General features: G+C 40.1%; 2 protein-coding genes across 6 annotated transcripts; both read right to left on the bottom strand.

Annotated features, from left to right (window-relative positions):
- Positions 1-5,736: 5,736 nt before the first annotated feature.
- CBLN2 (cerebellin 2 precursor) lies at positions 5,737-12,124 on the bottom strand. The gene is made up of 3 exons (XM_045790262.2): positions 11,630-12,124; positions 8,681-8,800; positions 5,737-8,430 (listed from the first exon to the last, which is right to left on the bottom strand). The coding sequence occupies exons 1-3, from the start codon at positions 11,984-11,986 to the stop codon at positions 8,233-8,235; spliced, it is 675 nt and encodes a 224-aa protein (XP_045646218.1). The 5' UTR covers positions 11,987-12,124; the 3' UTR covers positions 5,737-8,232.
- A 135,686-nt stretch (positions 12,125-147,810) lies between these two features.
- Positions 147,811-269,426, bottom strand: NETO1 (neuropilin and tolloid like 1). 5 transcript variants are annotated; one of them, XM_087869727.1, is made up of 11 exons: positions 269,076-269,426; positions 266,991-267,044; positions 266,619-266,756; positions 260,606-260,854; positions 202,053-202,094; positions 201,807-201,934; positions 192,233-192,461; positions 170,910-171,023; positions 164,554-165,112; positions 163,483-163,557; positions 147,811-149,716 (listed from the first exon to the last, which is right to left on the bottom strand). In XM_087869727.1, exons 1-10 carry the CDS (start codon positions 269,101-269,103, stop codon positions 163,497-163,499), a joined length of 1,602 nt encoding a protein of 533 aa, XP_087725853.1. In that variant the 5' UTR covers positions 269,104-269,426; the 3' UTR covers positions 147,811-149,716; positions 163,483-163,496. The 5 variants fall into 5 exon arrangements, with proteins under 5 accessions (XP_087725853.1, XP_087725856.1, XP_087725854.1 ...); XM_087869728.1 differs by lacking the exon at positions 147,811-149,716 and adding an exon at positions 149,729-150,614; XM_045790263.2 differs by lacking the exon at positions 147,811-149,716 and adding an exon at positions 158,555-162,607.
- Between the last annotated feature and the right edge of the window lie 18,932 nt (positions 269,427-288,358).

Below are 288,358 nucleotides of genomic sequence, written 5' to 3'. Positions count from 1 at the left end.
CTTTAAACCGTATTCTCACATCACCTGTAAACTGGTGGTAATGATCGTGCCTACTTTGCATGCTATCATAATGATTAAATGGAAAGATAACTGTAGAGCACTCAACGCAGTGGATGGCATGTGTAAACGGTTGAGTATTAAGGTTTATCATTAACAGCAGTGATGGCATCATTCCACCGGTATGATTCCTGCGCCTGCAATTCTCCCCCATAAATATGAAAAGACTCCATTTTTCATTTGTACTATATTCTTCATATTTGTACTTTAACTAATAGATCCTTGAAGTATTATGGGGGGGCATAGAAACTTGGAAGGCCATTCAGTTCACTTTTTTGACACACTCGGTTTGTTTGTGGTTATGTTTCCAAGATATTTGCCATATGAACAATGGAGGTAAAAAGTAAGTTCTTGACCTCAAAACATCAAAAAATCTTTCTAGTTTTCAAATTATACAATGATGACAATTTGCATTTAGCAAAACGAAAGCCACATTTCTGTCTTTCTATAACTTGACGTGAGGGAATTCCCAGAGGCCTCGCTCCGGAGCTTTTTTGCATACTAATTATTCAGTGGTTTAAATCACAGCAGCAGCACCATCTATTGGGGACTTTTTCCTGAAACAAATGTTTCAGCAATTCTGGAAAAAAAAAAATAACAAAATAAATTTATGTTCATTTCAAGTCTTCACTGAGATAAAAAGGAAAGATGGTTTTAGTAACGAATTTCTTCCAGTGAACATACTCAGAGATTGGTAAGAACTGTGAAGTCGGTATTGCATGGCATCCACTGGCGTGGTACAGTTCTAGGCATTAAAAAAAAAAAAAAAGGAAAAATTAAGTATCAAAAGTAATAGGCCTTAGGGGAAAATAAGTCTTCCCTAATTACCACAGTCTGATGCATGCATGCCTTTTGCCTGCTAAATGATTGGGGAGATGTGACAATCTTGTTGAAAATCCAGCCCCTTGTCACTCTTTGTGCCAAGGTAATTCAGATGCCGTGGATGAAGAGTAGATTAGGCCATGATCCACTGATCATAGCTTTCTGTTGGGTTTATAGCACCAGATGGCTTCATTATTCTCAGCAGTTCTCAATCTCTGCCTGTCAGGGAGACCAGATGTAATATCTACCTTCTGGAGAAATACATTCCTGAGATTGAATATAAGAAATAAAATACGAAACAGACCAAAGAACTGAGATACGTTGGTAGAAGTGAGTCCATGTTCCCAAGCAAATGTACGTGGCTCGGCCAGCTCCCCCTTCTAGAAAAGCAAGGTTTCAGTGCTGGTGCAGCTAGAGGCACAGGGAGGGCATTTTGACAGGGCTAAGTTTTGACTATAAATAATAGTTTATATTCAACTTTTGCACACCCCCAAACACACATATGTTTGTGATTATATAATAAAACACAGAATTCATGTTTTCAACCAGTGCAATTTGATCTCGCATTTATTTTTTCCATGTCTTAGGTTAGATCTGCATTCGTTAAGTTAATATCTTGTAAAATATGCCAAGATGCTGGGTATGGTCCTCCATCCAGCTCTGTTCAGAATGGACATCACATCATGCCTTATTTTTATCTTGCTTTAGATCTGTCTTCTAAGGATTCAACTAATTCTAGCATGCCTTCTGTCTTCTCCAGCAATTCACCACACAAGGCAAACAGAAATAAAACTGTAAAAAAGGGCTATTGTATCTTAACCTTCATGTGTTAAAACAATGGAAATTCCCCATATCTGTCCCATCCCACTTAATATTTTCGAGGTTAGTGCATGAGCTCTAGTCTGTCATCTGTCTGCCAAGTACCCAACCATATCCAGCGTGGGAGGAGAGGTCACCGGGAACCTTTTAGCGGGAAGATTAATGGGTGTTCAGCATTCAGTGTCAATGCCCAAGTAACATTCTCCTTTTTGGGTGTGAAAAATCACATTATTCACTTTTTTAAGGTTCCTCCTACACACACCCAGTCCACCCATGAGTTTACCATGAGTTTACCTGGATACCCTCCAGCCTATATTTTTAACAAGAAGGGGTTAATCTCTTGGCACAATAATAAGTGTGTCTTTATTTTTCTATCATCATCCATGAGCACACTATCTGGCCCCTAAGCAGCAATATGTAAATGTTATGGAATGAAAAGGCAATATTTACACCCTGATCTCTAATGAATGAATTTCTTTTTATAAGTGATATAATTGCTTTCTCCATTGACAATGTACAGTTCCAGAACAAAACTACGTGTAACATCCCAACAGGGTGCTTGGGAATATAAAAAAAAAAAAAGATAGGTATCACATTTTCATGTACTATATTCAGTGATAGACTTCTCTCTAAAAGTATATCATTTATGACCTAATTGTTACATGATTGTAAAAAAACATGTATCTTAGAAATTCTAAGATAAATATTGATTTTAATGTTATTTTAAAGCTGATAGGAATCTTTAAGATCCGTGGTAAAAAAAAAAAAAAATCCATGTAAAAAAACATTGGAAATGAGGGATTTAGAGTATTTGCCAATATTTCCAGTTAATTTGGTTAGATTTTAAATATTATTCTTAAGTCAGTGCCATAACAAAGCACCCAGACTCACAATAAATGCTCATTTGTAGTATGTAGTCAAGGAAATGTTAGGATCCTCTTTATCCAACAGGACTTTGAGAGCGTAAGAGATTTATGGAAGCATTTTAAGATGAATAAAGTAAGAGCAAACGAATATAAGCAAAATACTCAGGAACTCCACATCCCAATATATTGCCAACATTCTCCAACTCAAGCAGGGTTTTTGTTTTGTGTTATTTTGTTTGGCCACCCGAAACAAATTCAAAAGGAGAAATCAGCATGCCTGAAAAATATGAGAGCCCCATAATGAAAAGTAAGGCACAGCTAGTCAGGGTGCAAGCAATGGGAGTGGCTCATTAATAAAAAGCTTCCATTCTGTTCCGATAGCTCCAGCGCAAAGCAGCGCTCTAACCCCGGGGAGTCCTGCCCTGGGCATTAAGAAGAGGGAATGAAGATATCTTTTCCAAATTAAGTTGTCAGGGAGCTCATTTCCACTACACAGTGAGTGTATGTGGGCGAGCTGATGCCGATGATGATTTATGATGCTGTAGACACTTAGGTGATTCTGGTGATGGAAATCCACAGCAAAATCCACTTAGGAAGATAAACCAGAGCCCCTATTATCTGTGGGAGGTAAAACCACATGGCTTTTGCCCTTACAAATTTCAAGTTACCCTACTGGGTTTGGGAATGGAAAGAAAGCTCATTTACTTAGAATTCAGATTTCTGTGTAATATTATTATACAAACTTGCACACAGAACATTTTTTTTTTAAGTTTATATTTGTTGGATCTACTTTAAAGGAATTTTGAAAAGACTTTTCTTCTTTTTTTTTTTTTGAAGGGATGGGTCTGACCAATGCCATCATCAATAGCTATGTAACATACAGACATTTAAAATATCTAAATGTGAATGAACTGTAGCTCTCCAGCTGCAAAGGCAGTAAATAATACACCTTTTGGTGAAATCTATCTGGAAAAATTATGTTTTAAAAGGCAAGGCAAGTACATAAGCATACTTGATTAATGTACTTGGCCATCATCAGCTAATGTCTTCATGGTATTTTAATTAAAAAAAAGATTCTGAGCACAAAAATCATAAAATGATAAAAAACCAAAATAGAAATTGTATTTTAACTTATTTCAGTATATTTGGTGTGCTTGCTCCTTAAATGCCACGATAATTAACTTTAAGAGTATTATGAGAATGTATAGGCTTTGATCTTACATGGTGATTATGTTTATAATCTCCCATATTAGTAGCAAAGTGTCTGCTTTAGAAACAGAGTCCCATCGACAAGTAAATTCCTACAGAAGCAAAGGTAAAAGGACAAAACCTCATTGTAGTTCCAAGGTTAATCTAGTTTTATATTTTTTACAAGTGTTTCTACAGAGTGCACAGAAAAACCTTTAGAATGAGTCAATGGAACCGGCTTCTATGAGTTCCATGATTTATTTACACCACCTTAAATACAGTGTCATAGCCTTTCATTCATGTGCGTTAGATTATATACTTCCTATGCTGTAGAAATATAAACATTAACTATTGACTCACAGCAACATTATCTTATTGCAATATGTATTTCCTTATAAAAGATTGCAAAATCATGGGGATGTAAATTGACAGAACATTCTTTGCTCCTTTTGCTCTATATGAGGCATGCTGGAGAAGCCCATGCTTTTTGTTTTGCTTGTATAAAGTGATTCAACGAATCCTCCTCTCACCTATTTCCAGATTCCAGGAGAATGTGGTCAATCTATGTATTTTATTTTATTCACTGATAAAAATCAGGTGTATATGTTCATGTATTTACAAGGCAAATGATACATATGCAAGAGTTACTGTGTGTGCGACTTGTATCAATGTCCTTGATAAGATATCAAGGAAATATTACAAATAAATTTAAGGATTCAGCAAAGATTTTGGTTTGCTTTTATGTATCTTTTCTAACTCTTCTGATGCTTGATATCACTAGATGTTGCTAAAAAAAAAAAAAACATTTGTTTTCTAAACAAGTAAATATGTAATCTCTACAGAATTCCATGAGTGTTCATGCCAATATCCGATAGACTTTTCTCGCCTTTGCTCTAAGCAGTCATAGGAATCACAAACCTTAAAAATGTAAATACTTTCATTATACATGAGCACACAGGTCAAAAATATTAGGATGCACAAAGGGCTCAGAAATTACAGATAGGAAACAGTTTCTCAGGACCTAGAGTTGAAGCAGGGCCGTGTTTCAAATAAGAATATAGTTTAAGTTGAAAAATAGTGTTTTAAAAGCATTTACAATTTAGTAGGATTACCATTTATCGGTTAGACCAACTCACTATTATAATGCCAAAATATTGATAACTCAGTTTTCCTTGTGTTAAAAATACTATAGTTGCATATTTTTATAAAATGTTGGTATCACATCCTGGAACGGAAAGGTAGGCTTGACCCACACAGGACAGTCAAAGAACATAATTAAGAATTGAGTTACTATGAAAATGCATAGATTTTGACACGTTCATATTACCATCACTCTTAAAAATCAAATTAAACTTCCAAAGTGCTACGGTTTTAATAAGCTAGTGGGGAATATGGAAATTTAATGTCACATAAAAGTGTCCTCTTGTCAGATATTCTTTTTAAATACTTTCAATGAATTGCATGTGGAAAGAACCAACTTTCCAGAAACGCCCTTCCTGCTACATAATGCCTTCTGTAATCAACGGTGCCTTGCACGTCCGTGTGCTCTCATGGTAGCCTTATGAGTGGGGCAGGACGTGCGGGGGCTGCTGCCCTCGCTCCACAGATGGGAAAACTGAAGCTCACAGGGAGGGATGCTCGAATCACACGGCGCAGATTCCAGATGTCACTTTCCTTCCCAATTAAAGGAAACTATAGTTCAAATGTTGATCTGACCTACATAATTTTGTAGACCACACACAGGAGCTTCACCTCCCTCAAAGATCCTTAGCCAGACGGAACTCGGGCAGCTGCAGCCGTGGGCGGCGAAACGACGTCAGAAAAACGACCGTCGTGGCTTCTCCCTAATGTAGTTTTTGGCATTCAGCTCAAGGTATAGATAGATAAATAAATAAATAAACAAACAAATAAATAACAGGATAAGAGGAGCGGAATAAACAGGATGAAGCTTTTTTCCTCATATAAAATAAACTCCTGAAATATGCTTATTTTTAGATCGATCAATTTAATAACTTATTTATTAGACGGCATAACCAAATAACAACCTGTAGGTAGTAAAGCTGTAAGTACAAACAAATCTGGGCATTACATATTAGTAAGCAATAGAAATTACACGTACACATATATTTTTCAATCTCTGAAGGGCGATATTGTCCCCTCATGAAGTCTGCTGCTTGTCTGAAATTGAATGGAAGGTTTAAAAAATGAGGGACAAAGGACTAATTCACTCAGGGCAGTAAAACACAGAAGAAAAACATTTGCTAGCATCCAACTGTTTGCATTATCAGCATTAATAAACAATGCTCCTACTTAGAAGGGTGTCTCTGAATCACAGAGGCAAAATACCCAAATGCTTTTTGGTTGGTGTTTCTTGATTTTTCTTTTCCTAACAAAATCTGATAGCCTTTTAATTCAAACTAAATTCTGTATCTTATTATGCTGTCCACCTAAGGCCAGTGAAACTTAGACTCTTCATCGAACTATTATTTTTTTCACTTCTATCATCCTCACTGAGCTTCTTATTTGAAAATGGAACCCAATGCTTCCCCATGCTCACGTGTATCTTAGAAACAACGGATGCTATATTGAGATGTCAGTTTCTTTGATACCCATGTTCTCTGATCAAAATACTGGATGGGAACTTGTACCGCATCAATGATTGTATGTGATGAAAACAGATTGCCTATCCATAAAGCCTTTTTAATGCTGTCTTTTTCACATAATTATCTCCCCCCCAAATCTTTTTATATGAAAAATACACATATATAAGTTGAAACGTATTGAAGTGTGCCATTTCCATCTAGACCCATAGCTAGATCTGCAAACGGGAGTGTGCATTTGAGTGTGTGTTTTCAAGAGGCCCAGTGTGGAGCTCCTTTCCCCGAGTCCTTGACCCTTGGCCTTTACTTCCACACCTCGTAGGAGTTGGGAGACGATGTGAAGGGAGAAGAAGAAGGCAGACATCAAACCCATTTATTCTGAATCTTAAATTATGACTTTTTATCATCAATATTTTGGTTACATTGTGACACAAAGGACAAATTAACATCCACTGTGAGGTCTCTTCTTCAATTGCTTTGGGATTTAGTAACATTTCCTTGGCACGTGAATCCTGCACCCATCGACTCCCAGCTGTATTGTAATACGACTGTTGTACAAGGGGCCAAAACAAGAAGGATTTGCAAAACTGCTCCCAGGGTGCCTCTGCCAATACCTGTAAAGGTTGGGACTTGCAGGTGGCTTCTTGCCAGGTGTTCGCAGGGAGTGTCAACACGCTTCTCTCCTTAGCAGATCAGAGGATCCCAAGGGAGGCTGGCCAGTCCTGTTGGCTTTGAAGCACCTGATCCTGGTGTGCTGGCGCAGAGGTGGACGCAAATAGGTGGAAACAGGCTGCTGGGAAGACCCAGGTACACGGGACCAAGAAAGCGTGTGTTTAAGAGATGGGTCATTACAGCTTCCGTCCTCATCTGACGTGATTCAGGCCCCCCAGGAACATCAAGTTCTTAAAGTATTCCAGAGCGTTAAAAAAAAGAAAGAAAGAAAAATCCAGCTTGTTAGTTCTAAAGGTGCGTCTGAGAGAATCTCTTGGAAAGAAGCAGCAGAATTGTCCATCTGTTATTTGTACTTCGATATACAGGTACCTTCTGTTTGGTTTGGTCTCAACCAAAACAAAATACATAGGTATTTCTTGTGTTGTTTGTTTGGTCTCATTCAAGAATTCAACATACATTTCTCTCCCCCATCCCAGCACAAAAAAATAGAAGTAGGGGCAAGGAGGGAGAGCTGAATGTGGAAAGAAAAGTAAAGCTTCTCTAGGAAAAAACAAAACAAAACAAAAACCACACACACACACACACACACACTACAAAGCAAAAGTCGCAGTCCAATCGTGCAAAATCTGCTTCTCCGGATAAAGCACTTCTTGACAGTTTCACAATGTCCCCTTTCCCCTCCCGAGGCCTCCCGTCCACCCGGGGGAAATACAGAATGAAAGTGAAGCCATTCTTTTTCTTAAGGCTGAACAGACACACAAAGAACACGTTTCAAGGGCTCTCCGGCGGGTGGTGATTTGCTGGGCTCCCGCTCTGAGCCGTGCCTGCGACCTGCCATCCATCCTGGGGTCAGCGGCACTCCTCGTGTGGGGGCAACAACACAACGGACAAACAAAAGAAGAAAAGTCAATGGTCCCAACAATGAGATCCAATATTGACTTTACAATCACAGGTACAAATTGCTCAAATCGATAATTTCATTTCTCCTTCAGACCTTGTCGTCTAAAACTAATTAGAAGCCAGGTTCCCGAGGAATGGTCAATATTCAAAGAAAATACTGGAGATTTAGAAGGAAATCATTCTTCTACCTCAACCATCTGACGGAGGTGGGAAATAAGTGGTCCTATTCTGGCAAGTTCAGGGTGTGCAGGAAGGGCAGATTCCTGGGTCCAGATTGCAACTTCCCCACCGTCTGGGGGGCTCTGTGTTTATAGAGGAAAAACCAAGAAGCCCGAGAACGTGGAGTACTTCCAGCCTCCCATGAGGTTCCCCCTCTCCAGTTTGAGATGCACTTTGTCCTCCCTTTCCATCAGCAGCAGGACGCCATTGCTGGCAGCTTCTCTGGTAACGTCCTGGTCTCCTGCAAAGGCTGAGATGACCGGATAGCCGTTCTGCATTAGACTGACCTGCGGCGCAGAGGGTAAAGCTCAGCAGACCGGACAGGACCCCACTGGCACACACCTGTTCTCTCCGCCCCCCTCCATGGAGCCACCCCAAGGGCCTGGCCCAGAAGACGCGGGGGCTTCCGTGCTGGCGGCCCCTGGTCAGCCCGCTCCCTGGCCGGCCCAGAGGCACAGAAGCTATGACAGGACCTGCAGCCGTGGGGCAGTGGTAGTCCGAAGCCGAAAGGGTCCCCTCGGCTTCACAGCTACCCACCTGGATGGTTTGTCTGTTGTACACTTTGACCACGTGGAAGCTGAAGCTATAAATCCCTTTTCTCGGTGCTACAAATATACTGGAGGCAAGATCGAAATGGTTGCCAATATTTACTAATACCTGGAAAAGAAAAGGGAAGACAGCACAAGCATAGCAAGCCCGTCCTCAGCGTCTGTTTCACACAGGCTGGCAGGACCACCAACACCAGGGGCTGCAGAGCTGCACGGGGCAGCCCAGGCAGTGCGCCAAACCGCCCCTCCGGGGGTGCTGGTGGTAAATACCCTACACCAGGAAGAGATCTGAGAAGAATCCTAATGGGCTGTAATTAATAAAGATGTTGCAAAGTGTATTTTATGTATGCATTGAAAAAGTGGATGCGAATTTTGCATGTTTGAGGCAAGGCAGAGGGAAAGGATTAGAAGACAAGAAGGTTGTCGGTAAACAAACGGAACTGAGTCTGTTCAGAGACTTGTGGGATTCCGGGGGGTTTCCACGTGAAGTTTACTTACACCAATAGAGTGCCACGCCAGGCAGAATGGAGAGAAAGAGACCATGGCTAAGAGGCCAATTCAGATAAATAACTTACATCAGCTCAAGCTTGGCACTTGACTTCATGTGCTCCAGGAGAGAATGGACTGCGAGAGGTTCTTGTCGCCCTGTGTCCCCTGGCACCCTCCCTGGACGCACACAGTAGGTGCTCAATTGCAGGTGCTGAGTGGAAGACTGCGGTGGATAAACACTGGCTGCACCTGTTTCCTTCACTTTCCTCTGAGTAATGTGTCTGCTCCCTTGGCTGAGCTCTGATGTCATGCAAATAAGCTTGAATAAATGAAGGGACTGGAGACAGCAGTTGGATACCCTGAGCTCAAACTACAGAAGCGTGCAAGACTAATGACAAAATTAGCCGGAGGATGTGAGGTCACATGACCCTGCAGATGATTTTTCTCAAATGAAAGGGGGATGAGAGTGTACAAAGTCATAAGCAGAATTTGCAAAGTGGAGGATCCCTCATGATGACCCAATTCCCTGTCAGGTGTTTAAGGCAGAATTTGGTCACCCTGTCTGGATCCCATCCCCACTTCTACTTACACACAAATGCACAACTAAATTAAAATAATAAAATGGCCCGCTTGGTGTCCTGGGCTTTTAAAGCAAACAGCCAGCAACAACAGAACCCTAGGTTAGGAATCCTGTCGTCTGCTCAGAAAATAAATTTCAACCAAATACTTCTCGCTGTTCCTCCTTACACACTCATCTTAGACGAATGACATACAGTCCACAAAACAATGTGCGATCTGCCCATGACAACCGCTGTCACCACTCGGGAAATAAGCCCGTACTAGCTTCTTCAAGGAGCTCAGGTCACCCCTTCAGTCCCCCTCGCCTGCAGGGCTCACACAGACACTCGGGGCTCCTTTGTTCAAGGCCGTGCCTGCACAATGCCTGCTCTCCGTCTCTTGCAGCCTAGGCTCTCAGTCTGCCTTACAATGCTTTCAAAAAGAATAAAGCATTCTCCATCCAAGCCCTCGGAGCTGTTTCTTCCAACTCGACATCACCTCTTTCCCATCAGTTTTAAATTCAGGAAACTGGTAGATTTAGGGCTCTGCTGTTGATGAAAGAACACCCAAGGAGCCCAGAAAAGCAGGTTTCACTTACTCCCTACCTGGGGAACCAGGGAAACAGGATTTTATCCTCCCTGCCATAGTTAGCTCATCTATAAAATTAGACTCTTACTACAACTTATCTTGCCCTACGTCACACAGTTCTCTTGACACCCGCAGAGTAAATAGGTAGCAAATACCCATTTTATTGTTGTCTGCTTCACCTGGCCATAATTAAAATCAATAGTCTTATTGTTTTAAAAAAATGTTTAAAAACAGATGAAAGAGAGATCCCCAAAACCTCAAAACTTCAAATACATAATCCTCAGCAAGGATTAAAATACATCAACCCTCTGGCCTGCAGAGTGGCAACAGTGTGGATAGGTTTACTGTTCCTGAGCTGTGAGGATTGGTGAAGAGAAGGGAAGTCAATTAAGTGTGGCCAGAGAGTCCAGTACCCTGTTTTAGTGGGAAGCATGTTGGCAAAAGGAAGGGACTGAGCAGGTAAAGTTTGGGAACCACTATAATGTTTTCAACCTGTGTCTGAAAAACAACAGAAGCCAAGACCGGAGGGCACAAGAGGAAGGTCACAACCTCCGATCCCGAGCCCAGTAACCCAGAGAAGGGATTGCCAAGGTCTGATCATTTACTGACCCTTCTGCTTTGAACCAAGTGAGAGAAGTTAAATGTCCTAGGATAACTTAATTCATCGATCCTTTTTTTAAAATCTATATAACCACTATATGTGTGTGTGTGTGTGTGTTGTATAGATCTGTACGTTATGTATATGTTGTATGTACTATCTATTGCGTTTATACAACGCACTGTGTTCTGTTTTGAATTTATATAACCATCCCTGCTATTGCCCCCACACTCTTCCCGACCTATTTTTCTTGAAGATAAGCATCCTCTCCCCAGTCCATTTCAAAATAAGCAGTAGGCACATATTTTCTGATGGTTGGCTGAGACCTTTGGAGAGCCCCCTTTTGGGGTGTGTTCTCAATGTACTCAGTCCCCAACTTGGCCACCTGGGTGACTGAAGTCCATCTGTCACAAATGACAGCCCCCATCCCAGCGAAAAGTAAAATGTGCAGGTTCCTTTTGGGGAATGCACTTCAGATCCCTTAGTTTTAAAGGACAGTCATCCAAGAGCCAACCGAGGAGCTCCTAGTGATAAAAAAGCTACAATGTGAAAAAGGGAAATGGTAAGGAGAGCTTACTCGGAAAGGGAGAAAAGAGAAGGGCAGAGCAGAGAGGCGGGGAGAGGCTGGAAGTCCCCAGGCCACGCGCCCAGGCCCCCGCCCTCTCCACCCGGGCGGGAGGCGAGGTGGCAGGCCGGCTGGCTGACCTGGTCGAAGTAGATGGTCATGGTGCGGTTGCTCATCTCGGACGGCTCGTGGTTGGTGCTCCGCGTGGCGGAGAAGGCCACCTTGGCGCTGCCGGAGCGCACGGAGATGCCCAGGGAGGAGGTGACCGCCCCGTCCGCCGACGGACTCGAGTCGCACACCACCAGGCACTTGCCCTCTAGCACAATGGGCTCCGTGTCGTTCTGCGCCCGCACCGGGCAGCCAGCAGGCAGCAGCAGCAGCAGCAGGGCCAGCGCCGCCCCCAGGCAGGAGCCGCAGCCAGCCGGCTCGCGCAGCGCCCCCCGGCGCCCGGGCATGGTCAGCGGCGGCCCGCGGGGGCCCCGGCCGGGCGCCGGCATCCGGGTTGGAGGGGCGACGCGCGGGGGCAACGGCAGGCCGGGGCCGGAGGAGAGCCGAAGGGCGCGCAGGGCTGCGCGGGGCCTGGGGAAGCCTCCTTTGGCCTCGGTGCCCTGCTCTGATGGTCAAGGCCAGGGTCGTCCTCAGAAGAAAGGCGCCAGCGGACCTGTCAGGGCAAAGAACCCGAACCCTTAGACTGGGAGGTGAAGCTGTGGGGGGAGGGGGACGGGGAGCAGGTGCCTGCACCGCAAGGGACCCCCTCCCTGGAGGCCACCCGCTTAGCCCCGCACACAGCCACCCTTCCCGGACTGGCACAACAGGTCCGAGGAACGCCCCGGCGCACTGGGCAGGGCATCCCTGTGGGCTACTGGGCGGTGCGCGCCGGGGGTGCGATCAGGTAAGGGGCCCGAGGTTCTGCAGGGCCTCAGCCCTAAGACACGGTCGGTGACCTCAGAGACGCCGTCAACGCCACCCCCCGGCCCATTCTGCAAAGGCAGAGAGGGCCTAAGATGCAGGCAAAGATAGAAACTACTAAAGGTTTATCTCCTTCATTTTAGCGGCATTTTCTTGAAAGGCACACCAGGAAACCTTTTTCCTTTCTCTGCTTTCCCTTTCATCCTCTATATCTCCATCCTGGATATTTTTTTAAATTATTTTTTGAGCAGTCCACTTAGTTAAGATCATATCCATTTTCCGCCCAAAAACAAATCCTAAGAAAGCTCCTTAGGGTGAGTAAGATTAAGAGGAAAAATAGAAAAGAAGAGAGACTCTACACCGAACACCCACATCCAACGTCCCCGCAGCCCGCAGCAAGCTCCTTTGGAGAAGCCCCTCCGATCGCTCTCTCTGGCGCAGGACCAGAGGATCGCACTGATGAGCGTCCCAAGCTTGGCTTATTGTGCAGCTTTTGTTCCTAGACTCCGAGCCCTTTCTCTCCGGCCAGGGAGGCAGCCCTGTAGCTTTCTGCTAACTTGAGCGCGCGTTCGCACTTTTCCCTGGCCCGCTCTTCTCCCACCAAACTAGACAGGTCATTTCAATACCCGGTCTAGAAAGGAAAAGCAAAGAAGCCGCTCCCCTCACCGCCCACAGCCTCCGTACAACTCCTTCAACAGTCTATCCAACAAGAGAGAAGTTATTTCTCCAAGAGTAGCCTCTCCCCAGCCCCAGTACAAAATGATTTCGATATTCTATCTCTTTCGCCCTCTCCAGAACGCAGACTCTCGAAGGTCCTCATTAAAATATATGCATGAATGCAATTAACGTGCGGATCGTGGAGGGCAGGCTTGGGTTTTGGTTACCTGGAACATCCATGATGAGCAAGCAGCGCTGTCCGCGAAGTTGTTCTGCTTAAAGAAGATGAGCGGGAGCTGGCGGGAGGAGACTCGGAGCGCAGCCCTTCTCCCCGCGCCTGGCCAATAACCGCGCCGCCCCGCCCTGCCCCTTTCCCGCGACGGCCGGCGCCCGCTTCGGGTACGCCCCGCGCCGCGCACCCTGGTGCCTCGCGCCGCGCCCAGAACCCGCACGCCCGGCGCCCCTCACAGCGCCGCGCCTCGGAACCGCACGCCTAGCGCCCAGCATCGCAGCGCGTGTCGCCTGGCACCCACACACCCAGCGTCCCACACCGCGCAGCTCCTCGGACCCTCGCGCCCTGCGCCGCGCAGCGCCCGGAACCCGCACACCCGGCGCCCTGCACCGCGCAGCGCCTGGCGCTTCGCACCGGTTATATTCCAGGCACCGCACCGGTTCTGCACCGCACCCCGGCCCACAGTCTAGGAGGGCCACTCGCGCACAGCGCGCCCGCAGAGCGCCCTCAGCGTGGCTCTCTCTGCGGGGCCCCTCAATCCCGGCCTCTCCTCTAGTCTCCAGACGGCACAGCCACCGCGATCGCCCTGAGGACTCCGCGCACTGCCCCCTCCCGGGCTCGGCACCCGCTCTCCTCAACCCCGCCGCACCCTGCACCGCCCAGGTCCGGTTCTCACCCAAACACCCAGAGCGAATTCCTCCCAGACGCCTTGCTTTTAATAATTAGGCACCCTCAAAGCACCGGTCGCGCCTCTTCTTCTCGATTCTTTCTTTTCTTTTCCAAATTCCCTCCAAGTCTTAATCCTTAATAGCGTGACTGCTTTCATAATTAAGGGGTAAAGCAGTTTTCTTTAAAAATATAAAATAAAATAAAATAAAATAAAATAAAATAAAATAAAATAAAATAAAATAAAATAAAAAATAAAAGGACTAGAATGGAGAGAAAAAGCTTGGGATTTTAATGGCTTAAAGGCTGTGGTTTCGGAATCTCCAGTTTGGGAAATGTCAAATTTTGGCAGGGATTAAAGAGGCGCCTCCGCCTGGGTTTATGTTTCTGCTCCTCTGCACCTCGGGGCTCCTGGCTCGCATTGGCACACGCGCTTATTTATTAAAATGCCTACTCTGAGCTCTAACGACCTGGGGAGACGCGCCGGTTTCCCAGCTGCGCCCAGAGCGCGGGCGAGAAGCGCAAGCACGGACGTGGGGCGCCACCTACGGGCGCTGGGGCCTCCCTGCCGCAGGCTGCGGGCGAGCAAGTTCCGCCAGAGTGGCCGAGTCCAAGGGACAAGGATGAGGTTGGCTGATGGTCTTCTCTGACCCAGAAGATTAGTCCTGTCTTCTGCGAAAATATAACAACAATCGACGATCTTTCCGGTATCCTTCAACACCCTCGCTCTGACCAAACGGAGCGGCACTCTTGATTTCGCAGATCTGCGCTGCTCTAACAAGCGGCTCTGCCAGGATGATGTATGCTGCAGTCAGTGCATCATTGGTTATCACTGTCCGCAACACCTTTGCACAGACCACTGAGCTGTATAGTGTGTGCCCCCCTTAAACAATATTTAAATGTACAGTCTCTTACGACCTGACTTTAAAAAACATTGTTAAAAAAATACGTAGCTTTTTTGACTTGGATAGGGTGCCTTTGCCGACAGGCTGATCAAAAATAAACTGTAAGTTGGCCAATGCTGTTCCTAAGAACGGAGCAAAAGTATTTCTTATTCCTCCAGACTTCACACCTGACCCTCTTTCGTTTGAAGGTTTCAGCCCGTGTTCTGGTTCCACTCTATAAGCTGGGTCTTTTCAGGCAGGGGGTTTTCAAAGCTTTATTTCCCAGAGGCTCTCATGTGGCTTTTCTCCCTATTTAGAATTGACAAGGCCTCCTATCTGAGCAATGAGATTAAATTCATTTCCAATCAGTTTAACCGAAATGGATGTGTGGAAAGGCAGGGGCAAAGTAAAACAGAATTGCATATGATTACATGAGACAAAATATTTAGTATGGTTGTAAAAATGTGATGAAAAGAACTTCTGAGCCAAATGTTTTCTAACTTAACATGCAAAATAGTAAAAATATAAAACATCCCCCAAGCCTATTATCCTCCTAAAGATATTAGCTGAAAATTAAGTACTTAATTTCAACATTTTTATAACATGCGAGTCAGCTGTACTGGACTTTGCTAGGAAACTTTTTCAATGTTATCATATTTTGCTGCCATTTTTTTTTTTAGTTTAACTGTGGAAATTGTTAGTTCTTACTTTCAGATATTACTTCATTTCAGTATTGCATCGATTTGACAATTCCTTATTGTCAAAATAGGCACAACTCTGTCATCCCATCATAGAGGAACGGATTTGTGCACAAGAATAAATAGCAAAGGACAATAGATAAATGAAGAAATGTGAGACACAGACTGACAATTAGACCAATTTGGGGATCCTAAGGAAGTAGTAATACCTCTCACACGTCTATAAATCTTTAAACAACAGCTCTATTAAGCAACTATCTTAAATGTTGTGCCGTAAGAATTTCTTTTGATTAATGCAAGTGCAAACACGCATGAACCAAATTATTATCATCACCTTTGGGGGGAATAAAGCCAAAGGTCTTTTCCATGTGGCAACAAAACTATTTAAATTCTATAAATCAAGAAACCTTTAATCTATGTAGTGAGCTAAATCATGGACTTAGAGCAGGAAGTGTTCTTATATAATGGGGGAAAAAGCAGGTTAGGTTTAAATTTAGACTTGAGGCTTTTTTTTTTTTTTGGTAAGAGAAAGTCATTGTGAAAAACAGCAGATTGATCAGGAAATGGAACATTATTTATTCACTGATCGATTATTCTACCTATAAGGAGACATTTAGGTTGTCTCTTCATAGGTCGTGATGGAATTGTAGCCCATAAACATGCATAGAAAGATTTTCAGAATATAACCTAGATGTAAAGCGAAAATGTCTTCTGGTTACTAGAACTTGCTGCCATTACAACTAGAACAGTGGTAGAGTCTTTTCTCTTTGGGCGTAGGGACATCTCCATCCACAATGACAATGCCAACAGTGTCATTTGCTGAGCATCTGTTATGTCTCAGAAATTGCGCCATGTCCTTTATGATCTAGACTACGGTTTAACACCCGGATCACCCTGTGGTAGACAGATGGCCACAGAGAGCTTAAGAGAAAAGTACTCTGCTGAAAGAAAGCAAGAAAGCAAGAAAGAAAGAGGAAGGGGAGGGCTAGGACAATTCAACCTCCCTTCCTTTCATTTGTGCTAAATATCTATCTCTAATAGAGCTTAAAATTGATTTCTTTGGCTAGAACCCATCACTGAAATACATCGTAAGCATGCATTATGGTCTTTTCTTGCTTCTTTAAACTAATACATAATATTTATGATTGTATTCTAGGCATGTGGAGAATATGACCTGCTATGTATTTCATGAATGTGAATACCACGTATATACTTTTAAAAAATAAACTTGTAAGCATGAATAAGCAAAAGTTAATTTTCTTTTTATTTTAACTTTAAGAATAATTGGCAATATAGTTGTATATATTTAAAGTGTACATTGTGATGGTTGAATATACATATACATGGTAGAGTGATTACCAAGATCAGATAATTAACACATTCATCACCTCACAGAGTTAAGAGAGTTCATGCTTTATTTCTGGGGTGACAATGCTTAGGATCTACTTGCAGCAAATTTCAAGGATACGAACTGTATCATTAACTATAGTCACCATGCTGTCCATTAGGTCCTTGGAACTTATGCTGCTCACAACTGGAATTGGGTACCCTTTGACCTATGTCACCCCTCTTCTTCCTCCCCTCATTCCCTGCCAACAACCATCCTATTTTCTATTTCTAGATTCCATATAGAAGTGAAATCATGTGCTGTTGTCTTTTTCTGTCATGACTGGTTTTTACCTAGCCTAGTGCCCTCTAGATTCATCCTTATTATTTTTTTTTTGTCACAAATGGCAGGATTTCCTCCTTTTTTGGCTGGGTACTATTCCATTATGTGTATATACACCACACTTCATCTATTTATCCATTGACAGACACCTCGGCTGTTTCCATACATTGGCTACAGTGAAGAGCACTGCACTGAACAGGAGAATGTGAGTATCTCTTGGCGACACTGATTTCATTCCCTTTAGTTATATCTACACCCGGGAGTGGCTCTGCTGCATCATAGATCATTCTATGCTTACTTTAGTGAAAATACAAATTTCTAGAAATTTTCATGAATATAATTCCTGTGTGGTATAATGTTATTCTAGCCAGTTATTAAGATGTGGAAAGTAATTAATAATTCTAAATATTGTATCCCTTTAGGTTATACATGCTGAATTGTTTAAATATCCAAGTTTGTATTTATCAGTGTAATTATAAACAGTATTGAAATATATATTAACTCTAACATGTATAACAGCAATGAAAAAGTATAAATACTCTATGTCCTGTGGGCACTTTGATGAATTAGCGATGTAAAAACAAAATCTTTAAAAATTGAAACCAGTTCTCATTCAGTTCAACAGAGAGACCAAGAATCGTCAAAGAAGCAACTGGTTTGTAACTCTTGACTGAAATTGCTAAATAATCATAATGATCCAGTCAAATTAGCTAAGAATTTGTTGACAGTTAAAAATTCCAGATTAGCTGAATTCAAGTCAATTAAGACAGTGCATTATGCATTCATAGCAAATTAAACCAATTACCTCTACCATTCAAAGAGCACGATTAACTGTTTTCAAAAACCATACAGAAACTATTTTTTTGCATATACATTTCAGCATTCAATAAATATTCTTTAAAATATGATTTTTAATTTTGTGTTTCTTAACAGACTGACAAAATATAGAGCAACCTCTGGCCCCACATACTATTTCTACAACATTGCAAAATGAACATACTACGTTATAAAGTAATCCTTTTTTCACCTTCCAGTGACTTTTAAACTTCAAAAAATAAGTCTAGACATCTATTTGGGGTTAAATATTAGAGTGTATGAGACTTTATGAGGCAAGAGTATTGAAAACATACAAAGTGATCTAGTCTCTTGTCACCCCAATGTCACATGCTACTTGATTCTTAATAAGGTTACAGCTTAAAAGCGGTATAAAGGCAAATCAGCAACTTGAGGGACTTCTAATATTTGAAATAAGCTATATCAGCAGACATAGAAACTATTGGTTAGAAATCAGTCTTCTTTCAGCTATGTCTCATTGTCTTACACAATCCTAAGATTTAATTTTTTTCTATTTTACGATAGGAAATGTCTCCATTGCTTTATCAAATTGGGTCAAGTGCCTCACGTTAGTCATTTCAATCCTATCAAAACAAAATTCTTTATAAACAAGAATGCCATTTGTCAACTCTTATTTCTTAATACAAGAAAGTACTATTAGAGGAAACATCCTTTGGCAAACTCTTTTCTAAAACAAACAAAAAAATATCTAGTGGCCCAGAAGGTACACAGAATCCTTCATAACACCTACAGCACTTCCTAAAGTTTAATGTGAGCGCTCTGTCTTGTAGGATAATTATATAACTTTCTTCTTTGGAATGAGTTACATGTGTGTTTTCAAGGCACTTTATATTCAGAATATGTTGAGCACATGTAATAAGCATGGATCATATATTTTACTAGAAACTAGTTTCAAAATGAGAACATGCATGATTTAAGAAAAATAGAAACTTTGCTCTTGTACTTTCAGAAATAGTCTATATGAGGTTATGGGTCAATGGGTCACATGTTGCCCCATAAGAATAAATTATAAAAGCGTGTTGTATTTGTAGGTGTTCAAAAATACTGTAAGCACTGGAGAATATGAGGCATGTAACCATTTTAGATTTCTGAAATAGATTTTATTTTCAAATTTTCATTTAACGCAGAGCCTTTGTTCTTCTCAGAAGACATGCCTACATCCTCAAAAAAGCAACAAGGCAGAGAATAAGACAGAATTAAAGGAGTGAAGAGTTGGTAGTTTAGGGAAGAACTGTCTGGTAGGTTCTGTGTTTGAAGGTGTGAGACCTGAATATGAGACCAGTCTTTGCAGCTGGTGGTCCGGAGTCAGTAGATTTTTTTTTTTCTTTTCTTTTCTTTTCTTTTCTTTTCTTTTCTTTTCTTTTCTTTTCTTTTCTTTTCTTCTTTCTTTCTTTCTTTCTTTCTTTCTTTCTTTCTTTCTTTTTTGTGCAAAAAAGTGGTTTTATTAAAGCAGGGGGACAGGACCCATGGTCAGAAAGAGCTGATGCCCTGGGTTTTTGAGGGGTGGCTGATTATGTACTTTGGGGTGGGGGAGGTAAGGAAAAGGGAGGTTTTCAAAAGGATTTTCATATGTTAAAGAGGACCTACAAGATACCAGAGGCCTTGCCTTGTTGTCAAGTTAAGGTTGTTTTCCCCCCTAGCAAGGCATTAACATTAAGATAGTTGGGAGCTTCCTGGAAGAATGTCACACATATCCCGCCCAGGAGTGGGGGTGGCAGGGAGAGGGACATTGCAGGGTGTCATCTTGTGCTTTGTTCTCAGATAGCCTTCTGCTCCCTCATCAATTCCCCCCTGAGCAATTCCGACCCTTAAATCTTTAAGGTTGTTGAGGGTGGAAGATCTCATCTTCTGTAATGTTTTCCTGCTGAATAGGGGCATAGAAATGTCCCTACCTATGGGTCAATATTGGTCAGTTGGGGAACATATAGGGGCGTTATGAAAGGGGAGGCAGCCGAATCCAGCGTGGTCAACATACACGAACCTCCTTGAGTAAAAAGGATCATCTGCCAGCTGGAAGTTACTGCAGTGAAGGAGGCTTGGCACTAGGCAGGGAGGCATGGGAAATGATAACAAATGAAGATTAATATTGTAATGAGAAAGAGAAATCTGAATAAAAAACCTACGATAGTTGACCTTTGATCTCCAGTCCAGGAGTTTAAAGCAGTCACTGAACGAAAGAAATCATTTAAAGCTCCTGTTTCTGTATTCATGACAGTGAGAAACCCAGAAACATTTTCGTGGTGATCTGGAATGTATACACGGCATTCTGTTTTTAGGAGAGTGCAAGTTCTGCCTTGTGCAACAGTTCAAACACCTAATGCCATTCTATTTTGTAAAGCTGCTTCGCGCATTTGCATTACTTTAGCATTTAATGGAGAAATGCTACTTTGTCATTTAGGACTTTGACCATGTACTTATTAAGAGCTTCCATGTGCCAAACAACATCCTCCAGTCTCAAAGAGGAAACAAAGATGGATGCTAGGTGGTCATACCAATGAGACATAGAACATGTCCACCGTTGTTTTAAATTTGGAACGTTGGCTGGGTTGGTAACGGTTTTAATAATGCGTCCGTGCAACCCAGAGTACAGCGGCCTATCCAGCCCGAGGAAGTCAGCAGGTATCTTAATGAACTCCTTGTCCACCTCTCCTAGCCCTGTCCAGCTAGGCTACCTGCCATCACCCTAGGGACCTGGGATCAGAAGATATCCCTATCATGTCACTGCAACACACTGGACTATGGATGGGAATATTTCAGTCCGACATAAAATAAATGTAACTCAGGGTCGCCTGGGTGGTGCAGTCATTAAGCATCTGCCTTTGGCTCAGGGCGTGATCCCGGCGTTCTGGGATCGAGCCCCACATCAGGCTCCTCCACTAAGAGCCTGTTTCTTCCTCTCCCACTCCCCCTGCTTGTGTTCCCTCTCTTGCTGGCCGTCTCTCTCTCTGTCAAATAAATAAATAAAATCTTTAAAAAATAAATAAATAAATAAATAAATAAATAAATAAATAAATAAATAAATAAATGTAACTCAAACATTGCCTGGATCTGAATATGGCCTCTTTTGTTGTGGCTTCAAAAGTTATTGGATAGGAGTAACTAATTATTTCATGCTTGATATTAACTGTTGATCTGAGACTACTTTTCGGAAATAGACCATCCTAACAGAATATTAAGAAGACATTCATGGGATTCTTCTGTTTTAATACTGAGCAACTTGAACGCTCATGTTTCATAGAATCATGCCTTGCCCAAGCTAAGAGCAGCTGGTTATCTCATAGGGGCCATTCTTCCAGTGTCACCCACTACAAAAACTATTTTACGCCGATCAGAAGTTTTTAAGAGAATTATGGTTATCCTCTGCACAGTGACCAGAGTGCAGGAGCTCACATATTTAAGAAGTGTTTCTGCACCTGAAAGTGAATGATGTGCTACCTGGTTGTTTGAGCAAGCACTGAGGCTCCACCTGCTGGATTCCATTTCTGATCATGTACACACACCATCTGTGTCCCACGACTGCCCCCTGCTCACCTCCTTCATTTGCTTTCTTCACTGTAACTCACCCAGACTATGGAGATGTATATTAATACCAGATTCATATAGGAAAGGAGGGCAGGAACATTGAGGCAGGAGATCATACATGCCCAAGATTCTCAAATTGTAATGAGCAAAGGAAGCACCTGGAAATCTTGTTAAAAATGTAGGTTCTGAATCAGTAAGGCAGAGGGGAGCCGAAATTCTGTGTCTCTAACAAGTCTCCAGCAAGGACAATGCTGAAGGGCTGCAGGCCCCACTTTGGAGAGCAAAGATCTACACTTCTGTTCTTACGGGGAATTAACCAACACCTGAAAAACATTCTGAAGTTCTACCATTAGGACACAGATGAGAAGACTCAGCTTAAATAAAAGAAATTAAAGTTGATGAGGTACAGGTGAGGTTCAGTGGAGTGAAGTCCGGAGCTGACGACCGAGAAAGAATTCTTGAGACGTCTTTGGTGCAAAATGGTGGTTTATTAAAGCACGGGGACAGGACCTGTGGGCAGAAAGAGATACTGCCCCGGGGTTGTGAGGAATGGCCTATTTTATACCCTCAAGTGGGGAGGGGGCTAGGGATAGCGTAAGTCTCTAAGGAATTTTGGAAGCAAGGTCTCCAGGACCTTGAGGGGGCTAGCTACTGTTGGGAAAGGGTCATTTATTACCGTCTAACAAAACCTTAGTCATGAGACCCTTCAGATGTATATCAGTGGGCCATATGCTTGGGGAATGATTGCCAATACGTATCTTGGGGGGTTAGAGATAAAGGAAGTTTCCAAAGGAATTTTTATACGTTAAAGTAGACTTACAGGATCTTGGTGGAGGGGAGGGGGTCAGGCTAGGACTGCCTTTTGCCCTTAGCAAAGTATTAACATGAGGCAGCTGAATTCCTAGAGGAATGTCACTGTGCCTGTTTCAAGGACTTGTCAATGGGCTGTAGGTAGTAAGGGCTTTCTTTGTCCTCTAGGGCAGCCAGGAGTGCCTGAGGAATGTTGCATATATCCAGGGGTGGGGGGGGATTACAGGGTGTCAGCTTCTGCTTTGTCCTCAGTTTACCTTCCGTTCCCTCTAAAAGTCACATCAGAAAATGGGCTGGTAGCCATACAATACACGTGGCAGCCAATACCTGGTCTGGTGGCATGAGTACACCACGGTTCCGTTTCCTTATCGCCAGAGGAAGCCATTTTCTCAAGTTTGTCCCGCTATACTCTATGCACATTATTTCAGAAAGAAATCGCCGTGTGTTAAAATCTTACACAAAACTCTATTTTCTACTTTTCTGAAAGCTCAATTTTGACAAGACAAATTAAGGACAATTGAGGAAACAGGAGAAAGAGCTCTCTAAATGCATTTTTAATTGACACCAAGGCACAGTTTATCATCCAGTGTAAGATTGTTCTATCAGGAGTTATCACTCCGTAAATGTCATGATGGGTTGCAGTTTGTGTGCATATCACCAGGTAAATTCTTACCAGGATTGAAAATTTTAGTGTATTTTTGGGAAATGCATAGTAGCGCTTTGTCTCCTGAGTCAAAAGGTGTTTTGGTTCCCAGCAGCAAAGGCAGGGGGGCAGTGAGAGCAGTATGTGGCTCCACTAAGAACTAGTAGACATCGAAACCCTATGGACATAAACAGAAGCAAGCATTTTCCTGGCTGTGACATCAAAATATTCTTCTTTGTATGAAGCTTGGACTTTATTTACTCACTGAGTACTTGCAAGTTAAAAATTAACTTTAAAATAAGCAAAATGTAAAACAAAATTTATCCCTTGCCAGATCGACTAGATTTATGTTTGATAAATCATCGTTCTGATTTCTCATGATCATCTATAAGGAAGTATATGGATTTCCCTTCAGGAGCCTCATCATTTCCAATAAGCATAAGCATTTGTTAAATTTCTAATATAGCTGAGGCGCAGACTAGATTGTATTATCATTTCTCCAGAGGAAACTCTAACCACGTAGGGAGGTAAGGAAGACACATTAATGAGTCCAAATGCAAAAATTCAGGAAAGTGCTAACTTCCTGTCAGTGCTGAAAAGTCAGAGGATGGAGAAAGGCTTGAGAGTTGACACTGTTGTCAGGGGTCCTGGGGAAGGGGGGCTTTGAAAAAAGAGACAGGTACTTTCATTCATAAAGGGATACTTATGGTAAATGACTTAGACTCTGAGCCTTCAACAAGTATACATGTTTTTACCTAGCTTTCAAAAACACTGAAACAAAAAGTTTGTATCATGAAAAATAGTAGAACATGAATTGCCTCCCCTGACAGAGAAGATATTGGGTTTTGTTTTGTTTTTTAATTTTTTCAAATCCTCTATATGCCTTTAGGAAGCTTTCAGTGAATATTAGGAATTAGATTAAGTTTGGGTTTAATTCATAATATTATTTAAGACGTTCTACACAGAATGGCTTTGAAATGTTGGACTGATATAATGTATTCCCTGATTTCTTTCTTTCTTTTTTTTTTTTTTAAGATTTTATTTATTTATTCGACAGAGATAGAGACAGCCAGCGAGAGAGGGAACATAGCAGGGGGAGTGGGAGAGGAAGAAGCAGGCTCCCAACGGAGGAGCCCGATGTGGGGCTCGATCCCAGATCGCCGGGATCACGCCCTGAGCCGAAGGCAGACGCTTAACTGCTGTGCCACCCAGGCACCCCTCCCTGATTTATTTCTATGTATTAAATAACTCCTTAAAATGATATATGGTTCTAGTCATATCATCTTATCCTCATTTCTCCTACGGTGCTTATGGTGAGTCCTGCATTAGGATTACTTGTATTAAATATCTTGCCCACCCACAGATTGTTAATTCTTAGCAAACAGGTACCATGACTCTTTTGGTCTTGCTATCAACATATTGAACACTCACCTTTACCTGTTGAGAGTTCTACTTATATTTGTCTGCTGATAAATGGATTCAGCTGCTCATTAAATAGCAATTTTAGGTAATTTTATCATATGTCTTCATGTGTAGTTTTAGAAATTCCTGATGGGCAAAATGACTTAAGTAAGTTTAAAAAAATCAAAATTCTGACTATTTATGAACTCATGCAGGAAAATTAGATTGAAGAGATAATGATTTTGTTAGTGGTGGTGTAGATTTTTTTGTTTGGTTTGGTTTTGGTTTAAAGAGGCTTCAAATTTGTGTAGCCTGGTCCAGGAGACATTCCTGTGCAACCGGAAGATGGGAGCGCATTTTGCTACCGTGCACGTGTTTGTTAGCATTTGTATTTCTGAGAGGTCTGAAATAGCAGTGAGTATAGGACAGCAGAATGGGCAGACCGAAAACTGCACAGAGCCTTCAGAACTGGAGGATCCGTCCTTCATGTGCCCTTCAAGTGCCCATCATCACTAACGTCTGTCCGTCTTCACAGAGCAGGACTGATGTTTGGCTCTCTATCCCCCTATATCCGTGTGGTATGGCTTTCACAGAAATGGGAAAAAAGTATTGATCAGCCAAGAGTGCAACAATACTGAGGTTGTTCAGATACACACATGACAAGGCATGATGGAGGAACGCTGAGTATATAAAGCACACGTTAGTCCTAGAGGCTGATATTAATTAGTACAGCTTTCCTTCGTTTTTTACTTCATTGAATAAACCGTCCTAAACATGACTCACCTTCGACAACATGAAAGTTCAACTGAAACTTTAAACTTAGAAGTGCAACAACTTTCTCTTTTATGATGTTGTGATCGTGCAATTGTGCCGACCTTTCATGTAAAAGTCAACTATTGGTTTTGAGTTCTTTTTTTCTTTGAGCTTGTTATCCAGTCCCTCTGTTCTTATAACCTTTGAATTCCCTTTGTCTCTCATGTTCTTTCAGTGTTTTCTGAATTTCACTGCTTCTTAACATGTCTGTCAGAGAGAGGGAAATTTTTTTAATAGAAGAAAAAGATTTACATTAGATCATCATATAACAACCTAAAATTTTATATTTCTTTTAAAAAATGTATAAAAAATTCAGCACACTCCTTGCTTAAAAGCGTGGTTTGAAACAACTTTTTCTATGCTCTGATGATAACCATTTGGCAAAGGAAGAACGAGAAGGATGATGGAGGGGAGGGTGAGTGAGGCTTACATTCTCAGTTTTCACGAAAGACGCCGTGATGCTCACTGAAACTATGGGAAAAGAGTAATGATATGCAAGTAGAAAGACAATTAATAATATGATTAAAAATAATATCTTTCGGGGCCCTTGAGTGGCTCCATTGGGTAAAGGCCTGCCTTCGGCTCAGGTCATGATCCCAGGGTCCTGGGATGGAGCCCCTTGTCATGTTCCCTGCTCAGCTGGGAGCCTGCTTCTCCCTCTCCCTCTGCCCCTCCCCCACCTGCTCATGCTCACTTACGCTCTCTCTCTAATGAATAGATTTTTAAAAATCTGTAAAAAATAAATAAAAATAATATCTTTCCTAAATAGAAGAGGCTAGTGTCCTTGAGCTAAATCCCCATCTTTTAGCCTGGAAATGAATAGACATTGAGTAAAGCTGATAAATTTATGACTAGACATAAAATCATATTATCTAGACTTTAGGAAATAGTACGGGAAAGGGGGAAAAAAAAGTTGTTTTAAGAAAGTACTACGGGCATTAGGATGACATAAACAAGAAGGTGGCTTTCATTTTACGTAATCCTGTGTGCTTCTGTATGTTGCAATTGACAGCCATGTGACTGCATTACTTTGGACTCCATCTTTATTAAAAAACATGAAATACATTTTCTTCATGTATTATTGTCTGACATAAGGGCACAGGGATGGTGGGGAGAATAGATTGGATTCTAGAGCTCTCTCTACAGGAGCGGAAAGGGGGGACTCACTCAGGGGCCAGAAAGGGGAAACTGCGTCCTGGTGCTCATTCTCTCTAATTACATTTTCTCTTAGAAAAAAACAGCATGGCTGTCAGGGCCAGCTTAGGGGTCCCCCACATCCCTCAAGGGGTTCAAAACTGAAACAAGCGAATAACAGAAGAAGCTACCAACTTCTTTTTATTGGCATAAAAGGCAAATAAGAAAGCCAGCCCAGGAAAAGTCAAAAGGGGTCGGAAGAGATAAGACATTGTAAATAGACTACCAACTTCCAATACTGTGTGTGTGTTTTAGCGAAGGTTCAAGCAATAAAAAATGTAATTTTAATAGACAAAGAATAGAAAATATATTTTAGCAGTGTAAAGCTCAGATAAATCTTTATGTTTGGATAATTTCAGTAACAACGGCTAATTTACCACCTGGTGGATATGATCCAACTGTGTGAAAACTACCTAATCTAGGCCATGGGATTTGAGTTACAGTGGAAACATGCAGACGGAATAGGGTTGAAGCCCATAATTCAACCTAGAAAGCCAAGCAAAAATATGTAAATTGACCCCCCCAAAAATCACACTATTAATTCTGATTGATGTTATAAACTCTAGTACAAGGTCTGGACTGGGGGGAAATTTGAAACATTTGGCTAAAACGAGATTTGAAGACAACTGTCAGATCCACTTTTCAGCTTTCTGCCTATCCCTCATTACCATGCCTCAGTGCCAACTGATTATGTCACTGGGGACACGCCTATCTCTGTAATGAAGAAATATTATAGCATCCTTTGGTTCTCAATCCTGCAGGGAAAGAATTAATAACTAATCATATAATCTCTTCTATAATTTATTCTTCATAATCCTTGGAGTATAACAGGACTAATAATGTAAAGGAAGTGAAAATCATGAGACTATTAATATTTGTTGTTTTCATTACACTCTTCTTATTTTGGTTTGACAGTGATGAAAGCCGTCAATTTGAAATGTATTATAAAATTTGAAATCTATTATGCCTGATTTACCTAGCGGATGTTCAAAAGAAAGTGACAAGAATAATTTTGAAGAGCAAAATAAACTCTTTTGTGAACCTTTTGGACTTCTGCCAAAACCAAAGCAATAAAGAATATGAAAAAAAAAAAAGAGTTTGAGGATAATGATTTCTAAAGTTCCTTTAACTGGGGACATTTTTCCCTTTCCTTCCAAGTTTCAAGTAATGGAATTGAGTGACGGAGTTTAGAATTACTTCTTAGAAGTCATTCATATTAAAAAGTTATTCCCATTAACTAAATGTGTTAAAAGAAAAGATTGCCATTAAGGGCTTTTGAGCTTAGATAACTCACCAACTAAGCAAAATTAAATGCCTTCAAAGAAAAAATAATAGGGAATTCAGTGACAAAATGTGAAATATGATCTCTGAATTTTCCTAAGCTGAAATATCAGGCAAAGCACCCAATAAAAGTTTAATTATAAAAGGGAAAAAGTGTGAGGACTCATCTCTCACTTATGCAACCCCTATTCCTCCTCAATTTTGATTCAAACAAGAAAAAATAAAGGGTAAAAAAGGGCATTTACATCCCTTAACCCTCCATTAGGAAGTAGGAAAATGCTGTGTTAAAAATGGGGAGATACTTTGTTCTGAAGATACCCCATTAGAGGTATCCACGGATGCCCCACAACCACTTTCTGTGTGTCCCAAACTTTTTATTGTATTGTCGGTTCATATGTGCAGTTGAAGGAAACTAGCTATTTCTGGAGAAAAAAAAATAAACGCTATTATTACAGAACGTCAGGCACAAACATTGTGAACGTTTGTGTGTGTGTGCACGGATATGGGTCATAATGGAGGAGGTATAAATATATTGTGTGCATATATAAATATCATAATATATAAATAGAATATTCTACAAAATCTGGAACCACATTTTACATTTCTATTTAATTTATCATGGGCACTTTTAATAAGTCATTTAAGGAAATAAGCCTGCATGTTGTAAGTTACTGTGGTTTGGGGGTTGTGGCTTATTGCAGTGTAGCCTAGGGCCCACTGGCTGGGATGCATGGGCTGCCCAATTCGCTCTTTTCAATAAGCTAATAAATGTGGAATTAAAAAAAAAGATTTATTTATTCATTTGAGAGACAGAGCACGAGCAGGGGGAGGGGCAGAGGGAGAGAGAATCTCAAGCAGACTCCCCACTGAGCATGCAGCCTGATGTGGGGCTTGATCTCACGACCCTGAGACCATGACCTGAGCTGAAGTCAAGAGTTGGACAGGTAACCCACTGAGTCACCCAGGCGCCACTACATATGGAAGTTTTATGCCAGTTTTAATGAGGCAGACAAAAAGGGAAAAGAAAACATTTAGGGAGACTAACCTGTCTAACTAGCAAATGCCAGATCTGTAATTCCAAATCTGGCCTTCCTACGATCAATTTTCCAGCTGTACATCAGTGAATGTTCTACCACGTGCATGTGAGATTCAATTCGTAATCATTACTATTCATTATTATCTTTAAAAAAAAAAAAGGAAAGAAAATGCCACATGCCTGATCCAAGGGCCCATTCACTGTGGGTTGGGTGTGGTGTGAGGAAGAGGTAGTCAGTCCTCAGCACTAAAAACAGCCCTGCTCAGCCTCTGTTTCTGCTGGGACAGCTGTGGAGTGGCGGAAAGACGTTACCTTTGAGAATATTTGCTTTAAGACTGAAGGGATTAGGCTTTCTTTAGACTACCTTGAAAAAAATTAAGAAAAGTGAAAAACCAACTGAAAGCAAATGGCAGACAAGATTCTGAGTGTCTGTGGTACCCACGAGCTAAAGAACCAGAGTGAAGGATGCGGGACGAAAGCAGGGTCAGAAAGGCATCTTTCCAGCAAAGCAATAGTTAAGGATACAAGAGAAAAGAGCCAAATTATACACAGATGCATGTTTTCAAACTGCACTCATAGAAACTGAAAATGTTTCTGTCCTTCTTAGATTGACTTCTAAAGAGTTATTGAGGAAGGAAGATACGCTATTTTCTATGCCCCCACGTATCAGTGCTTTGAAATCTACTACAGGGTTTTTCTCCTGCAGCATTTCTAAGGCAGCACTTGTCCTTGTTTAAAGTATAAACACATAAAAATATGATAAACACATAAAAATATGATAAACACAGTGCATGCCAATTTATTTTGCCCTAATTTTAATTTGATCTTTAAATGGAATACCTTTGATTTTTCTCATAAAATAAATTCAACTTGAATGAAAATGATAGAACAAATGAGAACAAGAGTCAGAATGTAAGGAGAATAGTCAGGCTGATTGGCTATTCAAGAGCGAAGAGATGACAAAAAGGAATAGGTTGCATGAAATATATCAGTGAAAAGTACCTTGATGAGCAGAGTGACAAGGAAGTTATCATCTGGGACTTCCCTAAGGAATGTCGGAAGCTGACAGCTTGCAGAACCCACGTGGAGAAGATCTATGTTAACGGTGTGATTTATGGTAGGAGCCTTGGGCCCTGTGGTATCAGCTTGACCTCCGGAGGGACAGGTGGCTAAGGTTAGTCACATGAGTGGTCAGGCCTGTCCATGGGACCAACCCCCAATAAAATCTCTGGACACCACGGGGTGGAGGAATGTTCTGGGTTGGCAATACTCCATGAGTGCTGTCACACATCCTTGCTAGGGCACATAAACACTGTTCTGCTCCACTGAGGGAGGACAGCTGGAATCTTCACAGCTGGTCTCTCCTGACCACCCCCCCCCATGCACTTTTTCCATCTGCTGATTGTAATCAGTATCCCTGAACTCTAACTATGAATACAACAGCTTTACCAAGTTCTGTGAGTCCTTCTAATGAGTCATTGAACCTGCAGGTGACCTTGAGCCCTTTCCAAATTCCCAAATGTCTTTAAGGGAGATTGTGGGAAGATTCTGCCTCTGTTACTCCAGCAACCCATCATATCACTTCCCTACCCCTACATTGCGACCGGAGCTGTCTGAACGAGCACGAGGAGGCATGCATTGGTGCAAAGAACAGATGTGAAAACCATGGGTACTCTGGGATGGGAAGTCAGCTGATAGGTAACCTTATAAATATTTTCTCATGTTTTTGTATATACATATGAAGTTTGAAAACATCGTCAGAAATTTAAAAAATATATAAAGTACAATCTGAAGCCATGTGTCACGGTACAGCCCACCCGTACTCCCTGAGCGAGCAAAGGTAAGCGTCTTTGACGTGATTGCACTGGGTGCCCACACAGCTATGCAGTAGACATTTTGTCTAATCTGCAACACAGTCTGCCACGGGACAATAACCAATGTTCTTGGCAGTATGCAAGTCCACTTTTCAGAGAAAAAGGGTGATTTCCCTGCAGCCTGATGGCCCCGGGTGAAACGAGCATTCAACAAGTTTGAGAAGCAGAGAGGGGCCTGCTCAGACCATAGGCGTAGGGGGTGCCATTTTGGATTTGATAGAGTTCATGTGTTTACGGTTTTCTTTCATTTTAATATAAAACATAATTCCATTGAATATTCAAATAAGTAAATTCTTCACTAATAATCACAGCAGAGGAAAACATGAAAGACAAGTAGATGAAATGTGTTGGTCGATGTGGGGTTGGGTGTGGAAAAGTGATTTGGAGAAAGCATCTTTTATTACTGGCCACCAGCCTGGATTCAAAATGGCATCCAATGGGAAAAGATCCATTTGACCTTTCTGAGGATAATGCAAAGCTAGGTGACACAGACACAGGTGACATTATTTTGTTTAGACTTTCAAAGGGCACTTCGTATGGTATAGGAGATAAAAAGCCATTTTGAAATGCAGTCTCTTGGGGCTGCTGCAATCAAACAAAGTGCGTTGAAAAGTGGTTAAAAGACAGATACAAAGCACTCGATTTTGTGGCCAAAGGCATGTTCCTCACTGACATTTGTTAATTTTTTATATACTCATTGATCAAATATCTATCATTTTGATCCTTTTCTCCATGGAGATAATAGTGTCAACTCTTCACTCTGAACCCAGGAAGGTGCTCATTGAACAGGAAATGGGCAGAGAAGGTTGCTTATTCTACCCAGCTCCCATTGTTCGCAATTCTATATGCTGCTCGCTGGCAAGACCTAACAAAACTGCTGGTCTCCAGAAGCAGAAGGGCTTCAGGCACACACATCCAGCCGCCCTTCTGCCTGCCCTTCCTGCTTTAAAGAGGACAGGTCCTGGGTGGCTGGGGCCCTCCTGCACTCAAATACAAACCTGCCGTGGAGGTCGACCACCCGTGCAGATGGATCAGGGACTCCATCCAGTCTACTGGTACGTGAGCAATCCACCTGAATCCATGAAGAAAACGGGGCTGTCTTCATACCTCTAAGTATAACATGTTACATACTTTTTCAGCCAAAGGAGAATTCCCAAAGTCTTAAAAAAAAAAAAAAGTTATAATGATCTGGGGGATTAGAGGGAGAATTTGGAATACACTTTGCTTCGGATTAAGTTTTCCTTAGGCTAGGGGATGGCAGACTATGACCCAGGGACCAAAACACAGTCACCCTGATCCATTTATGAATTGCCCTCTGATTTCATCACAGCAGTGGAGTTGAACGTTGTCACAGAGGCAGTATGGCTGCAAAGCCTCAAATATTTACTCTCTAGTCCTTTGTAGGAGAATTTGCTGATCCCTGGATGTAGAAATGTATGCATACATGAAGGTCGATATTGTGAGAGTTTAAAAAATAAAACACAAACAGTTACTGCATATAACATTGTGAGACGTGTAAGTGGTATTGAGATGAAGGACACATAAAGATATATGCATATATATATGATATAAATTAATTGTAATATATGTAACAGTGGTTAAAAATACAGTCAACTAGAAGTCACTCCCAGGACACAAACAAACAGAGCCAAACCCCAGGTCTTTTAAATTAACTTTCACAAAGTTACAGAGAATAGGAGAAGTTAATTTTCAAACCAGAAGGGAAATAAAAGACAATGTTATATAAAAATATTCAAGGCTTGAAACAAAATTTTCTGATAACTTAAAATTTATTACTTTTAATTCTTAAAGTGAAAGTAGCATCCATGATGTAAACACATCTTTGGTTTTCTTCCTCTCTCTTTCTCTCTCTGCCTCCTACCCGCTCCAATTTAATATAGCACTTCTCTGATGATCTGGCACAATTTCTTTCTCTAACAGGAACTTAAGATTTTGGATCTATTAACAGTGCATACATTATTTATTAACTTGCATCAGGAGTAATTTTGCAATTGGCAAGCCTCAGAAAGCTGCAGAAAATGATCAGACCACCACCGTCGTGTGTATTACCTCTCAGCAGTCTATGACAGATAAAAACATTTCAAAGGAACCTTCTTTTCTGTCAGTTGGAGATGGAAAGTATAACAAATCGCCTGTTTCATTCATAATCTCCCCTCTGTCCGTGCAGCAGTTAACTCGTGCATGAGCACAAAGGCTTAAAAAGTACACAGACATTAATCTTAAAATGCTCTGGAGGCCCATATGAACTATTATTATACCTCAGTTTGGGGGAAATAAAAGGTGTCTTAGCTGTATTTTTGCAAACTTTGGCAGGCGGTCTGCAGTGCTGAGACACAGAACCATTGTCAGGTTACACAATCGCCTGGGATATGGCCTGTGATAACTGATTACAAGCAGAGGTAACTCACAGCACTGTACCTACAAGTGCATTACTTGTTTTATGTGCCTGCTACTACCCTTTAGGGAGTAGTCAGCAATGCACACGTCTGGGACTTCATTTACAACAGACGACAGCTATCTGAAGCCAGCTATGTATCAGAGAAATTGAGTGTATGGGTCTGATAGGTGAGGATTGATATCGTGTGGGAGTAGCCTGGCTGGGAGAGAGGCTGGCAGTGTAGGGGATGCAGGGGCAAAATATAATTGAGAAACGGTTGCAAAGGGGATGGAGTACATCTCAGGCTTAGGAATGCAATGCTGTAGTCAGAAAAAGAAAACATTTGAGATTGGATACAATGTTTGCTCTGCCTGGGTCCAAATTTCCCCTTTCATCACAATTTCTCAATATATCACTTATTTTATTAACGTGGCAGGAACTCATGTGACCTAATTTGACTGACATGTTAAGGCACCTCTCTTTGACTAGGTTTGATACAAAAATAAAGAGTAAAGAAAAATTTATCTGTTTTATTTTGAGTTTTAAAAGAAACCAATATAGCACAAATGCTGAATGCATATTTAGAGCCTTTGGAAACAGACAATAGTGGAAAATGAATCCTACTTTTAAGGAGGCAGTTTAAAATTTCAGTCTTCCAAGCATAATTTAGGTTTGACATTATGAGAAAATGCCTTCATGAGTCACAGGGTTTTTAGAAGCTGGTTACCTTAGTGATTTTATTTATCTCTCTGATACTGTCTGACAGTTGAAATGTGCTTGGTGATACCTGCTGGCAGTTGTTAGTTTTAAACTACAGGAAATTGAAAGCAAGTTGCTTCTAGGACCTTGAACTTAGAATTCCTTTTCTATTTTGCCAAATGGCACACAAATAGTGTAAGTCATACCATTGTAAGGCTCTTGTCTTAATATTTGGAGAAACTTCACATTAAAATCAGCAATCTTACAACAGGTGCATAGATTTCGATACAGACATACATAGACCTATAGCTATGCAAACACACACATCCCTACATGTTGCTTTAGAAAGTAATAAACAGGTACCGTGAATCCAGAAATTAAATTACAGTTGAGTAAATTCAGATTTACATTATAAAAAGACAGACCTAAAAGGTACAATAAGCACAGATTAAAGTTTCACAATTAAATTAAAAGGAATCTATTGAATGGTTAGTTTCATCAAACCAGACCAATTTAATGAGGCACTAATATTTGCATCATTTTTATAAGCCCTGATAAATGAATAGGAAATGCCCCTAAATGGAGGTACTATGGCCTGAATATTTGTGTCCCCAATCAGTTCATATGTTGAAATGCTAATGCCCAACATATGACATTCAGAGGTGGGGCCTTTGGGAGGTGATTAGTTGTATAGACAGGGCCTCGCAAGGGGGATTAGTGCCTTATAGAGGAGACCCCACAGAGCTCTCTAGCCCCTTGCACCCTGTGAAGACACAGTGAAGGCACCACAGATAAACCCCGAAGACCTCACTGAACATAGAATTTTCCAGAACCCTGATCCTGGACTTCCAGGTACCAGAACTGTGAGAAATAAATGTGTATTGTATATAAGCCAGTCTATGGTATTGTAGCAGCCTCAACAGACTAAGACATAAGAGATATCAAAAGTGTGGTTTGATTTAAACGAGGGTATCTCTGCTTCTGGAAATAAAAAAATGAACTCCCTCCAAAAATCCATTCCATATTCAATGCAAGTTCGAAGCTCTTCCTAAAATTTCTGTGAGTTCTTTAGAAGCTTATATTCTAGCAGTCACCTCTTATTCCAAATTCTTTCTTTTTTTTTCTTATTCCGAATTCTTGCCTCTGTGGACTTGTTATTTCAATTATGAGTCATCTCACTGCTGTTATCTGAGTTACCAGCCTCAGGCAATCCAGCTTCCTGCAGAATCTCTACACCTGCTGAAGCACGTGAGAGGACACGCGCATGCGCACACACGCCCGCCCGCATACAAGGGCTGTGAAGTGGGCTATGGAGGAGCGGGAGGGCGCATGAGCAAGGCAACTTCGTATTGAGTCTCTCCTAAACTTATGCTTCATTTCACGCAGACCCAAGTCTTTTGGACCACTTCTCCTCCTCCCTCCTGCCTTTCGTCTTTGAGGCTCTTCCTTCTGGATTACCTTCAGAACGGCGTCTATTATGCAGTGGAGCTTGGCTCCCTCTAGTCTTGGGGCTTAGTTTAGACCCGTTTTGCCTTTCAACCCTCTCAAAATGTTTAGCAGATCCAAACGCCTCTCTTGTAACAAAATGTTAGAACGCAGTTGTAATTACACATTGCAATTATAGTCTGCATTCGTGTTTATCTTCCGCACAAGTTAAAATCAACCTAAGAAGCAAACATTTTCATATAGAAATGAAGGACTATAGTAACATTACTGAGATTAATAGGACTCGTCTCACTCTTTTTTTTTTCCCCCAACAAACTTCGTTCTACTCCTGTTCTCACTCAGAACCTTTTATTTCACTTCTCATCACTTTTCTTTTTTTTTTAAGTTCTCACCTCCTCTGTCAAATACTGCTGTGCCTGTTATCCTAGAAGTATGATATCTGCGTTTAATGAAATCACGTGTTGAACCACTGGGACTCTCTCCAGGATCATTATCAATCCACGCACAGGCTCCAGGCTTCAAAACCAATTAACTCACTAAGCACTAACTCAGCAGTTCTCAAAGTTTGGTCTTGGAACCTCTAACCGTCTTAAAGATATGGGAGACCCTCAAAGAGTTGCTGTTTATGAGGGTCATGTCGGGCGATGTGCTGGAACTGGCCAGCGCACTCTCCAGAACTGATTTCGAGTATTTACTCCCAACTTTGCTCTGGGTAAGCCTCCTTTGTAGACCGAAAATGCCCCATAGAGGGAGTCTTTCAGTAATGCGGTGGAACCAGCTGGTGAGAGTGCTTGGTAAATTTTCAAAAAAAATTGCAAGCCAGTCTTCAAAAAGACTCATGATTAAAAATTAAAATCCATAAACTTACAAATAATTTATATTACAAACAAAATTAATAAATCTTATGACATGTTTCTATATCTATTCTTTTGAGGTTATGTCTGGTCTCTCTGTAAAGTAGAAATATTATGCCCTGTTGTGCTATGTTCTGTACCTCTTCACAACTCCTTATTAGGTGATGCTAGGTCACTTGAAATTGGCTGAGGTAGGACTATTTACACCACAGCAATTGGCGAAGGCAACAAAGCAAGGCTTGATTTGTTGCTTTGCTGATTTAAGAACGTATTAATACCAAGGATTAAGTTTATTGTGTGTCGAGTCTGTGTAAAAAAATTGAGGAAATAATCTTCTAGTATGAAAAAGACACTATTCAGCCTAAAAGCCATTCTTATGAAGGACCGAAGTTCCAATTCAGGGATTTGTTGTTTCACGGTTGTTTCACTTGTAAATGTAGACATTTCTGTTGGAACTTCTCACAGAAAACTAGTGGTTAGATGTTTGCCATCATAACACTGGAATATTTACCACAAGGAAATTGGCAAACCTCAAGCAGCATCTCCACATTTTTTCTTTTCTGGGTTCTTTTTCCCCCAGCGAGCCAGATTGCCAGCATACCACTGGTTGTATTTATCAGTGTTCACTGTATTAGAACAATGCTTATTACATCTAAAAATAACAACCCAGTAAATGTTAACATGAATGATATAACAAATACGCTGGTGACATACACATAATTTTAACAAAATATTTGCCCAAACAAAAAAAAATACTTTAGTGAGAATGGAATTGGTTTACATTTTTACAAATCTTTTTAATGCCTTTTTAATGGTTTAATAAAAGACACATTCTTATACTTACTTCTGGAATCAATCTGTTCAATAAATTGTTTTGCTTTAAATACATGAAGAAAAGTGAGTGTTACTCAGATATGTAATTTAAAAAGGGAGAAACTCAGAGGTCTGCTGACAGGTTCTCCAGGATTCTGCTATCCAGCAGGTACTGTCAGTTCATCAGCATTGAACTCGAGGCCAACAGCACCGTAACTTACGCCTGAAGGAAGCGTACCGAACGCGCATGTTTTCTCCATAAGGCACGTCACAGTCTTCTTGTGCCAGGAACTGTTAAATTAATTAATCAAGGAGGTCATTAGAGGGATGTGGCTCTCATACCAAGTGGTCCACCTGAACAAGCCAAAATCTAAGCCTATAAATGCCTCAAGGTGACAAAATTGAAAGACTAAGGATAACCGATCACACACAGCCAGCAAGGCTTTAAGCTATAGCCAATCAATTTCCTGACTGCTTCTGCCGTCTCTCTTTGTCTGCCTGGACCCCTGGCGGTGGGGAGCCCCGAACACTTCCACATCGGTGCTCCCTGATTGGAAGCCGTTTTGCTCAGATAAATCCTTAACATTTTTAATATGCCTCAGTTCACCTTTTAACAGAACAGCACTACTGGTGGGGGCCATTTTAAAATAGTGAAATCACAAAACAAAACAAAACACCCCACAACACCATAGAAGAACATGGCAGAAAATAAGCTGCAAAAGGGAGACTCGATGAGAGCATGATTGCTGAGACAGGCAGGAGAGCACGCCTTAGGCAGCCCCAGCTGGGAGTGGTCACTGCAAGTGTCTGCTCTCCGCACGACCCAATGCCCGAGCCCGAGTATCGATTTGGGGTTACAAATAAATTATGGCAAATGGGTGAATTCACAGGTACAGAATCCGTGAGTACTGAGGCTTGACTGTATATGTGTGTTTATATATCATATATTTTTTAAGAAATCGGAAAATACATATCTACCATACATATAATACCGGCTGTTTCTCTAATTTCTTAAAATACACAAAAAGTAGAGCTTCTTTCCAGGGACCTTGTTTATCTATGCTTCAGAGCCAGTTATTCAGCATAGTTTTTAACAAGGAAGCCTTAGCACATGAATGGGACAACACGGTGAACCCAGGACCACAGAGTTGTACTAAGCTTCAAGAAAGCGCGATGTAACAGGTCAGTTCTTCCATCAAAATTAAGGCAAGCGTTCATTGCCAGAAAACGAGGACATAGGAAAACTGGTAACAAACCCTAGAAATGTGGAAGAAATCAGAACGTGAGGCGGGTGCGGGAGAAAGTTGCTTAGAAGGTGGTAGCCATGGAAGAGACAAAAGGGGTGGGAAAAATGGAGACATTGATGAAGCGAGTAAATTGAAAACACCCCCTTAAATGCAGTGGAAGAAGCTACAAGTTCAGAAAAGGAGCGGAGAAATTGGCACATTGGCAATGAGGTGTGTGTATTCTCACCCGTGAGGTTTTGTTCTCACAAGAGAGGGCACATCAACAACTTGATTCCACCCCTTTCTGTGAAGATGCCACAGAGGACAACAGCAAATTAAACCATACATTCTAACAGCGTGTTCAGTTATACACAAAGAAATATCAGGGCAGATCTGAGGGTGTTAGAGCAGAATGTCAAGCGTATGGTTTCTTCCTGTAAAATGCAAAGAGGAAAAAACACAGGAAAACTGACAAATACAAAAGACAACTTTGGCCTCTTAATTGCATTAATTAAATCCCTTATTAATTTAATATAAGAGTAACAGGACCACAAAACATCAAAGCTAGGAACTACCTTACAAATCGTTGAAAAGAAATTCCTCATTTTATTTGATCACACAAAGAGGTGACAGACTTGCTTGAATATACATCGCTAATGTTACCACTAAAGGTAGTTCCCTAAATTGTATCCTGGAGGCTTTTGTGCTAATATTGCTGAATCGACCATCCATGGGCTGCCGTCTCAAGGCAGAAACTTCAGCAGGCCCCCCACCCATATTCTGCACTAGCTGAAAACTTTAGTCATTGCTCAACTGAGATGCGCTCATATGTAAGAACTGAGGGTATAGTATCTCACAGGATCATTGAAAAAAAATTAGAGTTTTATGCACAAATATGAATATATTTTTAGGACAGTGGCTTTGGCATTTCAAAATCATGATGCAGCAAGAGATGACTAGTGGAATATTTTGAAGTATAACTAGAAAAATCACAAAGTTGAAAAATCATTTAGTACTGTGTTGGGAAAAGTATTTCTGACCATTGTGTGAATCTGGTGGAGTTTTTAAATTAATCTCTCCTGCTTCCTGAATGATTGTCCATGAAGTAATCAATGAACTGATGATAACTTGAATTGAAAGAGCTTTACTGTTTGTAATGAGATAAACCTAATAAATCCCATTTGAAAAAGCACTTGGTTATTAGAATATTATTATCTGAGGTTTTCGAATTTAGCAAAATTTATACAATTGTTATAAAACACAAACATACAATACTTTTTTCATTATATATGAAAATCAAGTTTTCTGAATGTAGGCATGTGGAGGAATAGGGAAGACTGATCTGACATTTATACAGTTTATTTCATAAAACAATATGTGTGTATATATATATATTTTAAGATTTTATTTATTTATTTATTTGACAGAGAGAGACAGCGAGAGAAGGAACACAAGCAAGGGGAGTATGAGAGGGAGAAGCAGGCTTTCTGCTGAGCAGGGAGCCCAATTCGGGGCTCGATCCCAGAACTCTGGGATCATGACCTGAGCCGAAGGCAGACGCATAACGGCTGAGCCACCCAGGTGCCCCACAATATGTACATTTTTTAACTTATTCCAGCTTTTTTTTAACTTACAATATTATATGAAAATTTTAAAGTTTTAATGTAAAAATTTCCACAGAAAGCTAGATTTATCATTCAGAGTCTACCAAAGACATTTGATTTTATTAAAGAATGACATACTTAGGGCAATACTAGCTGCTCCAAGAAAGAAACCCTCAAATCCCTAATTCAGAATGAAAAAAGCTTATTTTTCTCTCACATGAAGTCCAAAACATATGTTCTTGGGTCAACAAGGAAGCTTTCCCGGCAAGATGTAATTCAAAGACTCAGACTTTCTATTTTGTGGCTTTGTGATCTCCAACAAAGTTGCCACACTTGTCTTCAATAAATCACTGGAAGATGAAAGCAAAGAGGCATGCACATCACTGCTGCTCAGATTCGGTTGTTAAAAGCCGCTCAGATGTCCCTGCATAGTTGCAAGAGCAGTGGGGATCTGTAATCAAAGTTTGGTTGCTGGTATCTAGCAAGAAACCTGTATTATTTGCAAGAACACTTTCAGGGGGAGGGGAGGATGGATGTATTTGTCACAAATGCAATATGAACTTTTAAAACTTAAACCTGATTTCTTATTAAACAGGAAATATTAAGCAAAAGAGTATAAGTATCATACAGAACAGTTACGCTGCCCTAAAAATTCTCTGTGCTCTGTCTGTTCAGCCCTCCCTCTCCTCAAGCCAGGGCAACCACTGATCCTTTACTGCCTCCATAGTTTTGCCTTTTCCAAAATGTCATATAATTCAAATCATACCATGTACAGTCTTTCCATGCTGACTTCTGTCACTTAGGAAGATGCGTTTAAGGTTCTGCCACGTTTTTCCATGGCTTCATAGCTCATTTCTTTTTAGCACTGAATAACATTCCATTTTCTGAGTACACCATGATTATTTATTTGTTCACCTACTGGAGGACATCTTGGTTACTTCCAAATTTTGGCAAGTATGAATAAAGCCGCTATAAGCATCTATGTGCAGGTTTTTGTGAGGACATATGTTTTCAATTCCCTGAAGAAATAGCAAGACGCTTGACTGCTGGGTCATATGGTAACGGCATATTTAGTATTGTGAGCAGCAACCAAACTGCCTTCCCAACTGGCTGTCCCATTTCCCTTTCCCACCAGCAATGAATGAGAGTTCCTGTTGCTCGTCATCCTTCTCAGCATTTGGTGCTGTCAGTGCTGTGGCTTTTCACCATCCTAACCGGCGTGTGGTGGTAGCTCGTTGTTTTCATTGGTGTTTCCTATTGACATCTGATGTAGAGCGTCTCTTCATATTGTATTCGCCATCTATGTATCTTTATCAGTGAGGTATCTGCCCAGGTCTTTTGCCTGTTTTTAAATCAGTTTGTTTGTTTTCTTACTGTTGCGTTTTTAGAGTTCTTTGTATGTTTTGGATAATGGTCCTTAATCACCAGTGTCTTTTGCAAATATTTTCTCCCAGTCTGTGGCTTCTCCTCTCATTCTCTTGACAGTCTTTCCCAGCAGAAGTTTTTAATTTTAATAACGTTTCATTGATTATGCTTTTGGTGTGCTATTGAGAAAATCACCACCCAACCAAAGTCATCTGGACTTTCTCCTATGTTCTCTCCCGGGAGTTTTATAGTTTAGATACTTCTTCTGAGGAGTTGTGCTACCAAGGGAGCAAAGAAATGTGGTGGTAGCGGGGGCGGGGGGGTCGGGGGTGAGTCCAATAACAACATTAATTAAGTGATTATGTCAAACGCAGGGGATTACTGCAGTATACCCCTCTGCGCGTGGGAGGTGTGGAACCTAGTGCACAGATGGAGGGGGCAGCCTTGAGATGGGATCATGGTTTGTTCATCTGTGTGAACAGCAGGAACGCAGAGTATGTGGGTGCAGATGCCGGAAAGTGAATAGATGTGGTAGTGGGAGTTTGCAAGATTCTATTCTGAAGCTTGATTTCCTCAGTGAATAGAAAGCCAAGAATAAAAATGAGAAAGCAGTGCTTGGGGTTTGGAGAGAGAGAAGAAGAGAACGGTGAGGTACATGAAATAGAAAAGTAGACACGGTTGCCAGAAATCATTAAAGGCCAGTTGGAGTTCCTAGTGATGAATTTAGAGGGCAAGTTCAGTCCTCGTGGTTGTGTACATTTCTTTAGCCATGTTCACTAAAGAAATGCAAGCGGGAGATGATGGATTGATTTAGACCGCGGTGTTCTCAAGTGAACAATAAAATGAGGAAGAGTGAGAGCGGAAAAAGTTAGGAGTGTGGCATGGAAGGGATTATATTGAGTAATCGTAAGACTCAAGCTAGGAAGGTCAGAAAAGTGGGGGTCATTGAGGACATATGACCAAGAGATTTAGGACCTGGTGAGGTTGAAAGAGGCTTGGAGCCAGCTGCCAAAGGGACCGGGAAGTTGTGGTTGGGGATGTGCTGTGTGATGCTGACATAACAGGGGGTCCCCACTTGTGGGGGGGGGCGCTGGGATAGGCAAGCCAGGGAGTGATTGTGGGGTGACCAATCTAAGCGTGGTGCATGGCAAGCTCGTTGGAGAAGATAACGTAAACAGTTGATTAAAATATTTTGAATGTCATGTGTATTACATAGTGTAGTCCTATAATAAAGTAAGCTAGAGGAAAAACTGTTAAGAAAATCATAACGAAAACAAAATATATTTATAGAACTGTACTCTAAAAAATCCACATATAAATTGACCCACACAGTTTGAACCTGTGCTATTCAAGGTTCAACTCTCTAAACCTGGAGCTGTATGGATGCTAGAAAGCAACGCACATAAAATATTGTTAACTTAAAACTAGAACTTAAACTGAAGCTAAAATGAACTAAGGAGTTGACTCAATCCTTATTTGATACACAACTTCTGGAGGCTGTATTCCCCTCCAAGCCCTTAAAATGCATGGCTTATTCATGAGAACTTTGCAACCCATTTTCTTCCAGAATGTGAGCCTCAAGTTGTGCATCAGACTAGGCGAGAGGAGCATGGCTGAGGATGCATGGGAGCTTTGCTCAGAACGTGCAAGGCAGCTTCGTTTCGTCGTATGGGGCCAAAAGGCTACGCCGAATGGAGGTCACAGATTGTCCCCTCAAACTTTCACCAATATTTTTCAAATGTACAGTGGCTTATGTCACAACAAAAACATAAGTACGTAACAAACACATAAAAATGTTGACTCTCACTGTTAAGCAAATGTTACACAAAACGAAATGACAAAATACTAATTTTAAAATTTAGAAATATTTTGGGGTGCCTGGGTTGCTCATTTGGTTAATCATCTGACTCTTGACCTCAGCTCAGGTCTTGATCTTGGGGTTGTGAGTTCAAGCCCCTCATTGGTCGCCACGTTGGGCATGGACCCCACTTAAACAAAATTTAGAAATGTTTGACAATGATTATCCTATGCCAATAGCATTTACAGCATTTCTAGCAGGACTACAAAATGGCTCCATTTCTCAAACAATATCAGTAAGTTCAGCTCTAAAATTATCTTTATTAAGCACCAATTCTACGCCAGATCCTATACTGGGATCTGAGGAAAGAAAGAGAAACACTGCATTTTTTTTTCCCCCTAAAGATACTTTCAAGATTTTGGAAAATTACTCAAAAAAATATTTCAAGAATTTTAAAGATACCTATTTTTGTTATCTCAATAACTCTGTATCTAGAAAATTATCAGAGTATTACTTTTAAAAAATGAGTATAACGTGTGTCGAATTATTTTCATCCTAGAATTCTGTATAAAAATTTAAAAATGGAAATAATAGAAGTTGCTTTAGCATGTTTTGCTAAATCCATAAAAAATACAGTCATTAAAAATTACATTAACAATGTTAATGGCAATGCAAATGTTTATAATAAAATATTGGCTGAAAAACATGCAGTTTCAATATTACATAAACTTATTTAAATATATATGAAAGAATAGAAAGAAATGCGTTAATATATTAACAGTTATAATCTCTAGAACATTTTGTTTTCCTGTATATATACTTTATCTTTTAAAAAAGATACAATTGCCACAAATTAATTTTATAATCATAAAAACCATGCATTTTAAAAGTGCAAAGTTAAGGAGAGAAACTTTCTTATCAGTGTATCATTGTACTTTACTGTCTACATTTTTATTGTATGGGTATCAACATGAATTAACCTAAACAAACAGTGATACCTGAGGAAAAGTAAAGTCTAAATCATTAATAATTTTATGGTGACTTCTCTTACCTACAATAAAAACTCCCATTTAAGTACGAGCCTCAAAAATAAAGAAAAACAACTACATTCATATCCAATATCTAAAGGATTCCACCATACATTATAAAATTAGCGCTTTGGTATTTCTCAAATACGTTAACCTATGCATGGTTTCAGCCCAGTGTGAAACGCCTGTAGCCTTTGGCACAGCACTTACTGGGTTCATTCCATTTCTGATGGACCTCACTGTAATGACACAGATAGAGTCACCATAACTCATTTCATTTCCATCTCCAAAGTGCATATTTAAGGAATGTTGAGACACATGTGTCCTCTGAATATTATGAATACTTACAATAGTTTGCACTAAGAGTAACTGCTACCATCAATATTATAGCAGTATAAAGTGAACAAAGCAAATGAAGACCATCTCGAATCCAGTTCTGATCATTGATTAACAGCGATGTGTTAGGCTTCAAAAACTATGGTATGCATTTTTTGTAGTCAGCATTCAGGCTTTGCTCTCAGACAGGTCTGGGTTGCTACGTCAGCTCTGGGTAATTTAGCAACTTGGTTAACCTGGAGCTTCAATTCACTCATTTGTAACATGGGGGTTTTAATACCCACAGTTTCGTTATAGGGACAATTATCTGGTATACTTTAATGTTCAAGTGTTTAAAATTTCAGTATCAAAGTTATCGTATGTGTTATCAAGTTAAAAATTCATATAGCCTCACTGAACCAGGGATTCACTTACTCTTTACACGTATTTGCAAAGGATTTACCACCAGGTTTTTAAAGACACTTAGATTTTATTCAAGGATGACATGATGCGTATTCACAAAATATTCTCCCCTTACATTGCGATAATAGATACACAGAACAACTAAAAAGAGCATGGCTTGAAGTCATCCCATGAGGCATGAAAGAAGCATGAGAACATTCTGCACTGTTGAAGACGATCCTTCTTATTTGATACTTCTGTCCCCTCCTTCTTCTATTAAACATGCTTACAAAGTTTGTTTTTGAGAAACCTTCCATTTTAGTTTCCTTTTGTAATGTTTTCCATTTAAACCATATTGGTTTTTAATTTTCAGAAGCCTTATTATCAAGCTATTAGAGTTCGTGATATTTACTATACTGTAGAGCAGAAAAAAAATACATTTTTCATGCCTCAGTCCTATAAAAATTATTTAATGTGCTGTCTGCCTGGAAAATGCAATAGTGGTGGAGGTTTAAGGAAAATGTGCTTCTCCTAAACTGCATTTCATTGCAATACATAAAAGTACAAATAAAAATCATGATGGGGCTCAACTTTTTTTTTTTCTTCTTCTTCCTAAATGCACCTTCACCTCTCATCTTCTCAAAGTGGTTGAAAGGTCAAACCTAACTATTATTAATTGTGACACTATCTCTCCTGAATTGAGGCCTCTTGGTCACCATGCTCCCATTTCAAACAGATCCTTACGAATTTATATCTTCTTCATCTTTATGCCCCAAATCTACTGTAATGCTTGCCCTTGGTAGATATCCGTGTACTGTGTCTGAGTGAGAGAATTAGGACAATGGATCAGACCACTAATTGGACTTCTTGGGTCACAGAAATAACATGTCTGCCTTTAACTCTTAGGAACTATTCCTAAAGAAGATGGTAAAGTCTTCTCTGGAATTTGAAGGATAAGCCATTCTGACCTGGATAAGAATCCCCAGTGTTTGCATGTTCCCAAAAGCATAATAAAGGCATCCATTAGAGGAAAATACACATACAACCCCCTTTAACTAAATGGATCTATTGGGGCGCCTGGGTGGCTCAGTCCTTAAGCGTCTGCCTTCGGCTCAGGGCGTGATCCTGGTGTTATGGGATCGAGCCCCACATCAGGCTCCTCCGCTGGGAGCCTGCTTCTTCCTCTCCCGCTCCCCCTGCTTGTGTTCCCTCTCTCGCTGGCTGTCTCTGTCTCTGTCAAATAAATAAATAAATAATCTAAAAAAATAATAATAAAATAAAAAAAATAAAATGGATCTATTTATTTGAGGTAATGCTTTCAGGTGAGCTTTTGGTATCAGTAGGTCAATGAATATGGCTAGCAATTTCCAGTTTCAGAAGTACAAGGTATCATTGATCTTGAGAATTTAGGCACATTCTAGAAACCAGCGATCAGAAAAAAGGCCACCCATTTATTTTCAAGGCCCTTCCAGAGCCACTGAATTGATCGACATGAAGATTTCTCGTCATACTATGTTTGTCTCACAAGATTTAACAAAGTCAGTATTCAATTTGGGGCATGTATAACATAGGTGAGAATGAAAATATTCTGGAATTGCTATAAGTCAATGATTAATACTCCTGGCTAGAAATATGAAACCTGGAGTTTTAGTCCCCTCTTCAAAAGGTAGTACAATTGTAAGAGCGCAACCCACCCATTTAAGAAGTGTAGCGTAAGGGGGATACCTGGCTGGCTCGGTCGGTAGAGCATGTGACTCAGTGTCCGAAATTCAAGCCCCATGTTGGAAGTAAAGCTTACTTAACAAAACAAAACAAAATCAAAGCAAAACGTCCCCAAAACTAAAAATTGCAGTGTGATATATACATAGGGAAAAGTAGGACAAAATAGATACGGGTGACACTATAATTAAGAATATCTCTAATTTTGGGCACCTAGGTGGCTTGGTCGGTTAGGTGACCAACTCTTAGTTTCCGCTGAGGTCATGATCAAGCCCAGCATCTGGGCTCTGCACTCAACAGGGCGTCTGCTTCCCCTCTCTCTCTCTCTCCCTCTGCCCTCCCCCCACTTGTTCAAGCTCACACTCTTTCTCTTTCTCTCAAATAAATAAATAAATATTAAAAAAAAGAGAGAGAAAGAGAATATATCTCTAATTTTTATGTGGCAAGTGACGACCAAAGTTTCTTTTAAAAGCTATTAGAAAACTTGATTATAAATATCATACTTTTTTAAATGCCTACAAATACATTTGGATAGGTTTTAAACCGTTTTAACGTGAAACATAAACTCCTTCAGGGAAGTGCCTTAGAGAAGACGATTCGGCATATGAAACTACTGCAGAGTGACACGCACGTAACCACCACGGAGAGCAAAGACTGTAACATCACGAGGAAACCGGCCACGGGCTTGTTTCTATTATAACCTCCTTCCCAGTTCCGAAAAGTAACCACTTACCTGAGTATTATGTCAGTTCATTGCGCTTCTTTTTATTACCTAGTATACATCTTTAAACACAACAGTATAGCTTTCCCTGCTTTTACATTTTATATAAATGGAATCATACATATGGATTTTTTAACCCGCCCTTATTTGCTCACATTACACATGCTTTTGAGATTCATTTAGGTGTTTTGTCTAACTATAGGTCATTCATTTCTGCACTGTAAAGTACCACAACCTATGTCCTACCCTCACTTATTTATTCTGCTACTGTTAATTGACATTTAGATTGTTTTGCCATTTGGGAAATGATGAATAATAATGCTATAAACATTCACGCGCATGCCTCTCCTAACACACGTATGCATCAGTCTGGGTTGGATATTAACAAAGACTCTCTTCTTTTTTTTTTTTTTTAAGTTTTTTTTTTTTTAAGATTATATTTATTTGTCAGAGAGAGAGAGAGCACACATTGGGAGAATGGGAGGCAGAGGGAGAAGCAGGTTTCCTGCTGAACAAGGAGCTGGATGCGGGACTTGATCCCAGGACCCTGGGATTACAACCTGAGCCGAGGGCAGCCGCTTAATCAACTGAGCCACCCAGGTGTCCCAAGACTCTCTTCTTGACCAGACTTTCAACAGGCTCCTCTGCTGTCTTCTGGACTGGACTTCAACCTTGACCCCCAGCCCCCATCTTCGGTCTGTCTAGCTGAGTCTTAGCAAGAATCCTGCTAATCAGTTTAGTTAGAATTCCCCAGCAGATCACGCTTGATATCTAGTGAACTTCCTCATCCCCCACATTTGATGTCTGAGTTCTTGGTCTGCCTTTAGCAAGAATCCCCAACCCTTGATGTCCCCTCTTAGTCATTTTCCGTCACTGACCCCCACTCTGCTAGTTGGCTCTCAATCCCCAGCTGTCTTTCCTGTAACTGGGAGTTGAGTCTGATCTTCCATACTGCAATAACCTTATTGCAGTAGTCCTGAGGAGAGTTCCTAACTGTTTTAACATGCATTAGAATAACTTTAAAAAAAAAAAAAAGCAGTATATGCTGAGGAATGAATTGCTTAGTCATAGGGCACCAGTGTCTTCAACTTACCAATATTTTCTATTTTCAATATAACAATTTCTACTTCCGCCATCAATATATGAACATTTCTCTGGTCCCCCATTTCTGCCATTTCCTGGTGGTCAGAATTTTAGCCATTCTTGTGGATGGACAGTGAATTTTGTTGTTTAATTGATATTTCGCTGATCACTAATGAGGTTAAGTATCTTTCCACATGTATACCTGCCATTGAATCATTTGAATAGCCCTCTTTACATCTTGCTATACTTGCTCATGCTTGCTTGGATTTTTAGCTCATTTTCTCATGGGTTTTCTGTCCTTCCTAGTGAAATGAAGAATTTTCCCATATATTCTGGAAATAGCACTTTGTGATTATATGTGTTGCAAATAATAGCTTTTTCACTCTTTTAATGCTAAAATTTGGTGAACAAGAAATCTTACATTTAATGCCATTCAGTTTATAATATTTTTTTCTATGGTGAATATTTTTTGTATTCTGTTTAATACTCTTCTGTTCTGATACTTCGGATATATTCTATTAATCTAATTAATAGTTTAGTTAGTTCATGTTTGAACTAACTAAACTATTAATTAGATTAATTGTATTGTGTTTATATTCATAATCACTGTGGAATTATTTCTTCATGAATGAAATGCAACAGGGTTTGAGTTTTTTATTTTTTGTCTTCGAGGACGTTCTTTTGTCCCCACACCATGTATGGAAGGACCATGTGTCCTCCACTGCTCTGGTGCGCCATTTATGCCATAAATCCGGACTCCATATATGCCCGCTCCACTTCAGAGGCAAATTCCCCTGCTCTCTTTGTCTACCCTTGTACCAGAACATATGCTTTAGAATTTGCTTTTTTTTTTTTTTTATGGCAGTTAAGTCCTCCCACAGTCTTGTCCTTCAAGAGTGCTTTGTCTATTTTTGGATCTTTGCATTTCCATGTAAATTTTGGAAACATCTTGTCAAGCTCCATCTAAAATGTTATTTTTCTGGAGATTTTATTACCTATATAGATAATTTGTGATGATCTGACGTTTTTGTTGTGGTGAGTCTTATCATACATGAGCATGCTATATAGCTCAAATTATTAAACCGACTTTAAATTCCCTAACGTTGTTTTAAAATTTTCTGACATTCTGTGCATTTTTGTTGGACATATTTGGAGGGACACTTGATTCTCATTACTCTTGGTACTTATGTTCTATAAAGTCACCACAGAGACTGAATTTGCAAATACAGAACCATTGGTCCTGGGTTCATGTGAGCCTCTGGCTATCATTTTTGTCAACTGATCAAAACACAGCCTTGTTTTACATGTGATTCTGGTTAAGAACATCTTTAAAAAAAATAAGCATTTTTACATTTAAATTCAGTTAATTAACATATAATGTATTATTGGTTTCAGAGGTACAGGTCTATGATTCAACAATCTTATACAACACCCGGTGGTCTTTCCATCATGAGCCCTCCTTAATGCCCATCACCCAGTTACCCCATCCCTCCACTCCTCTCGTCTCCAGCAACCCTCAGTTTGTTTCCCATGATTAAGAGTCTCTTATGTTTTGTCTCCCTATCTGACTTCATCTTATTTTATTTTTTCCTCTCTTCCACTCTGATCCTCTGTTTTGTTTCTTAAATTCCACATTATCAGTGACATTATATGATAATTGTCTTTCTCTGATTTATTTCGCTTGGTATAATACCCTCTAGTTCCATCCGTGTTGTTGCAAATGGCAAGATTTCATTTTTTTGATCGGTACATAATGTTCTATTGTATACATATACCACATCTTCTTTATCCATTCATCTGTTGATGGGCATCTGGGCTCTTTACATAGTTTGGCTACTGTGGACATTGCAAGAACATCTTATTTAATAAAGAGTGGCTAACCCTTACATTAGGTTGACTATTACTAAAGAATTATAAATATATTTGATTTTCTATTTTGGAAAGAATAGGGATAATGGATATTAGTTCAACATCAAAAAGATTTGCTTTAAAACTATCTTGTTTTTCAGTATTAGAATATATTTCTCTCAAGGGCACTTGCTGGGATGAGCACTGAGTGTATATATGTAAGTGATGAATCACTAAATTCTACTCCTGGAACCAATATTAAATGATATGTTAACTAGAATTTAAATAAAAATTCTTTTGGGGGGGATATATTTCTCTCCTACTTCCAAAAAACTTAAAGCAGTTTAGATATTTAAAAAAAATGGCAAGATACAAACTTACACATTAAGCAAAAACAGGAATCATTTAGAAGATTAAGAAAAGACCTGTTTAACAGAGTTGACCAACTTAATAAAACTAGGCAAGTACAGTGACATAAAATTTTCCTAAAGACACAGGATAATCTAAAATATTTGCATATGTGATTTAAGAGAAAGCATAAAGATGCATCATAGAGAAGATTTAAGAGATTAGTAGGGGTGAATGAATGATTTGATTTGCAGACAAAAGCCATGGTCACCATTGCCTTGTGGGGGGTGTGACGCAAGGAGGGGCAGCGTGGAGTTTGAGAGGAAGATATCACTCACTGTGATGTGCTCCTCCCACTAAAGCTTCCCCACTCTGAGACTTGGCTTCAGGTGTCAGAAAAGCACTAGCTAGTTCACGGTGTTTGGAAGCAAGAGATGCGGAGCAGCTTTTCCCAGGACCTGGGCACAAAGTCCAGGAGAGAAGCTGCCTGTGTCTTGAGTTTGGCCAACACTGAGCATCGAGTTAAAGAGTTGGCCGGTGTCCATCAGCAAACGCTTGTGATGTGTGTGTCATATGCAGGACCAGCTAAAGAGCAGAGCCCCGAGTCCAGTGGAAAGCCCATTGGAAAATCAAAACACTGGAGAAGATTTCTGTAATGCATTCTCAGTGTAAACATTAAAAATGACGTCTAGGGCTAGATGATAATTAGTTGTTAAAGGAAAGACCACAATCTAACTTGGAGTTGGAAAGCCTAATTTAGACCTACAACTACATTTGTATTCTGTGTGTTAACACATGAAAGTTTCGGTTGAGCTACAGTCAGTGAGCGGGGCCTGCGTTCCCATGCAGGTCCTATACTGCTGAGGTTCACTCTGTGACACGGCCCAGCCTTCCCCATGCTGGGAGCAGAGCAGGGATCTGCAGGGATCCGGGACCAGGCACGGTGGAAGTCTCCTGGGCAGAGACTGAACCTGGAGCATAGGGTGGATTTTGACCTGATGAAGGCCCTCCAAAGCACTGGGGAGCAGGCTTCCCCTCATACCCTATGTCTTCAGTTCAGGCTGCTGTAACAGACATACCGTAAATTGGGTAGCTTAAACAACAAATGTCTATTGCTCACAGTTTTGGAGGCTGGATGTCCACGATCAAGACACCCCCAGATTTGGTGCCTGGCAAGGAACTACTTCCTAGTTCACAGACAGCTGAGCTGTGGATTCAGTTGGTAGAGAGAAAGAAAGCCCTAGGCTGTTTCTTCAGATAAGGGCACCAATCCTATCATGGAAGCTCTATCCCCTTGACCTCCCCCAAACCTAATGACTTTCCAAAAGTCCCACCTCCAAATGCCATCACATTGGAGTCTAGGCTTCAACATATGAACAGGGTGTGTGTTGGGGGGGGGCACAAGCATGCATTTGACAGCACCACACATGACCAACTCAGAATTTCCAGGCTTTTTCCCCTAAGCATCCCACAAGCTAAACCCTGGGAAAGAGGGGAGGGAGGGCGAACAGTCATCTGGGCTACCTGCTCTGCCGGGACTCCCACCCACAGCTTTGGGGCATCTCTTCTTAAACAAAAGTGGCTGCTCATTGGTTTGCCCAGGGCTGAGGCCCTGATTCCCTCTCACCCAGCCCCACCCTCCTTGCAAACACAACTCCCAGCCTCTCTGGCTCTGCCTTGAGGGGGCTGCGAGCAGGTCTCTTTACTAAGGGGGACACCAACATATTTCATTTTTCTTAAGCATCATGGAGACCATGAAAGTTTAGTTGTTTTGTTTGTTTGTTTTTAGCTTACGAACGTTAATTTTGTAGATTAGGTATCACAAAATTTATACGCCTATTTTGATATTTGTTCTTTTTTTGGATATTTCAGGAGTCTCAGATGATAGAAGCGGCCAGAATTCTGAGAAGCCCCGGCTATGAAATAACCAAGTCAATTTTCTTATCATTGACGGTCATGACAAAATCTAACAAGTACTTCTCAGCCTTGGCTGCATGTCAGAATCCTGTCCCAGCCATTCCACCCTTGTCAGTTTTCATCTCTAGGGGAGGGACTGAGACCCTTTTAAAAGTTCCCCGAGTCAGGGCTGTAGAGTCCTGGGCTGTACGTTGTACAGTCAGGGCTGAAGCCATTCGTTTTCACATTTATTAAGCTCTGTTCTGTGCAGGATACTCTGCGAGGCACTTGGGACATATTTTCTTGTTTGTTTAATGAAACGTCCTCATAGGCTTGTTACCATGCCCCGCAGGGCCCCATGTTTGCGGCTCCCACCTCCCAAGCTCGCTGATCTGATGTCTTCCCACTCACTATTCTCCAGGCACTCGGGGCCTCTGACTGTTCACCCAAAATGCCAGTTCCTGATTTAAAGCCTTGGATCACACGTTCCTTGTTCCTAGAAACCTTTCCCTATAAATCCACGGTTACTGCTCTGTCCGCATTCAGGCCTCAGTTCAAATAGCCCCTCCTCAGATAGGCCTCCCTGAACCCCCGTCCTTGTTCCTCTGCTTCGTCTTCTTCTCCTTGTTCTTCTTCAACTTAATATGTTATGCAGGTGTGTCATTTGAGTTCAATATACTAAAGGTGGGCGAAATTGCTGTGAATTTCTTTATCACTATTTCCGGAAGTTCCCCAGATGGCTCCAGGAGACCAGCTGGAGCTGGCAGAGGGCAGAACAGAGGAAATATTACCACCAAATGAGAGGCCAGTCTTCCCAAAGAATCAGTGAAAGAAAACTAATGACCTACTACTCACAAGTATTCTCTCATCTCATTTTAATTCATGAACTGTTAAGCATTCAGCTTAAGCCAAACTTGAACATTTTATTGATCTGTTCAACACTATTCGTGAAGATCATTTGTACTCACACAGTACGTTAGTGACTGATGTTATTAGGTGAAAATGGAATCTAGCTGAAAGGAGAAGAAGTAGACATATATTGGGGAGCAATTACCATATAAATAGACATTAACTATCTAAGAGAGTTCTCCAACATAGAATAAGTGAAGCAGGTCTTTGGGGGTGTTATTTCTGAGATTTCAAATTGGAATGGTATTTCAACGGTAGTTTTTTTTTTTTTCTTTTTTCTTTTCCCCTGCACTGACAGAGGTATAAAACTCTTAAGTGAGAGGTCGAAATTTTCAAATGTTCAAACTGTCGCTGTAAAGTATCTGTGTGAACATACTATCCAGCTACAATGTGTGAAAAGGCACAAAAATAGATACAAAGCTCAGCATTTTTTAACAAGGAAATTAAGGGAAAATAGCATCAACATTCAAATAACATGTAACACACGTGTTATGGAGGTTTAACAAAGTTGCCTGGATTCAAAACTCCACCTTTAGGGGCGCCTGGGTGGCACAGAGGTTAAGCGTCTGCCTTCTGCTCAGGGCGTGATCCCGGCGTTATGGGATCGAGCCCCACATCAGGCTCCTCTGTTATGAGCCTGCTTCTTCCTCTCCCACTCCCCCTGCTTGTGTTCCCTCTCTCGCTGGCTGTCTCTATCTCTGTCAAATAAATAAATAAAATCTTTAAAAAAAAAAAAACAAAACTCCAACTTTATTTGTTTATTTTTAAAATTTGTAGAAGCATTCCCTAAAATCAATCTGGCATGAAGTGACACCCTTGTCCACATAAATAGAAAATATGAGAGAAAAATAAAATCTTTTAAATGTAGTTTCTTATGGAAACTAAAGTACATTGATTTGCTTCACTGGTCACTTAATGTGTAACTCGAGATATAAATCGCCCCTTCACTTTGTTCGTCTAAAAAGTGAATTAAGGTTCTTACCACAATAAAACAGAATTTAAAAGAAAAGAAAGACAAGGATAATTATTAGTTACATTTTATTCTCTTTATGTGGGTGCTCCAATTTTTTTTTAAAGATTTTATTTATTTATTCGACAGAGATAGAGACAGCCAGCAAGAGAGGGAACACAAGCAGGGGGAGTGGGAGAGGAAGAAGCAGGCTCCCAGCAAAGGAGCCTGAAATGAGGCTCGATCCCAGAACGCCGGGATCACGCCCTGAGCCGAAGGCAGACGCTTAACCGCTGTGCCACCCAGGCGCCCCTCCAATTTTTCTGTAACCAAAAAAACGTGAATTTAAAATATTTAACTGTGAACACAGCTGATAAAAAAGATGATAAAGTGAGTTAGGAAAGCTTTTTCTCTCTCCTGTTTCTAGTTTCTGATGTTCATATTTTTAACATCTCATAATTTTTGTGTATTTGTTGATGATAACGGGCCACTCTTTCTGTTTGACCTCAGTGACGATGATTATTTGCATTGGAATAATGCTTCACATTTTACAAAACAGTTGAACATAATAGGAAACACGTAAGTCTATGAAGAAGCTAAGGCTCAATGGAGCATGTGGAATATAGTTACAGTCTAGGGTCGAAAAGAAAGTATCTCTGAGACTCAAAGCTCTGTCTTCTGGTTTCAACTCTTGTGTTCTCACCACTATACTGAGCTGCTTCTGAAATAACAATGCATCTGACAACTGTAATGGATTGTGTCTTTCCTGCAAGTGTGTATGTCAGCTAATGCGATGTACAGAATCCCTGAGTATTAGCTAGGACGGTGGTGTTTGGCCTTCCCTAATATTCTTACGATAATCATGATAAAGATCGCTTCGGATTCCAATAGGACTTTAGAGTTTATATATTGCTGTTATGTAAGTGGGCTCATTTAGCTGTAAAGCAATTATGTGGCTTAGTAATTTGCTACATTACCTCACCCTAATAAACAAATTCACATAGGAAATTTCCCATCTTATCACTTATTCAGAGCTGAGATTTGCAAGGGAGTCTGTTATCACGGTCTTTGGAAATTCGACCAAGTGTGAGGAGGTTATGTGTATTCTGCAACGGTCCCCACACCATCGGTCGATTCTGACCTCAAAAATGCTTCAGTGTCCTTCTGAACTTGTTTTACTCATCCATGGAATCTAAATGTTTTCAATGCACAGTTAGACAAATGCAGGTTTTAGTTTTTTCTTTTTTAGGAAGGTGAAATTCACACGCCATAAAATGAACCGTTTTCAAGTGAATACTCCAGTGGCATTCATTTTGGACTTTCGCAAAATTGTGCAAACACCACCTCCATCTCGTGCCAAAACATTTTCTGCTTTGAGTTTCTACTATGTTTTGTGCTAAGCTCTGGCAAAAGGCTGAAGGGACACCATTTCTGAGGTCAAGAACCTCGCATAGGAGTGGGGACGGCAGTTCGCAGTGCTCTGTAGCGATGCCCGCAGGGGTGAGCACAGAGTCCTGTGGGGTTGGGATGGGGCGGCAGCGGGGGTGGGGGTGAGTCGGACCCCGTCAATCCTGGGAGGCAGGTATGAGTGTGGGCAAAGTGCAGCTGGTCGTTTCTGATTGGATCTTTGAAGACTAACGGAGGACTTAGTCGCGCCAAGGGAGGGGAAGGGAAGCAGCTCCCCGGCAGACAGAAAGCAGACAGGAAGCTACGAAAGCCTGGAATCGCCTGTGAGGGAGTCTCGAGCACGTCGCTAAAGCCAGAGCGTGATCTGTAAATGACACACACTAAGAAACGGTGGGAGGAGATGGGCCTGAAACAGGGGCAGAAGCAGATCACAGTGGCCTGGCCAGTGGACACGCGCTCGTTAGGAGCCAGCCAGCTTCACCGGGCCGGTCCGCGGTGGGCAGCCATGGGGCCAGCAGAGCTGCTCCGGCCGGGTTTTCAGTTTCCACACACCATCCACCTGCGGTGCGGCCGGGGGAGGGCAAGAGTGAGGCCGAGCTACGGAGTTAGCAGGGGCAGTAGTGGCGAAACCATCACAGACCAGGGCGCCACAGCTTCAGGAGTTAATGTAGAGTAAGCACTTGGGTAAAAAGCAAAAACAAGGCACACAGTTATCATAAAATAAGGGCTGAAAGTGAACATAGCAATTAGCATGCTCTTGGTGAGTCCACTAGAATAGTTTTGCATTTAAGACACAAGGGCTTGAGACACGAATTTCAGGTCAAGAGGGAGAGACAAGATATGATTCAATGATCTGGGAAGCCGTGGAGGAGACAGGAAGGAGCAGTGGAAGTAAGAAGCCGTGCTGAGATCTCCGAAGCTGAGGGCCGTGGGCCATCTGGGGACCCTGTCCCTTCAACGTTGCACTAGTGCTGATCATGGCAAATGATAGGAAAATGCATCCAAAATTAATATCATTAACAAATAAATGAAATTGGGTTTGGGTAGAACTGACTGTACCATTAACTGAATTTTCTTTTTAAGAAATCATATGACACTAAAGCAAACAATAGTAACAACGACAAAACTCCTTGGCTCTGGAAATATGGTATTGGTAGATTTTGATTTAGGACTGGATGTTCATTTTAACGGAGTAACTGAAATTCTGTAAATATTCTTGCAAACTTATTATCCAGTCAGGTAGCCTACCGTAGAGTAATAAATCACTGATTCCTTCAGGTGAATAATGATACTTACATACCAGCCTTCTCATTTTTAATTGGCTAAGCAACTGCAAAATCAAGTCAGGAAGATAAAATAAAATAAAATAAAATAAAATAAAATAAAATAAAATAAAATAAAATAGCAGGCAAGTAAATAATATTCCAATAAATCACTGTGTTTGTCATATTTATCCTGTTTAATTCATATTATTTCTCTAGAGAATCCTGCATGAACATTTATTACTCTTTGTGGCATTGCCAAAGACGAAGAGCTCCTGCTGTGTTTGATAGCTCCTTGATAGATTTGGCCAATTTTTAGCTGAAAGGATGTGTTTTCTGAATCCAACCATCAATATGACAGAAGCCAGTAAGATAGGTGTTTTATCTTCAGCAAAGTTTTTAGGAAAGGGGGATTAAGATCAATTTTTGTCATATAATTGATATACTGATTATCCTGCTAGATATAAATTTTAAAACACTAAGTACAGTTACTGTCTTGTTTACAAATCTTACTCTAACCTGATTGGTTTGAAATCATACACAGTGAATGCTACAATGTGAAGAGGACAAAGGATGAGAAAAAAAGTCCAACACACCGATGAGAATCACCATCAATGCAATGACTGCTTTGCATAACTTCTGTTTAAACCTGGAGGCTATCAGGGAGGTTACTGTGGTGGTACTGACGACTTCTCTGTCACTGTCAATTTTTAATTTTTTTTTAATGAAGTGTAGTTTTTTAAAATTTACTCATTGAAATGTCATTCTCTAAATGAAAGCAAGACAGTCTTTCTCTAAATTTGTTTTTTTAAAACATTTAAAAGTATGATTGGACCAGAATGGCGATAGGACTTCCCGGCAGAAAAGTCCATGGAGCTGAACAGAAGGATGTCATAATATTGATCCGTGATTTTACTAATGCAAATCTGGACAAGAATGCTAACTTAAAAAATTTAAACATATGTGTATACAAAGAATATGATCTTTTTTCATATATCTAGTTTTAATTTAGATTTAACATTTCAATTCTGTGGACATAGTTTTCTGTGTTTCCCAGAAGCGTATTATTTGCTCATTAATCAAATTAATAATCATATATGGCAAAATAAACTTCATGAGATTCACATGGGACGTCCACACCAGGGCCCATTTTTAGAAGGCTGTAACAAAGAGCCGGTAGGAAAAGAAAGAAACAAACAAAAAACAGCCAACAAACCTGGAGAAAGAAAGACGGACTGATAAATCAAGTTCCCCGAAGCAATCTGAGGGAAGAGGGTCAAGGGCACGAATGAGGGTTTGCGCTCAATCCTGGTGAGGGTCCGTCAGAGAGAGACGTCAGGAAAGGCATTGAGGGACTGGGGTTTCAGAGCTCAGGGCTCAGTTTCTCCTGGAGGAGATGGGGCGTGGTCTGCAGGTTGGACGCTGGAGGAGTGGCCCAGAGGGGGCGTGGCCCTGGCTGCTCCTGGGAGGGACCTGAGCTGCTCCGCCCGCCTGAGGCTACCCCCCCCAACCCCCCCTTGCCCCCCCCCCCCACCTCTTGCTGCCTGAACACTCCTGGCCCGGCATTTTTCTTCAGCTTTGCGCGGGAACCCAGACTTCCCACTGGACTAAACTAGGTAAACTTAATTAAATGTGGGTGATATGAGTTTATTTTCTTTAATGCTACAATACGTTGATTATTTAATATGATAAATTTAGCCACTAAAATGATTTAAAGAGAAGGGAGAAAGATGATAGATTCATTGTGAGGCAGTTGTCTGTGAAAGTCGAGAGGAAAAGGGAGTTAGGACTTAGGCTGATATGGGATGCAAATGGGGGGTGAAGGAGGAGGGGGAAGATACAAGGAACTCCATTAGGCATGAAAGTAAATACCAAGGGCGTCAGTAAGTCCAGGTGACGAGACTAAGTGTAGGCTATTAGAGTTCAAGTTTTCAAAAATGAAAGGTTTCCGCATGCACACAGAGTCCCGCACACCGTTTGAGAGGTAGTAGAGATAAGGGCCATCAGTTAAGCAGGGCAAGAGTCCAGGAAGTGATTTTTTGAGTAGGAGACCTCCTGAGGGGTCGGGGGTTCCCTAGTGTGATGGTTATCCCTGGGGACCCTGCCAGAAAGTAGGATTCTCCCAGGTGGATGGGAAGGTTGAGCCAAGAGGAAAATGTAAGAAAGTCAGTGCTCCAGAAGACTACAGATTACCCCTTAAATGGTAAGCATGGGCCTCCAAGCAGAGGGAGAGTCTCCTGGTAGAGCCAAGGAATTAAGACCAGGAAGCACCATGCTCAGCCAGCCCCACTGATCCCTCCTCCCGGTTCACTCTCTGCTGGAAGCAATCAGCCTAAAGTGTTCCCCAAGTGTCACACCTGAAGATGCCCTCACTGTATGTGCGGGGGAGCAAGATAGTCCTGGGTCGCACACATGCTAACCCTACCACTTTGTGTTCTAGTTACTCTTCGCAAGGCAGGCTGCTTGCTGGCTGCAGCTGATTTCTTTGTTTCCATTGTAGAGACCCAACAATTAATTAACAATTAATAATTAAAAATTTGCCCCTCTCTGACCCATTCCCCTCACTACAGGGGAGAAACAGAGAAACAGTACCAACGGGATATATAAAGATATATGTAAGATGAGATTGACCCACATGGGAAGCTGAGACATGATCTGTCCTATGAAAGCTGGAGAATCAGAAAAGTTGGTGGTATAATTTAGTCTGTGCCCAAGAGTCAGAGAACCAGAGGGCCTCTGGTATAAGTTACGGAGTCTGAAGGAGTTTCAACATCCAAGGCAGGTAAAGATGGATGACCCAGCTCAAGAAGAGAGAGGCAGTTTGCTCTTCCATGGCCTTTTTCTTCCATTCTGGCCCCTGGCAAATTGGATGGTGCCCACTCACATTGGTGAAGGAGATCTTCTTTCCTCGGTATAAAGAATTACATGCTAATCTCTTCCAGAAACACCCTCAAAGACACAGGTAGAAATAATGTCTTACCAGTTATCTGAGCACCCCTTAGCCCATTAAGTGGACATAAAACTAGCCATCACATACCCTCTTCCCAAAATGAAGGTAGTTGGACTTTTAGGTTTGAGTTCAAATTCCATGCATTACATTCACTTCAATGTATACAGGACTTCTACCTTCAAATGCTTCTGGAATCATACAGGTTCCTGACAAGAAAAGGGAGTGTAAGGCACATTATAAAGCTCATCGCCTGTGGCCTCTCTGGTCTGGAGAGAAAGAGGAGTCTCTTCTCAGTGTGCCCCATACTTAAACTCTACATTTGTTTATCCCATTCCAATAATATTTTCACTTTTTTCCAACTGTTTCTAATTTTTAAAGTATCCTTTTCCCTTTTGCCTACCTCTTTCCATTTCTAGTTTTTATTGAAGCTCCTTTTTTACCCCTGTCAGCCCCTCTCCTTACCCCCGTACCCCCATCCCCCCATCTAAAGACACCCTGGTGGTCAGTTTCTGTGTCAGTTTATCCGGCTCCAGGCTCCAGTCAATCCAACAGTAATCTAGGTGTTGCTGTGGAGGCATTTTATAAATCTAAGGAAAGCCCACAGCCACTTGACTTTATGTAAAGGAGATTATTCTAAATAATCTGGGTGGGCCTCATCTGATCAGTTGAGGGATCTTAAGGGGCGAGCTGAGGTTTCCCAGTGAAGAATTTCTGCCTGTGGGCTGCAGGTTTAGCACCTGTTAGAGTTTCCAGCCTGTAACTTCCCAACAGCTGGCCCTGAGGATTTTGAACCCGCCAACCCAGCCTCCTAATTACATAAACGGATTCCTTGCAGTGATCTCTTAATACACATATTCTGCTGGTTCTCTTGCTCTGGTTGGACACTGACTAGCACACACACCTTTATATTTTGCCCCTTCGCAGTGTGGTGGGGCCAAGGAGAACTGCCACAAGCAAGGTCACCTGTGTGGTCTTACCACCTATAAAACCAGCATAATAAAGCCCACCGTCCAGGCTTACCAAGAGCATTAGATGGGAGTACGTATACATATTTCATGCCACAAGGAGAATCTCAATAAATTAGTTTCATTTCTTTCCCCTGCCCTGTTTTTCCTTTAATTATTTACATTTTCCCTCTCCTTGTGACATACTTTACAATTTGTATTTAGATTATGTAAAAACCTTTCTCATTTAAATCTCCAATACCTATAAATAATAAAATATCTCTTCAATGGCAGGGAGCCATTAGTCCTGGAAAAAAACTAAGGTCATAGGAATTTTTACTCAGACCTCTGCCTTTTTCAAGTTTTAATTCAATAAGTGATTTTTTTTCTAACAAGGATTCACAATCTAAATCACTAAATAGCCAGCCTACTGCAGATCAATATGTGAAAAGTAGCCACTGTACATTCTTGAATCATTCAAAGCTTTCAAAGATTCCCTTAAAATGCTAATTCACCCATTCATATTTTATTATTTTTCTGTTCTTGCCTGGTTCAGAATAATGGACTTTTGGTAATGAAAATTATACCATTTCTTTTCTTTTCCTTGAGGCTGCCATTCCCCCCCTTAAATCCTTGCACCAGTCACCTGTGTGAGTGCTTGACTTCTGGACATTCTCTTTGAAATATTTCACCAGCTAAGACTTCTAATCCCAAGCCATCTACCCCCTGCATCATTGAAGGAAATAAACTGATAAACCAAAATTCCATTATAGCTTCCTTAATATATTTCAATGAAAAACCCAAAACAGAGAAACACATGAAAAAATTATTTGAAAGTATCGTAATGACTCAGCTGTCAATTGGAAAAATATAGCCTCTGGAACTCACTTTCCCTGAGAAATAATCCTCATTATTTTCTAAAAACTAGAATGTTATTCACACCAATAGTTTTCCAACTTCTCTGCATGTGGAATCACAGAGTGACCTTTCAATACCCTGATTCCCAGGATTGCATCCTATACCAAGTACAATATCTTGAAGATGGGGACTGGGACACAAGACTTCTCAAAGGGTACAACCAAATTTGAGAATCAGTGATGCACACGGATCTACTCTTCCTCAAAGTGTGGTTCAAGGCCCACTGGAGTGGTGTCACCTCCTGGGGACCTTATAACACTTACAGATACTGAATCCGTCCCAGACCTGTTGAATCAGTCTGTGTTTTAGAGACATTCACAGATGATTCTCCTGCTCTCATTAAACCACAGCTTTATTCCCCTGCATGTTTTGGTCAAATGTCTTCCATAGTTTCTTCATTATTTCCAATAGAATTAGGACCGATGAGGTTACATCCTAGGGTAATGTAAGCAGTACCCTCATAGATCACTTTTTAAATTCTATTTATCTTGCATAATGCAAACTCTTTATCGACCTGCCTATCTACCTGAACTGCTAGCTTTTTAAAGTGGAATACATGTGTTTTAAGGGACACACAGTTTATCAGTCATATGCTATTCTTAGAGATCTTTACTGGGCTAGCCACACCAGGATGAATGGCATGCACTTCATTATAATAGAAGGCTAAAATGCTATTCCTTTAGACCATAGCCCGGCATGAAAGAATGGCCATATTAGAGCAAATTTCTAGAAGAATATGTCACCCCGTTTTGTATGTAATTAGGTCCTTGTCATATCTAAACACTTGACCCTACCTTTCATGACAAATTAACAACATTTCCTTCTTCCTCTCTCAAAATAAGTTTCTAATTGAAATTAATTCGTAGTCAAGCAAAATATGATTACTTTACCCACTTCCCCAGAGGCACATCTTTTCTTGGGCTGTGAAGTGACATTTAAAAATGGTGCAGAAATGCCGGCATCCTCCTGTTTAATGGATCTGCACACTCTTCACTCTTCACCTTCCCCTCTTAGTAGACACCTCATGATTTGTTTTTAACGCAATGCAGAAGTTAATTACTGACCTTCTGTTAACAATGCCAAGCAAGTCTGGAAATTGAACCCAACTGGCTTCTACTAATTTCTTTCCACTTCTCATAACAAATGCATAGAGATAATATAATAAATAGTTTGAAACATGAAATGCTTTTATTAATAGATTCTTCTAACTTCTGTAATTTTTTTTTACTCTGTGCAAATGATGCCGTTGCATACTGACAATAAAGAAGAGTCAGATATAACAGGAATTTAAGGAATGTTTTCCAAGGGTCCCTTGAAGACATTGATTAGACATATGTCTGGGGCTATGTCAAATCCCTATTAGGTGTGGGTGGGGCAAGGGACAAGAACTCTTGGCACTAGGTAAGAGTTTCCTAACTTAAGTGTTTCCCTTTTATTTAAGTCACTACCAGGAAAACTGAAAGGCAAAGTCTCCTCATAGAGACACCTCACAGCCTCACCTTCCTCCTCTGCATTTCAGAATCACTTCTATCTCCACCTCGTCTACATATCCGGGCACACGGACTAGTTTGTTGCTTGCCTAAGTGCTGCAACGGCACAGAAAAAGTGGGCTATGGGCTAACTACATTTGAAGAAGATCACAGTCCCAGTCTCTTTGGACTAAGTTTTAAAGCACTCGGCTACCCCCGGCGCCCATGCGGTCGGTTGTGAGGCTCCAGTCTGTTCTCGAACGATGCCCGCTGTCACTTTTCCCACTAGGTCCTTCAGATTCTTCCCTGATGTGAAAGCTCTGAACATCCCTCAGGCATCCTTAAACAGTTTCTCTTGCATTCTTTTCAATCCAATCTTTATACTTTCATTGGTCACTATTTTCATCATCATTGCACCATTTCAACATCAAAAGCCACTGTTACCAATTCTATGTATTTTCTTGTCCATGAATGAAAAACAGGTTAATTACCCATTTATAGAAGATATAATTACATTTATATCCATTTATAGAAGATATAATTTCTTGTATATTGTATATGTATTATACATACGTTAATGTATTATATATTAATATATAATTTCTTCCCTTTTTCTTTGGGGGGTGTAGTAGTCACCTGGAAACACACCCCTGTGAGCCCTAAGATACAGACAGACATATTTGAGCATGGTCGAGGCACCTGTGGAATATGCCGGAAGTGATGATTCTGAACACACTGGCACCTTCCCTTAGCTTGGGTCCTTTGAACTCCTATGTGAGTCTAACATCTAAAATCTCTCAGAAATATTGAAATCATGGGGCAGTGCTGCTCTTAGTCTATTTTGTGGTGAGTACAAGTGACTTACTATGTAAGCACAGGAGAAACTCAACGGCTTGAGGCTGCAGCCAACCACTCTGGCCTGAAGAAGACATCAGCTTGAGCAGGCAGGCGGGGAGAGCTGCCCAGGGACTGGGTGAGGATGGGGCAGGGCTCTGTGGTGTCAACGGGGCCTGGCTTGTAGGGTGTTTTGTAACAACCATTACACGGGAAGGCAAAAGCGGTGAGGCAGAAATTGGTAGGCTCCAAGACAAGGAAATGGACTTTGTTCTTTGAAGTACATATTATGTCTTCCTGATACGGGTTGAATGGTTTCCCCCACCCCAAATTCACAGATTGAAGTCCTCACCCCTAGAAAGTGATCTTATTTGGAAATAGAGTCTTACAGAGGTGACCATGTTAAAATGAGGTCATTAATCCAACATGATTGGTGTCTTTATAAAGATGGGAAATATGAACCCAGGCACTTATACAGGGAGAACGCCACGTGAACATGAAGAGAAGCCAAGGAGTGGGGCCCGGAGCAGATTTCTCCTTCACAGCTCTCAGAAAGAACCAACTCTGATTACCCTTTGATTCCAGACTCCCAGCCTCCAGACTGAGAGGCAGATTTCTGCTGTTTGGGCCCCCAGTCTGTGGTCGTTTGTGATGGCGGCCCCGGCAAGCTGACACTAGCCCCACGGGGTTTCCCGGGTTGGAAGCCACGGAGACATAGCTCCCTCACTTGGGAGTGCGCACGTGTGCATTTCTCATTCAGCAGATAATGAGCATCTTTTCTAAGGAGAGGGAGTAGCAAGGGTTTCCTTTCTCCTGTAGGATCAGCTGTGGCTACTTCCTGGTTCTTTCAGCCGGAACCAGACGAGAAGAGTCTAGGGGCTGTCTTTCTCCTCCTTTCTAGACCACCCCACCATACACACGGTCCCAGCTTCCTTTCTGACATCTGTGCAAATCCCTCTGTGACATTCCACCTAAGTGTGTCACCAAAACGAGATGTTGGCCACACCAGTGCCCACAGTCGCCGGGTGGCTGTGTAAATGTCACAGTGTGAGCTGGTGACTGAGTCCCTTCTCTCCCTCTGGGCTGAGTTTTAGAATTCCCTTGTCACTAATCAGGCTGCCACTTTTATTGGAAGCGTTCAAACGTACTGCAAGCCTTTTCTCTCGCCACGGCTGCTGTAGTCTAATCAATACCTTCTTGGCAGCTGCTTTATTTCCGAGGAGAATAGCATTTAGTACAGGCATATTTGAAGGCATATTCCCTGAACTCTTTCAACAGGCTTGCAACCTCTTATCTGACTATTTTTGCCAAAATGAGCCATCTATATATCTGTAATTTTTTCCTCTCTCTCTGAGGCTTATATGACTGTAAAAATATCTTAGAATTATTCTTCATGAATTTATAATAACAGTTCCCACAATACTTTTCATCAGGCAACTGCTTTGTTCCTTGTAAGCAAATCTTGGAAAGAGAAATCCTTCCTAAGAATCCTTTCTTTTCCTTCATAGCTTTTGAAACACGGTATAAATCTCCATATTAACCTCAGATTTCTATTCTCTTGGGGAGTTGAATGCAGGCAGACTAAAAGAACCGGTAGTTCCTGTCCTCCTTTTATAGTTTTTCTTCTCTCTGACCCCACTTTGGAGACCCCATGCGCCCCTGTTCCCTTCGGAGCCCTCACCAATCAGCCCCCTTCTTCTCTAGGAAGCAAGATACCAGGAGCCAGGCTGCACATGGACTCTCTTATGGGTCCCCATCTTGTGGGCTTCACATTTCTCTAGATTCCTGATTAACGCGCTGTCAGCGAGCAGAAAGTGAGTCAGACGAACCTGAGAACCTGAAGAAAGGACATGACCCTCACCCCCACACCTGCGTAAGGGGCTTCATACATCACAGCAAGCACTGTGAGGAGGCTTTGCTCATGTGGGCTTGGAGCAGAGGTGGGGGGCTGACTGGAAGCAACAGGAAGGAGGGCGGGAAGGTTCTATGCCGAAGCATAGGCCTAAAAGGGAAGATGGCTGACCTTTTTTAACTGTTAGAACATTGATGCATTTTCATCAGTAGAAAATGTTGCAGGCTGAATCGTGTTCCCCGCAAATTCATGTGTTGATGTTTCAACTCCCAGGCCCCTAGAACACAATTGCACATAGATTCAGAGAGACAATCTTTAAGGAGGTGATTAAGGAAAACTGAGGCCACATGGGTGGGCTCTACTCCAATGTGACTGGTGTCCTCGTAAGAATTGTCAATTGGGTCACAGGTGCAGAGGGAAGACTATGTGAGGACATGGGAGAAGACAGCCATCTATGAGCCAAGGAGTGAGGCCTCAGAAGGAGCCAGTCTCAGACATCCAGCCTCCAGAACCGTGTGACAGTACGCTTCTGTGCTTTAGGACACGGGGGCTGGTGCTTTGCCAGAGCAAGTGGTTCCAGAAAACCGTCTTCCTTAGTCTCAACTTCACACTAAGAGAAGCTGTAAAGTAGCACCGTTTCTTTACATTTCACGGACCGACTTGACAGGAGAGGCTCCAGTATGCCATTCCGGGGGGCGCGGCCTGTCACTCCAGAGCATTCCCTGTCAGCCGCATGTGGACTTCATCCTTTTCCTGAGCAAATGTGGGGTATGTGGACTTATTTTGTTTTATTTTATTTATTGTTAGGGAAGGAGAGAGAGAGAGAGGCGGAGGGAGAGGGAGAGAAACATGAGGAGCTTAATCTCACAATCCTGAGATCATGACCTGAGCTGAAATCATGAGTTGGTCGCTTAATTGACTGAGCCCCCCAGGAACCCCAGCATGGGGACTTCTTGAATGTCTTCCCAATACCTGGCAATCCTCGTCACTAGCTGCTGTTCAAAGCTGCTATGCCCTTTCTCTATGCCATTCAGCCACTCAGGAATGGTTTTATCTTCTTCTCTCCAGTGACTGACACTCTTACCGCCCTTCCTTGGGGACGTGTGAGCTCACTAGGAGTCTCTGCTGTGGGATGACCCCCTCAGCTGAGTTTCATCCAAGGCCCACTGGACGCTTCAGCAGGCTGAAGTAGGAGCCACTTGTCTCTCCCCACGGTGACCAGCCTTCCCCAGTGTCAGCCTGAAATCATACCAAGTATCCATAATCTATTTTTGTGTATTTCTCTCCATTGGGATGTAAAGTCTTGCCGACTGGAACATATCCATTGGTAGTTAAGTCTGATTTAAGGAATCAGCTTGTTTATACATGCGTGTGTCTCTGCACGTGAACACGTACTTGCCTACATCTGATTATGTGTTTGTGCTTGCGCCTGTATTCTTAGCACATCAAAGGTCCGCGGTCGCCAAATTAAAGGTGAACTCCTCAGCCTGACATTCAAAGACCTTTGCAGATGGCCCCGTTTTCCTTTGGGGCCTTGCCTCCCTCATCGGAGATGTACATTTTTTATGTTTTCCTCTGCCTGATGTCTTCCCGTAGTCAGAACCCCCCCTCCACACCACACACACTCCTGCCTCACCTGCCCCAATTCTGTCAATGCCTTCAGGCTTAGTTTAAATGTTACCCTTTCCTGTGGAGATTTTTCTGGTCTGCAACACCCACCTACCCCACCCGGAACTTTAAAGCCTTATTTGACTCTGCTTATTCTTCTCTCTTGATTTCTGTTCTTGCTTTGTGTTCACGTATGGGTGTTTGTATCTTGTTCCTCCCAGAATAAACTCTGTATGAGTTTGCTAGGGCTGCCTCAACAAAGGGTCCCCAACTGGGTGCTGAAGTAACAGAAATAGATTTTCCTGCAGTTCTGGAGGCTACAAGTGGACAATCGAGGTGTCAGCTGGATTGGTTCCTTTAGAGGGAGAGTCTGCAATCCTCTGTTCCAACTTCTGTTGGTTTGCTGGCGATCATTACCATCCCTTAGCTTCTGCTACTTAACCCCAATCTCTGCTTCATGTTCCTATGGTGTGTCTCTGTGTTCACATTTCTCCTTTTCATGAAGACAGCCATATTGGATTAGGACTATTCCAGCATGACCTTATTCTAACTATCGACCAAGACGCTATTTCCAAATATGATCACCTTCTGAGGTTCTGCAGATGAGGACTGCCTCATATGAGTCTGGGTGGGGGACACAATTCCACCTGTAATTCAACAAGCTCCTTTACAAAGGCTCTTCATCTTCTCTCTTTGTAGGGTCATAGCACCCCACCCAGTGTTTCTGTCATTACAGCGACTCCATAATGATGTTGTTGAGTTGAAAGATGCCATTTACGCTGTGGGCACCACAAGTGCCTTTCCCAACAGTTGGCACATAGTTACTACTCAGCAACATATTTTAAGTTTTTATTGGCCACAGTGACTTTGTTCTTATATATTCTAGTTGAAAGTTTATCCTGCTATCTTATTGTTTTTAAAAAAAGTTCTATTTACACTTTTAAGTGGCATGCCCTAGTAATGCAAACTTTTGTAGAAGCTTCGAGTATTCACACTACCCTAACACAGAATAACGGTGGGGTCAGAAGGAGGGTTGTAAGCGCATGAGCACGACAGAAGATGAAGTGGCGGAGGGGAGGAAATGCTCAGCTTGTTCAGAGTGTAGAAAATCACGTACTTGAACGGCATCATGGCCGTGGGCCCGAGGGACACAGTTAGTTACATGTTTTCTTCAAGCCACTGCCCGTTGCCTTGTCTGAAAGCCTTGTACATCCCAAGCTTCTTGACTGCAGAGGTGAAGTGTCCGACTTTTTATACAAGGTTGCCCTTCAAATTTATATTGTTGTCTTTCTTTTTAGTGTCTTGTGGTAAATGCAATTTATATTCAAAATGTCTTCTAAGACAATACATCCCTGTAGCCCAGGGAAGTACTTTGAAATCTCTTTGTGAGATACGATTTCTTGTTATTTTCTGTCAAAGAGATTTCCAAATGGCCTCCAGGATCCCGTTTCTCCTGTTACATAATTTTTTACAGTTGGCCTCACAACGGGCTGCCCCTCAGGAATGTTCACCGAAGCCGGCTGGAATGAAGGATGCCCGTTACCTTCAGACATGAGTGGCAACTTTATAAACAGACGACAAGATGCATTTAGCTTCAAAGTTATTTATGAACTTTAGCACAAATAATGAGTCAATTAAAATAAAATAAATCTTAATGTGAAAACAACACATTTGAATAATTTCTGTGGTCTCTATTCATGTATCTCCCCTAAATATCATCTAAGAATTAAGGTACACAGATTCTAAACCTGCGGGTGAGTGTTAGAATTTACCAGGTAATGCTATTCATTCTGAGGTTTGAGGTTTTATTCCTTCTTTCTCTGAATGCATTAGAATGGCCAAATAAACCTTTTTTTTGTTTGTTTTGATTTTTGTTTTTTGGTCTTTCTGTGTGTGCATTAAGACTTCATTAGAGAACAAATTATGTGGAAAGTGGAAAGACTTAGTCCACTGGGTTTGGTGGTTTGAGAATTGCACGTCCGATCTGAAAGAGTCAAAGATTTATTTTAAAAGGTACACTATTTATATACCATATCCACAGTAATCGAACTATTGGCATTAAAATGTAGTCTTTGTAAAACTCTAGATTGCCCGATTTGTAAAAGTAGTTCTAAGAAAGAAGGTCATAGTGTTAAATGCCCGCCTCAAACATAATGAAAGAATCAAATAAACCACCTAAGTTGATAGCTCAAGGAACTAGGAAAACAAACAAACAAACAAACAGACAAACAAACAAACAAACAAACAAAGCAAATGAAGCCCCAGGTTAGCAGAAGGAAGGAAATAAACATTAACACTGAAATAAATGAAATGGAGACTAAAAAGACATTAGAGAAGTTCATTTAAACTAAAGTATGGTTCTCTGAAAAGATAAACAAGGTTGACAAGGCTGTAGTTAGGCTTGCCAAGAAAAAAAGGCAGAGGACACAAATAAATAGAATCACAAATGAAAGAGATGTGACAACTGACAGTGCAGGAATAAAAGGGCCATGAGGCCACTATTAACAATCATACACCAACAAACTGGACAGCCTAGTAGAGATAGACAAATTCCTATAAGCACACCCCCACCAAGACTGACTCATGAAAAAATAGAAAATCTGGATAGACAACTAATAGGGATATTGAATCAGTAATCAAAACCCCCCAACAAACAAAAGTCCAGGATCAGACAGCTTCATGGGTGAATTCCACCAAATATTCAAAGAACAATTAATATTAATCTTTCTCACACTCCTCCAAAAAATACATAAGAAAGGAACTCTCCCAAACTTACGTGCTTTATAAGGCCAGCATCCGCCTGATACTGAAACCAGACAGGGATGCCACAAGAAAAAGAAACTTTCGGGCCAATATTCCAGATTAACATAGATGTAAAATTCCTCAACAAAATATTAGCCAACTGAATTCAACAGTACATTACAAGGAACATACACCAGGATCCAGTGGGATATATTCTGGAGATGAGAGGATGGTTCCACATCCTCAGATCGGTCCGTGTGATACGCCACATTAACAAAATGAAAAATAAAAATCACGTGATCATCTCAATAGATGCAGAAAAAGCGTTTGACAAAATTCAACATCCATTTATTCTCAACAAACTGGGTATTCAGAAACCATACATCAACATTATGCAGTCTATCCATGACGAGCTAACAGCTAACATGGTACCGAATAATGGAAGGCTGAAGACCTTTCCTCTAGGATCAGAAACAAGATAAAGATGCCTTTTCTCACCACTTTTATTCAGCCTATTTATTGGAATTCTGAGCCACACCTATTAAGTGTATTAGAAATATAAGTCCAGTGAAAAGAAAGAGGTCACTATTTTCAGATGATGTGATTTTATGTATAAAAAATCACGAAGACTCCATTAAAAAAAAAAAACTGTGAGAACTAATACATAAATTCAGTGAAGTTGTAGGACGAAATCAATACACAAAAGTCTGTTGTGTTTCTCTGCACTAATATTAAGCAATCAGGAAAAGAAATTTTAAAAAAATCAGTTCTATTTACAATTGCATCCAATGGATACATTTCCTAGGAATAAACTTAAATGAGGAGAAAGACCTGTACTCTGAGAACTGTTAAGACACTGACGAAAGAAACTGAAGCAGATACAAATAAATGGAAAGACTAACTAGAAAACGTACCTGCATCCCCATAGTCAGTGCAGCACTGTTCACAATAGCCAGGATATGCGAACAACCTAAGTGTCCCCTGATGAGTAAATGGATAAAGAAGATGTGGTATATATATATCCAATGGAATGTTACCCAGTCATAAAAAGGAATGAAATCTTGCCATTTGTGACAACACGGATAGACCTCCAGGGCATTATGTTAAGTGAAATAAGTCAGACAGAGAAAGACAAATAACATACAATCTCACAATCTCTCTTATATGTGGAATCTAAAAAAAAAAAAAAAAAAAAAAAAAAAGAAGAGGCTCATAGATACAGAGAACAGATTGCTGGTGGTTGCCAGAGGGGATAGGATAAGTAAACTGTGTTGTTGTGTTTTTATTAGTATTATAAAAGTAAGCTTTACTATTAGAAATTTTTTTAAATGTAACCTAAGTAAAATTCCAGGTTGTCAACTGAAAAAAACAAATCACTGATTAAATATGAAATTAAATACAAAGTACTTTTATGACTTTGACAAATTGCTACATGGTTAAATATATGTTATTAAATTCATTCCTTCGGTAGAGTTGGCTAATTTTTCTTGATAGCTAAAATACGCATTTATCAAGCTAATGTAATTTGTTTCAGAAAAATATATCTACTCTGGATTTGAAATAAGTTTATGTTAATAGTGACTCCAGAGGCGCCTGGGTGGCACAGCGGTTGGGCGTCTGCCTTCGGCTCAGGGCGTGGTCCCGGCGATCTGGATCGAGCCCCACATCAGGCTCTTCTGCTGTGAGCCTGCTTCTTCCTCTCCCACTCCCCCTGCTTGTGTTCCCTCTCTAGCTGGCTGTCTCTGTCTCTGTCGAATAAATAAATAAACTCTTTAAAAAAAAAATAGTGACTCCAAATTACCATAGCTATGTATTATAAGGATATCTCTTGCTGTAAGCATAATACATGTATATTGGCTTGAGTCTGACTATTTTGACAGATAGTCTTTCAGTTTGTCAGTTAACAACTCAAGGAGATGAAGAAAAATCTTTTAAAATGCAGATTAGAAGATATAGAATGAATTTTCATTTTTGTATTAGCTAAATCGAAATACACGTTTGTATTGCACAATTCATATGTTAAGAGCTTTTTGTTTTGTCTTATTTGGTTTTCAATGATTATCTAAAAAAAGTGACCCAGTAAAGCAAATTTACTTATTTCATGACATCTAGTGAATTTTTACAACGTAACAAGTGATACAATCTGATTAATACTTCCAGAAAGAAATGAGATTTAGGCCCCCTCTCAAAGGCAGAGTAGTCTGTCGAGTTGTCTTCTGAAATGCAAGATCCAGTTCTGTTTGTTTTCAAATGTTCTAAGAGAATAAATCTTTCATGTTTTGGACTCTCTCTCCTTCCCATGATTTATTTTTCAATCTGAAAATTCCTGGTCGACCCTCAGCAGTGAAAAACCTTCCAAAATTTTTCTAGAATAAATTTTTAAAGATTTATTTATTTATTTGAGAGAGAGTGTGTGAGAGAGAGAGAGTGGGGGGAGGGGAAGAGGGAGAGCATCTCAGGCAGACTCCCTGCTGAGCATGGAGCCGGAAGCAAAGGTGCTCTCCTGAGTCTGTCTCTGTGAAATCTTACTGATTATCAGAGGGATTTTTAGTACCCTTCCTGAAGGATATGGTGATGGTTTGGGAAGCGTATTTTTAAACTCATCTAAAGAAATTATCTCCACATTTGCTGGAAAATAACTGACAGGAGTCTGAATGTTAGGGGGCTGACAGGCTGATGAAGAACCTGAGAAAGAACACCCCACTGCATTACATCTCTGTCATGTATTTAACACTTTGTCACCAGCCTCTGTCCGATTCATTCTAGGAGTAATTCAGGTTGGGAGAGACGCTCTGGAGGGTTCAACGGTCACATTTCTTTCTTCCTTTCTCTTTTGAGACCTTCCTTGTTCCCGAAGCAAATGTTTCTTTGCAGCTATCCCAGACATGCACCTGTGTCTCCATCAGCTGATACGTGGATTATGATTAAAATATACTGATCTACCTCTTCATACCCATACTAAGTAGAACCACTGGATTATTGGTCCTAAAATACATCTTCGTTTATGCTGTTTTCCAACTGTTGATGGGGAACTGCGAAAAATTTTTAAATTAGTGGGTCATCCTAGTTATTGTATGGGATATATAAGTAAATTTAAAATATTGCTCTGGCTAGCTTTATATATACATGCATAAATATACACACACATCTGTATCTATATATTTAATCCCACAACCCTCCCATAGCCTCTTTTCCAAATACAGTGGTCTATTCATGGAACTAGCTCAAGCGAGCCCTACCCACACTTCAAAGGCAAACCCAGGTTGTTTTTAAAGGTGACGATCTTTGTTTTCATTCCAGACAAATAGAAATACACATGAATTGGTCTGTCCTGAGAAAAGTGCCATGTTTGGTCCTCTACTTAGTGTTACCGTATTATACAGCAGCACCAAACATGTAATCCTATAGCTGGTATTTTTATTCCATCAATAACTTTAAGGGTAATCTCTACGAATCTTTTCCCAGTATGATGTAACATGTCTCGTATCTGTCTTTCAATGATTCTATTTCTCTTCATCTTCTTAGAAAACAGTTTTTTAGTTACATTATGCTTGTCGTACTCCTTTCAACACTTAGGTTTGCAAAACTAAGCATATTTATATATATATGCTTAATATATATATATATATATATAATGTATACATACATATAATATGTTATATTTTGTATAATAAAGAGGATGGGGAAATCGATATCTGCATTTGCTTATATTTACAAAAAAAAACGCTGTAGGAATAAATCAAAAACTAATAAAAACTATTACCTACGAGTCATAGTAGGAAAGAAAGTGGAGAGGAGAGAGAAGAAAATAATATTCCTGAGTAGATCTTATTACACTGTAACTTTGAAATTTTAAATGGTTCACATATTTAGAAATGAAATTAAAGAAAAGCAGTATCTCAGAATAAAAAGTAAACCTACAAATGAATGTTGAATCTTGTGAAATAAACATAGTTAGAAAAGAATCACTTTATATAATGTGGAAACACCAAGGTTCTGAATCCACAATGGTATGAATGCAAAGATGAATAGAACTAAAAAACAAACAAAAAACAAACCAACAAAAACAATAACAAAAAAACCCACTTAAACCTAATTTTAAATTTAGACTTCATTTTTTAATATAAATAGTGATAGTTTGAGATTATTTTGAAACTATTTTGTAGGTCTCACTGAGGATAAGTCAATTCAATAATGATGTTAAGATCATTAAAAGTCTATCTTTTGTGTGTGTAGGGAAACGTCCACTGATATAAACATCAGAGATGTTACTTAAAAATCTGATAGTGCTTACCCTGAATTGGAAATAGATTAATGAAATCCCCCGATTTCTTTTAATTTCTAAAAATATGCATATCTGTTCTCAGAAAAGCCTAGAAACAATGCCAGTGAAAGAGTAATATTAGAGCACCTTTCACACCCAGAAAATGGTTTCTAAATGCCATTCCCCACTGTAAAGAACTAGGGATCCTCAGAGAAGGGGCCAATCCTAGGTGTGGTGTAGGAAACATACAAGTGGTAGTCCCAAAGGACAAGGAAGCCAACATGATGATGCACTTTTTGATTGTGAGAATTATATATCGAAAGAGACCATACAAGTTGTTGAAATATATTACATAATACAAACCCATAATGCATCTAGATGAGACAGACATGGAGAGAAATCCACCAAGACACCGGAAATAATTTTGGGCACCATTGGAAATGAGCATATTGCATCTCCCTCTAAAAATTAGATTGATGAAAGAAATAATTAAGCCTTTTCTGTATAAACTATATTTTATGATATCCAAATAGATACAGTTTATTTGAGAAAGTGTTTTCTAGAAGAATTCTGCCTATTACATGTGACAGGAATGATAAAATTAGGAAATGGTCATTTTTCAACACATAATAAAAATTCAGTCATGTAAAACCCATCCCAAAAATTAAATGAAAAGTTGATACTGGGCTTTACAGGGAAGGAATCAACCTGTCACCACCTGAACTCACAAAATACAACCCAAGCACCACTAAACACGGACACTAATATTGCATTCTGATATGATTTAAAGTGAAGCCCATCACACCATCTATAAAATATTCTTGCCAAAATGTTGAACCTTATCAATCCTTGAAAGATAACTTGAACTTATAAGCAAAATGCAGGCAAGAGGACAAGTTAAATGTTCCCAAGAAACCAAGCTGGTAAGTCTAGAATATGAGATATTTTATTGGACAATTCAGTTTATGCAGCATATCAATGGCATGACTGAAAAATGAATAGAAAAGTCATGGGTGGAGAGAAGGAACTGCTATCAAATAAATGAGATTAAAGAACGTAATAATAATAATACTTTTTAAAAAGGAAGGTGTGGCCTTTGAATCCTCATTCAAATAAAGCCTTCTAAAAACAGATTTTTTTAAACAGTGAAAATGTATTGTTAATTTGGTAATAGATGTGCATAAAAATTATCATTGTATTAAGAATGATACTTCTATTCTGCCTTATTGCATTAGGTGTGTTATTTGCAGTAGACATGATAGTGGCATATTTTTAAAAGACGTGTAATAAATGATGTGAATGACACTGAAAATGTTTCAGATAGGAAAATTTTAAAAATAAAGAGATGAGGCAAATTTGGCAAAGTCTTGAAAATTTTTGTATCTGGGTAATGAGTGTTTATGCTGCTCTCTCTATTTTTGTGTTCTCGAATATTTCATAATATTTTTCAGTCAATAACCCCTGGTCAGCTGAGCTATTCCACGAATGTCCATCATATGTTGTAGGATCTAACATTCAGTGTAATGAACCAAGTGTATTAATCCATTGTAATAGCCTAAGTGGCTAGTGATTTTATAATGACTGTGAACACATTGACACCTTCCCTTGGAAGCTTCCAAAGCATTTCACAATCAATATGATACAAACCGAACCAAGAGTCTCTTATTAACCTCAAATACTGCCATTTTCTTTATTTCTGTATATTATGAATATATAATTATATTTTACATAATTATAATTATGTCTATATAATTTTATCTATAAAATAATTATAATTATAGATAAAATTATCTATGATTAGATAAAATATAATTAAATTATATATAATATAACATTTTATATTATTATAGAGTTATTATATCTTTTATTATAATTGTATATTTTATAAAACCTAAAAGATGTCATTATCAGCACTCTTTTATTTCCTTTATCCAACCAAATTCTGCTTACATTGCCTATAAATATATTAAGAATCCACATGCTTCTTAGACGTTTTTCTCATTTTCTTGCATCCATTCTTGATGAACTATAATCTGTACTCTTTAAAGAACATGAATCTAAAATAAATCTAAAAATTTTCCCATTTGTCTTAGAACAAAAGTCCCTCATGTATCCCGCAGGGGGCGTCAGACACAGCCCTCTGTCTTCTGTGCATTCTGTTTTGAGCTGCACGGTGGACCTTTTAAGCTCCTTTGATGTGCCATGGTTCTTCCTGCCTCAGGGCTTTTGCACATCCGTTGGTCCTGTCTTAAAATGTCTCACGATCTTCCTACTGTTAAGTCCAACCAATAGGTCAGATCTCAGATCTTTTTATTTTCTGCTTTTGTTTTAGATTGGATCACATGTTCCTTTATACATTCTCATAAACTCAGATTCCTCTCCTTCCATTTACCACTGCTGAAGTTGTACTGTTACTTGTGTATTTCCTTAAACCCTCTTTACTTGGATATTGACTCTCTGGGAGGATGTGACCATAACCGTTTTCTGTTCATTCTTGTATCAGTTATTGCCAACACAGTGCCAACTGACCAGTTTTCTTGAATGAATGGATTCATAAATAAGTGAGTCTGAAAGTGGTACAATAATTATAGATTTCTTTGTCTCCCGGACTTAGAGCTAAATATTTTGTTTTACTGTGATTTTGGATGCATCAAGATCCAGGCTATTCCTCGGCAAAGTTGCGTAGAAAGCACAAATTATTTTCTCACTATGCCCTTCATTGTCGTTTATCTCAGCTCCCCAGCCTACCGTGACTTCCCATCTTCATGGTCCAGTGACCACAAAGACCTCCCTCTGGTGTGTTTCCGATAGAAAGACCTCTGAGGAAAGAATCTTGAAGACTTCATTCAGCATGTAATGACTGAGGATTTCTCTCACATTCACCAAATATTTATTTTTTACTCTTTCTTTTTTTTGTCAAGACTGACATAAGGCACGCAAAGCATTGTGCTCAAAAAGAAGGAAAAGAACTGTCTGTGTCCTAGTGAGGTTGTAATTTGTTCCTACTCCTTGAGGGCTTTTCATTAGTAGGGCACAATGTCATGAACCAAAGAAAAGATCCTCTGCACGACTTTGCTTTCCTTTCCCTGCCTCAGTAGTCTCCTCCGTAAAACCGGAATGACAATGCTCGATTTGGGGCTGGGTGGGGGCTGGGGTAACAGCTAATGTATGAGTGAGGACAAAGCACGTGGGACAATCCCTTGCATGTATCGGCGATTGTTGGCATGTTGGCATGCATATAAGATCAGAGCCTTTCTAGAAATGTAAGTGACTTCACTCTTCCGTGCTATCAGTTTTCAAAGGTCAAAATTTTAAAATGAAAGTCGTTCTGGTCCACATATATTTATAGCTTCAGCTATTGCTGGTCTAGTTTTCCAGGAAACTAATGACATTGTGTATCTTGTCAAATTATTTTGTAAAATGCCTACTGTCTCTTATTTATTACCAGGAATCTATTTGCATGGTTCTAAAACTATGATCTTGTTATCTTTGTATCATCCGTCCCAGTAAATCCTCTGAAGTGTGGTTTTATATTCTCTGCATTCTTGATGAAAACAGTCATTTCTACTTACACAGGGCTGGTTGCATGGCGTGGGCAGGGCTGTGTCATCACCCAGGCCCTGCATTTAGACAACCCCACACTTGGTTTAATGCCCTGTCTTGCCATCTTGAAATTAATACTTTTTAAAGAAAGTGTCCTGCATTTTCATTTTATGCCAGGACCTGAAAATTTTGAAACTCATCCTGATGTTAGATGGCAAATAAAAGTGTCTTTGCCACAGTCAGGCTTCCCAGGAGGTCATCGCTGCATGGGAGTGTAAGACATAGGTTGGGTATTAAAGGGTACCCTCAGGATCTCTATCTGTGGGAAGGATGGGAAGAAAGCATAATTGGACAGAGGGAAAAATTGAGCTGTCATCCAGGACCACCCACAGCCGGGTGCTCAGGAGTTAGACTGCCCCCTCAGAAATGTCCAGATTTGACCTGAGATGGCCATGCCTTTATCTCTCTCTCCCTCCCAATAATCAGTTATTGAATCCAGGCTGCCCCACACAAGGGTAAGATCTCTTGGGTTGGGTGGAGGGGTGCTCTCTGCAGTCAAGGCAATTGTTGAAAGGCCTGAGAGCCAAAGATCCATGTCAACAGCATCTAGAACAGAGTCCTTCCTTGACAGGGGCCTGCACAGCACGTGACCCTGTCCCCTGTGATCTTCTGCGTTTGCGAACAAGCCCTTGCTCTCCTGAGACACCTGTGTAGCACCCTCAAATATCCTCTTGGTGCAAGCAATCAGCCAATGTGTTCATTGTTCAATTATTTTCTAGCCACTGTTTCATAAAATGATTTTTTTCCCTTAACTTGTGATGAATTTTTAAGGACCTATCTAGACATTCTCATTATTTTCCCTTTGGCCTATGCAGGGATTTATTTGTTGGATGGGTATCTATGCTTAAGAATTCAGCCCATGGCGATGGAATGGGGCAAGGCTAATTGAAGTGGAATTGAATCCAGGACCCTGACCTCATTAATGTGCCTCTTAGACCAAGAAAATGACCGCATTTGCCTCACGAAACTAGGCTGCTCCAGTTGCCAGCAGAGTGAGGACCATTCAACCATCTACTATATTTATACGCAGAGCTTATGAAGTCCAGCAAATTTAGGCAGCAATCCATTGGCTGGCCACTTTAGTATAACGAAATCAATTCCTCATTATCAATTAATAACAAAACAAATCAGTAAGTGCTGAAGTGTGTTAACTACGCCAACAAATTAGCAGAATATGAAGTGCCAGCTCTTCCTTCCACTCTGGTTTGCTTTATGAAATCAGAGGCAGCGTTAAACACACACACACACACACACACACACATGTGCATGCATGACCAAAAACTTACAAGCACGTACCAGAAACTAAAATATCCACAATTAGACACAATATTAGGATCTTGCTGATGTCCTCTATTAGAGTAAAGAAAGCAAAAAAGATGTGAAAAAGGAAGTTCGTTAATTTAAAAAAATAATAAAAATAAATAAAGGATGGTCTGGTGATTGCAGGGAGGCGAAAGAAAGAGGACAGATCACATCATTTTCTAGAAACATTCCGGAGATCTTAAGTGAGGCAGGAAGAATACATTTAACTTTAATTGTGTGCCTAATTATTACTATTGATTTGGATCAATTTCAAAGAAATTGAAAAGCAAGAAAAATTATTGTTTGCAGATTCTGTGTTGAGACTCTGAAAGCCTAGAAGGTATCAATATTTCTCCAGTAACTTGACTCCGTTTTCTCTAGGATCATATAAAATGCCAGCTGGGTCACAGCTGAACGGAAGCTGTGAAAAAAATATTGTCGCCTAGGTGCTTTCCTCCTTAGCATTTAGAATAAATAACTCCAAATGTCTCCAAATATTTCTGATCCCACACTTTTTAATATTGGATTCCAGAGATACTGGAAATCCATTTGAACCCAACCACGTGTCTCTTAACCAAAAGGTATCAACCCAGAAGTTATAAAATTAGCATCCAAATAGCTATTGCTTGAAAAGGGAGATAAAATCTTACATGATATAATTTCAGATATACTGGAAGGGTCTAATCCCACAAACTGGAAATGTATGAATTCTATTACCATAGGTTCGTGCACTACGATTTTATACCTGATAAAACTGTTAATCCCCTGGAGGACCACATCCCATCGTGGTCCTCACTTTTTTTTACCACTGGATGAATTATTGCGTGGTGTCTGATAGAGGCACGAGGGGCTTAAAGGAAGAGAGGGAGCTTAAGTGGGTTAGAGGACAACTTCGCGCACAATAAACTGAGTGAAACATTGCGCATAGTCTCGTTCTTACTCCAAGCTTTCCAGTTGCATCCCAATATTTTAATTGCTCACTTCTGGTTTATCTCCTCCATTACACTGTGAACTTTCTGAAGTCAAGGATATTTTTTAAAAAATGAATTTTCCTAGTAGACCTTGGTTATAGTAAATTCTCAGTGAATGATTGCAGAAGGCAGAGATTATAGAATTGATGAACACCTGCTGCTTCAGCCCACAAACACACACATATACACACACACATGCACACACATACACGTAGACTTTTACCATTTAGATATAAAAATTGAGATTCAACATTTAACTGAGGGATGCAAGGACACTCGGCACGTTGACAGGTCTGATTATAATGCAAAGTCTTTTCATTTGGAATCCAGCGTTCTTTCAGAGGCATGAACTCTTCTTTCCTCTGCAATCATTTTAATATCTGTTGAATTCCTTGCGTCTTCTTTCACATGGACCTGAAGAACACAAACAGCCTTACACTAAAATTATTCTACTCGACTCAAACACATAATAACAGATCCACTCTTATTCTGAAATTAATACGAGCCATTACTGTGTGAAAATAGTTCTCATTGACTTCTCAAGCACAGAAGAGTAAGAGTAGTTATAAAACTGTTTCTGCTTTAAGACTAAAATCTTTGTAGTAACTCCAAAAAATTGTTACCTATCTCATAATAGGATACTTGTTCCTCTCTACAAGGAAATCGGTAAAATGTGCTTTCCTGTGGAGGACCTCTGTGACACAAGCCTACTAACAAGGAGATTAGATGCTTTGCAAACTTCTTTAGTGAAGAAACGCTCTCTCTCTCTCTCTTTTTTTAATGGGCATTTCTGTTTCCTAGCAACTGGAAAGTTCTACACTAATCTATATCCACCTTCTTATGGGAATAGATCAACTCACGTGCTATTTATGGCACCCGAGCTTTCGAAAGAAAAAGGAGAAAGGCGACCTGAGAAGAGTTTATCATGTTGTTTTGATCCCGCATCTTGGTTTAAATTATATGGTCCTGATTCAACTTTCTTAGGTTTGTAATTACAACATTGAAACCAGAGTAGGGGAAGAAAACTTTACTTCTTCCCATTTAGGTCCTTTGGCTCATCTAATAATTAAATTGGCATAAAGCAGATTAACGGGAGAAATAGAAATTTAGTTTTGCACATAGGAGAGCTCATAAAAATATGAGGCTCAAAGAAATGACCAGAACAAACAGTTTTTATGTCTTTTAGACAAACAATACGTTTGTGAAGAATTGGTAAGACAAAGGAGTTTGCACTTGGCCAGCAGATGAGTGCAGAGGTAACAAGGTTTGTTTTCTCAGCCTGCTCAGCCCTGAGTCCTTGTGTCTGGTGATCACGATCTCTCTTTACCTCCTGGTACAAGAGGGTCACTTTCACACAGGACATTTATTTCCTACTGCCATGGGGACAAAGGCGGGTCAGAGTGTTCTTTTTGCCCTGGCTGTTCTTTAAGTAATTTTAATTTAAAATAATCAGTGTGGCAAATTGGCACATTTCGGGGCCACCAACCCCTGCACCTGGACAGATTACTGAAGTATTCTATAGGAAAGACTAGTGTATATTTGAAAAAATATTTTCCTTTTTTTTTAACCTGAGCTTGTGTAGTGACTCGTTTCAAAACCCACTCCAAATCTGGAAAGAGCTTTCTGAATTGTGTCCGTGGAAAACATGTGTGAGGCCATGGGATGTACGACTCTCCCTTGCTCTCCATCACCATTGCTAAAGAAATTCGGGGATGGAAAATCACAGCGATATGTCCCCAGTTGCTTATTTATGCGAATCTGGAGGTAGAAGTCATGGAACTAGAATCCCAGGACCATCGTCTTGTCGAAATTCATCTCTCGTCAAGCCTGGCACTCTTGCCGTATCCTAAATCTTCTCAAAATATCTCACCAACAATAGAGCTACAAATTTCCATCTGAAATTCATTCAGGATATGCAGTTCAAATTTGCCCAAATTCAGGCATTACACAGTGTGCTAGGGATGCAGTTGACTCAGCAGCCTACAAATATTACGTATGTATTTTAAAGGAAAAATAGCATCCTCTGATTGATGATTTTGATAGTATGAAAATCCTTCTTTCTGAATTAAAGTTGAGACTTACAGCTAGTATTGTTTCTCTGCTATCATCCTGTTGCTGGGGAGGACAACTTTGGGCTTCTCCCTTCTAGGTTCTTTGGCGGGCCCAATAATCAAACTAATGTAAGACAGATTAACAAAAGGAAAAAAATACAAATTTATTTTTGTACATAGAACAACCGCAGAGATATGAGGCTCCTGGACAGTCAGGCAGTTGGGCTCACGTGTCATCCTGAGCTACTAAGTAGAAGGGGGAAGGGGTCTGGGTCTTCAAAGAAGAGGAAGACAATTCACAGGAAGAAGGAAGGAGGAAATGTGCGGTAAATGTTTGCCACATCATGCAGTTAAGCCTTTCTGATGTAAAAGTTATCCCTGGCATTAGCTCTCTTCCTGGGACAGGTTCCGTATGCAAATTCTTTGAGGCAACTAGGGAGAGGAAAAAAACCCTAACAACCTTTTCTGGGGTATGTTAGGCCTTGAGTGCCTTCAGCTCAAAATAAGCCACTTGCCAAAGTGGCACATGGGTCGTGTGTTCTGCTCTCCCTCACGATCAGCTTGGTCTATTTCTAACTTAGAAACTATTTTTAATTAATAGATTAAAAGCTCAAGGAGCCCTAGGAGGCAGATGTGTCTAAACAGGGGTGTACAGGAAGAGTGTTAGAGGACAATACCTCAGCACACATCCGAGCAGTTTGTTTGGGAACACTTTCCTTTATTGTGGCATCGTACGCATTCTTCTTTAAAGTACTATGAGTTTAAAATTTAAATTAATTTAAAAAACGAACACTAAGTAATTTAATAATTTGAAATACACTGAAAGAGGAAACTGTGTATTGTTTGCATTTAGATGTACACAGAACATGTATTTTTATGATTTTATTTTAGTTTTTAAAGATTTATTTATTTATTTGTGTGTGTGAGAGAGAGAGAGATCATGGGTGAGGTGGAGTAGAGGGAGAGAGAAACTTAAGTAGATTTTGCCGTGAGCACAGAGCCTGATGTAGGCTCGATCTCACAACCCTGAGATCACAACCTGAGCTAAAACCAAGAGTCAGATGTTTAACCAACTGTGCCACCCAGGTGCCCCTATTTTTATGATTTTAAAAGTAGCAATAGGGGCACCTGGGTTTCTCAGTCAGTTGAGTGTCTGACTGTCGGTTTTGGCTCAGGTCGTGATCTCATAGGTCATGGGATCAAGCCCCAAGTTGGGCTTGGCGTTCAGCAGGGCATCTGCTTGAAGATTCTCTCCCTCTGCCCCTCTTCTCTCTCTCTCTCTTTCTCTCTCAAATAAATAAAAAATCTTTAAAAGAAACTAACGAAAATATGGATTAGATGTACACCAAATGTATATTTTTATTATTTTAAATCTAACGATCTAATACCTCAGTCCATCACTACAGAATGTAAGGGTTTTAAGGATGCTTTATATGCAATAATTTTGTGAGAAAAATTTTGATGGGATCCCACTAACATATGCAAATATGTCAGAGAGGATTTAATAGCACTCACTGTCTTTTTAATCTATTTTACTAACCTGCTGTTATGGTCAATGACAGAATTTAATTGAATTAAATGCCATTTAATCTTTACCTACTATGTGAAGGAATCTGTGATATGTGTGATCGAGAGTGTACTCGGTTATATTAGATAAGATCTCTCTAATTATTAAATCAGAATCTAATTGAAGCTAATTTTTAAAACGTACCATCTGCCACTCATAAGTCAATATGCATTCCTTCATTCATTCCCTTTAATGTAGACCGAGGACAATATAAAGTACATCCTTACCAGGAAAGCGGAAATAAACAAGACATGAGGGCTTACAATCTAAGGGATGTGATGTCTATGAAGGTAGGTGTTTGATACCATATGTGAGAAACATTGTACAAGAGACGAAAGCAAATGCTTTAGGAGCTCCAGGGAAGAGCGGTCTAGCTGTAGTTGAACAAGCAAGTTACATTATGTTGCAAGGCAGGCTGTTAACAGGGATTCATAATTGTAGTCACAGTGGCCTCCTGTGGTCATAAGGTATTTTTACAAAGTGATAGCCTTTAGTTACTTTCAAAAAAATCTTATAGCTTATACCTATACATTTCTATACTTACTCTGGGACATGAGGAATGGCTGAGGATGTAGTCCAGAACGGCCCTCTTCCTTATCACTTTTTTAAACCTAGAGTGTTTGATTTCAAAGATTTAGGAAATGGAACTGAGGAGAGTAGGAAAAAACTGACCACTGGTGGTTCTTTTCAAGACAAGCCAATTCTTTCTTGGTGTACGTCCTTATTTCAGCACATTACGATTTTTCTTTCCATTGTGGTTTTTCATTTTATTTCCTTAAGTCAATTGATTTTATACTAATATTTTATAAAAGAATATATGATATGGCAGACATTTTCAGGAAAATTATCAGCCCTAATTATTTTAAAACCAGCCGATGAGTAAGAAGTTTGGAGAGGACAAGGAAACAGAATTATTCAAAACTCAAGAGACTCACATATTTAACTTTCAAAAGTCCAACTAGGTTTGATGGAAAGCCCTATTCAAAATGAATCTACAAGGGTATCATTTAAAAGAAACATCTCAAATCATAGTCAATCCTGTCATGTCAGAAAATAAAGTCAGTAATCATTGGCATTTATCTTGGTGTATTTCCATGGGAAAGGAAAGAAAGTGGATGAAAAAAATAAATGTCTCTGTAAATGATGACAATATCCTTATCCTGGCAAATTATTTCCAAGTACAAATAAAGAGAAAGATATATAGTTTTATTTCAAGTCAAAAAGGTATATTTTTTAAAGTTTGATGTTCACTATTTAAAAAGAAAAATCACATTTTTCTCCACGGTAGAAGTTTTTAAATAAACGGCTCATATCAGAAATATCCAGGCATATTTACTCTATTACTATGTATAACTTATATTTTCCAAACTCAAATTTATTTCTTTTTTCTGTTGCAAGATAGAATATTATCTAAAGGACATACTACTCAAAAGTATTCAAATGCCATGTATGTAGTCTTGAAAAGAAGATCTCATATTCTGCTATTTTTATATAAGCAGGCATTTTTTTTCCCCTGACTCCATACAGATTATACAACATAGCAGAAATGATTATTTAACAAGTCATCACACAGTAAGGTAATGTAATGTGGCCAATAAAATGACAAACAAAATTAATTATTAGGTGTCCGATAGGTGCTTCTTCTCCATAGGGTGAAGCAGTCTGTATGGACGCCTTTCCACACATTGAACAAGGGGAATGAATATTCTGTAAGCTTTCACTATATATAGACATTCACACGACAGCTTCCCCCACCAGGACCCTCCTTTCCTGCAGGTAAACACATATCCTTTGGGTAGATTATCTTCTCATTCCGTTCTGAAGCAATAGAAAACCACAACCCAGGTTTCATATTTAGTTTGAGGAACTGTCTCATGATAAAAGTTTAGAAGAAATCCCATTGCAAATGGGACCACACACCTTGATTTTTCCTACCGAAAATGGAAATTATTTCGACTTACAGTTGTGATAGGGAGCAAAGTTATATCTGTAAACTCCTGGCATCAAGATGCACCTGAAAATTTGTTAACTCTTACCATTCTCACTAGGACGGCAAAATTGGCCTTGAAATTTCACATTTACAATTTCAGGTTCAGTCACGCAGCCTTCTATTATTCATATGAAAAAGTATCTGAAATGTTTACCCCGTTTAGGTGAAGAAATCATGATCAGGTTCCATGTTTAATGAAACCCAGTTGCAAGAAGAAAACAACGCAGGGGCCACGAGCTAGGAGTGGGGGCAGGGCATCTTCTTTCCTTTCCCATGAACTGTGAACTTCAGCAACTCTGACCAGCCATGGGGACGTGTTCCTTAAATGTTTATAATTTTTTTAAGACAAAAATCGTTTTGGGACACATGTAAACACTTGTGCACATCTCAAAGTCCGGTGACTGCACCATAAAGGAAATAAAAATAGTCCTCCTGCATTATAGTGTATGACCTGGTCACCAGCGATTCACTCTTCTCCACAGAATAAGTTTGCGAAGAATCAGATTATTAAGCAGTCCAATTGATGACAGCAAATGAAAAACTCTTGAGACTCCGATTACATTTTCTGAGCCGAGCCACAGCCCTGACACGCCAGCAGCTGGTGACTCTTCTGGGCGCCCAGGATGGTGTGAATAGAAAGTGACAGGAGTGTGCCACATGTCACATTTGAATGAACAGCTACAGTGACAGGAAGACTTTTCTTGTCAACACGATAACTGTGGCTCTGTGAGAGCCCACGTTACGTGTTATTTTTCCCTGGAGGGAAGTTGGTTCCTGATAAATGGACTTCATTCAAGGAGGTCACACTTACATTCATTTATTTATTAAGCGTCTGCCGGTGCTGCTCTCAGGGAGCTTTCATTCCCTGGGAGAAATGGGGGACAAGGGCATCAAACAGGATTCAAGTCCATAGGTAAGACCGTCTGGAATCACCGTCTGAGCTGTGAATGAAGCAGACGTAGCCGGAGTCTGGAAAGCCTTGAACACCCTGAGATGAGGTAAGGTAGAGCTGCTGTGTGTGAAGCTCAAAGAAAGGAACATCCTAGCCAGGAAGACAGCAGGACAAGGTCACTGTGACAGCAAGTCTTGGAGAGTTTGTGAGACGAGACCGGCTTTGAGAGTTCTACCTGTGCAATATATATGACACACTCTGTAACTGCATAGACCCCACACATGCTGTAATAGGCAACGATGCATACACATGACGTATGAGATGAGACACATAATATATATAAGCAAAAGGAATGCCCCCCAAATACACTGATCTGCAAAACAGTCTGCAGCTTCCGGTAGGTTCTACAGGAATGTCTAGTATTAAGAAGACATGTGTAAGTATTTGGATTACATTTAGTTCTTAATTATTTATTACACCTTCTTTTTGTTCACCCCATGCTCTTCAGGAGCTGACTTTTTTAGAAAAAAATGCTAGAATTCCCCCTCCATTCCATTCCAATACTCGCAGAAAATGAAAATAGACCCCAGCAGATCTGGAGAGGAGTTGCCAAGTGAACTCAATTTATTCCATTTTTATATCTAATTTCACCTACGAGTAGCCTCGTTACGGCCGCCATCCTTGCTGGCGGATGCAATGACCTGTTGTACGCTCTTACTCCATTTATGCTTATGACGAAATTCCAAGTAGTCCGTGAATCATCTGCTATTTCCTCCACATCTATTTTAGACTTGCCAAGGGAGAAGCAGTTCTGAAATATGTTGTTCTAGCACTGCTTTTTCCAAATGACATATGCCACATAATCTCCCATGCCACAACAGGAAATCCTGGACACTTTTTTAAATCACAGCAGCAGCCACTGGCGGACAGTGTCGCCGGAGCATTACTGGGCAAGAGGGTATCACGCTAGCCAGACGCAGTACTGTGGGCCAGCAACCAAAACTCAGTGGTGGTTTGAGAATTTTGACAGAGAGAGAGAGGAGCACTTTGTCCAGCATGCGACGTCTGATTGATGCTTCGTGGCAAGATCAGGACCTCTCTGTGTCCTCTGCTTGACCAGCACGTGGTTAGACCACTTGAAACAGACTGCACTTTCAGACCAGGAGGCTAGAATTTCAAGAGACCATGTTTCATTTTGAAGGCAGAGTTTCGAGTTCAGCTCATTACTTGTAGACATTTGTTTTGTTCACGGCAAATTATGCTCACAGACAGAGATTATTTTTGCCACTAATTTAACACAGGTTCGCTGTGGGCACTATAATTTGTAATAATATTTCACAAGTCAATAGCATACAGAATAACATCTCTTAATAAGCCAATAAAGAAAGAGCATACTCCAAACTGATGATAGGTTAATCACGCTGCTGTTCCAGGCAAAGGCGAGCCGAAAGAGATAAAAATCCAAATTTAGTTGAGGGGTCTCTTTCTGGGAGTCGGTTCTCTGAAGAGTCAGCTTTGCCAACCAAGAGCAGTCGACCAGCTGCCATCGCAAAGCAAAGGCCCACGTTGCTAGTAGGGGATCCGCGGTGCTGGTGTTGGCGGGCAAGATGGCCTCCTTCAGGGGACCTCTGCATGGTTTTCACTGCCGCCAACAAGGAGTAGCCTTGCCAAGGCAGGGGCTGATGTCCCAAGGTCTTCGAAGTGCTTTTTATATCAGCAAAGAGTAGCCTTGCCCAGACTGAACACTCTCCATAAATCCTCACAAATTCTTGGCATTTGAGGTTTACATGTCCATTACCTCATTGTCGCTCCTTGACAGGTGCCTACGGATAAGCACTCAGCAGCACAACAATTTAGCCCACGTCATCCTGACACAAACTTCTCCGTGTACATGAGCTCACCCCCAGATCCAAACAACTTCACTTCAGCTAGAAAACAAATGAATTTGAAATCATAACAAAGGAACATGCAAGATTGCTATTCAACAAGTGATTCAAAACAAAAAGTTTTTTAAAAAGTGAGTTTAAAAAAAAAGAAGTGTTAAGGAAGGTACCATGTCATTACCTTGTCATGTAGTAAAGTCAGTTTGCCATTTTTTTCCTAAGGTGAAGGGATTTTAATTCGAAAAATGTTGCTTTGAGCCCAACCAGTACTTTTCTAATCATTAGCTTATACGGCTTGTGTGTGTGTGTGTGTGTGTGTGTGTGTGTGTGTGTGTGTGTGTGTGTATGTGTGACAAAGGATGGCTTCGAGGGAACAGGAGAGGGTGGAGCCTAGTACGCCCTGGACGACTTATGCTACAGACCATAAACTCGTGACAGGTCCTACCGAGACTTCCTGCTGATCACGTAAAGGAACCCCGTGGACTAAAATGATTGCATGGACTCCTACTGACTCTGTGTGAGACCTGGTATTTCAAAACTATGGCACCAAAACAGAATAAGCTGGGATAATTGGACTTTTGCATGTACTTTTATTGTCATTCCCTTTGTTTCTAAAGAGTCTAGACACTTTTACTTCTGTCTGTTAAGCTCCTGTGGCATTTTTGTCCCAGGCCAGCTTCTTTAGGGGCTGGGAGAGAGAGGAGGGCCTGCCCGTGTTACCACATACATGTGCGTGATTTGGGATCGTTGATAGAGTTACCCTGCGTTTGCCCAGACAGTGCAGGTCTATGTCTCTTGTGTAATTAAAGGTAGACAAAGTTATTGTATTTTTGGGGTATATGGGCATGAGATGGGCAATGAGGTAGCCCACATCAGTGCTGGCACACAAGTCTTGGCCACTGAGGGTTTGTAGTGGGATCACAGCGAATGTTGCTTTTGGGAGTGGCGTAATGATAGCAGTATTAGTGAATTAAAAATCACTATAGCTCAGTCTTGGGGTGAATATATGACTTGATTCTTAGGGCAGAAATCTAGAAATAGAAAATACTAAGTAAATGATTAGAAATATTTTTAAGTCTCTTCATACGTATTTTTTCTTTAGAAAACATTCCACTAATTTTGCATTTTATATTAAAGAACAGTGTTCCTTTGTAATTTTGATTACACTGAATATTAATCTTAATTCATCTTGGCTTATTTGATGGAAGTAAATATTTTTCATTCAGTTTGCATGGTGCAGTTTTATTACCAATGGATATGTATATTTATCATTTTTGTTTAAGATCATTTATATTTTTCTTTCATAAATTGTAAGTTCGTATCCATTCTTTTTTACTGGGGTGCTGGTAAAAATATGTTTATAAGAGACTTATGAATAAATCCTTTTCAGATTATTTTTAATAAAAAGTATTTTCCTAATTTGTTATTTGTTTGTGATATTATTGAACCATGGTTGTTTTAACATTTTTATATGGTCAAACATCTTATGCTTTTTCCTTATGTTTTTGGTAATATATTTGAGTTTTATACATGTACACGTTGAAGTGATGATGAACTTTACAATAAAATTTGGAAAGCTCCACAAAAAAGAAAAGAATGTGCTTATAAAACATAAGAACCAGTCATATAAATGTGATAGATATCAGATTAGATGAGATATTGATGGAAAATATCTTGAGAGAAAAGAGAAAATAGGGTGAAATAAATCATCCCCCAGGGATAAGCAAGGGGGAGGAACCATTTTAGAAGAACAAAAAAGAGCATTCAGATTCAGGGGAAGAGATAAAGGCAGCAAGTGAGAAAGCGAAATTCTTGGGAAGAGAGTATTCAAGAAGGAGAGAGTCATTAAGAGTGTCATGTAATGCAGAGCTGCCAAGAAAAACAAAAATTGAGGAAAAGGCACTTGAATTGATCTGCTATTTGTAAAACCCTCAGCTGCCACTCCAACGATCCAGGACTTTCATGATAAGCCCTAGCTAATGACTCAAAGTATCATCTGCAAAGCAACAGGGGTACGTGGGGAATCCCATTTAATACAGTTAAAAAACTGACATTTATCACTCCATTCCCTGCAATGCAGCATTTGCTAAAATAAAATATCCTGACATGGGGAAGATTGTGGAAATATGAACACTGGCTATGAACGTTCAAAATGTGACATTTGTTCAAGAAGTTGTCATAACATTTTATAGATCTCTACTTTTAAAAATGCAATCTCAAGAAGCATTCTCCCAGAATAAGGACATCTCCTACAATTGCATCAGTTGTAAAGTACAATTTCTATTTGGGGAAACAATGTGGATAGCCACCGTAGGGAAAAGAATCAACCCGAGCTTTCCTTGCTGAGCTGTGGGTGTACTTACGCCTCCCCCACCGCACCACCCTGTCCTGCGAGACCCTCCCCGATGGTCACAAGGCACTGTCTAGGATTTTACCTAATTCTACACATCCAATTTCTGCAAAACAATCGACCACCATCACCTTTCTTTACGTCCTCAATGCCTTATAAGCCTTTAAAATCCAGCTTATGTTTCTGACCCTCTACCCAATTGTTCTTTATGGTTTTCTTAACTGTTTTATTTTTTTTTTTTTACCAAACTCAATGAATTTTATTTTTCCTTATGTAACATTATCCTCTGTAGCCACTTAACCTACAAACGAGTTCTTGCCTTGGTTGCTAGGATGTGAGAGTTTTCTTGCCCTCCTCTCTAACTATTCTTTCTTTCTATCTTTTAATGGATCCAAACCCATTTCCATCTCCTTACGGTGCCAGTCTTTCCCAAGGTTATGAATTTTACGTCCTTTCTCTCTCCCTCCATGCATTCCAGCCTCACCCAACTGGCAATCTTATGTACTACAAAGATTTAACTCATAGTTGTGTTATCATGTATACGTTACATTTCAGGAAAAAGCTACAAGAAAAGATGGCCAAATATGTTTTAACGATTTGCCTCAAGCGGCATTTGCTTCTCCATGTAATCATTCTAAGTTTAGCAACTGGCCTGGTTGTGTTGTACATTTCTTGTCCTCATTTTTACCCATTTCCTAGAGACAAGCACAACCCAAGGAAGAAACCTTCCTTGTGGATTCATGATATTTTTTATTGCTGAGTGACGAGCAACACGCGCACGTCCCCAGCAAGAACAAAACAATGACCAGGAAGTTGCTATTAGAACCAAGGGGAAGGACATTAAGTGATTTCTAAGAGAAACATCAAGCTCTCATAGTAGATGAATCACGTTTCTCTGTTTGACAGTATTTTTCTCTAGATATCAGGGCTGGTCATTAGCCATCAGAAAATTTTCTTCCTGCCAGACGGTACTGGCGTGATCCTGACAAATCCTCAGGATCCGTCTCCTAACTCAGGGTTTCCGACCAGTCACCCGGTGTGTGTTCATCCTTATAATACTTGCTCGGGCTAGATCGCTTCCCATTGCCAAAAGCACAGCTTTATGTTAATTAAGTCACATTTGGAGTTGAGATGCTCTTATAAGAAAAGACATCTGACCTCTTATTGACATCTAGAAAACTACGTGTTTCTGTTATCAGCACACTGAATGATTGCTTCTAAGATGGGTTACTCGGAGAAATAGTTATGAAAATTGCTCACATCACCCATTTTGTGTTGATTTTATTAGTCAGACATTACATATTTTCACTTTGCCCTGAATGCTGCAAGCCATTTTCAAAGGCTCTGGTTCCCACCTATCTTTTGAGCTTCAGACTATCTGTTTAAATGACTTTTAACACATTTCCACCATGTGGCCAAAAGTAACCATGTAAACTAAGGCACATTCAAAATCAAGGTCACTGCCGTCCCTGTGCCTTCCATCCCTTCCTCCCAGAAACTAATAATCCATATTTGCTTTTTGTATTTCCTTTATTGAATATTGTTATCAACATCTTACCATGCTTTGGAACATCACCATTGCCTATAACTTGTTTGTATCTCCCCTGGACATATTCCTAAGCCCATGATATCTATCTTGGTCCAAGTCCTCAATACTTGCATGGAATAGTGCAGTCACCCTCCTTGCTGGGCTCCAGCTTCTAATTTCCATCGAATCAATCTGTCTAATGCACTAGAGCCAGCAGAATCTTCCTTACTCAGTGTTCTATTTGCATTGCATTCCTGCTCTAAAGGCTTTATTGGCTTCCTTTGGACTTACTAAAACCTGAGGTAACATGAAGAGAATAATTAAAACACAGACGCAATCAGACAGGGCCCAGTTTGAATGCTAAATATACCACCTTTCAGATTTGTGACTGGCCTGAATTCCTTCATTTGTAATATGGGTGTAGCAATATTCCCTACTCAGTGTTTAGTACAGTATATGGCATATATTAAATTATTATTATTATTATTATACAATCTATTTCTCCGAATATTGAAGACACCTGGTGATTTGACTCCTGACAAAGTTTTTAATTTGAGCATCCACAATCTATATTTTAACCAAACTGATTCCCAAATAGATTCTCAACAGACATTCCACTTTCTCATGTCCATTTTTTTCTTGCCACTCTATTTTCCTAATGCAGACTCTGGGTGTCTACTTATTAAATTCTACACATTCTTTCAAATCCAGACTCATTGTCATTATCTTTAAGAATTGACTTCCCTCTTCATCTTGGTAAGAATAAAATTGATAATATTGATACTATTACTAATATGAATTGAACAATTACAACCTCCCATACCTTGCTGTAAGAGCTTTACATATATTGCAATGTAGTCTCCTTCTCTTGGATTCTCACAGCATTTTGACCACTCTAATTCATCTTATGTACTGTGGGCAGAATCATATTTCTAAATTACTGTTCAGATCGTGTCATCTTCCTGCTCAAAATCTTTTCCTGGATCCCAATTATAGCCCCCAAAAATAACACTCGAATTCCTCGGTTGCTGATTCAATCCACTACTACTCACTGCTCCAATTATCCTGTGGTCCCCTGGACATACACACGGACACTTCTCTCAAATTCAGCCACGTGCTACCCTGCATACACTTCTTGCCTTCCCGACGCTGCGTCCCTGCCATGCTGCCTCCCCTACCCAGACACCCTTCCCACTCCGCCACCCTGTATTCCTGTCTGTCTTTAGAAACCACTTTAAGTCCTGCCCCCGAAACCATCTTTAGTAGCTACAATCCCAAATGATCTCACTCACTGAATATGCAAGTACTGTCTGCATCTCTCATTTGGAAACTAACAATACAAGGAGCTTTTAGTGTGGGGTTTTTTTTTTTTTTTGGTATTTGTTTCTTACTTCTAGAAATAACTCAAAAGCTATTCAAGGACAGGGAATATGTTTTATGCTTCCTTGTCTAATGTGGATACTATTTTAGGTCTGATGAAATGGCACATCATCATTTCCTCTTTAGGTTGCCTTTCCTTGCTGTCTTTTCTCTCCTCAGCTAAGCAAGAGCTGGAAGATCCCAGGGAAAGAGAATATGGTATTGACCAGGAGAGCCACAGATCAGTTTGGAGCAACAAAGAAGACTGTGTTGAATCTTATACTAGACAACAGTTTTGAGAGCCAAGCTTTGTTGAAAGGAAGCTCTACATTCATCCATAGTCCTTGAGCTCCCACTTGATGGACCAAGAGGGAGGCTTTGCCAACTTAATCTTAGACTTGAAGAAGGAAAAACCTCCACCAGACTTGAGAGGAGATAGAAAGTGTACACCATCAGGTTTGGGGTGACTGAGAAAGGGCTGACTGGAGACTCATTAAGAAAAAGTAGGGCTGGGAACAGAGACCCTGCCCTTCCCTCTCCAGCTCCAGTCCCAGAAGGGAGGCGAGTGTGTGAGTTGCTATGGGTTTGTTATGTACCCCCCAGAAATGCAGTACCTTAACTCGAGAGCTTGAATCTGCAACCTGGGCAGGCTCTGCTCCCCAAGGTGCCAGCTGTGTCAGTGCTAAGTGGGGGCTGAATTCATCAGAAGGTGGGCTCACTCATCCCTCACAGGGTGGTGCTGGGGCAGGAAGACCCCAACAGGTGGGGGGAGACAGCGGAGGCCCCTCACACATTTCTCTCTAACTCCATACAGATGAATTCATGTTAGCTGGACTTCTCACATAGGGGCTCATTTATAAGGAGGGATGGAAGGGAAGAGAGAGATGGGGGATGGGGGACAGGAATGTGAAACATAATGTATCTCTCATCAGACAAGTATTACTAAGGACGACCCGTATGTAATGGAACAAGGTTAAAACCACTCTTTGTGGAAGGAGTATCAAAGAATCTATAGAGAGGCTTTACAACTACCACAGCAGGAATGTCGTTTCAATGGAAATCTGAAAACAGAGGAAGACCACTGACCACTGCCCAAGTGCCACCATGCCAGGCAGACCTTGCACCCGTGTAGATGGAAGAGTGTTTCCCTAGGGATGGCACAGCCTGGCTGGACAGAGAAAATCCATCAATCCCTGTGGGGCAGGGAGGATCCTGAAGTTCCAAAAAGCCTTCAACTGACACACCAGGTAGCTGTGGAGGGGGGGAAATAAACAAGAAGGAAAAGTCTTCAGAGTTGACTTTAGGCCAGAGATCAAAGGAGAGTGGTAATCACACGTCATCACCTGCAGGAGATACGATGTGCAAGGACCGCACCAGAGGGAGGACCACGTCCTGACCAAGCCGTGGTCTTTGTCAGAGAATGCCAACAGAGCTCAGGAATGGTGTCCAAAGGGCTGCTTGGTGGATCCCGACAGCACCTGCCCCGAAGCCAATAAGAGGTCCCCACCTCGCATGCCATGAGCACACACTACCACTTTCTCATCAGGACCCCATTTGGGGAGAAGGTGGAAAAGGCAGAACCCTGAAAGACTGAGAATTAACTAAGGGGCCATGATATCTGACTGACATCATCCCTGAAAGGAAACGAATGGATCTTAGAATTTGTCTAGTACACATCAGGGTACTTAGATTGGGGGGCTTACAGGAGAGACTACTCAAATGTAGGCTATGAAAAGTTATACTATATTTCCTTTGTGCCTATAAGTTAATGTAAGTAGATTTTTGACAGTGGCATGAATATATCCACATTACAACATGCTGTGAATGTCTTGCATATAGAACAGATTCAATAAATATGTATTAAGTTGATCCTTAAAGGATTTTGCAAATACAGAGAATTCCAAAGAGTACTTCAACAGTGAACATACATTACAAGCGATCAAACCTGGGGTGTGTTTAGGACGGTCAGCAGACAAGTCTTCTGGCTTCAGAGCTGTCTCTCAGCTAACGAGGGGCTACATGGCATGAGACTAGATGCCTGGCATGTTAGGTCATTTCCACAGTGATACGCATGGGTGGACAGGGGTAACTTTCCTGCTAGCTTTTTGGGCTCTGCAGATACATGGTGCTGCTGCTGCTGACGAGTTTTCTCCCCAGCTTCCGCACACCAGCTCTGCTCCCCGGCAGTCGCTGGGGTGGCTCCTGTCCACCTGCTTACTTGGGCACTTAGTGACTCGGACCTCCAGCCATGAACGCTAGGCTAAGAAACTCTAGCTCCCTGACTTCCAAATCATGAATGTTAATTTTTCGCTCCTGTAAGGAAGGCTCATAAAGGAGCTCATTCCACATTCTTAGAGACTGGTAAGAATGATCAGCTTACGACCACCTTGGAGTCCCTGACATTGACCTTGTGTCTCAAAGTAGGGAAACACCCTTGGCACTTTGACACCTGACAGAGAGGTCCTAGCTCCTTGTGTGTGTTCCGCCTGTCAATACTGAGATAGCCACTTGCTGGGCATCTGTGATCTCCCCTCCTCTCGGGGTATCTAGTTATCAGCTCCAAATCTCCCCTCCCTCACCTCCCTTTATAAAAGATTTCAGATGGGATTGCTGCTAATTTTCAGGGAAATGGATCCATATTGGCCAGTGAAAGGAACGAGTCCACAGGGGCTGGTGCAGGTTGAAAACTGACAAGATGACTAGTTGGACACAGGATGCTTTCTCCCACATCTGGTCACTGCCCCTGGCTTCGGATTGCAATGGGCAGGGGGCAGCGTCTGCTCAAGATGCTTGCTGGGGCAAGGGCAGCCCTGGCTCCTCCGAGCTTACCCACTACATGAAGCAAAGTGAAGAATCAAACACCTAGCTCTGAGGGGTTTCCAGGGCTTGAGGCTGTGTAGACCTCGTTCGCCATGCCACCCCGACTGCATACAAGATCCTGGTCCACTTTTTTTTCTGGGTCCTAGTGATTCATAAATCACGTTTCTTTTGCAATTTATTTCTTACAGTGGCATGGTGTCCACTCGGGTTTCAGTGTGACCTTGACATCACAGAATATCTGAGGTCGCTAGCGAGCTCAGAATTCACTGGATTCACTCAGCATGTATTTGAAAAATTTCGGTAAACATCAGGAAGGATGTTTACATGCAAGGTAATTTTCTGTCATCTTGGAAACCAAGATGGATACAGCAGACAACAGATTGACACCCTGGGGAGAGACAGGGAAGAGAGGTAGAAGTTCATGAGCGTCTTTGGGGTCCAATGGGAAGAATTATAATTACCCAAAGAACGATAATCCCCCCCCCCAGAACGATAGACCAACACAGGACCAGTGGCCAGAGGCAATGTCACCAAACATAGAGGACCCAAAGCCCAACAGCTAGAACATCTGTGCCAGTGGCCAGAAAGAAATAAAGAGAAAACAATGTGAGAAATGAGTACTCTAATAGAGGTTTGGGCTAGCATCCAAAACGGGCAGACTGTCTCCCCGCTGCTACCCCCTATCAATTATTCCTTCTAAGATCAAATCTGTGGCAAGGAGCTCAAGGACAGTAAGTCAATCCAAAACTGGAGACCAGAAGAAAAGTGGAAAATATTCCCTAAAATGATTTCTCAGGTACTTGGGGCCTAGATAAGAGCCATAGAGATTGTAAAATCCAGATATCATAGGAGAACAGCTGAAATGGTTAATTTCACTTGTCCAAGTCTGTGCGTCGCTGACAACGCCAACTGACAACACTTGTACTGTGCAGAAGCCTCCAGCTTAACTCCTCTTGTGTATTTTCAGCATCTTTTCAGACTTGTAATAGACATCAGGCTGCTTCCAAGACCCACGTGGGCATCACCCCCTGTTAATTGTTCTTTAAGTCTTATTGGTCAATAACCTCTCTCCACCTAGAAGTTAAGATCTTTGAGGGCAAGTGGGGCTTTTCTTTCTTCCCCACGTTGCCCGCAAGAGTGTCCTGCAGATACACATAATGATATGCAGCTGATGTCCTTTACAGTAATAGCCTCAGGCAGGGTTTATTACCTGCCATTTTCGGAAAAGTAGAAAGAACCGACTATGTATAATGAAGGTCATCCCCTCATCCCCATTCAGGGCAGGGACGAAAGAGAGGGTCAGACTCTGCAAATGTTTAATTTGTGTCAGGATCGGGTAGCCTCTATCAATGTAATTTCATGCAAAATAAGATTGGTGTCTGAACACTGAATAATTCATATGTAACTTACATAAATATATTTCCATTTGTGCTGAATTGTGCACATTTAGGTTAACTTGGGTTTTTTGGTACTTATCCCCTAAAAAGACACTCTTATTAAGTTAAGCATAAATGTGTTATTTTAAAATGGACTTACTGTTCCATAGGAAAAGATCTGCTGTGTCATCTTGCAAGCAGGGACTTAGCCCGATTGCGTAATTTACATGGTTGTATGTGGCCACTTATATCATTACTTTATGGTCGTATGATATAAGCTTCCAACAACAAATAAATGGCAGCTCATTTTTGTTAGAGGAAGAAAAATGACTTTCATTTTAAGAAGTTAGCTTGCATTATTTAAAAATATCTCCTGTCTCCTTTTCCCTATTTTTAACAACTTTATTCGGAAATAATTCACATGCCATAAAAATGTACCTATTTAAAAAGATACAAATCTGTGTTTTTTAGTGTACTCACAGAGTAGTACAACCGTCACAACAATGCAAGTGATTTTCGTTTTCATCACCCCAAAAAGGCAACCCCATACTTCCCTGGCATCACTCCCATTTCTCCACAGGGTCAGCCCTCCACCACCCCAAAGCTACCTCCTGGCTCTGGCTTACCTGGGCACCGCAGATAAACAGACTCATACAATTTATGGTTTCTAGTGTCTTGCCTCCATCACTGAACATAATGTTTTTGTGGTGTGTTCACGTCGTAGAAATCAGAATTTCATCCTGTTTATTGCAAATACGCTCGCGTTGTATGGATATACCACAATCTGTTACCCTACTCATCGATTGATGGACATGAGGTGATTTGAGCTTCCTGTCTAAATCTTGCGGTGCTTTAAAGAGATGCATTTTCAAAAGTTTCTGAAGCCTACTTCTGCGCTAGCACTTGGGAAGTGTGAAGTCAGCCTCGACTCCGCTTCCAGCAAAGCAGCTTTCCCAGCTCGTTGGCAGGGCAACCACACCAGACCCTGTTGTGGTTACCATTTCTTCCCTTACATTCAGTGGCGTGATCAAGATAACTGGCTTTCTTTTTTTCCTCTTATTCACTGGCCGGATCTGTGTCACCAAGAGTCTTCATAATATGACGGAATAAAAATAAATACTTCCCCAAATTGAACACAAGAGCCCAAGGTTGGCAGCTAGAAAAATCGGTTTCTCTTCAATGCAGCTCCTCCTTACTGGGGAAAGCGAGCATCACCTTAATTTTCTCTAGACCCATGGTTGGTTTATAGCAGAGTCACCTGGCTGATACCCTGCCATACGATGTAAGAAACTTCATGAGGAAGCAGAGCTTCTCAAGTACAAACTGGTACCAGACAAGCCAAGTGAAAAGCCAAAAGCAAAGCCAACACTAACAAAACTCTCATTGTTGCATATTTTGTTTGCTTGCTATGCTTTTTGAATTTCTTAATAGCTAACATTTTCTTTCTCTAAACATGGAATTTTTAATGCATACAGACACACAGACACACATGCACACACAAAGACACACACACTCTAAGTGTTCAGTTCAGTTAGTAAAATAAATTTTGGATTCTTTCCCTCCTTCCATCCTTCTTTCCTTCCTTCCTTCCTTCCTTCTTCCTTCCTTCCTTCCTTCCTTCCTTCCTTCCTTCCTTCCTTCCTTCCTTCCTTCTTCCTTCCTTCTTTCCTTCCTTCCTTCCTTCCTTCCTTCCTTCCTTCCTTCCTTCCTTCCTTCCTTCTTCCTTCCTTCCTTCCTTCCTTCCTTCCTTCCTTCCTTCCTTCCTTCCTTCCTTCCTTCTTTCTTTCCTTTTCCTTTCTCTGTCTCTGTCTCTGCCTCTGTCTCTGTCCTTGGACAGCATATGAGTTGGGATCTCACTATATTTTAATTATTGCTTGTTTTTGTGGAGCTGAGTGTCTTTCTGGGAAGAACGTGACAAATGCAGGAAAGCAGCTTGAGCGGCCTGCAGGAAATAAAGGATGCACTGAAAAGCTGAGTGGACTGGATTTAGACATATTTCAGAGCAACATATGACGTACCTTTCAAACCCAGTGACAGGCTTAGGTTCTGTTGCATTTATCGGAAAAATAAAATGCAATAACATGGCCAAATGCAAGATAAATTTTTACCTCATGTGCAAGATAAATCTAGACATCAGCAATCTCTGATTAGTATGACGATTTTCACATCTTATTCAGGACCAGACTGTGGTCGTTCCACTCAACCATCCTAGAATTTGTTTCTCTCCTGCAGATCAACTCATGGTACAAGATGGCTGCTGTATTTCTAGCTATTACAGCTGTATTCCAAATTTTAGGGATGAGAACGAAAAAGGGCAACAAGAGGCATGCCACATATGGTTTAGCATCTTTTAAACTCATCTTTCCTGGTACCATAAGCAATGTTTTCACTTACATTGAATTAGCTGAAAGTTTGTCACATATATTCGTATCTACTTACAAGGGAATAGAGAAGGTCATCCCTTAGCTGAATTCACGCTTGCCCCCTTTTAAAGCTGGGTGGTGTTATGAAGGAGAGAGTGGGCATGTATATTGGGCAGACTCTGCTGCAGGGTCTATCTCCCCGCATCCATACCAAACCTAGGACCCATCTGACTCCCTGGAGATCGTGGCTTTTGGATGGCTGTCCATCAAGGGCAACGTTAACGCTGTCCGGAGCCTGTGAACAGGAATGATAGGAAGAGTGAGGCCCAATACTCAGCTCTGCAGGAGACAGCAGGACAGATCATGACTGGCAGGGTGTGGGCACATGGTGAACAACATGGATGATATGTCTCACATGCCTGTCAGCAGGTACCCCGAGAAATAAAGAGGGATTCTGAAAGATGGACAAGGGAATGAGATCTGCCACCAAAGCCAGTCAGGGTCCAGTTCTTATGATGTGGGTATTACTTCTAGTGGGAACCCACCCTGTATGCACAGCCTGGCAGGGTCCGTACAAGGTCATTAAGCCACTCTATTGGAGCAGGTCCAGACCTTTCGATTATGTTCACACCTCCACCAGAAAAAAATGTAATCAAGCAACCATTGTCAACCTATGCATTATAAATTAGGAATTAACTAAGAGTACTGCAGATAGATATACTTTATATACAAATTCCATACAAAACAGACATTTTAAAATTATGATATTGAAAATAAATATTAGGAGAAGTTCTAGTACTTCTTGCCCCCAGCACCCGTGGATTATTTTACACAATCCTTGCCATTGGCCTCCCCACTTAGGAGAATAGACAGAGGTACTTTGAGGACTGGGTCAATTCAACACGTAATAAACACTCTGCTAGGCTCCTCAATAAAAAAATAAATAAAATAGTTTGTGATATTAAAATACTTCAAGTCTGTTTCTGGAGACAGGAATATTAACAAATGATTATAATAATTATAATTCAGTGATAAGTGCGACAATCACATTGTATATTGGGTCTTAAAATAGCGATGATTATGTATGACAGAATCAGAAAATCTTCATGAAGCATATAATGTTATAGAAAAAAGTGAGGAAAGAAATTTTCTCACTGATGACGCTGACCCCAGAGAAATGTCACCAGTTGGGGCACTCCAAAGATCGTAATCATTAAGCTTAGAAATATCCCAAATCATGATGTGACTCTCTGACTGAGCTCCCAAACGTAACACGGTATACCCAAGTGCACACAGATGCCTATGAGTTGGAAAGGTCATGCTTGTTATAAGTTAAAACAAACCAACAAACACAAAGGGTTGACGACTTTGATTGATTCGTTGATTCATTCATACTTTTATTGCCTTATATCTCCATTTATCCATTGAACAAATATTTCTTGAATCTCTCTTATGCAGTAGACATTGTTCTAGATGCTGGGATTTAAGAGGTGAGCAAGACGAAATGCCTGTCCTCACGAGATTTATGTTTCAATGGGGGAAACAAAAAAAGAACGATGAACGCACATATGTTGTGGCAGGTGGTGATAAGCTCTCAGAATAAATGTGAAGAATAAGGAGGTAGTGATTTGGATGGGTATAGAGAGAAGGATTCTCTAAAGAGGTATTTGAGCATTTGTCTAAACAAAATGGGGAAGCCGGACCTGCCCATATTTGGTCATAAAACAAAGGAAGCTATCCTTTGGGACAAGTCAAGTTTAGGCACAGGTGGAAATGTCAGTATGCTGTCAGATATTCAAGTCCAGTAGCCTGGAGACACTCTGTTTTGTGAACTTAGTGGGTCTTTAACGCAAAAGACAAGGGGAACTCCCCCGGGTGCCTGTGGAGGGAGTAGAGTCCCATGGGCTGCGGCAGGGAGGGGCCAGGAGGAGGGGAAGGGAGAGCTGAGCAGGTGCAGCCAATGAGCAGGGAAAGTGTCTGCACCAGCGGGGTCTCAAAAAGAAGTAACAAGAAGACTATTCCAGGAAGGAAAAATAAGCTAGGCTGCCAAGTGCTATCGAGAAGCAGAGAAAAATGAAAGGGAATGATAATCTGCTGCCAATGAAAGACCTAGAAATTCCGTTCTCATAATGATTTCAGAGGCATTTCTCACCCCCTTTTGGTGGATTAGAACAAAAGCTGTTAGTGACTTGGATGACGAGCTAGCCTAGACTGGCAGGTCCCCGTTTACGAGTCCCTTATAGTCCACACCATCTGCGCATGTGCTAGTACAGAGTCACACGGCACAGATGTAGGATCTGAGCCCCATACACACATTACTTTTGTTCCTATCGCTTACAGTGTCTAAAAGCCATTGTGAGGAACTGTAACCACGCTAACAAAAGAAAAAAAAAAAGTATATATAGTATTTTTTTTTTTCAAAGAGCAGCCTTCCACATCTTTCTTTCCAGTCAGCTACTGGGCTCTGAGAATCTAGAAAAATCCCAGTTCCAAATACTATTTTTCATCTCAGTAGTTTTATTCTGAAATAATCTTAGATTTCCAAAACAGTTGCAAAAACAGTCGAGTTCCTGGGCACCCTTCTCCCAGTGTCTCCTGATATCAGCATCTTACATAACCACAGCACATTTATTAGAACTAAGAAATTAACATTAATAAAGTAACCTTCACGGAAGTGTAGACTTTTGTTCGCATCACCCCAGTTTTCCCCCTAACGTCCTTTTTCTGTTCCAGGATCCCAAGCAGAGCACCACTTTGTGTTAGTCATGCTGCCTCTTCAGAATGCCCTAACCGATAACATTTCTCAGTCTTGCCATGGTTTTCATGACCTTGACGTTTTCAAAGAATGCGTATCAGGTGTTTGGGAGAATATCCCTCAATGTGGGCTTATGTAATGCTTTCTCCTAGACATTGCATGCAGGTTATGATTTGGGATAAGAATGACTCAGAGGTGATGTGCTCATCTCCATGAATCATATCAGGAGGGTAAATGATAGTGACATGATACTGTGATGTTAACATGGACAACTGGGTTAACGTGGTGCCTGCCAGGTTGCTACTTCTCTCTCTGCATCATGTGTCCTTTAGCAGAGAGTCACTAAATACAGCCCATGTTCAAGGGGAGGGGAGGAAAACTCCACATTTTGGAGGGAAGAGTATCAAAGAATTTATGGTCAGACATGTGTGAAAGCTGCCACAGGGGGGCGTCAGGTGAGCCTCTGACTCTTGATTTTGGCTCAGGTCATGGTCCCGGGGTTGCGAGATGGAACATCGAGTCAGGCACCCCACTGAGCGTGGAGCCTGCTTAAGATTCTCTCTTTACCCCTGACTCTGCCCCTCCCCCCACTCACGTGCACGCTCATACGCCCTCTCTATCACTTAAATAGATAAATCTTAAAAAAAAAAAACACCATAGTAATTGATAAATATTTTGGGAAGGTACTTGGAATACATGCAGATGTCTAGTTTCCCTTTAAAGTTTTGTTCACTGATGTTAGCACTCGTGGTGGATTTGCCCAGAACAGCTATGACGGTGGTGTTCCAACAGTTATCTCGTCTCCCTCTCTGTTATTCTGTCCTCATTAACTGGTATTCTTCTGTAAGGAAGATTAGTCCCTTTCCTTCTTTTTCTTTCTTTCTTTCTCTATTCATTCTTTCATTTTTTTGTATTCATTCATTAATTTATCTGAGTGTGGATCCATGTGTGTGTGCTTTTCTTTTAAATTTTATTCTTCGTGTTATAATCCAATATGTTTCAGTCTGTTTCTGTCTGTTTCTGTTTTTGCTTAAATCTGTCCAGCTTTGGCCATTTGGGAGCAGTTCCATGTTGGCGCCTATGTCCATGTTCCCCAGTCATATACATGGCCCATCTTAGGCATTTGCTGTCCCAGCTTTATAATCCGTCCTTTCTCCAGGGAGCCCTAAAAGCAAGTGGTATTTATTAGAGAATGACATTTAGAAACGAAGGTCTGGGTATTTAATGTCTGGAACACTCTTAATTTAAGATGACTAATTTATCTAGCCCTGTTCTCTTCAAACATGGATCCAACTTCTACCGGTAACGTTCTTGAGAGCAACAAGAGTTATCCTGAGAATCTGAAAACAAAAATGAAAACAAAAAGCCTAGATATGTTTGCTTTCATAGATCTAACTATGAACTTATCCACAATGGATCAAAAGAGAATTATTTAGTCACCTTTCAAAATGATTAAAAAACACATTTCTAGGGCCACGTTGATTTTTAATATATAGAAAAATACATCAGAAAAATTGTGCTTTTCATAGTTGCATAGATAATTACTGAAAGTTTCCAAATCAAACAGAGACCCAAAGAGAGGAATACACATATAAGCAAATTTTGAATATTCAGTTGGTGTTGGCATTGCTATTCTTATCTTGCAGGTAGAGATCCAATCCTTGCCTGTTATACTCAAGTACTCCTGGTTCCTGGGCATCTCAAACTGAAGCCATCCAGAAGGAACCCTTGCTTTCCCGCCCAGGGCCTCTCTTCCGTCTGTGTCCCCACAGCCCTGCCAGCCCACCCTCTCAGGAGAACTCCTCCCTACCCGCCCGGTTGCTCAAGCCAAAATCATCTCTGGGTCCTCCTCATTCAGTGCATCGCCGAGTCCAAAATCTACCTTGAGCAGAAAGGCCTGGTCCAAACCAGTGTCATGTCAAACCCACTATTTTATCAGCCTCTTGACAGGTTCCCCTGATTTCATTCTTGTATGAATTCCAATCTATTTGTCACATAGCAGTTGAGGATTCTTAACACATAAATCTGAACATGTCACTTCCCTGCTGGGATTCTTTCCACCATTTCACTTGGGATAAAGCTGATGCCTACTACAGTTTTTAGGGACCTGTGGTCTGATCTGGCCTCCAGCGGCCCTGCCCCCCTCAGTTGGCTTTCCCACCCCTGCTACTCATCTTGAGTCTCCTCTTACTTCTCCCAGCTCCACACCTTCTCATCGACAGCATCTTCTTCAGAGAAGACTCTTCCCCTCTACTCTTTACTTGATTAACTTTTCTCTACCTTTTTTTTTTTTTATTGCTTAAGACCAACTAATCAGAGAGATGGTCGATGGTCCTGTCATCAGAAACAGGTTTTTCTGTTATGTTCACACAGCGTGTTCTATTGTCTCCTTGTAATGTGTATCATGAGTGGAGATATCAAATCACAAACTCATGTGTACAAAGATATACCTTTGGATGTATGTATCAAAATGAACCTTTACTCCCCAGGCTGTCATAAATTTAATCTTAAATGTTTGGAGATGTTCTCCATTCTGTGGGGTTTAGGGGGCTTCGTTTCATCCAAGCACCATGGACATGACTTTGTGGGAGCAACCACCGGTTTCCCCTGGCCAGTGTCTGTGTTCCATGACCTCCCTGGAGATCTCCTGGTCTTCGTTCAGTGACCCTCTGAGGCGCTGCTGGGCCATCCCTGGAATCTCCACACACGGGGCCTCTCGTCTCTGCTCACTCATGTTCTACACGCTTATCCAGGTCATGCGGGAAGCAGTCTACGGCTGGCTTGTGACAGCTCTGTGGAGCTATGTGTGATCTAGCTGCCTGAATAAATCACGGGCAGTTTCTAAAGTGGGGTTCCACCTTCTTCCCAGATATTTCCCCAGGAAAAACAGAAGTATCCCTTGCTCTTGGGTTCCCCAGAACTACTTAGAAGTTTAACTGTCAACCTCTCTGAGGAGTTCGGTCAACAGGCGGTAGAGAACCAACCTTCTTTCCCAGCAACTCTCCAAGAGAAAAAACTTTATTTCCCTCCGAATGTCCCTCCTCACAGCGCTTGTGGGACCTATGCCTTTCTTCGGGAGCTTTATCCTGACCGCAACAAGGGTGTTTCCTGAAGTAGTGACTTCTGCTTGTGTCCTTTCTCACATCTGCCAGACGTTCTGGCTCATTAGTGTTGGCTACGTATGAGTTTTTGGGAGATGAGAGTGGGTTTTGGTGAAAACACATAGCTCTTTCATCATACAACTGTGCGTAATATTGATTTATTTAAAAATTGTTAGGAAATTCCGGTCAAGTAAGTGAAAACTGGATTCACTAAGAATTAAATATAAAGGTAAACTTCCCACTGAGCCTCTCCCACTTCCCTCCACGTCTTCCTGAGCGGTGCAGCCCAGGATGTGCGACCCACACTAACACATCTACTGCAGTAGCTGTGAAAACTGCCTGAACACAGTTCTGCTTCTCATGGTGGTCCGGCTTTCCCAGGGAGAGAACCTGCCATTACTGAGAGAAAACGACATTCTTTTGATTCTGAACTTCAAGTCACACGTTCCACCTGAACGTGGACTGTATGTATATTTTTCAAACACTAGATAAACTTTAAAGAGATAGCCTGAGGAAGAGTAAGTACTTTGGAATTGATTCTGCTGTTCAAGTGGCTTCTCACTTTGGAGAAACAATTAAAGTTTTCCATTCCTGGGCCTCGACTGCTGGAATAATTGGGCATCAGAATTCCTCTGGATGCACTGAAGAGCAGGGACTGAGCTGCGTCAAATCCCCCCACCCCCAGAGCCGGTAGCCACACACACATTTGGGCACACTGAGTCCCCGCGTTTCCTAAGGCCACGCGGGCTTGATGCTCGCAAATCCATAAATACGGAAGGCATGCAAAGCAAATTCCAAAGGGAGGAAGAGTGCTTTTCCCCTCCCGAGGGACACATAAGAAGCAGTTGGACACATAGAGCTGAGCACAGAGTCAGTGGGAATCCAAGATTATGGCATGTCGGTCCTCACCCTAATCATTTCGGATCTATCTGGCCATGAAAGCTATTCGTTGTCATTGTTGTTTCTTCCTAGAATTTTTGGTCAACTCACATCTGCAGCCAGAAAACATTTATAGGGATAACAAGAGTAGTGTATTTATTATCTAAATCCCAAGTTATCATCACATAATAAGAGAGCGATACTACAGGTATACCCATAGACAGGAAGTCTCTCTCCATAGAATTATTTCGTCATCAAATGCAACTATGATATTGGACTTATTATCACCAAATTTTGTAATCTCATCTTCTGAGGTTGGGGTTGAATCCTACTGGAATGTGTTTTCTTTGGTCAGTTATTTACATCACGCTACAGTAAGAGAACAATAGTAGCAGGTGTATTATTTCCGACAAGGTTCTACCAATGGCACCCACTGAGTCCCTCTCCACGTCAGCCACGGCCCGTAAGCGGTGGTACCAAGAATCAGGTGATACTGCACACCGCCTAACATGTTTAGAAATTAAAAGGCTCTAAACTACGTTTCTAAGAATACCTAGTCGAAGCAGGCACACTGTTCAGTGCAAATGCATGTTATTACCGAAATATCACAGTGCATTAAAGGGAGACTAATCTGGTCTGCTCTTCTGTGTTTCTTTTCTATCTTTAGGTAAGACCCTAGAAGAGAATACATCTAACTTAGAAATATGGCATCAGAGCTTCTCATTTGAATATGATAAAGGACTTGAAGAAATCAAGGATAACAATGCTTTTTTTCCCCTCAGTCAAAACAAGCAGTTCTAGAATCACTACAGGAACCAAATCAAAGGAGCAGAAATGTGTAACTTTCGGCTGGGAAGATGGTCAGGGTCTTCTACACTAATTAATAAATAAATCATCCTGTCATGCTTTCCGGAGAGAGAAGACCAAATAAAGGTCTGGGATTTCACACCATTATACATGAAAAACTGTTCAGGGTTTGGGCCCTCGCCGTGGTCCCAGTGATTCCCCATCGGGTGCTAAGTCCCCGTCAGCTTTCATTCTCCCCTTGCTGACCTATCAGCCGCCTTCCACGGATGCCTCCTCCTCTCCTTGACATACTTTTTCACTGGTTCCAGGGCACTGTAACCTCTTGGTGTTCATTCCTCCTACCTCACGGGTTTCCCCTCTTGGGACACACCTGTGGTTTCTCCTTTTCTTCCCTAATCTCTTGAGTGTCAAGGGTTCAGTTCGAGTTCTCTTCTCTGTGCTTCCTCACCTCTCGGTAATCTAATCCTGTCTTGTGGCCCCGTACCATTTATATACTGACAATTTCTGTATCTGTGTCTTATGTCTTAAGCTCCTGAAATTCAGACTCATATATGCAGCCACCAATATGAAATCGCAACTTGGATGTCTAATAGATATCCCCAAAATGCTATGCGCACAGTGCGATCCTAATACCTCTCGTCATATCTGCGCCACGGCAGCTTTCCCAGCCGTGCTGATGGCAAATTCTTCCTTCCATCCCCTCAGCCCAGATTCTCCATCTCATACCTTCACTCATCTCACTGTTCAATGTACCACGGCTAAGGAATACATTGAAAATCCCTGGACCATGGTTGCCCTGCCTACGGAAGAGTCAGAAGTGCTTTGGCTCTGTCTGTGGAGTGTATCCAGAGCCCAGCAGGTCGGGCTCACTCCCTGGTCCCATGCTCTTCCCCGCCATCCTACCTCCTGCCTGGACTACCGTCAAAGCCTCTGGCAGGTCTCTCCCCTATCACTCTGTCTTCTCCTACGGGAACATCCAAACGATCCTTTTGGATCTCGGATTCTGCCATAGTGTTCCTTCTCATTTCACTCAAAAGTCAAGCCCTCTTCACTGGGTGGTTACACTGCGAGGAGCTGGCTCTGGTCCCCAACACTTGGCTCTTCGCTGGTTCCACCTGCACCTGTCTTCCTGCTTCTCCAGGAAGCCGAAAGGCCAACCCCCACCTCCCACCTTCAGTATCCCCAGTTTCCTCCGAATAGAATGTTCTTGTAAGTGTCCACCTGGCTAATTCCCAGTCTCCCCCTCAGTGTCCACCTAGCAAATTCCCACACTCCCTTCCAGTGTCTGCTTCTTGGCACCTCCCCCGGAAGGCCCACCTGTTCCCAATTTGTAATCGCATCCCTCTCTCCAAACCCCCCCTTAGTGTACATTTTTCTTTTCGCAAAGCACCTAACACAAAAGCCCTTCTGGTGTGGAGGAGGTGAATCAGAGGAATGTGGCTTCCAGGGAATCAGGGCCATTGAGAGGAGCACGTCCTTGTTTGTGGCTTCACTGACTTTGGTGGGAGTTGGTGTGGGTAACACAAGGAAGAAATGACATCCACATAGAGCCCTAGAGCAGTGAGGATCGTGCCCTCCTCTGTTGGGGACCCCCTGGGAGGACGCCACCTGCCACGGGTGCCCCCTCATGGAAGGAGAAGGAAAGAGAAGAAGCTGAGGGGTACGGAAACCATGGCAGGAAGCTGAAACTGATTTAATTGACCTCCAATCATGAAACGGCTGTGTAAATCGGAGCAGACGACCAAATCTCAGAAAAGCACATTTAAAAGTTTTCCGCAGTCTAGCAGACAGGGACTGACAAAGAAGCTAATTTTGTCTTTGGAAAAACAAAGACAGGAAAATTTATTAACTTATACCATGCACATTTTAGAACCGACCCCTGAGTCTGCTTGCACTGCGTTCCCTTTAGTAAAGTCTGATCTAGTCTATCTTGAGTAAATAATAGCCATACGGCATCTTTTATGATTTCAGTTTCATTTTCTTTAATGTAGAGGAGGAATCTGCAAAATTGTGAAGCAATCTGGTTTCAGAATCAGAATGAATTTTTATGTTTTCGTCAATCTTTTTAATCTCTTACTCATACGTAAAACAGCACTTTTTTTCACTTGTTTCTATCAAGTTTTTCAAAACCATTCAATATAATTTTTACAGTAAAAAAATCTCTCCATGTGCTTTCACCATTCATCCCTTTAGATGACCGTTGATTTTTATGCTGCAGTTAAAATAATAAGCTCGGCCACTATACACAGAATTGTGAAGAAACAAAACCATTCCTTGGGAAGCATACAATTAACCACAGGAAGCGGAAATTCTACAACCTAGAAAGTAGAGAGCATTCAGCTAAGCCAGAAGCAGCCCTAGGTCATGGGCTGATGTCAAAATGTCTAAGAAAGAGAAAAAAATAAATAAAATAAAATGAATAAGTAAAAGCGTCTATCTGGGTTAAATGATAATCCATTAAGAGAACATCTCCATTAACTCCAATTAACTTCTGAAATAATTATTGCCTGAAACTCTTCCGAGAAGCATAAAATAAGCTGACATTCCCAAGACCGTGCTTAACGTACAGACGCGCACGAGAGTGGAGGCCGCAGAGGTAAGGTAGCAGGCGCGCCCTCCCACACCTGCGCAGACACCTGTTCCTGATGACCTCACACCTGCGCGGACATCTGTTCCTGACTGCTCCTCACCTGCCGCGTCACGAAGGCAGGGTCCCGTAAGCAGGCAGCACACTAACGGTTTGCCACGTCCTCGCAACGAGCTCTCCGCTCAATCCCCTACACGCAAAAAAGCAAGTCGATTGCAAACAATTTTCTTTAATTACGAAAAGTTAATGCATCCACAAACTAGAAGCTGACCATGAATTTTTAATCTGATTTGAAAACAGGATGTCGAGATGTATTTCGCAATTAATATTGCATTTTATTTGACTTGTGATCGATATCTGGAGGGGTTGTGAGAGTGTGGAAGTGGAAGCATTTATTTGTATATGCAAGTGTCCGAGCAGTTGTTTCTTGAATTCTCATCCCTATTCTGGTGGCGTGATCCACTCCTGGAGGCAGAGAGGGAAGGGACAGGCATTAACATAAAATAATTGTATTTTCGGCTTTTAATCACGTTTTTAAAAATCAGTACACAATTCTAGAGTGTTGGTTCATTGGATGAGATCCAGCAATCAAATCAAGACTTTAGAACCTCTGTGTTTAAGGAAAGTTTCATTCTTTTCGAAGTGTGGAGTAATAGCCCATATGAGAGTCACTAGCCCCCTCTTGTGGTATCATTGAGGTAGTACCGCCACTCGCCTCTCAGAGCTTTTTGTTAAGTCACTGGATTTTCTATAGCCGGGAAGTCATTTGGAAGAAATAATTGAGAATACGTTTTGGTTTCCAGAACTGCAACCTACTTTAGACTTTCCTAAAGAATTTATGTTTATACCAATTTTAATAAAATCAATAATCTTTCCTTAAAAAGTCTGAATCTTTAATAAATTTAACCAATGTCAGCTTTTTGTTGAGGATTTTTAAATCGTGTTTACCTTGAGCAAACCTCGAAACAAAAGCAGAAATATGTCAGCGACCATCTGAAAATTTTGAGCTGAAGAGGCTGACATGGTGAGACAGGAGCCCTGCTTGGCTGGTTCCTACCCAGTCAAGCAAAAGATTACATAAATCCCCCGTAAGCGCTTACAGAGGCAAAGGGCATATAAATCCCGCACTTCACATGTCACATTTGGAAGGGCATGAGGGCGAGTTTTCACCAGACCCGAGGCCCCGCGCAGCCCTCATTCTCCCGGTTTGCCAGTGGTAATTGACAATGCAGACAATGTCACGGGCGTTACCTTAGCGGAGCTCACACACTCAGCACACGTGGGAAAGAGAGCCCATGAGAGGTCTGGCACGCTGGCTTACACCAGCGCTGTTCAGGTGCACGCTGTATCCACCGGCAGACAAGGGGGCAGTGAGATTGCAAACTTAGCTAACCGAGTTTCAAAAAGTGTGCCATTCTTTTTTTCTTTTTAAAAGATTTTATTTATTTATTTGAGAGAGAATGTGTGAGCGAGAGAGCACAAGCAGGGGGGAGGAGCAGAGGGAGAGGGAGAAGCAGACCTCCCACTGAGCAGGGATCCCACTTCTGTGGGACTCGATCCCAGGACCCTGAGATCATGACCCTAGCGGAAGGCAGCTGCTTAATGGACTGAGCACCCAGCGCCCAACAATAGGTCCAATTTAGGACAATACCATCAAAACAGAGCTCTGAAATCACCTTAAGGTGTTTTTAATGAAGCAATTTATATGGTTTTTAACATATTATTTGAAGAAATCATCATGTCAACTGTGTGTGTATATATATGACATGATGTATATATATATGAATATATATTTGTATCTGTATCTATAAAACAGGAATAAATGTATTTGTATCTCTAGCTATAGATATAGCCTATATATATGTATTTATGCATATACATATATATATATATATACATTGTATACATACATACATATACATATATAGAGAGAGATAGATATAGTCAAGTGTCCCTTTCAATTTTGCATATAGAGAGGAAAGGAAGAAAAGTGTCCTCCCTTCATTTCTTCATGAATCACCTCTCTATAATCATATCTTGGAAGCAAAAATAAATTTACTTTGGAATCAGAAATTATAAAAGTAGAATGTAGGTTCTTCATCGAAACATATTCTCAAAAAACTCACTCACAATGTAATTGAATTTAATTCATTCCAAATCCAGAAATGAGTTCAAACCAGAATAACATGCAGTGAGAAAATCAGCAAGGTCTTCCAGAAGACAAATGATATTTACAATAAAGACACCTAATTTTGGATCTCGGTTACTCCATTTATGAGCTTTGTGATCTTGGTCAAGTCAATTAACCTCAGAGCACCTGAGTGTCCTCATCACTGACGTGGGATTAACTTATCTGACAGTTATTGCGAGGAGCGAGTGAGACGTGGTCTGTGACAAAGTCTGGGGACCTGAGAAGCGAAGGGCCTTGCAGCTTTAGAATCAATACAGTGGTGCGGGGATACCTCTTTTAGAGAGAATTTAGGATTACAAGTACATGATGGTTCCCAAGACCCAGGGGATGTGGTTTCCCTGATTTACTATCAAACTTTCAAATGGTAATGAAAACACAGTTATAGTATCACAATTATTTTTAAGAGAGAGTATCTGTGAGACAAAGCAAGGCTCATCTATGGATGTAATGTGCCTTTGGAATAAAATGTATGAATCAGGTGTGAAAATACAGACAGGTTAAAAAGCAGAATTGGCACTCTGTCCCTGAGCCAGGAGCTGGCCTTACTGATAGTGCAGATCCAGGTCCACCTGTCTTTACAGACGGGCTCAGGGATCGTGACATCCGAACTCTAATCTCTTAGGGTCTTCCCTCAACAAGGTAGTGGTTATTTGTTATGTAATACCTAGTAAAGGCTTCTCTCTATTGTAGCATTCTTGAAAATACTTTGAGAAGATTCCTGACCAAGTTTGGAGAGTGTGTCTGGGATGGTTTCTCTGCTAGGCTCCTTCGTTGCAAGGAACAGAAACAGCAGGTAGCTGCTTTCACCAGAAAGAAAAATGGAGTAATTGAAAGCACTGAGAATACACACGCAGTCCCAAGAACACGGTTATGCTGCAGCTAAAAGCCAAGTTCACCCCATAGTCACATGCGGTGGGGATGTAGCTGTGTCCAGTGCATTCGGGAAGACCCGTTTGTACCGCAAACACCGCCAGCATTGAAAGCTGCGGGCAGCACTGATATTGCCCCAGAAATGCTCGTGCCCACGGGGTCCCCGCGGGAAGCATGTGACAAACATAATTAGAAGCAGAAGAGGTTTACTGGGGATGATCCCTGTGAAAGACGCAGAGGATGGGGAGCAAGAGGAGACAGGGGAAGACCTCAGGCCTGTTGTAGGTCTGACAGGGTGAGAGATGGGGAAGGTGGCCTGGGCAGGAAGAGCCCTAGACCCAATGTTCACAGCAGCATTGTCCACAATAGCTAAATTGTGGAAGGTGCTGAGACGCCCTTCAACAGATGACTGGATTAAGAAGATGTGGTCCATATATACAATGGAATATTACTCAGCCATCAAAAAGAACGATTTCACAACATTTGCAGCAACATGGACGGGACTCGAGGAGATAATGCTAAGCAAAATAAGTCAAGCAGAGAAAGACAATTATCATATGGTTTCAACTCATTTATGAAACATAAGAAATAGCAGGAAGATAGGTAGGAAAAGAAAGGGATAAAGAAAGGGAGGGTAATCAGAAGGGGGAATGAACCATGAGAGACTATGGACTCTGGGAAACAAACTGAGGGCTTCAGAGGGGAGGGGGGTGGGGGAATGGGATAGACTGTTGATGGGTATTAAGGAGGGCACGTATTGCATGGTGCACTGGGTGTTATACACAAGTAATGAATCCTGGAACATTGCATCAAAAACTAGGGATGTACTGTATGGTGACTAACATAATATAATAAAAAATTATTATTAAAAAAAAAAAGGAAGAGCCCTAGAGTGTGGGGTCCCTCTGGAAGTCTCCACGAGCCCAACAAGGAGCTCCTAGGCAAAGACTGCTCCCAAAGAAGCCCCCTCGGGGGTGCAAAGAAGCAGCCCCCACAGCACCACACTTGGTCATTGGCTAGACTGCCCGAGGACAGCGGCCCCCTCTGGGGCATTGGAGGCTCCCCGCTGACCACAGGCCGGCTACAGGGTCGCACCTGAAGGATCAGAGCAGCACTCGGCCATGGCCATGGGCACGGGCACGGCCACAGGCAGCCGGGAGAGGGCTTGCCTCTCTTCCACAGGTCGGCAGGGCCCTGATCTCACGGTCAGACTGGCTGGAGGCTGGCGAGCTGGGAGGCCAGGCAGGGGAGCTGGTATTTTCAGCTCCTTCCAAGGAGCCAGACTCGTCCTTCCCCAAGGCTGACAATGTAGGGGTTCACGGTCATCACCCCCTGGCCAGCAGTCTGATGAAAACAGTTTCTCCGGCATTTGTGAAATTCATTGTGGGAGCTCCGCTGAACATCTCAAGCAGCTGGTAGTTGTACCCCCAAAAGGGCTAAAACTGGACTGGGAGAGACGTGTCTTACTGCTGATCAGGACGAACACGCAGCATGGATTGAGGTTCTCCAAACAGAGAAAAAGGAGTGATTTCTCTATCACAGGCCACACACGCAGAAATAAAATTGATGGATTCTTTTGAACAGACGAGCCGCCCCTGGTGCCTGTGGTGTCAGCTCGGGGAGAAGTGGGAGAAGCCAGGAGTCGTTTGTATGCTGGTGGCTGAGCTGTCGGCCCAGTGAGGGGCAGGCTACTCAAGGCTTCCTCTTGCCTTAACAAACCTCTTTCCCTTCCACAGGTCCGAAGTTTGGGGACAGATGGCTCAGCGGGTGGTCTGCTGCGAGTCTCAAAAGGCCGAGATCAAGGTATTGGCAAAGGTGTAATTCCTTTCTGGAGACTCCGAGGGAGACTCTCCTTTTAATCTCATTCAGGTTGTTCGCAGAAGTCAGTTCCCTGTGGTTTTAGGATTTCCTTGTGGCTTCTTTGCCGGCTCTCGGCGGAGTTCGTTCTCAGCGTTCAGAGATTGCCCACTCTTGTTCCCTGGCACGGGGGTCTGACAACGAGGGAGGTCTTTGCCACCCGCCCCCACCCCACACACACTCCCCTCCTGCCTGCCTGTCCTGCTGCCCATTCCCCCTTCTACTTCGGATTTTGAGGGCTCAGGAGATCACACTGGGCCCCTCCTCAGGGATAACTACCTTTCTTAAAATCAGCTGATTTTTTAACCTTGGGTTTATCTGCCAAGGGCCCTCAAAACAGCGTCTACAGTGGCTAACTGAACATAATTTAAAAAAAACAAAACCCAGCATCAAGATTTATGTGTGATTGAATAACCGGACAGGGGAGGAAGGGCATCCTAGAATTCCGACCACAGTCATGCGCTCCACGGATCACCAGGCCTTGCGGTACCACGGCTGTTATCATTTGACCCAATGGGTGGTTATTTCCTCGGTGCCTTGCCCATCCCCCTCTCTTTGCAGACATCCCGAATTTAAAGCAAGGGTCACATAGAACATACTTTAATTTCTTTCCTCTTGCTCGTAGGTACTGACACATGTATAGTGTGTCCTAAGTATCTATTGGATACAGAGGCGATCAGTATATATTTTACACAAACATGTGTAGAGCTCAACCCACGTATCCACAGAGCTGTGTGCATTTCGGGTAGGGTTACGGACCCGCAGGAGGGGCCTGCCCACAAACACACATCCGCACATACCTGTGTGACATTCCTGACTTACGCAGCTGAGGAGCCCAGTTTCTAAATTTGCTGGAAGCATAGTGGCAAGGTGGCTGCCGCAGACTCCCACGTCTGAGAAGTGTTTCTTCTGCTACTTGCTTCGTATAAGGGCCCAGCTGTCCCTTTGGACCATCCCAGCTCCTGCAGAGCCCACCAGGGTTGGAAAAGGAGCTGAAATTGTGTCGTACCTGTGACTTTTGCAATCTGCCTTTTGCTGTCCCAGAAGAACTGCCTCTCAGGATCTGAGCATTAGGCTCTCCCGTTTCTTAAATTAATGCAACACTGGCAACGTAACGTCTGCCTCCACGTGGGAAATGAAGGCAGAGCCAAGCTGTCTCTGACCAGGGTCTGGGCTGCCAGCTCCACCACAGGCCGATGGGTTCTCTTTTGGCAGCTGTCTTTGCCCCAACAAACTTGTGCAGTTCCCAAGAAGAGATAACTTTTCTATCACTCTCATATCCTCAGAAATCCTTAGAATTCTCCCAGGGGGAAAATAATTCACTATGACCCAGATATCGCCTGGCATCAAAAGTTTCTAATCTTTGTTGTTCTGCGGTTTTTTGTTTTTGTTTTCCCTTTCCCCTAGCAGACATCCTTGCATCTTCTCAGTTTGACAGCCACTCAGCCTCAAAGGGAGATAGAAAGATTTGGCTCAAAGACAGGACTTCCAGTAAATGAACAAAAACAAGAAAGCACAGATGTAGGCTTGTCAGCTTTTGAAGTGATCTCATCACTGCTTTCAAAGTGAATATATTTCATAGTGTTTCTATGAGCTATTTGAAATAAGTCGTGTTATTCCAGAAATCATTTATCAAATTACTTACTCCCTTATTAATACTGGATTTTACTTGTTAAAATGTGCACTTAATTTTCAATAATTGGACAGAAAAATTGAGTGTAATGGTATTTCAAAAGCATATCCATCAGGTGTGGGGAAGATGGAATAGCCACATTCCTCCCAAATTCTCCCGCCTAGAACTAAAAATCCCTGAGCATGAGACAACCAACAGGTACAAGAAGACAGGTGAAAGCAGAGAAAAAGGTGAGAAGAAGGCAGCAGAGCAGGTAGGGAGCTGGGCACGTGAGGAAGGAGGGGGCGGTAAGTTCCCTTCGTCTCCTGTTGGCTCCCCTGCATCCCAGGCAGGGCGCTGCGGAAACTGCACCCAAGGGGAACACGCCGTTAATACGCCTTGATTACTTTGTCATAACTACAAATGATTACGGGTGTTTAGTTGACAAATGTGCAAACACTTCTTACTAGACACTACAGAAGTCTCATCCAATTCATTTTTCAAAAGTGCGAAAGCCATATGCATACACACACACACACACACACACACACACACACACTTCTATCACTCCGAGTTTACATAGAAAACCCACTTTTTCACTAAGGATATTACAGAACGGTGAAGCTGGAGGGGACAATGAACCCTCAGCCATCAACCAGCCATGCTCCCTTCAATCAGGCAGGCTGATGTCAAATGTTTCAGCTTGTTACCCTCTCTGACATGCACTCACGGGGACAGTGGTGTCCCAGTTCTGCAAAGATATCAAAACTCCCCCTAGACTCCAAGAAGACCGTTTCCACCTTGAAAGTTCTCAATCTTTGAAATAGCAGCTTGCTTTTCATAGTGGAGAGGGGAGGGTGTCGGCAGGGAGGGACAGATACGTCCTCATAGGCTAACGTCACTATGGATTAACTATGGGCCTCAAAATTGTAGCGGACGCTGTGCCCAAAATTAATTGCAAAACATAGTAAAGGAATTATTTTTTGATTCATTAGTGCATCATTATCCATGTGAAATTGCGTAAAGTTACATTGTCGAAAGGAGCTGGGGGTTACATGTCAGGAACCTGAGCTACCGTACGTCCCCCTCAGAGGCTCTCGGAGGAAATGGAGTCCCTTCTCGTGGCCCAGGGGAAGCAGCTTCCTTTACTCCAGGAAGATTCACGGAAACAGGGATACTCACTCAGTGGGCGTCTGGGGTATTATGTATACGTTTAGTCTATTTATATAAATGTACACATCTTAAACAATAGAACTGAAAGATGATTTCACAATCCAACCAAATGCTGAGATGGTCCAGCAGAACACAGAGAAAAACCACTTTCCAGCTACTGTTGTTACATTGTAACCGTTTCTCGAATTTCTACGTACCAGCTTGTTTTGTTTCGTTATGTGTGCTCTTGTTTACATTTATGGAAACTGCTTTGGGCAGTTTGCCTGGTCCTGGCCCTAACTTGCTGGTTTGAGTTCTCTCTCTCTCTCTCTCTTGATGAGAAACAAACATCATGTCTTCAAACCTTGGCGACTCCTTCCGTATGTCTTCTACTCTTGTTTTATCTGCCCTGGCTGATTTCTCCTGATAGACAACCAGCTTCTAGACTTCTCTGTCCCAACTGCTACAGGTCTGAATATGCCATGGAGCTGTTAAAATTAGTTTGTGGGTTTACGCCTCTTCCTTCACTGAACTTCAGAACTTAAACACATCATACAGATCCGACGTAATACTGATTGTACAAATGGGGAAACCAAGGAAACCTGGAGACACCAGGTGACTCACCAAAATCCTAATTTGAACCAGTAGCCTGGGCTGTGGCCGCCATTCCGTGGGCTCGCCACTGTGGTCAGATGTCACAGTGAATCAGCTACTGACCTCAAAATTGCATCTGAGGCTGTATCTAAAATTAATTGCAAAATGTACTAAAGGAACTATTTCTTGATTCATTAGTGCACAACTATCCAGGTGAAATTGCAAGGTTATGTGGCCTTTTCTAAGCTCTCTACTTTTCCTTCTCTGGGTAGATCATGTCTGGTAAGATAGTCATTCACTATATTTTGTAAAGTGTTGAATGGTTGCTGTATTCTAGGCAGTGCGGCAGAAGCCGGCCTCACATGGTGTGCAAATGTATATGGTTCCCGCCTTCGTGGAACTCACTGTTAGAGATGAAAGGTAACCAATCATTCCACAAATACGTTTATTATGACAAACATGAAGGGCTCTGCACGTCAACATGGGGTGTGCTGGGAAGGTAAAATTCGGAGTCTGTTCTAGTCTGCTGGTCAGGGAAGAGTTATCTAAGGCAGACATGCGTGATCTGGAAGGTGATGAGAAGGAGTTGAAGGGAACGGGGTGGGCAGGAGGAGGAGGTCAGCTTGAGCACAGGTCCTGCGGGAAGGAGCCGGTGGGACCACCCTGGGAACTGGAAGGGAGGGGCAGGCTGGAAAGAAGTGAGGGCGGGAGAGGGTGGAGAATGGCGTCTTGAGGTGTATCCAAGCTACCACAGTGCTCTTGAAAATCCCAAGTGTTCGCAAACTATACTCCAAAGACGAAACATGACCAGAGATGCAGATCCATTCACAGAGCCTGAGAGACTAAGACATGTAAAGACTCTGGGGCTGTGGGTAAGAGCTTCACTCCCCCCAATGTCAGCATTGGTTCAACACGTACAGTCCTTCCTTTCTTTTTTTCGGGTGGTCTTTCCTTTATTCCTTGTTACTTTTTTAAAATACTGGGCTCCCTCTCCTATCTTTTTAAATATCTATAATTTTTCATTATAATATACATTGTTACAAAGGATATAATCCAGGAATAAGGCATACTAGGGCAATTTGATATTCATCATAAGACATTTAAAACCCACATGAAAAAGCTCTTTAAAAGCCAACGACTTTACGTTGACCAGTTTCTCCTTGAATCTTACGTCCTTCCCACCTCCCCCAGAGAGTGTTTGTAAGCATGTTTTGTTGAATGCCCTGCCGTATGTCTGTGCCACACAAGTGAGCACACCCATTTAACTTTTTCAATTCCCTGTGTTCAAAAGACATTAGGGTTAACATTTATTTTAGATTAACTTACTGTTGCAATTATTTTTAGCAAAAACATATTGAAAAACAAATTACTATATGTTTTTTGAAATATTAGACATAAAAAGCAAATTCGTGGGATGTGAATCTCATGAGAGAGGGAGAGATGAGGTCTTCTTTCATTTTCAAATTTCAGACATGTACTAGAGTGAAGTAGGGTGGGGCACAATTTTATTTCTATGTTATTGTTTTTACAAATGCAAGTGTTTAAAAACCTGGTTCAGAGAGACAGGAATGGAATGAAGTTTGTTCTAACAATACCATTTATTTCTTTGAATCTGTTTCAAGATATATTTAACTATTACACAGTAAGTGATCTGGGATATAAAGTTATTTTTAATATTCTATCCTGTGCCAACTCAATGAAGTTCTGTCCGAAAAGAATTTCAAAGACTTTATAATGGCCAGAGAGACTGTGTTCTTTGAATGAAATGTTGGAACATCTAGGAGACCTTAGAGGTTATCTGATTCTATAGCTTCTGAAACTTTTTTCTTTTCTTTTTTCTTTCTTGTTTTCTTGTTTTCTTGTTTTCTTGTTTTCTTGTTTTCTTGTTTTCTTGTTTTCTTGTTTTCTTGTTTTCTTTCTTTCTTTCTTTCTTTCTTTCTTTCTTTCTTTCTTTTTTTTGGTTGAGCTATTTTAAACCTCTTCAAGATGTAGAGAATTGAAGCTAATGATAATTTGTTTTCATAGATATTCAAATGCATTTTGTTAGGTGGAAATTCACTTAATTTCTTTTTTTAAAGATTTTATTTATTTATTTGACACAGAGAGAGAGCACAAGCAGTGGGTGTGACAGGCAGAGGGGAGGGAGAAGCAGGTTCCCTGCTAAGCAGGGAGCCTGATGCGGGACTCCATCACAGGACCCTGGGATCATGACCTGAGCAGAAGGCAGACGCTTAACTGACTGAGCCACCCAGATGGCTCTCAATTAATTTCTACCTTTAGGAAAGATGCTGTTAACCTTCCATTACATTTTATGCAAATTCATGGCATCATTCCTGATTATTTGTGTGTGTGTCTGCCTTTGGGTTATTGTTTGAAGTGCTTTACCCATCCTACTGGTCGCACTAGTCCCAGCAAGCTAAATAAAATCTGTGTTTATTTTCTATCTGTAGGGAGAGTCAGAACAACACCGCTGCTGTCGGGGCCAAGCAGATGAACTCATCAATGCAAGGGGAACACGTAGAAAAGCGCCAGGGACAGCAAACTCGCCATCTCAATAGACATTTGCTTTTACTAGTCACTTGTGCTCTATTGACCAAGCAGAAGTCTGTCTCCAAACTGTTCCAAAGAACAGGCTGCCTTGGACTTGCTGAAAAATGATATGATGCCACAATTTATGGGAAATTTTACATGATCATAGATACTGAACCAATATTTATTCCATAAATAGTCTCTTCCAAGGGGGAAAAATTATGTTTTCTTTAGACAACTTTTTTGGATGACACTTCTTTGGTTCAAACTTGAATTATTCGCCCGATACATTCCATAATTTCGGTGTCTACTCACATAGGAGATAAGCACAATACTCATCGATATGGGAGCTCTCCTACGTTCTTAAGACTTTGCCCTTCAGGCTAACCACCCACTGTACTTTCAAATGTTCTTTCCATGACCCAGAATTTAGCTTTGCCCTGATCACTGCTCTTTCCAGTGGCCCCAGCTTCTCTCTCTATGCCTTACAATCCAGGGCTACTGCTCCAGATATCATGTGATAAGAAGTATACCAGCATTTTATTATTCTTTCCAGATTCTGTTCTTCCACTAATTTAATCTAAGATTTTCCTGTAGTCATAGCATGCTGTCGCCATGCACACGGGTCACTTGCAACCCAACACTTGCCATGTACACTGTCTTGCATTCATAGCTTGCCTTTGCTTCTCCTATACAATTGATAGTTTACACCCAAATCTAAGTTTTTTCATGACAGTTAAATTGAATATTAAAATTCACCCTGTTGTTCAAAGTTGTTGAGTACAAATTTTGGCATCCTTATTCACTGTGCTATGGACCTTCTCTCATATTCAGCTTGGAGTTTCATACAGAATAGGCGAGGAGGGTCTCAATATAATTTTCAAGGCATTAATAAATATGTAAAAATAGGACAAGGACAGATAGGGACCAACAATAACCTTTTCCTCACAGGGATATCCGATGGAACCAGCACTATTCTGGTATCTATGCATCTATGTATCTACCCCCCTGCCATCTATCATCTATCCCAAGACCATTTGTTGACTTGTCAGTAAGGTAGTATCCCAGATCCTTCAAGCTTTAAACATATCAATCATATCATTTTATCATCAAGCATTCCAGTAAACTTTTAGGAGAAGAAAATACTTTTTATTTTAATTAATTAATTTCTACATTGACTCTTTGGTATTCCAAATACATAAAGCCTCCTTTACCATTCTGTTTTTAAACAATCTTAAAAGTAACATGACTTCTTGTTAACAGCTTTATTGATGTATAATTGACAAAAGCTGTACATTTAGTGTACGTATTTTGGTGAGTTTAGACATATGTATGCCCCCGTGAACCCATTATCACACTCAAGGTCATAAACCTCCAAACGTTTCCTCACGCCTCTCCTCTTTTGTGGTAAGAACACTAGACATGAGATTACTCTCTGACAAAGTTTTAAGTGCACAATACAGTATTGTTAACTATTTATATGTTGAATCCCGATCCCCAGTGTTGGGATTTGGAGGGGAGACCTTTGGGAGGTCATTAGGGCTAGATTCAGTAATGAGGATAGGACCATCATGACAGGATTAATGCTTTTACAAAAATGGAAGAGAAAAGATTGTTTCTCTCTCCACTATGTGAAGAAGGCCTCTTAGAAAAACCCGGAAGGGATTCTCCCCGGGAACTTGATCTTGGACTTCCCAAACTCTGGAACTGTGATAAAAACATTTCTGTGGTTTAAGTCCCCAGGCTATGATGTTCTGTTACAGGAGTCAGAATTCAGACACAGCATCCATGAGTACACCTAATATTCCTATTTTGTATATCAACAAGATGATATGATGTTCAGCACCTGAAAGAATAGTTATTCCAAGTTTATTTAGATAACTCAGGTCTTGTAGCATTGACGCAACTGAGTTTCCAGTAAGTTTTATGTGACTTTCGAGCTTTCGGAACTATTCATCCACAGCTACTCCAAGCAGTGGGGGAGCAGGACCTAAAACTCACACCTTTATTCTGTTCTGCAAACTGTTCAGTTGTCATTGTGTATCCCAGCTAGCCTTTTGCCTGTATTACTTAGATAAGCGACAATTTTTTGTGTGTCCACTTCCGGATTCTGGCCTCTACCGGCCTATAACGTTTTAAGTCACAGTGCTGTATGAGTGCAGTTCCTAAGAGATAGGAGTTTTCTAGCTTATAAAATAATAATGCCTATGATTTTGTATATAAGGTTTATAGAAATGTTTTAAAAATTTTTAAATAAAAATTAGTACTTCACAAAAAAAAAAAATCCATCATTGGTTATATGATTTACATATAATTTTTTAGATGTGGCGCAGCACTTGTTTGACTTACCAAAGTGGTTTCTGAATTAAACTTAGCCTTCTCCTGACAATTGAGCGTATGGTGTTCACACATTTTCATAAATGAATCTTCATAACTATGGTAATGTGTTCATCTCAGAAGTATATGGTATAAGATCTTAGGGCAATGGAAATAGAGTTGCGTTACCTCCCCGAAACTGAAAACTTATCTGGTAACAAGATATGCCCTCTCCTCTCCAGTAGATGTCTCTCTTACACTTTCTCAAGAATCTAGAAACTACACTAGGCGATGATTTCCTGAGAGAGAGCTGTCTATTGATGTTTACTTTTTACTCTCTCTCGGCTTTGAGTGTTTTTGAAAATCAATTTCAAAGCATGTCATCTTTAGGGAAATATTTTCCTACAGTTTACACATAGGTTTGTTTTTATTCTATTTTATTTTTCTACACACAACTTCAAACAAAATTGGAGGATGATTCTAACAATTACCAAGGTGGGAGGAGCTTTCAGTTCTTCGTGGTGCGGACCAAACACTCAGGGAAGTGACACCCTGCACGCCCAGATGTTTGCAGTCTGGACTTTCACGTTGGAACAGAGGAGGGCAGACCCATCAGTGTTCTGGAAAGGCAACGTGTACTGTTCATTCCCTCAACAAGCACCAGATTATTTGATCTTAGTTCAACTTCCTGAGGCTGCTTCACTTGGCAGAGGGCATCTGGCAGCAGCTGCTGGATAACAGCTGCGATTTTCCTTTAATTGAGTCAAATGAGTCTTGAGAGCAGGGTAGGAAGTTGTTCTCTTGAATGTCTTCCCTTTAGGTCACTTTCCCCTAAAGGCTGAATAAGACTATAGGGGAAAATGTTCCCAAGTGCTTTTTCCCGAATGAAGGTCATTCATAATCACTCAAAGCTACATCCGTGCTAGGAAATTCAGAACTGAGTCTGCATCCCTCCCGAGTCACACTCTCTCCAGGACACACAGGAACTCTAGTCTTTAGCCTATATGTAGCTCCAGGCCATAACTGACCTTTCTATGCCTGTTGTATTAGTATTCATCACGTATATATGGGCTCAGAAATCAAATAATTTGCATGACAATAACTTTAATAGGTTACCTCGAATTTAACAGACCTTTTTTTTTTAATTGCTAAATTTTTGAACTCATTCTCTCAAAGAGGCGAATGTAAAAATAAAAATTGGTAATCTATCTTATTTTACGGGAAGGGTTTGGATCCCATAAGATCCTTCTAACTCTAAAACAAAACAAGTTTTCTGATTTTATTTACCATATGTCTTTCAAGTTCGGTAAATAAAGTAACACTTCTTTGAAAGCCTTCTTCAGTTCTTGGCAAGTCTGCCCATGGAAATACCCTTATATACAGTGATAAAAGCAGCCACAGGAACTCAGTGAACCAAAGGCCTCTACGTCATGAATATTGAATATTAATGCATAAAACCTAAATATTTAATTACTCTTGATGAAACCAACATTCCTCTAGTATAAAATAATATTGATGCTAACAATTTCAATGTTGAAGTATCTAAATTACATCTAACTTTCTTTAGCAAAGGAAGTGAGCTAAATTTTTGAAGCTAAACAAATTGTACACTCTGCTTTCAAGTATAAAACAACATGCATTAAATTGTTTTCTCAGCAAGAATAGTGCAGCAGAATGTGATTCAGAGTGAGTAGGACAACTGGGTACCATTTTTGTTTGGTCCTGATATTTGAAGTTACTGGAAGCAATTTCAGAACAAGTGGGAAATAGTCACAATATAATCATGATCATTATCATCATAATAATGTCTTGGTCAAAAGTGTATTATCTTCTATCCATACGTCTTAATTTTACATCAGTCATATTTACCCTCCTGGTACATGAGGATCAGCATTCGCGGGGGTGATGTGGGCCTATTATTCTAATGTAATAGATCCTTGATTCATTTCCTCTGTGACTCAATCCCTATAAATGCTTGCTATCTCTTAGCAACAATGCAATCCCAGGTGCTGAAGGGCCTTGTTATTCCATCTCCACTGCTGGCTACGGGACAGCATGAACTTTCTGAACTGTCAACAGACAGAACAGTCTCCCTTTTAAATAAATTAATGGAAATGCCATGCCTTGTAGACATGTTTTTGTTTTTTGTTTTTTGTTTTTTAAGAATCATATAGGGAAAACTCTGCTTTGGTAAAGATGAAACAGAAGTACTCTTTTCCCTCTTCCTCCTGCTAAGCGCTAATAAAACTCTGAACCTTATATGTAAAACAAACACAAGAAAACTCTGAAAGATAGTGAGAAGAAGGCAGACCAACCAGTGACCTTGAAACTCAAGAAAGGATTTAACTTAGTTCCTGACTTTTCTTTTGGCTCATATAAACTACATATGAAGCTGAAGAATTAATTCTACGAGCAACCCAGAATTATGAATGGATGCAGTCAGAAAAGCCTGCTTCCTCTGGCTCAAGGATCTGGAAAGGGATGTCCTGGGAAGACAGAACATTTGAGACAGTAATCTCTCTACTCCAGCAAATACCACAAGAAAAAAAATGAGGCTTCATTCCACCACTGCCATCAAAGGGAGTAAGGAGCTTAGATTTCTAATTGTCCCAGGCTCTAAGCTCCCCACTGGACAGTATCATCCCAGTTGGGCAATAACAAGCTGCCCTCACATGGAGATCCTGGACTTCCAGCCCCACCCAGCAGTAACGAGATGCCCCTTCACCTCCGTGCTGGGTTCTATCACCAACAGTCTAGTCATGAGATAGTCATGAGACCAACCCTTCCACTCAACGTCAGCAGAGGCCAAGTTTGGAGCATTAATAAGGTGCCCCTGCCCCTCCAAGCCACTGAGGGTCTGATAGGGAAATGGAGTAAGGACCAACCCTATCCCACTCCCTGGTGTTAAGAGATTGACTGAATGGGGAACATGGACCTCCAGCCCCACCTGGCAGTAAAGAAGTGCTGCTCCCCTCTCCTGTCTGAGGGATAGAAGGGGAGACCAGATAAAAGACTAGATGGAAATGAGACCCAGATTATCCCAATATAATATTCAACATGTTCCGGTTTCAACCATCATACCAGCAACCAGGAAAAACTCTAAATGACAAAATCAACCAAAAGATCCCAAACACCAAAATGATAGAGGTGCTAGAATTATTTGCCAAGGAATTAAAAGAAGCCATAACAAAAATGCTTTCACGTTGTAAGCACAAAGGAAAGAAAAGATAGAAGGCTTGGGGAAGGAAGTAGAAGATACAAAGATGAAACAAATGGAAATCTTAGAACTGTAGAATATAATGAGTGAGACAAAGACCTCAGTGGACAGGCTCAAAAATGGAATGGAGAAACAGAAGGAAACCAGTGAACTTGAAGACAGAAGAATATATATTGCCTAGTAGGTAAACGAAAGAGAGAAGCAGACTGAAGAAAACGCACAGAACAACAGCGGCCACAGGTGCTTATAACATAAGACCTGAACCAGGGGCCACGGGGGTCCTAGGCAGAGACGGGGGGGGGGGGTGACTGGAACAGTGGCTGAAAAATACTGGCTAAAGAGTTCATGGATTTGGCCAAAGGCATAAACCTATGGATCTGAGAAGCTGTGTGAACTACAAACAGTACGAACCTGAAGAAATCCACAGAAAGATAATCATCATCACATTTACGAAAACCTAGGACCACAAAAAAATTTTTGAAAGTAGTGAAGAACATCTTAACTACCAGAGGGGAAAATTCCAATGATAGGGAATTTCTCATCAAGATAAAATTTTTTTAAGTGCTGAAAGAAAAGGCCTCTCAACTGCAAATTCCATATTCAGTGAAAATATCCTTCAGGCATGAAAGGGGAATCAAGATACTTGCAGATGAAGAAAACTCAGAGCCCATGTTGCCAGCACCCCTGGTCTGACGGATTGGCTAAAGGATGTTCTCTAAACAGAAAGGAAGGCACAAGTAACAATGTGGAACTTCAGAAGGAAAGGAAGGACATGGGAAGCAAAAATAGGGGTAACTACGATAGACTTTCCTTCTCCTCTTGAGTTTCCTATATTACGTTTGATGGTAGAAGCTAAAACATAACACAGCCTGATGTGGGTTTCGATGCATGTAAACCAAATATTTAAGTCAGTGAATTAAAAACAGGGAAGAGCACAGTAACATAAAGATAAGTAAAGTTTCTACATTTCTACCACCTGGTAAAATGTCCAAAGTAGACTGTATTGTAGAGCGATATAATCCTAGAGCATCCACTAAAACTTATACAAGGTCTATTCAAGTGCTCTATAGATAAATCAAAATAAATGCTAAAAATTCTTTAAGCAACTCCCAGAAAGGCAGATAAATGAAAAACAGAGCAAACTGAAAGGAAAACATAAAATGGCAGACTTCAGTCCAAAGATATCAACAGGCACATTATATCTGAAGGGTCTCAAAACACCAGTGAAAACACAGAGATTTGCAAAATGGATGTATAAAAAAAATGAGCAAAAAAAGCAAAACCAACCAACCAACAAAAATAGACAAAGAGAACTGACCCAACTATAAGTTGCTTCTAAGAAAATCACTCCAAATATAATAATATGGGTGGGTTGAATATAAAAGGATGAAAAAAAGATTTATCATGCCAACATTAATGAAAAGAAAGCAGAAGAAGTTCTATTAAAATCAGTTAGCATTGACTTCAGAGTAAAGAAAATTGCCAGGAACAGAAAAGGACATTACATAATGATCCACCAAGAAGTAGTCATAGCAACCCCGCATGTGTGTGTGCCAAACAACAGAGCTGCAAAATATGGTAATGCATCAAGGATGGACAGAATTAGGAGGAGAGACAGACAAATCCACACTTCCCATAGGAGACCAGCACCTGTCTCTAAACAATTGATAGAACAACTAGATAGAAAATCAGCAAGGGTAGAGAAGAACTCGACAACACCGTCAACCACAGGATCTCATCCATAATCACAGAACACTTCAAACAACAATGGGGTACACACTCTTTTCAAATGCCTGTGGCACATTTAACAAGTTAGACCATACCCTGAGTCAGAAAACAAACCTCAGTAAATTTAAAACAATTGAAATCATATACGAGGCGTTCCTTGGCCACGGTGGAACCGAGCTAGAAATCAATAACACGTAGAGCCAGGAAACTCTCCAAACACTTGGAAACTAAGCGATACACTTCTAAATCATCCTTAGGTCAAACGGGAAGTCTCAAGGGAAATAAAAGAAGTACTTCAAACCAAATGAAAATACAAACACATTGAACCGAATATATTCATAGGATTTAGAGAATGATCCCTAGAGAATTAAAAAGAAAGCCAATACTAAGATTTATCACAGAAGCTTAGGATGAACCAGTGTCTGTCACAGAATATCAGTTTCTTAATATTATGATGTGATTGTATGATGTTTTACATTTTTTTGTAATTAGTAATAATGATTGCCAATTAGTACTAGTTTTGTGCTGCTTTAAATGTTGTATTATCGTCTACAGAAAGAATTACATGGAAAGCCAACACGTATCTACTGTACTTCAGAGAAGTAATTCCACTTGCAAGTCCTGGGTGGACACGGTAGGTAACGAGGCTAGTCCCTCAAGTGCACCTGTCTTTCTTTCACCTTAGAAACAGCCTCCTTTTGTGAAGGGCTTTAATGTTTAGAGAAGCAGCAGGGATTTAATTCCACAACCTTGATTACAATAAGGACATTTTTAAAAAAAATTTATTGATTGATTTGAGAGAGAGAGAGAGAGAGAGCATGAGCAAGGGGGAGAAGTAGACTCCCCGCTGAGCGGGGAGCCCGATGCGGGGCTCGATCCCAGGACTCTGGATCACAACCTGAGCTGAAAGCATATGCTTCACCGACTGAGCCACCAGGTGCCCCAATAAGAACAGTTAGGATTCAAACAGAAAGGAAGGCAGTTGAGGTACTTTCTACACATTTGGCAAAACATTTTAAAACACTGGGAGGGATTTATGGGAGATATTTTGCAGGTAATATCAGAGGGACTCGTTACGAGGTTGTTTCACCTTACACTCAAGGTTCTGGCAAACTGATGTGACGGTGTGCTGTGAACAGCTACCACTGACCCGCTGTTGCTCACTAGTTCCCACCTCTGACGGCCACCTCAAATCCCTGCTCGTAACTGCTATATGAGAGAAGACGAAATGTCATCTGCTCTTCCTCCCAGCAAACGAACACCATGAACACTACCTAACACTGTTGATGTAAAACATAAGGGAGATGTTAGAAAATTCACCGGAGGGTATACACATACTTCAGGACACCTGTAAGATCAATCAGCACAATAGGCAGCTTCACCAACCAGCTGCCCTGTGCAGATAGGACAACTGCGGAGTCCCAGCGGGAGCCGTGCCCATAAAACGCCTTCCCTGGAAGCTCTCTGCTAGGGGGCAACACAGCTTCCCGCCTGCAGCACCCAGTCCACCAGTGAAAGCTCACGGAATTCAGCAGAGAAAATGGGGCAGGTGGAGAACAAGTGTGAGTTATATGACCAATCAAGTCAGAAGTCAATGCAATACTACAAAATTAGTATATCATTAATCTGAAATGAGGAAATGGGGAGAGAGAGAGAGAAAGATGGATTGAGAGAAAGGGAGGGCAAGAGGGAGACCTATTCAAATTGCCTTAGGCGGTTCATTTATTGGAAAGTAGTTTATTGGGAAACTGTGAACACTATATTAATGCCTTCAGGCAGATACTTTCCATTTGAAATATAAACTGAATCTTAGAGCTAGAGGGCCCTTGAAAATCACTTGGTTCTTTATTTTACACATGGGGAAATCACACAATTCAGCGATTTACTCAAAGTCACAGCCAGTAAGCAGCAGAGATGATAACAGAAACCATTTCTACCAATTCTTAATTTATTTATGGTCAGACTGCTTATTCTTCTCCCCAAAATGCTAGTGTCAAACAGAACTAGATTTTTTTTTTCAATTTTTATGCACAAGGCTACACTTCCTTGGACTGACACCCCGGGCAGTTGGGGACAAGCCGAGAGGCGGGCGCTGCCGCCCGCCCCCCCCCCCCCCCCACGAGGAGGCAGGTGCAGGTCTTCGAGCACAGAGCCCAGCGGGGATTTGGCGCCCATTCTCAGGCAGGTGTTCTCACCCCAGCGCGACCACTCACTGGCCCTGCGATCTTTCGTGAGCATCTGAGACTTCTCCGGGCCCGTTTTCTCAGGAGTGAACTACCACACGAATTAACTTTCCAACATGGGAAAACATACCCTACACGACTAAGCGTGAGCCCACAGTGTGGGCTGCTGGGATTCTCCCAGCTCTCGCCCCTGTCGAAGCAATCCTACAGAGTGAGCAGTCACCCTCCTCCTTCACAGCTCTGGGGCCCTGGTCTCCAGTTCATATCAGTTCTCGTGCACGACATTCCTCGTCTTCTAACTGCCAAAAAATTAAGTAAAAATCCCTCAGGACGGTTGCGAGACCCTCCCCGCCTGTCCCGAGGACAACGTATGGCAGGGAGGGTGGCCTGAACACAGCACCTGCCTTATCAACAATACCTTTCTGCACCTGGTTGCCCTGAGCAGATCATTCCTTCCCGTCTGTTCTCCAGCAGAAAACCTCCGCTTCACGAAGCGCCCAAACCCGCCTCCTCCGCGAAGCCGCCCGGGGCGGGCTGCCAAGCCAACAAAGAAGCATCACAGCGCCCTCCCTCTCGGGGACCGTGTTTGCGGAACGATTTTGTAGTCAAAATACATTCAACACAGTGATTTTTCACCACTTAAAAAATTATCCTACCATGGTTTTCAAGAGTTTCACATTATATTGAATAAATTCCGGAGGTGGGTAACCACCAACCTCCAGGATAGGATCATAAACTCCTCTGAGGTACTGTGATAGGAAACTCAAGACTGAACAAAATCTAAATTTAACTGAGGACATAGCTTACGGAACAGTTAGTCCCATTAGAAGGAAATTCATCATTTGATTCTTACAAACAGTGATTTCCCTGAGTGCTTTTAAAACACCGTTTGATGTACGCCGAAGATATCAGGGGCATGGCATTGCTTAAAGTGAGGTACAGGTTGTTGATTTAATATTTCCAAAAGAGAGGTTCAGTTCTCAGCGCTGTCATGATGGAACCAAATATCTTACAAATTACTGAATTGATATTTCAGGAAAAAATTGCATTTTCCCAAAAGTTTGGCACAGCGTTGGTTTTTAAATAGAGGACTCGTATTTTTGTTTAGTAGCTCAACTGACTAAAAGACATAAACCCAATAATTCCCTTAAATATTACAGTAGTATTTATATTTACTTTCAAAGAACAAAATAATTAGTGAATATATCTGGGAATAATGGAATCTATGGCTTCAGCTTTAATTGATTAGAAGGAACATACATAGAGAGAGAGATTTAGATGTGATGTAAGTAGATCTATCTTGGTGTCTTAAGTGCACAATACCATTCTAGTGAAAATATAAAAAAACCGGAGAGTCTAAGATATCATATAAACACTATTATTGTTCCTCGAGTGGAATTTCATGAAATCAAGGCACATTATCCCCATGTCTGCTGGATGGCAATTATCAATTAAAAAAAATCAAATGACTTTTGATTGCGATAACAGTCGCACACTGCATTTATACAATGAATTAGAGTACATAATAACAATGCAGCCTTAAGTCTGATCCAGTAAAATCTCCAAATACTCTGTGCAATAAGTAAGACAGGCTCACACAAATAAAAGCCAGCTGGGCCACCAGAAAAAAAGGAAACTACATCAAGACCACACCAATGACTAGATGGCCATACTAATAATTTGTATTATTTGAGGGGGCCACTAGTGTTATTTTGAGAGACCAGGAGCACTGAAGCCGTAAGCCCTCTGGGAGCAGAATACACACCGCGTGAAGGAGGGTGTGTTGGCTGAAGAAGTGTGTGTCTACTGAAAACGATGGAGTCCCAAAGGTTGGCTACACGTGAGAAGCTCACTGCTTCCCGTCTGGCCAAGACCATGGACTCCCATGGTCTCGGGCAGCTACAAGGCATGAACGTTGGTGCCACCTACAGGCTGGAAAGGGTGCCTGCAACTTAAGGTAATGCAAATTTGCCGCACAAAATTGTAAGGGATGTTATTTTCTCCAACCGCAGAAACATCTGTTATTAAATAAGTTTTGCAATTCTTATTTCATATTTACTATAGTAATAGGAACTATAAAAGAAGAAAGAGATATAATGAGATTGGTTGAGATAAAAGATGGAAAAAGTTATTTGTCTAAAGGCAAATATCCTTATTGGTTTCAGCTTATTTATTATCATCAGCTAAATTTGCACGTGTTTAAGACTCAAAAAATCATAAGATATAGATAACACTTAAGAGAAAATTAGGGCATATGTGGTAGGTAGACATAAAACATATTTTTATAACTTTACTTGTTAATGTTTATTTCACAAAATTATCCTTATTTTTTATCCTTCTCTTCCTGAAGTCATAACAGGTAAGTAAAAGTTAATAAACACATGTTCTAAGGAGAAAAATGTTTGGTTACTATAAATTTCACCATCCGGAGATGACCAGTCTTATCCTTTTCATGTATCTGTTTCTCCTTTTCTCTATGCAAATTACACACACACACACAAATGCATACACTGATGATGTAAACTCCATACTTGTTTTGTAAAAGTATGATCTTATACCATTACTTATTTTCTAATGTAGTTCATCAAGAATATTCTTCCATGCAAATAGAATCTAAATATGCCACATAATTTTTAATGGCAACATTATATTTCAACATACGGAAGTAACAATTCAACCGGTTAATTAATTGGGTGCCTCAAAAGGAGGAATATTTTGTTTTTTAACCACTGCCTTCAAGCTGTCTGCTCTCCCTTACCCATCCCATATAGAGAAGATGCCAGAACTTTTCCGGTTAATTTTCATTTTACAATTGTTTTCAGTTATTAAAAAAATCCAATTGTCACCCAGTTCAACATCTGCCCTTTCATCTCTGCTCCCAGATGATGTCTAAGGTGCAGTGGGAGAAGGGGAACTCGCCTTTTTAAATTCTATTTCTGTTCTTTTCCCTTCCCTAACTCCCTATACTGCCTCTGGCTCCTCTGGATCCCAGGGCCCAGCCAGAGAGAAAGGATGAGAGCAGGCAGAGCCGAATCACGGAAACCTTGGACCACATTACTGCACATCCTGTGGGGCCATGTGACCGAGCGCAACCAATGGGACGCCAGTAGAGTGACGTCAGCCCTCCTTGCTGAATGCAGATGCTCCAGGAGACCTCCAGGCCCTCAAAGACCACCGTGACTGCAATGAGTGCGCTCTGTGGAGCCCCTTCCCTCAGATCTGCACTAGACAACGGTGTGTGAAGCTGCTAAGATTTGGGATCCCTTTTAGGGTCAGCTTCTCCTCACTAAGGAAGGAGGCCAAGTGTTAAGACCAAATCACGTATCTGAACTTCGAAGTACATTTTAGAAACTGAATATAGTGGGTCTTAGCTGGTGCCATTTTTTTTTTTTTTTTTTTTTTGTGGGAGGTTATCTTTCTTCCTGTAGAGGTTTTACATTTTTCTTCCAAAACATCACAGCCCCTCCCACCCCCCAATAGTGGGAATTTTCAAGAAACCACCTTCGGTGGGATCCGCTTAAACCACACTTGCCGTCCTTGCCCAGCCTCTCTGGAGCACAGGTCACCTCCAACCAATATTTTTCTGCAGCTCAATAAACACCTCGCTGGGGGCAGGGTGTTTAGCCTGTGTTTTTGGTTTTTGTTGTTGGTGTTTGCTTTGTTTGCAGAAACCTTGGTGTCTATGAGGAATTTTCTCCATCCTATCCCACTGGCTTGGGAAGGCAAGGAGAAGAAGTCTCCTTTTTTTTTTTTTTTTTTTTTCCCCTCCATCCTAGGTACTCAGGGGAAGGCAGCCTTTACTGCGGTCCCTAATGGGTGAGGACTCTTGAAAGAAAACCAGACTGCCTGTTAGCCATTGTCTCTCACTGTTTCCTCCTGGCTTCCATCAGAGGTAGGTAGTGATAAGGCTGAGGATCCCAGGGCCAGTTTTTACATTAACACATTAGAAATTCCAGGAAAAAGGACCAGTTCCCCTGTTACTGCAAGCTAATAATATCCCATTTTGTGGCTACTTGGAATAATATCCACTTAAAGAAAATATCTTTATAGCTAAATATTTTTTCACATCCTTGGTAATTTCATCTAGGTAATTTTATGAAAGTAGAATTGCTTTTTAAAAAAATTATGAATTATTAGATTCCTATTAGGCGTATTTTCTCCCCATTATGACTTTCCAACTTACTTGCCTGCCATCAGTATAAAAAGAACCTGTTTCTCTACCCAGAACATCAATAATAGAAATCAAAATTGGAAAAAAAAGATTTTGCTTATCTGATAGGTGAAAAGTGCTTTGATGCTCTGTTCGTTTTTTTGAATTCAACTAATGAAGTTGAATATTAATCTATGCGTATTGGCCATTGGGTTTCTTCTTTAGTGAATTGCCTACTCATAACAAGATATGAATTCTTGATTTTTCTCCCCAAATTGCTCCACGTACAAATGATACCACTAAGCCATTGCTGGAGTTCAGGTTAAAACCTCATGAGTCATTCTTGATTGTTCTCTGTTCTTCACTTTCCACATCAAATCTTTCAGCCTCTTCTACCTATTCAATCTCCAAAATATATCTGGAAGTCACTTTTCCCTAAAGCCACTTATCGCCTATCTTGTAGACAGCTGCTATAGCTTTCCATCTAGTCTGCGTTTCCCAGAGACTCTCTATATAGTCATGGCCTTTGAGAGTTTGGTCCGGAACAATCTCAACGTGGAGGATGGGCTGCTATTTTGCAATGCGCCCTTCCAATTGGGAACCTTTCTGTATTTTTCCCCAAACATCACATGCCAGAAATGTTACATTCCTCCCATTCTCCCACTCCCCAAATATACTTTCCGCAGAGCCGCCAGAGCAACTATTCAGAGACGTAAGTCTGATTAGTTTGCTATACAGTTCTATCTTCCAACCGTTATCCAGCATTTAGAAAATATCTATACTTTTTTTTAAAAAATTGTTTTTACGTTGAACCAATTTCAAACGTTACAGAAAAATTGCAAGTACGGTACAAAGAAAATTTCCCCCAAAACCATTTCAGACAAAGTAGTCAATGGATTGTCCATCATCCCAAATATTACAGTGCGTATTTCCTACAGATGGGGCCTTCTCCTGTATAATCACAATATGGCCAACAAAAGTAAGAAACAAAAATAGTTACATTCCTACAATGTCATCCTTAGACCCCGTTCAAGTTTAGCCAGTTGTTCCGATACCATTTGTGTGTGTGTGTGTGTGTGTGTTAGAGCAAACTAAGCACTTGATAAATGTCAGCTGTCATTTTTGTAAACTAATCCAAGCTACTCATTTTACGGAAGGACACACTGATGTCTAAAAGGGAAATGTGACTTCAACAGCATTCTTTATAGCAAAATGATCCAGATCAAAATCATGTCTTAAAATTAATTATGTCTCTTTCTCAATTTTTCCTCAACTCTGACACTTTTGAAGATTACAAGCTAGTCATCTTCTAGAACATTCTTTAATTTTGTTTTACCTCATCTCTTTATAGGATTTGACTCAGGTAATGCAACCGTGAAGCAAAAATTACAAACAATAGTGTGTTCTTTTCATTGCATCTTATTTGATCTGAATCATCTCCGTTGATATGAACTTCAAGTTAACTTAAGGTAGCATCTGTCAGGCTTCTCTGTAGACTTGTCTGTGTCACCAACACCATATTTGACAGTCAAGATATTTCTGACACCCCCTTCTCTCTCTCTCAACACCTATTAGATGTCTTAGAATAATCTTATTTAATAAACTTTCATGAGAAAAAATGTAAGTAGGCATTATTATCCCTGAATGTATAGTGCAAATAACACTCAGTTGGCAAATGTCTTACAAATAGATTGGAACTCGGGTCTTTCAGAACCTCAGCCTACACTAAACCGTGTATCCCAAAGAAAGATGAAAATAAGTTTGGGTGTATATGATGATAAAACTAATACTACATCAGGGAGACAGATTTCTGTTGCCCTCTCTTTCCCATATGTAAATGAGAGCTTGCCTGTGAGTTATAAGTTCTTTTTAAAGACTTTCTGAAGGACAAGATTTTCCTCCGCCTTATAAATGTCAAAAATCGAATGTAGACCACATTATGGATTATTGAAAGCGGGTACTTGGGAAATAAAGACTGAAGACTATATAATGCAGAAATATTTCCATATATTTATCTACTTAGTCACTATGAACTTAGTGACTGCTTAAAATGTTCCAAGCTCCCTTTTAATGCTGAGAATACAGTACAGTAATCAGCAAAACATACAAAATTCTCATAGAGCTCACCTTCACAGAATGAGATGACAGAGAGTAAACCATCAAATATAATGTGCTAAGGGATCATGATCACTATTAAATAAAAAAAAAAGGCAGGGTCAAGGACTAAAGACAGGTGGGGGGGGGGGTTGGGGAAGGGGAAGGGCAGAAGAGAATGGAGTGGGGCTCTTTAGATGGAGAGCCCATGGAAGTCAGGGATGCCAGGATGACAAGTGAGCAGAGACCTTGACTCAGAGAGCCAACACTATGGATATCTTGGGAAAGAACTGACCAGGCAAAAGAGCAGGTTTTTCCTGTTTGAGAAATAGCAAGGAGGCCATTCTGATGGACGTGGAGGAGATGGGAGATGGATGTCAAGAAACTAAGGAAAGATTGTGTAGGAACTACTATATTGGATAGTCAATGGCAAATGTCTTATTTTGAACCAATCAGCCCTTTTTATTTTATTAACGTGTTCTGTTCTACTTGATTTTCACCAGCAAGTACACTCCTGCATAGATGTACAAACTCTAAAGATGGAGCACTTAGAAAGGGAGAAACCCATTAGCTCACTGCCTCCATGCCTCTGGCAGTGCGGAGCAGAGGTTAAAAGGATGGTTAGCAATTATCTACAACTTTAATAAGCTGAATGCTTGTAATTAGCCATTCACAGTATCCCACTGTGGTACATCTAAGCTTCAGAGTTTCCGCTTTCTAGATGGAGAACTGGAGTCAGTAATGAAGCTGAAGGCTCCTCAGGACATTATTTTCAAGCCCAGCTTAAATTTTAGGCTTACTCACTTCATGATATGTGATTAGACTAGAAAACCCCAAATCACCAATTGGACTAGATGCAAAACCCACATGGTTCATTATGCACAAAGTACTTCACAGCTTTTAAGAGAGGAAGGGAGTTACAATCACAGAGCCCTGTCCTAGGATTTTCTCTTCAACCGGAAATGCACGGATTTAAAGCAGATGGGTCAGGCTCATTGCATGAGGAATTCCGCGGTGGCAGTCCTGTAAAGCATGGGATTTTGAACACAGAGTCGATGACGTGTCTCTGTAGGATTACATTGTTTGAATCGAAGAGCAGTACTTTAATGTCACACTCTTATTATATAAACTTCAGAAACTATTTTCAAAATGGTAAGAGTATCAGCCAGAAGCATAGAGATAAAAAGTTTTGTATTGAAAAGAAATAAGGATATAAAACCTGGGCGGAATATTGTAGAGAAACACCCATATTGTTAAGAATATGAGCTTTGTTGTTAAACTGGTATGGGTCCAGCCCCAGCCCAGTAGACTCTGGCAAGATTCTCAATCTTTCTAAGCCCCAGAACACTTTAAAATGGGAAAAATCATACCTATTTCATAGGGTCTGTGGTGTCAAATAGGAGAATACCTGTAACTTGGTGAACACAATTCCTGGCATTTAGAAAGCATTTAATAAACTGTAGCTATTAGAAAAAATACTTAAACAATTACACTGTTTTTTATATATAAGTAATAAAATGTATTAGACTCAATTTCAACACTCCTTAAAATATATTTTAAAGATCTATGAAAGTCTCACACCTAATACTTTAAAGAGATCAATAAACTATTTCATTGCATTTTTATCATATAATACAATGTAGGTTTTATAATGTAATGAAAGTCATTTTGGTAAAATTTCCATGAGGAATTCCTGCTTCCAGAAGAGGTCAGCTATGTCTATACAATGTTGCATTATCTAATTCCACCCAACGCTAGACTATACAGTGTAGCTTTAGGGAATAAGTCATGAAATAGTAAATGGTGTTCATTTTTTAAACTATTTTTTCTGTATGTCATTTTAGCGTGTGTTCCTGGGGTTGGAAAGACACATCCTCCGTGGGGAGAGGAGCACTAATATGAACTCTGAGGTGTGGGTTATTTATAGCAAAATTGTTTTGTAAAGCCATATACACCCCTCAAATATAGACAACTCCGTATCTCATGCTGAAATAATTCAATAGTGAAGGAAAAAAAAATAACTTACCTCATCAGAGGACTACACGAAAATTTCACGATGAAATTGGAGTTTTCTTTCTTGTAAAACTTCAAAAGCATGAGAAGCATTTACCTATTTTTACCTATTATTTGATTGTCTTTTTTTTTTCTGGAAAATAAACAGAATAAACCAAATGCCTTTCTCCTTTCTGTATTCTAAACATGGTCTTGACGCAGATTCTAAAATATAAAAAGTTCAACCCTTCCAGAGGGCTCAAGCGATAGATATTCACACCACATGGCTGTATATCCATCCTCTGGAGTCCACATAGGAACCCTCCCTGGTTTTGTTCTGCGTGGCGTCTCTGTGGGCTGGGGAGCGGTAATTTAGGGTAATGATCGTCAGCTGCATTCCAAGCTTTAACACTAACCACCTCTTTTCACTTGTTTTCTCTCACATTAACTATCTACAGATGATTGCACTTGCAAAAAAGGAAATACTTTAAAGTGAGTCATCCTGAAGCCACACTGTAGGGGGTGCTGGTGGTGGTGTGTTGCGTGAGGAGTTTACCACACGCCAGAAAACTCTATTTTGAGTTGATTGTAGAGTACTCGTTGCCTGTTGTGTCATTGGTTAGCAGCAATCATCATATTAACGTGCTACTAAATGGTGTGATCACCTCTGCCTAGCATGACGAGCTCAGTGCCTGAATTCTCATTGCCCGAATAGATAACTGAGAAGAAATCTAAGGCAAACCTCAATTATCAAAATTCAGATCACGGGCGCCTGTGTGGCTCAGTCAGTCAAGCGGTGAACTCTTGGTTTCAGCTCAGGTCATGATCTCAGAGTCCTGGGATCAGCTTCACGTTGGGCTCCCTCGTGCTGGGGGCGGTGGGGAGTGTGCTTGTGGGTACTCTCTCTCTCTCTCTCTCTCTCCTTCTCCCTCTGTCCCTCCCTCCACTCATGCTCGCTTGTTCTCTCTCTCTCTCAAATAAGTAAATAAATCTTTAAAAAATATTCAGATCAACTTTTGGTTAAAAAAATTAGAGTCCACAATCTAAAAATTAAGATTTGATATCTTTCTCAACAATCAACCACTCTACCATCTTACAGCATTTCTGTGTTGTCTCATGCAGCCTGTATTTGTAGTCTCATTAATCTTCTAAGCCACATAATGACCACAGTGTATTATTTCTGTTTAATGGATAAAAAATCAGGGAGATGCAGAAATATCAGTGGTCACACAACAGCTAAGTGCCTGCCAGCCCGTCTGATTTTCCCACATGCGACACTTGCTCCCTCTTCAAAACCTTCTGAGATTCTACCAATATTTTAGAAGACATTTATAAAGACTATGCCCTTTGAAGTAGAAATTTAATTAATGCAGCCCACATGAATGGTCATTTTTAGAAATATAAAATTAGACATAAATCCATATCAATATGTATACATACATCGTTCCTTTACTTACAGCATAGTGAAAACAATCTGTATGTTTTAATAACTGATACCAATATTTCCTTAGCAAAACAATAGCAAGTTTTCTTAAAAAATATGAACAAATACATAATACTTTAAGACACAGTTGAGGTAGAAAGTCAGACTCTGTGTTGGTATGATGGTTTCAAAAGAAAAAATCAGACTATTGCTCATGAGATAAAAAGAGAGAATTGCTTTTAAGCTTTCAAAGAGAAGTTACATAAAACATAAAAGCGGGAATTGAAGACTGCAGAGAAGATTCAGGGGAGGATAGGACCCTAGCCATTACATGGAAAAATTGTCAAGAAAATCTCCATTTTGCAGGTCTAAAAAGACAAAGTTTAAAATCTCAGCTATGTGATATTGAATGTAGGGTTCAAAGATTGGAAACACTTCCTGTGATCCTCAAGTATTTGGTGAAGTCTTCCTTACTCACAAATGCTTTGTGTGAATAGATTGTGGGTATGCTGGGCAGAAACGAGACGCTGGACTTTTTTCTCCTGTATTTTCATGATTGTAAGCAAACTCATGACAGGGGAACAAAAATGACTCTTCAAATATAAGACTTCTTTTACTTAATTGGCAAAACGTTCTAGAGGGAGCTTAGACACCCTTGTGGTTTGGGGTATCAATGATTAGCCAAATAGGGATTTGGGTCTTTAATCTCAGTGGCCAGCCCAGAGAGGTATGTGCATACATGAGGCCAACCTGTTTTGGACTCTGTACATTCTTCTGCTCTACCACCTTCATTATGGGGATTTTTTCCTTATAAAATCCAAATAACCACTTCACCTTCAGGCACTGTGTCTACAGCCCAAGTAGAAAGAAGAAAAAGTAAAAGTTATGGTCCACTTGACTCTTTTTGGCCAAAATCAATGGCATTCGCTGAAGCCACACTCAGCAAACATACGTGGGCATCACTGACATGGCCATGCATAGCTGGGGAGGTGGACACTTAGCTGGACACATAGATGCTCCGAACAAAATTGAGATTCTGTCATTAAAGAGAAAGGGGGCACAGTGGTGACACTTCCGAGGCTGGGGAACTCTCCAAAGCACTGAGGCTAGCATTCCTCTTCATTAAAACAATTCTTAAAGTCTAAAGGTCCAGAGAACTGAGAGTTTGTCCTTCTGTCCTCAATTTAACAACCCTTTACGTGTTCCCCCTATTCGTACCATAGAGTTAATTAATGCAAAGGGTAGTTTCCTGGAATAGACTCATTAGGTAAATCCCAAATGGATCTCAGGCTGCCAGCTAGGAATAAAAAGATGTAGGCTTGTGTACAGCTACTGCATTAATTAGAACCCATCTGGTTTCATGAAAGGACTCCAAAATCTTTACAAGCCAAAAGGATGTGTTTTATCTGCTGTGACAATAGCAGCACCTAAGGCTCTGTGTCAGCCAGTTTGGTAATGAGTATGCCAGAGCACCTGCAGCTTACTTTTCCACTAGCCATGCACCGCCCCCCCCCCCCCCCCCCGCCAAGTTCTCCACCTACGGCAGGTTTCAAGAAGTCATTAAAGTCCACGACATCATGACTGCAGAGACCCGGTATTTCTTTTTTCTTTTTTAAAGAGACAATATTCCCCCTTTCAGATTTTATTGGTATTGACTAAAATATGGTCTAAGGAAATGAAATCTGCTCTGCAGATACATTAAATCTATTCATTTCTTCCTGACATAGTGCACCTGGTAGACTGTGTGGGGCCTTCGGCAGACAGCACCGAACTGACAATTAGAAGGAAGGAGGTGGTATTCTCTGATCTTGTGAGAGAACTTCGGGGAGGAACTTGACCTTTCTGGCTTCCGATTTCTCATCTGTAAAGCCAGTGGTTTGCACCAGATGACTCTCGGCTTACTTTACGCTACGTAGATCATTTGATGGAGTTTCCTTTTATTAGAGGGCACAGAGGTGCTCCCCCTTTGCTTCCGGTTACTGTCATTCATGAAGACAGAGAAGGGAGCGAGCTTTTGGCAAAGACTAGAAAGCAAAAGAAATGTAAAAATGTTAGTTTATGTCTAGACAACACTGAGTACCACCTTGGTGGGAGCTAATTAGAGCCACTCACAGACTGGCTTGGCCATTAGATCACCCCAATTATTTATAAATGTCTATAAATAATTAAATATCCCCAATAAGGGACAAAAAAGTACATTACATACAAAATGCATTATGTAGAACAGCTATACACACAAAATATTGGTAACAGTCCGTGTGGTCACCCTAACGAGGTGGCCCAGAGGACAGGACTTTTATATGTGGAATATTTGTAATAGTCGTACGTGTCACCCTGATGATCATGGTTCCAGGACTGCAGCATTTCCGTTGTTTTGGTGGCAGGAAAGCTGCGAAGGGATAGAAATGAAAAGGTAAGAAATGAAAATGGTAATAAATGATCAATGCAACGGCACTATGCTTAGTAATGTAAATAATGTAAATTAATTAAAAGTGATCCCTGCCCTTTTTACTCATGCTAAAGAAAGAAGTAAGATTTGTATCTATTACAATTCCATTTGTTCCATAAATAAGTCACCAAAAAAAATGGAATAAATGCTGTTAATAATATAAGGAGTTGGGGGCACCTGGGTGCTCAGTTAAGCATTCGACTCTTGATTTCAGCTCAGGTCATGCTCAGGGTCATGAGATTGAGCTGGGCCTCGGGCTCCACGCTCAGTGGGGCATCTGCTTGTCCCCTTCTCTCTGCTCCTCTCCCTGCTCGTGCTCTCTCTCCCTCTCTCTCTTGCAAATAAAGAAATAAAACCTTAAAAAAATAATTTGAGTTGAAGAAAATAGAAGTTAATAAGGAAATAGGACTTCGGTATGCTAATTCCTATACTGAAGCTTTACTGTTTTGCCCCCTCTCGTCCCCTGAAATCTGCATTCTCTAAAACCACGTATTTTCATTATCTCCTCCAAGACCCTAATCATCTTTATACAATGAATACTATAATTAGTATGATTAATATTGACCAGCAATGTAGTTATTTAGGGAAGAATTTTTAATTTAAATTCACTTTGCTATTTCTCTGGAAAGATACTGCTTTACTCCTCAGGTTCCAAAAGAGATTAAGAACCTTGGAGCATCCACCTAATTCTTGGGAAACTTCTATGACAGAAAAACAAATAGATCCAACCACTCCCTCTCACATGGTAATGCAGTTCAGATGGGTTAATTGATAAAAAGTGTCTACTCATACATAATGCAAGATAATTATTCATAACAGAGAGCACTTTTGGAAGAGACGTGCAAGAAATCGTGACTAGAGTGCTTAATAAAATTTTGACTTAAATCTGGGGTGGAAGAAATTTGCTAATAAATTCTACAAACACTTCTTAGACATAATCTGCATCAGACATTTTGCTGGATTCTACTGATTAAATAGGACCATTCTTCATCTCAAATATTCCAATACAATGGAGAAAAATAACCAACAAAACCTGTCATTGCGATGACATGCTACGATACATGAATTCAAGTTTCTGAGAGCAGACTACAGCGGTGGCCACCCCAGACTGATAAAGGCAGGCATATTCTGGAATGCAAGAAGGACAGTGAACCTTCTGAGGGATTGCCAAGAGTTAATCTGGCAGAAGAAGGAGGTAAGATGGTCCTAAAGTCCCCAGGTTAAAAGAGAAGTTATTGTAATGAAACTGGGTCTCTGAAATGCCAGTTTGGCACCAAAGAAACATTTAGGTCAGAATGTTCCTCATCAAAAGGAAGGTAAATTAATCTAGGATGTCTACTGAGAAAATGTATATGTGTGAATGTCAGTAATGGCAATTAATGGGAAATAATATATGTGGTGACTGAGGAAGGAAGGGCAGGAGAACCTTCAAAGATACTAAAGAGGGATTCTTTTTGTTGAAATTTGATCAACTGTAGTCTGAACTGATTGAAACTAAAAGGAACATTCAAAAAACCTTTGAAGTCCACATGACAAGAGATGGGGCCTGGGGGCAGCATTAATGGCATATGGCTGCTTTGAAAATGGATCCAGAATACCCTACCCAGCAAGTGACAGAAGTTTAGGTGATTTCCATATTCAGAGACCAAGAGCATCACTGAGATTCAGCTGGTTCAGACTAACTAAACTCAGGCTTTCCCAGGGTGTTTTCTCTCGCATCAACCTTCTGAGAACATGATCTCATTCTCCCCATGGTGTTGCATTAGTTTGTGTGAATATCCGCTGACTTTCTTCCCTGCTAGTGATCCCAAGCTTCCCAAAGTTAGAGAACCGCTCTCTTTTGGTGCATCCTTGTCTCTTCAGATCTGGCATGGCACTCAGCAAAGTTTGAGTTGCAAGAATGAACGGTGAGTGAATATATTAATTTACAAGACGGTAATTGGAGCAAGACCATCACGATGAGAAGTGCGCAACCTGGCCTCTACTTACTGTCTGGTCTCACCTCCCGGGCAGAGCATCTGGAACAGACTGCCCCCTTTTACAGCTACTGGCAGCACTCCTCCCTGGAAGGGCCTCGCCAAGCCCCTTCACCTGGAGAACTCCTCATATTTTCCTTTGACTCCCAGCTTAAGAGTCACTTCAGGGGCATAGGCTTTATTGCCTGGCAAACTGTATTTGAATCTTGCCACTGCCAAAGAAGTTTGTCATTGTGAGGTCACAGGAAGGCAATGTATTAAAAAAAAAAAAAAAGACCAATTTCAGGCTTGTACAAGCCTATCTTTTTAATTTTCATATGGAACTACTGCTTTCACAATACTCAATTTATGCTATATTATATAAATACTGATGCTTAACATTTCTATGTAGCTTGAATCTGTGGTACTGTAATGATCTATTTACCTGTCTTCCTCATGAGATCATGAATGATCATATCTACATTTCTAGGTCTCAGAAGTGTCTAATACAGAGGCTGTAAATACACAAATATCAATTTAATGTACAAAGGCCTGACTGAAAGATTAAGTGGCCAAATAAATATTTTCTGAAATACAAAAAAAAAATGAGACAGGTTTACATGAACACAATTAAATCACTTTATTGCTAAACTTGGTTATGTATGTATGAAATGTACATATGTAATTATACATGTGCATTATAACACTTTATATATTTGCCATAAATATGTTTGTTGTTGTTGCTGGTCAAAAGTCAAACTAGCAAACACTCTTGATTTTTACCAAGAGCCTGACAAGCCGTAGAGGAAATTGTCATGATGCTGGGCAAAATCCATATGTACAGCATTTTCCATTTGTTAATTAAAGTTTCGTATTTTGATTTAAGTTAAGACTCATTTCAGAAGCAATCTGTCAGATTATTCAAGTTGGAAGACAGTACAAACAGTCACTTTATTCTGAGACGCTTTAAAAGAATGTGGGTGGGAGAGAAGAGAGATTCTTCTTGAAGAACAAAATTGAAAAGTTGAGTTTCCTGTTGCCAGCAACTATATCCTTACGTAAGTTTCTCAATGTCTTTGTTACGAAGAAGGATAGAGGAAAGGGAGGAAGAGCTAACAGTGACCTCGCAGATCTCCAGAGTTAAGAAGGAAAAAGAAAACCACTCCTTTCTGTATACCAAATCCTATGGGTTGGGAGAATACATTGCCTGAGGGTAGATATAGAAGCTACTGAGCCCCAAGCCCTGGGGTGGAAACAAACCCCCGGCTTTCAGTACCAAAGCCAGTTGATGATAAGTAGCTTAGGTGTGTTCGTGTTAAAAATGCCAAGAGAAGGTAGATTTCAGGGAGCCAACATGTACTGGGCAAGGCAGTGAAGCTAAGTGTTTATTCCAGCGTAAAGATGTTTCAGACAAAGGAGAAGAGGGGGGAGGTGCGGCTCTAGGTCTGGAGCTGTCCTCGGAAATTTTTTGCAAGTTATAATATAATTTCCATGAAAGCTTTATAAGGTAGATAACTTATTTCAATGTTTTTTACGTACCCTGACACTAAGATGCAGAGAGGGCAAGTAACTATGAAACTTATCGCCATCACAGATATGTTCTTTATAAAGCTCGAATTCAGTGTGTTTGATGCCAAAGTACTTTCTAATTTCTATGATTTTAATTAAACATTTTGAATAACAAACGCTGGTCCCTGAAAGTCACACTTAAAATGGGGGTTACTTTCTGAAACATACTTTACAGGAGAAATTTTATAGAGAGGTGAGGTGGATTGCATCACTGTCTCCAATGACCTGCTCCCCTTTTCTTTGTAAGACATTTAACATTCTTCCCCACTGATTCTGGGTCTGGCCATGTCACAGGTTTGGCTAGTGGGATGTAACAAACATTGCGTCAACCAATACCAAGCAGAAACTGCGGAAATATCACTTGAATGTCTTCCAACTCTCTTGTTTTTCCTCCCCAATGAGAATTGCAAGTCCTTAATAAAAGCTTCTCCTCCAGACCAACTTCCAGAGTGAGAAACATGGGGAGCACAGCTGGAGGAGCCAACCCACTGCCTCTGACATGTAAGGAGAGCAAGAAACAAATGCTTGTTTGCATGAGCCATTGAGTTCATCGGTCATATCTTAGTGCTGCCAAGATGACTGTTATAGAAGAAATATGCCCTGGTGCTGGAAGCTACAAGGTCCCTTGATACGAAGAAGAAAGAAAGAAAGAAAGAAAGAAAGAAAGAAAGAAAGAAAGAAAGAAAGAAAGAAAGAAAGAAAGAGAGAAAGAGAGAAAGAGAGAAAGAGAAGGGAAGGAGGAAGGAAGGAAGGAAGGAAGGAAGGAAGGAAGGAAGGAAGGAAGGGAGGGAGGGAGGAAGGAAGGGAGGAAAGGAGGAAGGGAGGAAGGGAGGAAGGGAGGAAGGAAGGGAGGGAGGAAGGAAGGGAGGGAGGAAGGAAGGGAGGGAGGAAGGAAGGGAGGGAGGAAGGGAGGAAGGGAGGAAGGAAGGAAGGAAGGAAGGGAGGAAGGGAGGGAGGAAGGAAGGAAAGGAGGGAGGAAGGGAGGAAGGGAGGAAGGGAGGAAGGGAGAGAGAGAAGAAAAGAAACAAATCGTTATTTAAAAAATATTTTATCTAAGTCGTTTATATATTCACATCACCATTGACAGCCTGCTGTGTTCCTGGAGCTGTATTGAATAGTGTATATAGGGAGGTAGTTGAAACAAACAACACTCTGCTCTCCATGGAGTTTTCCATCTAGAGGGAGGGGTGTTTCCTATACTAATTGTTGGCCCATTGGAGTAATGCTTATCTCAGGGGGAGGTGGGCTGAGAAACAGGAGTGAGCACCACCCAACAGGGATATAGGAATGCGGGTTCTGAGAACTGACTGCTGACCAGTGACAGATGGGGTTTCAGCCAAAACGAAGGTCAAACCACAAGGGAAAGTGAATATTGTAGAAGCAGCAAAATCCAGTACCCAAGACAGGAATCTCGCAAGAACACAAGAACGATTTTTTTTTTCTGAGACAGTTCTTTTATTCTTTAAGTTTATACATTAAAACTGGGCATGACGCTGTTGAACTGCCAGGTAAGTCTCCTCTTGGACATCTGTGCACCTCATCGCCATTCATGATGCTTGCGAGAGTTTCCCCATTTCAAGTGAGAGCGGCAGAAACCAGGTGCCTCTGTTGTCACTGTAAGCGACATTCTGAATTGGGAATCGGCTCCAGATGCATTCTGTGTGACACTGTGGGAAAGGTTCACTACCCATTTACCATACCATAGATCTAGTTTTTCTTCATGCTATTTTGGAAATATTATACTCAATAAATCATATTTTGAATTCAAAAATCAGTATTCACTGGCGTCTAACAAAATGTGGTCTATAATCTGTTTTAGCCACAGATTGGCAGCATGGTATATCACTGTTTGGATCAGATTATTAAGAGTCAAATGATGTAGTTGTGTATACAAACAATGTATTTAATAGTCATTCTATTCAATAATACACTTGCAGCCGTATTATGGATAAAGATTCTTTTATCTCTCAGAGACATAGCCAGAAGAAGTAACATCTGTAACAGAGAGAAGGCTGTTAATCTTTATTTGGTGGGTATTGATAGATGGGGCTGAATCTCATAAGGAACACTGAATAGCAGGTTTCGTTTTCACAGGGCGTCCTCTGCATTAATCTTTATGACAGCGTATGTTTGAGGTGTGTGTACCCTGCACACAAGAAGCTGCTTTTCTCCTCACCATAGTTTAATATGCTGCCCCTTGGTGTGTAGTAAGACCTTATATTGATGACCTATGATTTTAAAATCCAGGTTTTTAAAACATATGCTTACCTGAACATGTTATTTGCATATGCTTACGCTACGTTACCTATCACAAAAAATATAGGTAATTTCTTATAAACTCAATGGGCTCAAACTTTGTATAGACTCAACAAATGGTAGCCATATTGATAATAAAAAGTTAAGTACATTTTCTAGAGTACAGACTTTTAAAAATATAGTCAATATATATAATATACCAATATCATTATCAACACATTAAGTCCTTAGTCTCATTTCTAGATATTGAGTAGCATACTGTTCCCATTTTCTCTTGTACAATGTCAACATCCTTTGGCCTATGTGTGTGGTCCCCTTCACGTTAAAGCCAATACATGTCATTCCTGTTCTCCTAATGGCACTATGTGACCAGTAAAAGCAATTAGGATAAACATTCACCTTACCATTTCCACAGGCTTATTTGCCCATGTTAATTATTTCTCCGATGTCTTCTATCATTCCCTCCCCTCCACAGTCAACTGGGTAGAATTAAGTGAACTTATTGCAATATACATAATTTTTAAAATTTCAAGTGTGTTCCACCCAGGGGCCAAGAATCTCCGCACCTTTACCCGCAATAACACAGTTTGGATTAGGCCACAGGACAAATCTTCCACATGTATTGGTCTGGGTTCAGTCAGGAAAATAGAATTTCTGTAGCGTTATGAGAATGAGGAATTTAGTATGGGAGTTGGGGATCCCACAGGTGTGAGAATAGATAGCTAGTAAAAGTCTGGAAGGGCAGCCGCTGTAGGGTTGGAGAAGCGGTCCCTGAGGACTGAGGACTGAAGCTTGGGGACTGGAGAGAAGCCAGAGCTCATGGACATTGTTGGAGCCTCCACATCCCGTCACCGTGATGGAGACCTGGGAGCTCGTAGATGTGGTCCAGAAGCTGCTGCATCTGTCCGCGGCAACCTCCCGAGAAGAATGACTTCCGCTCTGTCTTCCCTTCCAAATCCTTTGTGAGTTCCTCTCATTGACAAACTCCAAGTCAGCCAGAGAGGGAAGGGATACTTTCCAAACCTAGTTTGCAGTCCTGGTAGAGAGTGTTGGTGGTGCTTCATTAAAAATAAGACAATCCAACATAATTCCTGTAAAGAGAAACCAAACAAATAACTACCGATATGGGGAAAAACAGTTTTCATAGAGTTGAGGATGCATACATATAACTGTTTTGTTTGTTTTGTTTTGCTTTTGTTTTGCTTTGCTTTTACCCTCCAAATGGTTTTAAATTCTTTCTTGGTCATTGGTCATTAAACATGACTGAGCATCAATCCGCCCAGAAAAAGCCCAGGGCTACTCATACCCCCCAGTAATGTGGATCCAAGGGTTGAATTGGAAAACGTATATCAAGCATTAGCACATCCCTGGGGCTCAGTATGTGAAGTCTGCACTTCGGTAGCAAATAAGTGTGTCAGTAGGAAGCCTAGATTAGAGTGTGGGAGTCCCTCCATTTTATTGGCTCTGCGAACTAGATAAATCGGTTGACTTCTTTTAAGATTCAGTTTACTTACCTGTAAAATGAAGAACGTAATAATATCTTCCTTCAGAATGACAGTCAGGATACAATTAAACAAAACAATGTGTGTCCAAGAATCTTCTTTACAGTTAACCTTATCTTACTCGTAGCAACTTGTCATGTTCATGATGAATGCTTACTCTAAGACATGAGAAAACTAAGTGTCTATTGTTGAAAACCAGACCCTCCTAACAGATGTGTGTGTTGCTTGCCTTTGCTGTGACTGAGCTCCAGCTTCTGCCGTGTTCTAACCTGCCCGGGACCATCAGGGACAGTGAGAGTGCTCCATGGAAAGCAACAGCATCGAGTCCGGTTCTAAAAGGGTTTTGTTGTAATTGCATTGCTGTTTTTTTAATAAGCACAATTTCCAAAATGTTTTCTTGGATAGTCCTTAGATATATCCTTTCAGAACTTGACAAGAAGATTGAGCTGTCTATCTACAAAGTATTGCACCAAAAGTGTAATGATATCTGAAAAAAATACAAGCATATCAATTCAATTATACTTGGTAAATCTTGAGAATATAAATCTCTAATCTTTTCTTCCCAAGTCCACCATGAATAGTTGATTCCCTTGATTAAATATAATAATAATAGAAAAAATTAAATGGTATACTCAAAATAATCCACAGCTGTTTTAAGCCTTGTGGTGCCCTGTATACCTTCTTTTTTAAAAAAAATCTTGCTTCTTATATATTTTTCTGCTCTTCACATTTCTTTGTGTCCTATACTTCCTTCACAAACTCACTCAAATTTGAATCATAATTTCGTATGGGTAATTTCTCTAGTGTAAATCACGTTAATAGACACCTCTTCACTAGTCCATATTGATTGTTTCGGTATGTTAGCATTCAATTTGCCCTCTGATGTTTCCTCTTATTATGGAAAAGTTTTTCATTCAATCAAAAAGTATTTATTGGGCATCCAGGATATTCCAGGAAAGTGCTATTCTGGGGATACAAAAATGAAAAGGATTTCTACTTTCCTCAAAAAGCTAGTACACTAGTAGGAAAGAAAGATATAAAAATAAACCGGTTACTTTTTTAATAATGAAATTCGTTCCATGAACTCCTACTTATGGAGGACAGAGTGTGACCATACAGTATTTATCTTCCCCCTCTACCAAACCATTGAATAATGAATGACACCTGAAAAGAAAATTACTTTGAAAGCAATACTACAAACAGGTAATAATTCCAATTTCAGGAATTTTAGAAAGTACAAATGAAGGACAGGACTTGTCGGTAATGAGCACTCTGCAAGATTCCTCTGGCGGAAGAGATGGGAGGCCATTATTCTCCAAAGGCACGCGCAGCCAGATGCATGTATGATACGCACATATGTGCGGGCGTGTTCTCTCAGAACTACCCTCCCCACTCGACTTCCACAGACTCAAACAGGTTTGGGGCGTTTTCCAGAGAATCTTGAGAATTGAAGAATCTTCAGGCTTCATCAGACTAAGGGCATTCATGAAGCTTCTATGACCTTTGCTCCTCAGGTTTTCTAAAGGTTATTATTTAAGCTCTTAATTCCTATATATGTTTTAATGCCTTAAATATGTACATGGCTTTGGTTTTCCCGGCTGTACCCTAACAGAGAGGCCACAGTTGCTTCAGCTGCACTGTTGAATTTCCTCCTGCTCACTGACTTCCCCCTTACTCCTTCACAGACTCTTCTCAACACAGCAGACAAGAGCAGAGCAGGAAAAGCAGAGCCATACCGTGACAACAAGCACTCTGGCAAAACCCTCCAGTGGCTTCCCATTTCCGTCCGGACAAAATTTGTATTTGCAAGCATTGCTTGATTAACCCTACCCGATCTCAATCCTGGCCACTGCCCTCCCGCTTCCAACTGTGTCTCTCTTGCTCTGTCCCCACCATGGTGTCTTCTCACGCACACCCAGCACACTCCCGCCAGAAAATTTCTTCCCTCAGATATTGACAATCTCACTACTTTACTCCATTAAGGTTGTGCTCAAACATCACATTCACAGAAATGCCGCCCAAGCCGTTTCCACATTAAAGGCCAAATCTGTATCTCAATGCTCTCATCTCCTAATAGCCTTATTTTATTCCATTTTTTGTCAAGGCACAGTCACAACATGCCATATGATTTTTATTGTTATTGCTTTCCTTTGTTCTTTAGTTTATGTTTCCTTCACCTAGATTATGGGACACAAAGTGAATCTTTTTGTCCATTTTGTGATTAAAACGGCTCCATGCACCCAATATGGATGCAACAAATATTTATTGAGCGAGCTGCTATTGCTTGTGGTGTGTTTGTTGAATAAATTAACAGAGCTGGTGGTAACCACCCACACAAGCCAAAGGAGTGTTCAACTTTGGCATCGAACTTCTGGAATTCCAAAAGAGTTTTAACTGTACAAAATTCCTTGAGAAAGCAAAAAAGTCAGACTTTCAAATCAGACTTACAAGAATCACATATCTCACACAGAATCAAAATTTACCAATAATTCAAAGACTATGGGTAACTATGAGTTAAATCTGACAGGTGCGGAAGCATGGTTGTACCAACTGAATTCACCTGGTGCCTTATTAGCGTAGTAGGAGGACCCCAACACACTTCGTGAACAGGAACCCCCTAAGTGATGCATGTAGGGCACTGCTTACACAAACACAGTTTTGTTATGAAACATAGTCATTTATTACTGAGATAGTCACATGCTGACTCTAACAGTTTTTAGCAGGTCTCGTACCGTACAAAAATCCACAAATTCTAAATTCATTTACCATAAACAACCTAGGCAGACCAAGTACATTGTACTAAAATGTTATCGTAGATAAAGATTCTCCATTATTTTTCTCCAATATCCCCATGGGAATTCCTAAAGCATGCTTTCAAGGAGAATTGACTATGTTATTTCCATCACCTGATCCTTGTCTCTCCTGCCTCAGTACTCACGAGGTTAGAAAGAGTGGCTTTAAATCAGTGACTAATATTTTCCTTCCCATTCATTAAAATCAATAAGTGAGAAATCAATGAGAAGCAATTTGATTCACGGTTAAGACTACAGATTTCGTAGGCACTGGGGGGCTCAGTCGGTGAACCATCTGCCTTTGGCTCAGGTCATGATCCCAGGGTCTTGGGATCGAGTCCCGCATCGGGCTTCCTGCTCAGTAGGGAGCCTACTTCTTTCTCACCCTCTGTCCCTACCCACTTGTGCTGTGTCTCTCTCAAATAAATAAAATCTTTAAAAAAGAGAGAGAGAGAGAGACTGTGGATTCCTTATCCAGACTTCCAAAGTTTAAATCCAGGCCTTACAATGTATTAGTTACATGATCTTGGGAATGATATGTAACTTCTTTGGACCTCTTTTTTCTCATCTGTAAAATAAAGCTAATACTAGCGACCTTGTAAGGTTGTTGTGAGGATGAACTGTATAAATACCTGTGAAATACTTAGAACAGTGTCTCACACAAACTGAACATTGAGCAACTGTTACTTATTCTTAACACTTGAATGCAGAGCTACAGTTTTGCTGGTTATCACTCCTTTGGGATAAAGCCTGTTCTTTCTTTGCCTTCAGAAATGGCCGAATGGGCTAGATTTACTAGGAAAGCAGGGGTAAATACATGTGAGTGTTCTGGGAAAAGTCTAAATTTAAGTAGTGTCAAGAATATTTTTTGTATGAAATGGGTTTATCATAACAAGTTATGGTTTCATCTGATTAAGCCAGAAAAATGAATCTCTTCCCCCTGGATAATCACAAACTGTAGAAAATCACAATTTAAATAGACCACAGACTGAGTCAAGATTACTCAGTTCACCTATCAACCACATTTTGCTGTCTCCTTGTTCCCTTGAGATAAAAGTTTGGTGGTGGTTGACTTAGAGAGATTAAAATTCTTACCACCAGGTGATTAGATTCAAAGTCATTCCCTGTGAAAAACTGAAGTTATAAAATTTTAACTTGCCAAGCTCTGTGGCTGATTAGTTCAAATTTAAGTTATTAGTCCCTAGGAAATGCTCTGAAACTTCTAATAGACCAGAGCAGGGTCTCTAGGCTCTCCTGAAGGCATCAGTAGGCCAAAACTGTCCAACCGTTTTGACAAAAACTTTATTCCTGAAGAATAAAGTAAAATTTAACGATCCACAGAAATTGATTATGGTGCACATAAATGAATTAAGAAGTTGCCTGGAGCTGGCTAGGTCCGGAATATAAATTAGAAAGAGGATCCATGATGATTTTCATTTCAGTGTCATGTCGCTACAAATGATATCTCTCCCCCCATCCTTGTAAATCCCAACAAGAACTGAGAATACCCACCCCATGAAAGGGAACACCTGTTTATTATCAACATATGCATTGCAGTCACATAAATTTTAATAGTTCGTACTACAGAACTCATATTTCAGAAACAATTGAGCCAGCATCTGAAATTTAAGTAGGCAAAGTTTCATAAGGTAAACAAAAGAATCTCAGGGAAGAACTTTAGAATGCTCTTAGCAAGGACAAGAATGCCAGTTAAAATTCATCAGAATCTTCCAGCTGGTAAAACAGAAAACATACCAGATACATCGACAGGGAGTGTTATAAAGGGAATCTGTTGCAATGGTTGGAAGGCCAGGAAAACAAACAGGGAATAAAGACCATAAGCTATGTGAAGGCTGACCAGCCCTCAGACTCAGGAAACAATGGGAACAAACTGAGGTTTTCGTAAACCAGAATCTAGAAGGGGTCCTGCGGACAGGGCTCAGCGGTCTGAGCAGGGCACGCTGGCTCCTGCAGGTACATCTGAGGGATGCTAGAGGCGTGGTCTCCAAGGCCCAAAAGCCGCTGAAGCTGCTGTTGAATCCAAGCGAGGATGCTTGGATGAAGCTGACCAGGGCAGGAAGCAAACAGCAAGTAAGTCTCTGAGGTCTTCAGCTGGCTCCATCTTCCTCTACTGCCCCGTTAGGAGATCTGAGTGGGGACCAGCTGGCAGAGGAAATGACCGGCGTGCAGAGTCCCGGCCTGGTCATTCAGAGCCGTCAATTTGAAGGTGAGATAGTTTATCTCACCAACACACATAGTCCTTAAGGAAATCAACTTATTTACAAGAGACGAAAGGATAAGCGTCTGGCCAGAAAATACCTACGTATTTTAGAAAAGTCTCAAAATAAATGGGAGAAAAAACTTGGCTATAAGAAAGGGAGTAGAGAGTGTTTTCTCCCAACTGCATTAACATTTTATAAAATACTTTATTATCAATTAATGATGCAGTCATTTTTAACACATAAGGACTGTCCTTTCAGAAAGTTGGGCAAATATATTATAGGAAAATGTGTTCATAGGATACATCTTAACAATGATGATCCACTTGGAAAAGCTGCGTTTTAAAGAGTGATATTTTAAAAAAGACACTTTCATTCCTAAAGTTAGCATATGTGAGAAGTTAAAAATCATGAACGCCCCATGGTTCCTAAGTATACTGAATTGATACGTACTTCAAGCAATTCTATTTAAATGTTATCCTGTTTTTGTGCTTCAAAATTTACCATTTTTGTTTACCATTTGTATTCTGTGCGTGCTTCTTCAGAAACCACAACCTGCTGATTAATTTTTTTTTTTTTAAAGCTAGTGTGCCTGTCACATTGGTTATGAAATAGCACTTCTTCAGGCTTACTTTAGAATCCGCTGAGTTCTATAACTTCTAGAAGGACGGGCTAAATAAATATAGGCCAGGTACCAAGTCAGGACCATGCTTCTGTGACAAATAAAGAAATTTAGTTACTTCTTATGTGTAATTTTTCTACTCATTTGCTCATTTAACAGACCCACATTGACTATGTTCTATGAGGGTTCAAACAGCTATTTTTAAGAGCACATACGTAGTATGAAGTGAACCTGAAGTTTGAATTTGAATTTTTCCTGTTCAAAAAGGATGCATTATTTTTAGGGCAGTATACCACATTTTCTATCATAATTGAGGCCTGGAGACTGCAATTTTCTATATAACTGTTTATATGCTCACTGATCCACTAATTATATCATGCAAATTTATATCAAACAATTGTCTGGGATTGAAAATGGGATTTTCTTTCAAGTGTTGGTATTTCTGTGTGTACTTGATGACTAGGGCTTTTGGGGTCACTTAGAAGCTGCAGAGTTCCGTAAAATAATATAATAAAATAAGCATCAGAGAAAACCTCGTTCCAGGGAATAACAGTAAGTGGGGTCTGGAAGTCAGACATTTCACTGTGAAGACAAGAAGGCTGGAAATCATTCTTCGTTACTGCTCGTTATAGATGCTATGCCTGTTCCTTGCTGATCATAAATGAGGTTTACACGTGACTTGGGAAAAACCACATATTTAAAATGTATTATAGGATATAAAAATATCTTCCAATGCATTGTCATTTGATCCTTACATGCTACCGGGTGGGGAGAAGTTGCTATAATATATACCTTTACAGATGAGGAGACACAAAACTATGGGGTTACTATGAATACGAACTAGTGCTGTGTTGACTATTAGCCTTATGCACGTGGGTGAGGATTGCTGGCTGGTTCGGGCATTAATCAGAATAGGGCTGGTGCTGAATTCATCACTCCACATCATGCAGTCTTAGAAAAGTTAATAGAAAACTCTCTTCAATTTCCTCATATGTACAATGGAATTAACAACAACAACCTCCACAACAACAAGTATTGTTATTATTAGTGTTAGGACGGCTAAAATGACCAATAGAACACTTGATCATAAAACACTCCGAATGGTGTTTGGCACATAGGGCTCGATGGGTTGGTCAGTTCGCCAATCATAACCTTGAGAGTTAAAAAATATGGCAGAAAATAAATAGAAAAGCAAAACAGATATTTCTGGATAGCTGACCCTCAGTTATTCTTTTTTAGTGTTTTGTGTTTTATTGTTTTAATTTCCTTTACTTATTCTGGTCTCATTCAATTGAACAAATATACTGCTGTCAGAGGATTTGACTTAAAGTATAATTCATAAAGCATATCATGCTAAGAAACATTAAAATATTCTCCTTGTAATAAAATATGAATTCCTTTAGATGAAACTACATGAGCTCAGAAATCATGATGCAAATGCCAACCTACTCTTCCAACTATATTTACTATTTCTCCTTTGGTCCACTCCTACACTTCAGCTAACTCAAATAAATACGTAGCCTCCCAGCTACTCCCTGCTCCAATTTCTCTAGGTGAAAATCTCTCCTTGCCCCACGATTTGATGGTCTCCAACCTTCAAGATCTGCTTAAAAGGACAACTATTCATTAAGCCTTTCTTGATTCCCTTGAGATGATATTTGTAACCCATATTTACGCTATCAACTTCTTTATTATAAATCATCATCTGGGGGTACCTGGGTGGCTCTGTCAGTGAAGCAGCTGACTCTTGGGTTTCGGCTCAGGTCGCCATCTCAGGGTCCTGAGATCCAGCCTTTGTTAGGCTCCAGGCTTGGCTTGGAGTCAGCTTGGGATTCTCTCTCCCTGCTCCTTTTGCTCCTCCCCCTGCTTGCACATGCTTGCACACACACTCTCTTTCTCAATTAAATAAATAAAATCTTTAAAAAAAATCATCTGCATTGTATTCTCTTGATAATTGAATATATTTTATCTTCCATATAAGATTATGAAGGAGATAACTAGTAAGCTTTTTTTTTTTTTTTTGACAGAGATAGAGACAGCCAGCGAGAGAGGGAACACAAGCAGGGGGAGTGGGAGAGGAAGAAGCAGGCTCATAGCAGAGGAGCCTGATGTGGGGCTCGATCCCATAACACCGGGATCACGCCCTGAGCCGAAGGCAGACGCTTAACCGCTGTGCCACCCAGGCGCCCCAACTAGTAAGCTTTTTAAGGTGAAAAATTTAGCAAATAATTTTGGGCTTCATTTTTCTGATCTAGCTCCTTTAAACGCCCTCTATGAAGCTCCCTACTCATGTTCCCCAATAGATTGCTGCCCTTTTCTTCATCCCCAAAGCATTTAGGCAGAATCCCAGTATATAGATTGTACAGGATCAAAAAAGACTGGCTGTGTGGAGATTAAACTTAACTCATGAGAAAGTGACCAAAGAGTACAAATTTTGTAGTAAGACATAATAGAAATGTTTTCTTTTAAATAATTTATACATTGTGTTTTCTGCTCACTGTTACTTTTTGGGTCCACATCTGTGACTATCAGGAGAGCAAAAAAAATAACTTTTCAAAGAATCGACCAATGTAAAATGGCATGCCTCAGACCATGGAGAGGAGGCAGAAGTTGGCGACAAACCAGAATATACTGACTGCACAATACTAGGAATATAAAGCAGTGGTTTAACTACATAATCGTACTGGTGCAGGAATAAACAATTTTCTGGAAACAACCATAGACCCTCAAAAATGACAAAAGTCTGAAGCAGATAGAGTTTATTATTCCTACCTCTGAGGAATTAAAGGCATATTAAGAGGGCATTTACTTCTTTATTAATGCATGAGGAAGTACAGAACCAGAGGCCACAATAAAAAAAAAAAGATGAAGTATTAAGAGTGTCTGACATTGGTCGTCCATGTTTGGTATTTCCATGACACTGTTGGATTTATTCAAGTGATATTAGTCAGTTAAAGAAATCTGCAGTACGATTTAAACAACTCGTTCATAAAATGAATCAGGACAAATCCATGTTAACGAAGGGCCTCAGCTTTATGGAACAAGATGATTTATAAAAACGTATCTCTGGCTATTTTTACAATATATTTTAATTGCTACTGTTTTCAACTTTTAAGAGAGGAATGGGAAATATTAACTAAATGGATAAGAGATTTATAATAAATTCAAGTCCTGATTCTTCTATTCTTCATCTATCTAACAATTTGTTGGCTGGACCCTCTGTGCCATAGTGTGACAGATAGAAACAAGCAAAGGGGAGAAAGAATAATAAGTAGACATGATATTGATAGTAACTCACTTCAGTGAAGCTGGAAAAACCTATAACTCACTTTTCAAATCATATGCGTTTAGGATTCAGAGACTTTTACAGATTTTATTTATTTAACCTCCCTCCAGAGCTGGAATCTGACAGGACTCATTTTCATCATTAAAATATACAAACTTCGTAATAAATGCTATTATTTATTTTACCACCAAAACATCAATAAATTATTTGCCATTACTTTAATTAAGGTAACAGGAACCAGTATCATAGTCTGTCATTTATTATGATATTCGGAGGTCGAAGAAAATCCATTTGTGGGATTTTTTTTAAGCTATCAAATTTGAGGAAAACCCAAATTCTTAAGGGAAAAAATGAAGAAGTTGATGCAACAGCTTACGTTTATTCAACACCAGAAATGACAGCTTATGGTGTCAGACCTATTTAAGTATTTTTAGTGGAAAAAAAATTATGTAAAACAGAAAAGCCAACATTTCCACAATGCGGATTGTCCTTTAAAAGTCTAAAGACATTTATCTCCAGTTACGTTTATAGCCACATTTTAATTATCTGACCAAATGAAAGTGAATTCTGGAAAATTAACATTACATATGTCTAGTTTGCAATATGATGCATAGAAAGTGCATATATATAAAATTAGGTACAAAAAAATCGTATTTCCAAATCAGCACACCGATCCTCGGTTAGGCAACTGAAATGTACTTGGACCAAAGTAAGAGGCTGAAAGCAGGGTTTCACAGGTGTTGCATAGACTCGTGATATGTCTCCCAATTTTTGAAAGTGAATTCAAAAATAAAGAAATAAAAGGAAAACAGCTATTTTCAAATTAACGAACATAGTGTGTAATTATGCTTTTGGAGAAGATCTTGTGGAATTAATGAAGCACTTGTGTAAGTCACATTTGAATTCACTTTATCAAAAAAATATAATTATTTGTTAAAATAACTTGATTTGAAACATCCTGAAACATCTTAAACGTCTTGAAACATCTCATTCCTTAACTACGATGTATCTCCCCATTTGAATGTAAACCAAAGGCTGATACTCAGGTGATGGGATCTGATGTGCCAGTAAATAGGAGTCTTTAATAGACGGATACATTTCAGTCCTGGCTTTTAAAGGGCCTCCTCCAGGGGCCTCCCAGATATCGTGGAGTCCCACACTTTCAAGACCCAGCATCTAGAGCTGTTTCGAGGGCCAACAGGAAGCCCCAGGCCCCTGCCTCCACGGCATCACTCCCTTCGCTTCTGATTAGTCAATGACCATTATTAAATATTTTTAGTATGACCACTGAGGAGACCTAGTCTTCATTTGAAATATTTTTATTTTCCCATGGAGCTGTTGTGTACTAAATATTCATAAGAAATTCATCTTTAGTACTTTACTTAGTGTGGTTGGATTTTTTGTTGTTGTTTCATTAGCAGATTTCTGGTGCAAATATCTTTTAAGCAATAAGCCAGCAGATCAGAAGCATTGTGCATATTTAGGGAGAACTGCCTGTGGACAGCTATCGGGAAAGTGAATGGCAAAGTGGGTCACTTAATTTATCTTCCTTTTTTTTTTTTTTGCTGTTATAAATAAGTCTTGACATGAATACCATACTTTTTTGAGATTATTCATTCAAATTGTAAAGGGTCCTATGAAGTTTTCTAAATAGGGAAAGTAAAATATGACTGATCACTTCAAAAATAATGTGTGGAGGCATTAAATTTGAATTAAAGGGCATAAGAGTTGGCATGCGATTAAATAATTCAGTCAAGTCAAATCCTAAAGACTAAATTATGACATAAGAGGTGTGTTTAAATCTGTAGCAAAATGATAGAAATAATCTTTCTTTATCATGTTCAATATATATTTTTTCTATTCATCAGTTTATCACATTCATGGAAGTGATTATGCATATTGACATTTTTTCAATATAGGTTATTCAGAATTGCTATGATAATTCTTTAATGTTTCTATCATAAAATTTTATTTTCTTCTCCATTTATTTGTTTTTGTAGCATATATGAAATTGAATTCCTAACAGAGATGTATGCAAGTTATTCACCTATGGGCTTATAAAGCCTGCTTGAGTCACAAAGTTTTAACTGTGATAGACCAGACTACTTTACTATTTGAAGGACAGACTTCTGTAGAAGTCAACAGTTTTGGAGATGTTAGTAAGAGGATTTGTAGTAATTCTGATTTTTAGAATTTATTTTCTAAGAATACACATTGAATATTTAAAAAGTACCCATTTATTAAATCAAACTTTAGAGAGTGTGTATATGATTCAGCAGCAATTAAATATATGATTTCACTTTATTTATATTAAACACATCATGATCAGTAAGCTTTCGGGTATTATATGTGTGCCTGAGTATGAGAACAACTCCGAATGGCATAATTTGGGTCATAAAAAGTCCTGTGATTTTAAAGCATTTAAAAAGATTTTCCTATTCTAAAAGGAGAACATATTCCATAAAATTTGAGAGATCAAATTTGGAGAAGTAAGCCTCAATACTAAAAGACATCCTAGAGCCTAACAGGTAGAAAGAGTTGATATAAATGTGCACTTATGTAAGTCATTTTTGTTTATCACTCTAATAGAAGAAAACATTTTTCTTAACTCCAGTTAGGAAATCATTATACATTTTTATATATCTTTATATAAAAAGTTACAAGTAGCAAGCATATGACACAAAGCAATAGAAGCGCATGCTTTTTACAATGTGTCTAATAAAAAGGATATTTTTCCAACTCAAATAGCCAGTACTGACATGCAGGGTATTTTCTCAAACTGTCAATTCAGTCATATTGCTAAGTGCTTAATCAAAAAACATTTCTGTTGAAGGGTGTGAATGGTAAAATACCTGATTTCAAAAACTCTTCTGAAACTTAGTTATCTTTCGTTGATATAAAACAAAAAGGAAATTGGGGACACTTGGGAAAGACCGAGAAAAAAAAAAAAAAGAAAGAGAGAGAGAGATGTTTCTTATTGCAATCTAGTTATTTTTACCCATGACTCTTGGCTGCATGTAATCATAATACAACAATAGTTGTTTATAGTCCAGAAAACCTCTAGCTGGAGCTTCCATGGTCCATATTTTCACTTCTTAACTGTAGCATGTTCAAAATCCCTCAGGAACGCACTATTCTCAAGCAGTCTATCTAATGAAAACAATGTATATGGAACACAAAGTTCATCCAAAATCATATTGTTCACGTATCACGCAACGTACAATTTTATAACAAGGACATAAAACAACATAGAAACAAAGTGAAACTAACAATAAAAAGGAAAATTGGGATTGTCTTAATCAGGAACTAATTTCTTCTTCAAGTTTCCAGTAAATCTCAAAATGTATTTAAAAACTAAGGAGCACTTGGTGGCCAGCAACCAAATTACGAAATGAACATATCATTGTGCAGCAGGGATGTCTTGCCGAAGGAATAACAAATGTCTGTGATTCTTAAGTTTGGATAAAGGCAGTGGAATGAATTTAGAAATATGTCCACTTTTCACAATTCACTATAGAATTTTCGTTTCACAGTCCCCATGTTTGTATAAATAGTTCTTCTCTGAAAATAAAACACAGTTAAAACATTTTCTCCCAATGAAAAACACATACAAATACACCAATTTATCAAGGTAATATAGAGCATGGAAATGCATTCACCTAATTCAAGAATAGTTGATAGGCTTGAAGTGTTTTGAAGAGTTTAGCTGTCAAGCAAATTTAATTGGAGACAAATTAGTCTAATATAGATACAGATTATCAAGTGCTAAAAGTAAAGCTCTTATGGTATTTGACCACAAAATAGATATACACACAGACAGCTAGTATTTATGGAACATTTTACCTTGTTAAGCATTCAAATTTGATATCATAGAATTTGGCATAACATGCTGCATTTAACTTTGATGAAATAAGCTACATATTCATGCAAAAATAAAGAGTGCACAGATTGTGTAAGAACCACCAAATACTTAGTGCATGAGTCTGAGTAGAATATTGCCAAATTAAATAAGAAAATTAACCAGCTTTATATGTTGACTTCAGTTATATTGAGACAATATTCAATTGTTTTTGTTATGAAAAACTTGCATTTCTTCTGATATTTTTGAAGAGTTTACTAGTTTTTTGTATTTTAACCTTAAAACATGTAAAATTTTACTTGTTAATTTAACATCCTTTTTAAATAGCATTCTAATACAATGCCTGATGGTAAGAATATGAACATTTATTTTAAAGATATGTATACTATATATAAGTCATCACTCCATCAGCATTGAATCCAGTGTATTTCTGATTTTGAAATATTATGAAACACTTATCTCAAGAGATAATGAATAAATAGCACATTCCCTAAAAAAATCTACAAGACAATTGCAACAAAACAAAACAAAACAGAATACAACAAGGTGGGAGAAGGAACCAAGGGCATTCGCTTACCTTGAATTTTCTTTTTAGACCCTAGTTGTGTTGTATTCAGATTCATGTTTGCTTAGAGACCCAATGAGGCAGAACCTGGAATGTTATGGCTATTTCATTCAACAAAGTAATATTTGCACAAAAAATAAATATGCATACAAATATTTACTTAAAAGCATTCCTAAAAATTCGTTAAACTGTGGAAATAGATTTTTTCCAGCAGCATGCAAAAATATTAAATCAACTAAAAATATTTTAGGTTCTGAGGATGCATAATGAATTGGGAAAGTATGTCCATTTATAAAACAAACTAAATGCTAGTAAACATGCAAAACAAAACCTATGTATTTTGGATTGGGGGATTTAAAATAGACTTTATTTTCTAAATTCAATTTTCTTTCCCTAAAATTTTTACCAATTTTAGGGCCAATAATATGATACAGACAATATTATCTTTATGTTAAAAGGGAAATGAATCAAACATTTCTACTATTTTTCTACATTTAAATATAAATGTTTTGTCTTTTAGCATACCATACTATTATATGCAATTCGTAATGTAAGTATTGTGTGATATGTGGAAAAAGGGATTTCAGTATTTTCATTTTCATACAAAAAATATAATACATTATATTGCAAAATAGGTTATTTTTACATTAAAATTATTCAACGAGATGGGTTAAATATCTTGGTAAGGCAGTTATTTCCAAATATCATTTCATATCTGAAAATATATTAAGTATTGGTGAGAACAAAATTCATGACTATGTGGAAGCCAATTAGCAATACAAATTTATCATATAATTTAAAGCCATCGTTTTTGTAGAATTAAATACTATATGTGTGTAGGAATAAACGAAATATCTTTGGTCTGTGTGTGCTCACACACAAACGCTTCGGTATAGAAACAGGATTTAGGAAGGGCACGGATAGCACTGAAAAGGAAAAGGGAGAGGAAAAAATTGAGACACTATGGTTTAAATCACTAATAAAAAGAGGAACTGAACTATGAAGATCAAATAGAACACAATGTTCTGGAGGCATTTCTGTCCTCAAGTTACAGTTGTCATCAAAAAATCTATTGATACTGACCGCTGGACGGCTTTGTCGTGTCGGGACAGCCTGTGGCTCGTCGTGGGCACCTCCTCGATCTCGTCGATGTCACAGGCATCGGCGGCATCTTGCGAGTAGTTGTGTTTCATGACGAGGATGTTTCTTCTGTTCATGGGTGGGATGAGGGGCTTGACGGGCTGCGGGGGCATTTCTGTCAAGACAGAAGCATCTCTTGTGCTGAGGTTACTGCGGCTGCCTTTCGTACTGGACACTTGTGACCCACAGTGATGGTCGTGCACACACTTGGAAGAGGATCTCCGCAGTTTATGATAGTTCTCAAAGTCTTCTGCCACATCGGCAAAGTCAGCGGTAGCTCCTGTCCCTCTCAGAGTACATAACTCATAATGCGGAGGTTCGAACACCTCCTGGAAAACTGTCTGGTCAAAGTCCGATTTCCTTTGCACATATTTTTTACGGGGCTGTTTGATCTGCACAATGACAGAAACGATAATAAGGATGATCACAATGCAGGAAGTCACGCCAATGACAGTCCCACTGGTGTTGGTGAGCTGGTCCAGCAGGCTGGCTTTCCTCTTCTCTACGGGTTGAGGAGAGCGAAAACAACAAACAAAACAAGAAACAATCCACCACGCATTAATACCGTAGTCAAAGCACATGGAAAGGAGTACACTGAGCAGAGAATTTTTACAGGCTTAAAGTAACATGAATAAATCTTTAAAAATAAACAAGAAGTTTCCCTTTTCACAAGGGCCCTATCTTCTAGCCTTAGAGACAGACCTCTCATTGCCCAGCATCCCTACTTTCAACATATGTTTGAAGAAGATCTTACAAGACCTTTAGCATGACATTGGGAAATAAATGAGTAACGTTAAAAGCAGTAAATTATTTTTCTTCTCATAGGTATAAGAAAACATCTAAAACCCACTAGTGGGAACACAACCCTACCTACACAGTTTTGAATTTATTCCTGACATAAATAACGGAACTCACAGTAATATCAATATTCTGATACCATGACAGACACTTCTGGAATGGTGGCATGAGTCCATTTGTGGGCCTTTTTCCCAATGAAACAACCACAACTGGTAAAAACGATTAACAAATATATATAGTTTTGGAAATTGTCCTAATGGAAACAGAAAATGGAAGTACACTTATTCAAATAAATTTACTAAATTTCTTTGAGGACAGTGAGAGTCTGTCCTTAAAACCCGTTACACCACCCCCACCGCCATGCAAATTTGTCATGATGGAAGCTTACTTAGGGAGGTTTCAGATGATGGTGTAGGGCTTCCTCTCCCTAACGTTCCCCACCTACAGCTACAGTACCTCCCTAAATGGAGCAAACCACAAGCATTTCTCACCATCCCCTGAATCCACAGTGTGGGTAGGTACTCTATTCCAGGCGGGAGAGGCCGAGTTATCAAGTGCTCCATTCCTCCTCCCAGCCACCACCGGTAGGATGGAAGCTCTACACCAGGTGCAGCAGGCTGAGAACGCGTGTCTCAGATCACACTTGCCCAAGCTCACCCATAGAGTCAATCTGCCTGGAGAGGCAAGCTGAGAAGACCAGAGGTTACCAGCCTCCTCCAGGACCCTATTCGTAAGGTAGTGGTATTACTCTGAGAGAAGTCCGTCACTATCCCTGCCTCCTTTCAACACCCAGAGCAGTAATGCAGATATTTAGCCCATGAAGGGAGGCAGACCACAAGAGCAGAGAGCACTGTAGCTTTGCCCAAAGAAAGTTACATTTTTGGAACAGTGTGGAAAAGTTCAAGCCTAAGGAAATTCCAAAACAGCAGCCATGTTTTGGTAAGTGATTAAGAGGAGACTGTCAAGCTCCTCAGTAGCAACGAGCCAGACCTGAGAACAGGGAGGAGTTTAACATAAAACACCAGGAAAATAACAGGTAAAGAGAGCCTTCCTAGTTCAGAACAAACCACAAAGGCTGGACTCAAAGATGAACCCCCAGTGGAATTGAACTTCATTGGATCAGACCTTGGAACAATTTATACTCCTGGGAACTGTCCAAAATGACAGAACAATTGTTCAGTAATTAGTGGAGACTAACAGCTGGGTGTGATGCCAACAGACAAACAGATAAACAGAAAAGGGAAAGGCTGGTCAGAGAACGCCATCTAAGGCTATGGTATGCTTGCCCACAGCATGGTCTCCATGCAGCAACATCAGGGACAGACATCACTGAAACAGGCCAGTCAAGTCTACCCTTACAAACACATACCCAAGAACACAATAGCAGCAACGAGCCCTGGGGAGGGAGGCATCAGTATCCAGAATTGCTACAATACATCATTTAACATGGAGTTTCCAGCAAAATATCACAAGGCATGTAAACAAACAGGAGAACGCAATTCATACACAAGGGGAAAAAGCCTTGGAGAGGGCCAGACATCAGACTTAGCCGACAATGATTTCAAAGCTGTTATAAATTTGTTCAAGGAACTAAAGGAAACAATGGTTAAAAAAGTAAAGAAAAATAGGAGGATAAGGCCTCATCACATGCAGAACAGCAACGAAGAAACAAAAATTACAAAGGAGTGAAAAATCTGGAGTTGAATGGCACAGTCGCTGAAAGAAACCCTTCATTTGAGTGACTCAGCAGTCCATTTCAGCTGGAAGAGGAAAGTAACAGCAAACAGATGAGGGAAAATTGCAGAGAGATGAGGGAAAATTACGCAATCTGAAGAAGACTAAGGTAAAAAGATGCAGGAAAATGAACAGAGCCTCAGAAAAATGAGGCAAACCATCACCTGCACCAACATAGTGACTGAGCGTATAAGAAGGAGAGAAAATAACAGAAAAATATTCAAATAAATAAAAGGTGAAAACTTCCCAAATTTGATGAACAAATTCACATCCAAGAATTTCAACAAATTCCAAGAGAAATGAAATGATACCCACACTCTGACATAAAAGATTAAAAATGTTGCAAGAGAAAATCTTGAAAGCATCAAGAGAAAAATGACTCCCCACATAGAAAGGAACCCCAATCAGATTAACAGCGGATTTATCATCAGAAATTGTGAAGGCCAGAAGACAGAGCCATGACATATTCAAAATGCTGCAGGCAGAAAAACCAAAACCACAACCGTTGATCAAAAACTTAATATCCAGCATGAGTAACTTTCAAAAATGGGGATAAAACAGACATTTCCAGACAAACAAAAATAAACATAATTTAATGTTCAAATAAATGCCTTAAAAGAAATATTAGAAGAAATTCTCGGGATTGAAAGTAAGTGACTTCAGACAGTAATTCAAACCCAAATGAAAAAATTAAGTAGGCAGTAAATTAAAGAGGCGAATAAATATTGCTAATAAAGGCAATTTTATACGTAATTAAAAAGGACTGTAGAGTTGCATATTTCTTCTGCATTCTTCTCTTAACTTTTTAAAAGAGTAATATCATATGTATAAAATCATACTGTTGGGCCTATAACTTAAAGAAATATTATATATTTGGTATTAACAATGCAAGTGAAGTAGGTAAGAGCAAAACTGTCCTGGAATAAGGAAGTGACATCAGATGGGAATGTGAACCCACAAAAACAAAGGAAGAGTATCAGAAATGGTAAAGAGGGAGGGTTATATAATGAGCTACATGAATATACACTTGCTCTAAAATTATATAAAGTAATCATGACAGCAATGGATTATTCCTGGATTTGTAACATATATAAAAATAATATGTACAAAAGAAACAGGTAAAAAGAGAGAACAGAGCTATATTAAAATAATGTCATTGAGATTAAATTAGTATAAACCTGAAATAAATTTCGAGAAGTTAAGCTGTATGTTGTAAGCCCTAAAATAACCGCTAAGAAAATAACTCAAAAATACATTAAAAATCACTAAAGGAATTAAAATGTTACACTAGAATATATTGACTCAGTGCAGAAGAGACCAATAAAGGAAGAAAAGAGGAACAAAGATACATGAGACATAGAGGGGAAAAGAAGTAAAGTGTCAGATGGAAATCCAACTGTACATCGATATCAGCACTAAATATGAGTGGATTAAACAATCCAATGAAAAGGCAAATATTTTCAGACTGGATCGAAAAATAAGATCCAAGTCTATACTGTCTACAGAAGACATACTCTATATTCAAAGATACAGATGCCTGAAAACAAAAGGATGGAAAAAGATCGAACATACAAAGTGCATTTAGAAGAAAGCTGGAGTGGATGTGCTAACATTGGAAAAAATAAAGCAAAAGGTTATTAAAAATAAGAAGATAGTTTTATAATGACCAACAAGAGGGTCAAGCCATCAGGAAAATACAACAATTTTAAACATACGTGGACCTAACAACTAAGTTCAAGAACACATGAAATGAAAATTTACAGAAGTGAAGAAAGAAGTAGAAAATTCAACCATAGTAGTTGGAGAATTCAACAGATACTTTTTTTAAAAAAATATTTTATTTATTTATTTGACAGAGATAGAGACAGCCAGCGAGAGAGGGAACACAAGCAGGGGGAGTGGGAGAGGAAGAAGCAGGCTCATAGCGGAAGAGCCTGATGTGGGGCTCGATCCCATAACGCCAGGATCACGCGCTGAGCTGAAGGCAGACGCTTAACCGCTGTGCCACCCAGGCGCCCCTCAACAGATACTTTTGAAAATAGATAAAATATGGTAGAAAATGAAAACAGAAATAGAAGACATGAACAATGCTGTAAACCTATATCTCTAGAAAAATCCATCTAACAATGGCAACATGCATTCTTTTCAAGGGCACATGGGGCATTTTTTAGGATACACCATACGTTAGTCCATGGAACTAACTCCATGCTACAGGCAGACCTCATTTTATTGTCACCTTGTTGCACTTCACAGCTACTGTGTTTTTTAACCACTGAAGGCTTGTGGCAACCCCGCACCAAGCAAGTCTATCAGCACCTTTTTCCAACAGCATTTGCTGACTTTGTGTCTCTGTGTCACATTCAGTTAATTCCTGCAGTATTCCAAACTTTTTCATTATCACGATATTTGCCCTGTGACCAGAGATTTTGACTTGCTGAAAGAGTTCATGATGGTTAGCACATTTTAGCAGTATTTTTTAAATTAAGCTATATAATACATTGCTTATAAGGACATTCTGCTCTCACACCCTTAACAGACTACAGTATAGTGTAAACAACTTTCATATCTGCTGGGAAACCAAAAAATTCACTCGACTCGCTTTATCGCGATATTCGCTCTATTGTGGTGGTCTGGAACTGAACCCGCAGGATCTCTGAGGTGAGTCTGTCACAAAGATCGAAATGGTAAAGGTGTGTTCCCCTCTCAAAAGAGATTGAATTAGAAATCAAAATAGTGGTCTTGCCATCTGGAGAAGATAAACATGGAAGCTCATCAAGCATATTGATCCATGGACACTCTCTTCACTCCTCTTTCATGTCAAACGATCCTTACAGAGGCGGGAACAAATCCCATTGGGCAAATAAAGCTTATGACTACCAATCAGTAACGGTGCCGACTTAAGATTCTATTACACAAATTACTTAATCTCCCATCCGTTCAGAAGCGATTCCTTGAATAATCACCTACTCCCACCATCAAAATGATCGAGGCCGCAAATGCCTTACTCCTTGACCATGAGCCATGGCGACTGAGGCGATGCCTCGGCTTCTGGCCCCAGGAGACATTTTGTAGACAATACTGGACTTTCAGCATGAAAGAGTTAATTGCCTGTTCCTTTCCCTCTGCAAATCAGTTAATATTGAATCTGAATAAAAGAATATGCCTGGCATTTTTCAACTTAACTAAAACACGCAACATTCATAACTGGGCCACGGATCGCTCCCTGTGTAAACAAACCTTTGTGTGCAGGCAAGAGAAGGGAGCGGGGGCATTGGAAGCTATTTTCATTGGAAAGGAAGAAAAGCATTTTGGTAGCAAAACTGAAGTCAGATTAAGTGGCTGAAAGTACCTGAACTCACAAATGTTCCTTGAATGCACTTTTCCTCTAGAGCGCGTGCACACAGTCCAATGAGGACAGACTGGAATAAATGAGAGGGGCAAGCATGGACGAAGGAAACCAGATCTGAGAAGAAAAACACACTGCACTAAAAGCTTCATTTCCTCTCCATGGCTCTGCAGGCTCTAATAAGATGTCTTTAATGAGCATTTGAGCATTAACGATTCTCTACTACACATTAAAGAATGAGGAAACTTCTGGCAAAAGCAAAGAAAGACGTTTACACATGAATTACAAAATACACACGAGGCTCGACAAAGCCCCAATACACGTCAACTTTTAAGTCCGTCTGATACATCTCCACACTGTGATAAACTTCCTCCCCTCTACAGGCAGAGGACTTTGGCAAATTTTTAGGTCTGATCATTACCTTTACAATGATTCTCGTCCCAAGGATACACACAGTTCTGGAGTCCATTGCAAACCAGTGTATTGTTAATACACATGTTACTATGGCAGAAGAAAGTATTGCCTTCACAGGGAGCTGAAAATAAGAAGAAAAGAAAAACGAAAAAAGTTAGACCTCATGTTCAGTGGTAGATTACTCATATTATAAACCTAAAAACAAAAAGGTTAGAATGATAATTTTCCATCAAATTGAGATAAATGACCCAACATTCCATTCTCAGAAGTGTCGCCATTGTGGTAATTATCTCTTGTGTTGCTAACAGAGCTGGCACTTCTCTAGATGTGCTCAGTTTATAAAACTGGCACAGGAGGGTTTCCAGCATAAAAATGAAGTACATTATCTATTAGGGTTCTTTTTTTTTTTTTTTTTTGACTCGGTGCATTGATTTAACAAAAATGCAGCGCCTACTACGTGCATGACACTATGCTTTACACTGAAATTCCATCTGCACAAATTTAGTTGTACTGTGCAAGAAGTCTCAATTAACTGAAATAATTCTGTGAAGTACGGGCTTACAAAATACTAATGAAGAAAGTATATGTTAAACAAATCCCCATATCATTGTTGAAGCATAGGAACAAAACAACGAACATCATGGAATTCAGAACAAGGGAGAATGAATCCTGAACAACATAAGAAAAGTACATATTATTCTCATCGACATTTAGCATACATACGGTGATGAAATTGGCCTACTTTGCATGTATTCCGACGTATTCCACACAGCCTAGTAACTTGAGGTACAGTGGTCCGTGATCTCCAGATCACAATATACATTAAGGCGCTGGGAGGAAAAGTAAGACCCCACGGAAGGTCCCCAATACACAGATGTGAGAAATAGTGAAGAGTTTAATATAGCAAAGTATAGTGTTAGACATGACTTCAATATTAGGAAAAGTTACATTTCTTTCATTATCGGCGTAATAGGATGTTTAGAATAATCAGTCTCTAGAGTAATAGTGCATTAGGGATGATAGTTTATAGATCGTGCTTTAAAGCTAACTTTTGTTTTTACCGTCAAAATGATCCCACCTATCTTATAAAATGTGATTTTAGTGTTTCATTTTTTTCCCTCAATAATAGCTCTAAGACCCTTTAAAGGACAGCATTCTAGAAGAACATATTTGATATAAAACACATCTTTACAGTGGTTGATCCATGAGTAAAGATTTATTAATGATCAGTACTATCTAAATGCCAGTCATGTGGTAATGACTTTTTCACCTTCAAGACTATATATCCTGGGTATTTTAGACAGTTACCTTCTTTAAATGTATTTGCTATATTAACCAGAAGTGTCAGGCAAATAATTTGCATAAGGCAACTTAGTATATCTTAACACGCCTAGAGAAATCCTAAAAACAACAATAACAACAAAACAAAACAAAAACACTCAAGTCTTGAAAATAAAAAATATGGCAAAGATACAGCTAACTCAAGCAAAGATTCCTTCTGACTCACCGCACCCTTCCCTCCCCACCCTTCCCTCCCTCTTCCCAGAACAGCTCCTTCTTCCCTTCGCTTGGTTTGACTTTAGGCCCCTGGCTAAAGATTTAAAAATATGCAGTAGTCATTTTGAAAAAACAAACAAACATATTGTAGAGTAGAAAATACGTAGTAGTCATTTTGAAAAGAAAGTATCACGTTTAAAATGGGCTAGTTAAACTTGTTAAGCCTCATAGAAGGCTTTTATAATGTAAAATTTAATGATTTGATACATGATTGCAAAAATCTGCTCATTAGTAAGGAAGAAAATTAGAATTTCCGTAGTCCACCATAATGTCTTTTGCAGAACCGATACGGTCTGTTAAGCAGATAATGAATGCTGTCAAAATGTGTACACAGAATAAGAAGGAGCTTTCTGTAAATGGAGTGGCTGCAAAATGCCTTAGTAAAAAAACGTAAAATATACATATGCCCTAATAGATTGTGGTGGTTCTGAAAATACAGTTATCCATCAAGTAAGAAATACCTTTAGGAGAGCATAGATATTTACTGCCCTTCCAGAAGGAGTTGGAAAAATTGCTACAGTTACTATTAAGTAGGGTGGGTTAGTTTTTTAAATTTTAACTATATAAATAAAAATGACATGGCATTCTGTAATTGAATGAAATACAAGAGAATATTGGTAAGAGCACTGAAACTTGAATTCCAAATTCTCCAAATGGGATTTTGTTTTTAGTTCTGCTGCTTTGTGGTTGTGACGGTGTCTTATAAACTACAAATCAATGTGCCAGTATCAGCTATGGTTAAATATTGGTGGCTTGACAGGTAACGAACGTACAGGTAATTCAGGACTTTCGATGAATCACATTCCTGACATGCTTCTTTCCATCAAAGAATGAGGAAAACGTGCCAGTTAATCGTCTCGCTTTTAAAAATTATCATTCCAAGTACTATTCCATCTTTTTCTTCTTACTTTTGCCAGAATTTACGGAATCGCTAATGCAAATGGCAAGCAAAAGTAAACAAGCAAATCTTGCAATGGCTAAGAAAGAAATGCATAACCGCTTATATGGGGTCTGAATGTTCTTGCTCTTGGATGTCTGGATATTTCTCTCATGTAAATACAGATAGGCAGTGGCTCATTAATGATTCTTATTTCTATCTCCTGCTGAAAAGATAAAATGGCACCTTCCCGCCTCCCAAAGCAAGCTACGTTCTTATTGTGCTTTCAAGGATGTCCGGACACATTCTACACGCTGACACTATTTCCCGTGACCCTCTGCACATTCCGGATATCTGTGGCTCAGAAGCCCAATACCGTTCCTCCCCTGTCTCTGTCCTGCAGTATCCATTCTCCACCGTACTATCCAAATCGCATCAGCACTGTATTATCTGTGCAGTTTTGAACTATTATTCCAAGCTACCAAGAAAATTATCTTTTTCTTAAATCCTATTATAATTTTAAAAAGAGCTTAGCACTTAGCATATGCTTATCATCTTTCCCCACATGTTCTTTGAGGCTAAGGGCATGCCTCTTAAAAATGTTCATTTTTAATCTCTTCCATGGTTTAATATTTCTAGGCTTATAGTAAATATTCAACAGATACTTTTAATTGATTACTGTTCCTGAGCAAAAGGTTAACTCTGGGGGCACCTGGGTGGTTCAGTTGATTAAGGGTCTGACTCTTGATTGGCTCAGGTCATGATCTCGGGGTCCTGGGATCGAGCCCCGTGTCGGGCTCCATGCTCAGCACGGTGTCTGCTTGTCGGTCTCCCTCTACCCCTCCCCCTGCTCTCTTTCTCTCTCCCTCTCTCAAATAAATAAATAAAATCTTAAAAAAAAACAAAAAAAAAAACAAAAAACAGGTTAACTCTGGCCAGGGTACGTACCTGAGTATCCCAGAAAGCAGAAGACTCTAAGAGGTGTGTTTGTTAGTGGAGAGCTAACCTTCAGTGCCGTGGTTTTCAGGTACAATCCAATTTGTAATATTCTCAGAAACCATACCTCAGCATCATTTCCTGGGCTCTCTTACTATGGTGGAGAAAGACACATTCTACTAGTTTGCGGAGGACTTGTTCTACTTAGAAATTCGATATGCACTGTCAGAAACTCTTGCCTCTTAAAAACGGGCCTCCTTATTTCCTAAAACTATCTGGGAGAAACTCAAGTTAAGGGTAAGGTTTACTCACAATAACATGGCGGCCAAGGAAGCAATGCTCACAGTTCAGAGTATGGTTCCCACCTCACACGCATGGTTCCCAACATCAAGAGTCTACTTATTTCTGGAAGGAGGTTTTCTGTTGCTATCAGAAGATCAAATATAGCTTCGTATTGGCTTTTTAAAACCTGACTACATAGAAGAAACCATTTTCATAGCTTTTTGTCTCTGAACTATTTTTTTTTTAAGAGAGGGAGAGAAAGAGAGACAGAGAATCGAGAGAATCTTAAGCAGACTCCCCACTGAGCACAGAGCCCGATGCGGGACTCGAGCTCACAGCCCTGAGACCATGACCTGAGCCGAAATCAAGAGTTGGACGCTTCACTGGCCGAGCCAGCCAGGCGCCCCATCTCTGACTATTTTGAAGTGTGGAAATAGCATGAGCACAGCTACAGCAGCCTCGCCTGGTGGAAGGGCTTACTGAACATCCCCATCTCATTATCTACATGCAATGCTGAGTATTTCTTTTTAAGAAAAAGACAAACTGGATGTAGTGAATTATCCTAGTCAGCCAGAGGAATGTCATGTGCACAAACAGCATTGCTCTGGGTTTAAATCACTCAGGGAACACAGAAGATGGATATTCTTACCCCACAAAATGGGTCTTACCTCACCGTTCCCTCCTCCCTCCTGCACCAAAACATACCCTTTTGGGCAAAGCATTATTATTATTGGTGTGTTTTTTGGGTTTTTTTGGCTATGTAAGAGACTGCACGTTAGAATGAATCTTAGCGTGTGTTTCTGCTGACACTTCTGGGACAGCAGAGTCCTGACAACCCTTATGTGGGCAGAGCTGGGTCTCAGCTGCAAGGAGTGGTAATCCCTAAGGATAGATGGCTCCTTCCATGAACACCTACTCAGTTATTGCATCTGTAAAATGGGGATAAGGATCAGACTTATCTAGGTGATTTTGTAATGCCAAGAACTTAGGAGACTGCCAGCCTGTGGATGCAAGCATTCTAGCTGTAACTGTACGCTGTTCCAGAAAACTAGCATTGCACGGGGGCTGTGGATCCAAAATGCTGGAGACTAAAACCTAAACCCAGCCCTTCTAGGTTGTGTGAACTGGAGCCAATGTTCCTTAAAATCCCCCAGTTTCAGTTACACATATATAAGGGAGGCTAATCTTGACTACCACACATGGATATGAGAATTCAAGGTGACCAATCTTAAAAAACTATAACCAATACTGTCCGACGGTACAAGCTAGACATGTTAGCTGGTTTTGAATTATGATGATAATTACCCAAATTTAAATAAATAAATACACTTATAATGTTAAGGAGTTATCAGCTATAAAATTTAAGTGACGTGATAGGAAATTTCCTGATCGGTAAAGTGAGGACGGCCATTCACAGATCTCTCGTCAATACTAGATGGGCACGCAGACCTAAACGAATGATTTCACACGGAATAGTGCGCGATAAACAGTGTCTAAAAAGAAGAGTTACACACAGAAGTGTTTACTCTATTGTGTAACAAAAATCATAGCTGTTCTTTAGCCAGTACAACACTGTAAGGGAAATAATTAAATGGGTTTCAGCACAGAGACGTATAAGCTATTATATCTCGAGGTAATATTTAAAGTATCTGACAAGCAGCTCATGGAACCCGAGCCGTCGGAGCAGACAGATGCTGACAGCTATGCCTCACCAGGCACTCGGCCACAGCCACTTGTGAGAAACTGGAAAATAAAGGTATGTATCATGAAACATCTTTTTCTCAAAAAAGTCTGGAGAATATTTATCTTAGTAGCGTCCCTAGCATATCTTTCTCCAAGCTGTTATTTCCTGCAACACCCATCGTTCCTTTCACAAAAATCCAATCCCAAGTGCTAAGCAGACAACCCCCTTCTAAGAGTCAAAAAGTGGTTTCAAATTATTTCTAATATTACATGAAGAGGCACCATGATAGGTAATACAAATAATTAAGCTTATGACTCGTAGAAATTAAGGTGTTTTTCCCTTTTCTCTCTTGCAAGTAGTCATATGAATTTAGCAATAGATTTCAATGTGAAAACAAAGCCACTAACACACCAGAGACTTGAAGCTCCAAGCTCTTTGATTCTATGTTGTTGTAGTATTTATGTATAAAAGGAAAAAAGGTAAGTCTGTAACCAGCCTCCATTTTTATAGCCCACTACACTGTAAACACACCTTTCTAAGATATGTTCAGGACTTTCCTGAAACTGACACTTGCTAAGTTATTTTAGTATCTTGGGGAATAATTTCTTTGCTGTACCGATGCCTAGCATAAAATACTATTGAAGTTCAATTCTAAAAAAGAAATAGAAAATAGATTTTATGCATGTTAAATATAATGGCAAATACAGATTTTAACAAGTGCTTGAACTACTTTACAGGAGGAATGTTTAGATACATAAGATCGTTATGATATTCCTTGATTCATAGGATAACAAGACTATCAAGATAACGGGCATTTTCTAACACCAGATTGGGAAGACAGATTCAGGTCCCGTCCTGGAAAGCCAAGACAAGCAAGTACGTAGAATAGATCCTGGTGTTTTGGTTCCAATATGAAATTCAGGAGTGTTTTTCCTGAAGTTTTTAGTGATCCTATAATTGAGCTTGGACGAAAGTGACAACATTGTCCTACAACTGGAGTAACACAGTTTTTGGAACAGATAAACACAACACAGATGCAGAGTTTGAGAGTACGGACAAGGACTTTAAGTCCAATTTTAAAATTTCAATTTAAAATTTCTTAAGTGAACATTTATCCAAATATTTCGTGATAAATTCTTTGGAAACACAAAATTTAATGCAACATTTTGCTCTAGCAAGGAAGAAATGTGTTGTGGGCTGAGAAACACAAAATTTAATGCAACATTTTGCTCTAGCAAGGAAGAAATGTGTTGTAAGGCTGAGAAACATAGTGCACTTCCATGTATCAGCTTTTGGTGAACCCTTCCTTGTTCACAGGGGTCGGGTATCACAAAGTCCGTTTAACTTTGTTTAATCCAGATGCTCCAATTTTATTAGTTTAGACAGGATTCTTATTTCTGAAGGGAACAGAGAACAGCATGGGAAATTACTAAGGTATAACACTGGAGGAGACATGAGGATACAGATTATTTTAAATCATAGCCTCATACACAAATATACATATGGAAGATTTTACTGGAAATACTAAGCCAAAATGTGGGCAATGACTGTTTCTAGGATATTCGCAAGTCATATTTAGCTTTTACTGAGAAATGTTCCATATGAACACATACACATAAACATATGTATACATACACTTATACACACACTTATTTTTTTTTTTGTAACTGGGAAACATCTTGTAACTTTTCATGAAAAAAACACCAAATAGTATTCATACTTTAACCAGTAAAATAATAGTTTTCACATAACATTTATGCCTTACTATATTTAAAGAAAATTAGTGAACTTAGTATTTCACTGAATTCACCTTGCTTCCTTTGGGGTTGTATTGAAATCCTCACTTGTTCCCGCTCTCATCACTAGGTGGCAAGCATGCACCATATTGCCTGAAATAGCATTTCCCTCTACAGCGATGTTTAAATCCTACAACACTGGGTGTTATACGCAACTAATGAATCATCGAACTTTACATCAGAAACCGGGGATGTACTGTATGATGACTAACATAATATAATAAAAAATCATTAAAAAAATAAATAAAATAAATAAAAATAAAATAAAATAAAATGCAATGGAGAAAGAAATAAAAAAATAAAATAAATCCTACATGCGTCTGAGACAACGCATGCACCTACATGCTGCTGATTTTTAAGAAATAAAAACTTCAGTAGAAGGCAACCAAAATAATTTTGGGCATATCTGAATTAGGTAAGGGAGGATTAGGGAAAGAAGGGCAGTCACAACACTCAACATAAAGTTATTTAAAATTTTAATAAAGAATCAAACAATGTATATACCATAATGTTAAAGGTCTAATCATGAACATTTCATCATTTTTTCAGTATTGTGCCACATGTTTATAAATATCGTTCCACTTCTGTAATTAAAATTTTTTAATTTGTAATAACTTTGTTTAGTCTAAAGTCACTAACACTCCTCACCATTGGGGTCATTTCTTCCCACTGGCTTTTTATTTTTATTATTTTTTTATCTTTTTCAGTTGTTTTTAAATTCCAGTAGAGTTAACATACAGTATTATATTAGTTTCATTTGTACACTATAGTGATTCAACAATTCTATACATGACTCAGTGCTCGTCATGATAAATTACTCTTAATCCCCTTCACCTACTTCACCCATCCCCCCCACCCACCTCCCCTTTCGTAACCGCCCATTTGTTCTCTGTAGTTAAGAGCCTGTTTTTTGGTTTGTCTCTTTTTTTCTTTTTTCTTTTGTGTTATTTCTTAAATTTCACAGATGAGTGAAATCATATAGTATTTGTCTTTCTCTGACTGACTTCCCTTAGCGTAATACTCTCTAGATTCATCCATGTGGTTGCAAATGGCAAGATTTCATTCTTTTAATGGCTGAGTAATATTCCATTGTCTGTGTAAACTGCATCTTTATCCACTCATCTATCGAGGGACACTTGGGCTGATTCCATAATTTGGCTATTGTAAATAATGCTGCAGTAAACATAAGGGGGCACATATCTTTTCAAATTAGTGTTTTCATCTGACTGCATTCTTTCTAAATTCAGAAATTCACGGAATACTGCCCTCAGAAATATTAAAATGGAAATTTAAAACTGGCAGATTTCTCTCTGAAACATGGATATTTCAAATACTTGTGCTTTGTGGTTAATAAAACTATCATTTGTAGGTTAGTTCAAAGTCAAAGAACATGATACTTCACCAAGAAAATACCATCTAAATAATAGCTTAGACACTCCCTCCACATCTCCTGACCCTAAACTCGTTCTCTCCGTCATGCACATTCTCCTGCTTCTTGCCTGCCTCAGATTCTTCAAACTTCTTCAGTGTGCAGTTCGTCAAAAGTCCGCCCCCTCTGTGCTGATCTGTGTGGGTGCAGACGTGCACACGCACACACACTCACACACTCACACACCACAGCGTTGGGTCTTCTACTTCTGCTCATCATTATTCCTCGGGAGTTCTCCAATCTGCAGCGGGAATGGAAACAGTCACAGAAACGTGTGGAGCCACAGGAGCATGAGGATGGAGCCTGGAGGACACTTACATATCCTTGCTTCCGTTTCTGAATTCAACTTTTATCAGCCTTGAAGACACTGATTTATTAAAACTTTCTGGCACTCCAGATGCTCTGGAGCCTATGACTTTCTTTGCCTGGGAGATGGAAATAAAGCTTAAATTTATCATAAATATGTAAATGTGATACATGTCTGCATTATATATTTAAGTAATGAACTCATACTAAAGAGCAAGATCTAGCATACTTGGAAACTCGATTACTTTTATTCAATAATAATTTTAATTGATTTAGATGAGAGAGGTTTTCCTTCTGCCTGTCAAAATCCTGGAGTCAATTCTCCAGGGCCGTCATCAGACATCCCTTCTCTTTTCTATCCACAGCCTTCCTCTAGGGGATCCCAGCAGACTCAAAGCGTCTGACACTCTATTTTCTCCTGGGCTCACCCTTCTATCTCTAATTCCTATCTGAGGTCTGGCTTTATACCATACCATCAAATTCCTACATAACATCTCCACTTGGGATTCTAAGTACCATCTCAAATGGAACATGGTTGGATAGGCTTACAGAAACAGCTGTCACCTCAATCCCCTTTAAGGACCCCTTCCCCACCCCCTTCTTCCCCTCACACCTTCCAGACATTAATAAGGGGTAAGACTATCCCCCATCCCTCAGCTGTTGACGCTGAAGTGTTGGGGTCATTCTTGAGTCCTTTCACCCTCAACACCCACATCCAAATGGCCTTTAGTTGTGTCAGCCCTATCTATCTATCTATCTATCTATCTATCTATCTATCTATCTATCATCAAGTTCTCATTGTGGTCTCCATTGGTACAAGTGGCTCACAGCAATCTGTCACCAACTGCTCTTCTACAGGAGATCCATGGACACAGAAGCCAGAAGAAACTTGGTCATTTAAAAGTATAAATCAGACCGTGGTTCACCCTGCTTTCAAACATTCCAAAACCTTCCTTAAAAAGTTAGATTAAATCCTATATTCCTCAGTACCCCTTCTGCTCATCCAAAATCTTGACCCAGCTGCCTCTTAAACTCCATTGTCACCCGCCATAACCTTGGGCACCCAGATCCACACCGTTCTCCACCATGTTACCCAATGCTGTTTTTCCACAATACTTATTAGGACTTGAGTTTATCTTCTTTAATTAACTTATCTGTACATCTTTTCCCTCCTCTTATAAAAATGTAAAACAAGGGAGTTGTCTTGTTCACTGCTTTATCACTTGGGCTTTGAATAACACATGCCATTTTGGAGATGCTTAATAAATATCTGGTGACTGACAGGTATCAGAACAAAAATTTTTCAACAGTAAGATGGATATGGCGTACCAATATCCCATTAAATTCTGACAATGATTTTAATTTCTAAGAAAGACTTAAACTTTTCTTAATGAACATAAAGGAAGAAAGTATCTAAAGTATCAGAGATTGCAATTATAAGTAAGCATCTGAGTAAGAACTCAAAAACTTCAAAAACTGGATTCAAAAGTGGATAGCTGGCTGTTAAGTATCATTTTTAATCGTGGTATTCTAATTACAGAAGAATAAAATGTAAAAGAATATAAATATATTTGGCCATCAGAATTGTCCCCAAAACAAATGTTTTATTTTTCCCTAAAATAAATGGAAAAATTTCCCCTGCCATCGTATTTTAAACTTAAAAGGGCCCTTAGGCTACGCAATTAGAGAAAATGACATTTTATTTGAAAAATGCTGACCAGATTTCAGGCCAGAAATAGATTTGTGCCTCTTCTCTTCGTCTCCTTTATCATTTTCATATATTTTTTGGAAAGATCAATATCTGCCTCCAAAGCTCTATGTTCTGATGTGACTTAGTGATCCGTCAAAATAGCCAGTATTATTAAGATACATTTTAATCTCTTTTTTAAATACAAGAAAATCTATTCACGAATTTCAATTTAATCCCACTCACATTTATTAGATTCCCCCAATCTTCCTGCTAGAATCGCATATTGCTACGGCTCCAAAAAGACATTATATGAAGAAAAGAAAAGCACCTTCATGAGAACATTATATTCCAAAGATAGAGGCCACTTCTTTCCTCACATAGGACATGAGCCACACCATGATCTTACCCATTCTGTTTGATTCCAAGAATGAGCATACATTTTTATACTATAATTATATCTGCCTTGGGTCAGCTACATGATGATTTATTCATCGTCTGTAATTAGACAGGACGGCAATGACCATAAGGAGGATATTATAGTTCTTTGGGGTCTGTACTCTGATTATTGTTAGTACTTGGACATGTGTCTCAGGCTTTACTTCCATGACTGCTGTACACATGTCTACAACAGTTGGTTAGACACACTGTTCTGTCAGAGTTACTATATTTGGTTTCATTGTCGATCACGCCAAGTCCCAAAAGTGGGAACTGAGGTAAATAAAGATTAGAGTGGAGAAAACGTGGACCATCGTAACCTCAAGTTTGTGGTTCTCTGAGGTCAAAGGCTAACAATTCAGAGTAATGGTTTTCTGTCTGCATACAACAACTATATACAATCTATTTTCAGCAGTAGACATAAACTACAGCAGCTGTAAAGCCAGAATCAAAGAAATCAATACATGTTATCCCCAAGGATCCTACCAAAAATTACAAGGAATTTACTGCCTTTATTCTTGTCCACAGGCTCCCTGGCAGATTGACAACCAACGTTGATTTAAAAAGTCCTATGAAAATTCTGCAAAATTTTCTAAGTAATTCAACAAATACACATAGAAACCAACATTATTTAAATATTTTAGTCTAAAAAATTACTCAAGGAAATTCATTTTAAACTTTAATTATTCCCCTGACCTGTGTATCTACATGCATACTTTTTAAAAACAGAATTTGAGCTAAATGACCAAGTCAATAATAAATGTCCATCAATAATTAACTTCAAATATTAAAATATTTCTGATAATTGTTTTCTTTATGCTACAGACTCAAACACATGCTTAAAAAGAAGGAAGGGCGGGTCCGTGGCAGACTATACAATTTTATAGAATAATCCCTTACTCAAAATCCTCATTAAATTTGCAAGTAAGAAACAACTATGAAAATTTCAGTATGTTATTATCCCCACTCATCAACAAGATAGTTGCCACCATTTGCTCTGTTCTGAACACATATATTTAAAACTCACAGCCGCTCTATAATGTCTCCTTCATTTTCTGGAAAAGAAACGGAGGCTTAAAGTCAAGGTGTTATAGGTAAGAAAGGAGTAGAATTAATTTACTGGCACCAAACGGATACTCTTACACACATTCTCATCCTGTTTCGGTTTTTTTTCACAACAAAACACTTTTTTTTTCAGGTGATTTGTAATTTGTTTTGAAAAATGTCTAACATTAATTTTAGAATTTAGACACTTGCCAGAATTACATATTTATGATACATTCCCTTTTTGTATTTTTTCTATAGTAATAAAAATATTTAGTTTTTAAATAATTTCATTGTATAGAAGAATATTTACTCAGTTGTAGGGCATTAAAGGGGCATGTGTTTAGATACACCTTTATCACTTGGCATTGTGTACCTTTGGTCTTCAAGTCGAATAAATTATTTTTTTCATAATTTCAGATGAAGAGCATATCAGTTTACTAAAAACAAATCAAATAAAAACAAAAGTGGAACAGCAAGCCTGGTGTGGTAAAATGAATAATGGCTCCCAAAGAGGTCCACATCCCAATCCCCAGAACTCACGAATGTTGCTTTATATGCAAAAGTGATTTTGCAGATGTGATTAAGGACTTCAAAATGTGGAGATTATTCTGGATTATCCAGGCAGGGCCAATGAAATCACAGGTGTCTTTAAAGAGGGAGGGAGGAGCTCCAAGAGACAAAATGTGATATAATGAGGAAGTGAAGAGAGATGAGAGGTTACCTTGCTGGCTTTGCGGGAGAAGGAGCTACAACCCATGCGATGGGAGAGACACAGGTGTAGAAGCTGGGACAGGTGAGGGAATGTACTCTTCACTGTGGCCTCCCAAGACAGCAGCCTTGTTGACACCATGGTTTCAGCCCAGTGAAATCTATTTCAAATGATAGATTTGTATTGTTTTAAGCACTAACTCTGTGGTAATGTATTACAGCTGCAATAGGAATGAAGCTGCTATACTTATTTATACCTAGTCGCTCATTTCTGAGGGTAAACAGAACATGATCCACCAGCCCCTCTAGATGTAGATATGGCCACACAACATCACAACAGGGTCAGGGAAGGTCAGAAATGGGAAAAGTGAAGCATGAGATCTCTGACATGGGAGGCAATGGTTTTCAACCAGGACACCCTGCAACTCCTGAGTCATGATTTGTGAAATGGATCAAAAGCAACATTTTCTAACTACTTACACCATTTCAAATATTGTACAAACTCAAAGATATGCTCATGTCACCCAGCAGAGGAAGGACTACATGACCTTTAGTGCTCTAAGGACATTACAAAAATGTAGGCTTATCAATCAGCATCTGTCATGCTATATGCAAGCCATCAGGCAAGAGGGTTTTGGAGGAAAAAAGTAGAGAAATTCTAGTGTAGATCCTGGTAATTATCTAGTCTAAAAGAACAGTTCATTAGACAGTAATCTGTCCTCACTTGTGTGCATAATGACCACCCCCCAAAAACTCTTGATCAGTTTTTCATTTCTTAACATTGTAGATATGTCTTGATTTTCTCAATATAGAAAATAATGTATATATGGGGCACCGGGTGACTCAGTCAGTTAAATATCCAACTCTTGATCTCAGCTCAGGTCTTGAACTCGGGGTCATGAGTTCAAATCCTGCATTGGGCTCCACGTTGGGCATGGAGCCTACTTAAAATTTATATATAAATTACATATATGCTCTCGTTTTCTTGGATTTAATAAATCCCTTCAGAAAGTCATATCAAAGTCACATCAAAGTTATATTTATTGTATTAAAAAATGTTTACCGCGGGGCACCTGGGTGGCACAGCGGTTAAGCGTCTGCCTTCAGCTCAGGGCATGATCCCAGCGTTATGGGATCGAGCCCCACATCAGGCTCTTCCGCTATGAGCCTGCTTCTTCCTCTTCCGCTCCCTCCGCTTGTGTTCCCTCTCTCGCTGGCTGTCTCTATCTCTGTCAGGTAGATAAATAAAATCTTAAAAAAAAAAAGAATCTTTAAAAAAAAAAAATGTTTACCAAAACAAAAACTGTTCATTGTAGAAAAATCATAAAACAGTGAGAATCAAAAAACCTCATTACCTAAAAATAATCACCATCCTAACTGCATCGCCTTCTACACACATGCACTGCATATATAATAAATACTCTATATCAAATATTTATCACACATGTTGACAAAAGTATACTTCTACATGTGTTTTGTTTGCTACTTGCTTTTAAAATTTTATTTTTTCACATAACTCAATGTTAGTATCAGTCTAACACAAATCATCTTAAGAGTAAAAACAATATAGTTATGTTCTAAGAACAATTTAACAATTAACTTAAGCAAGTTTCATTTTTTTAAATGATTCTAAACATACTTACCATATATATATATCTTTGGTCAGGAGAGACCCTTTTTATTTTTTAAACTTTTTATTTTTTAATTATTTTTAAAGATTTTATTTATTTGAGAGAGAGCAGAGAGAGGGAGGGAGTGTGCAAGTGGGGAGAGGAATGGAGGGGGAGGGAGAGGAAGGAGAGGAAAGAATATCAAGCAGTCCCTGCACTCAGCATGGAGCCTATCACGGGGCTCTATCCCAGGACTCTGAGATCATGACCTAAGCCGAAACCAAGAGTCAGAAGTTTAACCGACTGAGCCACCCAGGGGCACATTTTTTTATTTTTAAAACCTATTTTAGAATTTTGATAGATACTGCTAAGTTGCCCTTCAGAAAACTTCCCCTTTCCTACCAGCATACATATATTCTCATTTCACTACATCATCTCCAAAACTGGTTATTTTATTATTGCTATATTTTAAGCAATTCGATAGATGAAAATGAGGTCTTTTTCCTATTGGAATTTACATCTCTTTGCTCAATAATAGAGATAGGTGTGTGTTTCCTGTACCAACAGGCCATTTATGCTTCTCTGGGAATTAATTTTTCACTTTATTTGCCCCATTTACTATTGGTATGCTTACATAACTTCCTCTAATCGTCTTACACAATCTTTATTCCTTATCAGTTAAGAATATTTACCCACTGCCTGCTGTTTCTGTTGCCAACTGCTCAATTCAGGTTTTCCTTTTTTAAATTTGTTTTTATAGTAATACATATCTTAAATTTTGTGTATTTATATATATGGTATTCCCTTATCCATAGAGTGTTTTATGTCTGCTTTAGAAAGACATGCCAAAATAGGACATACATGCCACACTTTTCCCAGCCTGTTTCGTGTATTACTGATCTTTCAATCTACGCCATCTGGTATTGATGCAGCTGTAGGACAGAATAAGTAAACATTTCCTATGTTAATAAAGTACTCTTCAACTTTTTAAAACACACCAAGTTGTAACAGCGAGGCATGGAGATCTCTATCAGTAAACACGTCACTTTACATTTTAGGCTGTATTATCATTGGTAACACTGCTTCTGTAACAAATACCACTTTTTCCTCCTGGCATGAAAGACGTGTAAATACAACACCTTTCAATCTTACCATTTACCCCAAACTTGTAAATGTGTTTGGCCTTGCTGTTTCTAGGGAGGAAATTAAATACTATTGCTGTGAGTTTGATCATCAATATTGTCCGGCGTATAGTCTCAGAGTGCTACCGAACTTGGTGCATTTTACATTCATAATCAAATATCTATATACTTCCCCCCTTAGGATCCACCAAATTTAGTTTAGTGACGTCCTATGACAAGCATACTTGTATATCGCAAAACTGGGAACGCGCACTATCAAGGACAGAACATAAATCGTGTTCACAAGAGGCAGACGGCACACCAAACAGGCTCCAGACAAGAAACAATAATAAAACTCAACAGTGAAATAATAATCGATCACTGTGGCAGAAAAGTAAAGATCTTACTAATATAAGTAAATGCTACAGAGAAAGAAAAATCCCCTACGAGAAAAGAATCGGGCATTTTAGAATACAGTGTCTCTGTGGATAATTTAGTAAAGTAACTAAGGAAGTACATGGTGAGAGTGTGGTGCACAGTACCAGATACAAATGCACATTTTCTGAAGTGTGTCACACGCTGGAATTTAGTTTGCGTGAGTGTGGTAGCACCCATCCATTCATCTCTGTGCCTGGGTGCTCATGCATTTGTGGAAGGAACAAAAGAACAAATGAAAGAATACAAGTAAGTATCAAAATGAAAACCCTGATGACTAGGTTAGTAACATAGCAGTGGTTACTCAACTTTTTGGGTCAAGCTGATGTTGGAGTGATTATTTTTTATGTATTTCCTACAATTCTACCTTGCCACATCTCCTCAACTACCAAATCTAGAAACGGCAATGAGCAGTTAATAAATAACAATATATTAGTTAATATATGCACATAATATATGTAGATGGGCATCGGATTGTCTATTGCACTCAAAAGTGCACATCACTAAAATGGGAATGTGTTTTGGTTTTCTATTGATGAGTAACAAATTACTACAACCTTACTGGCTTAAAACAACACCCACTTGTAACTCACATTAATGTGAGTCAGAAGTCTGGGTTGAGTGGGTTCTCTCCTTAGGATCTCACAAGGCCACATCAAGGAGGCGGCTGGACTGGGGCTCATCTGGAGCATGGGGGTCCCTTTCGAGCTCATTCAGATTGTTGGCAGAACTCAGTCTCAGGGATTGTAGGACTGAGGCTCCACCTTTCTTCCTGACTCTTAACCAGGTGACATTCTCAGCTCCCGAAGCCTACCCACCACGCTCTGCCACCTGGCCTTCTCTACAACAGGTCAGCGTGCTTATTTAAGGCCACAGGAGTATTTGTTACAGCTTAGAATGCCTCTGATTTCTTCCATCACTGACCTTTACACCTTCTTTTAAATGGGCTTAAAGAATATTACCAATATTTTTTGTGTATAGTCAAATCCACCAGTTCAGTCTTCCTTTTGATTAGTTCAGAATTAGGGACTGTAACTACTTATGCAAAATCCTTTTTGCAAGAAAATATAACATGACATCCCACGATACGCACAGATTCTTCCTGCATGCAAGGGTAGGGGTATATACAAGGCCTGTACAGCAGGAAGGCCTTTAATATTGAAATTATACTAACAATAATCAAATTTCTAAATAATTGCATGATTCTTTAGAGCAAAATCAATGACTTATAAAAAAGTGACACAGGGGCTCCTGGGTGGCACAGTCAGTTAAGCAACCGATTCTTGATTTCAGCTCAGGTCATGATCTCATAGTTGTAGAACTGAGCCCCACATCCGGCTCCACACTCAGCAGGGAGTCTGCTTGAGGTTCTGTCTCTCCTCTTTCTCTACATATTCTTTCTCTTTTCTGTAATTTATTCAGATACAAATGCAAAAATATGATTATTGAAAATGTAGTTCTATTTGTATCTGTTAGTCTCCAGATTAGTATGTTCTAGAGTAGAAGTCTCTTGTTACAATTTTACTTGCATCTAATCTTGTGGGTCATATGAAAGTGGGGTACAGTGTGGTCAAAGCACGTTTGTATACCATGTAGACATAAGGTGCAGCAGATAGGACAGAAGAATCAAAATTCAGTTTGTAAAGCATATAAACCAGGGCTGACATGTCTGAGCTACATGAGTGATGTGTAAGTGATACCTATTGTTATCACCATCTTTATCATCATTATCTTTAGAAAATGGGAGTGCTGTCCATTCCTTACACGTGACAAAGCTATCCACAAGAGAGCTTATGAGCTTAGGAGACTGGTCTTCAATCCTTGCCACAGTAGTGTTCGATCACTAAGCATGGAGTTAACGGTGTGCAGGGAAATTCAGTTAACTTCCTAGGTCTTATCTTACTCTGTTTCATTTCACAAAATGTTTGGGATTGAAATAGATGGTCCCTAAGCTCTCCTTCAACACCTAAAAATATAACAGACATAAAGCAGAATCAGACCTATAAATACACAGAATAAACTGACGGGGGGGGCTGGGCAAAATGAGCGAAGAGGGCAGGAGATACAGGTTTCCAGTTATGGAAGGAATAAGTCATGGGAATAAGAGGTGTAACATAAAGAATATAGTCAGTGATACTGTGACAGGGATGTAACGGGGAAGATTGTAGCTACACTTGTGGTGAATATAGAATCATGTATAAACTTGTCAAATCACTAAGTTGTACACCTGAGACGAACGTAACACTGGGTGTCAATTATACTCAAAAAAGTACATCATATGGTCCCAACACAAGACCTTTTGACAGCTTTTAGAATATTGTTGAATATGTTATAAACACTTCTCAACACTGTGCTGGGGATACTACCTAATAAATGTTGAAAACCAAGAAAAACAGCAAGGTGGTTCCATATTATTTGGATAAGACAAAGCGGGTCCTTGATTTCACACTTCTAATCTTTATTCTGTATGTGTGCGGGGTGGTATGGAGTAGGATTAGAGAAATATATATTAAATATCAATATTAATACACATTATGTAATTATATATGATAGTGTATTATATATATACCTATATAATATATTATATAAACTTTATACCTATCATCATCAAGAAAAATGAAAATGTAATGCAAAATACTCTCTTAGACACCAATATCGAATAAAACAATAATACCATTTGTGGAACTTGAAACTCCCTAAATAGAATTCCTTTGTTTCCACATTAAGAGCCTTTAAAATGACGTAACCACTCATTTCTGAGTAGTAGCACTGGTTGAAGTTCAGTTGTTTTGAAATTATCATCTCATAACTGGAATACTTTGATTTTAATACAGAAACAGTCCATCCCCACATACTTCATCACACAATGACTTTGATTTTAGGTGTATAAAATGGTAGATTCCACCTGGTTTTAATCCCCCCCCAAAAAGCAAGAAAAAGCAGAATATCGAAAAGCTACATAGGCAACATGACACAGCGGATAAATTTGTTCTAATCGAAGCTTATTATAAAATTTATGAGATAATCACAGATTATGCTATCGTAATATCATCACTGAAATGAGAGTGATAATCCATCCACTATGCAGGGACACAAAGGATGGGGGTGATTTCCTCCTACAGAGGAAAAATGCCATGTTTTTTTCTGAATTCAACATTGAAAAGTCCACCCACTTGAAGGACTTCTGGAGATCATTTACGTACATGCATAAAAACTCTATCCTTTAGCTCAGATAGAAATATTTCTAATGGCATTTGCACCGTATGATATAATTCACCATTTCTTGCATAAGCAGAATTTTAAAGACTCAGAACTCAATCACTGTTGGAGTTCAGTGGGATCTTTGAGGTTGACCAGTCCTTTCCCTACAACACATAGACATTCCCCTCCACCATCCACGCCACATGAAGACCTATTTTCAGACTGATCATCCTCCATCCAGAGCCTATATCCTCTAAGAGAATCCATTCACAGTTCCTATGAGCTAGACGTATTTTTCCTAAATTTCACTCAGATGTTTCCCTACAATTTAACAAGCAAATCTCAGCTTTCAGACACTAATCCATATCGCCAACCTAGGTCTAAGGTAGTAATCACACTTTGAACAACAACAACAAAATCTCTAAGATAAACACTTCTCCTTTGACCTGGTCTCATGTTTCCAGTGGCTCCTGCATCCTACTCCACCTCGTCCAATTCATTACCTTCCTCCTCGTTCATAAAACCCAGAAAAGATTATGTAATCTGCAGTTTGACCAGTGCAGCTTCCCATGAGACTATCTCCTTTGAGTTTTTATTTCACTTTCCTTAAGATAATTTAATACTGCCAAGATATTTTTTGTCAATTATTAAAAAAAAAAAGTACTGGCTCATACTGAGTTGGAATGAAATAAAACATCAGGAAGGCCTAGGAGTCAGGGTTCCTCTATACTACTGTTGTTTTAGCTGATATTTGAAACATAGCGATACATAATTTCATTTTCTCCCTATTACCTTTTATGGTAGAGTTTTGATAAAAGTTGAAGATTTCTGTGATATTTTTAAAAACCCGATAATATTCTCTAACATAGAAGCTAGCCCTTCTATATGTGTATCATTTAAATTAATAGGAGTTCTCGACGTATTGGCACCCAAGACTGATAAGAATATGCAATAAGCCCCTTTAACCTCTCACCAAAGGCTATCGAGGTTGACCAGTCCTTTCCCTACAACACATAGACATTCCCCTTGATAGCAAAAGCTATTGTCCACTATGGAGGAATCAACAGTGAGGACATCAAGTGTGCTACCTCGTGGCCTGAATTTCTTCCTACTCTAGTCAAAAAAACGACAAGATTTTTTTTTTTTTTTTGGCCCAACACTTGCTGAAATAAAGATGCAGTACTTCCAACATTTTGCAACTACTGAAATGAGGGCATGATGGCAACATGCTGCTTAAATCCACAATAACGCTGGGCGAGATAATGCTTTGTGACGGTATCAAGATTTAGAAAAACTGAGTGACATTTGGTACTTCTGGTGTCCTACAACTTTCCAACTGGGTAATTACAGAGGAATTTCAAGCCAAAATTATTCACTATATAAAAGAATTGTCCAGTGTATTTAATATTTATGAACCAAAAAAAATATTGCATGCTGTGCCTATCATTGAGAAATCCTGTAGGTTTCAAAAGCATTTTGGCTTTTTTTTCTATTTAATAAATACATAGTTTCAAAATAAAAGATGCTGATTTCTTAAAGCTGAATTTTCCAGGATTATTTTTTTTCATTTGTATAAAATTATTAAACATGAGTTATTCAGGGTTTCTAAAGAACATTCCAAATATATCTATTAATATGACTCATTATTTGTTAGAACATAATTTTCTAAAATTGCGGTGCTTTGCACATAACTCTGGATATCACCCATTGTGCCATTTTACATATTTTCTGAAACTTTTTCTATTTATTCTCTTCCCAAGCAATTCTCTCTCTTTGCCTGCTTTAATTGGAATGCTATCGTCTCAGACCTATTTGCAATAAATGGGACTGCAAGAGAAGCTTACTAAAGAGAACCTACCAAATATTTTTAGGCAGGCTTTTAAGATTTAAACTCAAATTTCATCAGAAAGCTCCATAAGTTCCATATGCTTCTAAGAGCTAAACCAAAGACAAACAAAATCATCATTCCCCGGTTGAACAGTGAACAGTCTTAAGCAAGGCTATGATGCCTGTGCCGAAATAGGTCACCAAAATGTGATACGTAGCTCTCTCCTGTCACTGGGCCAAAAGGAAGGAAAGGGAATCTCAGTGACCTGAAGAACTCCTTAGACACACCCTAGTGTGCTCACAGGGCATGGAGAATGCCATTAGCGGCTGACGGACTTGCAGCCCAGGACCTACGTGAAGGACAAACAGTCAAGTGCAGAGAATCTTACGCTCTTGAAAGGATGTGAAGAGCATCTGAAATCGGCTGTTCCGACTGCCCTCATCGGCCCACATGCGGATGACCCCAAGACCCGTGCGGAGCATGACGTCATTGGCCACCGTGCTACAGAACTTCGCCTTCAGGTCCCCCACGGAGCTGCTGCCGTCGTACACAGCCACAAAGTTCCTTTTGCACTCGTTTGAATTCTGCATCTCATAGTCTAAGAAGCGTAAGTAGATCTGTAACAGAACAACACAGATGCAGTAATTTCCTCAAATCAAAACATGAAAGTAGTTCAGCGAGTACCAGGCTTTCTCTTGAGTCTCACAAGACAGTCTTGATTGCAATCAATCTCAGGATGTTTCCCCTGTGGGGAGCAGGAGGTAAAGACGAACAACTAAGATCAAACGGTGGTTAATATTTTTTTTTTCAAATGTTATTTTCCTTTCTTCATGTAGATGAATATATGGAAATAAATAATCTGTATTTCTATTAAAGGAAAACAGAAATGGTATCAAAAGATAGTCTCGGATTTCACTTTGCTTAAATCATTTCACAGAACCACACTGTTGCATTTTTGAAGTAGAGCACATTAAAAAGAGTAAAATAAAAAAGAGAGCTGATCTGTGGTTATTCTTGCCACAACATAGAGTCAAGCCATTTAGGGAAGTCCACATAAATAACAATTAAATGAACATTTAATGAGTAGAAATGCCCTGTGCAACCTACTCTATAGATTATTTTTAAATACTCCCAACTACTCTATAAAGTTTTATTGTCCTGTTCAATGATGAAAGAGAGACCCGGGTGATATAAACTGGACATCAGACAGGGTCTAACTCCCTAGGCTACGACCCTTCCACAGTATAACACTGCCGCACACACGCTGTTTTATGATCAACAGACTTCATCTGGCTCTGTTCCAATGTGCATCACACAACCACAAGCAATTAGTTCAGCCAAAGACTGGTCTGAAAAGAAGTCACCTGTCCATTCAACCATTGGTTCAGCATTATCTACACCCTGGCCTCTGACTTTGTCCCAGACACTATTCAAGGCACCGGGATACACCAGTGCACAAAAGAATAAGTCTCAGTGTTGAAAACACTGAGGAGACATGGACACAACGTCATACCATCAGAAGTGATAGAAAGAAAAAAAATCTGTGTACTATGAGAGGGATGTCTGGAATGGTTCTGAAACAAAGAAGGCATCCTTCACAAATACCTACTAGGTGTTTTACGTTTTCTAACATGAAAGGTTATGGGCTCTTTCCTCTCATACATCCTTCTATTATCAACGTAACATGGGCGTAAACTGAAGACATGTGTTCACCTAAAATTCCATCTCTTTCACCTCGACATTCATTTTTGCTTATGTGTTCATAAACTATGAATCCCACAAAACAAAAATTTCTCAGGTTCAGTTTGCCTTCCTTATATTTAAATTTTCAGTATTTCAAATTAAAAGAAATTTCTCTTTTGCCCTCGATGTTCTTACTGACTCGGGCAGCGATCCTTTTTAATTTGACCTTCAAAATAGTTGTTTCCATCTCTGCTGACAGGTCTACGGTATTTCAAGTCTCCCAGCTGGCCTGGATCTGTCCAAGGTTCTAATTTTCCAGTCCACTCCCAAAGCCCAGCCCCGTCAAAGTTATATTTCTAAGAAACAAATTTAATAACCATACTACAGTCTTTTAACTGGCAAAGTTTTCTTCTTATGTCTGAACATTTCATACTTATTTTACAAAATGCCATGCTTTGTGCACAGGACAGTGTTACACGTGAGTAATTATTCCTTCTTCTCTGCCTCCCAAGCTCTTCTTGGTTTTTCAAGGTCCTGTTTAATTGTTAAACTTCCAGGGCAGAATAATCACTGCCCCCACTCCCCAACCATGGCAGAATCATTGTCTGCATCCTCTATGCTAAAATATTATTTTGAACGTATTCTCAACTTAAGTTACGGGTTCTATGACATTTTTACTACACTGTGTGTTCCTAAAAAGCCAGGGCAGTAGCGTACATTTTTGCATTTGAGGCATTAAACCATGTGTTGTATATATTAGGCACTCCATCAAAGTTTGTGAGGGGATGCACCTGTGAATGACTGACTGATTGGAGAATTTTATTTTGTTATTGATTTCATTTGTTCACCGCCTATCGACTATTGATTGGGCCCCTATATGTCAGACGGTTTTAAGTGCTATAAATAATAATTATATAGAATAATTGGCATTTTATTATTTGCAGTAGGAAACCACATGCAAAAATTCCCCCGCACAAGGTATTTCTAATATAACTCTGTCAGAGAACCACAAGATAGTATGCTGCAAACTTTGTAAGAGACAACAGACTAAAAATAAAGTATGAGTCCCAAGTCAGGAAATACACATATAACCATGAGGAAGAACAACAGAGAAATAGGGAGAAAAGGGCAAAAATTGAGAAACAGTGGAAAGCACTTGAGTTTTACGATGCTTTGCGTGGTGAGGTTTTCATACACACGCAATCTGTAACATTGCAGTTGGAGCTACTCTAAAATTTCCAAACACTTCGATGCTAACTTTAACTGCCATTACTACAGACATTAAACATAGGCCCTGAGAAAATCTGCATGTTCCTCACTCCCAGGTTATGTTCTACTTTATTTTATCAGAAGTTCAGCTATTACTCACGTAATCCATCTGGGATTCACTCTTCCCAACCAAATATTATGTTCCTGAAAACTATCCAGGAAATCCCAAAATGTCTCCTTTATGAAGCCATATCTGAAAATGCTAAACCTTCCAAGCTTCCACGAACTACTTTATTTTTCGAATTTTCACATGGATTTACAAAAAGGGCTTGGGTCTTTCAGATGACCTTTACCAGGAAGCTGGAGCAAAAGAGACAAAGCAGCTTGCTCCAGGGATGTAAGCAATCAATGTGGGAGCCTTAAATAGGATTAAAATACCGAATTCTTGTTTCAAAGCTCTTTTCACTACACTACATCCCCCGATCCTGACTAAAAGTAAACAGATTGAAAGCACTATAGAAATATAAATACTTAAAAATCTAGGTATTCTTATTAGGTAATATAAACTTGTTAAATGCAACAAAAATCAAGTATATATTTATATTCTCAAATACTATACAATCAACCCAACATAGTTATTAGCCCTCAAAAGAATATGCAATTACAATTGTAAATACACATAGTTACCGGCAGGAGAAAACACTGAGTAGGGTACATAAAAAGGTCCTTTGGAGTCGACTCTAAAGCAACCCCTCCCTCCAGTGTCCTTTCAATGCTATAAAAACCAAACACTGCCCACAGAAGGAGAAATAAGTAATCATTTGACTAATTCAAGAAAGAAAGATATTTGAGAGCCTGATGTTTCCAAGTTGAGTGAGTCAGTGGCCTGCATACTCTGTTCGAGTCTCTTACTCTGCCTATAGAAACCCAGCTTCAAATGCGAATTTATTATCTGCATTCTATACTGGCAATAACTTAAGACATTGTGCTAACACACCATTTCACTCCAATCTCACAACAACAGACACTTGTTATAACCATTTTAAAATGAATAAGCCGAGACTGGGAGAAACTAAGTAACTTTGCAAAGTGGCCAAGCCCTTCGGTGACAGATGAGTATTGAACCTGGATCCGCCTGATGGTTTACTCCCTCGTACCGCACTGCGCAGACTCATATCATGTTTTTTTTTAATTCTCACAGACTTATATTCCAGAAAGAAAGTTATAATCTTAAGGAAAACCAACTGCAACAAAATAAAGGAATAAGCCAGCAAAGCCAAACTGTTTCGATTTTCCTACAGGGGCGAGGAAACGTGTTGACAGTCCAGATAAAAATGAGACTCGCGGAAAATAAATGTGTCCCTCTGAAATAAATGGCTGTCTTAAATTTTCTTAAAAAGAAGTTTGTTTTATAGAAGAGCACATCTATAGTTAGAAGTCAGAAAGCCGATTTGCATATTCAGCCCGTGGTTTCTCATTTGACAGCTCCAGAGAGTGTCCACATTTTCCATACGAGGTGACTGACTGGTATTCTCACATGAAGTTCAATGACAGCAGTCTAAGCACCTTCTATATTTAAAGGCCATTCTTAGTAGACAGGACACTATTTATAGAGGAAGTGAACAATTAGTCACTAGATTTTATATATTCCCTTCCGAAGCATTCTACTATTTTTTTTAACTTCACTTTTTATAAAAATCATTTAAGAGAAGAAATAAAATGTGCCAGGGGATATTAGGTTTATTGGGTGCAGAGCTGTTGGTGCAAAAGCCAACTGTCATTAGCCAGAAAAGTGATCAAGCTTGCCCACACTAGCTCTAGGATACATCATATAAAAGCCTTCCTTCTATTAGGATTTAAAAGATATCTGGCCAGCTTAAAGCTTGTGCCATAAGATCACCAAGGGGGAGAACGCCACATGACATGGGTTTTATTTAAGGCGGAAAACTACAGAAAGCTCTTTAGTCTTTCTGCTCAGAGAAAGGGAAAATGATAAACAGAATCATACGTAACTCCAGTAAAATAGTCAGATTACAATCTCCTCTCAGTGAATCATTTTGATGCATTCTTCTTTCTAATCAATCACAAAGAGTTTGAGCTGACAAAATGATTTATTGAACAGGACCAGAGGAACTTCAAAACACATGAGCAGTTTCTAGTAATATCTGTCTTCCATATAAGGAGAGCAGAATCCCTTTTGTGTACTTAAACCAAGTAAATGTAGCTAACAATTTACTAAGTAATATATTTACAAACAAACATTTAATACCAACCTTTCAACCTGGTCCCTCCCCTCGTGTCACAATGAGATGCAGAAAACAGACACTGTTTGGGGCAATTATTTAAGACTTGCCAGAACAGTTTTCTCCAGGAAAATACAAATTAAATACACGCCACAGCCTGAGAAACGCTGTCCGTGATTTCAACGCTACTCTCCGCTTTGGTAAATAAAAAGCGTGTAGCCCAGAACTTCCGTGCCTGCTGTTAGATTTGTGACTGGACATGCCAGGCCTTATAATTTAAGGTACAACATCCCATGAATTTGGAGACTAGTAGCAGCATCCCCGTTATTCGGAGGAGAAAACCACATCATCATACTCTTTCCCGAAATGTTGAAATGACACACCCTATAACAAATCCTGATGAGACTATTAAAATAATTTTCTGGCATGCATAAGCAGGTGTCCAAATGCTCCACCTCCAAAATCTGATCGTACAAAAACTGAGATTTCAGGGAAAAACAAAGTTGAATCACGACATGTTCGCTGGTGGTTATCTAGCCAGTTAAAATTGCCATTTTGTTTACCCAATTTTTTTTTTTTCATTTTTGGAGATAGTAAAGGCAGACTCAGTCCTCAGGACCCTAAAACTTATTGTAATGGAGTACAGGTCCTACCCTTCGTCTGCTGTGTTAGTTTTCTCCTTGCCCCGTAGCCAGTTCGCAGAAATAGAGCAGCTTTAAACAAGACCCCGAGTTCTGTAGGGTAAAAGTAACTGTGGGTTGGACTGTGCTCTCTGCTAAGGGCATATGAGGTTGAAAACCCACCCACTTGCCTTTCTAGGATCAAGGTCCCTGTTTTCTCGATGACCATTTACCAGGGATCACTTTCAGCTCCTAGAAAACATTCTTAATTCCTCTGACTTCCCCTTTTGCCTACAGCCAGAGAAGGGGCTCATGCGATTAGATTAGGCTCCCCTGGATAAACTCTCTTTTAATTAACCCAGAGCCAACTGATCGGTAATCTTATTTGCATCAGCAAAATCCCTTTTGCCAGGTAATTTAACATAATCAGGTATGTGATATTTTATATTCACAGTCCCACTGATTGGGCTGGAAATCTTGGGTGTCATCTTTAAGATTCCGCCTACAATTAAGTTCATCATATAATTCACTTTAAAACAACTTCACTATAAAATATTGACTTACTATATTTGTCAACTTTTCCTGTTTACTTAATGCTAATTTTATTCAAAACATTTTTGAATCAAGTAATAGCACATTAAAAATTAATGTGAAGTTTTAAATGATGGGTAATTACTAAAAGCTAGAGTTTTATTGTCCCAACACCTTAATCATTAAGTTAATCATCTTCATTCGTGTACTCTTATAAGTCTTTGACTAATGTCCTTTCCTATCTTAACGAATTTGACAATTTCCTCAGATAGTGTGGTTTTGTGACATCTCACTGGACTGGGATCAGGAGATGGAAATCTTGCCTTAGCTGTGTACCAACAAACCAAATACTCGGGCAGTCACTTGTCATAGACTCATCAAGCTTTGGTCTTGAAAGGAGTTTATTATTATCTATGCCGAAAAATTATCTGACTTTTAAATTATTGTACCAAATCTCTCCCAAACTTTATTTGGATTCCTCCTGTGGAATCTCATTTGATTTTTGGGCAGCTCCATTATCAAAACAAGAACCCAAAACTTCTTTATATTGAATCAAAAGCTGTATGTTTCCAGTTTCAAGCATTCAAATAAATTGTAGTACTTGGAACCAAGCAGATTAACCCTTCTCCTCCTGTTCCTCTGTCATTTGACAGTCCTTCAAATGTCTGAAGATTGCTACCATGTCCATTTTTCTAGATATACATCAGTTTCTTTTTTATTCCATGAGCTTTAACTGAATGACAGACATTACACTTGGTACTGAGTATCTAGAGATACATCAGCCCCCCAACCTTCACGGAATTAACATCAAAATAGTTACCATGATTTGATCACCTAACATTCTTTTCTGTTGGGTCTCTTCTGCAGCGGATCCAGGACAAGACACCATAATACCCTTCCACCATCCTTGCTCTAGAGTCTATACAAAGGGACCTCTATATTCCATTATTAGCCAGTATAAGACTTCATTATCATGTCTCAGCTTATTCGTCTGTTAAACGAGCTAATCAGAAGAAGATTTCCAATGCTCTTTCTCACTCTAGTGTGCCAAATTCTAAGAAATCTGACTAATCACATTCTAATTAAAGGTGAGCATCTGTAGGACTATTTTCTATTTGTCGAAAAGCCTGAGAAGCATTATAGACTTGATATAAATGTTAATAGAACCCCAGTAAGCTATTCAGTACCGGCATTGTGTAATATGGTTCAATCCCCAGTTATCATTCAAATATTCACCACGAGCCCCTTCAAGTTTAACGTGGGCTTTGATAGTCTATTCTCATAAGCTGCTAGGAACTCCACAAAAATAGAAAGCCCACATAGGCAGTCATATCCAGTTCTTGCTTTTCTCTGCAGTTATTCAAAGCCACTTCCTATCCTCTAACCTTTAATTTAACGGAGAAAGCCTGTCACAATAGAGTCATCTTTGTCCAGCTCTGCAGGCGGCTTCCCCTTTGGGTCACAGAATGCCAAATTCTGTAACAGACAGGTACACTGGGTATCGTTGCTCTGGAATTGTACAAAAGACAGCCTATTTACCAGCTGGGAAAAGAAGGACGTGTGTTTACGCTCCCATAAAAACCCTCTCTTTAATACTGCCGTGACAAAGATGTTGCTTACAGCAATGAGGTGGGGCTCAAATGTTTCCAACTGGAAAAAAATGTTTTTAAATCTTTCATTCATAGAGTTTAAGAAAAATGAATAGCACTTGCATGTGAACCCACGGATTATGTAAGAGAGAATAATAAACTGCAATCTAGCTCCTTTATAATCCAGGGAGTGGGTTGGCTTTTATGTCACGAACAGCCTTTGATTTTTTTTTTTCTTTCAAAGGAGGAATCACTGGGTCTTTCTTGATAATACAATAAAAGTTTTCAAAGATTTGCACAGATGCAAAGAGGCTCGCCAGGGGCAAAGCTGGAAGATGGAGCATGGCTCTGAATGTCTGTGACTGCAAGTCTGGGCAAAGCGTGCCACACTCCCAAATTGTATGCAGACCCAGAGACAGATTTATGGGAAAATCAAGTGAAGAAAGCCAACATACTTCCTGAAATACCAGCCTCCTCAAAGATGACGCTATCCCCCCCCATCCTGAATATCCAGCCACCAAATTCTCCTCTATAGATCCTGAATCTTTCCTTCACCTGTCTACTGTCACAAGCTAGCCTCAACCACGGGGCTCATTGCCACGTCTTCCTCCTGCATCTTCTCACGCCTCTGTCCCTACTTCCCAGGGAAAAACTCTTTTTCCAGAATGCCAATCTGATCACATCATTCTCCTGCTGCACACTCTTCCATGTATCACTAAAGCTACCAGAATGAATCCAAGTTCTTTAGGTCCCTTTGGCTCAAAGACTCATTATCCATCTCTATACTTTTATTCGGTCACATTCAATCACTTAATTCCTTAAAAAAAAGCTCACTGTCTTCTGATTCTATGACTCTGATGCCATTCCCTCTACCTGGAGAGCCCTTCCCTGGTCTACCTGACACAACGCTGTTTCTTATTAAGATTCAGTGAACACCCTGGCTGAATTTGATTCCACATTTGACTTAGCTTCGCAGGTGTATGCAGACTTTCCCCCTCTCTACTACAGCTTAGGAACACCTCAATGATCATGTCTCGTTCCTTGGATTATTTGGTTACATATTTGTCTAGGTATTACACTGGAAACATGAGGACAGGGGCTGGCGTGCCTTCTTTGTCTCTCCAACATGAGGGTTGAGACTTTACAGAGCCACTAAATCTATTAATTAAATAACAAACTGTTTCAACCTCAAGAAACAGTCAATGACAAACCTAATAAATCAATAATGCTTGGCTGAAACTATGAAACAGGAATGACAATAAAGGGAGGGGGATAAGCAAATAATCAACGCTCCCCACCTATGACAGTGACCGACACAAAGTGATCCCCAGTATTTCTAAAACTTTCAGTAAGAGGATAAATATGGTTGTACTCAAGAAGTATTTCTAAAATAGTGGCCTGAGTCTGAATCTAACCCATAATATATTTAGTTTAATAGCATGTAAATTTATAATTTAAAAAATGTATTGCCAGCATTTAAAAATCAAGGTGATCAACATAAAATCCTGCCTTCTTCCATGTTATGAGAAAATGGGAGGCTTGCTGATGTTAGACCAATACTTCCTCATAGTGACAATAAAAAGGAGCTTAAGAGGCAGTGGAGTCCTGGCTGGCCTCTTTGCATGGGCCAGGCTCTCCTGGGTCCTGTTCGCCACTGTCCCCCAGCCTTATCACATGATATTTTATATGTCAGACATTTTGTAAGGCCTGGAAAATTTCTTCCAAAGATTTAATATTAGGTTGAAAAGTGAGCTAGCTACAGATACTGACAGTAAGGGCACAGTGTGATTTTACTTAGACCCATAGATTACGGACTGCATTTCAATCGATTTTCCAAAGTTGGAGAGTCCCATTAGGGTCTCTGGTCCAGGTGATCAAATGATCTCTTCAAAGTACCCTCTCCATTTTATTTAGGACATCGAAAAATTCCTTGGATGGGGCAAGACAAGTTGCGTTTCAAACCAAAATAAAATAAAGCTTATGATTACACTCTGACACCCACTCAGTGTGTCCATTGGTTCAAAGCAGTGCATGGTCCAGACACTTCCCAAGCTGACTGTCCAATCTGTTTTCACCTTCAGACTGACCTTGGATCGTGGAGGTGCCCGGATGTACCACTTGCAATCCACGGCCTCGCTAGCAGAAGCTTTGCCTTCTTTCATAATTTGTATAGATTCCACAATTCCTTCAGGACCGCCCATCTCAAACTCACATGCTAAATAACGAAATGCCAAACAAACATACAAAAATGGAGCTTGAATAATAAACCAAAAGTATATTTCAGAGCAGAAAACAAAGACCTCTGAACATTATTGAGTATCTATTTTACCAACCTGGTAGCGGTTTCAAAACTCCAAGGTCCTTAAAGTCAGGATCTTAAAAATCGAGAAAAAGATAATTAGTCTTATTCTACATTTATTCCTTAAAATGATGGTGAGTAATATGCCATTAAATTATTCAGGAATCTGCCAAAAAATATATGAAGAGAAATTAAGTGGTTAAATAAAAAAACTGTATGATAATGTTAAGACTGAAATGTTCATTTTTAAAACAGAATTATTACCACAGCATTTTTATCACTACAAAGGAAGTCATTTTTTAAAAATCTTCCAACGCCATTCTTCATCTAGGAATCAAATAAAAATATTACTCATTATCTCTAAATCCATAATCGGACACTAGATGGTTTTGTAAAATGTATCCATAGCTACGTCAAGCTTTGAGTAAACTTCCATCTATGACACATATAATCATTTTGTCTAATTTAACAGATTCTGTAAATTGTTGAAACACAATTTTCTTTGCCGCTGAAATACTAGAAGTACAAATTTCAGCTGTGAAACCGAGGGCCCCTCTCCCCGGGCAGAACACACAACCTTGTTTCCAGCAGACCTTCTTCCCTAACTTTTCAGTCCATGATAGCCTCCAAAGTGTTCCTCAGTATTCCCTGTGTCCTCTCAATGTCAGCTCCCTCCCTGGCTTTCCCCTAAACCTACCCCAGGTCCAGGTAGGTGTCCTTCTCTGCTCACATACTCGGGGGAAGCTTGATTTATCAGGAGCCTCAGAAGCATCCTAAGTGTTAGAAGCCAAAATGGTGGGCTTGTTTTCATTTCCTGAAATTGATTTTGAGATAGGTATGCAACCAGTGAAATGTAACGGTGAGCCAGTTGGAGGACCTCTGAGAAAGTTCTTTTCAATAATAAAAAGAAACAAGGCATACATAGTTTTCTGGCTCACACTGTGATCTGGTTTGTATGCGGTCCCTTTGGGATCATGCACGGTGGTCAGCTTATGACGTTGACAGGTGCTAACATGAGGAGATGCTAACTCTCAAGGGTGAGCAGAATAGAAACCTGGAGAACGCGAATCCCTACAGACATCACTGGGGCACTGTATTCATCTAACCTGTAGTCACACTTCCCTCCCCCTTTTGCTTTTTTTAAGATTTTATTTATTTATTTATTTATTTGACACAGAAAGAGACAGCCAGCGAGAGAGAGAACACAGGCAGGGGGAGTGGGAGAGGAAGAAGCAGGCTCCCAGCAGAGGAGCCTGATGTGGGGCTCGATCCCAGGACTCTGGGATCACGCCCGAGCCGAAGGCAGACGCTTAAAGACTGAGCCACCCAGGGGCCCCTCCCCCTTTTGCTTTTTGAAACAATGTATATACTTATAATTTCAATTACTTTGAATTGGATTTTCTTTTACTTATGGATAAAGGCATTAATGGCTACGATTTTTCTTGGAGACACGTGGCATCCAATTTAAAAGGTGACTGCGAAATTTAATTTCTTTTTACTACTAAGGTATTGGCTATAAATTAAAAATCTTATGAAGTTAGAAATATGTTGAGAGACACTGCTCAACAAGAGTCTAGGGCTGAAGTACGAAAGGGTAGCCCTCTCCGGAGGCAGTTATTCCTGGACACCAAGACTGGGTGTGCACAGACGCCGGGGTGTATCCAAGTGGGCTCCTTTATATGTCTGTGTGCTTGGAGACGCTAAGCCCATGGCATCAGGCTTACTGTATAACTCTACTTATTTTCATTGCAGTTTTTCTTTTTTCTTTCTAATTTTCTTAAACAGTAATGCGTACTGATACATTGAAATGGAAAGGCCTGGATCAGCCAGGCTACAATTTGGTCAGGTCAACTCTTTAGACACACTTTCTTATAGAACACAATTATAACGTGCTAATGCATTTTGAGTCAAGGTACAAATTCCTTTGTTTAACTATTTTGAAGACAGTTCTTTCACCTTTCGGAAGGAAGGAAGGGAGGAAGGAAGGAAAAAAGGAAAGAAAGAAGGAAAGAAAGAAAAGAAAAAGAGTGAGGGAAGGAGGAAGGAAGAAGTACCTGTAAGCAATTTCCAAGAAAGATGCAGAAATGAGGACAACACGTTCATTTGGATCAAGATGCCCAAATAGGTTTTTTTGCCTTCATCTAAATTAATGGATATTTGGTTATTCTTTCAAAAAATGTATGGGGCGCCTGGGTTAAGCGTCTGCCTTCTGCTCAGGGCGTGATCCCGGCATTCTGGGATCGAGCCCCACATCAGGCTCCTCCGCTGGGAGCCTGCTTCTTCCTCTCCCACTCCCCCTGCTTGTGTTCTCTCTCTCACTGGCTGTCTCTCTCTGTCAAATAAATAAATAAAATCTTTAAAAGAATGTATATATATATATATATAGAGAGAGAGAGAGAGAGAGAGAGAGTGTGTGTGTGTTTTTAATTAGTTATTTGAAAGAGAGAGAGAGAGAATCTCAAGCAGACGCCCTGCTGAGCAGGGAGCCCAACATGGGGCTCCATCTCATGACCCTGAGATCATGACCTGAGCCAAAATCAAGAGTCGGACACTTAGCCAACTGAACCACCCAGGTGCCCCTCAAAAAAATGTATATTTAATACCTAGTGTGTGCAATAAAAGAACTATGTTTTGTACAGAAGTACTCAGATTGGTTGTCACCATTAAGCAGTTTTACTGGTGTTGAAGAGACCCACTATTTTCCCTTACATTTACATCAAGCTTGCCCACCTCAGTTATCCAGACTCTTTATTATTCATTATGTCTTTTTCACTATTTTGCATAATGTTTCGTAATAGTCATTATAGATTCGAATGTCTCAGCCCGGCACGGCTGTTCCTATGATTCTTGTGCAAACGTAGCTGGTATTCCATTTCCTGGCGTGAAGGCTAACATTTGTCATTTTTATAACTCGTGCTAGACAATGTTGAGAGAAATGCCAGTTCTGGGAGTTGAAAATTTATTTTTGTCTTTGTATTAATGGTGAGAGCACTGATGGTTAAGAAGAGGCGGGGGGGAGGGAGGGAGAAAAATACTTGAGGAAAAAATTGTTTCTGCACTTCCATTTGAATGAGCCACCAGTAATATCACAGTCACAATAACAGATGGCCCCCATGACATGGAAAACAGACAGAAAATAAACAACACAATACTTTTTTTTAAAGCAGCCTACACTGAATTTAAGAACACTAAGGCTGGTTTTTGTTGCCCCAGGTTGTTCGGGGGCGATGACAGAAATAGAAGCACAGTGAAGTTGGACTCGGTGAGCCACTTTCTACTCTACATTTCTCCCCAAAGCTGTTCTCCACTAAGCAACCCAAATAAACTTTTAAAAATATAAATCAAATCATTATACTCACCTGGCTTTTCATTGAGCATAGAATAAAACCACAGCTCTTTTAATTTTCTGTGTGTTCTTGCCCCTGACCTCCTGGCCCAATGTATCACAGCCTCTCGACTTTTCTGTTTCTTCTCAAAACATGTCGAGCTTTCCTGTTCCTCCCACATGTGAGGCTGCCCCTCAGTACTCAGTACTTCCTGCCTGCTCCATCTGCGCTGCCCTCACTGCAGGTCTTTGCATGGCTGGATCTTTCTCCTTCTTTGGCTCATGACTGGAGTACTGTCTTCTCAAAAAGACCTTCCTGCATGAGCCTTTCTAAAGTAACACAACCACATCCTCTCCAACATATGGAGGTTCCTCAAAAAGTTAAAAAGAGAGTTACCTTATGACCCAGTAATTGCACTACTGAGTATTTACCCCAAAGATACAGATGTAGTGAAAAGAAGGGGACATGCACCCCAATGTTCATAGCAGCAATGTCCACAATAGCCGAACTGTGGAAGGAGCCGAGATGCCCTTCAACAGACGAATGGATAAAGAAGATGTGGTCCATCTATACGATGGAATATTATTCAACCATTAGAAAGGATGAATACCCACCATTTGCATCAACATGGATGGAACTGGAGGGGATTATGCTAAGTGAAGTAAGTCAAGCAGAGAAAGACAATTATTATATGGTTTCACTTATATGTGGAACATAAGGAATAGCATGGAGGACATTAGGAGAAGGAAGGGAAAAATGAAGGGGGAGACGAACCATGAAAGACTATGGACACCAGGAAACAAACTGAAGGTTTCAGAGGGGAGGGGAGTGGGGGGATGGGTTAGCCTGGTGATGTGTATTAAGGAGGGCACATATGGCAATGAGCACTGGGTGCTACATGCAAACGATGAAGCATGGAACACTACACCGAAAACTACTGAAGTACTGTAAGGTTACTAACATAACATAATTAAAAAATAAAAAGTAACCTTACCTCTCACTTTCTTTTCTTCCTTCATGGTTTCTTTTATCAAAATCCACTATTGTTTTATTTTTTTTATGATAATTTTTTATTATGTTATGTTAGTCACCATACAGTATATCCTTAGTTTTTGATGTAATGTTCCATGATTCATTATTTGCATATAACACCCAGTGCACCACGCAATATGTGCCCTCCTTACTACCCATCACCGGCTTATCCACTATTGTTTTATTACTGGTTTACTTTCCTACCGGCCATTGACTCGCTCCAGACTATAAGGAAGCACACTCTATAAAGGACTTTTGTCTACTGCTCCTATCTCTCCAAGACCTAGAAGACTACTTGGACATAACGGGAGCACCATAAATATTACTGAATTTAACATAGTTCTCTGTGTATATAAAAAATACATTTACTTTATACCATGTTGATTTTCTCATACCGTTGATGTATTTGCAACACATATAACTACCTCTTTCCAATTCAGAGGCTCCCACAGTAAATTATCAAATTAGATGCTATATTAGGGACTAATCTCCAATAAACCAAACCCAAGACTCTTTCTTTCTGGGACACCAGCTGACACTCACCCGCCCTTACAGTTGTGGGTAGCGTGTGACCAAGTCCTGCCCAGTGAAATGTGGACAAAATGGCTGAACTTCACTTGAAGGCTGAGCTCTTAAAACTACTTCAAACAATTGTCACTCCCTCTTCCTCTATCACATGGTCCACCTCAAAAGCTATACACAGACGATCCCATCAGCTTCAGCTCCTAAATGAATATGTACTACAGAGTTTCCAGATCCTACATGCTATTTGGTGACATCATCACTATTGTGGTTACTGAAACATTTGCTTGTGTTTCCAAGAATATTCTAAGGTGGTGGATTTAGGGTATAAAGGACGTACATTTTCAGAGATTAATCCAGTTTATTCTCAGTAATTTTACTGGACATTTACTGGCTTGCTTCAATTTTCCCTGCTGTAATCTTTGTACCTCATTTTTTTTTAAAGATTTTATTTATTTATTTATTCGACAGAGATAGAGACAGCCAGCGAGAGAGGGAACACAAGCAGGGGGAGTGGGAGAGGAAGAAGCAGGCTCATAGCGGAGGAGCCTGATGTGGGGCTTGATCCCATAACCCTGGGATCACGCCCTGAGCTGAAGGCAGTTGCTTAACCGCTGTGCCACCCAGGCGCCCCCTTTGTACCTCATTTTTGTCCAAGACAATGTTATTATGAAATCTAGAATTATGTCTCGAACATACATGAAAGCACAACTAGAATTTAGGACATTTTCTGTCTTATTTTATAATTGCATATATATGTAAAAATATTTTAATATTTTTTCTAATTTTAAAAATTTTACCTAACTGTATGACTATTATGAGATTCAATAATATTTCCCCTAAAATAAAAGAAACATTATCCGTAATATATTCGTCTTCCTGTGCAGGGGAGACACTTGTTGGAGATGAAGGAGATTGTCAGGCTCACTTTCTCCACCACCTTTACACGGTCTATTTCTAACGCTGGAGAAAAGGATGACACTAATATTCCAAAGCCGTGTCTCACTCACAAAAAGGAGAAATCTACTCCAAGAAAGATGGGAAAGCTGTCCATAAGAAATGAAAATATGACAAAAGCTATCATTCCTTCAGTTTTATAGATGTTAATAATTTGTTTTATTGCTATTTAGGCAGAAAAATATTTTCTAGTAATTTCATTGTGACAGTTTGATCGTGGCATTATTTTGAGATAAATAACTGTTTCAAAAGTATTGAATATTTTAAATGTAGACATAATCAGCTCTTCGAAAGCTAAACGTCTTTTATTACACTTTTGAAACTAAAGCTGATGAAGTCCCTGAGGCATCTTACGAAGTCAGTCATCGTCCTCCTTCGGCTGGAGAAGCACACGCAGGAGATGACAGACTAATAAAACAGGGCACGGCTGCCACTGCTGGATGTCTCCTGGATGGATGGTCAGAAAACAACAACAACAACAACAACGACAGAACAGGAATCTCCTGCTTTCCAACCATACAGCAACTTGCTGATTTAAAGTTTTAGCTTTAAACAAGAAAAGAGACTCAAAATCATATCTACAGAACTTTGCTTTTGTGTAACAAATAGATGCATAGACATGGTTGTGGTTGCTTCCTTTGCTTGAGTTCATCCGGCATCAGCACGGACCAATCACTAATTCTTCTATGTGAACACCTGGCAACAAAGGTGAGTTGTGCTGAAATATTCAAATTGTTGGAAAACTTTTGAATGTTATGAGTTAGGCTGGAACATCTGTGTTGACATTTGCATCGACGGTGCAAAAGCAATGGTAAATAAACTGCTGGTGCCTTAGCAGGATTCAAGACAGTGGCACCAAACCACAGCCTTTGGCATTCATTGTATAATTCGTGCCCACGCATTTATGGGGGTAGACAACTATTTTACTTAAAAACCTCCTTGATGAAAAAGTGTTATTTTTTTTATATCTAAAATTTTGAGTACATGTCTTTTCTGCAGAACGAACATAGTGAATCTGTTGGCTTTAAGGAAAACAACTGACAATATTTGCTGCCAATGATAAAACTCAAGCTTCAAGCAAGGAAAATCAGTCCATCACTGTGTATCTGACAGCTTCTCAATACTTAAAGCATTTTTAAATGTGAGTGTTGATTAAATGAACAAACGTGATTTTTGATGTTCAATAATGAAATGGGTCAACATTTGGAAGATCTGCGTTACAGTGATCCCATAATTGTCAAAGAGTAACGCACGACATTAAGAAACCATGCATGGGTAAAAGAGCCATAGACAGATGTTAATGAACAGAATACAAAAACTTCACTGATAGAGTTTCACATTCCCCATTGCAACGAACCTTAAGAAACTACCACGTTTTGAGGTTGGAGGTAGTATCCATCTGAGAAGGCTACAAAAATACTCCTCCCTTTTTCAACTACATATCTCTGTGAGGCTGAATTTTCTTCATTTACTTCAACTATAAGAAAACATTGTAACACACTTAATGAAGTAGATGTGAGAATCTAGTTTCTTCTAATAAGCCAGACACTGAATAGATTCCCCAAAATTAAAACAATGTAATTCTTCTAATTACTTTAATATTTGTTAATATTTTAATATCAATAAATGCCTTCAACATATGATTTTATGTTAACACAGTGTAATTTTTCTATGAATTAACAAATAGCTATTTAAAATGTTATCAGCTTGAATGTCTAATATAATAAGAATTGACGGATATGGCCATATAAGCCAAAGCACTTTCTTCAGTATTTCCTAAGAGAGGGAAAGGGGCTTTAAGACTACAATATTACAGAAGTTCTGCCCTAGCCAACCCTTTGTATCATGGGTACAGGTCTTCTTCCAACAAAATTCAAAGTTGCAATTTATTAACTCAGGACTGTGCGATACATTTATTTCATATTCAAAAGAAATTTCCACAATGCTAGCCATACTGTAGATGGGCTTTCAGTAAATTAATATTTATCTTATTAGACTATCACTGAACCAAACCAGAGGTATCTTCATTTTATAAATGAACAAAATGGAGGTTCAATCACTTTAGAAAAATGCAACTTGTTTTGACCTAAAACCTAAACAGCTTTAGAGCTAACTTATAACATTGAACCAGTCATTAAATATCCCTGAAACTTTCTTTTCCTGAGCTCAAAATGTTGTTGGTCTAGGCTTTCACAGCTCACGTTTGCCATTATAGCACAAAGCACAGTGGTATTCCTTGAACAACAGCTTATGGGAAAATGGAGTTGCTTGACCTGTCCATGTAACCATAACCACAAAATCCTCTGATTATAAAACTTAACTTCAATACTTGGATATGGTTGTAAGGCACAGCTCAACTACCCAACCAGATAGTCTTAGAGCATGTGAATCAATATTTCCCTCAAACTCCCATAATCTCACACATTCTGAATTATCTCATGAGCTACATAATGTCTCCACTTCTCCTGTCTATTTACTGTGGAGAGTCCTGAAATATCTGTGGGTATATTTTTATTCAGTCAGCTCTTGCATGGAAACTAACTGCCACTCCAATGGCCACTTCGGTATCTCCACCCTTCTCTACCCATCTAGAACCAATCCCAGCCTTGGCTCCCTGCTTCCTACACAAGATCGAAAAACCACTGACTTTGTGGTTTTAGCAATCAGTTAAATGAACTTAAAATGCCACTTTGAAAAGCAATTGCAAAAAATCTTGACAGCATGGTACTAAAATAGCTTGCATCACCATATTATCTGATTTATTTCACTTTTGTCTAGAAGCAACATTGCTGTAACATAAAATTCATAGTATAATACTTTAAACCTTTTTAAGGTTGCTGTTATCTATGAGTATAAGGCTGGCAATTACACCTTCACAGTTTTTCTTCCTAAGGGTTTTAATGTTGGCACCGGGTTTATAAATCATGACTTCTGGGTTAATAAAATTTACATATGTGGATTTTAGGAATCAAAACTAAAAGAATTTCAGGAGGAAGTTTGCAAGCCCTTTAAAATATTATTGAAATGTGCATGGCTGTACAGATGTTCTGCTTCCTTGTTTTAATTCTTCAGCTCTTATATAGCAAGTTTCCTCATGATGCTCGTATTCACATTTTTAAATATATTGAGAAAACATAACTCTTTCTTATAAAACGTATGCAAGGAATCTGGATTTTGCTTGTGCTCACAATAAACAGACTTTAACAATGTTTGTTTTGATAGACAGTCACCAGACAATAGTATTGTTCTATGGGGAAAATTCACATTTACTATATAGAGCAAAGAAAAAACTGTGAGAGGAAAGGAAGAAGAAATCATCAGAAGACCAAAAGAGTAATAAAGACAAATAAAAAACCCTAGATTGTCCAAAACTGAATATTGAATGCAAAGGAAGCCAGGGAAGCTCTTGATTGATTATTGGCCACTCCTCACCTCCGGCCCCCTTCTCTCAGAAGCCCCTATTCACTCACCCAGTGAGTACGCCCTAAATGACGTGAAACCTCAGATAAACACGCCCAGCTTTTGAACCATCTTTTTCATTGAACTGGTCTCATAAGACATTTCTTGCTGGCATAACTGTGGTGCCAGTCCTGTTAGCAAATGAACATTTCCTTTAAAAAAAAAAAAAGATTGATTTTTGAGAGAGAGAGAGAAAGGGAGAGAGAGAGCCCTAGAGCAGGGGAAGGGGCAGAGGGAGAGAAAATACCCACGCAGACCCCTGCTGAGTGCAGAGTCTGACAACGTGGGGCTTAATCTCACGAACCAAGAGATCATGACCTGATCCGAAACCCAGAGTCAGACACTCAACTGACTGAGCCACCTGGGTGCCCCTGAATGAACACTTCCAATGCCCTCATCTTCCTCTCAACGACTTCACATTTACTGCTTTCCCAACATCCAGCAGCGTTTATCTATACACACAAGAGAGATACAGGCCTCCAGTTATGGAATGAATAAGTCACAGGAATAAAAGGCACAGCACAGGGACTATAGTGAATGATATGGTGACAGATGAAGCTATGCTGAAAGGGGGCACAGGGCAGTGTATACAGAGGGGAGTCACTATCTAACTTCACACGAAACTAAGGTAACATTGGGTGTCAACTATACTCAAGGGAACTATTTTCTTTTAAGTATTATTTTAGGGGAGCCTGGGTGGCTCAGCTGGTTAAGCGTCTGCCTTGAGCTCAGGTCATGATCCCAGGGTCCCAGGATCCCGGGCTCCCTGCTCAGTGGGGAGCCTGCTTCTCCCTCCTACTCTGCCCTTCCCCTCCGCTTGTGCTCTCTCCCTCGTTCACTCTCTCTCTCAAATAAATAAATAAAATCTTTAAAGAAAATAAAAAAGTATTATTTTATAAGAATCAGGGAGAGGTGGAATTCTTGACCATAGAAGAGTTTAGAGTAAGAATCATGGCAGGTGGTGTGGGACTTGCCTCGGAGGTTCCATATCTAGAAGACAGGGACCAGGAAATGATGTCATGAGGGCGAAGTGAGAGTCTGGGCCTCGAGTGCGGCACTTGGGACAGAGCAGTAAGGTACTCCTGGCTCTGACATGCCAAGAATGAAAAGTGGGGGCAGCACAAGTTGTGTGTGTGTGTATGTGTGTGTGTGTGTGTGTGTGTGTGTGAAAGAGCATGCTAGGGATTGGCACAATCCTCACATCAACTTCTTTTATCTCACTGTGTCACTGTGTGCTTAACAAATTGTCATCAAAAATGAAACGTACATCTAAGAAAAAGTGATGTTTTCCCAATTTCATTTAAAAATGTAAACGCAAGTATCATGCGGAAGCCTTGTAAGTTACAGTTAACTAAATATACTGTGGACATAATAAAGCCGCACAAGCCATGCAAATGAAGCTTCAAGACAAGATCTTCCATGCTTCCAGTGCATTTGATGAGCCTCAGCCGGTTCTAAATAGAGCTGGAATGGCCTCTAATCGGAGACTGTGGGAGCGTCCCCTGTTGGTGCCCTTGGCAAGGACACCAGAGTTTTTATGCCAGGCGCTAGCAGTGCACACGGGCAAGCGGGGCCATCATGGGATTGGAAAAAATGAGCAAATGCAAAATGCCAAGTTCTGCCCCTGCCAGTGGATTGCTGTGAGCGCGTGCATGATTCATCTCTTGCTGAATCCTGGAGATGCCCATGGAATGATCGAAGTGGGTGCATTTCTGCCCATCTGGATAAAGAGCTGAAGTGACCAGGTTCTGTCTTTAAAAGGAAGTGTGTCCTTCCTTTAACCCACAACTCCCATCTTCTTGGACCAAGGTCAGAATCATTGAACTCTAGCCATCCTTCAGAGCCAATCCAGCCACGCACTTTTTAAAAAAGCCATGTATGTGCAATGCATATTGATGTGGAATGACTGGGATTAAAAGGACACAAAAACGATATTCCAGTCAATTAAAAAATGAAAAAAAAAACCCTCTGAAACAATATGATGTCAAACAAAATGGTCCTAAAAGCAAATCCAAAATATAAAATCAAAAAGGAAGTTATTAATTTCATAAAGAAGAATTTACCGGCAAGATTTAATGCTGCCAAACCTGTGTTATGTAAACAATTATTGACAGGATTCTACCTTCTAAGGTATCAATTGCCTCCTTTCTAAAAAGAAATTCGGACAAAAATAACCGGCTTAGTACCAAGCAGAGAACTTATGAAAATCAGCTAGATAATGGATAGGATATAGATTTCTTAAAGTATAAAGGGCTATATAATTTATCCCACCCACACACATGAGAATTTTAGCTCCTGCATGGTAAATGGATACAAAATACCTAAAACATTGTTTTTAAAATATACCTAAAATATTGGTGCTCTAAAACCCTTATTTACAAGTCAAATCCCATTGTTATAACCTCACTGTCTATTCTGCATGTTTCACTTATTTCTACTGGAAAGTACCTAACTTTGGGGTTAATGAGGATCTCATCTCACTTCCTCAAATGCCTGGGATCAGCTGGAAAATCCCTGCTGAAAGCTCACAACACAGTTCCTACTGCATATTTACGAATATCCAAATCAGGATAGATACATGGTAAATGCCCAGACATCCACTTTCCCTTTAACATTTGACAACATATACGAGGTGTAAAAAGCCCTTTTATGTCAACTCGGCTCAAAATTTACACCTTAATTTTAGATGATGGTAAAAATGAGCTTATCTGAATATGTATGAAGCCATTGAAGAAAACATTGTGTCTCGTGTCACAGCTGGGGATTTCAGAGGGCTTCTCCTAGATACACGCACCTGTCTGAGAACTGGAAATCTCACCACGTACTTCCTTCTCCACTAGCAGGTAACTTTGGTCCACTTAAGTATAAGGACATTAAACGATTACAAAAATAAAAATCCAGAATCACTTCATTTGCATTTCTCCCATTTCTTGCCATCCCCCTGGAACTAATTTCTCCAATAGCACAGTATACCGAAGGTTGGAATGGGTGTCTGAAACCAATGTTTTTTAATGAGTATTTCATTTGAGAATACAAGTGATCAGTCAGGTACCTAGTTTTGAACCACATGTTAAGAAAGGTAGACTACAGGGGCGCCTGGGCGGCACAGCGGTTAAGCGTCTGCCTTCGGCACAGGGCGTGATCCCGGCGTTATGGGATCGAGCCCCACATCAGGCTCTTCTGCTATGAGCCTGTTTCTTCCTCTCCCACTCCCCCTGCTTGTGTTCCCTCTCTCGCTGGCTGTCTCTATCTCTGTCGAATGAATAAATAAAATCTTTAAAAAAAAAAAAAAGAAAGGTAGACTACAGCTCCTTAAATTCCTCCTCCTCCGAGAAAGAATTATTTCTGGAAAGTTGAGCCTCCATCTTGGGAACTGGAGAGAATTATAGATGCTGGAGATCCAGACAAAGCTGGGCTGTCAGGATCCCTTGTTCCCAAATTGCTCATCTAAGGATAGCAAGAATCAAACACTTTACTAGCCTAGATCAAATACAACTCATTATGTCCATTGAAATGTGAGTCTTAGAATGCTTAATAATGCTGTACTGACATTTGTTTTCATTGGCATTTAAAAAATATTTGTGTAATTGTAAGGCTGGTGCTACATTACCAAAACTCAAATGCTTCATTTGCCCGGACACTGCAGTTTGAGACCCAGCTGTTTACTGAAACATTTGCTAAATCTGCACTCTTTGCTCATTTTTCTGTCATTCAAATAGAAGAGCACCTAAGGTTATTTCATTAGAAGGTGTGAAAATAATGCAAGGTTTCCCCAAATTAATGGTCTAATGCAATATAAATCAATATCATAATTTTTAAATTGAAAGGAGAGAATTAGGTCTCTCTTATTTTAAGTCAGAGAGTGTGACTGATGGGATCCCATCAATTTTATTCCCCTAGACTTTTCATTTTTATTAATTACTAGCCTTCTCCTAATTACCTGAGCTGAAAATTTCTAGAACAAAATTAACTTGACTTCTTCACACCTTTGCTTTCATAAAAAACAAAACAAAACAAAAGCCACCAAGAGCTTTTAATTATTCTTTGTAAAATCTCTCACTACTGACCTCCCTTTCCAGTCTACTGTGGTCTTCTTGTTCCTGGCCTACATCACCTTAGGGTATCAGAATCCTAGCTAGGCTCTTTGCCTTAGTTCCTCGCCCCCTACGATGCTTTGTGAATATTTGAGCTAAATTGACATAAAAGGCAGCAATACATCCTCTCATATGAGGTCAAATGATTTTTGACAAGGATGCCTAGACATTCAGTGTTGGAAGGGTAGTCTTTTCAGCAAATGGTGCTGGGAAAGCTGGATATCCACGTGCAAAGTAATGAATTCAGACCTTTACTTAACATGTACAAAAATTTACTCGAAATGTATCAAAGACCTAAATGTAAGACCTAAAACTATAAAACTCATAGAAGGAAACATTGGTTAAACTCTTTATGACACTGACTTTGGTAATGATTTATTGACTATGATACCAAAGGCCCAGGCAACAAAAGAAAAACTAAACAAATGGACTTCATGAAACTTGAAAAAATTTTTGCATCAAAAAAATATCAACAGAGAAAAAGTCAACTCACTGAACAAGAAAAAATATTTGCAGTGCAGATTTCTGATAAGAGACTAATGTCCAGCATGTATAGAGAACTCCTAAAACACAACAAGACTACCAACAAAAACCTAACAGCTCACGATTAAAAAATGGACAAATGACTTGAATAGACCTTTCTCCAAAGAAGATATATAAATAGCCAATAAGCACATAAGAGGATTCTCAATATCACACATTAATCATTAGGGGAAAGCAAACGAAACTACAATGAGCTACCACCTCATGCCCATCAGCACGGCTACTCTCAATAACAGAGAAAATGACAAGTGTTGGTGAACATGTGAAGGAGCTGGATCTCATGCACTGCTGGTGGGGATGTCAACTGGTACAGCTCCTGGGGGCAACAGTATGGCAGTTCCTCAAAAATTAAAAACAGAATCACCATATGACCCCAAAATTCTGGGTGGGGATAAAAGACAGGACAGAGTGAGAGATGCTGATCATATCGGATTTCTAGAAAGAAAGAAGAAAATGGAGAGCATACAATATTTAAAGAAGTAATTATTCAGGGTTTTAAAAGCTGTTGAGAGAGAGAAAATATTTGAAAGAGCCAGAGAAAAAGAAAAACCGTTTCTTCAAAGGAGCAAATACTTGTGTTTAACAGAATCCAGAAGACACTGGAATGACATATGCAGCATGCTGGAAGAAGGTGGGTGCCAACCCAAGTCGCACCTGCAAGAAGATACTACCAACACATATAGCCTTCAAATCCTGATGTCCAGAATAGCTACAGACTGACAGCATGCGAGACGACACAATGTAAAATGGGCAAAAGTTCTAAACAGGTATTTCACACAAGACGAAATCCAGGTGTCCAGGAAACAGAATACAAGCTACTTTATCTTATTAATAACCAAGAATAGAACACTAATTAAAACAACTATGTCATCCCATTACACAGCTAACTAACCAGAAAAACAGACTAAGATTGACAACACCACGCTATGTGAGGGTGTGGGACAATGAGAACTTTCACCCACTGCCGATGGTAGTGGATAATGCCATCGCTCCATGTAAAAAGATTTCTATCTTCTGCTTTGAAACTGGGTAGTAGTTGGAGGTCAGAAAGCCCTTGAGAAAACTATCAATAAGAGCTGGAAGAACAGTTAGAAAAATCTTACTGGACTTTTACAGACAGCTGTGGTATTTCATGGTGGAAAGTGGCGTGGGTACCACTGTTGCCTAGGTAACACAGAGGCTAGGAAGTACAGTCCGTGAACTCGAGAGGTTAAACTAAGGAGACTTCCAGACAGAATGTTGGAAGTGCCAAATGCTTTCTTGTAGGTGCATATGAGAAAACTTTTCGTCAGAATCAAGGGGAGACTTTGCCAACTCAGGACTCCATGATTGTCTATTTCTTACTTCTCCAACCTGAAAATTATTCTAAAAGTAAAACACAATCTGGGGGCAAACATCAATCCAGAGTGCCGGCCGTGGGCCCTGTCCTTAGCAGGAGAGCAGAACAGCCCTGTGGCTACTGGTTCACTGCAGAGAGCTGTGAAGGGGCCGCCTCAGCCAACACCTCAGCCCACCAACTGGCTCTGAGGATCTTAAGCACATCTTCAAAATCATTAGCCATCAGGGAAATTCAAATCAAAACCACATTGAGATACCACCTTACGCCAGTTAGAATGGCAAAAATTGACAAGGCAGGAAACAACAAATGTTTGAGAGGATGTGGAGAAAGGGGATCCCTCCTACATTGTTGGTGGGAATGCAAATTGGTACATCCACTTTGGAAAACGGTGTGGAGGTCCCTTAAAAAGTTAAAAATTAAGCTACCCTATGACCCAGCCATTGCGCTACTGGGTATTTACCCCAAAGATACAGGCATAGTGAAAAGGAGGGCCATATGCACCCCAATGTTCATAGCAGCATTGTCCACAATAGCTAATTCATGGAAGGAGCCGAGATGCCCTTCAACAGATGACTGGATTAAGAAGATGTGGTCCATATATACAATGGAATATTACTCAGCTATCAAAACGATTTCTCAACATTTGCTACGACACAGACGGCACTGGAGGAGATAATGCTAAGTGAAATAAGTCAAGCAGAGAAAGACAACAATCATATGATTTCTCTCATCTATGGAACATAAGAAATAGGAAGATCGGTAGGAGAAGAAAGGGAAGAAGAAAGGGGGGTAAACTGAAGGGGGAATGAACCATGAGAGACTGTGGACTCTGGGAAACAAACTGAGGGCTTCAGAGGGGAGGGGATGGGGGAATGGGATAGGCTGGTGATGGGTATTAAGGAGGGCACGTATTGCATGGTGCACTGGGTGTTATATGCAAGTAATGAATCATGGAACTTTACATCAAAAAATTAAAAAAATAAAAAATTAAAAATTAAAAAAATAAAATAAAATAAAAATTAAGCGCATCTTCCCAGAGCATGTGGAGTAGATCGTGTTGTGTTACACAGTAAACCTCAAAGTTCTGATGACTCTCATAGCAGCTTTGATTCAAAGCAACAGAGAAACTTCAAAATGAAAAGAGGCCTCTAGGGTGCTAGACCCCCTATAGTCAGGAAGAACGCCGAGAAACCTACTCCCTAGGAACATGGGCCACTTTGAACAAGGAAGGAAGGAAGACTCCCAAATCAGAGCTCAGAGTCCAGAGGCCAGAGCCACTCCAGGCACTGAAAGGGAGAGGGCCCCAAACAAGGAAAAGTCCCTACTCCCAATCAGAGGAAATGGTAACTTAACGTCAGGCTGGATTTTTAGAATTACCATGGATGACACTACTGTGAACCTCCCCATTTCCCTCTTCTAATGGGCGCGAGCATTGTGGTTTTCCATCCCAGTCTCACCACTGCACATTGGGTGGGAGGGTGCGGTGGAGGGGGATGCAGATAACGTGACTTTTTAGCTCACAGGTCTTGCCATCGCGGGAACCGCACTCAAACACCTGTGCCATTGGGATCTGCCATGCGGGGCAGTCCACACTCGGACCCAATACAGATGATGGGATACTAGATTTCAAGTTGTGTCATAAAGGGTGACAACTGGAGGGTCCTGGGAAGGGGTGAGCTCCTGTAGCTTGCGGGAAGTATATGGACAGTTACAGCCAGAGGGCACACTGAGGCAGCCAGTCCTCAAAGACGCTCTCCAGCAGAGTTCTCCTCCTATATGGGGATGACAGTTCCCCTTCAAGAGGTGGACGTTACGTGCCCTCCCTCTGAACCTGAGCTGGCCCCGGAACTGCTCTGACCAACAGAACGGAGCGTCACCCTGGACTTCCGAAGCTAGATGTCAAGGGACTGGCAGTGCCTGCTTCCTGCCTCTGGAGCACTCACTCTTGGGACGCTCCCTTCCATAGAGCCCAGGAAATACACTGGGAGGAAAGTCAACCCAGCACATGCAGAAGCGCTGCGGAAGGGAAGCAAGGCTCCCCAGGCAACAGCCCCCACTGAATTCCCAGCTTGCCCCCGATGCCAACCGGCTGGCATGGAAGTGAGGACACTGGACCAACTCAGTGCTCGGGCCATCATCACACGAAGCAGAAGAACCAACAAGTCAGCCAGCAGAAACGGAGAAAGTACACATTGTTATTGTTTTAATGCACTAAATTTCAGAGGTTTTTGTTTTTGTTCTTGTTGTTTTTACGCAAAAAGGTTCCTATAAATACCAAAAGATTGTTGAGCTATAAAACCTACATACAGAGATTGAAGCCATGCAGTAAGTAGCCTCTAGGAAAGCCCCGCGTGTTCCTTACTTCTTGGTTAGTATTCACGTCCTTGGTGTCACCGCTTCCCCCGCAGTGTAAGCCGTACCTGTAACTCACTTCTAACTAAATGATGACTCATGTCCAGTAACGGTGATGGGATGTTACTTCCAAAATTTCTTAGAGACACAGTGACTTCCGTCTTGTTCTGTCTCTCTCTTGTTCTTTCTCTCTCATTTGCTGTCAGGGGAGTCAGTTCTCATATTGTGAACTACAGAAAAGTACTACTGTCTTGGACCAGTGGCCAGGGAGGACGGAGCCATCTGAAGAACCAAGAGTGGAGTGAGCCAGGGCACGCACCCTCCCTGAGAACTGCAGTCTGAGTTGATAAAGATGTTACACACCGAGCTCTCAAACGTATTTGTGTGTGTCTTAAATAGCATTAGCCTTTGGCTGGCATCCAGTAAGAAAATCCAAGCTCTGTACTTCCTGATTTTTAGGAGTTATTATTAATCAAAAATATGACACAATGATCAAAAACAAAACTAAAAGGATATGGAAATATTTAGCCATAATTGTTTGGAAATTAGCAGGAAAACCACATAAAATGGATTTGACCGCACCACTTCTTCACTTCTCCTGAAGTCAATACAATTTTCAAGCAGAAATATAAATTCTCTCATGCACTTGCCTCTTGCAACTTGAGCATATTAAGGAAATATTGATAATAGCATATATGCTGCATTCGGCCTCTGGCAAAATGCTCCTCCATATTTAAGAAACGGTATTAAAGCACAGGGAGCAATTTAGGGCATTCTGCTATGGAGAGCTCAAATCCTTGTGTGGCAAAAGCATGCTGGGAAAAATGTGGAAGCTTCTCCTGTACTTCTTCCTCAAAATAAAAATAGATGGTTGATCTTCAGAACAAAGCATGCCTTTTACCATTTTAAGCCTATTCTTTAGAAATCAAGACCTTATTCAGGTAGTATTTTCAGATTTTAAAATTAAACCCGAGGCATTTTTTTTTTTTATCTTGGAAGATCCCTTGCTAATTGAGATGTTATGACTGACTTGATAAAAATATTTATATTTCAATTTGGGGGAAAAAACTTATACCATAAAATATTATGCTTACTATAACTTTATAAAAAACACTTCGCTGTTTATGAGTCAAACAAAGCAAATCAGCAATACATTCTTTCAAAATTCCCATGCTAGTTACTGCAATTATATCACATGTATCATTTCCAATATTAATAGCACAGAAAATTAAAAATTAGCTTAAAGATATTAAAATGGAAGTGTAGTTATATCTATGTATATGTATATACATGTATGTGTGTGTGTATTCTATTCCTAAAACTCACACACATGCCTCTATAAAGAATTCCATTTTTCCGGAGATTTAGACAAAAATGTTTCTGCATAAACTCCACTGAGTTGTCCTTTCCTCCATTTATTCTCCATCTGCCATTGGCTTACGAAGCCACAGTCACTCTTAATCACTGCTCCTTTTTCTCCCTGACCCTTCTCATTCTCCTTCCTGACTTTCTCCCTTTTTCTTTGTCTCTCAACATTCTTCCCTACTTTTGTCGAGAACTGTTTTGGAGAGTGTGAATGAACGGCCACAGCAATCGCGTGGCAATCACATCCAGCACAGCAGGGATAAGAGAGGTCTGCCACATAAAACTGTGCCACGGGGAGACTGCGACACATTCCGATCCGATGTTGTATATACACTTAGACCAAACCCTAGTTTATTTATATATCGGCTATTACTTCTTTACAGAAAATGACGAGATTCTGAGGAGCTGTATGTTTGCTGAAATTCTGAGAACTGATTAACACTTTATAATTAAGTGATGCCATGGTTTCAAAATCACTTATTATCAATATTAGATTTATTTCAAAATGAGATATTTTCATAACATTCCTAAGTTTTGTCCTAGTAATAAAGCACTGAATTCAACACTAAAATATACAAAGAAATCTGGATTTAAAGAGATCCATTTAAAATATTTGAAAACATTAAAACTCTTAATATAATTGTAATTTCATTCCTTAATTTGCATGTCAAAATTTCTTCTCTTAAACATTGAAATTTCTATCATGAAAATTTTCACACAGTGAGACATACAGCAAGAATAAAATAATATTAGGCCAAAGTAACAATGTTAAGTATAAAGATATTTCTTTTTTTATTTTTAAGATTTTATTTATTTACTTGACAGAGAGAGAGACAGCCAGCGAGAGAGGGAACACAAGCAGGGGAAGTGGGAGAGGAAGAAGCAGGCTCCCAGTGGAGGAGCCTGATGTGGGGCTCGATCCCAGAATGCCAGGATCACTCCCTGAGCCGAAGGCAGATGCTTAATGACTGAGCCACCCAGGCACCCCAAGTATAAAGATATTTCTAAATAAAATATGCTGAAAGTAAAAAAAGTATACTTTTTTCTTTAAATACATAAAAAGTCATTTTGAATTATATTTGATGTGAAAAGACTGCCTTTCAGGATATTAAATTTAAATGTTATATCAGGACCTAATTTCTTTAGGTCATTCTATTTAAATCATTCCCAGCCTCTATTTCAAAATTTATCTTGCTGACGAGAGATGAATGCAACATAAACTAAAACATGTAGGTGGCACTACTCTAGCACCAGACAGATTAAAAGGTTTCTATTATGCTTTTGTACTAGAAGGAAAAAATACATTTTGCATTGAAGCCACATTAAGTGGGAAAAACTCAAATTTATAAGCTACTCTAAAAAAATTGAAGAGGCTTTTTGATGTATGGATAGCCAATTAATGTTCATTTAATTTGTATATAGACAATGAGAGAAGAAGAAATGATTTTTTTATGTTTCGGAAAAGAATAATAATAAATGTGTGAAGATTAAATTTTATAAGCTCCTGCGTCTAAAGTCATCTTGAGAATTGCAATGTGCCTCAATGAAGAGCAATTCAACAAAGAGGTTAACATGTGGCAAACCACCAGGCAGACTGGAAAACAAAATCAATGACAGAATACACAGGACTGCTTTCTGCTTTGTCACCTTTACCTCACTATGCAATAGAACTTGGTGCCTCTCTCCAGCCCAGCCCATTCAATCTCCTCCTGGTAGTGCCATTTGTTCACCAGACATCTGATCTCCTTGCCACAGTTTTGAAAACACAGGATGGTGTCAACTTGACTAGGTCACGGGATGCCCAGACTTTATTATTCTGAGTGTCTCTTTGAGATTGATTCTGGATGAAATTAATCTCTGTATCTGTAAGCACAGTAAAAAGATTGTTCTCCCTGACGTGGGTGGGCCTCATTAACTGATAAATTGAATTCCAGAATAGAACAAAAAGGGAAACTGGCAGAGAGAACTCCTGCCAGACTGCTGGGCTGAGATATCAGTCCTCTCCTGCCTTTGCACTCAAACCAAAAAACTGGCTCTTCTCGAGTCATGAGCCTGCCTGCTCTGGACTGTAACTACGCCAGTGGCTGTCCCGGTTCTCAGACCTTTGGATACAGACTGGAAGTAAACCAACAGCTCTTAGGTCTCCAGCCTGTGGGATGTACATCTTTGAACTTCAAACTCCATAGTTGTGTGAGCCAAATGCTTAAAATAAACCCATACATATATAAGTATGTCATACATATATATTTTATACACACACACACACACACACACACACACACACACACACATATTATTGATTCTGTTTCACTCAAAAAACCTGACTAATACTGATGGCACCGAGCCCTTCATGACCTGCCCTGCAAAGCTCTCCTGCCCACCTCCTGGCCAGGAGATAGCTCTAGATCCCCTTTTGCTTCTTGACCCTGAAACAGCTTCCCCTGGCTGAAACACTGTATCTTGTCATCTCCTTTGCTCTTTACTTGTCTCCAGGAGATGAGTTTTACTTGCCCGTTATGTCCTGCTTTTATTTAAATCAATAAATGTAGGGGAAGATCTCAGAAGAATCATGCAATATTTAGCAAGGTCTTACTATATGCCAGCCCCTGTGTAGGAACTTTGGTGATCTCATTAATCCTGAGTGATACCTATCCTGGAGGGTGGTTATCATCCTAATTTTCTTTCTTTTTTTTTTAAAGATTTTATTAATTTATTGAGAGAGAGAGTGTGAGAGAGAGCATAAGAGGGGAGAGCGTCAGAGGGTGAAGGGGGCTCCCCGCTGAGCAGGAAGCCCAATGGGGGGCTCCATCCCGGGACTCCAGGATCATGACCTGAGCTGAAGGCAGTCGCTTAACCAACTGAGCCACCCAGGCTCCCTCATCCTAATTTTCAAAGTTGAAGAAAGTGAGACTTCAGTTGATGGAGAGGATTGGTAAAGGTCACTCTGCAAATGGTGCAGAGCCAGAATCTGAATGTAGGCAGAGCCCACGGTTTTAACTGCCCCACAATGAAAGTGTCCTTCTAAGATTCAGTTTAATGGAATTGTAATGAGAAAGGTGTGAGGCAGTCAAGGGACATGTCACTCACTGCTCACCTAGGTTATGTGCTGGATCTTCCCTTACTGGGTCCTGTGAGTCTTCTAAATTATCCCCCACGGAGGTAGGGGAGGGGAGTAAGGAGCAAAGGAACCAATATTCTCCTGCTGGGATCTGATCAGGGAGGGAGGAGCCTGTGAGTGGAGAGGAGCAAGGGTCTTACACCAGACCCTGGCTTCGCACAGCCGCTGGGGAATTTGAATGCGACTCACAGACAGAGAGAGGATGGTAGGAGTTCTCTGGGAGCTTGGCTGGGACTCCAGTCTCAGAGGCTCGGGGGCAGGGAGGGATGGGCACCAGAGGGACCGTGGTGCATGAGCAAGTCAGTGGACTGGGAGAGGGAGCCTGACTCCCATAGGCTCACGATGCTAGGAAGCTGCGGGCTGTCCAGTGTGGCATGCAGGCGAGCCAGCATGGGGAACAACCCACACCACCAATCAGACTGCAACAGTGGGAGCTGCGTGCCACGGCACAGAAAACAAAGAAAACAAGGTCAGGACCACTGCCACCCTCATGTCCCCTGGCAGGACTTGGGGAAGTGGAGCAGGGAGCAGAAGCCATCTGCAGAAGGTACATCAAAAAGAACTGAGTTGAATCTTGAATATGACTTAAAAAAAAGGAAAACTCACTGGTTGGATTGACTATTGCCAAGCACAACTGTGAGCTGAGTCAAGAACACAATTTTGGTTATGAAATAGAGTGACATTTTTCTGCCCCTGAGTTCTGTGCATCTTGTAACTGTAAAATAGAGAATAACTGTGCTACTCTTATCAAAACAACACGGTTTGTCATAAGAATAAAAGTTGAAGACTTAACTGGAGGCAGGCACTGTTCTGTAAGCTGTTTTATAAATTATTAAATTTGCTTATACAATCGGATTTCTGGAAATGGAATCAGCAGTAGCAACAAATTTCCCAACCTCCCTCCTTTTCTTCCTTCCTCCAAAAAAAAAAAAAAAAAAAAAAAAAAAAGGATATTCAAAAGAACTTCTTTTCCATCAGTAAGTTTTACTGGAACACTCTACCCCCACTCATTTACGCATTGTCTGGGGCTGCTTACCCACCACAAGGGCAGAGCTGATTAGATGCCATGGAAATGCTGTGACCCCAAAATATTTACTATCTTGCCCTTCACCAAAGAGGAGCTTAGTAATGGAAGAACTCTTATTGAAAAGAAGGACCAGTGGATGGTTATATGGAGGAGTGACTTTGTCTGACTACATTTTTAAAAGATCACTCTGGCTGCTATGTGGGGAAAACTCTGTGGGGAACAAGGGCTTGACTTTACTACACAATTTTATGTCTGTATTATAGCATTTCATTCTCCAGTAATAACGTTTACTCATCCTGAACTCCTAATGGATTAGATATGAACTTTGAAAGTGGGTAGAGTTTTCCAGCTTGTCTTAATCTCAGTAAATGTAGCTCAGAATTCTTAACATTTAGCGGGTACTGATGCCATAACTGTTTAATAACTAATGGACTCAAATCATGGGCTGGGGCTTGGCTGAAAGTAACTTTATTTCTAATTCTATTTCTATGGCATTCTATTATTAATATGTTTCTTCTCTCATAACATTTTTGCGAGCCTCAATCTTAAAATTATGATCTCAAATTGGATTTATAATTACCTGGCTCTGTATACTTGGTACAGATGAATTAGGTATCCCTTTCGAACAATAGAAAATGTTCTGAGAAATACTCATTAACTACTGATGATGTCATAATATGAAAATAGCTCCCAAGTATTTACTTCATCTCTTGAGACCAGATAGTAACTTATATTACCATAAAAGAGATTTAGGATTAAATATAAAATTATGTCTTGATTTTAGAATAATAGAACAAGAAAAATTGTCAAATGTTCTTGTGGAAGTTCTAACAAGAAAGAAATCTCCAGCCATGGACCCATACGCCAACCGTAATATCCATGGAAAGAGATCAGAAGCATATGGATTTCTTTTAGTTAATGCCTATCTTTTTATATTCCTTAATTTCCAGCCCTCCTGCAGGTAGGTGGGTATATTTTAAGTATAGGTGGGTTTTTTAAAGTATTATGTTCCTGACATTTTTCCTTAGTGGAATCCACTTCTCACCATTTTTTTAAAAAATTGGTGAATGTACTCTATTTATATTTATATTGATTAGTAAAAAATCGGATTTATCTTTACAATCATTATTTGTGTTTTCTTAACCCTCCTTTTTCTTCTCATTTCCTTTTTCCTATCTCTTGCTTTCTGTTTGATTTATAAGATTTCTGTTTCCCTTTTATTCTTTGATGGCTTGGAAACTACAGACTATGTTTCTATATCTTTGGTGGTTACCATTTTATTGGCAAGTTTATAAGTTACCTATTTCATAGTAACTTTCTAATATTTGTAAAGGCTCAGTAGTAGGTTTGTAGGATCTTACATTTAGTCCCTCTATATTTTCTTGATCTTTAATATATTTACAATAAAGTAATTCTGGAAAATAACTCTGAGGACTTCTGTTTGTTGTAATATCAGTGTTTAGGAGATCTGAGAAGCACCATAGACATATGTAAACATGTACACATAGACACATCCACACACATGTGCGTGCACACACTTCTGTTCACACTCACAGAGGCCTCACTGGTCTCATTAGCCACAGGATGACTCTCAGGCCCAAACTACCCTAAAAACCTATGAGCTTAGCCCCTGTTGTGCTTGGGCCCTGAGCCACACTAGCCTTCAGTAGCTGGGAGAAAAACACCTGGAATCCAAAACAAGTAGACCCAGAGGAGGAGGGAATTTGGGGAGCAGAAGTGCAAGAAAATGGTCTGAATGTCAGGGCACCCTGAAACAGCTCTCTCTGATGCATGATTCCTTCAGCAACATCTCTGGGGGGATTTTGAACTTTGGAAGAGAACACAAGGAAACTGGGCCTGAGAATCTTTTCTGTATCAACACTTTTGGGGGATGCTAAAATGGTATCGGTCAGATATTCTCTTTTGCTACAGGGAGAAACAAGAAGGATAACAAGTCATCCTTAGAGGAAAGTTTTCCCCAAAATTAGTTCACATTAATGGGAATAGATTAAAAGAACAAATAAAGAGCTCTCTCTCTCTCTCTCTCTCTCTCTCACACACACACACACACACACATAAATGGAAATCATTCTTCATGACAGCCAATAGAAAAAACACACAATAATAGATTCTAGAGTTTGGAATCATCAAATATAGAATATACTTTTTTCAAAAGTGGCATTTTCAAAACTAAGTAGACAATCAGAAATTACAAAGAAACAAAGAGATTGAACATGGAATTTCCACATACAAATTTGTTAAAGAACAAAACTGAAATCTGGCAATATTTAAAGAAATATTAGCTACAAATTCTTCAGAGCTCATGAAAATATGTAGCCTCTGGATCTATAAGGTGTAAAGCTTCCATTAAAATACAAATAAAAGGAAAGCCAGGCCTACAGACAAGGCAATGGAATCACAAAGCAGAAGATGAAAACAAAACCTTGAAGAGGCAGAAAGAAAGGCCATGTCAATTAAAGGAAGTGACAGAATGATTGCAGACATTTCCATGGCGAAAACACAAGTCAACAGACAGTCAAATAATATCCACTAAGGGCTGGGAAAAAATACCTGTCAGCCTAGAATTGTCAGTGAGTAAAAGGATCTTTCAAGGATAAAGGGGAAATGAAGACATTGAGAGAGTAAGTAAACACTGAGGGATTTTATCTCTAAAAGGCTTGTCTTATAGGAAACTTTGACGTAGTTCCAAAAGAAAAAATGATCCCAGAAGAGTCTCCAATGCAGGAAAGGTCAGCAAACACATAAAATGGTAACAAGGAACACTCCACATTTTCTGATCACAATACAATTTAAACGTTAATGACAAAAACTAAATTCATTTCACTTAGAAGTTGAATACTGCCATTATTGCAAAAGAGAAAGGGGAGGCTCAAGAAATTTTTAAAAGACTTACTGAATGGTAGTGAAAGGCATCCGATAAGACACGAATAAGAGGAGAGGCGCAGCAGGGGCCATGTTCATTCAACACAGAGCTCCACATACTAAAAATGCTAGCTCTCCTCAAGTTCTTCTAAAGACCAACCAAAGCCCCCAAAGTAATTTTCTTTAAATGAACATGACAAGCGCTCTCCCTCACTCTCTCTGTCCCTCTGGAAGTATACAAGACACTCCAATAGGTTATGAAGTCTCACTACGATGTCATTCATTATTACCATTGCTGTATTTTCAGTTCTAGCGCATTCCCAACACACCTGCAGTAGTCAAACCTGTGAACGGAGATGTATACTTTAATCCAGCTCTACTGTAGCTGTTAAAATGGACCTACGTTTGTTGTACTCTAGCATATGTTTACTTTTCAAATACAAGCGAATTATTTGCTCCTTTGCTGACAAGTTCACCGAGAAACAAATGGAATGATAAGGACAGAATAAGAACCCTAGGGAACAAAACAATTTTGGCCAAGTTCTCTCAAACCCAGGCAGTGCCCGCAGCAGTGCTCTTGCTGTAGTGAACTGTCACCTGCTTGCAGCTGTGAAGGCGACATGCGCGAATGTGGGGACCAACACTGCCTTACTCCAGCTTGAGGCTAAAACGCATTCCCCTAGGTTTGGCGCAGGCAGGTGAAGACACTTCTGAATATATCTGTAGTGTGTCCACGGGCAAAGTAAAGAAGCCTCACTGCCAGAAAGGACAGACTCCTGGATGTACGTATAAAGAAGACAGGTGATTTGGAAGAGAGTGTATGTCTCTGAGACTGTCTCAGTCCTGTCCCCAGATCGACATAGGCAGCTGAAATCAAAGGAAGTGCTAAAAAATCTATTGTCATCACGCCATCACATGGGGAATATAAGGCGTTCGCGGACTCGGGGAAGTGGCAGCGCGGGTGAGGAAGCCGCTGTGCGGAGGTAGGAACAGCAGTGTTGTACTGGCGGAGGCGAGAGAGGGGGGAGGTGGTGCTGCCTGGGACTGGCAAAAACGAGGTGCCCGCATCCACACGCTGAGCAGCCTGGACAGTCTCCAAACACCGGACGTGGGGGTGGCAGCTAGGTGCGAGCTTCGGCAATATCACTAGCACCACTTGGGTCTTCAGAAACTCTTGTCCTGTCACTTCTATTGGGCACTAGAAGGGACTGGGGCATCTAAACAAGGATCCCATGCAAGAAGTAGAAAAAGTGACAAAAATAGCAAAGGTCACAGGGGCTGAGTGTTGGCTCGCAATTCCTCAGTGAGTAGGTATAATAAGGAAGACTGAGAAAATTTTTCAGGAATGCTTTGTTTGGGGGGTAGGATGGGCAGGGGGAAGGTGGGTTTCACCTGGTAGAAGCAAGGCATCAGGAAACCTATCTTGAGGCTGATTCCTAGTGGAAGCAGAACTTGAATAGAGAAGGGACAAAAGGTCAACCTTAAAAGTGTCCCCTTGACGCTGCACAGCTCCTCAAATTCAACCACCTACTCTCTCTTCTTCTTCCTATCACATTACTGCTCTCACAGACAAGGATCCAGAAGGATGAGGTTCCTGCACTTACGGGCTCCAGGCCTCAGCTTTATCCACTCCTTAGTTCTCTGCAGTCTGAATTCTACCCTAACCACTGCGAGGAAATTGTATGTGGTAGGAGTATCGATAACTTCTTCTAATCTGAAAATCTGATCGAAAACTGTATCCCACTACTGTGACTTGAGTAGGTCTCTTTCCCTTGGTTTGCCAGGACCTCTCCTCTCCCACCTGAAGCTCCCTTTGCCCTGACGCTCGCTAGCCACCCTGCTGACATGATTTTTGGCTCCTCCAATAGCAGCCTGTCTACTCCCTTGCTAGTACATCTATTCAAATATTCTGTCTTTATCTTTCTTGATATTTCTCCGATGAGCGATGCCATCCATCCACACCCATGACTTCTACTACCACCTCCATGCAGAGGCTTGACACATGATTCTGCTGACCAGACCCTCTTTTTAATTTCAAACTCTGTTCAACAAGTGGAGCTACAATACGGAATTAAAAATGATCTACTTCTTCAGAGAATTGCAGTCTGGTGTGTCAGATAACAAAAGACACCGGGTTACTTCATTTCCACATTTCAAAGGTACCTCAAACCCAAGATGTACCAATATAATTCACTGTCATTTCTCCTTACATATATTCAGAAACCCTATGCTATAAATTTTAATATCTCCCTAACACTTGAAGCTGCATCTTTCTGTCCATCTCCAGTGCTACCACCGGAACTCATACTAATTCACCTGAACATCTTTCACAGCTTCCCAATTCGTAAACAGTTGCAGCCTCTTCCGATGTACTCTCTCGTGATCTGGCGGTGTTTCGATGTTTCAACTATGCTCATATTCATATATAGAATCTTCTGGTGGTTTCCACTGTGTCATGACTAAATTCAAGTATGTTAGTTTAGCAAATGCTGACTTTCATCTTGGATAACTTTCCAAACACATCATTCATTATGTTTTTGTGCATAGTCTTTATGTCAACCAAGCCAAATCATTTGTAATTTCTTTGGTAGAAAAGCAATAGTAACATTTGTCTTTGGGCATCGCAGTCCTAGAGCCCAGAAGGCCTGGCCATACCCTCTTCCTAGCTAGTTCTTCCAAGTGCTTTGAGATCAGATTTGGTTTTCCCTCTTGACTGTTTCTCTATTGCCTAACTTCATCAGAGTTCAGGGTCTCTTACTTCCTAAAAGCCACATGCTACCTTTATTATGACATATATCACATTGCCCCCCCCCCCCGTGTCCCCAGGTAGGATATGAACAGGTTTATTTGTTACTTCCACTGCCAAGCACATGAAAAAAAGAAATAACTGATAAATGAACTAGGTGATATCTTTAAAATTCCTGCTACCTTTACAATGTGCTTATTCTTAAGTTTGGATGCAATGTAGAATGTTTTGTGATTCTTAGAAAATAAAATAAAAATGTAGTCCCCAAAACTTCTTAAAAACTATTTCACAACATCACAGAAATTCCAGTAAGACTCAAAGTACTTTTAGGAGAAACGTTATTGTTTGCAATAGTTAATAAATCTGAGGTCTGAAATTAGATTTGCATCACCCTCATAAAGATCAGATTTCTTTCAGGGCAATATAAACACTTCAGATTTTATTTACTTATATTTATTCTTCAGGGACATGCACTTCTAAATCATACTGCAAAAGAATAAAGAAGTAGTCAAGTAGTCTTCCTTGGGCTTTTATTAACCCATACACTATAATAAGCAGACCTTAGAACTCTGTCTCTGGAGCTCCTAGGTAACATCTGGCAGTTAATGTTTCTAAGTCCTGTTACACAACATCTTCTGGCTTCTTAGTGTCATCCAAGGGACTGATGTGTGACTAGACTAACCTAATACATTCTGCCTGCTGCTCTCACTTCTGCAGGCTATTAGTAATGAACAGGCTGAAGTATGGTTTATTATAATTCAGTTTCCCATTTAAAACTTTATACTTTGGGTGTTTATATGCATATTTTTACTTACATAGCAGTGTAATAAAAACTGTTCTTAATACTGCTATAGTTTTACTAGCAAGTGATACTATTCTGTTCTATTTTCTATTGTAGGATATATAATGCCAGTAATTGGAAACAAATAAAATGAGCAAAAAGTCAGAAATACTCTTGGATAGTTTGAACATTGTCCAATGTAAATAGTTATTATTAATTTTAAAATTTTTTAAGTATTTATTCCACTTTATTTTCTCTGGTCATAAACCTATAACCATTGCGTATACATTGATTCCAAAAGACCCATGGTAGGTACTGAGTAAGCTACAGCCTCAGACCAAAGGATGTTAAACCTGCCTAGGAATATTTAACACATCAACATGTAACTCTCCAGAATAACATACGATAAGGAATACTGCCCAATCTTGGTGATATAGTCTATAAGAGGAATGTTATAGGAATTTAAAGCAAAGAAAGGTCACCAAGGTAGGAAGATTCGGGAAGAAATACTTTGAGAAGTAGAACATTTTCTCTCAACAGGGTAAAATGCAAGGAGAGCCGCACTCTGAATGATTAATGGTGAGGAATCTGAGAAAAATATGGCAAAGGGTGTTAACAGAGCTTCTCGAGAAAACAGAAAGTTACTACATCATCACACTTGCCTTCCTTCAGTTCTGCCTCTTTGTGGCCGTGACAATCACCAAGGTAAGTTTGATAGAATACAAAATCAGAAGGGGGAAAAATAAGACAAAGTAATCACTGACTGAATAAAAACTCAGTTGGCCGGCTGCACTTAGCTTATGACTAAAAGTGCCCACTAGAAATATTTCTTCCTGCCCTGGCAATAGATCTAATCGTGCTTCTCGCCCAAATGTTCACTGAAGGTTTAGGGGTTGACCTTGAACCTAGAGAAGAATAGTGATCTTAAAACAAGCTTATTACACAACATAGGCCGTACACTTCCTGAAAACTTTGCATGCCCTTATATGTTCAACTGTCACCCTAGTGAGCTTCACACTGTTGTTCCCACTTTAAGGTGAGAGATCTCAAGGTCATCAAAGGCAATTTGACTACAACTGTTACAGCAGGATTTTAGTCAGACTCTCTGTGCTGAGATACTTCCTTCTGAATCACAGCTTCCATTTTGTTGTAGCAAAATCTATGGAACACCGGTTAAAAGGATCTAATATGTGTGACGTTATGGCAAATCTTTAGTATTTAATACTAACAATTTTCATATAGACACAGTCTATGCTGGACAATAAAACACAGACAAAATACTTCAGCCCAAGCTCCAATTTCATCTTCAAGTTGTATGATTTCTTTAAGTTCATCAGCTATTATGAACATTGATTTCTTCACGGGTGAAACAGAAGTAATGAAAAACACTTAGGTGTCAATTTTTTATACTCCTTCTCAGATCATAATGAAGTTGAAGACAGAGAAAAAGCCATGTTTTGTAACTCATTAATTTATTTACATGCTTATTTTTGGCCCTGAAATCATCTGCAACTTTCTCATTGATTGGAGAAGTAAAATATTATCTTGAGTTTTTACTGGCATATTTGTTTGAGTAAAACTATGGTACTTATATAGTAATTCTCAGGCACTGCGGGTAAAAAAAATAAAAATAAAAATAAGGTATAGTTTTGAGGCTGAAGAACTCACAATATGCTGGGCAGGCTGTGTGGGGAGGTCACAACTAACGTTATAATGGAAGGATCATGAATGCCAGAGTAGGGATAAACGTAAAAAGTACCTCATAGAGGAGGCTGGTCTTCATGTAGGTTGTAAGCCAGGAGTTGAAATTTGCTAAATGGAAGAAATGTTCTAGATGGAGCGAGTGTTCTCAGTGGCACAAGTGGTGATGCCCTGGGTGTTCTGAGTGTGGCTCAAGATGCCCAACCTTCTGGCCCTGGAGCCTCCAGAGATGAGGCTAGAGAGGGAGAGAGATCACGCAACACTCTATACATCTGCTCAAGAGTTTAAATTGTATTCTCCAGGCAATGAGCTGCCAATAAAGGAGTTTCACGACCTTCACGGAGAGCTTCACGGTCAGGTGGGAATTTTAGGAAGTCTGTTCTAGTAGATGTTTGAGTATCGTGGGGCAGGCGATTCTGAAGTAGGAGCACAGGCTTAAAATTTGTTCTAATAACTCAGATAAAAAATCGGGAGCACCTTCAATCAGTGCTGAGGTAGAACGATAAGGCGGAAATTCAATAAATTATCAGAAAGCATTTCTGCAGCCAGTGGGGGTAAAGAAAAGGAAAGAATGGTGGATAATCACAGGTCACTGTGTGGCGGACCAGGGTTGGTTATTACCCCAAATGTGAAACACGGAAGGAAATCGTAGTTTTCTGAGAAGGGAACATTGATATTCTTGAGTTTGAAGAGGAAGTGGGATCTGTAAGCAAAAGCAGCAGTGTGTTGGGAATAAATGGGTGAGAAGTGTATTCTTCCATCTGTTGACACTGTGGCTAATGTTTGGAACACAAATGTGACTCACTTACTTCCTTATGAAGCTCACAGTGTAGTGGGAGCAAAAAGATGTAAATAGATAATTACAATGCAATGTGAGAGAGCAAGAGAAAGATACAGGTACACACACACACACATACACACTGGAGTGGAATGGAACAATTCTCCTCTGCCTTGAGACAGGAAGAGGGAAAGTATAAGGAGAAAGAAGTGACCAAGGGAGCAGTATTTAGAAATGATCCATCAGTGTTCCCACCACAGAGAAGAAACGGTAATGGTGTGAAGTGATGGAGGTGTCAGCTCACACTATGGTGGGAATCCCTGCTCGATATATACATGTCTCAAGCAATGCTGTAACCTTCAACTTATACAACATTATATGTCAATTCGAACAAACAAACATTCATCAAGTGGACCCAAGAGCCAGAATAATCTTTGTAAATTACAGATAAAACTATGGCACTCCCATATTCCTAAACTTTCCACAATTACTCATTCTCTTAAGATTCAAATTAAAATTGTTATTAGGTGGTTCAAAGCAATGCACAGATTGCTTCCGACTCCCTCATCTTCTGCTACTTCGTTCGAGTGAGAGGAGGACTTAGTGAGTAGGAAAGAGAAAATCTAGCATGTTTCAGATGATGTGGACTTGGGTTTCTGGGTGAGACATCATGCTATTGAGAAATCACAAATGGAACTTAGGAAAAGATCGAGCCTTGGAGAATGTTCAGTACGTGGTGTTCATCTGGGGTGCAGAATTAATCAAGTTTGGGCATCGTCAGTTCAACGTCTGGGGTGCATTTAAGGGATGGCCTAGTAAGTAGGCCTGAATGCAGAACTGGATCTCCCAGAGAAAGTGTGGGAACACAAAGGAAAGAATACTGAGTAGCCTGGGTTTAAGAATAAACAATCATTGCATTTCTCAGTAAAGTAAAAATTGAGTCCAAGTATTGTTCCTCCTTACCATGAAGATATCTGTAGGTTTAATTTGTCATCTTAGTTTACAGAGGAAGTATTGCATAGGAGTTAATACAGGTGTGAGGGTCAGACCGCATGGGACTTTAATTTTTCTGCTGGAATTTGCAAACTGAGTGACGCTGGGTACGTTTTTCACCTTATTTTTTTTTTTTTTCTGAGCTTTCATTTTCTACTTTCTAATATAGGAAAATAATCACATACCTAACTGATTTGCTAGGCTTATCTCAATGAGGTTCAAAGAGAAATAATCTTACTTTATTACCAACTCTAGCCTTTGATTAGTGTAGAATTTCCTTTCTGTTAGTAAATGAGAGCTTGGGAGGCTCCTATAGCTTTTTAATTTCTAAGCAATTTCTTGTTACTCTCATTAAGACTCCCGTTCTGATATTTCAACTGTTTCGAATCCAATAGTCGCACATCGTCACACATTGTTCCTCCCCCATCTCCATTCCTAACAAATGTCTGTACGAGAGTCCTGCAGAGGGAGAGGGGAGACACGTCTTTCTTTCTTCTTCCTAGCTCCCTCACTCTTCTCATCTTCAACTATCTGGCTGAGGCACAGGCCAAAGGAAAAGGAACTGAAGTTTATATGTATAGCTGTGGAAATTCAGAGTTCTCTCTTGACTTTTGCTGAATTGCTGTGAGTGGCAGGCATTGAAAGAATGGTTCTCACGCAGAGGTCACAGTTACATGAGCAGTTTGCACTCTTCTCCAACTTGTCCTCGTTGACTCATGCCAGGAGGTAATTCTTGCAACTCCACCAGATTTTACCTCCCTGACGGACCACCTGGCCCATGGGACACATACATTCTTGTTCTGCAAGATGTGAGACAGCGGGTGTGATCTTCTTCTCCCCTATATTTCTGCTTCTGTCAAAAGTTGCTCCAGCTAGACCCTAGCCTATGAAGTTCTTCAAGCAGGAAGCAGGCAGCATGCCTTTTGCTGATATATGCTTCCAAACCCCTGGGCATGGGTGTCCCAGAACTCCCAGGTCGCATCATTCCAGTTCATCTCTGTGACAAGTCCCTAGCTCCAATCCTTGTGGGAACCCACAGCTTTTAAAACTGGTTTCCTTAGAGAATCCCCAACCAGGATAAAAATTCTCCTATTCTAAGACTTCGTGAATTTTCAGGTTTTTCTTAATAAAATGCTGTTGGGAGGTTGTGGGTGAAAGTTGAGGCACAATCTTGGTCACTTAAGTTCCACACGAATGTACCTAACATTTGTCTTTAGAATTTTACAATTTTTCTTTACCTATTTTTCTCAACTGTAAGGTTTTGACTAAAATTTGCAGGCAACAGGACGAATTACATCCTGTTATATCTGTAATAATGTTTGTTTTTAGGGTTGTCCTGGAGGTTAAAGGCAATAATGCATGAAGGACCTAAGTAGCCTTGCTTCTCGTTATTATTTTTTTCTACTGTTTCACAAAGCAGTGACAATCACATGACCTTTAGCAAATGTATACTTCTCTTACTATAATGTGGAGAGAAAGTAAATAAAATAATGATAACTGTCTTATTGCAGAGTTATTATTAAGAACTGAGTATCAAGAAGTTCTGCTGAATATATGAAGTGAAGAATTTCGATCTGTTGTCTCCCTATTTGAATGAAAAGAAACAATGTAGAATTTAGAGTTAGAAAGAGTGGCTGTACTTGTCGGCCCCTCCTGGTACTCAGTTAGTCGTTACATCAGTGTGTACAAGACACGCAACTGCTCTGTTATGGACCGAATGTTTGTGCCTCCCCCCCACCAACTACAAATTCATTTACTAAAAACCTAATCCCCAAGATGGCGGTATTAAGTGGTGGGTCCTTCACAACGTGGTTAAGTCATGAGGACAGAGCCTCAAGAATAGGATTAGTTCCATTATTAAAGGGACCCCAGAAAACTGCCTTTCCCCTTCTCCCTGCGAGGACGCATTGAGGTGCTATGAACCAGCAAGTTGGCTCTCACCAGATACTCAAAATGTTAGTGACTTGATCTTGGCCTTCCAGCCTCTAGAACTGAGAAATAAATGTCTGTGGTTTATAAGCTACCCAGTCTATGATATTATGTCATAGCAGCCCAGACGGACTAAGACAGTTCCAAAGTTCAGATCACTCATCTATAAAACAGAGGGACGGGGGCAACGATACAAATTCATTTTGAAAAATCAAGTGATCAATGTTTCTAAAAACATTGATTCTACAATTTTAGAATGTGAGAGCTCCAACAGTCTTAGATGACCTCAAGTTCTACGCAATCCTTTTATAAATGAGCAAATGGGAGTCCTAAATGGGTGAAGGACATGCTCAAGGTCATATGACTTGTTCTTAATCCAGGGCCCATCAGACCTTGGCGTTATGTAAGTGCCTTGAAGGGGAGATAACCTTCTCTCATTTTAATAGAACACCTCAAATGCCTTTAAAATGCCTACTTCCTTAATTTCCTCCCACAAAAAAAAAAAAGTACACACTCTCCCTAAGGTATACAGAGAGTGTAAATAGAAAGATATTATCCACATTAAAGGAACAGAGAAGGGGAAAGGTTAATTTTTTCTGAGGCTCCAACATCCAAGCATATTTAAGAAAGGTTATTATTAAGTTGTTTTTGTTTTTAATTCAGCCGTAGCCTTTTGCATTTGCCATGATCGTACTTCTCTGTTTATCTCCTACTCCTGGAGGAAGGTGACAGTGTCCATCTATTACTTCCAGTGCCTAACACAGAGCGGGCGCTCAGTGACCACCGGTTAGCGAACGCGCTCCACAGCAAAGGATTTCCAATGCTCTGAGTCAGAAGCTGTTTCTAGTCCTCCATTGTCTGGCCCACTGCCTAGAAGTATAACCCCCGTGTTTCATTCCCCTGAGACCAACAGTTTTTCAGGGCTTGTCGGTCACCATTTGAAAGGCAGGTTGCCCTGGCTGAGTGAGTACAATTTCTCATCAGTAGAGGCTGGTTTATAGGGCCATTCTGCAGTCAGGACAGGAGCTCAGAATAAATATCTGCATGAAAGAGACACCAGCCAGGATTCTAAGGTGAGTTCTGAACATGGACAAGGGAGGGAAGCATGGCAGGCTTGGAAGCCTGAAAGTGCAAAAACGGAAAGCTACTCATGGACTCGCCACAGTTCTCCTTCTCCACCCTCTGTTTGCCTTTAATTCTCACGGGAAGCCAGAATAGCCCCAAAGTAGGCATCCTTGGTCTAGTAACATTCAATTTCTATGTATACAGTTATTACCCTAGATCTGGAAGCCACCATAAACATTATCGGAGTGCCAGTTAAAGGCAAAGAACCTAACAAATAAATCTTGGGCTGCCAGTCAAGCCTTTCCTAGTTCAAGGGTCACTCTTCCAATGATACAAGCAAGAGGGGAATAATTATTGAGGATAATTTATAAAGATCTCAGAAAGTCTGCTAGTGGCCTAAAGAAATTTTCCACAAACATGTATTATATAACCCAATAAGGAATTTGAGTTTGCTCCAACAGCAAATTCAGAGGTAAAGGGAAAAAAAAAAAAAAAGAGTCTTGGAAATTGCACTCTGGGCTTTAACCAATAATACAGACATAAGATTGTGGCTAATGTAAGTTTAAAGGAAGGTGAATTTCCTGGTGAGATCGGTTTTGTTTTAGGGGTTCAAGGTAGAATGATTGACACCAGATGTGATCACAGTAGGACAGTAATGAAAAGCTTCGTAGACACCAGATAGAGCAGATGAACGGTGACCACCAACAGAGTTAATATAAGCTTATTTAGCTAACTTTTGTAGTGTGCCTGCTAATTCATATCGTCCCAGGCAACATACTATTTTCCAAAGAAGGGAACCCCTTCCTCACCCCTACCAGCAGCATAAATTTGGGGAACAACAGTTTCTGGTTATTTAACTGTTGGCACCCTTCTGTTTTGGTGACAGTCCTTCTAGCTGTTGCTTTTGATCATCAAAGAGATGGAGAGGAGGCAGAGGCGGGGTCAGACTTCCCGAAAGACAGAAGAAGTTGATGTAAGGGAGAGGAAAAGAATATTTGGAGGGGAAGTAAAGACTTAAATAAAATATTTAGGAAATTTGCTTTTTGATATTTGAAATAGTTACCTCACCCAACTCCTCGAGAAAACTTTAGCAAAATTTGCATCGTGGATCAAAGACTTGGCAATAATATTTGTGGCTTTGGTAAGGAGGGATGAAATGGTTTCTCACAGTCTACAAACAGGCCCAAGGTGGGGAAGAAGGTTCAAAGTGTCCTATCAAATGGGTTACACATCTATTATCTTACTTAGTCCTCGCAAAATTGGATCAGTCATTGTAACAAGCACTTGGCAGACAAGAAATCTCAAACTCAGAAGGGCTAATTGTTTTGTTTTAATTAATAGCTGGACAGCATCCTAACTGCAGCTAAAACACAAGCTCACCTTACTTTCCAAACCTGTTGCCAGATTTCCCAGATCTGAAGGCTTAGCTTCAGCCTGGCTGGCACAACAGCTATGCTCTTCTTACTGTGTCCCGCGGCACTCCCGCTTGTCACCACTCACTAACAGCGGGGGCTGTACCACTATGGCATTCGTGGTCAAGGAAGTGCGATAAAGAGAAAAGACATTGAGCTCTTTCCAAAATTTAATGAAAAGGTAAAGCTGATTGATGCTATTTTTCCACTTAGGAAAACAAAATATATACAGAAAAGGTTTGGAAGGTGGGAGAGAAAGTCTCACTGCCCTTGCACCTTTTCTCTAGGTTTGAAATTGCTTCACGATTTTGTTTAAAAGTACAAAGAAATATAAAGTAGTGCCTGTGGGGGGAAGTACTCAAAATGAAGAGGACTGAGACCCGTTATTATTTCAGTGTTTGAGATTGTCATTTACTCTTTTGTTACTAGCTGACAACATGAGTGAATTAGTCTTTTTCTGACAAATATGCATTACGATGTAATTGAAAAATATGAATATTATTTTTATGGGACAAAAATGGACTCATAAGATAAATTATAAGCAGTGATATTATTATTAATATTGATAACTAATATGATGATGATGACACCGTTGATGAAAATAAAATACCACAATTAAGATTTTTAAAATCTAGGGCAAATGTTTTGCTTAATTATGATACAGGAGGAAATGTTGCTACCATACGAAAGACGTTAGACTACAATGAAAAGAGAAATTCTAGGATCACCGAAAACATCTCAAAACTCCACAATAAAATCACAAAGGGTGAAAAAAATCAACGTTTTTGAGAAGTTAAGCCCTGAAGCAAATAGATAATTTGTTGACAGTGGGGCCGAAGACCTAAATATAAACATGTCTTCTGTACAAGTCTCAGCTTTGCTAGGGAGATGACCTTGAGCCTAGCATTTAAATATTTTTAATCTTTTTTTTTTTTCAAAAATCCAAAGGAAGAATGGCAACGATATAGTACCTATAATAATCAAATGGACTAACGCACACAAAGTGCTTAGAACAATACCTGGCATATAATAAGAACTCAATCATTCATTATTTTTATTAAGATGAATATCTTATAATAAGATTGTAGAAAGCAGGAATCACTGCCTAATTATACCATTATTTCATTTGAGTTGATTTTGAATGACTACATTTATCATATATTGTTATGCTGGATAATTTCATAGAGAAATTTGGGAGAAAGGTGTTTTATCTAATAAATAAATCCAGATGCCTCTGATGAGAAAGAAGCTACTTTTTTCCTATAAATATGTAGGATATATATATATAAGAATATTTTGCAAAATGGTATCACCTTTCTTAGTCCAACCATCTAAACTGTAGCTAATAGTGAGTAGTGTTGCTATTTATGTTATTATAACTTGCAATGGAGACCAGTGTAAATCTCAACAGAGAAGATGAAGCAATAGGTAGAGTAGTCCATATTGTCTGAATAAGAAGGAAATAACTCAATGAATAGAGAAAAGTGACTCTTTTCTTTTCCCTTCTCCCCCTCACCCCATTCTGGTAAGTTGGACCAAATGTATTTCATCAAATCTTGCACAACACCTGCAATCCTGATAATAGAGATTTTATTTTCGAAAGTAAGTATAAACAAATGAGGTCACTCCTAAAGGGAAGTATGGCAAAGTCATACTAGAAGAAACACCAAATGGTATTACACTTGCTCACTTAATATACACTACGGCTCATGTCTACCCTTGCACCTTTCAGAAATATCCCAGATAAGTCCGTTTTTTTAACCAGTCTCAGAGAAGTAGTTCTCTCCATAATTCAGGAGAAAGTTCCTACCCCTAGGAAGGCTCCAAGCATGGGACCAAAGAAACACTCTTCTCTTACCTCCCAAAATAAAAGGCATTTCTCAAGTCCACCTCTACCCAAAGAAAAACTGATGCCAATTGATAACTTGCTAAAATTGCCCATAAGAAAGAGGCCAAGACTGAGTAAAATGTAAAATTCCCAACTACACAAATTTGTGTTCTAATTTAAGAGGAGAGCATTGGCCCAAACTCTATTAATGTTCTACTTTGATATACAGATATCATAATTAATTGGAGTTTTGTGCTTTGTTCTCTCATTAGCGCTCTTCCCCTTCCATGCTCCAGGGCTAAATCCCTAACAGCTGGTAGAACATGTCCACAACGATACTGCATTGGTCCCTCTCTTCCAATATCTTTAAAAGCAAACGTACCATTTTCTTATTTTATTCTCCAACATAAGTGACGACACAATCAATCACCAAATCATGGAGGACAAAGACCTCAGACTTCTCCACTCTCCTCAACATGCACACCTGATGTGTCATTCAATCTTCAAATTTGCCCTTTCACTACAGGGCCACACACGACTTGAATCTTGGTGCTTATAATTTCTTCCCTGCAGTGCTTGAATTGTTTCATCTTCATTCTCTGGGCTTCTATTTTGTCTCTACTCAATCCATCCATTGCAATTCAATTTAAAATATTAGTACATTTCTCACTTTTCCTGAACTTGTGTTTGTATCATTTACAGAACCATTCAGCATCTGAATTAGACTATTCTTCTGGTCTTATCTCAGCTCCTCTCCTTTCAAAGTCATGCATTTACTTTCTAAATGGCCTTGACTACCTGTTACACATTTTACCAACTTTTTCATACCTGGTATCTGGCTCCTACCTTCTTTTGATTATTCAATTCCACTCATTCATTCATTTATTCATCCATTAACTTATCCAGGTATTTATTCAAATAGATTTCAATAAATGTCAGTGAATGCTAGGCACTGATAAGGCACTGGAAATTTAAAGGTGTAAACCAAAGTTCCTTCCTTTTAAGAAGTTTGGTGTTTGACAGAGAGAAAGAATATTTCCGAAACGCACTCTAAAGGGGCATGGCAGAGCCATAGCTGAGTAAGCACAGGGGGACACGCGGTCCATCCTGGAGATGTAGGGAGGGCTGTGTGGGGAAGTACCACGGAGGCACAGGCCTCACGTCACATCCAGGGTTCCCCCACTTTTCCGTTGGGACTCATCAGACTGGATATAAATATTATTTCCTCAAATGCACTGTAATCTCCTCCAGAGCAAAGTCTGTATCTCAATCTCATGTCTCAGCATTTAGAGTAGAACCTGGACCAATGATGGGTCAATACTCTTTTATTGTGGAATGAATCTACAAAATAATGAATCAGAGGTGCAGGTGTGATCTCGGGGAAAATCACGCCACCTGTGAGGTAACGTCAGTATTTTGACCGCATCAGTAGATAGAAAAATCTATAGTGATAATGTTTCCAGTGTTGGTCTCATGAGGAAGTTAAAGCTAAGAGATCAAGTAAATTGCTGTTGCCAAAAGTCACGTAAGAAAGTTTCCACGCCACGATTTGAACTTACACAGCAAGCTAGCACTAGGGCCCATGTTTGACCGTGTTTTGAAACCATTATACATGTGTATACGTTTATATATACACACACACACGCATGTATGTGTGTGTATGTGTAAGTTTATACGCTATATGAAACTATGAAAAACCTATGAATATGAGAAAAATGGGTTTATGAAGAAATAGAGAAACTAAAGATATATACAAATAAACTATAGCAATTATTTGGCACATTGCTAATATTCTCTGAAAGGCAATGAGTATCTGCCAATATATTTTAAAATAAAGAACTAAAATAAATTATTTGTAGTTAAATATGTATTAAGATTATAGCTTCAAATTATTAGTGAATTAGAATTATTTTTTTTTTTTCACTGATGAGGAAATGTAAGTTACATTGAAAATAGCTTGAAACCAGTAGGGAACTGCTCTAGAACCCTATAGGCATAAAGGAATATTTCATCCAAAGATAATGAGAAAAACATACCAAGTCACATTTTTAGAGTGACTTTACCTTCACAGAAAGTTGGGCTTTAATGTGGATTATTTTATGTCTAGAATAGAACATGTAAGTTGTTAAAAGAAAAACTAGACCCAATTCAAGCCAGGCAGTGGAAAATTTAGCACAATGAATATAAATGCCAACCCTGACATTTCGAACAGAAAACTATCATATTTATTTATATAATTGCTACATTTCTCCTATGTTAAGGGTTCATAAATAGTTCAGATGGAAATAGCATCTGGATCTTTTTTTTCTAGAAAACGTGGAAGCAGACCAAAAGAAAAACACAAATAAAAGCAAATGGGGCTGGGAGAGTCAGGACGCGCGATGGAGAGCCTGGAGACGCGACAGCCAGGAGGAGCAGTGAGAAGGGTGTGGGAGACACACGCCAGGGAGTCGTCCAGGAAAGAGGTATGCAACCACTGCGGGTACATGAAAAATGCTGAGAAGGAAAGGGTGGCAGGCAGAAGCCGGGGAAGAATCCAAGAGAATAACAAATGGAATGGACTAAGTGGCGATGAGATAAAGGTAAAACAGCTGTCAACCAAAAATAAGCACGGCTGTATGACTGTTTGCATGCTCCCGTCCTTTAATTTAAAATGGAGATGTAAATACAATTCGAAAATTATTTTTAAAAGAAAGTTACAAACACATGCAACAAAACCAGGAATAATTTTCTTACCAGTTTACCAGTTATCTCTGGCAGAAGGTCATAGTAAGGCCCATGGAAGCCCTTCACTGCCATTGTCATGACAACCGTCTTCTTTCCCACTTCCATTGCACAGCCACGGACCAGTCTACAAATTCTACTTTGTTTGCCCGCCAAATCTGCTACAACGCTCCTTTCAGAGCGCATCAGCCAGCATGATAGAGTCTAGGGATGTTTTAAGGTAGCACTGATTTTCTATATCACAATTCTCCCTGAATCACTTAAGAGAACCTCCTTGGGGCTTTGAAGTGCAAATTTCAGAAGAAAAGCTCCCAGGGAATAAAACTGTCTTCTGATTTGGGTTCTGATCAATACAGAACAGAAGTGACCTATTTATGACTAAGATGTCCTCCTGCTTAAAAAAGTCAAGTTTAGTTCTTTTGTGGGTACATGCCTTGCTGATTGCGAAGAGCCCTACTATATTATAATCACTCTGTAATTCTGGGGATAGTCTGGTTGAAGTGAGGTGTCTGAAAGTAGTTGGAAAGGGAAAATGCCATAAGGAGGTACTGAGGCAGAATTTCAAGCAAGTCAGCATAGCTGTGAAAATGGTGGGAAGCTAGCCAAGTGAGCAAGCAAGAACAGACAGCAGAGCTCTTCTGAAGCAGAGGCACCGGGCAGATACACCGTGAAGAGGCAGAGGCTTCAAGATGCCAGGTTCTACAAATAGCTATTATTACCACAAACAAAAATACCACCATCCCAGTGCACATCTCTGGGAAGGATTGCAAGTCATTATTTTGTTGCGGTTTCAGCCATATTTATGCATATTGATGGCATTCACACAAAATCAAATGGTATATAGAGAGACATATGCATACATCCACATAGGAAGAGAGTATCAATCTTTGTGTAGGAAAGCCATGCCGAAATGATCGGGTGTTCTGCATTTTGAACACAAGTATTTTAAAAATCTGAACTGATGGACTCAAAGGATTATGTTCTTCAACCCAGCGATCAATTCATACATCATTTGTTTACTTTCTGTATCACTCCCCAAATTTTGAAACATTTTAAAAGTTAGTTATATGCCAAACTAGTTTCTTTTTGCTCCTGTCACAAATTATCGCAGATTTAATGTCTTAAAACCATGAAAATTTATTATCTTACAGTTCTGGATGTCAAGTCTGATATGGGTCTTACTGAGTGAAAATCAAAGTGCTGGCAGGGCTACGTTCCTTTTCTGGAGGCTCTAGGAGACAATCCATTCCTTGCCTTTTCAGCTCCTAGAGACTGTCCACCTCCCTTGGCTCATGGGTACCTTCTATCTTCAGAGCCAATAATGGCCACTTGAGTCCTCCTCACATCATATCATTCTGACACTGATTCTTCGGCTTCGCCCTTGAAGGACCCTGATGATTACACTGGGCCCATGCAGATCATCTGGGATAATTTCCCTGTCTTTGGATCAGCTGATGAGCAACTTTAATTCTGTCCACAACCTTCATTTCCCTTTGCCATGTAAAGTAACATATATCCAGGTTCTAAATTTCTGAAGGTAAAAAATGGCCCATCTTCGTGGGCCATTATTCTTCCTACCATGGTCTAACCTGTGGCCCACCAAGACTCAAGTCCATCCCGTGTGCAAAATACATTCATCCCATCCCAAGGCACCCAAAAGTCTCAATCCATTATAGCATCAACTCGAAGTCCAAATCCCATCAGCTCAACGTCTGAATCATTTAAGTCAGGTATGGATGAGGCACTGGGTACTCTCCGGTGGCACAAGTTCTATCTGTGAACCTTTAACCCAAGAAACATCTTACCTGCTCCAAAAACACAATGGTGAGGCAGGTATAGGGTAGCGTTTATAGAGATTTCTCCTTAAAAGGGGAGAAGGTGGAAAGAAAAATAATTCCAACAGTCCCAAGCAACTATGAAATCCATCTGGAAAATTCCACCTGGTTTCAAAGCCTGGAAATTATCCTCTGTGATTCTTAGCTCTACTACTGGGCTCAAAGCCCCATCCTCTGGGCTTGGGGTTGTGCCCTCTGCATCAGCCTTCCTTTTTCACGAAAGGTAGACCATGTCTGCAGTGGAGGAGTTTTATCAGCAGGTTTCTCGTCTGTAAACATTTGGTGGTCTTAACCATTTTTTCATGGCATCCTGTCGCCTTCGGTTCTAGATGGCGATGTTTCTGCTGATACAACAACATTCCCAGCAACCTTGTGAGTCTCCTGTGTATGTCACGAGATTTGCCCTATTAGCCAAGAGGCTCCTCCACGGGTCTTTTCTAGATAATCCCATCTCTATTTTGGGCTTCTGCTGCGATGACTGAAGAGATTTGTGAGTCACACACTTAATCATTTGAAAGAGCCTTTTGTGAGACTGAATATTTTGATGTTTTTATCTGTCCATAGGATGAGCAAAAGGCTGTCCAGCTCCACCTTCATTTTCTCTCTAGAGCATGTTTTTCCAACCCCATCCCGAGTTCCCTAAATTTCAATAGGCAGTGAATCTCTTAATTTTAGAATCATCTGTAATCTAACAAGTCGTTAAGCCTCAGTTACTTTTGGTTTAAAAGTTCTTCCTTTAATCTGTCTCTTCCCTCTTGTGTCTTCCTAAAGCATCAAGAAGAAACCCGGCTGGATCTCATCACTTTGCTTGGAAATCTCCTCAGTTAAATATCCAAGTTCATTGCTTAAACGTTCTGCTTTCCATATAATTCCAGGACACAATTCTGCTAAGCTTTCTGACACAAGAGAACAAGGATTCCTTTTCCTCCTCTTTCCAAATACACGTCCCTCATTTCCTTTGGAGTCCTCAAAATTGGCACCTTCCACGTTCACATTTCTACCAGCAGTTTACTTATGATGACGTTTATATTCTTTAAAGCATATATGTTTCCATGCAATGCTCCTCACTTCCCTGGGAGTCCTCATTGGCAAAGTTGTTAATATCCATATATCTATTAACAGTCTGTTTAAGGCAACATAGGCTTTTTCTATCATGCTTTTCTTCAAAATTCCTCGAGCCTTTGCCCACTGCCCAATTGCAAAAACCATATCTACATTTTCTAGATGAGTTTTTACAGCAGCATTCTACTTTCAGGTAGGAAAACCTGTATCTATTTCTATCACTGATACAACAAATTACTATAAACTTAGATGATTTAAACAACACAGATGTGTGATATTACAGTTCTTAATGTCAGAAATCTAAAATGGGTCTCACTGGGTTAAAAGCAAGGTGATGGCAAGGCTTCCCCCCCCCCTTTCTGCAAGCTCTAGGGAAAAATCCATTCCTTGCCTTCTCCAGTTTTTAGGGGCTCCCCACATTCCTTGGCTTATGGTCCTTTCCTCCAACTTTAAGGCCAGAATTGGCCTTGGATTCTTTCCTACATCATATCACTCTGCCATGGACTTCTCAGCCTCCCTCTTCCACACCGAAGAACTTTCGTGATTACAGGGAGCCCTCCCAGATAATCCAAATGAAGGCCCCTGCATGGAAGTAATGTGATTAGCATCCTTGATCCAATCTATTATCTTAATTCTCATTACCGAGTAACCAAATATATTCACCGATTTCAGGGATTAGGTCATAAATATCTTTTTGGGGGAGGGGAGGGGAAATTGTTTACTACAGTCTATCTGATTTTTATTATCTTATAAACTATAAACTGATTGTATGGAGGACAGAATCTTGTAGATACTGTATTTCTACAGTGTTTATATACAGTACATATATCTTGTATATACCGCATCTCTACAGTACATTTGTTGAATAAATGCAGAGGCAAATACAGCCTAGTGGAAATTGTCATTCTGTGCATTCACTTTAAGAATAGTTGTATGAGCTATACTTAAGTAGCTATAATAGCATATACATTCTAAAATAGGGAAGCATTATTGGTTGAGAAAACAACACGGTGGGTTGCTTTCCTGATAATTCCCTGATTTTATGCATATAAATAAAATAACAATAAGCCTCAAATTCTATGCAAATTGTTATGAAAGAAAATGTTTTGAAAAATTACAGTTAGGTAATAACATCTTAGGCAAAATACATCAGATGTTTATAATTTGAAACACATACTTCTTCAATATGCAACGATAAGTTAAATGGTAGAGTTTTCTAGAGTATTTTACCAAGAAGCTTAATGACTCCAGATACCCAGAAAAAACATGACAGTGCAAAATGAAGACAGAACATACACATTATTTCTTTCTTTTGTTTTCTTTTTTAAATGTTCCTCTTGCTTAAATGATATAATTTCTCTTTAGAACTATGTAAGTGAAGAGTGGACGCTGGTCCTTTGATGCTGGGACTACTGCGTGATTGGGTACAGAGGTGATGTTATTAAGACTGATTGAGGCATGGCCTCAGCTAGTCCATAACACACATTTGTGCAAAATAGTAAGTGGTATTGATTTCAGGATACAGCTCTGCCCCAGGGCATCTGAATGTAAATGGGATTGGCCCTTCCTTCTCCTTCAACTGAGTGTCCTTGGGGTACACAACTGCACACAGCAACCCTGGAGTAAAGGATGGTGCTGGAGACTGGAAGCAACTAGCATCAGAAGAAAAAGTCAAAGAGACCTGTGTTAGGAAGAAAGAATAATTGTGGGAGCCCTAAGACAGAAACTGTGGATTTCCCTTGAGTATTTAGCATGTGAGCTTCGGTTTCAAGTCAAGAAAACATTATACACACAACTGACCATGTCCATCATAGCAGATATTCGAGAACAAGGAATGAATCACATACTTCAGGCTCAGAGAGGTTGAAAGGGCAGAGTTTTATAACAGAGGTAGAGGGAGAGGAAACTAATCGTTGCCTCTTTGGTCATTTTGAATCGAAAGACATTTCAAACATGAAAAAGATGAAATTTTAAATTCCTACACCAGTTAATTAAACTTCTTAATGTAACTGTACTAAAAGTGCTTGCAGTATGTGATGTAATTAAGGTCATACTCTTGACCCTTTGAAGAAGGTGTATCAGCACAATGGTTCCATAACAGATAAACGAGCAGCAGGTTAACTTCTACACAGCGTCATAAACCTGGGCAGCAGATTTTATCTAGACCTTTGGTATCTTCATCTTTAAAACGAAAAGGCTGAATGAGGTGAACTCCAAGCTCTCTTTCAGAGCTAAAGAAAATACACGTCTACAACAGAAATACGCCAGAGTCTCCACACGGTCGAGTCCCAGATGTACCATAGTCAATTTTGTGTGCCAGCAATTAACCACTAAGTAAATATAAACAACTTAAAACACTTTTCTCTGCCTCTCCAGGAAACAACAAGTTGAAAAAGGCATTCTTTCTGTACAGGAAACTTCTTAAAAATCTTCCTTCTCCTTTGTTACTGCCTTCAGTATTCTCTGCACAGATGGCAGCTAATCCTGGAAATCCTCTCTCCCACTCTCAGCTTCTCTCCTGAACACCCACCAAGACCAAACAGCATTTTGTCTCTCTCTTTATTCCCCATCCCTCCCCCTAAGCCCTGTATTGTAATAGATCAGATGAACCAAGGCATGGGCTGGCTGCATGAGAGTAAGAGATAAATAAAACGGTCTTCACACGAACATGTTGGTGTCCATTATACACTCAATTTTGTCCCTGCTGTGACTCTCAAGTTTTTAATTTTAATTTTAGTTCTTAAAAAATAAGCCCCAAAAAGAAATACGAGAGATGGTTCAAGATGGTGGCATACAAAGACCCTGAATTCACCTCTTCCATGGAAATATCAAATCTATAGTTACATACAGAACAATTTTCTCTAAAACTACCTGAACAGCTCCTCTACAACGAAGGATACTAAGAGGTTTGAGGAAGCAGAGATACAATTTCACCAAGCAGGTAAAGCGGGAGGAATCTCACAGATACAGAATGTATCAGTGAGGAATGAGAAGTCTGAGCTCTACAGTAGGCATCCCAACTCTTGGGACCTGCACTGGAGAGATGAGCCTCCGAAACACCTGGCTTTAAAAATCAATGCGGATTATATCCAGGAGACCCAAAGGGTTGTAAGAAACAGGCATCCAGGTCCAGAAATCACAGAGAATTCCAAATAAGATAATTCCAAAGTGATCCACACCATGACACATTACAGTTAAATGTCAAAAGGTAAAGATAAGAAAGAATCTTAAAAGCAATGAGAGAAAAACAACTTGTTACATACAAGGGAATGTCCAGGAAACTATGAGCAGATTTTTCAGCAGACACTTTGTAGGCCAGAAGAGAGTGCCATGATGTACTCAAAGTAGTGAAAGAAAAACAAAACAAAACAAAACAAAAAAACACAACCCTTCTAACCATGAATACTCCATCCAGCAAGGTTATCTTTCAGAATTGAAGGAGAGACAAGTTTTCCTTAAAAACTGAAAGAGTTTACCACCACTAACCTGGCCTTATAAGAAATGTTAAAGGGACTTCTTTAAGCTGAAAAGAAATAGCATTAATTACTAGCAAGAAAACATATGAAAGTAAAAATCTCTCTGGTAAAACTAAATAATAGTAAAGGTAGTGAACTAACTACTTATAAAGCTAGCACGAAGGTTAAAAAACAAATTTGGGGGCGCCTGGGTGGCACAGCGGTTAAGCGTCTGCCTTCGGCTCAGGGCGTGATCCTCGCGTTATGGGATCCAGCCCCACATCAGGCTCTTCCGCTATAAGCCTGCTTCTTCCTCTCCCACTCCCCCTGCTTGTGTTCCCTCTCTCACTGGCTATCTCTATCTCTGTCGAATAAATAAATAAAATCTTAAAAAAAAAAAATTGGTAAAAATAACCATAACTAAAACAATTAGTTAAGGAATACACAAAATAAAAAGGTGTAAAAGGTGACATCAGAAACAAAACATAGAAGAGAGTATATACATACAGTTTCAAAATGCATTCAAACTTAACTTATAGGACACCTAGGTGGCTTCGTCGGTTAAGTCGCTGACTCTTGGTTTTGGCCCAGGTCATGATCTCACGGTTGTAGGATCAAGCCCCTCGTAGGGCTCTGCACTCAGCATGGAGTCTGCTGGAGATTATTTCCCTCCCCCTCGTCCTCTCCCTCTGCTCCTCCTGCTCACACAGTCTCTCTCTCTAAAATAAATAAGCAAGATCTTAAAAAAAGAAAAAAAACTTAACTTGCTATCAACTTAAAATAGACTGGGATATATGAACTGATATATAAGCTTTATTGTAACTACAAAGCAAAAACCTATAAACAAAAGATACTAAGAATGGAATCTAAACATAACACCAAAGAAAGATATCAAACCACAACAGAAGAGAGCAAGAGAAGAAGAAAGGAATAGAGAGGAACTACAGAACAAGTCTCAATGAATTTAAGAAGATTAAAAACATGTCAAGCATCTTTTCTGACCAAAAATGTATGAAACTGAAAACCAATCACAAAAAGAAAACTGGAAAAATCACAAATATGTGGAATTAAACAATATGCTGCCAAACAACCAACGGGTCAATGAATAAATGAAAAAAGAAATCAAAGAAAGCCTTGAGACAAATGAAAGTGAAAAAACAGCATACCAAAATCAAAGGCATGGAGCAAAAGCAGTTCTAAGAGCTCACAGGCCTATCTCAAGAAACAAGAAAAAAACCCCAAACAATCTAACTTTACACCTAAGGAACTAGAAAAAGAGGAACAAATGAAGCCCAAAGTTAGTAGAAGAAAGGAAACAAAATCAGAGTGGAAACAAATGAAATTAAAAAGAGGAAAGTTAAGTGGTTCCAAAGAGCTGGTTTTTTGAAAAGATAAACAAAATTGATAAACATTTAGCTATACTCACAAGAAAAAAAGAGTGGGGGATCATACAAATAAAATCTGAAATGGAAGAGGGGAAGTTACGAGTGTCCAAAGGAATAAAAGAGATCATAAGAGACTGCCATGAACAATCATACACCAACGAATTGGACAACCTAGAAGAAATGGATAAATTCCTAGAAACATACAGTCTTCCAAGATTGAATCATGAAGTAGAAAATCTGTATAGACCAATTGCTATCAGGGAGATGGAATCCGTAATCAAAAACCTCTCAACAGGGGCACCTGGGTGGCGTAGCCATTAAGCTCTGCCTTTGGCTCAGGGCGTGATCCTGGCGTTCCGGGATTGAGCCCCACATCAGGCTCCTCCGCTGGGAGCCTGCTTCTTCCTCTCCCACTCCCCCTGCTTGTGTTCCCTCTCTCGCTGGCTGTCTCTCTCTGTCTAATAAATAAATAAATAAATCTTTAAAAAAATAAAAAATAAAAACCTCTCAACAAAGAAAAATACAAGACCAGATGGCTTCACTGGTGAGTTCTACCAAACATTCAAAGAAGATTTTAATAGCTATCATTCTAAAGTTCTTCCAAAAAATTGAAGAGGAGGAAATGCTTCCAAACTTATTTTATGGGGCTAGCATTACCCTGAAATCAAAACCAGACAAGGACACCACAAAAGGAAGGAAGGAAGGAAGGAAGGAAGGAAGGAAGGAAGGGAGGGAGGGAGGGAGGGAGGGAGGGAGGGAGGGAGGGAGGGAGGGAGGAAGGAAGGAAGGAAGGAAGGAAGGAAGGAAGGAAGGAAGGAAGGAAGGGAAAATTCAAAAGTAAAGGCCATTATCCCTGATGAACACAGATGCAAAAATCCTCAACAAAATATTAGCAAATTGAATTCAATAAAAATGATCAATATACACCAGGATCAACTGGGATTTATTCCAGGAATGTAGGATGGTTCGGTGTCCACAAATCAACCAACATAATATACCACATTAACAAAATGAAGGATAAAAATTATATGATCATCTCAAATAGATGCAGAAAAAGCATTTGACGAAATTCAGCATCCACTTATGATAAAAACCTCTCAACAAAGTAGGTATAGAGGGAACGTACATCAACATAATAAAGGCCATCTATGACAAACCCACAGCTAACAGCATACTTAACGGTGAAAAGCCAAAAGCTTTTCCTCTAAGATTAGGAACAAGACAAGAATGCCCACTCTTGCCATTTTTATTCAACATAGTGTTGGAAGACTTAGCTGGAGCAAGAAAAAGAAATAAAAGGCTTCCAAATTAGAAAGAAAGAAGTGAAACTGTCACTACTGGAGGGCAACATAATTCTATATACAGAAAATGCTGAAGACTCCACCAAAAAACTGTTAAATGAATGCAAATCAATAACAAAATCTGTTGTCTTTTTATACACTAACAATCAGATTAAGAATCAAGAAAACTCTTAAATTAAGAAAACAACCCCATTTACAACCGCTTCAAAAAAAAAAAAATCCTAGGAATTAATTTATCCAAGAGGTAAAAGTCCTGTACACTGAAAACTACAAAACACCGATGAAAGAACTTGAAGAAGACACAAATAAATGGAAAGATACTCTGTGCTCATGACTGGAATAATTTCTATTGTTAAAATATCCATATTATCCAAAGTAACCTCTAGATTCAATGCATGCCATATTAAAATCTCATTGGCATTTTTCACAGAAATAGAACAAATAATCCAAAAATTCATATGAACATAAAAGGTCCTTAACAGCCAGAGCAATGTTGAGAAATAAGAACAAAGCTGAAGGCATCACCCTCCTTAATTTCCAACTACAATGCAAAGCTATAGTAATCAAGACGATATAGTATTGGCATAAAAACAGACATACAGATCAACAGAAAAGAACAGAACAGAGAGCCCAGAAATAAACTCATGCACATAAGTCAATTAATTTATGATAGAGGCAAGAATATACAATGGGGAAAAGATGGTGTCTTCAATAAATGGTGTTGGGAAAACTGGACAGCCACATAGAAAAGAATGCAACTGGACCACTATCTTGCACCATACACAAATATTAATTCAAAATGGATTCAAGACTTGAATATATGACCAGAAATCACACAACTTCCTAGAATAAAACATAGGCAGTAAGCTCCTTGACATCATTCTTGGCAATATTTTCTTTGGCTCTGACTCTAAAGGCAATGGCAACAAGTGGAAAAATAAACAAATGGGAACTATATCACACCAAAAAGCTTCCGCCCGGTAAAGTAAACCATCGACCAAATACATAAAGAAATCATACAACTCAATAACAAAAAACAATCTGATTTTTTCAATGGGCAGGGGTTCTGAATAGAAATTTTTCCAAAGAAGACATACAAATGGCCAACAGGCACATGAAAGATGTTCAACATCTCCTCAGCAGAGGGAAATGCAAATCAAAACCACAATGAGATATCGTCTCACATCTCCAAGAATAGCTATTATCAAAAAGACAAGAAATAACAACCGTTGGCAAGAAAGCATAGAAAAGGGACCCCTCATGCACTGTTGGTAGGAATATAAACTGGTGCAGGCACTGTGGAAAACAGTATGTAGGTTCCTTAAAAAATTAAAAACAGAGCTATCATAGCTAGCAATTCCACCTCTGGGTGTTTATTCAAAGAAAACAAAACCACTAATTTGAAAACATATGCCCCCTATGTTCACTGCAGTCTTATTTACAATAGCCAAGATATGGAAACAACCTAAGTGTCCATCAATGAATGAATGGATAAAGAAGATGATATATATGTTGTGTGTACGTGTGTGTGTATATATATATATATATTATATAATACAGACGATGAATTCACTGATCATGCACACACACACACACACGTACGTACACGATGGGAATACTACTGAGCCATAAAAAGAATGAAATCTTATCATTTGTGACAACATGGATGGACCTGAAGGGCACTATGCTATGTGAAGAAAATCAGCCTTAGAAAGACAAACACTGTCTGATTTCACTTAGGTGTGGAATCCAAAAAAACAAAACAAATGAACCAACAAAGCAAAACCCAATTCACAGATGCAAAGAACAGTTTAGTGGCTGCCAGAGAGGAGGGAATTTGGGAGGAGGGGTGAAATCGGAGAAGGGGATCAAGAGGTACAAACTTCCAGTCATAAACAAATGAGTCATGGGGATGTAATGTACAGCATGGTGACTCTAGTTAATAATAATGTATCACATATTATATAACTTTATATGGTGATGGGGAAACTAGACTTGCTGTAATCATTTCCCAGTGCACACAAATACCAAATCATTATGTTGAACATCTGAAACTCTTACAATGTTCCGTGTCAACTGTACCTCAATTAAAAAAAAAAGAGGAAATATGATGTTTGTTTCCATACATTTTCTTTTTGACAGCCTTTGCTGGGCTGAAGTGTAAAGATAATAGACAACACAATGCTATCTGAAGTTATTCAATCTTTTATTTCTATGTGAAAAATGAAGTAATCAAAGTCCTTCTTTCAACCTCAGCCTTTAAAACCTTTTATTCTTTCATCTTTTAGAGCAAAGGTCAAATTAAAATTTAGTTGTTGAAAAGGTGATATAGATGGATAGATAGATGTGTGCATTTTTTTTCTTTCGTACCAGAGAATATATTATAACTCTGATTATGTGGAGAAGAAAATGTAGTAACTTTCAATAGGGTCAATATTCGCACATACATTCACATTTCAAATACAAAGAAGAAAAGCAATGTGCTGGATAATTAAAATAGCATCGAGTCCATGACAATATTTTACCTAAATAATGTATTTCATTTAATATGCATAGAAATCTTTTCAGAACACTCAATTTAAATCACTGCAGTATATCACTTCCACTGCCTTTGATGTCAATCAGCTTGGAGTCTAAGAGGAAGCTAGGAATTGGGCAGAAAGTTCCTGAAGCACTTTGAGCTCTCAGATGAAAGGTGCTGTTTAAGTACAAAGTATCATAATAATCTCAATAACAACTCCACTCACTTGCATGGGAATACCTGACTCTACCCCACCTGTTTGGTATTTTGAGGCACAATCCTTAAGTTAAATTTCTCTAATAGGGTGTATATAATATTGTTTCATAAAACTTTTTCAGGAAAAAAATCATCCAAAGAGGAAGATTTTATAAACATTGTATTATATGTCGATGACTAGCTGAAAACGTCTCCTCCACTAAGAAGAAAAGTACAAGGCTAACAAAAGATACTTGTTCCTAAAGAGACTGAAAGGATTACTTTCCTTAAGAGTAGAGCATCCTAGATGTTTTTCTTCCTTAATATTGAATAAAGCCCCTTGTAATGCTACTGGACTGGGGGTATAGCAGATGTTACATGTTTTCTTCTTCACCTATATTTTTCCAGTGGTAAAGAAAACTGAGGCATATAGGCAGCTGGCTGTAGGGGAAAATTATTGTCTACTTGAAAAGCATTCTCAGTTTGAGTAAAAAAGAAAATGTGGATTACAGATAAATGGCATTCCTCCGCTCCAAAAATTCATTTAACGTTTCCCAACTATAGTATTACTTTTTTGATTTTTTATCTTAAACACTGTTATTTACATAAGTAGTATCAAAAATGTAGCACCCTTTTCAAAAATGAAAGCATTACTAATAATGCTAATACATTCTCACCATATCTCCATCTGGGCCCCTTCAATTCCTCCTCATTCTCCTCCACCCCCTACCTAGCTAGGGTCATCATTACACATTTTTCTACAATACAACTGATTTAAATCTTTCTTTAAGATAAAAAAAAATGTGCCTATGAAGATGAGAAAACAATATTATTTTATTATAATTAGCACTTTTATACGTTTTCTCATTAAATTATCTGCGGGTTACCAAATTGTCCATCATGTAACTTTTACCATTTTCAATGATGCTGAACTCCTCCCTCTTCTCAGAAGCGGGAGCGTATTGCTGATGAGACCTCACAACACAACTCTGTTTACACAGGAAGAAGAGAGGTTCCCTTACAGACATCACCCTGGAGCCTCCCATCAGGGCTCTGGGTCCCTTGGTCCTTCTTCAGGCCCCACCCTTGTCCTTGGTTTCTGCAGATCGCCGGTGAGACCCAGCCGACTGCTGTCTGTCTACTCAGCCTCACCATCCTTACGCGTGCTCCACCATCACCCTCCTGACTCACCGGCGCACTGTGGGCCTGGGTACCGACGCAGTACCAAAGATAACCAGAATGCATGAAATAAAAGGCGAGGACTAGTCAGTGTGTCTGGAGATAGAGGAGCGACCCTTTAAGAGCGCGTCGGAGGCATCTTTTCTGGCCCTGCGTTACTACGGCGCATGCCCACACATGACCTCTGGCTCGCTAGCTCCCATCCACTACCGGTCCAGAAGCATCGCTACTACCAACGCAGGAGTCCAAAATGAAAAGGCTGTTTTTAAACGTTGTGTGGGAAGAAAAGTCAAAGAGACTCAGGTATTAAGAAACAGAAACAAATTTTGAGACAAGAGTTGACACCGACTAGTGTCCCGGTCAGGCAGGATGAAAGCAGAGACCGGACAGCGGAATCGCCCCAAGGCGGTCTGAGATGTAGCGCACCCCTGAAAAAATGGCCCTTGCCCCGGAGATGGATCATCGTGTACCTTGGCAGGGTGCTAGCCCACAGCACGCGTGTAATTAAGCGTTAATATTTGGACTGACACTCACTATACGATCTTCTCATTATAAACCAGATACCCGTGTATGTATGTTTGCTTACAAGAAAAACTGAGCTGTGTGATTCAAAGTATTCTTACTGAAAATGCATGGAGGTTTACACGTGTCGCGTGTGTGTGTGTGTGTGTGTGTGTGTATCAACGCATACATGTGTATATGCATAGTCAGTCGTTTTAGCTTGGTTGTTGTGATACGTTCCTAAAAGTGGGTGCATTCTCAGTATGCTGACGTCAAGTTTCTTTTTTTTTTTTTAAGATTTTATTTATTTATTTATTTATTTGACAGAAAGAGAGACAGCCAGCGAGAGAGGGAACACAAGCAGGGGGAGTGGGAGAGGAAGAAGCAGGTTCCCAGCAGAGCAGAGAGCCCCATGCGGGGCTGGGGGGCTGGATCCCGGGATCACGGCCTGAGCCCAAGGCAGACACTTAAGGACTGAGCCACCCAGGTGCCCCTGCTGACTTCCAGTTTCTGAGACTATCCCTGAAGGTCCAGATTTCAGACTGAAGTAAGCTCACACACATAATAAAAATCACCTGGTCTTCCCACTGTGTCTCTGCTTTGACATATTTTATGCCTTCCAACGCAAACACTACAACCCCCACACGGAGGCCTGGACCCATGTAAACAAACTAACAGGGAAAAGTGACATCTTCCAGGTATCAATTTTGCAAATCCGCGCCCAAAATCAGAGCGAGAGCAGTTGTAATTTAAAATCTCTGGGACGCTTGTTCTCCCAATAAACTGTAACAAGGCCCCTTTGCTCTTAAAGAACACATGATCAAATTAATAAAATTAATAGCATCCAAGAGTTGAGATCTCATACGAAGTGAAAAATCCACAGACAGGCATTGGTTGGCAAGCAAGCCATCTTTGAACAACCCTATGTGGTGGTCAGTATCATCCCTATTTTATAAATTAAAATACTGAGGCACAGAACATTAAGGATCATGCCTGCGGTTTACAGCAAGCAAGAAATAAGAAAGCCAGGACTGAGGCCAGATCTGTTCCAAAACCAGTGTTCCTCGCAGCCACGGTGGGGTTCAGCTCTGGATGTGATCTGATGGGCAGGGCATTCCCCTCTGCAGTGGGGTCCACTTGGATGCCCTGGGGATTGCAGCAATGCTGTGTAATTTAAATCATGAAGCTGACTTCAGGAACTCTACCTTTTCAATTTCCCCAAATCACCACTTGAAGCACACTACCAAATCAAAATTAAGCCCAAATTAAACTGAAGCCTGCCTGACTCCCTATTCCCTAAATGCTGTCTAAATTATTACTAATCCCTGCCCCCTTCCTCTTTCATTAACTAATTGGCTTCCTCAATACTGCCTCTTTATGAAATGAGCTGTAGATTGTGCCACTCAGGCAATGGCCTTGGGCCATGGAACGTCAATGTCTGCAGTCATGGAAGTTTTACAAGTCTCCCTTTTACGGTCCTCCTGTTTCTTCATATGCCAAGCCTAGGCCTCCCTGTGCACTTACTTTCCTCTAGTTTATCTAAGTGGAAACAGAAGCCTCCTGGCTCCATCCTTAACTCATCCTCCACTTCATGGAATCATCTCCTCGGGTTTCCTTGTGATTTAGGAGTTCCTGGCAATAAAGTCTCCTTTTATATGCAGATCAAGTAACGTGGCTCTAAAGAAATAAGGCACAAGTAACAGCAAACAGTGGCTTTTTAAAACCCTGGGAGAGCACACTGAGCTTCAACATTCATGTTCTCTCTGGTAGAGCTAGAAACATGGGCAGCATTGCTTCTGCTGATAAAGCTGACTATACAGTTTTAAATCCTAGACATTATCCCCATGATCTCCAATCTTAGGGTGAAGATATAACTTATAAAAGCCTTGAACTATCTTTAGGTCCTGGTTATACTCAAAATTATCAGTCAAGAAAAATTTAAAAAAAAATTTCCATGTAGCACTAATAAAGTAATCTCAATGTTTGCAAGTTTTCAGAACACATCAAATTAGTTTGGTCACCAATATGAAATACCCATGCTTTCTGTGAACGATTCAGTATTAACAAAACATAATTAAAACCACAGTATCTCTTACTGATACTGTGAAAACATTCCTAATGTTTAAGGTTAACACATATGATACCATTAATATATGACTTATTGATCAGAAACCATATCACAATGAAAATCCTCATTAACCTTATATTAATTATTTTTTAAATTTCAGTGCTTGAGCTGAGCATCTGAGCCCTGCTCTTATGTTATCTCTGTAACATGGAACAGAAACTTCAACAAATTTTACATGTATAGCAATTTCATCTATTGCCTGTTATAACCTTAGTAAAGCAATCTACACAAACTGGGAAAATATGTAATTATATAAAAATTACCTGTGTTATGTAAGTTGAGTCATCTTTCCATTAAAAAAAAAATGACCTCACTTCATCAAATCTCAAATCGCTTCAGCCTGATGTTGCAATTTAAAAATGTGATAACCAATTTTTATTGTAACAAATGACAACTCATCATCAAGCGAGCCAGTCAACATCATAGGCCCATTTTTAATATTAGCAGGTTAAAAGGAAAATTGACATAGAATGCATAATTGTATAATGACAAATAATGTCTGCAGACCTTGCGAATGAATATTTGGCTGCTATGGGTCTCAGTCTTGCTTTCATCAGAACTCTTAGGAATTTGCATTTCTAAACAGAGATTAGACTGCTTTATACTAAGATCCATTTGCTTAAAAATTATAATTTTCAGAACAAAAGAATTTTTTATTCAAGTTCTCCAAAGATCATTTTGATGGATACATTTTACAATACTATAATTGCCTTTTCAAGTTTATTGGGATTCAATGTATACTGAAATTAGTTTCTTTATTACAGGCCGCCTCTCGAATTACACATTTCAGCATAATAGAAGTCCATTTAATTAACTGTGCTCCTGATGACCGTGCACACTTCACCTCTAGTGGAGGCTACATTTTAAGGAAAATTTATTTTCCTTTCAAAATTTATGAAATGAAAAAAGAAAGCACTGTAGGTGTGATTTTAAATAGAGCTAGAAAATTCTTTGAAGAAAATATGAAGTTGTCTTACAAAAGTTCTTGTACTACGAAGACAGACAACTAAGGAAGAAAAAAAGCATAGGAAAAAACCAAACCCTCACTTACCAGGTGTGAAATTGTATCGAGCTGAAAATCCCATAGATTCCAGCTCTCCATCAGCAAAAAATTTAATCCATAGAAATCTTCCACTGGATTTTATTACAGGTGGATTTTGTTGTCCACAGAATCGTCCAATTATTGGAGAAAATCCGAAAGGTCCATCTCGAACTTCAATATGATCAAATTTGCACTCCCAAGACGGTTCAATAGAATACTTTTCATCAAAGTAAAGTTCAATGCACTGTCTTGGGGCAGCTGAAAACAAGGAAAGATTATGTGTAGAAGGCCATTTTTAAATCTTTAGGTAGATTTTTGTAATTCTACTTCAGATTTTATATGTATGTCTTCTATGAAACTTTGAGCATGACATGCGTTGGAAGAGCAAAACAAGCCTGTAATACTGAGCATTCTAAGGGACAACATTTCCGTAAGAACGTTTCGGGCATGCTCCTTAAAACTGATGATGTTGCACACAAGATTATTCCGTTATAAAACGACCATTTCGATGTCTAACACAGACCTAATAAATCACAGTATTTTTGTGAAAGACCACTGACATCAGGTTTAGAAAGTAGAAAGACATCTTTCTGTCACTTTTCCCATATCTTCTTAAGTATCCAGTTTTAAGGTCAAAACCCACTTAAGAATTATTCAGCACAGAGTTACCCCAACATTCAAATAGTCCCCAGTCCGATGTCTTGATTAGACCCAAGTGCATATACAAGGGCATTAAGAAGAATTTTTCTACGACACCAATCTTACCACATCACCCTCAGGTTTAAACTTAGCAACTGTCAGCTACAGGAAAATGATCGATGCACTTGACACTGCAGGACCCTTAAGGATATCCTACAACTCACACTTCTAGGGTCTTCCTACTCCACACACAGCCCAAGCTGGGGCCACTTCAGACACACTACGTTTTCTAAGGCAGCATGCTCTTTTGGGCTTCCATGTGTTTTAGCACTTCCTGGAGGATCTGCTGACTCCTGGTTATGCAGGAAAACCTTGCTGACAAGAACCACCCCTCTAAATCCACTCACTAAGGACAAAATCTATTCACCTTCTTACTTCAGCACTCAGCACAGTACTTGTCATTGAGGATTTATCAAAACAAAAACAAAAACAAAAACAAACAAACTCTGTTGGGTGAATAGTAAATGAGCTTATCTTCATAAATGTGCTGTAGAGCTCTCTAAAGCATCAGGAAGAGCCTCAGCGGGCTGACAGCTCTATAGACCTCCACATGGAGGCATTTGCTAGCACCCTGCCATTTCTCCCTTGTCAGGTCCGAAACAGCTCAAAATCCTGGCACTCCAGACTGGGATTCAGCCAGGATACCCCAGAATAGCCATAACAGTTGTTGAAATATCCGTACACATTTATCCTAGTTAGTAAACAGCTGTTGCATTGAGTCCTTTGAGTGTTTTGCTGCCATGTGACCCTCCTCAGGGACCAACACCCTCCAGGAACTTGTAAGTTAAGACCTAGCACAGCCCTGCTCCCCATGTGGCCGGTAATCATTCCGAATGACTGCTGTCCACACCACACCAGTTCTTACATACGTACTGAATATCACCCTTGATGGCTTTAAAATGAAACCCTTGCATGCGTGGATTCAAAAATTCATAGAGAATTGAGATACATGATGACTTGGAAATTAGAGACAGAATAATCGAAGCTCATTTGGTTAAAGGTCAATGCATGTGACAAGACTAGTTTAGGGATTATTTTTAATCTCTAAAAATGTTTATGACTCTTTGGACATTGAAAAGACACATTTATTACTCTTCCAAGAAAAACCAGGGATGGTTTTACCTACCACTACTGTATATTCACAAAGGTCAAACAATTGTGGTATTACCATAATGAGAGATTTGATGAAATTTCAATTTTTAAAAAAATCTGCAAATGGTAAAGTATCATAAGAAATTACTTGGAAAACCATGTTTTTCCCCTTGAGATTATTAGTCCAATAACAAAGAGGCAAAGGCTTAAGAAACTGGACCTATTTATGTAGTAGCATTAAGTATATCATTTGTATGTATTAGTATCTTATAGACTGTGCCCACTTGTTTATCTGCTCATTGGCAAGCCAGTGTGATAAGTTTTAGATGGAAATGAACTACTTGAGAATGTAGGATACTTCTTTTAGATGTAAATAATGTATGGCTAGGGAACGGTAAAGCAATGAGAACAACCTTGTGCTAATTTACTTAAAACTCTATGAAGCAACAAATACCCATCTATTTTTCCCTATTAGGAAATGCATGGCGATCAAACATGAATTTGTTTATGCATATCTTCCTCTGGCCCAACAGGCTTAAGTTAACTACACACACTCATATACGAAATTCCACTAACTGAATTTTCGAAGGCAGTAAAATACGGTTTTAAAAATAAGCATGTCATATAGTTATCGTAATTAAGAACAAGTGATTACAGCGCATGTAAGCCACTGGAAGCTCTCAAAGTTCAGCTCCTTACACTTACATTCCCCCCCCCTTCTAATCTCTCAATTCGTAGCTGTCTTTCACTTCCACGTTTTCTCTAAGTCGTCTGGTATCTAAATCTGAGGTTCCTTTTTGAGAGGTCTTAACCCCTCCTAACATGACTTTGGACACACCGAAAACTCTGAGCACTGTCACCTGAATAGCGCACATAGCTACAGAACACCGCCCCCTCTTGGAGGGAGTTTTAGGACAACCTGAAACCCACAAAAGTCCCCTTGACTGGGACTCCACCTCTATTCATCAGAACCTACCTGATCTCAAGAAACCTCACCAATGATTTAGACTTTTCTTGTATTTTACATTTATCTTTTTGTACAGAACAGGATGCTGTTTTTCAGAACTAAATATGACAAAACACACCCCCCCGCACCCCCCCCCCACCGAAAGCAGAAAAGACAAAAAGAAAAAGAAAGTAACTGCCTTCCTACCTTGGGCCCATCCGCACCCACCCCCCACGCCTCCATTGGCTGAGAGCCAGCTCCCAGCCCCACTAGCGCCACGAGCGCACACGTCCTAAAGTTACCATCAGCCTCTCCATGGCCTCATGCAATAGATGTGCTTGCTTTTACCTCACTTCTCTTTGCTGTAACAGCTGGCATTTTGGCTACTCCCGTCCTTCCGAAATGTCACCTGTATCACGTGCTGGGGCATCTTTTACCGGATCTCTAGTCCATCTCGCTGGCTTGTCCTTCACAGTCTCTGTCACCCTCTCCTTACTCTCCCATCCCTTCCCTGTTGTTTTTGAAACCCATTCTATGTCTTCTTTCCGCTCTTTCTAGACCAGTGTTCTGGGGGCCACTGTCATCCCAAAGGAGAGCGATGACAATATAATGGTGCCTGCAGCTCCATCAAAGACCAATTAAACCAGACTTCTTGGGGACAGACCCAGACATCTGTATTTTTTGAAAGATTTATGAAATAGAGCTCCAAATACTCTCTCTGGATAATTTAATTCATACCAAACGCCTCAACAACAATCCATATTTATCACCTATAAATATCTATTTTCAGCCCAAAGCTCTCCAGTGAGCTAGACTCACGTATCCAATTTCTTTACCTGACATCTCCATAAACACCAAAATGGAATTCATTATTTTCCCTCTAAACCCTCTTTCTCCACCCATATTCTTTACCTGACATGGCAATTCCATCCATATGTCACCAAGCCAAAAATTTTGGAATAGATTTCCTACCTCTCCTCCCTATATCCAGCCACTCATGACTCAGTTTCCTGAAGACCTCTCGGCTCTTCCTTTGACACCACAGCCAGTGTCACTTGTGTCGTACAGGCTTTTACTATGGTTCATGTGGTCTTTCACAACAGTTCCTCCTTACTTCTTTTCCTTCCTTCACTTCACCAAAATATCAGTTTATTATTTCTCCACTTAAATTATTTCAATGGCACCCCATTGTCTATCATATAAAGTTCAAACTTTCACTTTCACTGCTGGAGCAGACGGAATACCGAGTTCTCCTTAATCTGAGAGACTGTTGACCTCTTGAGTCTCCTTGCTTCTTCCTCTCCTCACACTACGCAGAAGCTACCCATGGGTCCCAACCACATCACATCTCGAACTTCTGCACAGGCCATTCTGAATAGAGAATTACCTCCCTGCAGTTCTTCAAAACTGAGCGAAAGCATCTCCTCCTCCTGATAGGCTCCTCTCCTTTCTGCTCCAAACACTGCTAATTTGGGGGCCCCTTTAGATTGTTGACTGAACGGGGCATGGTCCCCAGGCCACATAATAAGTTCCACAGGCAAGTACGATGGTTGTTTCGTTAAAGGCTCTCTAAACTGTTATCTAGAAGAGTGGCTGTTTCTTAGTAGTTGTTCAATAAATATTGGTTAAATAAACGTACGGATGAAAACAATGGCTAGGATGAAGTATTTCAAAGAGAGTTTAGAAGTATGATTAATAGTAACAGGAAGTTCTATTAATTTCTCAACTTTAAGTTTTGTCCTTGACATAACCAGGAATGAAGGCAAATATATGCAGGATAGTAAAATAAAATGCTAGCAATGCTTTTTAATTCTAAATAACAATAAACATGAAAGCACAATTAATATGCAAAGATCTGCTTCTGAATTAATCCTTTAAATGAGAGAACTAATTTATTTTATTCTTTTTAATAATTCTAAGTTTTAGAATACTGTTCCTTCAAAACACAAATTATGTGAGTTTAAGCAAGACATTTAACCTCCCTGTGTCTGTTTCCCTGTCCATAAAATGAGGACAACAAAAATTACCTACTTTTTATGTTTCAATGTTTTAATATATATTAAGTTCTTTGAATGTTTTATGTACACACACACACACACACACACACATAATAGGTAGGTAATATTAACCTGATGAAGAGAACAACTCATTTTAACTCAGAATTTCCATATTTCAATTTCCTTTTCTATCAATCACATGAGGAACAAAACTGCAGAGCTCAGATTTCTCAGTTTTATCCTTTATTATCAAAGCTTATTGGTTTTCCTCCTTCTTGTAGGGCAGGATATCTTTGCTAAAAGTTCACCCTCAAGCACAAAAAGGAGAGAGGTAATATTCTTAGCTTAAAAGTTACAAAAAGAGAAAAAGAATCATTTCTAAATAGGAATTCTTGAAATCAGTTAAACAGAGAGCCTTTTTCTTTCAAAGATCTACCAAATGAACATGCCCCTCATTTAGAAATAAATACTGAGCATACACTGTCTTTTCCATTAAGGCGGCTCGGATCTGTCTGTACCTGTGTGGGTGGGGGATGGAAAAGGGTTGCAGGTTTGGGGCTTGTAGGTATTAACACTTGCAATATTGAAATCTTCATCACTAGATGAAATGATCATTCATTTTAGAAAGCTGTACTTAATCGAGTGCTGTCTATGAGGGTAATGGAAATTGGAAATGTTCAAAGGGAAATGATCTCTATTTCAGCACTATTTATCTTTTGAGTGAGGAAAGAAAATGATGGAAACAAGCATCATAATTTGGAATCCTGATTTTAGCATTAAAGTATGATAATGTCACTTCTTAACACAAACTAAGGCAACTATCATTCAGATTGTTTGGAAACATGATTATTGATTTATTTTTAAAATTAATATGTATTTTTGTATTTTATATTATTAAGGAAAAACAACAAATGTATGGGGTTTTCTACTAGCTGTTAACCAATAAAATACTAGTTTCTAAAATTGTTATACATCAGGTAATATTATGCCAACTATACATCCATTCCATCTATTAAGAATTCTAAATCAGTTAAATCACCTGCAAAATAAACTGTTACCGAATTGCTTTTATTTGCCAGAATTTACTTATTCATAAGCCATTGCTAATAATTTCAATAATCAGCTCGACTCCAAATTTTACAGGTATTTGATGCATTAAGAGATATTTCTGTGCACGGTCTCCAAAACTAATTTTTGTAATGTCCGTATGCATACTGTCCATCCAAAGCAGAGCTATGGCCAGGTTTGGCCTGGCACTCTCTCCAGCCCTGGCTCTCTCTCCCCTTACCTTCTATGATGTAGATGCACTCTCGGTCAGGAGGGTACTTGCTGGGGTAGTTGGGAGAGGTAAAGATACCTCCCTCTGCATGTTTTGTCCAAGTTCCACACTGCACTGACTTCTGAGTTTCCGAGGTGGTTTGCTTTTCTGTAAAAAATAAAAACAAGAGCCATCATCCAATTTTCTATAAGACTAAAAATAGAGAGGACATTCTTATAATATCCATTAGTAAATTAATTTTGAAATGTTGTCTTAGTCAAAATCAATCAATCATACACGCTATAAAATTTTCAGATATTCTGGAATATTAAGAATACATGGGAAAATAGAAAAATGTAAATAATTAGAGGTCTTCCACTGCATTTTCCCAAAGAAACACACCTGTTCCTTTCTTGGTTGCCCCAGACAAATGGAAGATGATTAAACTTGCTACAACTGAAACAGAAAAGAAAAATTAGAAAGAGATCATATTAATATACACTGAAATGATCACATTCCATAACAGCATAAAGATAATATCAAAGCAGATTAATTGTATTACTGTTAACTGTTCCAAGTTAACTCAGAATGTGCCAAAACTGGTTAAAAGTGCACAAATCAAGAAAATTTAGGAATCCCTTCAGGAAGTAACGCAAGTCAAGGATGGCTGAGACCCCAAAACTGCAAATGCATACCGCAAGACTTCAGAGGCAATGCTGTAATCTACTCCTGTCACATTACAGTAGGATTTCAGGACCTGTATTGTTTCTAACTGCCCTTAGGGAAAAGCTTTGCTAGCATCTCTCAAGGAAGAGGAACCAGGTGAAAGGCTGAAACCGCAACAATGAGGAAGGACTCCAAGACTGACCCTAAGGCAATGCCAGCTTTGTTGTATTTGAGAAAACAAATACTTGGGCAAATGTTATGGCCGGTGGGGGAGGGGAACAGGAGAAAAACAGATAAATGTGGATTGGAGGCATTAAGCAGCATTACAAAAACGTTTCTTACAAAAAAGTATTATACCTCCAAGTAACCCCTGTCCTCAGCACTTCCTAAACTATGCAATTAATTTCTTCTAACCTTAACTTTGAGTTAATATTTAGCATTATCCAGAAATAGATTCTTACTTTGAGAAAGGTGATTTCTATGAGCATTTTATTGAGCCAGTTCTTCAGCATCAAAAAAAAAGACCCTGATCTCTACCAAGAGCAAATCTGCAAAGACCACTGCAACCCGAACCTCTGCTTTACTTTCGTACCTTGATTTACTCACCATTTTTATAAAACCTGAAACTAGAAAAGTAATAAAACAATCTAGTCTTCATAATTACTGGTTTTTCCTCTTCTACTTTATCTTTGTTATTTATTTTGTTGCCCAATTCCCTAAACGCTCTAACTTCCATTAGGTATACAATAATATTTCCACTTAAAATTAATTTGGGAAAAGGAAGGTATAATTCACAATGATTTCCTAAACTGAAGCTCACAGCAGGGCCTTATAAATTTATGTTTTCAGATTATTCCAAGAAAAGAATGTGGGCCTTTATATCAGCATTTGAGAAAGTGTATCAGTTATATTACTTTGTACTCCTGCCTGATCATCTGCTTTTAGATTAAAACATTAGCTGTTGTCGTCTGTGTTTAAACAGAAAAAAAAAAAAAAAGAATCTTATTTTAACTTGCCAGGATTCTAGACACACAAACACACAGGTACACGGCCATCAATACCAGGACGTAAGCGTGGTGTTACTCTGCTTTTCTTCTAACCTTCTCTGCTTTTCCTGTTTTGATGGAATCACACGGTGGAACAAGTACCAGGACTAACACATCCACAAAGCCGGCCTTTTAACTGCGTGGCACAGGATTAACATTGGAATTCCAGCTTTTAAATGTGAAATTTCCATCATATGTTTTCTTACATTGCCTTTTACTTGATGACTTCTGAAGCCATTTTCCTCTGAACTGCATGCGCTACCACACACCCATAACGCAACACTAGAGGTCTTCGGGCCACAGAGTTGAGGTTGGCACTCTCCCTCCCCGCAAGCGCTGCGTTCAGGTGCGCCCTAAACTCCCTCCTGGAGTGAAAATATGGGCCCGCAGAGCTCCGGAAGCCTCCGAAAGAGGACTATCCCCTGCATTCTACAAACTGTGGGCCCCGCGCTCTCCCTCCTTCCACCTGCGCCCGCACCCCGGCCCACTCCCAGCCGCTCCCGCACGTGCTCGCCTCCGCCCCCAGGACGTCCCTGCAGACGGAAAGGATGCTGTCCCCCGCAGATTCTGAGACCCAGCGACCACTGACCGGCGCCGCCCCCACGCCTCGCTCGATTATGCTGCAAACAGAAAGTTTACAGGTGCCCGGACTCGCGGGGACTGCGGGGTCCGGTTGGAGCGCGGCTGCGAGGCTTTTCCCTGAGCGTTCGGCCACGAGGGAGGAGAGAGGGAGGAGGGACCGCGAGTGGACCCGCGCGGCGGGATAGGTACTCACTGTGAAACAAACTGCGTCCATAGATCATGTCTGTTCGTTACACCAGAGGCTCCGATCTCCACTAATTCCATTTAGAGACGGGAAGACTTCCAGTGGTGGGGAGAGGACGGAGTCGGGGGATTTTAAATGTGCAAACCAAGAACCAAATGAAGGGGGGAGAGAGAGAGGGAAAAGAGAGATCCGAGCCCACACAGCAGCAAGATCCGAATTCTGGCGTCCTCCGCCTCTGGCTCGCTCTCGCTCGCTCTCTCACCGCCGCGAAGCCAGCATCCCCACCATGACGCTCGCATCACACCCGGGAGCCGATCGCCACCATCAGTACCGCCGGCGGCAGCACCCTCCTCCTTTGCATCATCGCCGCCGCCGCAGCTGTCAGGAGGACGCGCGGGCAGTCGGCGCGCGGGCGGCGGCGGGCGCGGGGCTAGCCCCGGGGCGCCCGGACCGGGGCCGGGGCCGGGGCCGGGCGGCGGGAGCGGCGAGGCGGGGGCCAGTCCAGACCGACGGCAGCGACGGGGCGGGCGGGCGGCGGCGGCTGGGGCTCGCTCAGTCCCCAGTTTCATACACCACGAGCAGCAGGTCGGAGCAACCTCTCCGGGAGGATGTCCAGCAGCAGCCCTCCTCTCTCCAGCCCTTGGGGATCTTCCGCTGAGGCATTGAAGACAGGAGGAAAGGGTCCGTCATCGGCTCGCCGGGCTCCGCGCCACCTCTGCGATCTTGCGGAAAGAGGAGCGGGTGGGTGGGCGTCTGGGAGGAGGGCGTGAGGGTGGCGGAGGGGAACGGGGGTGGCCAAGGGGGCGGGGAAGGGAGGGAGGAGGAAGGAGCAGGAAGATGGCAGAGTTACCAAGTGGGCGCCTGAGTCATAGCCGTGGGCTGCGCGACCCTCCAGGAAGCCCGGAGCCGGGGCGAAATTGGACAGCGCGGCGCGGCCGGCGCCCCCGGGGCTGGTGCGCGGCGGAATGAGGCGGCGGCGGCGGCTGCAAGGACATCACACCCGCTCGGATCCTGGGGGGAGGGAAGGGGGAGGGGGTGAGGACCAGGCTGGGATCCGTCACTCGGCCAGCCGGGGCTGAGGGGGCCCGAAGCGAGCAGGCAAATCCGGAGCTGGATCCCGATGCCCGATAAAAGGCGAGCAAGGGGGAGGGGCCATCGCGTGAAAATTCCCTTTGGGATTCAGTTTTCACTTTTTACAGGTTAGAGATTGCGGTCGCTCTGTCTCCCACCCCTTATATTGCATCTGTCTAGAGGAAGCGGGTTCTCTCTCTTATCGGCGCTTGCGGGGGCGGGGGGGAGGAGGCTTTGCCATTTACTGCGCTCTCAGGCTGGGAGACGAGGCAGGGGCGCTCGGAGGCAAAAGCAGCAGTAAAACTTTCGCGGTTAATCTCCTGGCCTGATGTTTAGGTCGCCCCCACCAAACTGCTTCTGCGAAGACTCCTTCCTCTTTCTCAAGATATTTAAAACCCCCAAGGCAAACACAGAACACCTCCTACCCCACCTCGACACGCACAGACACGCGCGGGCGCAGCTCGTTAAACTCAGGAGGGGGAAAAAGAGTTGCTGGGGAAACAGCCCGGAAAAGCCCCAGCTTGTAAAATGCGAATAAATGAACAGGAAGGAACATAAACGGCGGGCGGCCCCGCGGAGGGCCGGAGCCCGCTGGAGTGAGGGGGAGTCCCTGCGCGGCCGCTGCAGCAGCACCTCCTCTGGTCCGGCCCGGTCCCGCCCTCTCCGGCCGCAGCGAACTGTCCACGCCACCACGGCCGCCGGCCGGACCGGAGACCCCCGGCCACCGCCTCGGTGGTCCTGGACCCCGGGCCCGCCCCCCGCTCCCGAGCGCGGCCTGGGGCTCCGGTTGGGGACGATGGCGGTGATTATTCGGCGGTAGGGAGGACTCCTGAGGCAGGCAGCGGAGAGGCGCGGTGCCGCGAAGCCTGGGATCACCTCCGAAGGCCGAGGAGAGAGGATAGGGCCCTGAGAAGGGACGGGAGAGCGGTCGCGCCGGGCTGCGGCCGCCGCCAGGCTCCCGGCTTGGCCTCCACCTCGCGGCACCTGCTGCTGTGGCGCGGGACCGCCCACGTGGGGGCGTGCGTGCGGCTGGTGGTGCTCCCGTGCTGCCCGCCTTCCCCTGGCACCGCGGCCGCGAGGGGTTCAGGGCTTGTGCCCGTCATGTGACAAGAGGGACAGTGAGGCGACCCCCAAGGCTGGGGGTTTTTGGTTCCTGGATTCCAAGCAGCTGCAAGTCCTCAAAGTGGGTAAAAATGACCAGGTTGGGGGGGGGGGAGAGTCTTTCCATCCATTTAATGAAGGGCGGGTAGATGGGGCAGGACGGAACGAAGAGCTAGAGGGACAGACAGAAACTGCGCACCCACAGAGAGCCAACTCCAGCCGTACTGGGCGCCGCGAGAGAGAGGAGCTAAGAGCAAGGCGTGAGTGGATGGATGGAAAGCCAGGAGGAGAGCCCCAGAAAACCGGTGTGTATCTGGCCACGTTTGTACCTGTAAAAGGGTCCAGAGCAATAGGCAGAAGGTCCCGCGAGAGTCATGGGACCGACGCGTGATTCTTGTGCCAGCGCTGGTGTTGGGGGTGGATGGGAGTGGAGTTGAGGAAGAAGTGCCCCAACTGCAAAGAAGCACGAGTGACCAGAGGGTGGTTAGCAGACCTTTAGAGCGGCTAGTAGATAGATACGTGAATAGATGACAAAGATGCAGGTCCCCAAGGGGGGAGGGAGGGCCCTTGAAAAAGGGTCAACACCAAATGTTGATAGTGGAATGTTAAAAGTTTTAAAACTGGATGGTTATTATGTTTTACATCCAGAAAATATGTCTCTTTTAGGAAAATGATAAAACCATTCAACAGTAACAATGTTAAAACGTTAGAAAATATCTTAAGGGAAATTACTACATTTCTCAGTTGCCATTTGAAGATAAGAGAATACAAACTTGGTCTTTGCTAAATCCACCCACTGGAAGTATGTCTAACATGTTTCCTCCTCTTTGCCCAGGTCAGTTTTCCAGCACTTGCAGATTGTGTTACTGGGCCAAGAAACTGGCCACCTAAATTTTGCCGCAAAAGTAGTTCTTGCGGGAAATGCGAGAAGGAAACCCCAGAAGGAAAAAAAAAGAAAAAGAAAAAGAAAAGGGGGGGTGATACTAACTCGTTACCATTTCCTCACTCCTCCACCATAACCTAGTGGCTCCATATGTCTGCGTTGGAAATCAAATTCTCAGACATAGTGGCCTCTTTGATTTATGAACCCCAGTGCTCTCCTGGGCAGTGTCTGGGACTGAGAGGTGGCATTTCTGCTCAGACCTCAGTGCTGAGGGCAGGAGTGTGCATGTCCTGGACCAGGTCCTCCACTCACTCACCCAGAGACTGAGGCTGAGTGATGATGCGGCTTTACACTATTGCCCTCATCCTCCTGGGCTGTGGCTGCCGCTTTTCCTTGAAAATTCTATTCATTTTCCTACACAGGCATGCAGAAATACTTTTAACTACCCACCACATTCTGCCTCTTGGCAAACTGCCTTCTCACTTTTGAGTTCAGAACTGCCTGTAATGCTACCTCCCTAATGGGAACCCACAAGATTTTTCTTTCTGAGAAAAACCAACATATGGGAAAAGTTCAGCTTCTCCAGGGAAGGTTATGCATACATATGGTCCGATTTCAAGACATGATTGTTTTGAAAGGGAGTGGTTATAAACCGATAGCTTGTGTAAGTTCAGCGTGCTGTCCCAGAAGAGGGTGCCTGTCACAGTTCTGCAAAATTAGCATCGAAGTAGATACTACTTCTAGAAGATAACACAGAATGCATACTTCTGGAACCCAATTAAGGTAACATTGGTTTCCTTACGTTGTACCTTATAACAATGAATGGTAAGAAAGATTCCCAAAACCCTTAAAAGAACGGGTGTGGGACACATGTTCTTCCAATTCAAAACCAAGTGGTATTTGTCTGCTGGCTCATAGCTCTGTTTAAAAAAAAAAAAAAAATTAGAAAGCTCCAGATCCTCTAGGACTCTTTCATTAATTCATCTGTGGTATTGGCATCCTCGAAGTTGTTTTTCTATGGCTGTAAACAGGTGATGTTACAAAAGCAAGAAACAAAATAGTGCTCAGACACTCTATATTAAATAAATTTATTTTACATAGTTTTTTTCGCTTACTTAACCTAGTTACGTAAAGTTGTTTTTCAACTTTATTAACTCAATCTATACATCATGGTATTAGTTTATCAAAAACATTTATTAATAATTTGCTGCCAAACAGGTGATGTTACAAAAGCAAGAAACAAAATAGTGCTCAGACACTCTATATTAAATAAATTTATTTTACATAGTTTTTTTCGCTTACTTAACCTAGTTACATAAAGTTGTTTTTCAACTTTATTAACTCAATCTATACATCATGGTATTAGTTTATCAAAAACATTTATTAATAATTTGCTGCCAAATATCGGAAGTCTTTAAAAATAATCTGCCGTTCTCTAACATGAAACTGGTTTGAACCAACATGGGAAGCCATTTCCCTTCAACAACCTGTAAATATATCATGACAGTAGAAAAATCTTCATAATACAGAAGATAGTTAAAATTGTTGAAATTGTACAATCTTACGTCATTGAATCTTACCTTACATAAGGCAGGATAGCTTATGAACATGGCTAGAGAAATAAAACATGGTGTTCTTAGAAGTATGAACACATGGTATTGTTAGATATCACATGAATATTATAGCCTCTAGTGGGCAAGAATTCTCAGAGCACTACATCATTCAACCAGTTTTCATCACTACACTCATTGTCCACGATGTTTCATAGTCAGCGATAGTCGTGCTCCAGGAACAATGTATTATTATCTTTGTTTGGGGAAATGTGAGGTGAATAAAAAGAACTCCATGATCCACCAGGCTATGCAAAAATTTAGAAAAACTTTATCATACTTCTGATTAATATTTAGTTGACAGTGGCTTATAAAGATAACTTCAGGATTTTTTAATAGTCACCAGCCTAATTAATAGCTAGTGTTCTGTAAGTGAGCATATAAAGAAAAGGAGCATCTATAAGCTACATCCTAACATAGGAATGTACGCTGCTCTCTGTGAAGGATCTGCCTCTGTACTGACTTAGGCCGCTGCATCCACTCACTGGGATTTTGGGGAGAAAACAATCACTAGTGGAAAAAGGAATTTAACCACATTTGGCAAATATAAGTTAAGTGGAAAAACAAATGTATACATTTCATGACGAAATATCCATTAAGAAATACAAAGTTGGGGCGCCTGGGTGGCACAGTGGTTAAGTGTCTGCCTTCGGCTCAGGGTGTGATCCCGGCGTTATGGGATCGAGCCCCACATCAGGCTCCTCCGCTATAAGCCTGCTTCTTCCTCTCCCACTCCCCCTGCTTGTGTTCCCTCTCTCGCTGGCTGTCTCTGTCTCTGTCGAATGGATAAATAAAATCTTAAAAAAAAAAAAAAAGAAATACAAAGTTTCACTTAAAGTTGCTAAATCACATACGAGACTATCCCTTTTGCATGAGATATAATTTTTTATCCTTAATCATATAAGTTAATAGCATCACCTAAATTTTCTTCCTTTGCATATTTAGGACAGAGCATATTATTATGATGATTTATTGGGTGTTAAGTAGATGATTTAGAAAATAGGAAAAGCCACCATGTGCTTGTTGAAAATAACACTGAATGTTAGGCTAGGACAGGACTTATGCCCGACTCATGAAATAATTCTGAAGAGTGGACAAACTGTGGTATATGGAAATGAATGTTGAATGAAAATACTGTTGCGGTTTTTTAAATATATATAATAGCAAAGTCATGTATCTATTTTTCCTTAACTGTACGTTCTCTTTAATATACAATATGTATCAAGAAACATCCCAAATGTTTTCATTTCCTTTTGCAAGACAAAAAGAGAAATATAAAATAGCTCTCTCCCCCAGTTTTAGGGCAGACTGAGGTACAAAAAAAAAAAAAAAAAAACATTTCAGAAGGGAGTGATCCTGCAGCAAAATTTTTGCCAAGCCTTTACAGTTACGATGATTTTTAAACATTAAGGGAAAATGCCATCGATGCTTTTTAGTAAATGTAGCATTTTAAACAGCAGTCTTCAAAATGGTTTTCTAATAGACATACATAGTTAAATTTCAATACATGTCTCTTGGAAATAGAGGGTTTATTGTAGTTCTGAGTGGCTGTGCACAGTACTCCCTCCTATCACAATCGCGGTTCCTTCTAAAAGGAGACTCTCTAACAGAGTAGAAGGAAAGAAGAGGTGGTTGGAAGTGCTATAAAGCACTGACCTTCTGAGGGGCACTCCGAAAGCTCTCTTACACAGTCATTTGCACAGAGTGCACCTTTGTCCAGGGAACAGATGGGGAAGGAATGAGACGCCAGCAAGAACTGTTGTATATGCCTTGGATACAAATTTGAATCTTTTATTGAGAAGATGTTTGCTTTCAGGTTTGGCTTTGAGATTGCAAGCTGAATGGCATGTTTGGTATTACAGGAACCCATCCCACAAGGTCAAGGTATGAGAACTGAGTAACATCTGAGTTACCATCCAAGAGGACTAAGTTAAAATCATTTCAATTCATAATTAAAAAGCACAACAGAGTTCTTTTGGTCAAAGGTTATAAGCTGATGCTTTTGAGGTATGTATTTTATTAAATAAATCCAGTTCTTAATAATCCTTGCTTCACTGAAAAATCCTGATTGCACCACAATTAACCACCATTCCCAATGTCAGCAGCCCTTTTAATTCAAACAAATGATTGCCCACTCACTACAATCTCTGCCGTCCTCCTACTCTGAGACACACTGTAGGAAATATCCACGCTTTTGTACCATTTTCACCAACATAGTTTTACATCTCTGTCAATACTGTTACGACACCAGTTTTGTCTGCTGGGGACGCAAGATGGAGTTAGAATTGTTCAGGCTTACACACCTCACCTCTACGTGCATGTGAGTTAGCAATACTTGATCCTCCGCCATGTTATCTTTTTGAGAATGAAGAAAATGAGGCCAAAGGAAGTGCAGGATTTCCACGGTGTTACTTTATTTGTAACATAGTAACTGTTGGAATCCAGATCTTAGAACTCCCAGCGAACAACAAAAACAAACCTTGCTGTGCACCTTGAATTGTTTTCCCTGAGCTCAAAGGAAAGCCCTAATGTTTTCTGCCATTGTTCCGCTTTCTGGTCAGAGCCTGCATGCCTCCAGAGACACCACTGCTGAGTGTAGTGTCCATGTGGGTTAGTATTCAAAAAAAAAAAAAAAAAAAAAAAGAATTCAAAGAGCAATTAAAGAAAACAGCAGGTGCATTGTAGGGAAAAAAAAGCCTAGAGATCAGAAAGGCCTTGGTAGATAGCAGGTGTAAGTGGGGAATGGCAGAGATCGTTCATACAGACACACACAGGCAATATGAGGAGAAAGCAGGTAGGTATGCATTACATGTAACCAAGCTAAATAACATCACCTGTTAGAAGAAAGGATAATTCCTTAATAAGCTTTTTATAGTGTTTAAATGTATTGTGTACAAGTTAAGAAGATTGGAGTCAGGAACTTCTTGTTAAAATGCCAGATCTGTCAATTAGTAAATACATAAAAATTACTTAAACTGTCTCAGCCTATTTTTCTCACCTGTGAGACAGGAATAGTAACACACAGAGTTATTTAATGATGGAAAGTATTTACATATAAAGCACTGCACACACTGACAGGCATATGTAAGTAAATATTGCTACTTCTATTAACACAGTGATAAAAACTACCTGTTTTTGTGTCTTGTAGATGGAAGCAATTTCATAAAAACCTAAGTACCTGGATAATATCTATACTCATACCTATTTCTGTATCTCTCTCTGTACTATATCTGTATTTATATCTCCATCTCTACCAATCCCTATAATATAGTTCTATCATTAAGACATATGTGGTTTTATGGTTTAATGTAACAATGCTGATTCATATCTAAGCTGAGAAAGATTGGCATATAGCACAGCCACACTCAGTAACTAATACAAATATTGTGAGAGGCTCTTCAAGAAATCAAAGATACTGCTGTCCTGAGTTGAGAAAACTGGGGCTTGCAGTGAGACACAACAGGGTAAGGGCTATGAGTGGCAGGGTGCTGAAGGAGAGTTTGTATGTTTTAATTAATTAATTAATTAATTAATTAATTAATTTATTTATTTATTTAAGACAGAGAGAGAACAAGGGGAGGAGCAGAGGGAGAAGGAGAGAACCCCCAAGCAGACTCCCTTCTGAGCGTGGAACTGACAAGGGGCTTGATCCTAGGACCCTGGGATCATGACCTGAGCTGAAATCAAGAGTGGGATGCCTAACTGACTGAGTGACCCAGGCACGCCTGAGAGTTTGTATTAATGCTATAAATATACCCTTGCATTGCTCTGGAAGCTTCTGTCAATATACTTTTATTAAAAACACTGTGGGTTTCCTATAGATCTTATTGGAGGGGCTCTCCTCCATCAGATAAAAATTACATTCATTAATCTCTTTGAGAGATTTCTCTCTCAGCATTGGGCTAAGGTTAGGCACTGTGGAACAATGCCTTCAAGAGCATTCCTTGCCCCATTGGTCTAGTTGAGAGGAGCTACAAGATACACATAAGATTCTTGATGCCTTTTCTTCTCTCTGAATTTTTAACCAAGGTTCTTATAACTTCAACTTTGATTTGAACTTCCTCTGATGCCCTGTTTCACTGGCCAGGCACCAGATCTGACTTTTTTTTTTTTTTTTTTTTGGAAGCCATTTCTTCAATTTGAGAGTATTTTGCTCTCCGGAAAGGCTGAGAATGACCAAAAAAAGCTTTGTTTTTTAAATGTAGCAAGTTCTGGTTCCTTTCTATTTCCTCTAAATTCTGCTTGAAAGATGAACAGTTCCATCTTTAGCTGTTCCCTCTCTAGTTGTGACTTACCACACGCAGCTGTAAGAAATCTGTTGGCATTTTCTCAGTGAGCTCCTTAGTCAAATTCATTCCATCATTAGGTATATTTTCTATTTTCTGCATTAACGCAGGTGACAATGTGTTACACCTGCCAACTTTTCTCCTGCCTCTGGCAGCAAGGTACACATTGTCTTTTCAGCTCCTACAGACAGTTTCCTCAGGGTCCTAAGGCCTCCGACTTCTGCTCAGTCCCAAAGAGAGCCCCATTTGTTTCTGCCTCTTCTCCCAGCAGCACCTTCTCACTTCTAGGTGTGAATTCTGTTCTGTGTAACACACTGCTCCAAGGCTTTGTGTACAAACAAACCATCAGGAGGAGTGTGGAAGGGTGGCTTGGTTCTGCTGCACATAATTAGTATTAGCTGAAGTGGCCAGAATTGAGGCACAACTTCCAGAAATCTCCCTTACTCGCAATTCTGATGCCTTGATGCCCTTCTCTCTCCCTCTCCTTAATGACGTATCCTCCGGAGTTTCCACACGGCTGGGGCTTCTCACTGGTACTCAAGATCTCAAGATTGCCTGCACGCCTCACAGTGCTTTCTGACTCAGCAGGGAATGCAAACTGCAGGGCCAGTGCAAGTGTATAATTCAAGTAGCACATTAGCATTTCTGTCCTCTTCTATCCGAAAGCAGTTACAGATTCCACTCAGTTTCCAGGAGACAGAGAATTAGAATCCACCTCTCAGCAGGGGAATGACACGGTTGCATGGCAGAAGAGCCTGTGGGATTGGAGATATTATGAAGGCCGTCTTTGAAAAATATAATCTGCTGTCCCACCCCACTGCCATTCTCGGGCTAGAACACATCAGGGTGAGTGTGAAGCTGACAGCAATCACTATCCGGGGAGACCCTGCGTGTGGCTGTAGTGGGAGCTATTGAAATAGTGCAGTTACCGGCAACCTTGCATTTAATTCATACCCAATCCTTCTTGGGTCAAGCAATTACTAAAGAAGTTGGCCGCCCTGGAACAAGAGTACCTGAGACAGCGCTGTTAATGAGGTGGGCAAAGGACAAGGGAAGTCAAGATGGCAGCATCGGAGCTTTCCTGTCCTGAAACACACTCCAGACTCCCATCCCGGAAACTCAGGTGGAGAAGAACAAACTAAGACTTGGATTTTCGCTCTTCCTTCACATAAGCATCATATCAAGACAGCTGCTAGTCCCAAGACAATAACAAAGCACTTTGTACAAGCACTCTGAAAGGAAGACAGAACATAATACCTATACAAGCATAAGAAAAAATACTCACCATAAAAGAAGGTTATTGAAAACTTTAAGAAGTTACGAAGGTGTAGTAGAGCGTTCTCATCCGTGGCTGCAGTAATTCCTTCCTCCCTCTCTGCGTAGTCCTTTAATATGACATTGATGCCCTCCCCCCATAAAGATGCCAGAGTTCACTTCTCCACCACCTAAATCCGGTGACTTACTTTGGCCAATGAAACATTAGCAAACATGATATAAGCAGAGACTTAGCATGTGCTTACAAACTGGGCTAAACTTCTTGCTGATGAGAAACCTTCCATCATCACTGGAGAAAACTGACAACCTCTTGAAGGATGATGCTATCTGGAACACAGATGAGCCATTCCAGGGAAGGCTCCTAGAACAACAAACTCCCAGCCAAGTGCCATCACCATCTGCAAGACATCTGTGTGAGATAATCTTAGACCATCCAACACTAATTGAGCCCCTAATGACTACTGTTGAATGAATGACTTCAGACAGACCAGCTGAAAAGCCACCCAACTGAGCACAGTACAAACTGCTAACCACAAAATCATGAGTTAATAAATTGATAATTGTTTTAAGCCACTAGGTTTGGAATTGGTTTATTTTATAGCAATAGATAACTGACACAGAAGGAGAAGACATTGGAAATATTGGGTATAAAGATGATCATTGTTGAAATGTTAAAAAAAATTAATGAATGTATTGAAATGGTCAAAGTTGAAGTACTTTCCCGGATAGCATCAAGAAAATGTTCATAGATATGGAGGATAGACATATAAGGTTATGCATACATCTCAGAATGAAAGAACGTTTAAAAATGACAACATATGACAAGTATTTCAAGTTAATAATAACATAATTAAAGAATCTTATCAGACCTTAAGCCAAAAACACATATGAGTACTGAACAGCATATTTTGGTGAAAAAAATAAACAACTTGAATCCAATAATAACATTTAATAAAATTAAAAGCAAGAGAAAATTCCAAAAGATTATGAAGAAAGGAAAAAGAAAACAATAACAAACACAGCCCGATGGAAACAAACATAGATCACCTCAGAAAAGTAGATTTATATTCACAGCCATCTTCTGAAAAATAGAATTATATTCACAGAGCTCTTCTGGGCACAAAAAGTCAATAGAGCTATATTGTCAGTGGTAAAGAAAAACACTACATATAAACTATTGCTTAAATTCAAGAAGGAAAAGAAAGAGATTTTCAGCACACCCAATTTTAAAGAATGCTTATATGTGTTAGAGCAACAAGAATAATGACTTCAGGAGGACATATTGCAATATAGAAGTAAAGGTGAGGCAAGTCTTAGGAAAATTGATTGTTCTCTAAATGAGCAATTGACATACATTGTATATGGGGGAGGGTGGGAAGAACAGGAAGATAAAGGTGTTCTAAGTTTCCTGTCTGGTTTGGATAAAAAAATATAGATATTGACTATCACAAGCCATTGGTAGGGAATGCAAGCATAACTCCATATAAATAAATTAGAGGTAATCACTATATGAGTAGAACAATATAAACTGTTCGTGTCAGTTAAGAAATATTCAACCCTGATTCAGGAGGCCTGGGTGGCTCAGCGGTTAAGCATTTGCCTTTGGCTCAGGTCACGATCTGGGATTCTGGGATCAAGGCCCCCCGCAATGGGCTCCCTGCTCAGCAGGGAGCCTTCTTCTCCCTTTACCTGCCTCTCCCCCTGCTTGTGTGCGCTCTCTGTCTCTTTCTCTGACAAATAAATAAAATCTTAAAAAAAAAAGGAAATATTCAACTCATTTAAAGGAAGATGCGAGTAAAAATAAATAAATAAGGCAAGAAAGCCAAAGAAAACTATAACTGCAATAGATCTACGATAATTATTTAAATTGTAATTTAATTTGCTATGAACATATAAGGATTAAAGATATCAATGAAAGGAGTGTTTCTGATTCAATATCAAATGATAACAACTAAAATGAAATCCATCAACAAGATATCTGTAAGGGAAATATTTAACATAGTTTGCAGTCGTAGAGTAAATAATTAGCAAAAGGCATCCCAGACAAATATGGACATCCAGAGGACAGTTCTAATATTAACCAAATAGAATCGAAGCAAGATAAACATCACGAAGGAAAAAATGTTGTCATGCATTTGTAGAAAAAAAAATATGGCAAACTGAAAGAATGTTCCTGAACATATATGCAGCTAAAATTTAGCCTCAGATTAACATTTTTCTAAAAAAGGATAAATGAAAAAATAGAGAATTATATTAAATAATAATTGTAGTTTAAAGTGCTTAACGCAATCCTCTCAGAAACTGATTAAATATATCTAAAATTAGCAAAGACTGAGAACACATAAATATAAGATCAATGTATTTGATATAAGCAGAAATTTAAAAAGAAAATAAACATATTTTAAACTCCTAGTAAACATTTATTAAAAATAAATACATCTGATGCAAAAAACAAAACTGGTAAATTAAAAGAATAAGCCTACAGATCAAATATCAGAATGCGACAATATTAGAAACGAATATGCAGATCAAATATCAGAATGCGACAATATTAGAAACGAATATGCAGATCAAATATCAGAATGCGACAATATTAGAAACGAATATGCAGATCAAATATCAGAATGCGACAATATTAGAAACGAATATGCAGATCAAATATCAGAATGCGACAATATTAGAAACGAATATGCAGATCAAATATCAGAATGCGACAATATTAGAAACGAATATGCAGATCAAATATCAGAATGCGACAATATTAGAAACGAATATGCAGATCAAATATCAGAATGCGACAATATTAGAAACGAATATGCAAAGCATAGTTTAATATTCCATGTCTGGAAACCAAAACAATAATGTCAACAATAACAAAATTACTTCTATTGAATACATGCCTCTTAGATCAAAGATGAAATTATGAGAGAAAGATCAAAATCTCGGTCTTAATGGCAAGCATAGAAGCAAATCTCTGAATTTGTTGGCTGCTAGACAGTGTTTAGAAGAGAAAGGGGTTTCTAATACAAAAACAAACAAAACCCTAGATATAAAACACTGTAAGCTTAAAGAAAGAAAAGAAAGAACAAACAAAATGCTAGAAATCAGTGAAATAGACCAAAGAATCAGGATGATTATGAAATCCAAATTCTAGTTCTTCGAAAAACCATATTAAATAGAAAAGTTTCTGACAAGATTGATCAAGAGCAGGAAAGGAAGTAAGAGGCATATAGACAACATAAATAATGAAAAGGAGAAAAATTGAGATTAAAAACAAGCCAGAGACTATTATGAACAACCACATATGAACAAATTTGAAAACCAGGATGAAGTGGGTAAAGTTAGAGTAAAATATAAAAGGCAAACATTTGTGGAAGAAAATATAGAAACTTGGATACATCAATAACGGCAAAAAAATTGAATTGTTGATTCTGCTCACCACCTCTCGTCTCACCAGTATCAGAAAAAGAAAGAAAGAAAAGAAGGTACGCATGCATGAATGAGGAAATAAATAAACAGATAGCAACAGACAAGATGATATTACACTAAGGGTCACTTTATGACAAGATTTACCTCCACGGACCTAATCATCTAAATTTTCTACATGGCATTTCAGAACTTCTTTTAAGAGAGGGAAAGCTAAAAATTTCATTTCCTGAAGCTGGAATAACTTCAGCCTCGGAACCAGACACAGTGAACTCGGGCTGAGTGCCTCAGCTTTATTCTCTTGGGCGGTAGGTACCCTGTCCGTTCACACTGGCTTACGCTTCCACTGACAGCAAAGGGTTTTCTACAGGCTCTCTCTGGGGCCCGCTCTTGAGTAGCTCTCAGCAGAGAAAAGTACCAGCAGCTTTCAAACAATGACTGTTTGCTGGTGTCCCTCACCCACACTGTAGTGCAATCCCCAAGCCATGTCGGACCCTGATCCAGACTTGCCAGGAGGATTAAGAAGGAGACGCCCACAGCAGTGGCTTATTGGGTAACACCATACAGGGCTGATTCCCTTCCTAGCCTCAGTGCCCCGTACCTTGATAATACTTTCTAGAAGAACTTCTAAAATAACCACTTAATATACAGATTCTTATCCCAGAGGTTGTTTTTGGTTTGTGTTTGTGTTTGCATTTGGGTTTGTTTTGTTTGATTTTGGTTTTGGTTTTCTTCTAGGGAAAGGTAAAAAAAACAATAGGTCTGGTACCCAAAGCATTCCTAGGATGCATATCCTTAGGATGGGATTCTGGATTTGAATCATTCACTGGCCCTATAGAAACAAATACCCCATTGATGGGGATAATTGGAATCTTGATGCCCCCAGCACGCTATAACATCACAATTGCTAAGGCTTTTGTCTGTGGAAAGTTGGCACAGAAAAATAGGACAGGTTGCCCTGGTATTTTCCAATCACGACTGTGTCTGTATTAAAGGCAGGCTGTGATGGGGAGGAAGTGGGACCCTGAGACTTGTGAGGTGGTGATGGCTGTGCCTGAGAACTATGAATATTCAGATACCCCTAATTCCTCTGGGCCAGCACAAGTGTCTCATCTACACCTTTAGAGAAGCCTCCCCCTGTCTCAAAACTGTGTAGTTCCTTACCCCCAGGCAAATGCCATGAAGTTGATAATTACTTTCTCAAGGTCTGACCTCATTTCCCCTCATTGATTCTAGACTAATTACTAGGTGAAGATCTCAGGGTGGTTTAACTGGGGAAAACCTATCTCTATTCTGAGACAAAAGAGATGATCAGCAGAATCTGGGAATGGAGCTTGAAGGTGCTGCCTACCCTTGAAAGCAACATCTCCAGATGATTCATTGTGAGCCATTATTCTGAAGGCTTCAAGGAAACATTCCAGTAGTTTATTATCAGTACCTGCCTCAGGTGTCCTTGTCAAATCATGAAATTCTGAGTCATGGGAAAGTTCCCCCCATATCCAAATTGCCTTATTGATATTTATATTTTGTCCCCAGCCTGGCAGCTCCTCATTAATTCCCAGTTCCTGCTACTAATTCTGTTCCTCTAGAAACAATAACGGGATTTCCCCAACTGGGACATTGGTCTAGAATCAAGGAGGGGAAGGGAGGAAGGGAGTTTTAAATCATAAGTGATCATGTTATCTTCAGTATGGAAAATAACTGTTTTCCTATAGTTGAGCAAATATTAGAGTTTGAAGGTTAGACTGAGTTCAGAAATAAGAAACTAGAGCCAGTCATATTTTCGTTCACCGAGTACATAGTCTGCTAGATTTACACCTGGCTGTCTCCCTTTGCTCCGGAAAACAAATTTATTTCCAAATTTGACTGAAGCATTCCTCGTGACATGCATATAGCTACCGAGGAGATTCCACCTGAAATCTTACACTCGATACAAAAATTTTTCTCAAAACTGAAAAAGGGAAAAATATCTGTAATAGAGGTTACAGCTGTAGAAGCCTAGAGCCCATATTAAAGGTGAGTTGTGGAAATTCAGGGGGAGAGTCAAATTAACGTCAAATATATTATTTGTGCAAATCTGTGGTCCTCAAGGGAAGAGCAAAGCTCTTATATAAAGTCTCTTCTCTTCACGTTTTTATTTTCCTTTGCAAGAAGATTCTGTATTGAATAAACAGAGAGTAGATTTGCAAGGCAGCGAGAGAAGAAGGTCAGATTGATTCATGAAGAGCTGGGGGGCTGTGCTGGAGTAACACTTCTCACACAGCCCCAGGGTGTGTTTTGCAAAACCGAGGCCAACTGAATTAGACAGTGATACCAAGAGTATATATTACCCTTAACAAGACTGAAAGAGTTGTAATTTTGATCCTCTAAAATAGGAAAAAAGCATTCAATAAATGAAAATAGATTGGATAAACAGATAGGGAAATAGATGATGATGATGATGATGGGGAAAGATGATAGATAGATAGATAGATAGATAGATAGATAGATAGATAGATGATAGAAAATAAATATTTGTGTCAGAATTTAATACCTTATTTTTATCGAGAATTTATTTTCAAGTACCATACTATCCATCTTTTTGAAATGAAAGATTTGCCTTTCTTTAGATAACCTATATATTAATTTAAAGATGGAACACATTGTTCTTGTTACCCTTAGCAATACGGATTTTTTATGATTTATTCTTAGTATATACCTTTGACTCATATTCTTTTATTTTAGGCACACGACTCAGGATTCGTAACTATATACATATGGATAGAGGTGCTTGAAAAGAAAATCTGCTCTTCTGGAATACTGAATGCAAAATAAAAGCCCATCACTGAAAGCAGAATTGGGAGACTAGCAATGAAAGATGGAACACAGTTTTCAAAGAGATTATTAAAATCTAACAAGTCTGGGCTTTGCTTAAACAATATGAAATATAAAAATGTATTGTTCCACTCCTGCCTCCAGGGTTACAGGATGATTTAGGATCAGTCAACTAATGCAGAAAATTCTGTGGCCAGAGTGACTGGTCAGGAATGAACATGTGGTCGAGACAATGAGATCTAATGACACTATTTCTGTCAAATATTCAGGTAGAGTCCTTTGGCCCAGGTGTCTCCGTATGTCTCCAAACGAATGTTTTACCTTAGGGCTTACGAATATGGCTATGTTGTCTGTTGAATACTGTTGAACCTACTCAGGAAGGATAATTTTATACCAGTATCCTCTCTATCTGCATTATATAGGATAATACAGATCCGCTAGCAAAGAAGCATGAAAGCTTTCAGGGTGGGACAGCTGCCAGAGAGGAAGACATGAGCCTGGGAATAAAGAGGAACCTCAGAAAAAAAGCCAAGAGGAAAAAAAGAAAAGAAAAGAAAAGCAAAACAGAGACAAATTATTCCAAATAATTTGAGCTTCTGGATTAAATTGTGCCTAAAGTACTACTCCTGGGTTCTTCAGTTTTATGAGTCAGTAAGACTAGTTTGGCAGAAGTCAGTTTGCATTGATTTATTGTCATTTGCACAAGAAAGGAGTCCAAATTGATACAATACGTTTTAAAGCATTTTGTCTGAGGATATCCTGCTCTGGTCAAGTCGGACAGCAGGGATAGCAGCAGAGAGCCCAGGATTTGGGGTGGTGTCCTGCCAAGAGTAGAAGCAGCGAATGGACAATACAGGTCTTCAGCTGGTTGTTGGACTGTGTGGGATATGCACCCAAAACAAACCAGCTTTTTGGGGTTTGAATTGATTGAACTGATTTTTTTTTAATTGTGGTAAAAACACATAACATCAACTCTACCCTTAACAAAATTTTAAGTGAATGCGCTATTGTTATTTATATGCACAGCTTTGCAGGGCAGATCTCAAGAACTTTTTCATCTTGCTTGACTGATACTAGGTACCTGCTGAACAGCTCCCCTCCCCCAGCCCCTGACATCCACAATTTTCCTCTCTGCTTCTAGGACAGTGACTGTTTTAGGAACCTCATGTCAGTGCAATTATGCAGCATTTGTCCCTCTCTGGTTCATTTCATTTAGCATAATGTCCTCAAAGCTCGCTATGTTAGCACATACAGCAAGGTATACTTTTTTTTAAGGCTGACTAATATTCCCTTGTGTGTATATATTGTATCTTCTTTACCCGGGAATCCATCGATGGACATTTAGGTGGTTTTCACTACTTAGCTATTATGAATAATGTTGCAATGAACACGTGAGTGCAAGTATTTCTTCAAGATCTTGATCTCAGTGTTTTTGGATAAGTATCCAGAAGTTAGACGGTTGGATCATATAGTAGTTCAATTCTTTACTTTTGCAAGGAATCTCCATCCTGTTTTCCATAAGGGCAGCACCATTTCCTATTCCCACCAACAGTGTATGGAAGTTTCGGTTTCTCCCCATCCTTACCACACTTCTTATTTTCTATTTTGTCTTTGTTTGTTTGTTTGATAGTGTATGTTTGATATTTGTATGTCTTCTTTGGGGAAATGTCCGTTCAAGTTTTTTGCCCATTTTAATCAGATTATTTGGTTGTAGGTTTTGTGGTTGTTGTTTATTTGTTTGTTGTTTTGCTGTTGAGTGTCAGAGTTCCTTATGTATTTCGAACATTAACCCCTTATCTGATATGTATTTTTAAATATTTTCTATTTCATAGGTTTGCCTTCTGACTCTGTTGACTGTCTCCTTTGCTGTGCGGAAGATTTCTAGTTTGATGTAGTCCCACTGACCTATTTTTGCTTTTGATGACTTTTCTATCATACAGAAACAAATATGGCAATTACGAAAACAGTTTATCTTTTCCTTCAATGCTACATATTTTTTATTTGCATTTAACGGAATAATAATGATTACTTAGTCATTATTGAGAGCCATGCATTCTCTTAAGCAGTGTACATATGGTAACTCATACAAAAAGAATAACCTTATAAGGCATATGCGTTTTATCCATTTTTTCCAGACATAAAAACTAGGGCACAGTGAGAGAGATTGAATTATAAAAGATTTTATTTATTTATTTGAGAGAGAGAGAGAGAACAAGTGAGGGGGAGGGGCAGAGAGAGAGGGAGAGAGTGAAGCAGGATCCCCACTGAGCAGGGTGTCAGATGCAGGGCTCAATCCCAGGACCTGGAGATCATCACCCAAGCTGAAGGAAGATGCTTAACCTGCTGCGCCACCCAGGTACCCCAAGATTGAATTATATACCAAGGAGCGGATTCAAACGTAGGCAGTTTTGCTGCAGAATCCATACGTTTAAACATAGATCATGTTGTTTCTCCACTATGTTATTACTTGTTTAATTGAATAAATATTAGTGTGTAAGTGAATGAATGGTTAAGTTAATGAACAGAGTATTGACATGATAAGAAATTACTAGAATTGCCATTTAGAAATATTTTAGGAAGAAGATGTAAGTCTGGAAAACTGAATTAACCAAAATATTCTGTATATGAGAAAGAATTTCCATTATTTGTTTATTTTAAGAGACAAAACGTAGGGTGCTTTGGTGGCTCAGTTGGTTAAGTGTCTACCTTTGGCTCAGGTCATGATCTCAGGGTCCTGGGATGGAACCCCACATCGGACTCCCTGCTCAGCAAGGAGCCTGCTTCTCATTCTCCCTCTCCCTCTACTGCTCCCCCTCCAGTGCGCCC

Source organism: Ursus americanus, chromosome 19 (assembly GCF_024610735.1).
Source record: "Ursus americanus isolate L20-20 chromosome 19, mUrsAme1.1.p, whole genome shotgun sequence".
Classification (NCBI taxonomy): Eukaryota; Metazoa; Chordata; class Mammalia; order Carnivora; family Ursidae; genus Ursus; species Ursus americanus.
Note: the sequence above shows the minus strand (reverse complement) of the source record. Positions and strands in the feature narration are given on the sequence as shown.

Coding starts and splice junctions, on each gene's coding strand:
- CBLN2 (XM_045790262.2), bottom strand. CDS start 11,986: ATGCCGGCGCCCGGCCGGGGCCCCCGCGGGCCGCCGCTGACCATGCCC. Junction 8,801..11,629: donor TGACCATCTACTTCGACCAG/GTCAGCCAGCCG, acceptor TTTCTTTTCCAG/GTATTAGTAAATATTGGCAA. Junction 8,431..8,680: donor ACAACAGACAAACCATCCAG/GTGGGTAGCTGT, acceptor TCTGCGCCGCAG/GTCAGTCTAATGCAGAACGG.
- NETO1 (XM_087869727.1), bottom strand. CDS start 269,103: ATGATCTATGGACGCAGTTTGTTTCACA. Junction 267,045..269,075: donor TGGACGCAGTTTGTTTCACA/GTGAGTACCTAT, acceptor TTTCTGTTTCAG/TTGTAGCAAGTTTAATCATC. Junction 163,558..164,553: donor CACGACAAAGCCGTCCAGCG/GTCAGTATCAAT, acceptor ATAACATTCCAG/GTTCTGCCTCATTGGGTCTC.